Source organism: Heloderma suspectum, chromosome 7 (assembly GCF_057233095.1).
Source record: "Heloderma suspectum isolate Gila_16-S chromosome 7, 16-S_ref, whole genome shotgun sequence".
Taxonomy (NCBI): Eukaryota; Metazoa; Chordata; class Lepidosauria; order Squamata; family Helodermatidae; genus Heloderma; species Heloderma suspectum.
This window is the reverse complement of record NC_139464.1, coordinates 40,215,556-40,454,141: the sequence shown is the minus strand read 5'-3', so window position 1 is coordinate 40,454,141 and position 238,586 is coordinate 40,215,556. Positions and strand designations below refer to the sequence as shown.

At 42.5% G+C, this 238,586-nt stretch overlaps 1 protein-coding gene across 10 annotated transcripts; it reads left to right on the top strand.

The window, feature by feature from the left end:
- Positions 1-9,132: 9,132 nt before the first annotated feature.
- On the top strand, positions 9,133-235,083 carry RBFOX2 (RNA binding fox-1 homolog 2). Of its 10 annotated transcripts, XM_084809719.1 has the most exons (15): positions 9,133-9,635; positions 70,790-70,840; positions 166,452-166,676; positions 189,652-189,798; positions 197,540-197,593; positions 205,612-205,704; positions 208,322-208,382; positions 212,363-212,416; positions 212,540-212,632; positions 213,796-213,928; positions 217,517-217,556; positions 223,785-223,861; positions 227,497-227,585; positions 229,392-229,464; positions 230,574-235,082. In XM_084809719.1, exons 1-15 carry the CDS (start codon positions 9,462-9,464, stop codon positions 230,626-230,628), a joined length of 1,419 nt encoding a protein of 472 aa, XP_084665845.1. In that variant the 5' UTR covers positions 9,133-9,461; the 3' UTR covers positions 230,629-235,082. The 10 variants fall into 10 exon arrangements, with proteins under 10 accessions (XP_084665845.1, XP_084665840.1, XP_084665846.1 ...); XM_084809714.1 differs by lacking the exon at positions 223,785-223,861 and having other exon boundaries at positions 230,574-235,083; XM_084809720.1 differs by lacking the exons at positions 217,517-217,556; positions 223,785-223,861 and adding an exon at positions 220,011-220,053.
- The last annotated feature ends 3,503 nt before the right edge of the window (positions 235,084-238,586 follow it).

The window sequence follows — 238,586 nt, the reverse complement described above, 5'->3', positions numbered from 1 at the left end:
TAAAACAGTAACTCGGCTGCATGCTATGAAATTAATGCAAAATGTAGTTTGACCATCAGGGCAGGGCACCTGCTTTGCATGCAAAAGGCCCCAGGTTCAGTCCCTGGCATCTCCTGGCAGAGGTAGGGAATGCCCCTGTCTGAAAACCTGGAGGGACGCTGCCAGACACTGTGGGCAATACTGAGCTAGATCGATCAGAGGTCTGACTTGGTATGAGGCAGCTTCCCATGTCTTGCCATCATAGCTGAAGTTACTTAAGAAAAATAGGCATTTTCCCCAACAACTTAATGTCGTGTTTGAGTGCATGGCAAAAGCAATTTCCTTGTGTTCAGTAACCATGTATGTTCAGGACAAATAATAATTAAAAAAAGATCTGGAAAGGCTCTCATAATATGTGAGTCCACTTTTAACAGAATTTTCATAAACATTTTGTCTTAGGTTGTGTAAAGCAATGAAGAAGACAGGAACAAGCATTTGCCCTTGGTATTCCAACAGACAGAACCTGTATGTATGATCCCTTTGGGTTTGTGCCATTCTGCATAGATTTTACAGACATTTAAAGAGAATTTATTTTTTTAAAAGTGCTTTCCTGTCTGGTAGTTCTTGGCAAAAGCCCTGCAATTTGGACATAATGTCTGGATCAGAAAACATGTGAATGCTAGAGTCAAATGTTACGTAGTGCTTGAAATTCAGAATGGAAGGCTGGATAATTTCATTCATCAACAGTTGTATAAGAATAAACTAAGGTAAGAAGAATAAACTGAGAAGCTTTAAAGCAAAAGGAAAAACTGAAAACAGAACTGAATGTTAGCTAGGTTCTCTATTGCATCATTGTCAGCAAAAGAATCTCTAATGACTGGTTTTACTACAACAAACCTCAAATTCCTTTCAGGCTCTGGAACTAGGGGTAGATTCATGTAAACTATATTTTTTTCTTCACTGTAAGGGGACTTTCTGCAGTCACCTTGAGGTTGGGATTCACTTGTGATCTTCTTCACTCATATCAACAAAGTAGAAAACAAAACTATACCATTAGGAAAAAAAAAGAAATAGCATAGCCTCTACTGGGGTCTCCAACATGGTGCCTATGGACATCCATGTGACTGCACACACCTCTCACCAGGTTACCTGCCCCTCCTGATTTATATTTTATTTGGTAAGATTTTCAAAATTACAATAAATAACTGGGAGGCTGGCATGCTGCAAAGTGAAGTGTCGGCCTCCAGCACCATCTCTACCTCTGGGAATGCTTCTGGGTTCCACATCTGAGACTAAACAGTTTGCTTTCTGTTAAATGACTGGGTTCAGATAAGTGGTCTGGTGATCTGGAACTCAGACCATACCTCTGCCTTGGGCAAGTTACTATTTGGGCAAGTTACTTTTCTTTCAGTCTCACCACTTCTGGGAAATGGCTGTTTTGTAACCACCCATGCCCAACATACCAGCCATTTTGTGAAGAGGCAACGCAGACATTTTGTGAAAGGGCCCATGACACTCTCTCAACATTCCAAATGTGCCCACTGACCCAACAAGTTTGGCGACCCCTGCTCTAGACACTCCCAACAACTTCTCTGGTAACTGGGGCACCACTCACCAATCAAAATATCATGCATCACCCACCACTCCATTGTAACCATGCATGCAATTCACTAATTGGAACCTAGCATCACAAAATCCAGCAAACAAGCTCATTGCCAAAAATAGGCCATGGCATGCATGTACACGCATGCATACGTGCACACACACAAGCTCTCCATGGCCTAGGAGGGCAGCAACTGACATATAACCACAAGTGCCAGGGTTCCCCTTAGACAGGGATTCAAATCCCCTGACAGTTCAAACACACCCTGCAAAAACTCCTTCAGTGAACCCTGGCCCAGAAGGAATGCCATTCAATTTATGATAGCTAACTCACCCCATAGCCCAGTGGATAGGAGGCCTGCATGTGGAATCCATACATAGAATCATAGAATAGGGGGCCTACATAGGGGCCTACAAGGCCATCAAGTCCAACCCCCTGCTCAATGCAGGAATCCAAGTCAGAGCATCCCTGACAAATGGCTGTCCAGCCTCGTCTTGAAGGCCTCCAGTGTGGGAGAGCCCACCACCTCCCCAGGTAATTGGTTCCATTGTTGTATTGCTCTTACAGTCAGGAAGTTTTTCCTGATGTTCAGCCGGAATCTGGCTTCCTGTAACTTGAGCCCATTATTCCGTGTCCTGCACTCTGGGATGATCAAGAAGAGATCCTGGCCTTCTTCTCTGTGACAACCTTTCAAGTACTTGAAGAGTGCTATCATATCTCCCCTCAGTCTTCTCTTCTCAAGGCTAAACATGCCCAGTTCTTTCAGTCTCTCTTCATAGGGCTTTGTTTCCAGTCCCCTGATCATCTTTGTTGCCCTCCTCTGAACCCTCTCCAGTTTGTCTGCATCCTTCTTAAAGTGTGGTGCCCAGAACTGGACACAGTACTCCAGATGTGGCCTAACCAGTGCTGAGTAGAGGGGAACTAGTACTTCCCGGGATTTGGAAGCGATGCTTCTATGAATGCAACCCAAAAGAGCATTGGCCTTTTTTGCAGCCACATCCCATTGTTGGCTCATATTCAGCTTGTGATCGACAACAATTCCAAGATCCTTCTCGCTTGTAGTGTGGTTGAGCCACATATCCCCCATCTTGTAATTGTACATTTGGTTTCTTTTTCCTAGGTGCAGAACTTGGCATTTGTCCCTATTAAATGCCATTCTGTTGTTTTCTGCCCAGCGCTCCAGTCTATCCAGATCACTTTGAATTTTGTTTCTGTCTTCCAAAGTACTATCCCGCCCAATTTTGTGTCATCTGCAAATTTGATCAGCATTCCCTGCACCTCCTCCTCCAAGTCATTAATAAAAATGTTGAAGAGCACTGGGCCCAGGACTGAGCCCTGCGGTACCCCACTCGTTACCTCTCCCCAGCTTGAGAAGGTCCCATTGATAAGCACTCTTTGAGTCCGATTCTGTAGCCAACTGTGGATCCACCGGATCGTTGTTTCATCTAGCCCACTTTGAGCTAGTTTGCTCATCAGGAGATCATGGGGTACTTTGTCGAAAGCTTTGCTGAAGTCGAGGTATATGATGTCTACAGCATTCCCACGGTCTACAAGGGAGGTTACTTGATCAAAAAATGAGATCAGATTTGTCTGGCAGGACTTGTTTTTGACAAATCCATGTTGGCTTCGAGTAATCACGGCATTGTTGTCAAGGTGCTTCCAGATGGATTGCTTTATGAACTGCTCCAGAATTTTCCCAGGGATTGATGTCAGACTGACTGGTCTGTAGTTCCCAGGTTCCTCCTTTTTACCCTTTTTGAAGATAGGGACAACGTTAGCCCTCCTCCAGTCATCTCGCACTTCCCCCGTCCTCCATGATTTCTCAAAGTGAATAGACAGCGGTTCTGAGAGTTCTTCTGCCAGTTCCTTTATGACTCTAGGATGCAGTTCATCTGGCCCTGGAGATTTGAACTCATTCAAAGTAATGAGGTGTTCCTTGACCATATGCCTGTCGATCTCAAGCTGCAATCCTGCCCCTTCAGCCTGTACTTCGCCTTTGCCAAGGGGGTCATAGACCCTCTTTTGGGAGAAGACTGAGCCAAAGTAGGAATTGAGCACCTCTGCCTTTTCTTTGTCATCTGTTATCATTTTGCCATCCTTATTTAATAGCTGAACCACCATTTCTTTCCTCTGCCTTTTACTATGCACGTAGCTGAAGAAAGCCTTTTTGTTGTTGTTAACATCCCTTGCTAACCTCAGCTCATTCTCAGCTTTAGCCTTCCTGACGCCATCCCTGCAATTCTGTGCTATCTGCCTGTACTCTTCCTTTGTTACTTGGCCTTCTTTCCACTTCCTATATGTGTCCTTTTTTGTTTTCAGGTCATCCCTAAGCTTTTTGTGAAGCCACATTGGCTTCGTTTGTTGTCTTCCACCTTTTCTTCTTGTTGGAATTGCTTGTGATTGTGCCTTGAGAATTTCCTTTTTTAAAAGCTCCCACCCATCTTGGACTCCTTTTCTCACTAGCATCGCTTGCCATGGGACCTTACTGATCATTGTTCTGAGTTTATGAAAATCACCTTTCCTAAAATCCAGGGTACGCGTTTGACTACACTCGGCTTTTGCTTCCCTTAGAACCAAGAACTCAAGTACAACATGGTCGCTTTCCCCCAGAGTTCCTGTAACTGCTACTTTATCCACTAAGTCATCTCTGTTGGTTAGGATCAAGTCAAGGATAGCCGATCCTCTAGTTCCTTCCTCTACTTTCTGTAGGAGGAAGTTATCCGCCACACAAGTCAGGAATTTCCTGGAGGGGCCATGTTTTGCAGAATTTGTCTCCCAACAAATATCAGGGAAATTGAAGTCCCCCATTACTACTACATGACAGGCAGAACTCCCCACCTTCCCCAGAGAAGTGCTTGAGTCCCACTGCAGTGCCAATGATCACACACACATGCAATGTGTATATAGCTGCACATAACATACTGGTGTCTGTGTGAGAGGAACAGATGTTTTGCAAGAAAGAGGAGTGGAGAGTACACATAGAAGGACAAGTGCACACTGCAACATCAGACTCATACTAGTGAACTGGCTGGTTGTTGAGAGCGAGAAAACACAATATAAATGGGAACCAGGTCTTCTGGCCACTTTGAGGGCAACCTACTGGTAACAGTAAGGGCCAAACTACATATGATGATGAACATGCTTTTTAAAAAGCATACTTAAACTGGCCACTTTTATATTGAAGACAAAGCAGCTATGGGGCTCTAATCTGGAATGTGCTCCCAATTTCCTGCTGTGCAGAACATATCACCTTTAGGGGCAAATAGCAGCGCGTGTGAGATTTTCTGTAGGAAATTGGCACGGGCCTCAATTTGGATCAGAATCACGTGACAGCTACTTTTTCTTTAACATAATTGAAAGGCAGCAAAGGTTTACTTTACTGCTTCCATTGCATTCTTGAATAGCTGTCCAGCTGAACTTTTCTGAGTGATTTGGGGGTTGCTTTCATCTGCTCCAGTGAAACCAATACTGGAGCCCTTAGAGGGCCACTGCAATGAGTTTGCAAGACACTTCGGGGATAAAATCGCCCACCTTCATGCTGACTTGAACACCACTATTTTTGTGTCTGTTGAAGACTTCTGCGACTTTTGTGTCTGTTGAAGACTTCTACTAAATTAGTGTTGAACAGCGTTACGTTATAGAAGTTGTATTTTCATCTTGATAATATCCTATTATGCTGTTGTTGTTGTTGCTGTTGTTAGTCTTATTCTCTTGTAGCTCAAAAGTATCAACATATAAAATAATTGTTTCAGCCAATCTGCTGAAGTACAATTTACTTGTACTGCAATACCAGCTTTCATATATAGGACCTTTCTAAAGGTAGGCACAGAACTATCACTGGCCAGGCAATCCTACGATACCATCACACCAGCAGGCCACTTATACTGGCATAACGTCAGCTAACGTAGGTAGGATCCTATACACAGCCAGCACAAGAGGGAGTGGAAGACACTTCAAAAAGCACAGAAAGGAGAAATACCCCAGTATCCATGACAACACTGCCGCTGACTCCTATTAATCACAGGATGGTATTCCAGCCCCCCATGTGAGACAGATATATACGGAAGGAGCCAATCCATACGCGGTGACAAGATGCCCCCATGTTGTCCACAACACACAACCTGCCAGGCACAAAGATGCCAGTGCCACAGTGCCCTCCATTGCATGTGGCACAGGCAGGAAGAGGCCAGAAACTGACAGCCACCCCAAATCAAAGGAGTAGCCTATGCAGGTAGAGCAGACTCCCGTCTTCAGACCTTCTCTGGTAGGGAGATGGCAGGAGTGGGAGCTGCAGGTACAGCCTTACCCACTTCCTCCTCATGAGGATAATGCCTGAAGGCGGCTATTATCTTCCCAGACAGGTGAATCTCCAGATGTCGACATCAAGGTAGGGTGGGGCATAGAGAATGGAAGAGCACCTAGGTGGAAGCGTCCTTTCTAAACCTGCACTTGCCAACCCCAGAAGAGCACTGATGTCACAGGACCTTCTACTGCAGCTGCGATCTATGGTTAATTACTGTCTTCGTGATGTTTCTCATATCCCACGTATGTAGCCCTTCAACATTCACAGAGGCAAGGATCCCTTGTCCACGAGTGCCATGCACATTGTGCAATGCAAGTAATTGTTCCCATGTGGGATTGCCCGCTTTTTCCCTCTTGGGCTCCTTTGCCTTTCAGAAGTGCATAATGGATAGGAATGTAGTAGGTACCGCAGAACCAACATGAGGATGCAGTGAGGGGAATGCTATATGTGCCATGCAACTTTCAAAGGCACAGGAGCCCTGCATGAACATAAGGTTGGCAACCCTGTGATGCTTTTAGAACACACTCCACAGCTGATACTATTAGATAAAAAGCTGTGATTCATTTGGCTGTGTTTTTATTGTTCTGGTGATTAACAGATAAGGGACATCTCAATTTTTAGTCAGCTCAGATATCTTCAGGATGGGCATACAATGGGAGGAGGGTATGTGGGTTCTCCACCACTACACTATGCCAGGGTCTGCCATGAAAACGCCAGCGAAAGCAGCGTCCCTCTAGGAGTCAGCAATGACTCGGTGCTTGCACAGGAGGAACCTTTCCTTTCCTTTCCCCCAACCTAGTGTCCACCATATATTTTGGACTACAGCTCCCAGAATTCTTGACCATTGGCCATGCTGGCTGGGTCTGATGGAAGCAGAAGCAGACATCTGGAGGTCACCCTGGCCATGATACTGGAGCATCAGCAAGGGTGAAAGAGGCAGCCTCAGCAGTTCAATGATCTTTTGACTCCCTCAACCTCAATACTTGTGTGCTCATGCACCAAGCAGTGTTGTTGCCATGTAATTGACGGGGGTGACTGATCAACTGGCAATCGACCAAAGTAGTCAACTGGCAAATGACCACATTAACACAGGAGAAGGGGGCTGGATGGGATGAAGAGGGCTGCAAATTCTGGTTGGTGTGTATCTGTATTAGTTATTATTTCAGGGTCTTTTTCCATTATGGGTGGTATTCCCTGCTCAATAGAAACTTAGTTCTGATATGTTCAGAGACTGGCTGCTGTGAAAGGGATATTGGGAGGCGGGGGGATTCTGTTGTCAGTATTCAGGAGTTACTATGAAAATGAAAGCATGATATTGTGGATCTTTATAGTGAGTAAACTCTCAATCTTTCTGTAAAAAGATCAATTTAAATTTTACATCCAGATTTTTCTTGTAAGACTAAAGGTTTAGGGCTGCCATAATTTACTTTGAAGTGGTCCTACCAAAGTGCCTGCAGATTTGATGGCACTTTAAATGTTGACATTCTCATTGCAAGATATAAATAAATGGGCCGCCTGACATTTCTTGTCAAGGCTACCACTGATAATTCAAGATGTTGACCAAGCAGTTCGAGTGATAAAAGCCACAGCCAACACATTTCCTGCCTTAGGGAGCGCAGGAACCAAAACTTGATAACGTTATGAGGAACATAGACACATTCTACCAAAGCTAAATGTGATTGACAAAGACATGCAATTTTAAGCAAAGCTGTGTAAATGACGTTGCATCACTCATGCATCTCATGTGTTGCAAACTGACCTCAACCACTCAGGAAGTAGACAATGTCATGATGGTTGCTCATCAAATCCCTGCATACAATCTGGACCGCCCAGCCCCAGCTCCACCCAACTGGAAGAAAATAAAGCCCTTAGAAAACCAGTGGTGTTTTTTGTTTGCTATAATGGTAAGATTCAGCAGAAGTCTATCAGCAAAGTGTTTGTTAATTCTGTTTGGGGGTAGGAGATTGAACAGCCATTACAGTGGCTGTGAGCTGTGCTTTTGTAACTATCTCACATGCCATTTCTGCACATTTGAACCAGCTCTTATGGTCAGTTTTGATGATATGCCATTGTCTGACTAGCACTAAAGATTTTGGATGAGAGCAGTGTGTAGTGTCAGAGCCATGGTCTCATGTGCATTTGTGACACTGATCTCATAACATTTTCTTTAGCAAATTACTCACGTAAACAAGCTTTTTATAGGGCAAGTATATGAGCACGGCCAGAACTAAGAGCTCACCGAGATGCAAAAATAGATGTTTGCAGAGCATTCACTATGTATCCCTTGCAGCTAATACAGTAATGTTAGAAGGGGAAATGCATGGTAAATAACTGGGCTCCTTGTGAGGAAGGGTGGGATATAAATTAAGTAAGTAATCCACGTCTCCCTGAAGGCCTCAGCCACCTATGGCTCTCGGGTATTCTGCCTTCTGCTCACCACAGACAGATTTCCTTTCCAGCCACATCTGAGCTTGCTTCAGACTCCTCTTCCCTATCTTATGGGAAGGAGCCTTCGCCAGGGCTTAGCCCCAGAGTGCAGACTGTATGTGCAAAGAAATAACAGAGGGAGCGCCTCTGAGCATGTGCAACGTGCAACCCTCAGAAGTAAAACCCTATCGAGCTCCCTAGTAAGCTTGCTTAGGGTTGCGGCCTTAATCTCCACACACCTGGGTTTAAGAATGAGCCCGCTCGAGCCCCAGGAACACCCCTGTTTTTGAACAGGAGCGGGAAGGCACGGCCAGGGCCGCATCCCCAACCTACCACAGGCACCGAGGGAGCCTAACGGGAAGACGTCCGAAGGAGGCCCGTTTAAAATACGCCTGTCTGTAGTGGTGTATTACTGCGAGTACACCTCGCGGTAGCCCAGAGACGGTTCTCTGGGAACAGAGGAGCCAAGGGCGGCCAGTTCAGCGACTCCTTGGCTCAAAGCCCAAATGCGCGGCGGCGGCGGCTGCCTGCCTGCCTGCCTGCCTGCCTTCTCCCCTCCCGCCGGGGACTGAGGGAAACCCGACTCCACGCAGCCGCCCCTCCAGCCCTCCCCCGCCCCGTGAGGCGGCCTTCTATGCACTACCAATACCCCCGTGGCCCCGCCCCTCCGTGGAGCCGCAGCCCCACCTCCCTCCCCCATTCCCGAAGCCTGCCGAGCCAGGGGGAGCGGGTCGCGTCGAATCGCGGCTGCTCCACGGCGTTTCCGGAGATTGCCGAGGGGCTTCGGCCTGTCTTCCTCCCTCCTCCCCCCCCCACGTCTCCGGTGGCGGCTACTACTGCGGCTGCCACAGCCGACTCCTCCTCGGTTCTTTTCGGCGCTGCCCGGCGGGCCCGAGTCAGTGTCGCGCTCCCTCGGCGGAGCCCCTCGCTCGCGTGGGCCCTCGCAGGCCCCCCGCCCAGGCAGAGGCGCCCCCGCCCCGCGCCCCTCTCGCGGGTCCTCGCCGGACCGGGCGGGCTCACGGGCTGACTGGGCCTCCGCTGAGCTGTCGCGACCCGTGGCCGACGGGGGCGGTGGTGACTGAGGCGAGGCAGGCAGGCGGCTGCGGCTCCCCCGCCAGGGGAAGCGGGGCGGCCGGGGGCCCGGTTCGGATGGCGGAGGGCATCCCACACCAGCCGCTCGTGCCCGGCGTCGGCGTCCCAGCCCCTCGGGGGGTCAAGCGGGAGCCCGAGCTGGAGCAGCCAGTGCCCGGAGGGGACGGAGCCGAGAGCGGCCAAAGCAAGAGGCTGCGCACCGAGGCGGAGGCGGACGGAAGCGGCATGCAGGTAGCGGTGGCGGCGGGGACGGCGGCTCCCGCGGCCCCCGGTGGCCTTCAGGGGCGCGCGCGCGCGCCCGCCCGCCCAGGCGCTGCCAGGGAGGCCCCGGGGGGCGGGCGGGCGCGCGCGCGCGCGCGCGCCTGCCTGGAAGGCATCTGTGCTCGGAGGAGCCTGGCTGTTGGGGGGATGCTAGCCCGCCGAGCCCCCTTCGGGCCGGGGGGTTGGTGCCAGGCCTCGCTCCGGGCGTGGAAAAAAGACTAAGGGGCTGTAGCGAACATGGAGGGCCCAGGGCCGGGCACTGCATCCCCGAAGACTTGGTCTGGGGGGAGGAGGAGAGCTGGAGGAAGAATGTTGTGTGGCCTGCTCCAGGTGCAACAGCCGCAGCAACAGCAGCCCTGACGTGTAAAGCAGTATTTTGTGTAGGAAATGGCGTGTAACCTACGTGTAGATCGTCACGGGACGTTTGCACATAAGCACGCATTTCGGTGCATGTACACGTGCTGGGGAGCTGCCTTTGGTCATGCGTTTTTAAAGGGAAGAATTGGAATGATGAGGGTGTATGGGGTGGGAAGGTTTGAGCTGTCTTCGTATAACATGGGAGTTTGAGTTATCTTTTCATCTACAGAAACCATTTGTGATTATTTGCTCCTCGATAAAGTTTCTTAGGCTTTCCTTTCCTTTATATCCTGGTTTGGAGAACTGTAGCTAGTGTTTTATGCAGCGGTTTTGGTCTAGGATGTTCCTGTGTCTTAAGGCTGCAGCCATATTCACACTTGCCTGGGAATAAGGATGCAATAGTGTACCCACTTACCTGGGAGTAAGTCCTACTTAACTCAAGGGACTTTATTTTTACTAGACGTACTAGATTAGGCCCATTTAACTCTGGCCGACTGCCTTTTGAGTAGATAAGATTAGGATTGCACCGCATACGAGGTGACTTTGAATTTCTTTTAAATCTGGGGCAATTGGAGGTAGCTATACTGGAATTTTCACTTGCTCATAAAGGTGACACAGGACCAGCCCTAGGAGAAATAGCGCCCTGGGCAAGGAGTGCCTTTGGTGCCCCCCCCCCAGTCAGTTCTGCAGGCACCCAGAGGATTTATGGGGCCTGTTGCAGGTGTGGCATCCATTGAGAACGACATTGCTCAAAACCTTGATCTCTCAGCCACTGTGCTACAGTTGGCACAAGCCAAAATGTGAAAAGCCACATTTTGAGTAGTGGCAGTGGACTATGCAACACAGCAGAACTATTGCAGGTTTTACTTACAGTATTTTTTGTTTTATTATTATTTATGACGAGTCGGACACGACTGAATGACTGAACAACAACAAAAGTGCTTATATAGTGTAGTTTACAGTATTTGAAGTGCTAAGTGAGCTTCGGCTATTGGGTGGTATAAAAAAGTAATACATATATACATACATAAAAAGTGTTCGGTAATGTTGCCTCAAAGTAAAGCTGTGTTCCACTGGTTTTTACCTAGCGCAAATGACTTCAAAGTGGAAATTGAAAAAGAAACATACTTTAAAGCTAATTGAAGGAAGAACATTTTTGTAGTTAGTACCCAAACAACCTGTAACTTGAAAGAAAGGTTATAGACCTTACTTTTTGCCACCCTAGCTCACTGCAGACAGTACATTCCAAAAACACAGCCACTGAGCTCAGCTTGGTGCCCCCTTCAGCTCTGCACTCTAGGCGATTGCCCAGCTTGCCCACACCTAAGGCCAGCCCTAAGGCGACACAGGATTTTTTTTCACATTTTAGCTTGCCCAGGCCAGTTAGTGGGCTGCTCAGTTGAAGGGCAACTGACAGTTCGTAACTATTCAGATGTGGGTGAGCTTGCCACAAGAGCAGCAACCCCAAGTAGGGATTTACTTCTCGGAGGAAAGCCCAACATGAGGCATAATACACATTATAGCTTGAGCACTCTTGTGTATATAATCCCATGGTATACAGGCCTCAGATATAGTTACTCCAGCACTGTTAATATTCACCTTAGGAGTAGTCACAGATTCTGCAGTGAGAGGTGAGGGAGCAATTACTTTTAATTTTGTGGTAATCTTACTAGAGGTGCTGGCCTGAAACATGGAGTATTGGTGTAAGTCATGTGCAGCTGTACTGTGACACTCTGAGAAGATGGGTATTCATTATGATCTGTAGCTTTGTGATGCTGAATAATAGCATATGGTATATTAAAGGCTCCGGGAGAGAGTGGAAGACAGGAAGGCCTGGCGTGCTATTGTCCATGGGGTCATGAAGAGTCAGACACAACTTAACGATCGAACAACAACAACATATTAAACAACAACAACATATTGAACAACAATATTGAACAACAACAACATATTAAAGGAATTTCTTAGAATAATGGCTGACAGCCTTATTCAAGCATCCAGTGAGGGAGCTCTATTGCCATTGCTATCAGTGGGTGTTGCCAAAAGTATGAATGAAGCTGTAGATCATAATGGCTGATGTTTGTTACAGGTAGGGAACAATGAAATGGACACAGAGTGAATCAGACACATAACCAGGTGGTGGAGAAGGAATAATGCTATGTCTTGTAGCAGTCTTTGATATAATATTTTTTTTATTTTATTTATTATTAAATTTATTAATTGCCCATCTGGGCTGGTCACCCAGCCACTCTGGGCGATGTACAACATAAAATAAAAACAGTTTAAAACAATAAAATTCTACAATAAAAACATTTTCTAAAATACCCTAACCCACCCCAAATGCCTGCCTGAACAACAACGTTTTTAATGTACAACGGAAGCTCATTAAAGAGGGGGCATGACGGAGTTCCCTAGGGAGGGAGTTCCACAGAGTGGGGGCCACCACAGAAAAGGCCCTCTCCCTTGTCCCCACCAGTCTAGCTGTCCTGGCTGATGGGACAGAGAGAAGGCCATCCGAGGCTGATCTTGTTAAGCGGCCTGGCTGGTGCTGCTGGAGGCGCTCCTTAAGATAGGCTGGGCCGGAACCATATAGGGTTTTAAAGGTCAAAACCAACACCTTGAATTTGGCCCGGAAAACAACTGGTAACCAGTGCAACTCCTTCAGCACTGGAGTGATGTGATCTCGCCGGCGGCTGCCTTTAATCAGGTGAGCCGCCGTGTTCTGTACCAGCTGCAGTTTCCGAACCGTCTTCAAGGGTAACCCCACGTAGAGCGCATTACAGTAGTCAGAGCGCATTACAGTAGTCATTATACTCATTATAATAATGAGATTACATCAGTCTTATTCCGTTCAGCATAAAGTGTAAACTTGGACTCACTTTAAGGATTTAGTTTGTTTAATTTGTTAGAAAAAAAGCAATATCTTAAAAAATACAAAAAATAAATATAACAATATGTTGTAGAGCTTCTTGTGGCAAGCCCTAACTCCATTTGCATTTATAATTTGTTTAGCTTGTTTACCTGATTTGAGCCACTAGATTCTGTGAGTATCTCAAATGCTCAACAATAACAACAATTATTTAATGTGGAATTAACTTTTAAAGGGTAATATTCATTTTTCTATTTGTCATTATCACTAGAATCTAGGGAACAGGAGGCTGTGCCTGCTAGCTTAGTCTGTGCCCACCTCAGCTAATTTATTTTCAGGAGAATGAGTGGCAAGCTATCCCTCTTTCTCTTGAAACAGTCTGATGCAGCTATTTGCACAGTTCAGTTTACACATGCAAATACTAGCATAATAACTACTTACTAGAAAGCACCACATGTGTCAGGTAGAAGGCAAGATGCGTACTCACAGGTAGATCTGTGGGCCACACTGCTGCCTTTTCTCAAGATCAGATTTGTTAGCTGGGAATGGTTGCAGCCTGCTATTTAAAGCAGCAGCTGAGATTAGATCTCTCCCTAGTCAGTGGATCTGCTTCTGAAAAGCTATTTCTCATCATTACTGCCCAGATGCTATGGCCGTGTTCTTATGGAACAATAACCCAGGGTTCTGGAGAAGTACAAGCCAGAATCGTAAAGTATGGCTTTTTCTTGGCTTATGATTCCTAGCTTGTTTGAGAGCAACAAGCCAGGATCTCCAGTTTGGATGACATGCTAAACAACCAATGCCTGGTTTGTTAAATGGTTGCACAAGTGGAGAGGAGTGAATGTGGTCTGTGAGTAAACATGAGTAAAGATGCAGGGAAAGAGAGTATGTCTTTAATCAGCATTCACTTCCTACCAAGAAAACATGGATGTGATCTAATCAGTGACATTGTCCCCATGACATCACTTGCACCATTTGTTCCTGGGGCAATCCAGGGAAAATCAGTTGGTGCAGACACTCCAAAGATCTTGTGAAGCAAACTAGGGTTGGGGGTTTTAAGTATAGAGAAAAGATGTCTGGCCACTGGAAGAATTAAAATACTGAGCATTTATGGTTATTTAATATGTAAAAATATAAACTCTAGCTTCTCTGTCCTACTAGGTAATCTGTGGAGCAGGTTATATTCCAACTTCCGAACTCCCTTTGGAAGAAAGTGACTGGCCAAAGGGACATCCAGGCAGTCCAGAATTGTATTAGTTTGCACTGGCCCTAAGAATAAATATAGTATACATTGAAATAGATCTACAGCTGAATAAACTGAAGGAATGCTTCATCCAGATATAGGCCTGTCATTTTTGGAATCTTTTTTCCTACATTGTTGAATGACCTCTTCAGGGTGTACTTTGTGTTGGATTTCATTATGCAGTAGCAGTCTATTGGAACAGGTTATAGATGGAAGAAGTGAACTTAATTTCTGTTACTGTGTATGGGCTGGTTCACAAGTCAAGCTAAGCCACCCTGAAAATAAGCCACGTTGGGTTGTTTGTTTGCCTGCTAACCCACGTTACTCCCAACAGACAATCAGGCGTTCTGAGGCTTGTTTTCCCCCTTAGTCCTTGTGTCCGCTCCTGGCATGTATCCTATGGGCCTTTGTGGCACAACCCCTCTCGTATCCTCATCCACACAAAGGGAAACTTTTCTGGCTTCCTACCCCACTCCAGCCACTGCCCCTTTTCTGTGCAGTTTTTCCTTTTGCAGCCTTTTTATTTTTTGGTGCTTTGGAAGTACACAAACTGGTTCAAGTTCTTATATACCCACCCTCTGGAAAACCCTGCCCCATGCAGTTTTGGAGGCAGAAAATGTAGCATCTTTCAAGCATCTCTTAAAAACACACCTTTTCACCCAGGCGTTCCCTGGGTTGTAACTGCTGTTGGGTTTTACTTTGGTTTTATATGCTGCTTTTAAACATTTAAAGTCTTGTATTAGGTTTTATCATGTTGTATTTTAAAGTTTTAATTGTTGTGAACTGCCCAGAAAACCTTGGCTATGGGCAGTATATAAATGTAGTAATAAATAAAAACAAATTTATGTTGTTTGCAAGTGCAGATTTCCTACATTTGCCTGTCCACTATTTACTTCTTTCAGCAGTACAGATCAATATTCCCTCTGTAGTTTTGAAATCCCTCTTGTTAATTTCATCCTCCCACTGTTACCTCTTGAACTGACACTTGTCAATTTCCTCCCCCCACTTAGGTGCTTCCCTTGACCCCAAACTCCGAAAGCCGTGGCTGAACAGGACAGAGCTATTGGGGTGGGTGGGTATACTTACTGTGGGAGTATGGGTGTACTTACTGTGAAAATGGGTTTGTGTTTTGTTTTTTAAATTTTTCTGTGGTTCGCAGGTGCACACTTGCAGTTATTTTCATGAGTATATAGAAGTGCAACTAGTAAACTAAGGAGCAGAGAGAACTTTTGAAGAATCATGCTGGAGTTGCTTTTGTAGCAGAGTAAAAAGAGTTTTGTCTCTTGTTGGTGCCCTTTGTTTTAGAGGCTTAGTGAAACTTTTTATAAAAAAAGGAATGGGAGTTTGTTCTTTGACTATACATGCTATGTTAAAACTATTTAGAGATCCTGAGGGAAATGGTTTTAAAAATAAAGGTTGGGTATACTTCCTTTCTAAGCTGCAAAGTTAGGTTACGACTTATGGCCAGAAAAATAGCCTAAATTGAAACAGATATTGAACAGAAATATATTATGCTGCTGAACTTTGCTTGGGCAAGGAAGTAGGTGGCCTCAATGCTAGTTGCTGTTGCTGACACCAACTGTGTTCCTGCTCTTTGAAACAGTGTGATTTATTCATCTCAATTTACTTTTTTCTGCTCCAGCTCTCGAGTGCCTGTGTTTTCTAGTTGGTGGTCCCAAGCTGATAGGATACTGTCTTGCTGAGGCACACTAAAGCAGCAGCTCTCTGGAGTTTGTGCTGTTTTGTGTGTTTTTCTGAGTCCTCCGCAAATGCAATTCTCCATAGAGTTTTTTGTTTCTTTTCAAGGTTTGTTTATACTGCAGGTATTTTTATCTATATCAGCCACTGAAGGCTTAATTGTTTGCCTTGCAGACTTCATGAAAAAGTTGGCTTTATGGCTTTAGTATTATGTGCTCTGTTCCTTGTGTGTAACAAATAGGCATTTTTAGTAACTCTGGAAGAAAATTGAAGCAAGAGACTTGAGATCACAGTGAATTTGTAATGGTAATATTTTCTTAGTTCCCATCTACCATATATAGTTTATGTCTTAGGCCTCAAATTTCATTTTACAAGCCCAGTTTTGCTGGAGATGAAGGAAGAGTGATGTTTGTGTTAAGAGAGGAAAAGTAGTGTATCATGATTTTAATAAGATTATGAAATCAAAATTTTATACTAAAAATATAGAACCTATGGGTTTTATCCAGTAGTGACATTCTGTTAGTGCAAAGCTTCTACTGCCTGCGGAAATGGTTTTTATCCTTGTGCAAGTGTCAAATCCAGTACTTTGATTTTGCTTGTGCAAGCTGTTGCACAGCTCATTATGACTTTATTAGACTAGGTGATACTTGTGCTAGTTGTGTTAGTTTTGATAGAACAACGCCAATTCTTGTCATTTTTCCATTAGCATAATGTTGGATATAACCCAGAATTACCAACGCCTAATTGAATGAAGTCATAATGTTTTGTGCAATGCCTTGCGCAAACAGAATCAAAGTATTGAATTTGACCCCTGCAGAAGGATAAAAATGGCTTCTGCAGACACAATTGGATACAACCCAGAATTCGCATGAAACCAAAAGTGTCCAACATATCTATTGGGATATGTGTGAGATAATGTATGAAGTTGGAAATAGTATTCTGTATCCTGCTGTTGCGGTAGTCATACAAATTTTGCAGTTCGTGGGTTTGAAAGCATCTTGCAGATTATCTTGTCCTTCCTGCTTCTCTTAAGAAGAACTTTTCATATGTTACCTCAGACATGTCTGGATTACCTCTAAACATCATGGATTTGTCAGAGTAAAGGCCCCAGATATAAGCAATCAATTAGTGCTATTGCTGTTTGAGGGTTTTATGCTACCAGAGGAGTAAGAAAGGAGAATGAGCTCTACTTCATGCACAGCAGTAACATTACTGTTAGTGACAGAACGTGAATGATGATCAGATTCCCATGCATGAAAATTATTACCAGAGGTGGCATAAAACCAGTGTGAGTTGGAAATTCCCTTACAACATACAATAGGTTAGTCCCTTTGGTCATGGATATTCTCTTCTGTGTACCACAGTAGTTATGATGACATTTGTTCATAAGAACATAAGAGCCATGCTTCATCAGACAAAGGGTCCATCTAGTCCATCATTCTGTTCACACAGTGGCCAACTAGCTGTCAACCAGGAAACCACAAGAAGAACACAACTGCACCAGCACCCTCCTGCCCATTTTCCCCAGCAACTGGTGTACATAGGCATACTGCCTCTGTTACTGGAGGTAGCACATAGCCATTAGGACTAGTAGCCAATGATATTCTTCTCCTACATGAATTTGTCCAATCCCCCTTTAAAGCCATTGAAATTGGTGGCCATCACCATATCTTGTGGTAGCGAATTGCATAGTTTAACTGTGCACTGTGTGAAGAAGTACTTTTATCTGTCCTGACTCTTCCACCAGTCAGCTTCATGGGATGACCCCGGGTTCTAGTATTATGACAGAGGGAGAAAAATGTCTCCCTATCCACTTTCTCCACACCATGCATAATTGTGTACACCTCGATCATGTCTCCCCTTACCCTCTTTTTTTCCAAGCTAAATAATCCCAGCTGCTGTAACCTTCCCTCATAGCAGAGATGGTCCAACCCCTTGATCATTCTAGTTGCCCTTATTTGCACTTTTTCCAGCTCTATAATATCTTTTCTTAGGTGTGGTGACCAGAAGTGTACATAGTATTCTAGGTGTGGTCACACCATAGATTTATATAAAGTAAGTAAGATACTGGCACTTTTATTCTCAATTGTTTTTCTAATTATGCCTAACATGGAGTTTGCCTTTTTCTTTTTCTTTTTTTACAGTGGTTGCACACTGGGTTGACATTTTCATCGAGCAGTCCATCACAACCCCAGATCTCTTTCTTGGGCAGTCATCGCTAGCTCAGTTTCCATCAGCGTATACATGAAGTTGGGATTTTTCGCCCCAACATGCATCATTTCACACTTGCTTACATTGAACTGCATTTTCTATTTTGATCATAGAATCATAGAATAGTAGGATTGGAAGGGGCCTATAAGACCACTGAGTCCAACCCCCTGCTCAGTGCAGGAATCTAAGTCAAAGCATCCCTTGGTTGTCCAGCTTCATCTTGAATACCTCCAGTGTGGGAGAGCCCACCACCTCCCTAGGTAATGGGTTCCATTGTCGTATTGCTCTAACCGTCAGGAAGTTTTTCCTGATGTTCATCCGGAATCTGGCTTCCTGTCACTTGAGCCCATTATTCCATGTCCTGTACTCTGGGATGATCAGGAAGAGATCCTGGCCGACCTCTCTGTGATGACCTCTCAAGTACTTGAAGACTGCTATCCTATCTCCCCTCAGTCTTCTCTTCTCAAGGCTAAACATGCCCAGTTCTTTCAGTCTCTCCTCATAGGGCTTTGTTTCCAGTCCCCTGATCATCTTCGTTACCCTCCTCTGAACCCTCTCCAGTTTGTCTGCATCCTTCTTAAAGTGTGGCACCAGAACTGGACACAGTACTCAAGATGAGGCCTAGCCAAGTCATAATTTCCCTCTCGGATGAAGAGTTCAAATTCATTCTGTTTGTTTCCCATACCCTGGGCGTTAGTATATAGACATGTGCTTTATAGTCTGGCTTTCTTCCTACATGTTTTTGAAGACTATTATTGGGCACTATTAGAGCTGTTCTCTCCACTGTGGTGCATGAGCCTTCGTCCATTGTTATCCTCAACTTTACATCTCCCTCCCCTGTAGGATTCAGTTTAAAGCCCTCCTGATGAAGTAGCCAGTCATTCACCTGGAGTATTTTTCTTTCCCTTTCTAACCCTCTTCTAACTACTGGAAGGATGGATGAGAAAACTATCTGGGCCCCAAAGTTCTTGAGTTTCCTTCCCAAAGCTTCAAAGTCTGACATGATCTCTTTGTAGCTCCGCTTGGCGGTATCATTTCTTCCCACATGGATGAGAAGATAGGGATACCTGTCAGTGGGCTTTATGAGTGTAGGCAACCCTTCAGTCACGTCTGTAATCGGTCCTCCTGGGAGACAGCATACCTGGCAAGTCCATGGGTCTTCGCGACATACTTGGGTTTCGATCCCATGCAGCAAGGAGTCTCCCACAACTACTACTCTTCTCTTGTTATTGTAGGCCTTGGTTTCATTGCCTCTGCTTGACTGACCTTCAGCCTCTTGCTCGCTCTCATGCTGGTTCCCCTGTAATTCTTCCTCTGCAGGCTGTCCTCCAGTCTCATCCTCAAATACCTGAAAACGTTTCCATAGTTCCACTGCTTCCGCTGGTGCAGAGTCGCTTCTAGTTCTTCTGCTCCTAACTGTCACCCTTTTCCAAGGAGTATCCTCTAGTCCATTTTTCCTTGCCTCAGCATTTTCCTTTTCTGCCTCAGCTTGCTGTTGCTCTACTGGCTTCTGTACTTCGCTTTGCTGCTGTAGTTCCACTATTCTGTCTAAGAACTTTTCGTGTTCTCTTATTCCCTGAAGGGTTGACACTTGCTGCTCCAGTCCTCTTACTTTTTCTTCCGACAGTGTAATCAACTTGCACTTGTTACACATGTAGGCCATGTTGATCTCAGGCAAGCAAACAAACATTGCACAGACGTTGCAGGTCACCACCACTGGAGAGTCTTTTCCTTCCATAGTCTCTATTCCCTTTATGTTTCTAGCTTTCTGATTGTACTGCGATAGCCTGTGCTTTGTCCTCTATTCACTGCAGGTTAACAAGAGTCCCACTGGTATGGAAGTGTGTTACAAGAAAAAGAAATTTAAAAAAATGTTAGGGACGCCCCCCCCCTTGACCTCCCCTGCTGAACTCCTCTGCCAAATGCCTGTTTGCTCTCCCTGTTCGCTCGCTGTCTGGGAGCTTGCTTCCTTGTATAGCCCCTAGACCAGCTGGAGCAGCTTCCTCTGCTCTGCTCAGCTAGGAGACAGGAAACAGCCTATTCTCCTATAGGCTGATGCCTATTCCCTTAGTTTGGAGAGATCCTTTTGGAGCTCTTTGTAATCCTTTTTTGTTTTAACCACCCTAAATTGTTTGGTGTCATCAGCAAACTTGGCCACTTCACTGCTCACCCCTAATTCCAGATCATTTATGAACAAGTTGAAAAGCATTGGTCCCAATACAGATTCCTCTGGGACCTCACTGTTTACATCCCTCCATTGGAAGAATTTACCATTTATTCCTACCCTCTGCTTTCTGTTCTTTAACCAGTTACTGATCCATAAGGGGCCGTGGCCTCTTATTCCATGACTGCTAAGTTTGCTCAGGAGTCTTTGTTGAGGGACTTTGTCAAAAGCCTTTTGGAAGGCCAAATAAACAATGTCTCCCAAATCACCCCATCTACATGTTTATTGACATGCTCAAAGAACTCAAAGATTAGTGAGACAGGGCTTACATTTGTGAAAGCCATGTTGATTCTTTTTCAGCAGAGCTTGTCTTCTATATGCTTACTAATTTTATCTATAATAATGCTTTCAACCAATTTACCTAGAAGCGATGTTAAGGTAACCGACCTGTAATTTTCTAGATCCCCCTGGATCCCTTTTTAAAAATTGGAGTTACATTGGCCATCTTCCAGTCCTTTGGTACAGAGACTGATCTTAGGGACATACTGCATAGTTTGGTTAGAAGATAGCAATTTCATGTTTGAGTTCTTAAAGACCTCTAGGATGGATACTGTCTGGGCCCGGTGATTTATTTACTTTCAATTTGTCCATAAGGTTGTGAACTTAATCTTTTGTCATCACTGTTTGCCTCAGTTCCTCAGACTCCCTTCCTGAAGACACCGGTCCAGGCACAGGTGTCTGTCCTATATCTTCTACAGTGAAGCAAAGAGGTCGTTCAGCTTCTCTCAATCTCCTTGTCTTCCTTCAGTACTCATTTAACTCCATTGTTATTCAACTGTTCAACTACCTCCCTAGCTGGTTTCTAGCTTCTGATATATTTAAAGAATTCTTTATTGCTGGCCTTGCTCTTCAAAATGCATTTTTGCATTTCTTATTGTCTGCTTGTATCACCTCTGTGCAAGCTTATGCTCCGTTTTGTTTTCCTCACTTGGTCAAGATTTCCATTTTTTGCTCGTTAACCATACCAGTGACCTCTTGGACTTGGTGCTACCTTTCCTAACCTGTGGTATACATTTTAGCTGGGCTTCTGCTTTTGTGGTTTTGAGTAACCTCCAAGCATTTTGAAGAGACTTAACCCTCCTGACTCCCCCTTTTAACTTCCTTTTCATCAGTTCCCTCATTTTAGAGAAGTTTTCCCTTTTGAAGTCAAATTTGACTGTTGGACTTCCTGGGCAATTTTCCATGTAATATATATTAAATCTGATAGCACTGTGGTCACTGTTTCCAATTGGTTCAACAACATTTACATCTCGTACTAAGTCCTGAGCAATACCATTTAGGATTAAATCCAGAGTTGCCTCCCCTCTGGTCGGTTCCATGACCAGCTGTTCTAGGGCACAGTCATTTAGGGCATCAAGAAATTTAACCTCTTTGCCGTGACAGGAATATGCATTTATCCAGTCAATGTGGGGTAATTGAAGTCACTCATTATTGCAACTCTCTCTTATTTGGAGGCCTCCCTGATTTCATTTTCCATCTCAAGGTCACCCTGAGCATTCTGGTCTGGGGGATGATAGCACGTTCCTAGCACTAAATTAGTTTGAGGGCCCAGTATTGTCACCCACAGTGCTTCTGTGGAAGCATCTACCTATTTTAGGTGTTCTAGTCTGCTCGACACTATGCCCTCTTTGACATACAGAGCAGCACCTGTCCTTCCTATAGATTTTATATCCAGAGATGACTGTATCCCATTGGTTCTCTCCATTCCACCAGGTTTCTGTAACGCCCGCTATATCCAGGTTCTCCTTTAAAACCAAGCACTCCAACACAGTCATTTTGGCTCAGAGGCTTCTAGCATTTGCAGAGAAACACTTATACCTAGTGTCCCTCCCCAAATGTCTCTGGTGTGTGCATCTTTTGCTATGGCACTTAGGCCTCTTTGATTGGCTCTCATGTACTACCATATGCTCATGGCCTATTTCTTCCCCTTCTACATTTGGGCAATTGAAAACATTTTCATCCTCATCCCCTTGGGATGATTTAACTCAAACTGGATGCTTCCTGGCTCCTGTCACCTTTGTCCCTGGGTTTAGTTTAAAAGCTGCTCTGCCACCTTTTTATGTTTCGCATTTATGTTTGTAATCTTACATTATAGGACTTCACAACAGTGATGGTATTACTACTGTCATAAAATGATTGTGTGTATAAGAACCCAGACACAGTGCAATGCTAACCTCATTAGTTGACTCCTGATCAGTGTGTGCTAGAAGAACAGTTACTTCCTCTAGCCTGAAATATGGAACTCCTGCCATTACAAGTCAGAAACTTTCCTGGAGAATACACGCCTGCAATAATAAATGGCTTGGCTATATCTGGATTGGATTACTGTAAATTGCTGTACAAAGGGGCTGTCTTTAAGAATTGTCTGGAAACGTGGATTGGTGTAGCTGTAGAATGTAGCAGTTAAGCTAACAGGAGCCAGAATTTGTGATCATGTAACACCCATATTGTACTATCCTCACTGGCTCCTTATTTGTTTCTGGGCCTCATTCGAAGTGTTGAAAGTGAACTGCCCCTTCCAGAAAAGGGCATCTTTTCCCCACTCATTTTGGGGCTTGCCCCCAGAAGTGCTACATTGCAGCTGCAAGCGGTAGTGGCCATGTGCGCAAGGCCTCCTTGGGTACTGCCCTTTAACTATTATGGCCAGAGGACCTCATTCTTTCATATGAACGATGCCCTGGCCCCTCCGTCATGTTCCTCCACAGCAGAATTGTGAGGGGTGGGAGAAGGTCTTCGTAGTAGCACCTGTGTTCTGCAATACATTGCCCATGAATTCTGGTTTCTCCCTGTCTCCAGTAAGAATGTGAAAAACACTGCAAAAAGATGTTTCCTTGAGTGACGGCTCTCCGTTTTGGTTTCGACCAGTGCATTTTATTATTGCTGATATTCTTTGATGCTTTAGTTTGTTTGATTGGCTTTGTATTGTAATAAATGTTATGATTGGTCCTAAAACTCCTGGGATATAAGGGCAGGACACAGTTTTTTATATAGATCAGTATAATAATGCCTGTGCTCTGCAGATGCTGCATTAGCTTTCTTTCTCTATGTCTGTATTCATTGTAAAGGCTACCGTGGGCTGTTATTCCTGCTGTGTCTTCCACTACATGTTGCCACAGTAGATTGTGGTTGTCAATGCAGAGGCATCATGTAATCTTACAGAAATTCAGTGGCTAATAAACCTGAACATTTAGTTTTGTTTTGAAAATGATTTTATACATGGTGAAGTTTAAATTCTGAACTGTGGAGATGGACTGAAAGAAATAATTTGGTATGATAGGCTATTTTGGGGTGGGCGGGGGGGGCAATATGCTCACATTTCTTACATGTCACTCTTTATCCCCTGCAGCAGCAGACAGCTTTATGCAGTTAGGGTTTCATTATCTAATCCATCTCCGATCAGCCTGGATAAACCCTGTTTGGCCAAACTGATCTTGTTAGTGGGGTGGCATAAAGCTGCTTGAGCTGGGATTGGGACAAATCGGATCATGACTGCTATATGAATCCAGGACTTACTTCTTGTAGCCAGGGAGGAAGAAGGAAAAAAATAGCTGCAGTATAATGTCTGATCTAAGTGGTTTCTTTCAAGCTGCATTAAATGGCAGATGTGTTGCATTTATGTCGGGAAGGTTTGGGCGGTTACATAAAGAGTCTCAGTAATCCTCATGCTGTTTTTCTCCGCATGTGATATAGCAGTGCTGCCATGGTATCTTATCCACATAGAATCCACTGGATAAGATACCAATGGTGCTGTGGTATCTTATCCATATAGTTTTCAGTTGTCATTCCGCACTATCTGTATGCACGCATACAGGTGCAGGTAGGTTGTTTGGTTGAGATATATACATTGATATGGTTAGGGATGGGGGAGAATTTAATTTGGTTTGCATTTTAATGCAAACTTATTGAACTGGAAAATTTTCTGGGATTACATTAATTTGTGTGGGGTAATACTCATCAGAAAATTTTCAGTTTTCATTGGGAAATTTTCTGATGTCCTAGTCTTCCCCAACCTGATGCCCTCCAGGTGTGTTGGACTACAACTCCCAGAATCTGGGGTATGCTGGGAGTTGTACTCGAATACATCCAGTGGGCATGTTTATTTTACTTATATTTAGTTAAAAAAAAGAAAGAAAAAAGAACCCCATGGTAATTTTTTGACCCAATATACAACAAGCAGTTGACCTGAAATATTTAGGGGGGGAAATGAAAGCACATTCAATAAGTTTTAAAAGTTATAATATGTCAATTTTTAAATGGGAATACTTGTAAAATACTTTTAAACATTTAAAGACAACAGCATGTACTTCCATTACATTGTTTAAATTTGAGAAGGGGAGGGGCCGTGGTTTAGTGCTAGAACACAAGCTTTCCATGCAGAAGTTCCCAGGTTCAGTCCCTGGCATGTCCAGGTAGGGCTGGAAAAATTCCTGCCTGAAACCCCGGAGAGCCGTTGTCAGTCAATTTCAACAGTATTGGGCTAGATGGACCAGTGGTCTGAGGCAGTTTCCTATGTTCCTATGAAAAAAACCCAACGGTACTGAAAACTGTTGAAAAACTATTGACACACTACTAAATTCTAGCATCCCAAAGAACTTTGCATGATATGCTAAAAACCTCTTACCTACAACTTTGAAATGGCAAGCTTGTGTAATATTGTATTTGCAATTGCATCCATTCATTGTTACTACTGAATTTATGAAATGGAAACATTTCTGCAGAAAAATTAAGCGTTGGAATTTCTGCGAAAAATTTTCCACCCCCATCACTAGCAACACATTCTAGTTGTTTTTCCTCCAGTAATAGAAGATGCATTGCCTAGAGTCTGTGGACCCAGGTTAGTGAGGGAAAGAAGATAAAGGGCTGGGAGAAAGCAAGAGGGATGCCTCAAGCAGGCAGTAGCCAGGACGAGATGAGAGGGAGAGCTGCTTAGTTCTTTTCTCAGATGTATATCTATATCTAATCAAACCTGTCAAATTCATGTTGTTAATGTAGTTTGTACTACATTAATGCTAGTGAAGTGGAATTTATTGCTACTTGATGCCTGTTGGAAGAATAAATATGCCCTCTTTGGCGTAGCTTGCCATGTGCTTCTTGTTTAGTGCTGGCATGTTTACTTTTTATTATTGCATTTATATCCTGCCTTTCCTCCAACGACCTCAAGGTGACATACATGGTTGTCCTCTCCTTTTTATCCTCCCAACGACCTTATGATGCAGGTGAGGCTGAGAGATGGTGACTGGCGCAAGGTGACCCAGGGAACGTCACAGCTGAGTGGATATTGAACCCAGGTCTCACCATTCATAGTCTGACACGAACTACTACACCAGACAGGCTATCAGTAGTGAACAAATTGGAATCTTTTGTTTCTGTGGGAGAGATGCCTTGCATTCATTAGTAAGAGGGTGAATCTCTATGTAGCATCAACCTAGAATCTTTATTATTATGTGCCACTGTGTTTCTCTCAAAGAAAAATGTCCTGCATGCCATATGCATTTACTCTCTCCCCCTGAAGCATATAGCAGTAACCACTGTTTTCAGCAGTAAATTTTCAACTTTTGAATAAAATGTTTGCTGAGCAAGCCATTTGAGTTTTTCACAAAGTTGTTTTCATTTTCTTAAGACTGTACTACTGTTTTCTATACAAAAAGTGAATGGGATTTTCTGAGGATTTTCAATCAGGGCTACATTTACTCTCCAGAAAAAGAAGGGGGGGGGCGATACTCAGTTTGTACCAAGAAAACCCCCTTCATGGATCACTGCCTCGTTGTGGCGAAGGGGCTTGCGTAACTCAGTGAAGCCATAAGCTATGCTGTGCAGGGCCACCCAAGACGGACAGGTCATGGTGGAGAGTTCTGACAAAATGTGGTCCACTGGAGAAAGAAATAGCAACCCACTCCAGTATTCTTGCCAAGAGAACCCCATGGAACGTATCACAAGGCTAAAAGAGATGACGCCGGAAGATGAGCCCCTCAGGTCGGAAGGTGTCCAATATACTACTGGGGAAGAGCAGAGGGCATTTCCAAGTAGCGCCAGAAAGAGTGAAGCGGCTGGGCCAAAGCCAAAAGGACACTCAGCTGTGGATGTGTCTGGTGGTGAAAAGAAAATCCGATGCTGTAAAGAACAATATTGTTTAGGAACCTGGAATGCAAGATCAATGAATCCAGGTAAGCTGGAGGTGGTCAAACATGAGATGGCAAGATTGAACATTGACATCTTGGGAATCAGTGAACTAAAATGGCCAAGCATGGGCAAATTTAATTCAGGTGACCATCATATCTACTACTGTGGGCAAGAATCCCTGAGAAGAAATGGAGTAGCACTCATAGTCAATAAAAGGGTGGGAAAAGCAGTACTGTGCTACAATCTCAAAAACGATAGAATGATCTCAGTACAAATCCAAGGCAAACCATTCAACATCACAGTAATTCAAGTCTATGCCCCAACCACTGAGGCCGAAGAAGCTGAGGTTGATCAGTTCTATGAAGACCTACAACACCTTCTAGAACTAACACCAAAAAAAGATGTGCTCTTCATCATAGGGGATTGGAATGCTAAAGTAGGAAGTCAAGAAATCACTGGGATAACAGGCAAGCATGGCCTTGGTGTACAACATGAATCAGGACAAAGGCTAATAGAGTTTTGCCAAGAGAACACGCTGATCATAGCAAACACTCTTTTCCAACAGCACAAGAGGCGACTCTACACATGGACATCACCAGATGGTCAATATCGAAATCAGATTGACTATGTACTTTGCAGCCAAAGATGGAGAAGCTTCATACAGTCAGTAAAAACAAGACCTGGAGCTGACTGTGGCTCTGATTATGAGCTTCTTATTGCAAAATTTTGGCTTAAATTGAAGAACGTCGGGAAAACCACTAAACCATTCAGGTATGACCTAAATCATATCCCTTATGAATATACAGTGGAGGTGATGAATAGATTTAAGGGATTAGATCTGATAGACAGAGTGCCTGAGGAACTGTGGACGGAGGTCTGTAACATTGTTCAGGAGGAGCAACTCAATCCATCCCAAAGAAAAAGAAATGCAAGAAAGCAAAGTGGCTGTCTGAGGAGGCTTTACAAGTAGCTCACGAAAGAAGGGAAGCGAAAAGCAAGGGAGAAAGGGGAAGATATACCCAACTGAATGCAGAGTTCCAGAGAATAGCAAGGAGAGACAAGAAGGCCTTCTTAAATGAACAATGCAAAGAAATCGAGGAAAACAATAGAATGGGAAAGACTAGAGATCTTTTCAAGAAAATCGGAGATCTCAAGGGAACATTTTGTGCAAAGACGAGCATGATAAAGGACAAAGAAGGCAGAGATCTAACAGAAGCAGATGAGATTAAGAAGAGGTGGAAAGAATACACAGAAGAACTATACAGGAAAGATCTGAATGTCCCTGATAGCCATGATAGTGCGGTCACTGAACTTGAGCCGGACATCCTAGAGAGTGAAGTCAAGTGGGCCTTAGGAAGCATTACTAACAACAAAGGTAATGGAGATGACAGTCTTCCAGCTGAGCTATTTAAAATCCTAACAGATGATGCTGTTAAAGTGCTGCACTCAATATGCCAACAAATTTGGAACACTCAGCAGTGGCCACAAGACTGGAAAAGGTCAGTTTACATTCCAATTCCAAAGAAGGGCAATGCCAAAGAGTGTTCAAACTACTGTACAATTGCGCTCATTTCACATGCCAGCAAGGTTATGCTCAAAATCCTACAAGCTAGGCTTCAGCAGTATGTGAACCGAGAACTACCGGAAGTACAAGCTGGGTTTCGAAGAGGCAGAGGAACTAGAGATCAAATCGCCAACATTCGCTGCATCATGGAGAAAGCAAGAGAATTCCAGAAAAACGTCTATTTCTGCTTCATTGACTACGCTAAAGCCTTTGATTGTGTGGATCACAACAAACTGTGGCAAATTCTTAAAGAGATGGGAGTACCAGACCACCTTACCTGTCTCCTAGAAACCTGTACGAGGGTCAAGAAGCAACAGTAAGAACCGGACATGGAACCACCGATTGGTTCAAAATTGGGAAAGGAGTATGACAAGGCTGCATATTGTCCCCCTGCTTATTTAACTTATATGCAGAGTACATCATGAGAAATGCCAGGTTGGATGAATCACAGGTCGAAATTAAGATTGCCTGGAGAATTATCAACAACCCCAGATACGCAGACGGTACCACCCTAATGGCAGAAAGCCAAGAGGATCTAAAGAGCCTCTTGTTGAGGGTGAAAGTGTAGATAGCAAAAGCTGGTTTGAAACTCAACATTAAGAAAACTAAGATCCTGGCATCTGGCCCCATCATTTCCTGGCATATAGAAGGGGAAGAAATGGAAGCAGTGCCAGATTTTATTTTCTTGGTCTCCAAGATCACCGCAGATGGTGACTGTAGCCATGAAATTAAAAGACGCTTGCTCCTTTGGAGGAAAGCTATGGCAAACCTAGTCAGCATAGTAAGAAGCAGAGACATCACCTTGCCAACAAAGGTCCGCATAATCAAAGCTATGGTTTTCCCAGTAGTAACGTATGGCTGTGAGAGCTGGACAATAAGGAAGGCTGAGCGCCGAAGAACTGATGCTTTCGAACTGTGGTGCTGGAGAAGACTCTTACAAGTCCCCTGGACTGCAAGGAGGTCAAATCAGTCAGTCCTAAAGGAAATCAACCCTGAGTGCTCATTGGAAGGACAGATACTGAAGCTGAAGCTCAAATAGTTTGGCCACCAAATGCGAAGAGAAAAGTCACTGGAAAAGTCTCTGATGCTGGGAAAGATTGAAGGCAAAAGGAGAAGGGGACGGCAGAGGATGAGATGGCTAGATAGCATCACCGATGCAATGAATATGAACTTGAGCACACTCCGGGAGAGAGCGGAGGACAGGAAGGCCTGGTGTGCTATGGTCTGTGGGGTCACGAAGGGTCAGACACGACTTAACGACTGAACAATAACAACAAAAACCAAGAAAACTCAAATTCTGCAGTTATAAAAAGATATTGAGCACATTCCATAACCTAACCCTGGCCTTTGGTAACAGTGTCTACGTAGTTGAGATTTTTGGATAGTTGTGGGAAAATAGGAAAGGGTTTGAGCTTGGAGAAGAGGATCTAGAAGAGAATGAGTGGCTGTTGGGGTAGGGGGCCAGGAATAGCAGCTGTGGAGGAGGGGCAAGGAGCTGTTCATGACACTGAAACCAGTTTCCCATCACTTTTAAGCTCCTTTGTCCTGGCTTCTGCAATAATACCATGCAGTGCCCACATGTTTTCATCTTATTCTTTGTAGCATCATGGACTAGAACCATGCTTTTTAAAATGAAAGTTGATATTCTGAGAACATTGACCTGTTCAAAGTGATGGAGCAGCTCTGTATTTCAGTTCTGCCTGATACAGCTTTATGCTATGTAGTTTTGCATATAATCAGCAGCAGAGCCTCTAGAAAATTAGATTTTGGGATCTTGGTTAAATACAGATTAGAGTGGAGAAGTTCAGGCAGAAAGCTTTGTGTACAGATTGCATGCTGCCTGGCCTTTCATGATTCAGTTGTTCTTTCAGTGGCTACCTTGGTAGGACGTGCTGAGAGAGATGTGAGCTGGGAATCCCCTAAAAGGTTGTACTTATCCATAGTTTCAGGGGTTTTCCTGATGTGGATGAGCTCCTTTGTGCCAATATGAACATGCATAATTAATTAGTGTTCCCTGCACATTTATTCTCTGGAATGCTTTTATTTCCTCATGCTTTTGACAGATTTTCTGATGTATGGAGGAATTGTTTAGGAAGTAAGCAGGCTATAATTATAATAGGTGGGTGAGAGAAGAGATGTGTTTCCATTTGTCAGGATTTTTCAAAAAAGGAAGCTCCACCCAATTATCTGTATTATATTTATATTTTTAAAAAGTGACATGTTGTAGAGCAATCTAAGTAGGAGGTTAGATAAGGGGCGTGCAACTTCCAGGTGCGTGATTTTGCTTGAAAAATCCGTGTGCCTTGTTTTAAAGCAAAGTCACCACTTTTTTTGCTACTGCCATGCCACTGAATTTCAGCAGCAAATTTGGTGGTGGGTTGAGTGGGGGTTGCAGTAAAGGTCAGGGGGACTGCATGTGGTGTGCACACAGTGTTTGTTGCCCACCCTGAGTTAGAGACTAAAAATCTTAGTTAATAATCTGCCATTTAACTGATAAAATGTAAATAAATTGGCATATTACAAAGATAAGTGCCTTTCAAGATAATAAAGGCAGTGTAAGGTAACTTAGAATATAATAAAAGCTAATACAAATTGTTAGAAAATTGGCATATTTTCCCACTGGAATATTAATCTTTAAATATTACATATAACAGAGATATTTTAATATTGCATATTACATACAGTATGTACAAACCAAAAGAGTCTACCCCCCCACCAAGAATTAACTTCTTCAGTTATTCTGAATCAGTCAGTTCTTTAACTAATTAATCCACTGATTTAAATCTTACAAGCACTAGTTTTAGATGTAGGTTTTCAAATACATTGACCACCAGCACCCCTCTGCTATGAGAGGACACAGAAGAAATGCCTGCCCAGGTAGATTACTAGTGAGCTTTACCATCATACTTCTTGTCTGCTACCCATGCCTGCTTCAGAGAGACTTTCTGGGACCAGAGAACTACTGTTTCTTTATAAGCCCTGACCTTGCATACTCTCTGGGAGATCTCCTGCCACCTTTCAAAAGATTGCATCAGCTTTCTGCGGTTGTTGCGTAAGAGGTGGGCCAACAAAAAGTAGTACCAAAGGGGTGGTGGCTCTCTGATTTGCCTTTCAGCTGACCAAAGCACCTCTGTTGGTGGAAGATACATGTTTTAAAAAGGCACAAAGAGGTGGAACGGTACAAGGAGTGGCCATTGAAATAGTAGACGGCAGAGGAAGATACGTGGCGGGAGGCAGCTGGGTCATTGCTGGGGTGGGGAATGCAACTGGCTGTTGGTTGCTCCCGAGCTGTTTCCCATATTGGAGAGCCAGAGTAATCCTGGTTACAGTCCCCCTGGGTTGAAGGCTGTTGAATGTCAGGTCTGTGAATGGGAAAACAACAGCCATCCAAGACTTGATCCTGGATGAGCATGCCAACCTGGCCTGTATCTTGGAGACATGGTTGGATGAGACTGAGGGAGACTGAGATCTCCATGCTGCAGCAGGCAAAAACTGGCAGGCGGGGAGGTGGAGTCACAGTGGTCTATAGTGATCCCATCCCACAGTCTTCCAGTTTTTAGTATGTGTATCTGAAGGTGGGTGTTTTGGTCAGAATAGGGAATCTGTTGGTGTACTGCCTGCCCCACTGTTCAACAATCTCCCGTCCTGAGCTAGCCAAGGTAGTCTTGGGGTTAGTGCTAGAGTCTCTGCAGTGTGTTGTGCTGGGGGACTTCAATATACTTGCTGAGGTCACCTTGTCGGGAGTGGTGTGGTGGCTTCTCAGCTCCAGGGATTTCTGGATGAGATGGATTATCTAGATCCATTTCAATCTGGCTTCAGGCCTGGTTATGGCACAGACACTGCCTTGGTAGGCTATCTCTGCCAGGAACTGTACAGACGGAGTGTGTTCCTGTTAGTTCTGCTGGATCTTTCAGCAATTTTCAATACCATCGTCCATAGTATCTTTCTGAGGTGTCTGTCTGAGGTCAGACTGAGAGACACTGTTAAATGATGGCTCCGGTCCTTCTTGGAGGGGCAATCTCAGAAGGTGGTGCTGGGGGATTCCCATTTGATGCCATGGTCATCGGCCTGCAGTGTCCCTCAAGGTTCCATCCTATCCCCCATGCTATTTAATGCATATATGAAACCACTGGGAGAGATTGTCTGGAGTTTGGGGGTTAGATGCCACCAGTATGCTGATGACACCCAACTCTGTCTCTCCTTTGCATCTAAATTCAAGAAAGCTGTTCTGGTTTTAAATTGGTGCCTGATGCCGGTAGTGGACTGGATGTAGGCAAACAAATTGAAGCTTAATCCAGACAAGACAGAGGTGATTTTGATCAGTTGAAAGGCAAATCAGATAATAGGGAGTCAGTCTGTGTTGGATGGGGTTACGCTCCCCCTGAAGTCTCAGGCTTACAGTTTGGGTATACTCTTGGACTTGGCCCTGATCCAGGTGTGAGGAGCAGCCAGGGGTTGCCATGCAGGCCCCCAGCTTTCCCCAGTTACCAGTAATAAGAGCCTGCAACAGTTAGGGCTAGCTGAACAGAACATCAGGAAATCAGGAGCTCTTTAAATGGCTTGAGGACTCTGAGACAGGTGGAAGAGGTGGGGCAGAAGCAAAGGATAAAAGTCTGAATGCTGCAGAAATAGGGGAGAGACAAGGAGGCCAAAGCAGGAGGAAGGAAGCCCAGGAGGAGTAGCTGGGGGAAGCAAACCTAAAGGAATAAAGACCAGAAGTAGTAAATCTGGAAAGGTACCTGCTGGATCTCTTGAAAGACAAAGAATGGGAACAGATGCCAGACTGCTAAGAGAGACCTTCCAGCACAGACAGCAATGAAGGACAGATACAAAAAGGAGTGGACATGGAAAGACTTAGCCACTTTCCAAACAAACTCAGTAATCGGTCATCCTGATCCTACAACTACTCACTGTCAGCTTACTCCACAATGTAGGAAATCATTCTGATTCTGCAGGTACCTACCCATATCATGCATGCATATTTAGCCCAGTCCTGTATCCACTTACCTCCCTCAGTGAATCCTCATCCTGGTCTTGCAAATACTTACCTGTATCAACCACACACATTTAAGCCTGGTCCTGCAGTCGCTTACCTTGCTCAGTGAACTTCCATCCTGGTCCTGCAGGTGCTTACCAGTATCACCCACGGACATTTGTTCTGGTCTGTCTGTGCCCATTCCTAGAGATGTCTGATTTGGCCATGGTCACACATGCCTTAGTTACATCCCATTTGGATGAGTGTAATGTGCTTTATGTGGGGCTACCTTCAAAATTGTTCAGAAATTTCAGCTGGTCCAGAATCTGCAGCCAGACTTTTGTCTGGGGCTGTTTACAGGGAGCATATGACTCCCTTACAGCAGCTTCACTGGCTTCTGGTGTATTCCTGGGCAGAATTCAAAGTGCTGGTTATGACCTATGAAGCCCTGTACGGGACCAGGCTGCTGAAGGACTGTCTTCTCCCATACGAGCCTGCCCAGTTCTTAAGATCTTCTGGAGAGGCCCTTCTTTTGATACCACCACCTTTAGAGGCGTGTTTGGGGTGACCCAACAGAGAGGGCCTTTTCAGTGGCCACTTCCAGGCTATGGAACTCCCTCCCAAGGGAGGCTATGTTTGCTCCCTCCCTGCTTTCCTTCTACCAGCAGGCAAAGATTGTTTTATTCACGAAGGCCTTTGGCCTGTAAACGGGCTGGGTGCTGTTTTTAATTTTTTTTTTTTAAGATCCTGTAATTGTTAAGTTTTTATTGTATTTTAATATACTGTTCATTGTTTGAATCATTTTTTTAATTGTGCCTGTAAAAGCAATTTTTTTGATAGAAAGGGTACAAAGCACATATATTTAGGCAATGACGCTCATGAGCATTTTACTAAAAAGCAATAACGTACCTACATTTGTAGCATTCTACTGTAAGTTCTGTATTCCAGTCTATATTCTAGTTCTGTCTTCATCAGTGATGTAGGGCAGAAAATTTTCCAGTGCTTTATTTTTCTGTGGAAAATTTTCTGTTTCATAATTTATGAATGGATGCCAACTGAAAATACAATATTAGGCAAGTGTAGCGGTTTCAATGTTGTAATTAATGTTTTTCAGGTAAGTATCCCTAGCAGGTATGTGACAGAATCCATATATGACACTGAAACACATATGTGTCACAGTGTAAAATGGAACTAATGAGTAGTGACAGTGAAATGGAAGTTGCCCCAACAACCTCAGTGGAAAATGAACTCTATTGAAATAGATGAGTGGGTGTAAGCATATCATGCATGGTACTTTAGATTGCTAAAATTAGTTAGTGCAGCCTTCCCCAACTTGGTGCCCTCCAGATGTGTTGGACTACAACTCCCAGCATCCCCAGGCAGCTGCGCTGATTGAATGATTCTGGGCATTGTAATCCGAAATATCTGGAGGGCACCAGGTTGGTTAAGGCTGTATTAGTTTATGAATAGTTCTCAATACCTTTGTTTTTTCTTACATTTAAACAATATAAGGGAAGTTCATGCTATTCTTTAAAGTTTTACAAGTATTCCAATAAAAATGTATACATAATATAATGTTTAAAACACAAAGTGTATTTTAATTCAACCGCCCTCCCCATATATTTCAGGTCAAATGTTTTGGGACAAAAACATTAACATGGAGTACCTTTTTAGCTTTTTCATTTTACTTGTATTTAGTAAACACAATGAATTTAGTCACTTTCTAATGATTTTCTGAAGCAAAAGGAATGTTTTCTGATGCAAATGACCCCATGCAAATTAGCCTGATTTGCACTGGGAAATTTTCTGGAAATTTTTCCGGTCCAAAATTTTCTGAAAAATCTACATCACAAGCCCTCACATAAAGACTCTTTCTAAAATCATTATTCATGTCTCCATCTGATCCTGAGATTGCATCATGAGTAACCAATGGGTTTGAATTCTGGCTTGCTGTACTACTTCCCTCATATGTGATTGAAGCTCTCTGATCAGGACCTTTATCTTCACCTTGATCAACCATAATATAATCACTGGTATAGTTGTGGATGATGGCGGAATCGCATAAGAGTGGTACCAATGATTTGAGAAGAGCTGGCAAAAGTTAGTGTAGAAGGGGGCCCCTGTTCTTCATTCAGCTGTCTGTCAAAATTTGTACTCCTTTGCCTAGTGAATCTAAAACATTAGCAGGGATCATAGAATCATAGAATCATAGAATCATAGAATAGTAGGGTTGGAAGGGGCCTACAAGGCCATCGAGTCCAACCCCCTGCTCAATGCAGGAATCCAAGTCAGAGCATCCCTGACAAATGGCTGTCCAGCCTCGTCTTGAAGGCCTCCAGTGTGGGAGAGCCCACCACCTCCCCAGGTAATTGGTTCCATTGCCGTATTGCTCTGACACTCAGGAAGTTTTTCCTGATGTTCAGTCGGAATCTGGCTTCCTGTAACTTGAGCCCATTATTCCGTGTCCTGCACTCTGGGATAATCAAGAAGAGATCCTGGCCTTCTTCTCTGTGACAACCTTTCAAGTACTTGAAGAGCGCTATCATATCTCCCCTCAGTCTTCTCTTCTCAAGGCTAAACATGCCCAGTTCTTTCAGTCTCTCTTCATAGGGCTTTGTTTCCAGTCCCCTGATCATCTTTGTTGCCCTCCTTTGAACCCTCTCCAGCTTGTCTGCATCCTTCTTAAAGTGTGGTGCCCAGAACTGGACACAGTACTCCAGATGAGGCCTAACCAGTGCTGAGTAGAGGGGAACTAGTACTTCCCGGGATTTGGAAGCGATGCTTCTATGAATGCAGCCCAAAATAGCATTTGCCTTTTTTGCAGCCACATCACATTGTTGGCTCATATTCAGCTTGTGATCGACGACAATTCCAAGATCCTTCTCGCTCGTAGTGTGGTTGAGCCACGTATCCCCCATCTTGTAACTGTGCATTTGGTTTCTTTTTCCTAGGTGCAGAACTTGGCATTTGTCCCTATTAAATGCCATTCTGTTGTTTTCTGCCCAGCACTCCAGTCTATCCAGATCACTTTGAATTTTGTTTCTGTCTTCCAAAGTATTAGCTATCCCTCCCAATTTTGTGTCATCTGCAAATTTGATCAGCATTCCCTGCACCTCCTCCTCCAAGTCATTAATAAAAATATTGAAGAGCACTGGGCCCAGGACTGAGCCCTGCGGTACCCCACTCGTTACCTCTCCCCAGCTTGAGAAGGTCCCATTGATAAGCACTCTTTGAGTCCGATTCTGTAGCCAACTGTGGATCCACATGATCGTTGTTTCATCTAGCCCACTTCGAGCTAGTTTGCTCATCAGGATATCATGGGGCACTTTGTCGAAAGCTTTGCTGAAGTCGAGGTATATGATGTCTACAGCATTCCCACGGTCTACAAGGGAGGTGACTTGATCAAAAAATGAGATCAGATTTGTCTGGCAGGACTTGTTTTTGACAAATCCATGTTGGCTTCGAGTAATCACTGCATTGTTGTCAAGGTGCTTCCAGATGGATTGCTTTATGATCTGCTCCAGAATTTTCCCAGGGATTGATGTCAGACTGACTGGTCTGTAGTTCCCAGGTTCCTCCTTTTTACCCTTTTTGAAGATAGGGACAACGTTAGCCCTCCTCCAGTCATCTGGCACTTCCCCGGTCCTCCATGATTTCTCAAAGAGAATAGACAGCGGTTCTGAGAGCTCTTCTGCCAGTTCCTTTATGACTCTAGGATGCAGTTCATCTGGCCCTGGAGATTTGAACTCATTCAAAGTAATGAGGTGTTCCTTGACCATATGCCTGTCGATCTCAAGCTGCAATCCTGCCCCTTCAGCCTGTACTTCGCCTTTGCCAGGGGTCAGTCAAACAGAGGCGATGAAACCCAGGCCTACAAGAAGAAGAAGAGAAGAGTGGTAGTAGTGGGAGACTCCTTGCTGCGTGGGATCGAGACCCAAGTATGTCGCGAAGACCCGTGGACTCGCCAGGTATGTTGTCTCCCGGGAGGACAGATTAGAGACGTGACTGAAAGGTTGCCTGCACTCATAAAGCCCACTGACAGGTATCCCTTTCTTCTCATCCATGTGGGAACAAATGATACCGCCAAGCGGAGCTACGAAGAGATCACGTCAGACTTTGAAGCTTTGGGAAGGAAACTCAAGAACTTTGGGGCCCAGATAGTTTTCTCATCCATCCTTCCAGTAGTTAGAAGAGGGATAGAAAGGGAACGAAAAATACTCCGGGTGAATGACTGGCTACGAAGGTGGTGCCGACGAGAGAGATTTGGATTCTGGGACCACGGGCTATACTTCCTGGAAGATGGGCTGTTGGCTAGGGATGGGTTGCACCTCACAAAGGCTGGGAAGAATGTGTTTGGCCACAGCATGAAGAACTTCATCAGGAGGGCTTTAAACTGAATCCTGCGGGGAAGGGAGATGTAATGTTGGGGGTAACAATGGACGTAGGCGCATGCACTGCAATGGAGAGAACAGCGCTGATAGCGCCCAATAATAGTCTTCAGACACATGTAGGAAGAAAGCCAGACTATGAAGCACATGGTCTTCGATGTCTATATACTAATGCCCAGAGTATGGGAAACAAACAGAACGAACTTGAACTCTTAATACAGGAGGGAAATTATGACTTGATAGGTATAACTGAGACTTGGTGGGATGACTCTCATGACTGGAATACAGCAGTTGAAGGATATAACTTGTTCAAAAAGAACAGGAGGAACAGAAAGGGAGGCGGGGTTGCACTGTATGTGAAAAATACATATCTCTGCACAGAAATACAGGAGGAGGAGCTTGGTAGCCCCATCGAGAGCATCTGGGTTGAAATAAATGGAGCAAAGAATAAAAGGAACCTGGTGGTCGGAGTCTACTACCGGCCACCCAATCAAGGAGAAGCCAAGGATGAAACTTTTGAAAAGCAAATAGCCAATGTTTTAAGGAAGCATGATGTAGTAGTAATGGGGGACTTCAATTTCCCCGATATTTGTTGGGAGACAAATTCTGCAAAACATGGCCCCTCCAGGAAATTCCTGACTTGTGTGGCGGATCACTTCCTCCTACAGAAAGTAGAGGAAGGAACTAGAGGATCGGCTATCCTTGACTTGATCCTAACCAACAGAGATGACTTAGTGGATAAAGTAGCAGTTACAGGAACTCTGGGGGAAAGCGACCATGTTGTACTTGAGTTCTTGGTTCTAAGGGAAGCAAAAGCCGAGTGTACTCAAACGCGTACCCTGGATTTTAGGAAAGCTGATTTTAATAAACTCAGAACAATGATCAGTAAGGTCCCATGGCAAGCAATGCTAGCGAGAAAAGGAGTCCAAGATGGGTGGGAACTTTTAAAAAAGGAAATTCTCAAGGCACAATTACAAACAATTCCAACAAGAAGAAAAGGTGGAAGACAACAGAAGAAGCCAATGTGGCTTCACAAAAAGCTTAGGGATGACCTGAAAACAAAAAAGGACACATATAGGAAGTGGAAAGAAGGCCAAGTAACAAAGGAAGAGTACAGGCAGGTAGCACAGAATTGCAGGGATGGCGTCAGGAAGGCTAAAGCGGAGAACGAGGTGAGGTTAGCGAGGGATGTTAACAACAACAAAAAGGCTTTCTTCAGCTACGTGCATAGTAAAAGGCAGAGGAAAGAAATGGTTGTTCAGCTATTAAATAAGGATGGCAAAATGATAACAGATGACAAAGAAAAGGCAGAGGTGCTCAATTCCTACTTTGGCTCAGTCTTCTCCCAAAAGAGGGTCTATGACCCCCCTGGCAAAGGCGAATATCTGCACTAATGAACTGGACAGAGATTAGTAGGTATTTTGGGTGAGCCTGGCAATCTTTTAATTTCCCTTATTCAAATACTACTTCTGTGTATCTATAGCAGTTTCTTTTGAATGATTGCATCTAAGGGATAAGAGCATCCAGCAATGAAGTGGGTGGGCCAATTATCGGCAACTAGTTCCAGTTTGTTGGAGCATTTTGAGCAGCATTTTCTAGTTGCACTGAAGTGATTCTAAAGTGCAGTTGTCACGAGGCAATTCTAATTCCACTACTCAAGGATTAGAGCCACTTTGTTGAGTTCTTAGACTTTAACTCACACCCCCGTCTAGAGATGTGAAGGCCGGAGGGAAAAGTATGGGGGGGGGAACTGCCCCCCCATTTTCCCCCCAAGGACCATTCTTGTTTCCCCCCCCAAAAAAAAAACTGAACACCTTTGGATTATGAATTTTGATGAATAAAATATTTAAGACAAGGTGTTTATATATTGTTACCCAGCCTTTAATCCCCCAAAATGATTTCTAAAAGCTATGTAATAAGACTTTTATTGAAAGACTAGAGATGCAACATTTCTGGAAATAATGAACAGAAAAAATGAATGAAATAATTTTTTTAATCCTCTCTGTAAGATTCCCAGCATAGTCATTTCTTCCATTCCTTATTAAAATTATTGATCTATGTATCTTTTAATGATATACATTTGGGGGTGCTCCAAGTCATTCTGAGTTTCCCAACATGTGAGTAGAGTAACCATATCATAATATGGAAGAAAATGTGCATTCTTGTTAGTTTGGGTTTTGTTCTATAAGATTGTTTGTTTCTGGGCTCGTTTTGGTTAGATGCTGTAGCAGTTAATTAATGTAGTTCTAATCTAAAACGCACATGTGGAAAAAAACACTGTAGGTTATCCTGCCACTGCCAGCAGATGCAACAGAACAGCATGTGGGTTATCCCACCTATGTTACTCTTTTAAAAATTAACTTTGGAGCTTGGGTCTATAGGACTCACTGCCACAGTTTTTAATAAAGTTCTCAATTAGACCTCACTGCTAGGAAATGCTGCCTCAGCTATAAAACCTTCTAACTGCTGCCACTAGAATAAACCTTCTCTACCTAAAAGAAACTCAGGTTCCTATGGCATAGGCATGGGATCAACACCACTAGAGTCAACCTTTTAAAATGAACAAAAATCAAGATGTTTATTAATAGAGATTAATTAGTAAAGTGAATAAAATATCACTCTTCAAATAATAGTTTGAGATTGCTTAAAGATCCTGAAATTAAATATGGTTGCTTACCATTCCTAAGCTGAGTCTTTTCCAGCTAAATAAAAACTCAATAGCTTTTCCTTCAGGCCAGATTCTCCTAAACTCTACCCCACAAACAGGAACAGGTTTAGCAAGTTCCCTAAACTTTTTTACAAACAGAAACAGATGCTGTACCAGTCTTCCTCCGCCTCCAGTTCTCCCTGTTTCTTTTGGCTTCTAGGATGATTTGGATGTTTCAGAGACTACTTGTTGAAGTTCCCTCTGGTCAGAAATAAAATAGGAACTTAAAATGTGTTATGTATAACTTGATTTGCTCATAAAATTGTCATATTTGGTATATTAAATTTAAAAGGATAGTCTATGCTGACAGTAGTTATAAATTTACTGAGTTTACTTTTAAAAGGTGTTAATTTTAATGATAATTTTATGAGCAAACCAAGTGATGCATAATATAATTTAGAATTCCTGACCATTTGCCATGCTGCCTGAGGCTGATGGGAGCTGAAGTCCAAAATATCTGGAGGGTACTAGGTTTGGGAAGGCTGCCTTAAAGCAACAAAGTGACTTTGGATCTGTAAAGAGTGCTAAAACAGTATTGCTTATTTTTCTGTTTTTCCCAACGTTTGTGTTTTCAACCTGGATAAACACCATTTTTTCCTATGGCTTCAAAATTTCCAGAAATGTTACATCTCTACTCCCATCCTGCTTCTTCCACATTTCTACTTTGAATAAAATCAGTTCTGAATTCAAGGAAAAAGCACTGTTATTGTTGAAGATGTGTGTGTGTGTGTGTGTGTGTGTGTGTGTGTAAATAAATAAATAAATAAATAAATGTTTTTCAAAGTGTTCTGGGTCCAAATTGCATTATTTCAGTGTGAGCCCAGTAGTAGATACTGCATGTAAGTGATGGTCTTGAGCTTTCCTTGCTTCGTCATTTAAAGGTAGAGAGAGGCTTTTATGCTGTCAATTTGTCTAAATATTGTTCTGCAGCAAAAGTTTCTGCTGGCCTTCATGTGACAGTTCTCTGTGCTTTAAAAGGCTTGTTCTCATTTTGAAATGTCTCAAGGTCTTTAGGGACTTTGAGACATACCCACACTTGGGTATTCCAAGTTGGTGAGAAAAGATTTGGGTGGTGTTAATAAATTAATAATAATTGTATTAGTACAATAATAATGTACTAATCTTGTGATCTAATAGTGGAATGGATGAATGGGAGTCGTGGAAAAATGCTTCTACATAATGAGGACTGTAGGGAAAGAGATATTATTTGAATAGTGGCCTGGGTTAAGATTTGGGTTCTCTTACCTGGGCTTTGTAATAACAATCTTAGGATGTCTCTAGCGGAGCACACTGCCATGCCCCAGCTAAAAGATTCCTCTTCAGAGGAGGACCAGAAGTCTCCAGTAACTAGCGATGCCCAGGAACCACCTATGCCAGTGGCCCAGGAGGAACCTGGACCTTCAGGAGAGGCTGTTGAGTAGCCCATCACCCCAGGAAGAAGGGAGCTCTGCTTCAGAGGCACAGGCAGAATGATCACTGAGCCCCTGGGAGCAACAAAGCCTGAAGAGGGAGGCTAGGGTCCTCATGTTCAGAAGTGCACAAGTGCAGCAAAGGACTCCTCATGAGTAAAGGGCTCCTCATGTGCAGGGGTTCTCATGAGGAGGACTTCTTCCAAAAGCTTCTGATGAGCTAGCTACAGCTAAACCTTGGGTGGGTTTCTGGCAGCTTCTGCTTAAAGGGCTCAGTTCCAGCCTGGAAGAGATGCTGGAACAATGTCTCTTCACCAGCTCTGGATCCATTGTACTTTTCTCTTGCCTCCCTAGTGCTCCCTCTGATACAACTCTTGGAAGTAATCTTGTACTGCCTTTGACCACTCCTCTTGCTGAATCCTTGTCTGCTACTGTGCTCTGAGAACTTTGCTGGCCTTGACCTTAGGCTGCCTTGACCTCATTACTTACTTGCTCCTTAACTGTACTGGACTTTGGGGGTTTCACCTTTGGACCATTAGTCACTACCCTAGATCCTCTCCAAGCCCAAGCCCCTTTAAACAGGACACACACAGCACTTGAAACTTTGGTATGATATTTGGGGTGGGGGTGGGAGAAGGTTTAGGTTTTGATATGGATATTGGTATAATCTGGTTGATAGAAACTATTTTCATTATCTAGGCTGATTGGGCAGCACAAATTTGTGATTTTACTTGGCTGTCATGTGCAGAATAATGGAACTTCTACCATTCTGATTGTTTGAGGATGTTCTGATTGGGTGTTTTTTTGTCTCAGTGCAGAATGTATTTTGCAAGAAATAACTGGGAGGTTTCTTCTGGGGATGGTGATTAAAAGGATAGAGGGTTTCTTTTCTCTCTCTCTTCCCCATTATGGTTATGTCTGTTTCTTCCAGTGGTACTTGTCAGTAGCAAAACAAAACTACTATTTAGTGCTGCTCTGTTACAAAGCAGGAGAGAAAAAAAAGAACAGTTGGAACCTATTTACCTCCCTCAGCATATGCTCAAATTCCTTTCTGTGTTCTAACAGAAGTGAACTAAAGAAGAACCCTTAATGTAATGTTATTCTGTAATATCAACAATTTCTCTTTCCCTAGAAGCTCTTGAGGTCCTGCGATCTGGACCCAGCTCAAACTCCTCCTTCAAGCAAAAGATGCAACAGCTTTTTTTGGTCTGCTTATTTTAGGAGACCTTTGCAGATAGAATAATTACTACCATCATGGGATATGCCAAGAAGTGCTGACCCAACACAGTCTTACTTAGACTTTTTTAGTACCATGTGGGATTGTAACTATAATTGTATAGAGATTGTAACTATAATGGTAGGCATATCATTTGGTGTCTCTGGTTGCAATTTTCTTTTCTAGGGGTGTGGGGGTAGGGATTTCCTACAGTTAGTTCTACCTACTTCTGAGAGATATAGAAACACTGAAAGTATCTTTGCTTGCTTTAGCTCAAGGTCTCATCTTTTAAATCTTTATTCCCTGAATTTACTGCTGGCTCAGCAAGATAAGGTGTAGTCAGGAGCAGAATATATGAACAAATACCCCCCCCCATGAATTTAGAATTTCTCACTGAAAAGAAAACAGTTACTGCATGATTCTCTATGTCAGATCAGTGTGTGTAGATTCTGTGTATGGATTGTATCCAAGTTTAGTTTAAATTAAATCCCATTAATTTCAATTGATTTACTTTAAGTAGGACTAACACTCAATGCAACCGTATGTCTGTCACCTTTTTATTCTAAGTTTTCAAATGCAATTTGAAAATGAAGTGTGGTGAGCAACTCTTCTCAGGGTAGCAGGATATTGGGTTTTAAAGATTTGATCACCTTATTTATGTGTTCCACACACAAATTGGGTGCAGATTGAAGGGGCATAAAATACTCGCAATAGCTATTGTCATTTGATTTTTGCACACACATTGATTTTCCAGGACTGTGGGAAAATCTTGACATGGCATAAGGCTATGGCTTCTGAGACTTCCAAACTAGGAAGTGGGTTTTGTATCAACCTAGATGTCTGAAGGAGTTGTGCAAAGTAAACTAATGTAGTATTTCCTGTGGTTTGTCTCTTCCCTTATGAAAATAACTATTGTCTCAAGAGACAACAGAAACATACAGGGAATTAAGAATATCTAGGAATGAAATTTCTGAACTGTGCTTTGGGTTGGGCAAAGTTATAAATCATGATGCACAATCCTAACCCCGGCTGAAAGCTGGCTGAGGAAGGGGTGGGGCAATCCCCAATATGCCTGTATCCTCACAGGTGTAGGAGAACTGCCAGCAGTAGGGGACAAATGAGGGCCCATTGGTAGAGAATCACAGTCAGCTTTAGGCCCACTGGATCCCAAGAGCCCCCTCACTCCCCTAACAGATCCCAGGGTTGGGGATCAACTATGCGAGCCTGGAGCTGGTGTAGTTAATTTCTTACATTGGCTTCAATGGGAGGAAAAATTCAAATATTGTCTGTCAAGTTTCAGGAAAAAGACGTCCACCCCCCCTTGCCCTGACCAGTGCAAGCTTTGGAAATGGCAGATCATCCACCATTTTACTTTTCCACAGCCCACTTAGGTTTGTTCCATTAAATCACTAAGCCAATACCTTCACCTTAGACTGTGAATTTGAACTGAGTTTTTCTCTTTGTTATTTAGTTACATTTCAAGTTCATGATTTATTTGTATTTTCATTAAGATTGCCTTTAAAATATAGTATTTACTGATAAACACAGCCTCAATGCTAGAGGTTTTTCTGCCTAAGAGCCTGAGTATGAAAGCCAATTATATATCCTTATATGAAAATAAATATTTTCAGTATATGTCTAAAATGGTAATAGGTAGGTTTACTTGTTAAAATACTCAGGGTTGAAGGATGTTTCTATTAATTGAGGAGTACATTTCAATCTATATAGAATTGCAAATGTACTTATTTTGGGATTTGAGCCAGTTAGATCTCAAGTAGGGCAAGGAGATGTAGTGGGAAGATGAGATCACATGACTAGGTTCCATGGAAAGTGAACACATTTGTTTCTTTTATTTATTTGAAGTAATTTTATGCCGCTCCTTAGTCAAAAAGGCTCCCAGAGTGGCTTACATATAATCAGTTAAACAAGACAGTCCCTGACTGCAGATTTACAATCTAAAAAGACACAACACACAAGGAAAAAGGAATGGGGAAGAAAGAGGGAAAATAATAATTCTTTTAGTAGGGTTGGTGGAATGGCCTTGCGCCTGCGTGCTTTCTCTCTCCCTCTCCCATATGTCTCAACCTGCTGGAATGGCTGCTGCTGGTGACCATTGAGGGAGGAGGAGCTTTCATGCAGGAGGGCTTTCAGCAGAGATGATGGAATGGCCCAGCTCTCCCTCAGTTCTGCCTGCTGGTGGTGACAGTCATGACATCTTCTGGAAGAAAAGACTAATATTTGTGGTGGCTTCACCAATTTCTGTCATTCTGTCCCAAAAATACAAAGTTGCCCCACAATCACTACTATATATGCCATATCTGTGACTTAAAAGTCAAAGCTGATCTTTCATGTATTTGTTTAACACAGCCTTTTTTCTGGGGGCAGCATGCGTATGGTCCCCATACGAGATCAGTTCACCTTGTGGAGACCCCCAAAGTTTCCCTATACTTATCCGAATTGGGGTAGGAAGCTAGGAGGGAGGAGAAAGAGGCCTCCCAGGATCCAGTTGTCTTAGTGTATGGCTTTAGCCATTTTGTTCCTTCCAGCTCTGGTGTAAGAGAGTACAGGAGACCCTCAAAGAAGTCCATCGCACTGACCAAGCTGTATGTTTGGGACAGTCAGAGCTTGCAGTGCTTGGGGTGTTTTTAGAAGTACAGAGTGCCTTCCATTGCCTTGTCACAGCCTGGTGTGGTAAAGGTGTGATGACTATTTTGTGCATATGCAGGAAGCAGTTATACTTGGCGCTCAGGGCTGGTTTATGCAGGCAGAGACTTGTGCACTTTTCCTCTCGACACAAACCAGGGGCTGGAGTATGCACAACTTTTTGGAGGGTCATAGGTGTGCCATAACTTGGGGAACATAAACAATCATGTTAGCTCTTTGAGGCTAACCCCCCCCCCCACACACACACACACACTTTTGTACAGGTCTTGTTCCCTCATGGATATTCTTACATGTCATAGGTGAGCAGGTAAGTGGCTATTTTGCTAGCCTGTTGTAAGTGAGTGGAGCTGTTGTATGTTCCATGTTTGTTCTCAAGACTGATGAGCAGAGTTGCATGTGTTTGTTTCTGTTATCTGTTTCTTTATCTTCACTTCCTCTTCCCCTCTCCTAACCTTCCTACTGGGCTTTAAATGATAGTGTAACTTCATAACAGTTGCTTCTGCTATCTATTATAGTTTATAGTTGCTCTGATCCTAAGCTCTGATTTTTCAGCATCTTCAGTAAAATGCACTATAGAACAGAGCTTACCCTCCCCACTAATTTTAAGAGGTTTCTGTGACTGCTGGTTATTGGTGGCATTTTGAACATTCTACCATTTAACTTTAATGGAAATTGCCTGGCCGACATGGAGTTTATAATGTAGTCATAAACCAGCAAGTTTGGGCCTGATTGTGCAAATGACAGTGGTGCAGCATTGGTGTAAAAGAAATTTTCAGAAACCTTGCTAATATGTACTCTGTTTTTCAGCAAGTCAATCAATGGGAGTATCCACATGCAACACCTCTTGGAGTTCATTGTTAAAGCAGTTTTCAGTCTGCAAAGGCTTTCAGTGCTCAGTTCACTGAAAGGTCTTGTTACTGACCTCTCACAGTTAACAACACATTAATTCTAGATGTGCGCTCCATTGTTGCCACTTCACTTGCAATACCTAGCATTAGGAAACAGATGGGGAGGGACAGAAAAAGAGTCTCTTGGCACCTATAGCTTCTAAAGAGAAAATAGTAGTGCAGAGAGGTGCAGGGCTTTTGGATCTCTACCTAGATGATGTCTACTATAGATCCTGGCCAGGTTGATGTATCCTGTCCTCATAACTTATTTACTGCATGGTCACATGAATGATACACTTAATTGCTATAGTTAAGCAATCCCTATTTCCCCAAAATATGGGTGGTATAAGGGAAATTGCTGAAGCATCTGGGAGTGGGGTATTCTTATCCTATAATTAAGTCTCCATCCTTATTCTCCATCCTTATTTTCAATTCACTGTACCGTTTTACATAAACTGAAGAATTGTGTCATTCCAATATTATGGACATGGCAGCAAAAATGTCTTTAGATCTCCTTTGAGTGCTTCTTGCTTGGAAATATTCTTTGCTGCTCACAGAGGCATATCTAGCTTAGTGGTCATTTGTAGGTATGGTGTTCACACTCTGCATTACAATGGAATGAGTGCAGATGGCTTTGAGAGGGCACCTAAAACTGTTTCACTTCTGAATGTTGAGCAGCAAAGGATTTTGGTGGGAATTCCATTCTTTATTTACTGCATATGTACAATTCGCCCTCGACCACTGTACATTAATAATGCAGATATTTTATGAAGCATTATGGAGGCCATAATGTTGGTCTCCTAGAGCCTAATATCTCTTCCAAAGGGCCTATACTCTTTGTAAATAGATGATTCTTGCTGGTTGTCTACTCACATCTTTTCTTCTTCTTCTTCTTTAAATAGAGATTTATGAAACAGAGATCCTGGAATCTAGATTCTTATAATTTTAAGCTCTCTGCTTCCTGTATAGAAATGAGAATGTTTGCTCTTTTCATAGCGTCCCTGTTTGCCTTTGAATGTTAAACCTCTGCCCTTGCAGTTGGTGACAGTTCCCCCTCCCCCTTACAGAGCCTATCTGTAGTGTTGTCACTGCCGGCATGCATGTGCTGTCCTTGCAAAAGCAGATTGGATTTATTAAAATCATTGCTAGTTGCTATGGCAGCCATTGTCACAGTGGGCTAATGGGAAAAGGCAATTACTGCCACACATCGGAGGAGAAGGGAGAGATGGAGTATCCTGTGCTGATTAGCTGTGTGAGTGACAGACTGGCTGTCATGGAGAGCACATTTGTGTGTGTTTATATGCGTACAAGAAGTTGGACAGGTCATTTTCCAATAAGGTTTGGTCCATAGTGTCATATTTTCCACTTCATGGGTAAAACCAAATTGGAAGATTCATAACGATCTCTTTTAAGATGGGATACTATTCATTGTAGACTCAGATGTTCTTTTGTCTTATAGAGAATGTGTTCATCTGACTTCCCTTTAGATTGTTCTTGGAAACCCATTCCTGAAAATGGAAACTTCTTGGCCAAATTGATTAATTTGACCCTCTTCCAATTCTTGCTGCTCCTGGCTCCTCTCTGGGCAGCTATTTGATATAGAGTATGGTGTAGATGTTGATAAACAGTGGAAAAATAGGCTATGAAAACAGAGGTTAGAAAAATATATTTTGGTTAGTTGTCGTCACTAATAGCAACCTTCTCTTATTCAGAAAGAGAGAGACACACACACACACGTACTTTTGGCATGGCATTTTACAACTTAGTGAATAAAGGAGAATGCTCGTTCAGTTCAGATCTACAGTCCTTAGTTGTTTGACAAAGGAGATTCCATAGTTTATTAACTGATACTTGGAAAAAGCAAATACAAGGCTAATAGAATATACCTTGCGTTGCCTCAGAGACACACATTTTGAATTTAAGATGGTCAAGTAGATAAACGCTAGTGTAATAGATTCATGGACATTGTGGGAAAGCCACCTTTGTTGGAAGTGAATTTGTAGGATGGCTTTGCAGTCCTTATTTGTCCTGTTGAATTACATAAAACGATGAACCCATTTATCATTCTTTTGTATGTGATGATATAGCAGAAGGTGGCTATAGCTCCATCTACATTTTGTTGCCTTCCAAAACATAACTGTTGAGCTTAAGTCTTTTTTGTTGGTTGATTGTAAGCTGCGCTGGGAATCTTGTTTGGCAGAGGAGCGGGATAAAAATATTTTAAATAATTTAGCTAATGCTTCTTAACAAAAGAAAGCATCTAAGATTCATATATCTTATCCTTGAGTAATCATTCAACTTGTAACAAGTCACTGTCTTTGGTTGGTAACTTATCTTGTAGTAGAAACCACATCAACCTGCCCTGGCAATGAAGCCTTCATTGGAAGCCTTCTGAGATGAGGCTGCTGGTGAATGGGGAGAGAACCTTTTCAACTGTGGTGTCCCATTTATGTAATTGCTCCCTCTGGTGCCAACTTAGATGTCATTTCAGCATCAAGTGAAGATCTTTAGATTCTTTTAGTCCTTTGAACTGAAGTATATTTTATTGCTGAAATGTTTTATCTGCTGTATTTTTGTCTTATCCTGCTTTGGTTTTATTGCTATTTTCAGATGCTATGTATTTTTTATTTTATTTTATTTTAAATTTGTGAGTTGCCCTGGAAATATTTATATTGACAGTGAAGTATAAATTTATCAACTTAATTAGGCAGTTCAGTTGAAGCTTGAAGAATATTTCGTATTAGGTTTTAAAAATGCATTTCAATCTTTTCATCTAAAAGAACCTTTACTTTCTACCTTGTTCCATGCCCAACCCATCCTACTGTTTGAATTTGTGAAGTTCCTCAGATCGTGTTTGCTACAACAGAAACAGAGGAAATACTTAAAGTAGGTAGGGAAGCTCACTTCCACAGGTTTTGTTTTACAAAGATTTATTTATGGCTGCAGGGTGAAATTTTGAGTCTGGTTCCAGTGAACTGTAACCTAAATCCTTTCAGCCCTTGGAGGAAACTTTGTGTGCTGAACACCTGTGTCCCAGCTGCATTGCCTTTTCAGCACGTTATTTGTGAAGGCTATAAAGATGGAGAGTGGACATTTTAATTTAGTCTCTCTGTGTCTCTTATCTTCAGCAGCGATTCTCTCACCTTACACATTTTAGAATAACACTAGAGAAGGATTCTGTATGTGTGTGTTCATGTGTGTGTACAAGAAGGCACAGAAGAGTGGTTTGTACTTCTGACAGGTGGAGAAATAGGGACACTAGATCACTGGCACAGGCTTAGTGTCACTCTGGTTTTATATACTCATCAATGAATCATTAAGTTGAATTGAATTGTCACTGTGGGTGTAATGTGCATGAAGAATTCCAGCCCAGAGGATATGTGGGCTGCCAGCATTGGCTCAGCATGTGGGGAACAAGCATTGCATTTTCCATTCTATTAGAAATGCTGTTGTCCATGCATATGCCTGCCCTAGCTGAAAGGACATGGTTTTGAGATGTTGAGGATACTAGATATGATCACTAGACTGAGGAAATAAGGAGGCTTATTTTAAGTTCTTTTTTGTTATTAATGGGTGGAGGAGAGAAAGGGGAATGGATAATATACTAAAAGTGCTTGCATCCGCATGTTCCTATTTCAGTATCATTGGATTTAAAAAATAAGTCTGTTTAAAGCCACGGTAGATTTGGATGAGTCATGAAAGGAACCCAGAGGGCAGGATTCACACAGCAGCTGCAAACCTTTACCCTGAAATCAGCTGAATAAGAAAGTCAAAGGTAAAAGGTTGAATTTGGGATTGTGTTACAGACTAGACAAAGTTTACCATATATGGAAAGTTGGATTGTTAGGGAAGAAATCTTGAAGGTCTATACATGTTGGTACCTTTTGTTTTGGGAGTGTAAGGGGAATTAATGTTCTGTATATATAAGAATATTTGCACAGCAAAGTCCTCCTATCCCAGGTTCCAGGGGGTAGCCATGTTAGTCTGTTGCAGCAAAAACAACAAATATTCTCAAACGCCTTAAAGACTAACCCATTTATTCTGGCATAAGCTTTCATGGACACTGTCCACTTTGTTAGATATATAGACTTCTTTGTTTCTGTTGCTACTCTTCCCCAGCCTGGTGCCCTGCAGATGTTTTGGACTTTAACACCCATCAACTTCAGCCAGTATGGCCAGTGGTCAGGAATGCTGGCTGGAATTGCAGTCCAAACCAAGGATACACAAGAATTATTTCTCTCTCTCTCTCTCTCTCTCTCTCTCTCTCTCTGACATCCCCTCCCCTCCCCCACTCCATCCCTGACCAGCTGGCTATTGGGGAGGGACAGATCACTCTTACCAGAGGTTTGAACTGATCACTTGCAGACAGATTTTGAAATTCAGCTGAGGACCATGTGACATTAGGCCAGGGGCTGCATGTAGCCCACCCCCGCCCCAAATGTATTTTTTTTCCAAATGGCATGCTTAGAAAACATCAGAAGTAAGTAACCTTGTTTTTCTAAAATGTGGCCCCATTAAGAATGGCTGAAGTGATCTTTTTTGGATTTTGGGGGGAGGTTTTTACTCTGCCTTTCAAAACAACACACATCTTCACAGTGTTGCAGTGTTGCAGTCCCTGGCCATATATTGTCACATATAAATAAAGTTAGTAAATGTTGGATGTTCGCTTATCTTAACAATGCCTGTAAGAGAACTGGGGCATCTAAATTATTCACTAATCGGCATATTAAGTTTCCACTGTGGCTTTTGGGCATTTTGCCAGGCCATGGTATGATTGATTTCATTTGCTTCTTTAGGAGCAGTGTTTTGTGAGCTTTGAGAAAGGGGGAAGGTGGCAGGTTGTTGGTCAGTTTAAGTATGACAGGTATAAGGACTTCTTTTCTTCCCATTAATCGTTTGTAGTTCATATTTTTTACAAATTAAAATTCTAGATAACAGAAAGCAGAGCATTCTGTGTTTTTGTACTGACCAGCTTTATCCATCTCAAGATCTCAGCCTTCTTTGACCACCTGACAAAGTGATAAAAGTTCACATAGTTACAAAGTGACCAGAAAAAATGTGTAAGATGTCTTGGTTATTGGGTAGTAAAAATGAAGTAAGAAGGCATTTGGGGCTGTCTTTCCTTTGACAGAATAATACTTTTCCTCCAGTTACATCATGTAAAATACCTTCCTGTGAACTGTTTCATTTTCAATTCCTTTTGCACTATTTTTGTATAATATTGGCCCAATAATTCTTAAACTGCCATCTGCAGAACATTACCCCCGAAAAGGAAGAAAGAAAAGCACAAGATACTGAAGATCTTTACCAGACCAAACAGTGGTGGATACTAAATTGTAATTCGGCTCGTCCTGCCCTGAAGTTGACTCAGCTCATATAAGACCAAAGCAAGAGATTCAAGTCAGAGTTGACTGACAAGCAACTGAGTGACATAGGCTTTGCTAGGTTCCTGCATGCTCTTTTCAGTCACATATCTTCTTCCCTCCATCCTGTGATACAGCTGAACTGAAGCTCTTTCAAACTGTCATCCACCCAGCCATCATGATGGTTGGTCCTCAAACATTATGCAATCTAGAATAGTAATCAGTACTACTGTATTGGACCCAGGAGCGTAGCCAAGTCATTTATAGTGTTAGAGGGGCCTAGAGATCCATAATGCTTGCTTAAGTTCATTATTGGTGCAGTTCCCTTGCTAGTAAGCCTCTGAGCATGTGAAGATGATTCAAAGGGCCGATAACAGCCTTCTCAGCGCATTCCTTACTAATGAGTAGAAAGCCTTATCAGGCCGTGCCTGAGAAGTGAAGCTATGTGTTTATGCTGAGCTGCAGGTGGCTGTGCTTGAGAACCAAACACTTCTAGCCTATGCTGGGAATGAACGCTAGGGGCACTTGTTAGTGTTGTGCTGCCTCATTGCTGACATGTATGGTATAAAACCCATTTGACCCAATGGCTCGTGGTTCAGAGAAGCTGTCTGATCAAACCATTGGGTACACCTGTGTGCTGTAAGTTACCCAGTCTCCTTGTAAGTAAACCTTTGAATCTGATTTATCTCTATCTTGGCACCTCTAAATTGAGAGGTCGACGGCCAGGGCAACATAACTACAAGGAAGTTTAAGAATCTCTGTATTGGAGCAGGTAAAATGTTGCCTATTTTGTTTAGACTCAACATATCTCTTCATACAGGAATTGCCTTGAATCAAAATGGTGGCATATTTCAAATTGGTTAGGAATGTAACATTCTACAGGAGCCTGGTGTGACTGTGTGGCCTGAGTAGTACCTGGAGCAGGGAGAAGAAATTAATCCCCAGTTTAATAGTGGATTCAGTAGTTTGCTATAATAATGATGCTTATAGCTGTTTTGGCAGTAATAATAAAAAAATCACCTGGAAGGATGAGACATCTCCCCGCTAATGAAAGCGTTTCTGATCTCCAGGGCTATACTTGTATGATCTTTTAACACAGAATGACTGATGCCACTTTTCTGTTCAAATGCTGCATTTCTAAAATCCTTAAATAGGCCTCTAAAAGTTCTTTGGGATCCCAAGGGCATAGGGCCTGCTAGAGAAACTGGAGGTAAGTCCAGTCCTTTCATGTCAAACTGAATGTGAAATGGAATGAAATCTTATGGGAATATGAGGGCTATATAAGAAAAGTGTATTCTACTGCTATCAATTTGTGAATATTTCAGGAAGTCTTATCAAACCTGAATTTTAAAAAAGTATCAACCATAATTATTCCTTTTTTACTTGAACGAGAGCCAAATCTGAACCATTACTTGAAAGCCTTTGTGAAACCTGCTCTGGAATTAAACTGCGAATACCAATATTTGGCTGCTGGTTCAGAATAAGGGTTGGATTAAAAGCTGTTGGAGTCTAAATCCCAGGTTGTGCTTTTCCTTTGAAATTCTCATCTCTGCCAGCCCTACTTGAAAGAATGAGAATTATATTGGAATATTTGGGAAGATTTTTGTACATGATGAATGTATCCAGTTTACTTTTCCAGAGCAGATAAATAGCAGGCATGAGCTCTCTTGCCAGACAATTGTTTGTTTGTTTATTTACAATAGTTATATACCGCTCCATATTTAGAACAGATTTCAGAGTGGTGAACACAAAAGATAAAACAGTAAAAGGATAAAAAGATTAAAACACCACATTAAAATTATACTTGTTTAAAAACACAATGCCAATAAAAACCGTAACTGGTCAATCAAGGAATGTGTCCTGGAACAGTGCTATTTTCAGGGGGCGCCGGAAACAAAACACTGTTGGTTCCTGCCTGACCTCCAGCGGCAGGGAATTCCAAAGAAAGGGGGCCACCACGCTGAAGGCTCTTCTCTTGGTGGACTCCAGTTGGGCCATAGGTCCATGTCGAACAGCCAGGAGCAAGCCCTCTGATGACCTCAGTAACTGGGCAGGTTGGTAAGGGAGAAGGCACTCTCTCAGGTATCTTGGTCCCAAGTTGTTTAGGGCTTTGTACGCTAGTACTAAAACCTTAAACCTGGCCTGGTAGTGAATAGGCAGCCAGTGCAGTTCCCTTAGCAAAGGAATTACATGCTGGAAGGGGGCAGTTCCCAGTAACAGGCTGCAACAACTGAAACAAAATTGCGCAGGTGGTGGCGTCAGACACCTCGACTGGAACTGTCATCAGGCTGCAACAACTGAAACAAAATTGTGCAGGTAGTGGCGTCAGACACCTCGACTGGAACTGCGCTAATAACAGCATCAGGTTTGCTTCAGAGCTGCACTCAGGTGCAGTCGCGTCGACGGCCCTCCACATCTCACTCTTCTGCAGTGAGGCTAGGGCCTCTGCTGGATCACCAGCTTTCTCCACTGGAAAATCCCCAAGAGCATTCAGAAATTCATCAGATTCCATCAGTCTCCAGGGGCAGACCATCCGAATCTGTCCCTCACCCCTGCAGGAGGAAAGTAATGCCATGAGTTCAAATCTCACCAGGAAATGATCTGACCATGAAAATGGGAAAATGGTGATTGGGTTTCTTAAATTCCAGTCCTAGGACACCATATGTGGTGAAAATGTCACCTATCAGTGGGTTTCTATCCCACCAAACTTTCCCAAACTGTAGAGGATCTAACTACCAACCCTTCCTCAGCCTGTATTTACTTCAACAGCTTATTTCTTAAATTCCACTGCCACCATAAAACTCTAATAAAATCGTCCCCTTAATACACCATCAATATTACAGTAGCGGGGTATCAGGCCTTAGGGATGAACAGACAGAATTGCGTTTTTAAAAGGTTATTTATTTATTTTAAATAAAACCTTATTATACTGTATACTAATATAAAATTAGATGTTACTAATAAGTTGTGTACTGTCACTTTAAGGAAGCGATGATATCCTTAACTAAGGGCGCAATCCTATGGGAATAGTCAGCCACCTCAGCACTCGGAGGTGTCCAACTATCCAATTCAGGGCAGGGGATCCTCCCTTCTGCACTGCAGCCACCCTGCATTTGCTGCTAGATGGCTGATTTCAGCTGTCTAGCCAGGGCACTTCAGGGGGGGAGTCCAGACGGCACATAGGAAGCGTTGTAATGGTGCTTCTGCTGTCCCCTCCCTGCCCCCTGGAACGCCCCCTTTTTGGCCCCTCCACACTGCTCTTACGAATGCGGAGCCGGGGGCAAACTGCACTGCCTACGAGGCGGAGGGGGAAGGGAGTCGGTTTTCTGGGAACCAACCTTGGAGTGCTGGCTCCGAGCTCAGTTCCCAGAAAATGAAAAATCCTATGGCCATCTAGCCTCTGCCTAGCAGCCATAGGGTTGTGCCCTAGGTTGACTTCCTGAAATAAACCTCATATGCCATTTACTCTTCCCTTAACACCACCCTAGTTAGCTCTCCTAGCATGATACTGAGCAGAGAACTTAAAGTTCTCTCTCAGGTCCTGGACTCACTGACAAGATACTATGTTGAACATAGTCCTCAGCTGTCACTTACAATGGGCCATTAGCTTCATGAGACTGATGTTATTTCACTAGAGGGCTTACTTCACCTTCTTCTGAAGTTTTCCTTCCACTCTGTTACTCGAGGACAAGGATATAGTCATGCTGTCACAGTTGCCTCCTCTGTAGTGTTCTTGCTTCTTGAGGGCAACATCCTTCTGTTGTCTCTCTGCCCAGAAGCTATCTTGGAGACCCATCTCCAGAGTTTTCCTCTCCCAGCTAGCTCTCCCAGCTTCTGTCTTCATTTATTCAGCTAGTCCTCTTCCTCTCCAACTGTTCTTCTGCTGTCTTTCTCCAGCTGTCATCTCCACTGACCAGCAGATTGCATTGTTCCAACTGATCCTTGATGGTGGAACTCCCATTTTATACAGTTTTAGTCATGACTCTCTGACCAGTGACCTAAAATTCCTCAATATCTGCCAGCTCGTTGGCCTATAACTATATACCAATGAGAATCAATTGAATGTTCATAAATGACCTGTCAAAACTTGGCCTTTTGAATCCTCCTGTCTACTATATAAGCTGACAGGTCTAGCTGTGAACCACTAAAGTCAAAACAGATTATTTGGTAACAACAATAACAGCTTTACTGGCAGTGGGCAGGCCAGCCTCAGTCACAAAATAATTAACCTCAGTTAGAGGTAACCTTGTCACCTCTGCCAGATAATCTTTATAATCCTCATAATACTATATTACTGAACACATTTCTACATTTTACACATCTTTTACCTCAGGATTTTTTTTTGTCTTGCAAGATAAGGAATCAAAAGTAACATGTATCCTGAGTAGATACATGGTATAAAAGTCTTCAATTAAAATGAAATAATCTGTAAAGATTAAAGTTCCTACAGAAAATGCTTAGAAACTTGTAGTAGCAGTTGCAATCAAACTTTTGACAAGAACTGGTTTAGGAGATAGTGAGGCTGTTCACACAACACACAGTGGTTGAGTGTGGGTTGTTTTGGACTACGGGTTGTTTGTTGAACCATGGGTTAGTGTGTTGTCTGAATGCAGCACATTTTCCGCAGGGTGGGTTAGTGTGTTGTCCGAATGCAGCCAGGGTGGCTTGTTAACCACCCCGAACAACCCAACAACAAATCATGGGTTCTCAAGGTGGCTTGTTTGAGAAAAATAAGCCACACTGCATGGTTAACAAGCCAACCTGCGGAAAATGTTCTGAGTTCAGAGAACGCGCCAACCTGCGGAAAATGTTCTGAGTTCAGAGAACGCGCCAACCCAGGGTTCAACAAACAACCCACAGTCAACCATTGAGTGTGGGTTAGCATGTTGTGTGAACAGCCTCAGTGTAAGAAGAACAAAGAAAAGGAAGAGTTAAAAGGGAGCAAGAAGACTGATTGACAAACGGAGTATCTGATTTCTTGGAGACATTCAAAAACCTATGTTTTTCTTCAGGAGAAACTGAAAGTAATACACCATTATTAAAAATCATACTTGGTCAGTACACATAGAACCTAAAAGAAAAGAGTGTAGCCTTCTGCAGCACTCCATAAATATTGTCTGTCTTTGGTACACAGCCAAAATCTATGTTTACCACTGCCCCTCTCCCGAAGGGAGGGGTGGAGTAGGGTCTTGATTGTAATGTTGTGCTGCACTATAAGCAATGGCGGCGGGGGGGAGGGCAACATAAGGCTTATCGCTTTTGTGCTACTCCTTCTGAGGGTAGGCACATGGTCACAGAGTTCCCTATCCTTCTCCAGGCTTTGGAGAAGGATGGGAAATCTTGCTAGATTTTTTAAAAAAGGACTTGTCAGTGGCAAGCTGGTGAGAGCATTTGTGGATTCCTTCCCTTCTGGTAAGATGCATATAAAGGTTGTAATAAAATATCTTTTAAAAATAGGACGCACCGTTGCAGTGCCCAGGTATAGGGAATAACATGGAATTAATAACTGCCAGTTTGGTAGAGCTTCATGCGGGCAATTGTATAAAACAAAACAGGAGTCAGTAAAAAATTCACATCCCAGGTAATGGGTAGTGTACCCTATTTCTACATCATTGAGCTTAAGCTTTTGCATTCTTGACTGAAAAACTGAAGTGTCTGTGTGGAGTGGAAAAAATAAATAGTTGAAATAAAGTTCAACTCTCTAGAGCTTTGAATCAGACTCTTGGCTGTGCTTACAAAGAACTCTTAACAGCCAATAAAAAAAATGTAATGCTGGGGTGTTGCCCAGCATTTTGATTGGCTCTTACTGCCATGCTGCTTTCTGGTTGCCCTAGTTAGGTGAAAGTTTTGCTGTAAACTTCTCTAACCCTAATTTAAGGGGAATAGATACAGTATAAGCTAATGGGTGCATGTGTGTCTCTATCCAAAAGACCAAGTCTCCCCTTTCCAATGAGCGTGAAGTATTCCAAGATGAAATATGTGGTTGTGAAACTGGAAGGGTTGTAAAGCCTGTGACTATTCAGCATTTGGTGTAGGGAAGGATGCTTTATTCTGTGAAGTAAATCTTCAGGTGTATGTGACCTTTGTTTGATCTGGAAGAAGAGTGGAAAAGTAGCAAATAAGAAGACAGTCTTTTCACTAAAAGGAAGTAGGTAGCTGTCATTTGCTTTTTCCTCTTATGTTAAAATATCCTGACAATTCTTGCGAACTGAGGGCCATTAAACTACTCAAGCAGTGCAGGGTGTGGTTTTCTGTCACAGACTCCTTTGTTTGGAGCTGCAAGGAGTTCAGCTTTCCAGGAGGGAATGGAGAAGGCCAGGCATAGTGGTCTTTAAAGAATTAGTGGTTTTGGGGAAGGGTCTGAAAGCTGTTTGGTTTTAACAGATTCCAGATGTTGCTGCTAGAACACAAAGCTTGCCAGTGTGCGTAGGGTGGCGCTGGCTGAGTGGGCCTCCTGAGCGTTTCCTGTGCAGCCCCACAATCAAAGAAAACTAATCAAAGCCAGCCGTTGCTGCTGGAACTCTCATGAAGCCTTCCTCTTCTTTCCTGTGCTCAGAGATATTCATTTCTCTACAGTGCTTTAGTCTTGTTCATCACCATTTTCGGGGGGGGGGGGGCTTAGTTTGATCCATTTGTAGAGCTGTTACTTAGTTGAAAAGGTTATTGTGGTACTTGAGGTACAGTCCAGTTTGTGTAGACTATTCGGGGAGAGGGATTGGTCTGCAAAGTGAAAATGCCCTTTCATATTTTCCAACCATGTGGGAGCTGCTTCAGACATACTCCCCATCTCCTGGGAACCACATATCCATAAACAGCTCCCATACAGCTAGGAGAATGTTTAAATGATCCAGTCATGTAGACAGGACCCGATCATGTGGGTCTTTCCCATGACCATTCTGTGGGAAAGACGTGATCCGGCCCTGTCCATGTGGCTGGGTCATTTAAACATTCTCCTGCTTGTGTGGGGCCTGTTGATGGATATGTGGCTCCTAGGAGGTGAGGAGAATGTCTAAGGGGCATGCAGGTAGATTTAACTATTTTAGGTTCGCTCAAGTCAGAATGACCAACACTTGATAAGCGGAAATATTCCCAGCTTGTGTGAGGAACAAATCTTGGAAGATGGTTATGGAAGCAGGGAAACACCAAGATAAGGTTGCAATCCTGTACCCACTTACCTGGGAGTAAGATCCATTGAACTCAATGGGACTTTTTCTGAGTAGACAAGTATAACATTGTGCTGTAACAGTAGTAAAATAAGCCCCAAACTATGCTTAATTTGTTGCCATGTCTGTGACTCTCCAGAAACTAGTCTTCTGTTTGTATTTCCTACCTCTAGACTCTGTTCTCTTTTCCACTCCGCAGTGCCCCAGAAATGTCTCCTCCTTATCTTTTTTGGGGGATAGGGGGGTAGGATTACTTTGCCTGCTGTCCTGAGAGGAAGACAGCAGCTGCTGGTTATGCCATGTTAAGTTATGTACAAATTATTTTCTTTTTCTCTTTTTAAATTCAGAATTTAGAGTAATCCTACTATTTTCCTTGTCTTTTTTAGGAACAGTTATGTTCTCTGGTAATTTGCCTCTGGCAATTTGGATCTCATCTTTCCTTTTATTTCACTCATTTAAAAAGGAACAACTAGCTCACTAGCACTAGAAATCTGCCAGAATATTTGTTTACTTGGTTGAGTGAGCAAGTGTCATACCCTGGAAATTAGAGTGAACTGTGGTAGTTACCAAAAGATGACGTAAGAATTAGGCAGAGGCCAAGTTACGTTCAGGGACTGGCTCTGGGGGTATTCTTCCAATTTGCTTTTAAAATTAGATTAAGAGAGCATTGTATGTTGTGAATTTTTGTGTATATAATCAGTTCTATGTCTTCCCCTTTTGTGGGAAAAGCTATCTAAAGTATGGTATACAACTCAAACATTGTCAGGTGCATATATGTTACTACACTGAACAATTCTAACTCTTTAAGTTGAAAGCAGTATCCTTTTTCTGTGTGGTAACCAACCAGGCTGACTGTAAAGAAATGAGAGAGTGTCTGATATGAAATATCTGTTTTTCAATCCAGAAATCTATGCTGTGAGCCAAAGACCATCAACTAGTGTCCCCCTCCCCATTTTTGTGGCATCTTGCCTCATTATAAAACCTTCTTTTTAATGTTTTCTTTATCTTGCAAACATCCCTTAGCAGCTATGCGTGTTTGACATGCTTTGCCTCGTAAACTGTTCCAAATCACTGTAATTCTGATATGAGCAGAAAGCTATTTTTGTTCATTGGTTTCTCCTGGGTCTTTTGCTATCTCATTAGATAAGCAAAATCCCAGAGCTGGTATTCTGTCTTGTAAACTGAAAATGCGTTTGGTTGTCTCTTATTATTTTGCTCTACTGTTTCTCTCTCTTACGCTTTTGATCTCTTTGGAGTCCTTTGGGTTCCAACTACTCAGCTGAATTACAGCATATGTATTCAGCTATAGGGTGGTTTTTGTTTTTGTTTTGTCTCATGGTTTGAGCAGCAACCATATTGCTGAACTGGAATCCCAACGCACTGTGTAACTTATCTCATTTATGTACAGTAAATTTGAACAACGTCTCTACTTTAGTATTGGATGGGAATATATTTATGTGAATGTTGTGTTTTTGTGTGTTCATTTTGTTATTTCTAGGAAGGGAAAGCCTCAGTTCTAAATCCTGAAGAAATCCCCCCCTGGAACTGGAAGATCTTAACAACTTTAGGCTAGAGGCTACTGTTCTTTTACTGGAAAAGATCCTTGAGTGGTTGTTGGCAACCAGCTCCGGATGCTCTTGGATGAGACCAATTATCTGAATCTATTTCATTCAGGGTTCAAGCTAGGTTTTGGCACGGAAACAGCTTTGGTCACCCTGAATGATGACCTACGTGGGGGGAGAAATGTGGGGAGTGTGACCCTGTTATTTCTTCTCTATCTCTCAGTGGCTTTCAATACCACTGACTATGGCATCCTTCTGAGGTGACTGTGGTTTTGCTCCTACTGGGATGGCTGGTTCTAGAAAGTAATGCTGAGGGATATTGCTTGGCCCTGTAGATTCTCCAGCATGGAGTTCCACAGGAGTTGATTTTGTCTCCCATGCTATGCAAACTGTTGTCAGGATTCCCTTTTGCCTCTGCTGTAGGGGTGCACGAAAGCCACTTACCTGGTCTCGCAGCTTGCTTCGCGGTGGGGGGGAGGCGCTTCGCTGCTCCCCCCGAAGTTCAGGCCACAGGGGGGAGGCTTCCCACCTCGCCCGGCCGAAATTCAGGCTGGGGGGGAGGCTTCCCGCCTCGCCCAGCCGAAATTCAGGCCGGGGAGGAGGCGCCTCGCCTTGCCCGGCCGCGAAATAAAAAGTTTTTTTTAAAAAACGCCCCCGTGATAGGCTACGTGACGATTAACGTAGCCTATCATGGCTAGATCTTCAAAGTCAGCCGTGATAGGCTACGTTAATCGTCACGTAGCCTATCACGGGGGCGTTTTTGTTTTTTGTTTTTACTTTTATTGGAATGGCGGCGGTGGCAGCCGGTCGAAAGACCGGCTGCCGCCTCTGCCCCTGTCGAAGACCTGACGAACCGCCGCCGGGACCCGCCGCTGGGAGGGACATTCGGGAAAGGTAAGTCCCGTCCCGGGGGGGTGCGGGGGGTGGGGGGGTGCAGAGAATTTCTCCCCGAAACTACTTTGGGGGGCCGAACACGTTGGCACTCGGCCCCCCGAAGTTTCGGGGAGAAATTCTCCCCCATCCCTACTCTGCTGTAAACTTCAGAACCCCAATCAAAACACAGACAAGAAGCTTCAATTCTCAGCTTTTACTCCACTACTTCAATGGGTCATACAGATGCAAATGGTCAGTGACTCACAGTCTACAAAATAAACGCCTTCAGGGAGTTCAAAGGAAAGCTACAAAAGTTGCCCACCATTTGAAGAAAAGGCGGGCTACTGTCCTAACTTAAGCGGTGGGGGTGGGGGATTTCCCTCTCTCTTGTGAGGCATCTAAGTGCCATTGTTCACGCCGGGCCAGTCAGGCAGACCATCTAAGCTCCGCCCCGCCATCGCTCTCCTGGCTCTGCGTCTGCAACTGGTGTCTAAGAATTCAGGCTCTCCAAGCCCCACCTCTCCCTATTCACTGTCTCTCACAGGAGTGTGTGAAGAGAGGCCCTCTCCATCCAGCTGGGCCTTTGAAGCCTGAGGAGTCCGTGTTTTATCTCTGGACAAGCCTGGGTAATTTCTCCTCCACCTCCTGCAATTCCTCTTCAGAATCTGAGCCACTCCTTGTGCTCAGAGGCAACCCTGACAACTGTTGAGTGGGGGCATCTGGAGTTTACGAGTGCATTGCCATCAGATGTCAGGGTGGAAACTGAGCCGATAGAACCCCAGAGCAGTTCTGATTCTGAGGAGGATCAGCAATCTGTGGGAGAGGAGCCGGCTCATCCCTCACAGGCACAGCAGCTGGCAGAGATTCCTCCTGCTGGCATTCCTGGGATAGATAGTGATCCTAGCAGTGAGAAAGTGCGGGAGGGGGGCTTGCCAGATGCTCGACGCAGGGATCGACGAGCGATGGAGGGCGCGGAAAGGAAGCGTAGCGCCCGTTTGGCGCGCAAGCTATGGCCGCCTCCTGTGGACCCAAGGGAAAGAGTGAGGATCTCTCCCTAGCCCATAAATTCAGGGTCTTCAAGTGATTCTCCTTCAAACGGGGATCAACTGCCTACTCGGAGCATAGGCTACTCTGCTGTTCATTGCTTAGTTACTGGTGATTAGCATCTGAAAGAGTCATTAAGTTGTAAAAGAATTAAAGCCTTGAAAAGAATCCTTTCATCTGTGTCTTGAGTTGGCTATTGGAGTAGACTGAAAGAGGCCGCTAGGGCGCTCCTGACATCAGTATACTGATGACACACAGCTCTATTTCTCAGTTTCATCTTCATTCTTCATCAGGTGAGGCTGTGGATATGTTAGATCGATACCTGGCTGTGACAGTGGACTGGATGAGGGGTAATAAATTGAAGCTCCTTCAAGACAAGACTGAGATTGATTATTTATTTATTTATTTCATTTCTATACCACCCAATAGCTGAAGCTCTCTGGGCGGTTCACAAACATTAAAACCAAAAAACACACAGTAAAACAATATAAAATATAAAAGCATTAAAACCACAATATAACAATGCAGCCAGAATAAAACCAGAATAAATACAGATTTAAAACAGCAAAGCTAAAAAATCTAGAAAGCTAAAATGCCCAAATGCCTGGGAAAATAAAAAGGTTTTCACCTGGCGCCGGAAGGAATACAATGTAGGTGCCAGGCGAACTTCACTAGGGTGCTCATTCCACAGCCGGGGTGCCACAGGTGACAAGGCCCTCCTCCTAGTAGCCACCCACCTCACTTCCTTTGACAGGGGCTCCCGGAGAAGGATTGCTGAGGATGATCTTGTAGGCCCCTTCCAACCCTACTATTCTATGATCTTAAGGTCTGGGCAAGCAGATATGGGAGGAGGCGATCCTTCAGATAACCTGGCCCCAAGCCATTAAGGGCTTTGAATGTTTATACCAACACTTTGAATTGGGCCTGGAAATGGATTGGCAGCCAGTGCACCTGGAAAAGTACTGGCGTAATATGAGCTCATTGGCCAGTCCCTGTTAACACTCTTGATGCCCTATTTTGGACTAGCTGAAGTTTCTGGACAGTTTTCAAAGGCAGCCTCACGTATTCTCGTCTGGTAATCCAGACGAGAAATTATCAGAGCATGGATAACTAGGTAGGCTGTCTCTGTCCAGATAAGGGCGTAGTTGGTATACCAGCCTAAGCTGATAAAAAGTGCTCCGTGCCACTCAGTTCACCTGTGCCTCAAGTGACAGTTCTGGATCCAAGAACACCCCCAAACTATGAACGTGAACCTTTAGGGGGAGTGCAGCCCCCTCAGAACAGGTTAAATATCACCTAGCCGGACAGACGAACCACCCACTAACAGTACCTCCATCTTGTCTGGATTGAGTTTCAGTTCATTGGCCCTCATCCAGTCCATTACCGTCCACAGGCACTGACTTAGAACAGCCACCGCCTCACCTGGGTTTGATAAGAAAGAGAGGTAAGTGTTCAGCCTGTTCGGATTGGGATTTCAACCCCACTGAAGGATTTCATACAGGGTTTTCTGGAGTCTTCATTGTCACTTGAGGCTCAGGTGGCCTCAGTAGCATGGAATGCCCTCTTCTTCTAGCTAACCTGGCTTCAGTAGTTTATGCTCTGGTAACCTCCAAGTTCGATGACTGCAGTGCATAGTATGTGAGGCTGCCCTTGAAGATAGTTTGGAAGCTGCAGCTTGTGCAAATTGTGGCAGCCAGATTGATTGATAGCAGGTCTGGCTGCCACAGGTCTGATCATATAACACCAATTCTGGCCCACTTGCACAGGCTGCCTCTACATTTCTGCGTCAAATCCACAGTGCTGGTTTTGACCTTTAAAGCCTTACATGGCTTGGGACCACAATACTTGACAGTGTGCCTCGCCCACTATGACTCTACTTGTACACTGTGATCAACATCTGAGGTCCTCCTCCAAGTGCTTCCTCCGAGGGAGGCTTGGAAAATGGGAGAGAAGGCCTTCTTTGTGGTAGCCACTCAGTTGTGGAATGCTCTCCCCACTGAGGCCTGCCTAGCACCAACATTGTCATCTTCTCAATACCAGGTTAAGATTTTGCTCTATTCCCAAGCGTCTGATGGCATTGATGAGGCTTTTAATGTTAGCTGCTTTATCAGGTCCTAGTATTGTATCATTAACTGTTTTAGCTGTTTTAAATTGTGTTTGTTTTTTGTATGTTCAAAATTTCATATTGTGTTTTTATTATGTTGAATTTTGGGTCTTAATTTTTGTGAATTGCTTAGAGAGCTTAAGTTTGCAGTCAAATGTGTCCTTGCAACAAAACTCCTAATGGCTTATTTTCATAGTGATGTTTTGTGAACTGAATGGAAAATCCAAAACACAAACAAGTGTGTGTCTCCTTTCTGAGTATGTATTTAGACAAAGCTAAACTGAGAAATGGGTGTGTGCAGTAGTTAAGAGGTAGTCATTGTGATTCAGTTCTTTTGTGTGTTGTTCAGCTGATCTAGGGAAGAAGGACATGACACTGTTGATTTAGATTAATTTATTTGGAGAAAGCTTTTAAACATTTTTCATTGTTACAAGATACCATACTCAAAAGTATCTAAATTTAGCTCTAGTTACTACTAGGAGAATAACTTTTAAAGAGACTGAGAAGCCTTGTATCCTGCTATCCCCCCCCCCTCCAACCCAGGAGGAGTGGAGGTTGCCATGGAGATCAGAACTGTGTGCAATAGGAGAGCAGCGTATTTTAGAATTCCAGGAAGGAAGAGGGAGTGATGTCATCAGATCCCTGTACAGTACTGGCATGTTTGTCAGAAATAGAGCAAGTTCAGTTAGTCATACAGGAAGTTGCAGATTATTTCAGAAAATCACTGATTGTACTCTGAAAAGTGCATCAGAGCAATACTGCATGAATATTTTGAACACAGTATAATCTTGCTTCCTTCTTCTGGAGACATTGTATGGGAACTAAAATGCCGCATGCACACTGGGGCTTTTCAGCTCCTATTTTTTAGCAGCAGCCCTCCAGCCCCTGAAAATATCTCCTGAACATATGGAGCCTTCTGAAGCAGCATCTGAGCAGTGCAAGAGCCAGCAAGCCGGAGGAAAAGTCATCCATAGTTCTCTTGGGATCCCAGCCATTTTTTTAAAGCATGTCATTTGGAAGGATGTTTTCTCCTGTAACTGCCTGACAGACAGCCACTGTCTCTGCAGAAAAGAGTTGGCCTGTCACAGAAGTCACTGAGAGGAGGTAAAACGTGCCCCACCAATCTTAATGGAGTTGGGTGAATGAAACTTCTTTCTCAAAATTGCTAAAGAGATTGGGAGATCACATACAAAATTCTGGGGATCTCCCAGTAGAGTTGCATCCCACTTATGGCTGTTTTTAAGAATCTGAATGTATGTGCACACAAAAGTTGAGTGTGTGAGGCAGTAGCTAGACTGTCACCTATAGAAGGCTTGGGTTAGGTCAGTTGTGACCACATAGTTAAATTTTACCTTATGGCCTCTAGAAGATCCTCTAGAAGGCCTCTAGAAGGACCAGTGCTGCTGGAGCAAACCTGTTGAAGTTGATAAATCCTAGAGGTGCTTGCAGAGCACTGGTGAGGTAATCACTGCTTCCAAACATAATGCTAGGCTTTGGGAAAAGTAACAAAATAAAAAACAAACGTGTAAAATCCGGAATAAAAATACTGTATGCTAATACCACTCAGGGTATCCATTATCCTGGTCATAGGTCCAGCTTACCCCATGCTGGAGATTTGTTTAATATTTCAGGAAATGCTTTGAAGTTGCCAAACCACGAAGAGTTTCACTATCCTGGAATAGTGACGGAGAATGCCTCACTGCTTGCATTGTGTGGACATGGCCCAGAGATATTTTAATGTATTCTAATGTGTTGTTGCCATGTGGGCCTTTTAGGATAAAATAATAATTTTTACTCATAAAATATTTTAAATAAAATAATAGTATTAAGATGCAATCTTGGGCTTTCTTAGGGATTCAGAGGTTGAATAGTCTCTTTAGATTTCTTTGTCCACTGGAATCCATGGGGAAAGCCTTTAACTTTGTTCCATAAGTACATGTGAAAATGTATCACTTGGTCCAACACTTCCATGGCAGTTCTAGTAGTACAGCATAGCCAAGCATCAAGATAATTGCAGGGATAGAACCTGATTTCTTGACCTTGTAGTGGCGTCAAGGTGTGCAACTTAGGAACTATATTGCTTAAATAAGACTTATCTTGTCTAAAGTGTTGCTTCATGAGAAAAAGTTACTGGGATGCTAACACCTAATCAAGGTTTGTACCCAGACAATTATTGTTCATGTCTGCAAATGAAGTTGAAGTTCTTCAAGGTTCAGCTTCAAACCCCCTTCTGTCTTGTTTAACTTTGTCTGTATTTTGTAGAGCAGGGGTGGGGAACCTCTTTCAGCCTGAGCGCTGAATTTTATTTTGGGAAAAGCTCTTGGGACCATATTCCATGGAGTTGGCCAGGCCAAAGACAACCTTTAGGAGAGGCATTTCAACCTTTTAGAAGGGTGGAAAAGCTGCACAAATGTCAGGAAACCATAAAATCATCCATGGTTGGGGGAAAGGGGGCGTGGTCTGGGGAAGGGGTAGGTGTGTGGCCATCTGCAGAGCCCAGGAGGGCCAGATTTTGGGCCCCAAGCCTGAGGTTCTCCATCCCTATTGTAGAGTTTCATGACTTCAGTGGCCAGATCTCTGTTGCTATTCTTGCCCCATCCTGTCATGTGTCTGTGATGAAGGTGGTTATATGTGCTACTGTATTTACTTTTATGGTGTCAACAGGAGGTGGTTTATAGAAGAAAATGGGCTAAGGTACTGTGTATAAGTTGGGGGTGGGATGGGGATAGAGAATGGGGTTGAGGGTTGATACCCTAGACCTGAGACGCTGCCAAGGTTGATTCCTTATTATTTTCTTAGCTTACAACAAAAGATAAACATGAAGCCATCCTAATGGTCCATGGTGGTGAGTAAAAGCCTTGTGAAGTATCTTCTGTTGCTATTTTGAGTTAAGTGGTTTTTCTAGCTTTCTCCCTATACAATGGCCATTGTTCTTCCTTCCTATCTAGATGTACCCTTTGGAAGCAGCATAGGCACTGATGAGTTTATAATAAATGTAGCTGATACTGAAAAGTACTGTATTCTGATTTCCCCAAAGGCTTATTACTCATCATTTCTAACCTAGGGTTTTCTATACTGGTATGAAAATAGAGCCTGAGTTCAGACAGTTGACTAACTGCTGATGCCATTTTTACTGTCATATTAAAATTTCAGTAGATTAGATGTCATTTTGCTAAAATGCAGCCTGGAACTGGCAGTTTGTCTGTACTCCTGTCCATAAGTGTGGTTGTGGTACATTTAACAGTTAGGATTGATTTCACTGGAGTGGTTAGGACAGTGGTTTTCAAGTTTTCTGTCTTCAATGAACTTTGTTATAGTATTGCCCCACAGAAAATGATGATGAGCCCTAGAATGCACTCAGAGTTCTTTTTCCAACTGCATACTGCTCTGAAAGAGCAGTAATGTTAGACAAGTGGTCTTTGGGGGAAGTTAATCCAGGATTGCAAATCTTCTCATTGAGAACTCTCTGGTACGCTTCTGAGGAATCCCAGGGCTCCTAAGAACACAGATTGAAAACCAATGAGCCACAGTTCACTGTACTATCACTTTCTGTATTTGTAATATAGCTGTCCCATGTAAGGAACTGATGTGCACCAAAATGAGGGATACCTGTATGGCAAATTGAATATTTATTTATTTATTTATTTATTTATTTCTATACCACCTAATAGCCGAAGCTCTCTGGGCGGTTCACAAAATTAAAACCAAACAACACACAATAAAACAATTTAAAATATATAGGACATTAAAACCACAATACATAGTTAGTGTATCTGTCTGGTAAATTGGATGTAGTCTGTTCACACTGCTTTGCTTTGAATGGAATGTCCACTCACTGACACATCCAAATTGCACATCCAATCTACCCACATTGAGATGTACATCCAAGTAGGCATTCCATTGAGAGCAAAGCCAGGCAGGTGCAAACCTGATCCCTGATCTAGTCACGGTTTTACAGAAGGCAGTTCCAGATCTTCTTAAATTGGCAAAGGAAGCCTGGGTGGGGGAAGAAGATGTAATAAAAAAGAAAGTAGGATCAAAATATGCACATCACAATGCTTTTTCACTGTTCTTCACTTACTATGATATAGTATACAAATGCTCAAATGAATGATGTCTTGTGAATGATTTAGTACAGACAATGTAAAACCATTCATTCATTCATTCATTCATTCATTCACTTATTACATTTCTATATCACCCAATAGCCAAAGCTCTCTGGGCATGATAAAACATAACATAAAACCTTTAACTTTCAAGAATTTACAAGTTTAAAAACAGTTTAAAAATCATATGGGCATGGCAGATTTGAAATCCTTATTTCTCCACTCTCTGTTTTCCCTTCTATACAATATATTTCAAATACACAGAGATGCCCTTTAGCAGTAAATAAAACAATGAAATATCCCATGGCAGCTTGATTTCGTGTTGTTAGTGGAGGCATTCTAACTGAATTTCCCAGTAAAAGGCTCTTTGCATGCTTGTAATAGCAAGAGAAATCCAATTCAGCATTGGCAGAAATTATCCAGGAGGGAAGAGAAGTTAACTGTGGTATTGTCTCACCAGGTTGTGTAGCGGTTGGAAGGCAACTTGTTTTTTTGCTGTTCGCTGTATGTGTGTGGGAGGGAGGAGTGTTTTGCTCCTAAAGAGCAAGGAGGATTATATGTACAAATGGTTAATATTGCCTCTTTCACCTCTGTCTCCCTATGTAACTCCCCTTATGTGTATGCAGTGAAGTGGATTTTGCTCTGTACTGCACTTCTGCTTCCTTTTTCCTTTTGGGATCCCCTACTGATTAACAGGGATTTTCTCTGTACTTGGTATAAAAGGATTTTTCTGCTGCTGTCCTAGGAGTTTAACTCTTTGTACCCATTTCTCACCCTGCTTCCTTTAGTTTCCCACAATAGCTAATCCTGCAGAGAATAATTATTCAACAAGAGACACCAGCAAGTTACTGACCTGTAAAATTGGCAACACCAGAGACTTCCTGGGGAAATACCACTGCTGCCAGTAACTTCTCCCTTCCCTGTAGAGAGTGAGATTCAATTAGAGTTGCAGTTTGAAAGCAAGGAGACTGGAACAGTGTAGAGCACATTTCTTTACAGAATAAAACACACTTTATCTCTAGGCCTTTATATGACTATATGATGGCCTTTAAGTGTCCACGTCTTCTTTTTGCATAAGCATGCTGAGGGTTTTTTTTGGTCTCCAGTCACTTTTGTTCAAGCATATGCTTGAACTTCTCAACTGTCTAAATCGAATCATGAGCAGGACATTTCTTAATGTTACTTGATGCAGACACTGCAACTCAGTTTAGATGCTTTGGAACTGATTGTCAAACGGATTGTTTGTCAGTCAAGAAGGCCCCTCCCTACAAGAAATTCCCTTTATGTAGAAAACTAGTATGTCTCAAATTAAGTGGTCCCCCTTTATTGTTTTTTTTGGAGAGTGAATTTACAAATAAATACATAGATTTGAAAATTTAGTGTTTGATGTCAAAAACATTTTGGCTTGTTATAATACTAAAGTCTATAGATGTTAGGCTTTTTGTTGTACTGTTGCCGGAATTCCTATAATAGAATTGGTAATTGCAAAAAAAAGTATTCTAGGTTAGAAAATCAAATGTCAATAGTGCCTATCTGCAGTTCTATGTGCAGGGATTTTTTTTTTTGTATGAAGGAGCATTCAGTCATGTGAGCCGTCACCTGCAGCCTGAGGTAGTGTTACAGTCCAGGGGCAAGTTTCCAACCTCACTGGCTAAGAGAATTAGGCTGTAAAGCAGGGATGGGGAAGTGGTGGACCTTTAGATGCTGTTGGATGCAACCCCCATTCTCCCTCACCATTGGCTACGGTGGCTAGAGCTGATGGAAGTTGCAGTACAACAACATCTGGAGGGCTACATGTTCCCCATCCATGATGAAAGGCTGTCCAAATGTGGACTGTTCCTTAAAAAAGAAAAAGAAAAAACAACAACACCGGTGAGAGAAGCAAATAGTAAAAGGGCAGTTTTCCCCATATGAGGTTTTGCAGAAGTGAATTTTTTTTTTGGTGACACTTAAATATAAAATGGCAGACTATTTATTTACTTATTACATTTCTATACCACCCAGTAGCCAAAGCTATCTGGGCAGTTCACAACAGTTAAAACCATAAAACACAGCATGATACAACATAATGTAAAAAAAACCACACACAACAGTTTAAACTACAGTATACAAAGTAAAGACCAGCAGCATTGTAAAGATTTAAAAATACAAAAACAGAATTAAAAACAACAAAAACTAAAGAACTAAAATGCCTGGGAGAAAAAGATATTCTCCTGGCATCAAAAAGACTATAATGTAGGCACTAGGAAAAAATGAGGGATATTAACCTGTTCTCTTTTCATATTGTTATATACTATTACTTTTCAGCTATATCAGATAGATACCTTTTCTCTTAACCTTCATTTTATCAAAATCAATCATCTCTGCTTTCTTTCAGAATGAGCCTCTGACTTCCAGTTATCATGGATACCCAGCAAGAGACAGTCAGGTAAGAGTAATTTTTGTGAGCCTTCAACACCATAATTACAGAATGGCTACTATCACTGTATAAATAATATTTCATCAGGATTTATTGTGACTTTATTGTTGCAAGGGGCTGATAACAGTTCCATCTCATGTGCAGTAAAAAGAACAGCTGGCCTAGCTTCCCTTGAACTCCCATCGGTACCAGAACTATACCGTGTTAGGGGCTGTGAGTGGGCAACGTCTTCGTTATGTGAGGGCAGGCGTCAACACGGGAGTAATGACCCTGTTGCTGTGGCAAAGACAGTGTCTTCCTGCTTGGGGCCTTCTTGCAAGAAGGTGGAGTTCAACAAGAGGCACAAGTAGCGTCCAAGTATCAGTTGGCCTATGAGGAAAATCCCTGGAGCTTCTGAGGGAACTGCAGAGCAGGGGTGGGCACAAGCTAGATCAGGACCTCCTGATAGTTCTCTGGGTGTTTTATAGTAGATCAGCAAGGATTTATGACTCCCAAGTATTTAACAATAGGAGCAGCAGCAACAAAATGACACCCCACTCCACCCTGTGGCCATAAATTCTACTGCCGAAATGAGCAAAGCTTGGGGTAACCAGGAGTGGCTTAGCTGGCAGTGCAGAGCTGTCCCAGGCTGTGGATGTTTCCTTTCCCTGACCATTACTTCTTTTCTATGTGTATGGAAATTGTGGGGAAATAATGAGCTGAAATTTGGTCTGGGAGTAAGAAAATTGTGGGTTGGGTATTTTGAGAGGAGTGTGGTTTTTGAGATAGTGTAGAATAAAAAATTGTCCTAACTTTGACTTCTATCTTCCAAAATATTGCAGAAGTCGAATAATATTTATTTTTAGTTTAGTTCGAGATATTAGCTGTGTGTTCAGGGAGAATAGAATTCAAGTAAATCAGTGTTTTAAAGTGATTTGTCCTTTTCACTATAATGGGACATCTGCTTGCTTCAGAAGTAACTTCACTTTTAAATTTAAATTTCCCATTTGATCCATTTTATACAGAAATATTTTTCATGTCTTCACTGTGTCTGATTTTTGATTGGCCTTGAGAGGCTTTTAGTCTCTCTTGGCTCTTAGGTGGATTCATTTCAGGCTTAGCTTAATAAGGTTTCAAAGCTTTTAACTAATCTCATTGGGAGCTCCTAACATGATAGTAAGTTCTTGGTAGCGCAGGAGAGGTCTGATGGGATAGAGATAACTGTATGTAACCTATCGCTGGGTCCTGTGGAGTGCAGCAGTCAAGTCTCTGTGTTAAATTAGCTCTGTATTAAACAAAAATGTGAATTAAGGTAGCTGTATTTTGAAAAGCTCCCTGTCTTTCTATTGTAGACAATACAGGTAATTTGCTAGGAATTATCTCTGTCATACTAGTCCTCTCCCTGCTTTTCAAGTGAATATATAGCGTTGGGGATACATGTGCCTATATCTGTTCCAAGATAAACTCATTTTGAACAAAGACATTTATAGATATCTAGGGCGCAATCCTATGGAGATAGTTGTCAGCCTCCGAACTCAGAGGCTGATGACTACCCAGTGTAAGGCAGCCAGAGCACGGAGGCGATTGTCGCCTCTGCACTCTGACCTCCCTGCATTTTTGGTTAGACAGTGATTTTGCCTGTATAGCCAGGGTGCTTCAGAGTGGGATGGGGGGAGAACACGCAGTGCATAGGAAGCTGCGTAATGCAGGTTCTGCAGTCTCCTCCCTGCCCCTGGGACTTCCCCCTTTTCCCCATCTCTACATTCCATTTCTGAGTCTGGACACATAGCCGCTATGGAGAGAACTGGGCTGGCTACAAGGGGGAGGGGAGCGTAGTTTCTGGGCTCTGAAGACAGAGCCCTGGTTCCAGCCTCAGAGCCTAGAAATGAAAAATCCTATGTCCCCCAGACGCTGTCTAGGGGACATAGAATTGCTCCCTCCATCAGTGTTTTCAAAGCTATTTCATGTGCAATCTCTTAATATATTTAAACCCCCCTCTTGTTTACACATTCAGGGAGGTTAAAAGAGGAATATTACCAGTCTTCCAAACAATGTTTAAATGGTTTAGCATTTCTGTCTGTGTTAGGGCGCAATCCTATTGGATCTACCGTTGATACTCACATTGGAGTATCAAGGGCCATTTTGAGACAGGTTATTGTTGATGGCAAGCTTTTTCAGATGGCAAGCAGGTTGAGAGTCGCTCATGTAATGCAATCCATGGCAGTATGGGCTATTATAGAATTGCAGCAGCACTTCCATGATTGTGACCTGAAAGAGCAAAACCTTCCATTCTGACTTGTAAACAAAAAGTCCAAATGCAATAAAAGTTAAATCAGCATTCTGTACTTTTGAAAATGCACTCTAACATATGAAAAGGCAGTTCAAGTCTTTATTAGGTACATACGATCAAAGCAGAGAGCAGTGTGTATTCCCCATTGATTCATATGAATGAAGAAGTGATTTATGACTGCTACATGCTGGTTGGTCTTAAAATTATTTTCCTAATAAGCGAAGCTAGATTAAACCTGATTTCAATGAAAAAATACCATCCTCAGGCTTTTTCAGTGGTTTAATTAGTTTAAGATCATACTTGATTTAAAAATGAGAGAATTTCTGCATTAGAGAAGGACCTACAGTTTAAAAGCTTATATCATGCTGTTTCTGAGCAACCATGTTTGTTTCTTTTTTTCTTTAAGATCAGTAAAAATCTCAAAATATGTCTTTGTGCAAAAATGAAAGAGGACCATTCAGGTCTGACTCAGGATGGATGGCGATGGCAAGCACAGAACTTGGACAGATGCTCTCTTGAAATTTTTTATTGCGGTTTTGCCTCATGCAGTGCCTTATAAGTGTCGCATGCTTATATGCAGTGCTCATTCCTGTGAGCAGTGAATTGTACTAGGTAATATCTCTTCACCTTTTGCTGTTAACCGAACACCCTCTAGTGGAGAGACCATGTGCATTTCTGATCCAAAATAAGCAACATACCTTTTCTTTCCACTGGTTTCATGTAAAAGTATGTGCCTTTTGAATTATTCCAAACTCTTAGCAGGCAAAAGGAGAAAGGTAATACTTCAAATCTTCTTTAGCATGTATTCATTCTCATGATTGTAAAGTGTTCTGAATAAATATTTGCCTTGCAGCACTTCAATGGCTCAAATGAATTCTCATAAAAACATCATTCTGGATAAAAACAACATCAACTGTGCCATTTCTCCCATTTACTTCTCAGAATGTTGTCCTAAACAAAATCTGACCAACTTTTATTCATATTTAGTATTCTTTCAATAATCGGTATTATGAACTTGGCAGACATTGGTTCCCTAGTTCATTGGTGGTAGAAAAATATAGGTTTTCATCTAGAATCTAGCAAGAATCAAAGAAAGAGGAGGCCATGGGATCTCTAATCTAATTTTGTATCAGAAGACTGCTCTGACTGAAAAGTAAACCTGGATACATTTTGACAAAATTAATATTACTGAATGTTTGGCTAACATTAAATTCTGTAATAAAACTGAATAAAACCCTATTCCAGGGTCTCACTTTTCAATGTCAGTTGTTTACCACCCCTACTTTAATCAGAATAGAGAATTGGGTAATTTTCAATGTGTGACTTTAGTGAAGAAAATATGTTAACATGAAGGAAATCTGCTGTATGCTGCAAATCATAGCTTCAGGGGAAAGTTGCAGGTCTGGAGAAGATAGCAATGGGAGATAGGGTTAAAAAAAAAAACACCCAGCATGCATCCCTGATGTGGATTAGGACCACTACAACTACTTTGATAAGGAAAGGGTGTGGCCAGTGATAAGTATGCTTTTGAAGCAGGTGCTTAATGTAATGTGTAGTTTAGTTTGGAACTTAAAAGGGGGGGAGGGGGGAAGAGAGAACTTTGCTAGGGGCCATCAGGCTGTTAATTGCTGGTCCCTAGTTCACATCTTCTGCTCTTAATATTTAAATTGCTAGTAGATGTTTGTAGACTTCTTTAGCTTTGGATGATGCTCCCTGTGTCCATTCTTGGCTGTTCTCTTTTTTTCCCTATGATGTCCATGTCTTTTAGTTGGAAAATGTTTCATTCGTAGCAAGAACCTAAAGCATTTTATACTCTCTGTTCAACTATAAATATTTAGGCACAAATGAAACAAGCTAACCCTTCGATGAATTAATTGTTTGAGTAGGAAAAGATCAAATAGTAGCTCAATTTTCAGTTTTAAAATCTCATAGCTCCTAGGTGTTCTGCATATTGGGAAGTGAAAATAAAATGGTTTTGGGAAAGTTGATCCCATGCCTGTTTATGGCCAGAAAAACATTGTGGCTGCATTCTCTACTGAAAGATCTATATGCCACATTTCAAGAACAACTTTTGTGCCTGTGGCTACTCTTTGCCATAAGAGGGCACTCCTTACACAGGAACTGCTGAATGCTACTGGAAACAGATTCAGCTCTAGAGTAGTTGTCTGCATGGATTAAGTGGGGGTGGGATGGACAAAAGGACTTAGGCCACAGTGGTAAAGACAACATTATTTCTTCTGGAAGCTGTTTCCAAAGTATAGTGTCCCATTTTCTGGCCATTGGTGGAGACCTGGAATACACTACTAAGGAATGGTGTTTTTGTGACAGGGTAGCAATTAAGCTTGGGAATGGGCACAAAAAATTAGGTGATCAGTTACATGTATCTTTAGTGCATATGGAAAGATTGGGTTGGGTGGAAGGGTAGGTCTAGTTCAAACTGAGTGAGTTAGCTTCTGTTAGGGAAGATGAGGGAAGAAATAATTATATAGCATCCATAAGATGGAAAAAGTGCAACCGGCTCTTCTGGTTGTACAGATAACTTGGAGGCATTATTGTGGATCTATCATTGCCTATGGTATGTACGTTTATCTCCCCCGCACCAAATCTCACCATGATCTCTGGTCAAATGTTTTTTGTTGTGGTTCAGGCAGTATCTGAGAAAAGTCAAAATTGTTTCCCAACAATGGTGCAACTTCCTCTACTATAGTGTATGTGTATATGGCTGTTGTGGACACACAATGGATAATGAGTGTGAAATCAGCACCTTGATGCATTCTGCAGTGCACAGCCTGCATTAAGCAGAGGGTTGTACTGGATGATCTCGAGGTACCTTCCAACTCTATGATTTTATCAGTAGTCACTGCTCCTGACCAGAACTCTGTGTGTGTGTGTGTGTGTGTGCACAGTAATGTTTTTGACAACATTGGTAGAGTGCTCCTAGTGGTGATGAGAGTCTGTGGCAGAGAAACTACCACTTTCTAAGTCCTTCTGACTGGTGCTGGTCAGGGCAAAAGGTGTGTGCTCATCCCTACAAGCTACCATTGTTAGACCAGTGCTAGTTCCTTCAAGGGAAAAGTCACTCTAGTTGTTCTACAGAAATAACTGTACATACTCTCTGCACTTAGTTCCCTGATATAATGGACATGTGGACAATGCGTCATGCCATTCATATGAACAATGGTGTTGGAAAAGTGAAGAGAAATCACTTCTGAAACCCTTTCTTCCAGCAATCTAAAAACAGTTGTGGCAGTAATACTCCTGGGGATGAGTCTAAAGTCTACAACCCTTCATTGCAAATACCATAGTTGTAATACTGAAGGGATCTTGTAGCAGACATATGTGTTTGTCCAAGTGCCTGGCAGCTGGGAGGGCAGAGGGACATCTTCATGACAGCTGCCTTGTAGCTTCCTGTTTGATTCTTGTTTAATATGATATCCAACGACGAAGAGCAATGTCTCTTTTTTCTATGTCTTATGTCTGAAAGAAAGATGTGATTCCTACTAGCCTCCCCACTGCATGTATTTTCTATATGGTTCGTATTTGAGCAGGTTGAGTTATTAGAGTAGCAATGATGTCTCAGTGCCAGGGTAGAAAAATTAGAAATCAGGGGAAAAAGTACAGATCTTAGTTTTTAAAAATCTTGTAACTCTTCTAGCTGTTGAGGAAAAGAGAAAATCTGATGGTGTTACCTGCCGTAAAGTTAGAAATTGGAATATCAAATCAAATCAAATGCTATTTAACTCTTAAGGTCTAGAAGCAGGATGGCAAATAGAAATAAGAATTGTGACAGTTTTTAAGCTGATGTCTCATGATTTTGAACATTTGGAATTGACAGTATCTATCATCTTGTTTACTTTAGCTGGCAGGATGTTTCAGCAGGTGCAGATACTTGTTAGGTTGCAACTTCCCTGAGAAGTGAAATCTAGTATAGCAAGGGTGTCAAGTCTCTTTCAGCCTGAAGGATGAATTCAATTTCCAAGAAGCACCACTGGTTGCATTCCTGAAGGCAAAAGGGGTGGGGCCAAAGGCAAAAGGGGCAGGCCAAAATACCAGCATATTTCAATTTAAAGCTTTTGCTGCCAGTAACTAAGCCTTAGGAGAGGCATTTCAAACTTTTAGAATGGGGAGAAAACATGCAAAAGCCAGGAAGCCACCAAACAATTGACAGTTGGTGGAAAGAGGGTGGGGCCAAGGAAAGGGGACATAGGCATCTGAGGGAACACTGGAGGGCTGAATTTGGCCTCCAGGTGGACCAGATGTGGCCCACGAGTCAGAGATTCAACAGCCCTGCACTCTGGTTTGGGAGAAATGTCGGCTCAAGCAGAGAAGTGGTGGGTGACCTTTCTTTGATAACGTATTTTTGTGACTGTGTTGTAACTGTAACTTGCCAGGATATAGATGGCACCTGCAGAACTGGATCATCCTGGAGAAGTCGCTAAGAAAAATAGTAGGGGCCATTCTTGTGTTACGTTTTTATATATAAAGTCCCTACTCGTGCACTAAGGGTGTGTCTTGTTATTGATACCATGCCATCAATGTACATGGTGCTTTACAGAGTTACTATAGTAGTAGGGAAACAACTGCCATTGGTGGCAGGGAGAAGATGGGCAGATACCATAACATGTCCTTAAACCTTGGTTAAAATTGGGAGTGAGGATTAAGATTATAAGGCAAAGGCCACATGGAAAATATGTGTTGTGGGGAGGGATTGTGCCTAAGCACCCTCTCCTGAGCAGAGCATGTGTGGCTCCCTGATATGCATCTGAGCTGAGAGTGATGAAGCAAGCTGGGAAATGGCTTGATGGCTTGCAAGTGGAGGAAAACGTATTACAAGCCTGATCAAACACCAGTTAGAGCTGACTTTGAGCCTATTGTGTGACAGTGATAGTGGCAAAGAAGGGCCCCCCCTCCCATTTCTAGTACATTCTTTCAGTGCTATCCTGCACAACTGTTCCAAGTTGTTCAGGACCTTTTGCAGTCTAGTCTAGGAAGAGATTTCGTGGTACCTTTTGTAACACACTGTGGCTTGTTTCAAAGACATTTTGAGGTTAAAAATGCCTGCATCCACTATGAACTGGATTATACAGTTCAATCAGGAGTATTCAGAACACCATATAGTCTAATGGGTGACTTCGTATGGGTGACTTTCATTGTTGAGGTCCAAGAATGTGGATAAGACTGACTACATGTATGCTTGACCCTTGCCCATCATGGTGTATCATATTTAATGAGAAGGTTGTTAATGCATCCTTGAGGACAGAAATGGTACCAACTTCCTCGTGGAAGCAGGTGATTCAGTCACTGATGAAAAAACCTAACATGGACCCAGAAGTTGTTAAGAACATAAGAACCGTGCTAGATCAGACCAAGGATCCATCTAGTCCAGCATCTTGTTCTCATAGTAACCAACCCGCTGCCCATGGGAAATTCACAAACAGGGCATGAGTGCAACAGCACCTTCCTGCCCACGTTCCTCAACAACTGATGTACATAGGCATACTGCCTCTGGTAGTGGAGATAGCATATAGCCATCAGGACTAGTAGCCATTAATAGCCTTATCCTCCAGGAATTTGTCCGATCCCCTTTTAAAGCCATCCAGACTGGTGGCCATCACTATGCCTTGTGGATGTGAATTCCATAGTTTAATTATGCGCTGTGTGAAGAAGTACTTTTTATCTGTCCTGAATCTCCCACCAATTCGCTTCATAGGATGACCCCAGGTTTTAGTATTCTTATTTTTAAATTAATTTTTATTGTAAATTTCACTGAAAACAAAACAACCCAAACAACCTGTTCTAGTATTATGAGAGAGGGAGAAAAATGACTCCCTATCCACTTTCTCCACACCGTGCATAATTTTGTATACCTCTATCATGTCACCCTTTACTCACTGTTTTTCTAAGCTAAACAATTCCAGATGTTGTAACCTTTCTTCATAGGTAGTTGCTCTTGGTCATTTCATTTGCCCTCTTGTGTACTTTTTCTAACTTTACAATATTCTTTTTTTAAGTGCAGTCACCAGAACTGTACATAGTATTCCAAGTGTGGTTGCACCATAGATTTGTATAAAGGCAGTATGATACCAGCAGTTTTATTTTCAGTTCCTTTCCTAATGATGCCTAACATGGAATTGGCCTTTTTCACAGCAGCCATACACTGGGTTGACGTTTTCATCGAGCTGTCCACTGCAACCCCAAGATGTCTTTCTTGGTCAGTTACTGCTAGCTCAGATCCCATCAGTATATTCGTGAAGTTAGGATTTTTAGCCCCAACGTGCATCACTTTACACTTGCTTACACTGAACCGCATTTGCCATTTGGATGCCCATTCTCCAAGTTTGGAGAGATGCTTTTGGAGCTCTTTGCAGTCCCTTTTTGTTTTAATCACCCTAAATCATTTGGTGTCATCAGCAAACTTGGCCACTCCACTGCTTGCTCCTAATTCCAGATGGTTTATGAACAATTTGAAAAGCAGTGGTCCCAATACAGATCCTTGTGGGACCCCACTGTTTACATCCTTCCATTGGGGGAATTTACCTTTTATTCCTATTGTCTGCTTTCTGTGCTTTAACCAGTTACTGATCCATAAGAGGACCTCTCCTCTTACTCCATGACTGGAGTCTTTGGTGAGGGACTTTGTCAAAAGCTTTTTGGAAGTCCACGCAAACAGTGTCTACTGGATCACTCCTGTCTAGAAGTTTAATGACATTCCGAAAGAACTCTAAAAGGTAAGTGAGAGATTATTTACCTTAGCGGAAGCCATGTTGATTCTTTTTTAGCACGGCTTGTCCCTGTATTTGCTTGCTTGCTTATTTATTTCATTTCATTTCTATACCGCTCAGTAGCTGAAGCACTCTGGGCAATTCACAAAAATCTTCAATAATGCTTTCAACCAATTTATCCAGAACAGATGTTAAACTAACTGGCCTGTAATTTCCTGGATCCCTTTTAAAAACTTGGTATTACATTTGGTTGTTCTCCAGTCCTCTGGTACAGAGGCTGATCTTAGGGTGCATAAGTTGCAACTCTTGGATGAAGCCGATTTTTTTAAAGATCCATTTGAGTCTGGATTCAAGCCTTTTTTAAAAAACTGAAATTGCTTTGGTTGCCCTGTTGGATAACTTTAATGCAACCATGTTAATTTTCCTAGACTTCCTAGTAGCTTTCTTCTAGATGGTTCCTTCTAGATAGGCTGTCTTGAGTTGGGGATTGGAGGCACTGCTTTGCAGTGGTTCTGCTTCTACTTGGATTGTTGATTCCAGGATGTGGTGTGGGGGTTTTCTGCCCAGCCCCTTGGAAATTTTGTTTTGGGGTACTGCGGGGTTCTGTCTCATCCCCTGTGCTTCTTAACATCTACATGAAACTGCTGAGTGAGGTCATCTGGAGATTTGGACTGAGGTGTCATCAGTGTGCAGATGACACTTGGCTCTTTGAGAGTGTCAGTAAACATGTAGGCAGAGGTGATCCAGTAGACATTGTTTACTTCGACTTCCAAAACGCTTTTGACAAATTTCCTCACCAAAGACTCCCGAGCAAACTTAGCAGTCATGGAATAAGAGGACACGTCCTCTTATGGATCAATAACAGGTTAAAGAACAGAAAGGAGAGAGTAGAAATAAATGGTAAATTCTCCCAGTGGAGGAAAGTAAATAGCGGGGTCCCACAGGAATCTGTATTGGGACCAATGCTTTTTGAGCTTTTCATAAATGATCTGGAATTAGGAGTGAGCAGTGAAGTGGCCAAGTTTTCAGATAACACCAAATGATTTAGGGTGGTTAAAACAAAAAGGGATTGTGAAGAGCTCCAAAAGGATCTCTCCAAACTGGGAGAATGGTAATCTAAACGGCAAATGCAGTTCAGTGTAAGCAAGTGTAAAGTGATGCACATAGGGGCAACAAATCCCAACTTCAAGTACAGCTTGAAGGGATCTGAGCTAGCAATGACGGACAAGAAAAGAGATTGTGGGGTTGTGGTGGACAGCTCAATGAAGATGCCAACCCAGTGTGCAGCCGCTGTAAAAAAGGCAAGCTCCATGTTAGGCATAATTAGAAAAGGAATTGAGAATAAAACTGCCAATATCGTACTGCTCTTACACAAATCTATGGTGTGACCACACTTGCTACAGTTGTGGTCGCCATACCTAAAAACCGATATTGTAGAGCTGGAAAAAGTGCAGAAAAGAGCAACTAAAATGATCAAGGGGCTGGAGCATCTCCCCTATGAGAGAAGGTTACATCAGCTGGGACTGCTTAGCTTGGAAAAAAGGAGGGTAAGGGGAGACATGATAGCAGTCTACAAAATTATGGATGGTGTGGAGAATGTGGATAAGGAGACATTTTTCTCCCTCTCTCAAAATGCTAGAACCCAGGGTCATCCAATGAAGCTGATTGGTGGGAGATTCAGGACAGATCAAAGGAAGTACTTCTTTAGACAGTGCATAGTTAAGCTATGGAATTTGCAACCACAAGATGTAGTGATGTCCACCAATTTGGATGGCTTTAAAAGGGGTTGGACAAATTCCTGGAGAAAAAGGCTATCAATGGCTACTAGTCCTGATGGCTATATGCTACCTCTGCTACCAGAGGCAGTGAGCCTCTGTACACCAGTTGCTGGGGAACATGTGTGGGAAGGTGCTGTTTCAGAATGGCTCTTCTTATGTTCTTATGTTCTCTAGCTCTCTTTTTCATCCAATCCAGGTAAGATAGAGGGTGTTCTGAATCAGTGCTTGGATGCAGTAATGGACTTGATGAAGAACACTGAGATTCTATCCACACAAGATGGAGGTACCATTAGTGAGTGGTTCATCTGACAAAATTGTGTGGTATTCAGCCAGTTCTGGATGGGGTTGCACTCCCCCTAAAGGATCAGGTTCACAGTTTGGAGATACTCATTGATCCAGTGTTGTCACTGGAGACACAGTTGGTCTCGCTAGCTCTGGGTGTCTTTTATCAATTTTGACTGATTAAACCAGTTGTGACTACCTAGACAGAGATAGCTTGGCTAAAGTTATCCATGCTCTGGTACCCTATTGTTTAGATTACTATAATGCATTGTAAGTGAGGCTGCCTTTGAAAATGGTCCAGAAACTTCAGTTAGTTCTTTGAAAATATTACACCAGCATTTTATCAGCTTCACTGCCTTGCTGTCTTTTTCTGGGCCCAACTGAAAACGCTTTAACACCTAAATAGCTTGGGGCCAGGTTACAAGAAGGATCACTTCCTCCCATATATTTCTACCCAGATGTTGAGATCAGTATCAGAGGCCCTTTTTTGAGTGCCATTGCCAAGTGAGATCTAGCTACAAGAGAGAGAGGATCTTTCTGTATTAGCACCCCAGTTGTGGAATGAGAGGCTCACCTACCATCTACTTTGTAGGTGAAGGCTTTCTTATTCTTCCCAGCTTTTTAGTAGCTCTTTAGGGTCTTATAATAGATTCTGTAGTGTTGTTTTTTTTGTTTTAAATGTTAAGACCTGTTGTTTTTTAATTTTAGCGCTTCATCTTTGTTATGTGTTTTACACTGTAATTGTATTTGTATTATTGAAGTTGTATTTTAATTTTTGGAGTAGCATAGAAATAGTATAAATAAATAGATGTTGATGGAAGTGGCACAATCTAGGAAGAAATTCCTTTCATACCTGAAGGGCTGTCACACAGAAGAGGGAAAAGTCTTGTTCTCTGCTACCCCAGAGGGCAGAACTAGAATTAATGCGCTCACATTTCAGGAGGGCAAATCAGGAGAAAACTCTAAATAAGAACATCAGGAGAAAACTCTAAATAAGAGCATCTCAACAATGAAACCAGTTACTGATATGGGTGTGGATGGGCTTTCCCTTGCTAGAGGTCTTCAAGGAGAGGCTAGACAACCATCTGTTGGGGATGCTGTGGCTCTAGATTCCCTTGAACAAGCAGGGAGTTGAACTAGATGGCCTACAAGCCCCCTTTCAACTCTGTGACTCTATCCTCTTATTCTTCCTTGAGATCTTGAGCTATTCTCTGTGTCTCTGCCTAAGACAACTGCTGTACAACCAGGCAAACTCAAATCCAAACTCATTGGCCATGTTCCCTAATTGCAGACCAGCTGAGGTGATCTACTTGAAAATATTTTTGAGTGATATGGCACCATCAGTATGCATAGTGTTTTATACTAAGTACAAGAGGACAGGTCTAAGCCTCAAGGAGCTTACAGTCTAAAATGCAACACAATGGATGTGCACTATGATGCTATAGAAATGGGAAACTACATACCTTTTTATAAATGATATTCTCAGTATACCTTCTCCTTCAGCTTCTACAGCACAAAACTCCAGATTTACTCTTTCAAATTTGTTTCTTCCCCCACCCCCTTTGAGAAAGCTTTTGTACTCCGCATTGTCCATGGATTGTTCGGGTCCATAAGAGACGGCACACACCCTAACATTAATATGTCAGCTTTCCCTCTAGCTATGAAGAAAGCTCAGTGGATAGTTGTCTGCATATGGAGGTGGGAATGCCCAAGCTGAATCCCAGTCAAGCTAGTCCACAATTCTTACGAGTTATTACAGCTTGTCACAGTATTCTGGGCAAGATGTAGCAGCTTTTGCTTGAGCTAATGTCTGTGCTTTGACTCTGTCAGTTTGCTGGACATGGAAATATCTTTTTTTCAGATCTGTTTCCATCTATTTTCATCATACAGTGCAGCAGTACCCAGAACGTTATATACTTGGCAAGCTGTAGCTTCAGTTTGGTTGTAGCCCACCTTATCTCAGGGGCACAGGGCAGTTAATTATTTTAAGATCCAGTTCCCTGTTGTATAACCACCTAGTTAGGCCAAAATAGTTGGAGTTGGGAAAGGACAAAGGGAAAAGGCAGAAAACTATTATCAAGTGATTTCTTCTCCGTTCCAGCTCTTATTTCTTTCTGGGCATCTGTACACCAGCCTAAAATCCTGCATTTAAAATGGGGCTTTTTGCTTCTGTTTTAAATGCAGGATCATGACACTCATTTTCACCTGCTTCCTGTCTCCCTTGCCCTTTCCCCCTCCTCCACCCCATATCTGAGTCTTCCATGATCTTTCATTGATCTCACTCCTCTTCTTTCAGCTTTTCCTCTTTTCAAACACAATGGGGTAATTTGATAGCTCATTATCTACGATCTATTTAAAAACGGAACAAAAGGCATTTAGTGCAGGATATGCCTTGGAGGGTTCACAGCTCATGTAAAGAGCCCGCAAACTTCCGTGAAGGAGCAATCTCAATCCCAGGATAAAAGCTCTGTGTGAATAACGCTTCTGACAAAACAGAATGCCCTAGCATGCCCCTCCTTCTCACTTGATAAACCAAAATATGTCCGTCCCCCCACATAGAAGAGCACTTCTCTATCCTCTCTGCTCTATTCTCTATTTACAAATGCTAGATGCAGTGGGATTCTGTCTCTTGTAGGAGTAGCAGCACCTGCCATTCTGCTAGCACCAGGATGAATACAGAAGGGTAGGAGGAATGAGGCAATACAAACTCCCTAGACAGTCCATATATTTTGGCAGCTACCTGGAGCAGTAATAATGGTTTGGTAGCTGCTGGCTGGAACAGAAACTAGAATCTTCCTCTGCTGCAGGCTGATCTTGTTCTTGCCTATAGAGCAAGACTGTGTTGAAGACTTGTATTTGTTTAAAGTATCAGCTGTTCCTTTTAGATTGGAAATCATTTTTGACTCCTCAGATTAAGTGTCTTGTTATACTTCCTTAGGGTGAGACAGGTGGGTTTATATTCCATAGATGGTGGCCTATAGTGCTAATTTTATGGCATTAAAAAGTTATTTCTTTGTAGCTAATATTAATTGCATGCTGGATTGTCTGCTGCAAGAAAGATATAATTAGAGGGTAACGGCTTTCTTTCTAACTGAGGTCAAAGGCTGTCTTCTCCCAGGGCCTGTGGTAAAAGGAACAGAGTCATCTGACAGTCTAAATGAAAACCTGAACAGATGCCATATTGCTATTTACCAAAGAAGGTCTTGTGACCTGTGTCTTCCTCCGCCTCGCTCTTCAGCAGTACAGCCAATCGTAAGTAAGTGACTTTAGTCACTGCCACCGCCCACACAGAAGATAGCTGTTTAGTTCTTGGCTCAGTTTTATCAGTTTTTAACTCTTTGGGGGCTGTGAAGTGATGAACGGTTTTTTGTTGACTAAGAAGTGCCTCGCTGTACTGGCAGTGCATCTGCAATGTAGCTTTTAGACAGGATTGTTGTAGCTCTTAGGAGGATCATAAAAATAAGAAACTTAAATGTAACTGCCAGGATATATCTTCTAGCCTTTATCTTTCATTGCTTCCCTATTAAGGGCATTTTCGGGGGGGGGGGGTTGCCCACTAAAAGTTCAGTTACTACTCACTTCTAATGGGTGATTCAAATTCGTTTAATTGCTTTTTTATTCAGTTTTTTTAAATCTGTGTTCTTCCTTTCTCTGGGATAGAAGTGCGCTTTTCTCTGATTAAAGGTGTATCTTGGATTGTCTGTAAAATGTAGCTTTCTGTCTTCTCTGTACTAAGTATTTACTAAATTAATGTCTTATTACCTGCTGCATTTGTTTGAAGTGTAGCTTTACTGGCTTTATTGCCAAATATGTGTCTGTTTTTAAGGTTTCCTCGCTACCTTTAATTATTCATTTATAATATTTCTTGCAGTGTACAACACTAAAACACATCTTTAAAAATTGATGTGGTATTAAAAACAGTAAAAACACACAAAAAAGTCTTACCTCTGTATGTAAGTCCTTAAAATCTAGGACCAGCCTTTAAAAAAAAAAATCCAAGTTGATGGTACTATATAGATGATGATTAGTCATTAAAGCCTATGCAGATTTGCTAACAGAAATATTCCTGTAGATATTATTTATTTCTCCAACATTTCAGTAATTCACTGAGCAGGCTAAACATGTAAATGAGATATAGTTAGAATTTATAACTTACTACTTCTTAATTTTTACCTCCATGTTCAGGGCTCATAAACTGCTTTAGAAGAGACTTTACAATAAAAAGCCCATATACATACATAGTAAAGAAGAATGACACAAACACAATCTTATGTGGACTGAAGATGTAGAGCAGGGGTGGGTAACTGTGGCCCTCCAGATGTTTTGTCCTACAATTCCCATCAGCCTAGCCAGCATAGCCAGTAGGGAGGGATGATGAAAGTTGTAGGCCAAAACGTTTGGAAGGCCACAAGTCGCCCACCCTGATGTAGAAGCTGTTCTATTGAAAAGGGAGTTGGCCAGGAATGAAAAATTGCAGATTAATCTGTGCATAATTAGCTTTCCTTTGTATAGACAGCACAAGGAGATTAATATATTTCCTCCTAAAGGACAGCACTATCCCTAGTGTCATGTAATGGATTTTGTATACCCACTGTAGTTCAGTGGTGAAGCACATGCTTGCATGAAGAAGGTCCCAGATTCAATCTCTGGCATCTCCAAGTAGGGTGAGGAAAGATTCCTACCTAAAACCCTGGAGAGCTGCTGCCAGTCAGTGTTGACAATACTGGGCTAAACACAGTATAAGGCAGTTTCCCATATTCCAGTGTACTAGGATGGATGCAAAGTCTGATTTTAAATTATTTATTACAACTATATATTGCTTGTCTTCTAAGGACCTGATGGTGCCTCCCCCATTGCAACATCCCAGTGAGGTAGGTTAAATTCAGAAGTAGTGACTGATGTTATAGCATACTAGGGATCATCTCACAAATAGCAAGGTTAGGGTTTTTGTATATGTACCATTTGGCTTCACTGACTGACTCACTAATGGAGGTATCAGAATTGTTAGAGTACTTCCTTCAACAAATGAAAAACTGAAATTTGCTACACTTGTAATCCAAGGCACTCTAATTATTAGTGAAGTTTGAAAGGGACACTTTTATACCTCACTCCCAGCACTTGTGAATTGAAGTCTGCCTAGGTTTATCTGAGGATGATTGTCCTCTGTAATATGCAACAAATTGTTTAACAATATCTTCTAGACAGGGGTGATCTGGTAGACGTTGTTTACTTGGACTTCTAAAAGGCTTTTGACAAAGTCCCTCACCACAGACTCCTGAGCAAACATAGCAGTCATGGAATCCTCTTATGGATCAGTAACTGGTTAAAGAACAGAAGGCAGAGAATAGAAATACATGATACATTCTCCCAATGGAGAGAAGTAAATAGTGGGGTCCCACAGGGATCTGTATTGGGACCAATGCTTTTCAATTTGTTCATAAATGATCTGGAATTAGGAGTGAGCAGTCAGGTGACCAAGTTTGCCGATGACACCAAATTATTGGTGTTGGTTATCGGTTAAAACAAAAATGGATTGTGAGGAGCTCCAAAAGGATCTCTCCAAACTTGGAGAATGGGCATCCAAATGGCAAATGCAGTTCAACGTAAGCAAGTGTAAAGTGATGCACGTTGGGAGAAAAAATCCCAACTTAAAAATATAACCTGATGGGATCTGAGCTAGCGGTCACTGACCAAGAAAGACATCTTGGGGGTTGTGGTGGAAAGGTTGATGAAAATGTCAACCCAATGTGTGGCTGCTGGAAAAAAAGGCCAACTCCATGTTATGCATAATTAGAAAAGGAATTGAGAATAAAATTGCCCATATCATACTGCTCTTACACAAACCTATGGTGCGACCACACTTGGAATATTGTGTACAGTTCTGGTCGCCACACCTAAAAAATGATATTGAAGAGCTGGAAAAAGTGCAGAAAAGGGCAACTAAAATGATCAAGGGGCTGGAGCATCTCCCCTATGAGAGAAGGTTACAACAGCTGGGATTGTTTAGCTTGGAAAAAAGGAGGGTAAGGGGAGACATGATAGTGGTCTACAGAATTATGCATGGTGTGGAGAATGTGGATAAAGAGACATTTTTCTCCCTCTTTCAAAATACTAGAACCCAGGGTCATCCAATGAAGCTGACTGGTGGGAGATTCAGGACAGATCAAAGGAAGTACTTCTTTAGAAAGTGCATAGTTAAACTATGGAATTCGCAACCACTAGATGCAGGGATGTCCACCAATTTGGATGGCTTTAAAAGGGGTTGGACAAATTCCTGGAGGAAAAGGCTGTCAATGGCTACTAGGCTTGAGGGCTATGTGCTACCTCCAGTACCTGAAGTGGTATGCCTCTGTACACCAGTTGCTGGGGAACATGGGTAGGAGGGTGCTGTTGTACTTGTGTCCTGCTCGTGGTTTCCTGGTCAACAGGTACTTGGCCACTGTGTGAACAGAATGCTGGACTAGATGGACCCTTGGTCTGATCCAGCATGACTCTTCTTACGTTCTTATGTTCTTTCTTTCAAAATGGTCACCAACCAGTTCTACATGCTTAAGATCATATAGTATAGGTTAACGGAGGTACTGGAAATTCCAGGTTATGTCTTGCAAAGGAAGGAATTCCCAGATTGGTCTTGATATGGAAGATGTTAAAAAAAAAACACAAAACCATAGAAGTGAAAGCTTCCCTTTCATTCTCAATAAGGTGTTAATGAGAATGCTGACAGTCAACTCATTACTGATCAAAACATACAAGCAAAAGTATGGACCATTAGCCGGAAAATCCGTGCAATTTAATATGATAAATTTCTGGGTGGGGTGAGTTATGCTAAAGCATGCTTGGGAGACTACAAACTGTTCTTTTAAACTTGGGCTATGGGGCAAAATAACCTAAGGATGGGGCAAAATAACCTAACTGAAATAACCAAAGTAGTTGAACTGCTTAGGAGGGCATTATTCCCATCAGAATGACACTACTTTTACAAGAGGTAGAAGGGTCTTGTATGTTCTAGCAACTTGTTTATTTCCTGGCTTTAAGTGACTCTTCCCTCTCTTTCTGACAGATTTGACAAGAGTCTACCACTGTGTTTTCTTGTTCCAGACTCAGCTTGGTAATTTTGAGGACCGTAGGGGATTGGTCATTAGAAATCCGACTAGTGTGCCAGATGTGCCAGTTTGGTATAGTAGTAGAGTGTTGGGCTTGGATTGTGGAGGCCCGTGTTCAAGTCCCCACTTGCCCATGATACCCACTGGGTGACTTTGGGCCAATCACCGATTCTCAGCCTAACCTGCTTCACAGGATTGTTGAATCAAGTACGCCGGTCTGGGTTCCTTGAAGGAAAAGGCAGGATAGAAATGTAACAAACGAAAGAACTGATGTTTCTTTAGGTTGGAGCTATGTTTTATAAGAGACGCAGGGCTGCAAGCCCCAAATCCAAGTCTTGTGTCAATGTCCCTCTTTCTCTCCTCCATAACATGTAGTACAATTTATCTTATTATTTATTTTAAATTATTTCTAGGCCACCTTTAAGGTGGAACCCTCTCAAGGCAGTGTACAAGATAAAAACCACACAAAGTGGATACAATAAAAAACAATAAAAATGTATTAAATAAAAATCAATGCAGACAGATTATCAATAAAAATTGAACTTACCAATAAAGCCAGCAGCACAGACGTTATGGGAAGGGGAGCAAAAACAGATGGTTCAGAACTTCCCTGAAGACCTGCAAAGACCTGCCTGGCAGTCTTCTGATGAAAGCTGATTCCAGAGGGGCGAGGCCACCACTGAGAAGGTTCTATCCCTTGTACTCACTAGCCTAACCATGCTTAGCAGTGGTCAAGTGAGAAGGGCCTCTGTCGATTATCTCAGAGTGCATCCCTGACATCATTGTACTGTGCACTCACACTATATAATTGGCTGATGAGGGTGCGGAAATATTCAACACAACAATGCAGAGCATGAGTTAATGTTTGTTGAGCAGGGAATGGGGACAGCTAGGGTGGCACAGAGCTGTTGTATTGAGTGGCAGCCCAGTGTTGCTTATGCCATGAGGTTCCATCCTTAAGCCCTATGTGCATTTATCTAAACCAGCCTTCACCAACCTGGTGCCCTCCATATGTTTTAGATGTCAACTATCAGCCACAGCCAGCATGGTCAGTGGACAGGCATCTTGGGAGTTGTAGTCCAAAACATCTGGAAGGCACCTGTTTGGGGAAGGCTGGTTTACACTGACAAATACTGGAAAAGTATTTCAAATTCCTACAAGCCAGCATAAGGTTCCATTTTATGGCCTGTGTGCAGTCCCACATTGTGAACGGTGCTTTAACAGGCCAGCTGTGGAAACCTCTAGAGCTCTTTCGTGATCACAAGATACTCTCTCCCTAACCCTAGTTAATGATTTTACCCATTTTTCTGAGCAAAGAGTCAGTCAGTCCAAGGTAAAAAAAAATATCCCTGTTTCTGAGGATGAGCATCACATTTCTAGGTGCCAGCCCTACTTTGAAGGGAACTGAAATCAGCGCCTAGGCCTAATTTTTTTGAACCCAGTACAAACTTACCTAATGGGCCCCTCCCACTCACATATCGCTATCCCATATACAGTCGCATGAGTCATGAAAGAGAAGTTTCCATTTTAATTCTGAAATTACATTTTCTACCTTTCTGAAAGTACACCATGACATTCTACCATAGCCCCAAACCCACCTACCTCTTTTAGCTATTTTTGTTTAACATAACATCTAGCCTGAAGAAGAGTCCAAGAGTCCACTTTGTAAAGTTTTGTTTGACAACAGCCCTGGCTTCTGCTGTCCCTGCAGAACTTATTATTATGGTTCTTTGTCCCTCCTACCCTCTGCTGCTCTTCCTGTTTGTTCACAAGGAACTCTGGGACTGGTAGTTCTTAAGAGTGCATGTCACATAGGGAAGCACAAATCTCTAACTACAAGCCCTTGTTTAATTCACAAGCATGCACTCTCTTCTACAGAGGGACCTGGGCCCGCACTCACTTTTCAGAATGTGTCTTGTTCTCCTCTAATACTGCTTCTGATTGGCACCAGTGAATCTCACAAGATCTAAACAAGAGGTACAGAGCTTCAGAGAAACATGCTTCCATAAATATCCTCAAGCATGACCTTTATTTAACTTCTTTTTTCCTTTTATTGCCCCCACTCCTAGAATTAAAGCCTGGGCCATGGTAAAGTGTACATACCCATGCCTGAGTCCTGATGCTCAAGGGAACATTTTCAATTCTATGCAAGTTACGAGAGTAATATTTTGTTCTGACAGTCAAAAATAATTGTTGACAAAGCGTGCAACAATTTTGGTTTTCTTTGCTATGGGGCTGTTCAGACATGGGTTGTTTGTTGAACCATGGGTTAGCGTATTGTCTGAACCCAGGCAGGATGGCTTGTTAACCATGCAATGTGGCTTATTTTATTTTTCTCAAACAAGTCACCTTGAGAACTCATGGTTTGTTGTTGGATTGTTCAGGGTGGTTAACAAGCCACACTGCGTTCTTAACAAGCCACCCTACCTGGGTTCAGACAGCATGCTAACCCATGGTTCAAGAACAACCCAGACTCAACCTCTGGGGGTGTTCGGATGATCATCTGGGGAAACAATGCAGTGTCGGTTGTTTCCCCCACCCCCGTCGATCATGCAACCGGGATTACCCTAATTACCCACGCTGTGTTGCGGGTTGCTGTATCGACCAAACCTGATGTGCAGCACAGGCGTACTGCACTTTCACCCACCCTACAAACCCTACTGTGAGCCATGGGTTGTAGGTTGGGTGAAAATGCACTATGCCCGCACCGCATGCCAGGTTCGGATGACACGGCAACCCATGACACCGCACAGGGGAAACAGCCGAGGCTGCATTGTTCCTCCCCATGATCATCTGAACTCAGACACTTGAGTATGGGTTAGCATGTTGTCTGAACAGCCCCTATGTTTAAGTATCTTAACAGGGAGTTAATCATAATATGAAAATGGAAAAAAAGTTACTGTTTTATTCTTTTTTTTTAAAGGCCTTCTTGGGGTTAAGTTGCTTTCCCCCTTACTCATATGCAATTATATATACTGCATTATTAGAATCCAAACATTATTGATTTACATTGTTGTTTTTCCTTCATTCAAATGAATTGTGATTGAACTAACAGCTAGAAGGCCAAGTGGCCTAGACAGGACTAATTAGATTGTGCATATTTACTATTTGGGGCCTTGCAGTTAGAAGTACTTCTCACTCTGAAGAGGGAGGCAAACCTGTTTTCCCAGTTCTCTGGAGCAGTAGTTTGAAATGGAATTAGTGAGATGAGGTGACACTTGTCCTTTGGGCATTGGTATGGGTTTGAAACGGTGATAGTAAAGGGCCTGCTGGATCTTGTCTTCCCAATCCTGCTGTAGACCTTAAGAATGAGTTTCTCCTCTTAGAGCACATTTCTGATAGATCTGATGTTGGAACTGTGGATTAGGATGTGAGCGCATAATGCAAGAAGCAGCTTGCCTCAGCCCCTTCTGAGGGGACAAGACCCCAGGGCACTTAGAACCTGGTGCTTCCTGTAGAATTAAGAGCCGCCCCTGCTACCTTTTCTCTATATGGAAGGCTAAAGCAAAATTATCACAGAGTAAAGAAATTTGTAAAAGAAAGATGGAAATGTTAGTTTTTTTAAATTCTCTTTTCATCATGCCCACTCCTAGGGCATATTGTACAGACTATCCTCTTAGCTCTGGGACTCTTTGTGTTTTGTCCTGTGCCTTAACCCAATGAGTGGTATATTTACAAATGCATATGTTGAATTAAAGAGCTTTTATGGTGACTAACGCTGTTGTCTGTTGTAGGCTCTGCCAGGCTGTAGCTAGACTGACAGACTGAGCTGTGTGCTCTGAGTTCTTTTATTATTCCTGTACAGGGTACTAGGCTTGGAAAATGCTGAAGAGAAGATTTAGCTTCTCTGACCTTGGAGAACCAGGTCTTTGTTCACATTTGAAGACGGTTTCTTAGACGGTTTCTTTTAAAGTAATCACACTCCAACATTAGGAGCAGGCTTGTGTTTACTGCTGACCCCACCCTGCTTTGCCTGTTGCAAGAATCTGAAGAAGCAATTGTGTTTTTAGAAGTAGAATGACGAGAAATTCCCCAGAGGCAAATGCAGAGTGTGAGCTCTAAACACACCAGTACAGACAGACACACGGGGGCTGGGAACTCCCAGAGAGAGGGAGGGAGGAGAGGGAAAGCTAAGTAGGAAAGCCAAGCAAAGTGGGAGGTGGAAGAGGAAAAGAGTGTTAATCCTTCAACTGATCACATTTGATTCCCCACCCCCTTGGTGACCACGTTTTATTGAAGTCTCTCTTGCATTCTGGGATCAGCTCAATCAACTGCTGGGTTTGACTTGCCCAAACTGACATGATGTACCTCTGGGTGAGTAGAGATCTGTGTGAGAGCTTACACGCTTTGCACATATAAGGAGTGGAAAGCTGAGGATTCTGTTCGACTGTGTAGAGCCTCCCCTTTTGGACTTCACTCTTTTGCAGCCCTTCGATAAATATTTGTTTGCACCTCTGAAAAAATGTAGACATGTAATTGAATTTTAACTTCTCTTACTGTTCAGTACTTTTGATCTTGTGCACTTCTGATGGGGGGAGGGGGAGGGGGAGAGAGAGAGAAAGAGAGAGAGAGAGAGAGAGAGAGAGAGAGAGAGGTTAGTTTAGGAACTGACATTTCCCAACACCTGTAGGTAGGAAAAAATGTATTTTATTCAGAAGTGTCAGGCAATAACACGGATTCTTCTTAGACGGCTGTTCAGCTGTGACTGCAGGACATTACTGGTGAAGAAGGGGGGACGTGATACAATGGCTGAAATCCAGCCAAGGAGGAAGTAATCAAAGGTAATCTGTAATTGTGGTGTTTGTGGTCAGAAATTGAGTGCAAGGAAGGTACCCTGTCTGTAGTGCTAGGATTGACTGAGTTGGGTCACACATGTGTTGTATAAACTTCTTCAGTGTACACTAATGCTGAGATTGTGTTCCATATGCAGACTTGATTTCTTAGTGTAGGTGAGTAATTCATAAATTAATATGTCAATACAAACTGTCCCTACTTTCCAGTATGAGCACAGTTGGTAATAGAGTCTGTGCTTCAAACCCCAACATTATTTCAGTGGGGCAATCCAAATTGCGTGTCATGGAAATGATGCTTAAATATTAGATTATGTAGTTTCACAATTAATTATGCAAACATGGTGCACTTCCCCTCCTGTGAACATGTTAAGCATTGTTTAGCTTGTTATAAGAAGTCAGAGAGCTAGCTTGTAAGTCTTGCTATTGGTACTTAAATTAAATATTGCACATAGATATAAAGGTGTTCAAAGGCATGGCACAAACATTTAAAGCAAAACAACCTGAAAGACAGCAAAGCAAAGCAGAATCTATGACAAGTAGCCAGGTTTCTGAATAAAGGGAAATACAGAATTCTGGAATTTGAAAACAATATATAAATCAATACATAAATGTTCTTGACTTGTAGGACATATTCGGAACTCAGTATTTCAGCTTGTAGAACTTTTTAAAGATGCAGCAGGTTGGGGGGAACGGGAAGTGGAGGAGAGTAAGAAAGGGACTGGAGGCTCCAAGGTGCAGGCACGGATTGTACACATACAAATTAGTGAAACTTTCTCACTGAGATCTGTCAGACACTACCTGCTAGGGTTGCCAGCTTTTTACTAGTCATGTCTCCTTTGCCTTTTTAAGAGCCCAACGATCTGCACATTTAAGCGGGTGATAATGTTTACCTCCATGCTGTGAAAACTGCTAAATTTCTGCAGCTGTTACAGGCACTGGACCAGGCAAGGTTGCCACCCCCACCCCTCATTTGTAACACTACTGCCCCCATGTTGTCAAACATTAGTGCAGTTATGAGGGCTATTGTTAAAAAATGGAAGTGAGATTCTCCACATTTTATATTATAATATTTATTATTACATATTTTGTCCTATTTCACAAAAGTTGTCCAAATATGTGAAATTCCTTATAGGTAGAAGTGCTGAAAACTACCAGCCTTGAACATGATGTCTGGTTTGTGCCACCATTTTTTCCAAGAAAAATGTAACAGATCTGTTTGGTTCAGGGAAGAGTTATGTGGTGGTGGTGGTGGTGGTGGTGACAGCAGTCCAGTTCAGAAGCTTTCTTGCTGTACTAAGATCACAACAGATTTCCATGTTGAGTCTTTTCCTACTTCTGTGTCCCTGCTGTCAACATTTACATTGCAAGTTTCTTGGGGCAGTGACTTACTGGTTTTGCTTATATTACTCTGTAAGGTGCCATATACATTGATGATACAATCTAAATAATACAGTGATGATAAATTGGACCACTGGTCCATCATCTCAACATTCCATTTTCTTTATGGTGGTTTCCACTGTGTTGCATGACTTGAGCGATATTAATCCTCCAGCATCTGGCTGATTTATGTAGACTTTTTGAACTTGATGGCTGAGCTGCTTGCTTTTGTGGCTAGTAAAAGATGCAAACAGTTGTTTGCATAGTCCAGTGGAATGTTTGAGTAATTTTATTTGATCAGTAGAACCCCATATCATATTGCAAACTGGTTATGAAGCTTCCCTCAAAATAGCTTGTTGTATGGCATAGGGGACTCCTGTTTGAGCCCGAGGAGACTTTATGGAGCTAGTTCCATTGTTTGATATCTTGGCCAACTACCAATGTATGAACTTACTACTTTAAAAATGGAATTTATTTTTCTTCATGGTCTCTGAGCAGAACAATGCTTGGGAACTTCTGCTCAAGGGAGAGATTCTCTCTCCCCCCCTCACTTTGTGTTTATCTTGAATGGAGGGACAAACATCATCCTGCTCAGTTCTCTTTCAACTGCCTCATTGGCCCAAGCCTTCCCCCACTAATGGACATTGTGACCCGGATTGCATGTCATGGTGGCAAATGGTGGATTAATTAACTCATGATTTGTGGGGACGTGCACCCTGTGCAAACTGCTTCCAGTTTACATAAAAAACCTATGAATGCTGCATTAGTACATTGTTAGTGTGACATCCAAACCTGGTCACTCCAGGTTGTTTATGGATTAAACAATCCAGAGTAAACCTAAAAACTAATTGTAGATTAACTCTGAGTTGTTTAACTCATAAACCACCCAGAGTGGCCGAGTTCAAACATCATGCTAGCAACCCATGAATGGGGCATTCGTAGGTTGTTTATGCATACTGGAAGCGCTTCGCGTGCTCTTTTCATGACCACAAATTGCAGATTCATTAACATGATGTGCGAACTAGCCCAGTGTCTTTTCTACTTGAGAGAGGAGCATAAGATTATTATTCTCCCCATTGCCAAAGGTTTACAAAACAGGAATGTAGGAACCATTTCTCCTCCTTATAAATTTACCTTGCGGAGCACGCTGTACAAACTTCTGGTACTTGTAGGATGGGATCAGTCTTCAGTCCTCTGCTGTCTATGGTACTGAGTGCCCAATCAGCTTCCCAGGTTTTGGTTCCAAGTGAAATGGCCCCAAAACTGGAACTGCAGGAACAGGTCTCGAAACTGAACTTTGGAACTAGCTACTATGCACAGATGAGCCAAAAGCCAAAGAGAGAAGGAGATCTTACACAGGTTGCCTATACCACCTCAGGCATCTGCTGTTACACCAATTCTGGTGACATCATAATTCACGTGAGTGTTATTTCATTGACCAGGTTCAGACGTTATTTAACCCACAACAAGATGTGGTGTCTGTGGACACCAGGTTGCATATGCAACCCTCACTCAGGAGTTGTTACACAAACCTGGTCAGCATGAGTTATGTGAGAGTTAAACAACCCTTGCATAACCCTAAAACAGACCATGGGTTATTTAACCCTTGCATAACCCACACTCGCTGGGTTCTCACAGGGGCTGGATATTCGGAATGGCAGCCGCATACACACCGCACGCACCACAACCTCACCAAGGAGGGCTGTCGTTTCATATGAACAGCCCCTCTGTCTGATCAGATTGTACCAGCTGTCTCTGCAGCAGTTATTCCAACTGTGTCTCAGGCCATTCCTCCACTTTGGTTGGTCATTATTATTATGAAATTTGTATGCCACCTTTCCACAAAAATTGAACCCAAAGTAGCCTGTATTGCTCAGAAAATAGAACAGGAATAATATACAGCAATTCATATAAAATATAAACATTTCAATAAGCAGTTCCATAACATTTCCCAGGATTCATATTGACAGCCAGCTTGCTGAATTTAAGTCAGACTTGGTCGGGTTGGTGCCTAGATGGGAGCCCACTTGGGAACCCCATATAGTGCATAGATGTAAATATGCTAAAATACGAATTATAGTCAATCAGATCCTTGAAAACAGCAACAGTAAGAGAAAATGCAATAAGCAAGGATCACATCAAAACAGTCTGGTTTGGCAAACCCACCTGACACCCAGGTTATCTCTCCCCATCCCTTGCCTAGGGCAATCTTTCCACACCAGGGCATTATAAGAGTCTTAACCACTACCCCCTTCTCAAGGCTAAATGGGATGGTGCCCTTGCCTTCATAATGATCCACAAAGGGACTACCTTCTGAAGCGGCTGTTGGTATTGGTTCATTAGCCATTGATTCTTCCCTGAGGACAGGTCTTCCTCACCTGCCTGATGTTTTTACCTGGCCCATCTGCTCTCTTTTGTACTGGCACTGACAACAGAAGGAGGCCCTAGGAAATGGTGGTGGTGGGGAGTTGTGTTGTCAGATCCACTCCCCCAGCCCTCCCAAGGTTAAAGATGTTCTTGCACTGTTCCCTCCTCTTCCTCATATAATGAATAAAGGTTATAAAGAACTTTGCTCAGTTGGTATATTGTTTGTTAGAAGAGAACCACATCCAGTTACTGTTCCAAGTGCTACACTCTTGGCTGTTGTTCTGCCACAGATTAAGAGGACTCTCTCTGCTCCATCATCTCCATGGGGGACTTCCAAGGATGTCCATAGTCACATGCCCTTGCCATACACTATAGGAAGTGCTTCTGGCTGCACTAGCTTCTATTATAGCAGAGATGGTAGATTTCCCAGGTTTGCCAGTAAAGCAGGGAATCCTACTGGTATGTAAAGGCCATACTTAAGCACTTTTATCCTATTTCCAGTTTGGGAACTGTGGCAGCCTTCTCACTCTATATCTACAGTTACCAAGATTGCATGTCCAAGTACTAGTTCTTGTCATGAAGTTTTCTTTCTTCTTTCCCTACCTCAAGATAAAAAGGAACTTGCTCTTGTTTTTCTGGGTGGCCACCAAAGTGAAGGCCTTCTCAATAGTGGTGCTCCAATTATAGAATGCTTGTCTCAAAATAAAAATAAAAATCAGCCAGGCATCTCCTTTGTTGTCCTTTTGATACCAGCCCCCTGGCTCAGGGGGCACTCATCCACCCCACATCTTGGCCTGGGCCCTGGCTTCAGTGTAAGTTGGCTTTCCCCAGCTGGGGAAAGCTAGCATGCACCAAAGCCTCCCTTGCAAAGGCACAGGATGGATGAGTGCTCTTCATCTCTATGCTTTCTCCCATTGGGGAGGACGTGGGGCAGGCGAAGTACTTAGTTCACTGCTCCCCCTCCCAATTGGGAGGGCGAGCAGTGTGCTACATAAGGGGAATCCCCCTGTTACCTCTGATCACTGCTCAGAGATAATACTGGGGAGTCCTTTCCCCATCACCTCACCAAGCCCCTGGTAGCCTTCAGGGCTTGTGGAGCAGGCGTGGGCTTGGGAAACGGGAGAGGCCCACTAAGGGAATCCAAGCCCCCATGGCCTTGCTGGGGAACCTCAGAGGATCAGAGGTTTCCCATCCATGGTGTAGTGGTATGCAACAACATGCATGCACTCAGTCCAGACACATTGAGTAGAGGAGGCATAGTCCTTCACAAATGGTCCCTAGCCATTGGGAATTGGAACCCTATTTTCAGGCTCTGGAGTCACTGTTGAATGGATCTTTTTGCCATGTTCCTGATCACCAAGTGCTGGTTGTTCTGCAACAAGGTGGGCCTTGACCTTTACTTGTGGCGGGGGTGGGGCTTTCATGATTACATGAGAAAAGCCCCTTGTAGACTTCCCCTTCTTTTCCTCCCATCCCGTGAGCACTGCAGATGATGCAGTATTCTACATAAAGAGACCCAGTATATGCTCCCAACTGCAAGGAGAGGGTGAAGTGGGATATCTACATATTCCCAGACTATATCCCACTCCTGTACCTTGTTGAAAGGGACTCAGTTTTTAAATGGCAGATAAATGTTTGTGCAGCTTTTTCAGCCGTTTGTTTCACATGCATGTGGTGTATCTTGAGTGTTTCTAAAGGAACTTGCAGAACATGTTAAAATGATTCATTTCCTCAGTGTTCTGTGAAAAGCAACCTTAACTCAGACCTGCTTGATTTGGTTTTTAAACAAAGATGGAATCAACGTATTCTAAAATGGCTACTTTGCTTCACTGTAACCTTTTCCTTTACAATATCTTGTATGTGTGGCAAGCTTAATTCTGAGCGTTTTCAGACTGACTAGAATATTTTCTGTCTCATTCCCCTTAGTCTCTGAGCTCATCAGCACTACCACCCTGGGGATTGGAAAGCCAAGTCTGCTGCCAAACCTGGGTCTTAGCAACATGGTCTTACCATGGCGCTGTTTCGTTTGCCCTTCTGCAGAAGGTGCTGTTAATAAAATGAATAATGATTACAGGGGGAGTTTTACAGAGCCATTTGTGTCTTTGAACCTTTCACAGACTTTTCTTAAGGGACTGTAGCTCTGAAAATATAGGCTGATATTTGAAGTGAAGTGATATAGTAGCTAGTTGGTACGGAAAGGATGCACATATTTCTACTGTCCTGTGTTGTTATTGCCTAGTAAAATGAGCATCAAAAATCTGAAAGACACTTTTTAAATAGGCTTTTCAGGGTAAGAAAGGACAGCCTTTTGGGATAAGGAGTGTTTTCATGATGAGGGAAGTTTTATTGTTCATGTGTTACATTGGCTTGAAAGACAAAGTATTACTAGAGTAATGTGGATACACTATCTAAGTTCAGATGTTTTAAATATTTTTCTACACAATCCATTTACCATTTACCCACAGTTTCTACACCACCTGTTCATATGAGAGGTGTTTTTGTTTGTTGTTGTTTTTGCTGATCAGTACCATGAATTCCTGCTTCTTTCCTCAACTAGCTGGAAGACATCCCAGCTACATGGAGCTTGCAATTTGGGTCATGTGAACATAGGAAGCTGCCTTATACTGAGTCTTCTCGATCATCCCAGAGTGCAGGACATGGAATAATGGGCTCAAGTTACAGGAAGCCGGATTCCGGCTGAACATCAGGAAAAACCTCCTGACTGTTAGAGCAATATGACAATGGAACCAGTTACCTGGGGAGGTGATGGGCTCTCCCACACTGGAGGCCTTCAAGACGAGGCTGGACAGCCATCTGTCAGGGATGCTCTGACTCGGATTCCTGCACTGAGCAGGGGGTTGGACTTGATGGCCTTGCAGGCCCCTTCCAACCCTACCATTCTGTGATTCTGTGAGTCAGACCATTAGTCCATCTAGCTTAGTATTATATATACTGATTGACAGTGGCTCACCAGGGTTTCAGGTAGCCCTACCTAGAGATGCCGGGGATTGAACGTGGGACCTTTTGCATGTAAAGCATTCCCCTACCACTGAGTCTATGGCTCTTCCCCATGGGTCTTTCAAGGGAATGGACTGAAACTGTGCTCCATTAGCCACCATATCCTCTTTGTGGCCTGTATGCATCCTGAGTCCAAGTAGCGTCGACAGCCCCTTGACTTGTACCATCTTGTATTGTATAACTTCATAAAGCTCACCCGTGCCCCCCTGTATGACTTCTTCTTCTGTGCTAGTTTATTCCTGAGTAACATAGCACACCTTGTGTGTGTGTGTTTTCTAGAACATTTTCAGTCTCTGTTTTCTTCCTGTTTTTCTCCTGTCCTGTCTCAGCATCTCTTTCTTCCTGGTGTTGCATGCCCCTGTGTTTCACCCTGTGCATGTGGACTCCTGCTTGAAAGCAATTCCCATGTCTCCTGGACCATTTGTTTGTCCAGCCCCTTCATAAGATGCTGTTGCTTGACAATTTTGCCTGGTCAAGGTGAGGTTGCATAACGAAGACTTCCACTACTGCCCATCCTGTTAGAGGCCACCCCTACAATGGCTTAAACTGCTTCTTATGTTTGCGTAAGAATCATGAGTTGCCATGTCCAAAGTTGGCCTGAATGGGGAGGTGTGGAGCATGGCTCTGGCTTTTTGGGAACAGATATCCTTTGCCTATTATTCCTGAGTGTATGTAGTAATGATAATAAATAATATTTTTGCATACCAATAGTTATTTTTAAGGGGAAATATTTGTGTGTTGTTAGTATGAATACTCAGTAACATGCCCTATTTATTAATTAAAATTTATTTTATTTATTAGATTTATTAATCGCCCATCTGGCTGGTCACCCAGCCACTCTGGGCGATGTACAACATATAATAAAACAGTTTAAAACAATAAAATTTTACAATAAAAACAATTTCTAAAATACCCTAACCCACCCAAAATGCCTGCCTGAACAACCACATTTTTAATGCACGGTGGAAGCTCATTAAAGAGGGGGCATGACAGAGTTCCTTAGGGAGGGAGTTCCACAGAGTGGGGGCCGCCACAGAAAAGGCCCTCTCCCTCGTCCCCACCAGTCTAGCTGTCCTGGCTGATGGGACAGAGAGAAGGCCATCCGAGGCTGATCTTGTTAAGCGGTCTGTCTGGTGTTGCTGGAGATGCTCCTTAAGATAGGCTGGGCTGGAACCATATAGGGTTTTAAAGGTCAAAACCAACACCTTGAATTTGGCCCGGAAAACAGCTGGTAACCCGTGCAACTCCTTCAGCACTGGAGCGATGTGATCTTGCCGGCGGCTGCCTTTAATCAGGCGAGCAGCCGTGTTCTGTACCAGCTGCAGCTTCCGAACCATCTTCAAGGGTAACCCCACGTAGAGCGCATTACAGTAGTCTAAATGAGAGGAGACCAGGGCATGTACTACCGATGGGAGCAGATGGCCAGGAAGGAAGGGGCGCAGCCGCTGTATGAGATGGAGTTGATACAGCGCTGTCCGGCTCACAGCTGACACCTGAGCCTCCATGGCCAGCTGGGAGTCCAAAATGACCCTCAGGCTGTGGATCTGGTCCTTCAAGGGTAGCCGTACCCCATTCAACAACAGGTCAACATCCCCCAGCCTCCTCTTGTCTCCCACCAAAAGTACCTCGGTCTTGTCAGGGTTCAGCTTCAGCTTATTCCTCCCCATCCAGCAACTCATCATCTCCAGACATTTGGACAGGGATTCTATGACCAACCTTGGTGAAGATTTGAACGAGAGGTAGAGCTGCGTGTCATCCACATACTGATGACACCGCACCCCAAACCTCCTAATGATAGCTCCCAGTGGCTTCACATAGATGTTAAATAGCATCGGGGAGAGGATGGAACCCTGTGGCAACCCACAAGTGAGCGGCCACGGGTCCAAAACCTCCTCTCCCAGTGCTACCCTCTGGTACCTTCCAGAGAGGAAGGACCGGAACCACCGCAATACGGTGTCTCCAATGCCCAACCCCTCCAGGCGGTCCAGGAGGATACCATGGTCAACGGTATCAAAAGCTGCTGAGAGGTCGAGGAGAACAAGGAAGGAACATTCACCCCTGTCCAGAGCCCTCCTCATATGATCCACCAAGGCGACCAAGGCCATTTCTGTCCCATGCCCAAGCCTGAAGCCAGAATGAAATGGGTCTAGATAATCGGTTTCTTCAAAGTGTGCCTTCAACTGCATCGCCACCACCCACTCAAATCACCTTGCCCCAAAATGGCAGATTTGAGACTGGGCGAAAGTTGTTCAGAACTTGGGGATCCAAGGAGGGCTTCTTTAAGAGCGGTCTTATCACTGCCTCCTTGAGGGCTGATGGCATCACTCCCTCCTCAAGGGAGGCATTCACCACCTCCCTGATCCCCTCACCCAGTCTCTCTCTGCAGCCCATAATGAGCCAAGATGGGCAAGGATCAAGTAAGCAGGTGGTCAGCCTTACAGATGAAAGCACCTCGTCCACTTCATCAGAAGGAAGAAGCTGGAACCAATCCTACAAAATTGGTTTGTCACAGGCCACCTCTTGCTCACTAACTGTATCCACAGCGTGCGGAGTAACACTCCTTATCCGATCAATTTTATCTGCAAAGTGCCTTGCCAAGGCCTCACAGGAGACCTTAGAATGCTCCAGTGGTTCTGGAGCCACAGGACCGACCAGGCTCCAGACCACTTGGAACAGCCTCCTGGGACAGCACTCTGCAGATGCGATAGAGGCAGCATAATATTCCTTTTTTGCTGCCTTCACCACCACATGACAGGCTGAAGATACAGCTCTAGCCTGTGTCTGATGGTCTTTGGAGCGAGACTTCCGCCACCGGTGTTCTAGCCGTCTCACCTCCTGTTTCAGAGCTCGTAACTGCGGATTGAACCATGGTGCAGTGCGAGCCCAGTTCAGGAGGAGAGAGCGTTTCGGAGCCACCCGATCTAATGCCTCAATGATTGCGGCATTCCAGCCACCCACCAGGGTCTCGACTGAGTGGCCGTTGGTGTGCCCCAGAGAATCCCCAAGCGCGTTCAGGAATCCATTCGGATCCATAAGATGCCTGGGGCGGACCATTTTAATGGGTCCTCCACCCCTGCGGAGGGGTTGTGGAACCGAGAAGTCTAACGTCACCAGATAGTGATCTCTTTTCTCTTTACCATTTCAAATTACTGCTACTCTGGAAAAGTGAAAGTTAAAATAAGAAGTTGAGCAGTTTTTGTTATGCTGCTATGTGCATTTGTAGTGCTCTTGCTTTTTAAATAAAAAACAGCAGTACTATACTCTGAATAAGTGGGATCTGTGAGAATGCATTGAAAATCTTTTGAAATACAGGACTTCTCAGGGGAAATACAGGGGAAGGAGCCTGGGGAAGGAGGACCAGCCAGCAGCTGCACCAGGTGGATCCTGAGCCTGAGCCTGCTTCTGCCCCCGCCCACAGGTACTTAAGGCGGGGCTGCCAGAGGCTGCTCGGGAAGGAGCCTGGGGAAGGAGGACCAGCCAGCAGCTGCACCAGGTGGATCCTGAGCCTGAGCCTGCTTCTGCCCCCGCCCACAGGTACTTAAGGCGGGGCTGCCAGAGGCTGCTCGGGAAGGAGCCTGGGGAAGGAGGACCAGCCAGCAGCTGCACCAGGTGGATCCTGAGCCTGAGCCTGCTTCTGCCCCCGCCCACAGGTACTTAAGGCGGGGCTGCCAGAGGCAGCGCCTCGGTGTGCGCCTCGGCGTCGTGCCAAGTGCGACGCTAAGTGTGCACTTAGCGTCGCACTTGGAGTCGCAAGATCTACCCACCTGCCTCTCCAGAGACACCAGCAGCCACAACACCAGCAGCAAATAGCAGCAGCAGCAGAGGGCAGCAGCTTTAAAGACCAGGGGAAGGGGCAAACGTGGACTATCTGCTCCTTCTTAGCTGCTGTTCTCTTTTATCTCTTTTATATTCTTTTAAACTATTGTATATTTTATATCTTAATATTTTAATATGTGCCTGGGAGGACTATTGGACAACTCAGGGGGTGGGGGAGGTGCCACCATAACTGTGGTCACGGGCAGGGGGAGGTATGGCGTTGGGGGATTAACAGGCCAGCTGAGGAGAAGAGGGGCTAGACACCTTACAGCTGTCTCCTCTTCTGGTTCTTCCCCCAACCTGATGGTTCCTGGCAGCCTTACCAGTCTGCCCTCGGGTCTGGTGGTGCTGCTGCTGAATGCCAGGTCGGCCCAAAATAAGACCTCCCTCATCCATGATTTGATTGTGGATGAGGGGGCTGACCTGGCATGTATTACTGAGACCTGGGTGGGGGAACTGGGAGGGGTCACCCTCTCCCAGCTGTGCCCTCCTGGGTACTCGGTGCAGCACCAACACCGACTTGAGGGTTGGGGAGGGGGGGTTGCCGTGGTCTATAGGAATTCAATCTCCCTCTCCAGGCTTCCTGCTCATTCGAGTGCAGATCTTGAGTGTCTGTACCTTGTGTTGGGTACCCGGGACAGATTAGGGATTCTGTTGGTGTACCGCCCACCCCGCTGCCCATCAGACTCCCTGCCTGAGCTGACGGAGGTGGTCTCGGACTTGGTGTTGAGGACCCCCAGGATGATGGTCCTGGGGGATCTCAACTTCCATGCTGAGGCCGCTGTATCTGGGGCGGCTCAGGACTTCATGGCCACCATAACAACCATGGGGCTGTCCCAACATGTCATTGACCCAACGCATATAAAAGGACACACGCTTGATCTGGTTTTCTCGACTGGGCAGGAGGATGGTGATCTGAAAGTAGAGGAATTAACATCTGTCCCTTTGTCATGGTCAGATCACTTCCTGCTGAGGTTTAGACTTCTGGCGGCCTTTCCCCTCTGCAAGGGTGGGGGACCTATTAAAATGGTCCGCCCCCGGAGATTAATGGATTCCGATGGATTCCAGAGGGCTCTGGGGGATTTTCCTGCTGGTATGGCTGGTGCTCCTGTCGAAGCCCAGGTCGCTCTGTGGAATGCAGAGATGACTCGGGCGGTTGACACGATCGCGCCCAAGCGCCCTCTGCCTCTGAGCAGAGCCCGGCCAGCTCCTTGGTATACACCTGAGCTGAGGGCAATGAAGCAAGAGGGGAGACGGCTAGAACGCAGGTGGAGGAAAACTTGTGCTGAGTCTGACTGAACACAGGTAAGAGCCCACTATCGAGCCTACTCTGTGGCGGTGAGGGTGGCAAAGAGGCAGTTCTTTTCCACCAGCATTGCATCTTCTCAGTGTCGTCCGGCGGAGCTTTTCCGAGTGGTTCGCGGCCTGTTACATTCTGGGCCAGGGAGAGAGACGGTGGAACCCTCGGTAGCACGCTGTGACAGGTTTGCGCGGCACTTTGAGGATAAAGTCGCTCAGATTCGTCATGAATTGGACACCACGATTAATGCAGTTCCATTGGTAGAGGCGTTCAGAGCACCGTCTGGTCCAGTTTTATTGGATGAGTTTCAGTTACTGAGGCCTGAGGATGCGGACAAGGTGCTTGGCCAAGTCCGATCGACCACTTGTGTGCTTGACCCTTGCCCTTCATGGCTTATTAAATCAAACAAGGAGGGGTTGTCCGGCTGGGTCCAGGAGGTTGTAAATTCCTCCTTGAGAGAGGGAGTGGTGCCTGCCGCTTTAAAAGAGGCAGTAATTAGACCACTCCTGAAAAAGCCTAACCTGGACCCAGAGGATGTTAACAATTATAGGCCAGTGGCCAACATCCCCTTCCTGGGCAAGGTGCTTGAGCGGGTGGTTGTAGGACAGCTCCAGGCACTGTTGAATGAAACGGATTATCTAGATCCATTTCAATCGGGCTTCAGGCCTGGTTTTGGAACGGAAACTGCCTTGGTCGCCCTGTGGGATGACCTTTGCCGGGAGAGGGACAGGGGGAGTGCGAACCTGTTGATTCTCCTGGACCTCTCAGCGGCTTTCGATACCATCGACCATGGTATCCTTCTGGATAGGTTGTCTGGGTTGGGAGTTGGAGGCACTGCACTACAGTGGTTCCGCTCCTACTTGGATGGCCGATTCCAGAAGGTGGTGCTGGGGGATTATTGCTCTGTGCCATGGCAATTGTGCCATGGGTTTCCGCAGGGCTCTATTCTATCCCCCATGCTGTTTAACATCTACATGAAACCGCTGGGGGAGGTTATCCGGAGGTGTGGGCTGAGGTGCCATCAATATGCGGATGACACCCAGCTCTATCTCTCTTTCTCATCAAAACCAGGTGAGGCAGTGGCTGTTCTGAACCAGTGCCTGGGCACGGTAATGGACTGGATGAGGGCCAATAAACTGAAACTCAATCCAGACAAGACGGAGGTACTGTTAGTGGGTGGTTCGTCTGCCCAGCTAGGTGATAATCAACCTGTTCTGGAGGGGGTTGCACTCCCCCTAAAGGATCAGGTTCGTAGTTTGGGGGTGCTCTTGGATCCAGAACTGTCACTTGAGGCACAGGTGAACTCAGTGGCACGGAGCACTTTTTATCAGCTTAGGCTGGTATACCAACTACGCCCTTATCTGGACAGAGATAGCCTAGCTACAGTTATCCATGCTCTGATAACTTCTTGTCTGGATTACTGCAATGCGTTATACGTGGGGCTGCCTTTGAAAACGGTCCGGAAACTTCAGCTGGTCCAAAATAGGGCAGCAAGATTGTTAACAGGGACTGGCCTGCGAGCTCATATTACGCCAGTACTTTTCCAGCTGCACTGGCTGCCGGTCCATTTCCGGGCCCGATTCAAAGTGCTGGTGTTAACATTCAAAGCCCTTAACGGCTTGGGGCCAGGTTACCTGAAGGATCGCCTCCTCTCATATGTGCCTGCCCGGACCTTAAGATCATCATCAGCGGCCCTTCTCCGTGAGCCCCTGCCAAAGGAAGTGAGGCGGGTGGCTACTAGGAGGAGGGCTTTTTCTGTTGTGGCACCCCGGCTCTGGAATGAGCTCCCTAGTGAGGTTCGCCTGGCGCCTACATTGTACTCCTTTCGGCACCAGGTGAAGACCTTTTTATTTTCCCAGGCATTTTAGCTTTCTAAATTTTTATCTTTGCTGTTTTAAATCTGTATTTTAAACTCCTGTACTGCTGCTAGGTTTTATTGTGGTTGTATTGTTATATTGTGGTTTTAATGTTCTATTTATTTTAAATTGTTTTAATGTGTGTTGTTTGGTTTTAGTTTTTGTGAACCGCCCAGAGAGCTTCGGCTATTGGGCGGTATATAAATAAATAAATAAATAAATAAATAAAATTCTCATATACTGTTGTTTTGAATTTCGATCATCAGTAGATGCTGACAGTATCCAGTATTCAGCAAGCCCAGTTATAGCTGTTGATGTCTCCTTCCCTCCCATTTAATATGACAAAAACATTTCAAATTTGCCATAACAAGATTTATCACTTGCCAAGACTGGCCTTGGTCATTGGCAGTGTTATGTCACACATCCCAACTTGTCACTGTGGAACTCCTTAGCTATTTAACTGCAGTGGTGGTAGTACAGATGCTGTGGATTCAAATACAAAAACAAAGCTGCTCTCGTTTTAATCCCATTATGTGATGTTGATCTCAAGACCACTGGACTCTTAGTGGGATTCTGGCTTTAATCCTGTAAAGATCAATCTTGCCCATTGCTCTCTCTATCTGGATTTTAAATCCCTCTTTAATCTTGTTAATTGCACCAAGCTGTTTTCCTGTTCACCAGCCTAACTGTGTTATGCCTTCATGCTGTTGTCTCTGACCTGTTTTTGCCTTTGTTCTCATAGGAAGAAGGAATGTGGGTTTTATGGAGGCAGACTTCGTTAGTACAGTAGCATCCTAGTGACCAACTCCTGTTCCCCATTTTTATTTCAAATATTTTGGTCATTGGAATTAATTACTTTATTAGAAGGTTACTTCAGCTCGGTCATCATCTTGAAAAGGTGGCCAGATCTGTCACTTGGGGTGTACCTGGAGAAGGCAATGATCTTGGAATATTGGAGATGTCTCAGAAAGCAATGTCTTGAAAGAAGGTACTTCTGGAGTACAATAAGCTCAATAGGAGATAATCATTCATTGTCTCATATAGTGAAGTGTTTCCTATAAAGGTATTGCCAAAGCACTGATATCCCAGGATGTCATGCCTTAGAAGTCAGGCAGAATTCGAATTTCTTAAATCAGCATCTTTATCTTGACATGCATTTAACAACTTAAGGTAACCTTGAGAATAATAGCAGAAGATGTGCATTCAAACTTGGGGTCCTTTATTTTCCATTTTGTACTGTCTGCCAGCCACAAAAGCTTTGTGCTGCCTTTTATGTATTAATACATGGGGCTGATTTTTCACTGTGACAGATGGCTCCTGGTGAAAGAAATAAAAGAAACCAGACAAGACTTAACATATTCATTTTAGTATATTCTATAAAAATGGTGATGGTGGAATTTATAAGTAACTAAGTGTGTTTCTTTGGGGAGGGGGGAATCAAACAGAAAATCTCTCACCTAGTCTTTTTGTAACTCAATAAGAAATGATAGATCAGTTCTAAAACAAATCTGTACTGGGACTCATACAGTTCTGCTAAATTAAATTCCTTTATCTATCTAGAGACCTACTTTATTTGGTTTAAAATAAAATAAGGCTGGTTTTCTGTGTTGCTGCATGCTGTATTGGTGGGTTGTCCCCTACTAAGCAATGCTGTCTGCAATGAGAGTGAACAGAGCAATATTTGTGTGCGTTTGATTTAAAGGGGAAAACCTTTTTTAGGACTGCAGCAGACTTTTTTTTGGTTACATCAGTATTTCCTTTGTGCTTGATCTTTAGGAATCAGGGTTTAGTTCTTTGATTGGAGAAAGATTGTAATCTGCATCAGCCTTATGTGATCCCAGCAATTCTTGGGTTTGGGGAATTGCATTTTGGGTAACATGGTGACTGTGTTCCAGTTCTTTTTGTGTTGCCAGTGCGGGGGGGAGGACGACGACGACTTTGATTTCTAATCCGCTTTAGAGGAAACTCCATATCAGGGCCGCACAGAAATATCCAGTCAAGCAGCTCCTTTATCATAAAGGGGATTTTAATTAAAACTGTTTTCGCATCATGAGTGGAATGAACGTCAGCGCCAGCCAGCCCCATATTGGGCATTTATCTCCTTCAAACCACATTATCAATAATTGCTACATTAAGTCAAAGTTGGAGAGATTAGAAATCTGAATTGGGCAGGCAATCCAGACTAGGGAGCTCGATACTGGTTAGTTGCTGATATGGGGTCTCCTCTTCGGAATGGAGATGAAGAAACAACTGCAGCAGACCTCAGGTGAATCTAACTCTCATATGTAGGATGGGAGATTGTGTCGTCATAATCCAGAAAGTGAGGCAGGCTGTAGACACATGTCTGAAACTTCCCAAATGACTGGTCCTTCATCTTGTTACTTCCATCTTTGCTTCTCTGTGGTTTGCATATAACAGATACAAGGGGCCCTTTGAAGAATCACATAGGGGAGAGAAAAACAATGTGGGAAAATTTCCCTACTCTGTAGTGCAGTACTGCTCAGCTTTGGGGCTGGGACAGCCATTCCCAAAAGTATCGATAGAGTTCGGGGAGGCAAGGAGTTTAAGTTCCTTCCTACAATATGTATGGGAGTACTAGAGAAATTGGGGTCAGAGGATGTGTGCCTTATGATGTACATCCCTCAACTCTCTTCTAGGATCCTTTAAATCAGCCTTCCCCAACGTGGTAACCTCCAGATGTTTTAGACTTCAGTCCCATCCACCCTAGCCAGCATGTCCAATGGCCAGGAATGCAGGGAGTTGTAGTCCCAAACATCTGGAGGGCACCAGGGCTGGGAAGGCTGCTTTAAGCTATTGCAGTTTAAACATTCCTTGTGGAGGGTAATTTGAATTGGAGGGAAAGCTTTCTCCTCTGTTCCTAATCAACCACCCCTAAAGGACCAGCTTAACTGAAAAGAACAGACCCCACTCTGATGTCGTCTCCCCCCCACCCAGCTTAGTGGAAAGGGATGCAAATGGCAGGCTTGCACTAGTACTCTGCCTCATGCTCCAAGGGTTCCATGTCCACATGTGTAATTGTTGGTCTTCCCAATTTGGTGGAGTTCTGCTACACACCTGACTTGCCCCTCAGGTATGCAGAAATCACTCTATTATCTGAGTAGCCCTGTCACAATACTGTACACATTGGCATGGGTTATCCACTTCATTATTAGGACGAAGAAGTGGGGACCTCGCGACAAAATAACAGGTTTCCTTTTTAACCAACCCAGAACAGGAACCTTGTTGGAGCTCCTAGCCATGAACCTGGGCATTTTCTTATTATATATTGGGTTGAGGAGGTGTCTGGCAAATGGGAAGAGGAAAGGTGCCCTTTACCTTGCTTCCCTCCTGAAACTTCTCTGTAGGAAAGGGAGTTCTTTAATGTCATCACATGCATCGTCCAAAATCTTATCCCCACCTCCAGGGTACTTGAGTAGGGCATTTTTCTGTCTCCCTTCCACTTTCCTTTTCTCTCCCTTTCCCTGCCCCACAACTTTCTGTGGACATTTATGCATTTTTAAAATGGCCTTGCCAATATCGTTGCGCAGAGTGGTAGGCGGTAGTATTGCAACCAAAACTCTCCCCACGACCTGAGTTCGATCCCAGCGGAAGCCAGGTCTCAGGTAGCCGGCTCAGGTCGACTCAGCCTTCCATCCTTCCGAGGTCGGTAAAATGAGTACCCAGCTTGCTGGGGGAAAGGTAGTCACGACTGGGGAAGGCAATGGCAAACCACCCCGCTACAGTCTGCCATGAAAACGCCAGCGCAAGCGGCGTCCCTCTAGGGGTCAGTAATAACCCGGTGCTTGCACAGGAGGAACCTTTCCTTTCCTATTTCCATTTAGCTGGTGGGGATGGGGGTGCTATGACACAGAAAGAGGCTTACATTGCCCCTGCAGTATTAATATTGTAGGTTAGAGGTGGGCTTGAGGCTGGTTAGGATTCCCCCCCCCGCACCCCAAATTCCCCATACAGAACATCCCTTAGGTTACAGCAAGGGTCAGTCTGCTTAAATTGCACTCCCAAATCCCTTCCCAACCCACACCCAGTGCTCAATCACATGCAGAAGCTATCTGCTCTGTTGACTTGCATGCAGCTGTCTTTCCCATTTTTCACATAAAACAAGACCTTGCTGCTTGCTACCTTTCTGCTTCTGAGTGGACCTGCTGCTATCGAGTCACAGCTACACTAAAATCCTGGATTTCTCTACACTCCTCTATGGGCAACTGTCGCAGGCATGAGGAAGGGCTCCAATGAAACCAGAAAGTTCCATTTCTAGACAGTATGATGAGTTAGTGTAGTATTTCTTATTCCTATAAGCTCAGCTGCCATCAACATTACATTAGTCTTGGAAGCACACAGATTCTTGTTGGAACCCCTTTGGGTCTTAAAAAAAATATTTTTCTTTTAATTTATAAACTTATCTTTCTCAGCATACTTAGGGAGTCCCTTGAGTATGTAGAAACCAGTACCTTATTTTTCAGTGGCCCCATTTCACTTCCAAATTGATAGGCTAAGTTCTGTATTGGAGACAGTGATGATACACACTACCTGTAAAGCCAATCCCTGCTTCCTGAATTTAGGGAAGTTGCTCTCCTATGAAGGTCACTTTTGGAATTAGAATGTTACAAGGAAATTGTAGCTAAATCTAATTAACTGCATATTCCTCTTAATTTTTAAAAGTATAATTTGTTTCCTGCCATCTGTGTCATCTTCTTCTGGCCTTCTGATAGACAGCAGAACATATTCTTTGGTCTATGCTCTCTGCTGCCAAGTCCTGCTCATTAATATCTTTCCCCCTCTAAATATCAGCTTTTGAACAGGACTTAAACTTTGGATCCAGGAAGTACCTATGTACCTTGAGACCTTTTGATGTAAGGAGAGGAATTTGTTGATAAGTGCTTTGAGCATTTTGTAGAAATACTGAAATATGAGCTGGGTTATAAAAGCATCTGTTAGAACTGCCTCCTTGTGTTAGAACATTGAAGTAGGAAGCAATCTTTGGCAAAAGCTTAATTTCCATTTTTAACCCTTCTTCTGTCTAACCTGCATGCCACAAAACTTGGTGTAGTTCATGAGTACCATTACAGTCAGCGGCCACTTTTTATTCCCGTGAAGTATCACACCCATATTTTTGCTAGCTGTCAAGATAACATGTGTAAACTTTTAATTCGGTTGGTTGTTGTATGTTATATTGCAATTTGTAGTTTGTTTGTTTGTTTGTTTATTACATTTCTGTACCACCCAGTAGCTGAAGCTCTCTGGGCAATTCACAAAATTAAAACCACAAAATACATTTTGTTTCTAGTATAAGCCACTTCGGATATTTCTTCCTAAGTGGGGCAAATGTTAAAAATTAAAAATAATATTAGTAAATGAAATGTGCAGTTTGCAAGCATAGATTATTGTTCCTGGTTGCCACAAAACTGTCACTCCCTTAAATCACAATAGAATTCCTACACATCATCATCCTGCCCCATGTATGGTTTGGCTTGGCTTGGCTATGCTAGAATCCTAACCTGTGTTATGTGTTAACCTTGTGTTAACCTGTGTTACCCTTCAGGCCCCATGTTTTCACTGGGTTGTATCCAGTGTTCTGCTTAGAGTAGTCCTATTGAAATCAGTGGGACTTAAGTTAGACTATCATTGGATATAACCCATTGTTAATTGCAAAATGACGCATTTTCAGAATTTTCTAATACTCAGTTTATCTTGGTCTATAGTTTGATGCCACCATTTTAGAGAGATGTCAAAATCTCCCACAGTAATTGGGGTGTTATGGTCTACCTCTTCATCAAATTTCATGCCTTTCACTTGGTGATAAGTACCCTAATTAAACTGATATCCCTGTTAGTATGGCCCAAGTGCCTTTTTGCACATGCATGCACGAACGCACACATAAACAAACACACTATCGTTTGATTAAAGAAATCTTAGTAAGATAATTATCAGAATTCTGGTCAGTTTAATCAGTTAAATTTGCATAAATGTGTAAATGCATGACACAATAAACATTTCTGATGAAAATAACATGTTTTCTTTATTTGAGTAAGCACACTTGGTGCCACAGCCCTCTCTGCTGTGAAATCAAGTGGTTTTAATATTTGCATGGAAGGAAGGATTAAGGTGTGATTGCCATCATCTCCTGTTGTTTCTCCCCAGCAGTTGATATTCAGAGGTAAATTGCCTCTTTGTATGGAGGTGAATGTGGATCACAACTGAAGTGTCCATCTGATACACCATCCTCTTCCTAACAGTATCTACCAATATATGTTGAGTTCTTTATGTTTCTTCTCCTTCTTTTAATGATACCAGGGTTGCTGCAACACCCAGGCTGAAAAAAAGATGGTTAGTATCTCACTGCCACCATGTTGTGGAGGCTTCTGATACAGAGGAGAAAGAAGTTCAAACAATTGTGTCCTTTCCCTTCCCTTGCCCCCAGCTGTCTACTTGGTGGCCATGCTGTAGTGTAATCTTCTCCAGCATAAGAAGAGCCCTGCTGGATCAGACCAAAGGTCCATCTAATCTAGCATCCTGCTTCCCTTCCTTTGATACTTCTGGGAAGCCCACAAGCAGGGCATAAAAGCAATAGCCCTCTCCTGTGGTTGCTGCCCCGCAACTGGTATTTGGTAGTATACTGTTGTTGAACCTGGAGATTCCATATATCAATTTCATTCACTTGGGAGTCCTATTTGGGCCCAAAGGTGACTCATAAATGTACAAAGAATAAAATAATGACTAGTAGCCATTAGGAGAGGCATTTCAACATTTTAGAATGGAGAAAAACTGCACCAAAGCTGGGAAACCACTAAATGTTTGGTGGGTGGAGAAAATAAGATGGGGCCAGGGGAAGAGGACATAGCTATCTGGAGAACCTTGGAGGGCCAGACTGGGACCTGAAGCAGTTGGATTTGGTGCTCCATTCGGAACTTCTCTACCCCTGCCCTAAAATCATCAGAGGAAGCCCTTCTTTGAGGTCCTCCTAAATCTGAAGTCTGGAGGGTGGCTATGAGGAAGAGGGATGTTGGGGGTTGACCTTACATTTGCAGAATGCTCCCCTGAGAGAGGCTCCCCTGATGCCCACTTTAATGTCCTTTTGGCGCTAGGCTAAGGCATTTTTGTTCTCCCAGGTCCTAGAATGTTTATCTCTTGTCACTTTTATTTGACTCAGTTTTCTAGATTCAGACATAGTTATCTACCCTATATCTTCTCCAATGAAGACAGGTGCAATGAATTAATTCAGCTTCTTTGCAGTTTTCCTGTTCTTTTTAGCATGCCCCTTAACTCCTTTTACCTCTTGGCTTTTCCTCCAAGGAGCAAATGGTGGTATACATGGTATATGCTCATAAATGATTAGCCAGAGTTCTAGAGGAGCCCTGGCTTATCATGACATGTGAACCCTATCATTCTATTCATAATATTTTAAAGATTTTGCAGTGGAGAAAAAATGGTCACTACATCAATTTAGGCATCAGACACCGAAACATTCCTTTCTGTTTTCGTAAATGTTAAGGCTGCAATAAAGGTTATTTAGGAAAACTTGAACATGTAAATAAGTCCAGACTAAGCCATAAATATTACTTGTATGATAACTTGATGTGTTACTACATGAATTGGGGTTTATGCACCATGGTGCGGAATGAAAAATACAATCTTTATGCAAGGTTTCCTCCACTTAGACAGGGTAAAATCCAATGTAAGTCCTACTTAGAGTAGACCCTTTGGAATGAACAGGACTTAAGTTAGCCATGATTCAAGTCCCAGTCATTTCAGTGGGTCTGCTGTAAGTAAGACTTACGTTGAATTTTATCCTTAATACTGAAGCTTCATGAAATGAACTTTATGCTGAATAGCATGGCATGGTTGCTTTATATTTCAGCAAATCAGCATATGTTAGGATACTGTAATTTCTATCAATGTTCTGATGAGGGAAACCATTCTGAAGTAAATGAAAGTAAAACCATTTTAACTGTGCAAAATTTATTTACAGCATTTTTTTACTGTGCTCTTCAGCCAAAAAAGTCTCCCAGGGCAGCTTACAGAGATTAAAATTAAGACAGTCCCTTCCCTCAGGCTTACAGTCTAAAAGACATAACAGAAAAGGGATTGGGAGGGGGGGGAAGGCAAAACTCAGGTACTAATTTGTAGTTTCTGTCTTTATCTGGGAGGGAAGAGCAAAACTAGCTCCCTGCAGCTGTTCTTTCTCTGGCTGATGTATGGTGCTAGATTGGTCTCTCCCTTGCCATGATGATCGTCCTGGGAGACATGGGGTGAAGCCTGCCAGTGGCCTTTGGTTCTCTGGTCAGTGGATGAAGCGAAAGACTACAGTCCCAGGAACCTGTCAGTTGGAGCTGTATGTTCTATCTGGCAGGGAGGAGTGAAGCGAGCTCCCTGCTGCCAGCTGTTGTATGTATTGGGCCAGGTTGGTCTCTTACTTTTCATGATGTTCTTCCTGGGAGACAGAGGAGGCAGCCTTCCAGTGGCCCTTGGTGCCCTGGCCGATGAATAAAATTGTATTTTAAAATGGTATGCTCATGGTACAGATGTGAATATGAGAAGCCAAGAGAAGAGGTCTCCTTAACTGTAGTATTGTCAACAGGTAGTGAGTTTCAGGTAACATACCCAGGGCTGTGGATAAGCCCATGTTAAGATTTGTTTTTGAGTAAAAAATGCCTGTATATATTTGCTTTTTGCATCAGTTATTCTTATTCTGGCAGCCATGGGGAATGGCACGGATCTATAATGCACACTGAAACGTTGTTTTCAATTCTACTTGACTCCCCCATTTGGCTTCAAAGATGTCAATAGGCCCATACATTTTGGGAGACTGGGTACTCAGACTGCCTAAGCCCCACAGTGCACAAAATGGGCAGAGTCCAATATTGCTGTTTTGCCTCCACTGGTTCATTGTGCTCGCAGCACCCATTGCTTGTGCAACAGAGTATTAGCAGTTTTAAAAGTAACCCTGGAAATGAAACATTTGTTTCTGCAATGGAACTGGTCAGCAGAGCTCCCTTCTACAAATCCTGCTGATCTGTGCCTTTTCAGAAGTGAACATTTTCCAGTTGTTTTGGGAACTGCATGGTGCCCATTGCATTAGCAGTAGATCCAGCTAGTGTGGGGGCAAGTATTGGATGCTGCCCAATATGTCAAGCCAGGTATTTGAATGTCAGTCAGGACAGCCTGGGCTTTTTTTAAAGAGCGCAATAATTTTTTTAATGTATGTTGCTGCTGCTGAAGGTATACTATCTACATCTCATTCCTCCCTTTAGGCTGCTTTCAGCCTTCTAAGGATTACTGATCTGGTCTCAGGTTACAAATAACACACATGGCATCCATGACTCCTAAAGCAACTTCTGAACCTGCTGGTCTTTGTCAGATTTACTTAGCATCTGTCCATGTCTGTTAGAGCTTCAATATCCTCTTGAAGGAATGTGTGCATTTGGAATTGTACAAGAAAGTTTTCTAAAATGGGAAGAGCAGCTGGCTTTTCCAACCCTAACCCCCTTCCACACCCTCTCCCATCCTCTTTGCTGACTGTCAGAATTAATCCTCCTAAGTTTGACTGGAACAGCTGAGAGCATGCATCCTGCATAGCTCAAGGCCTCTTAGTGGATTCAGATTGCTTTTTTCCCTTCTCTCTCCCGTTCCCACTTCAGTTCTGATTCAAGCAGCTGTCTCTGTCTGGGTTAAATGCAGAGAGAGAGAGGTGTTAAATGATATGATCATATATTTGGTTATGTAAAAAACAAAAAACAAAACCATCATTGCAGATATCAATGTAGCTTCTCTCTTTTCCTTCTGCATCGTCAAAAGGATTTGCTGTGCTAATCCCAACACCTGTCTCTGCCTGGGACAGTAAAAAAGGTCTGGGGGTGGAGGGTGAAAAAGTCCCATATGCTTTTTGCTTTCCTAGATTGAATGTATTCCCTCTGACGCACCCAGTGCCCAGAACATATATATCCTTTTGGCTTCTATGTGCTTGCTTGCTTACTTCCTCCCTCTTTGCCCATTACTGCATTCCCTTCTTTCTGTCTGTTACTCTGTTTGCTTCTGGGAATTGCAGGAGAGTTCTCTTTCAGTTTAGGAATCCTAATTCTGTTTAGGATTGTGTTATTCCATGTGTACATTGGTTTAACTGCTGGATCTACTGGGGAAGACAAGAGGGCTGATCTGAAGCCAGTCAGGCAGTTTATGTATATTTTCAGCTGAGCTAGTATCAACCTGCGTATAGATCCAGAGGCCTGAGCCAAGTATTGCTCAGCACTGCCAGGGACCTGTGCACAAGCCTGCAAGAGGGGGAGACGCAGACTCGGAGTTTCCAGATCTTTGCCTGGTGTATAGCTGGAGAACCCTTTGGCTATGTATGGTGTATATTGTATGGATTATCAATACCCAGTTGTCCAGGTAAGTAGAAAAAAATATCACAACTTCTTGCCTCTTCATGTTGCTCATGTTCCCCACTGTACGTTATTAGCTCCCTGTGCTGCTTTGAGAGAAGGGTGATATTTTTCCAAACTCAGCTATTTTGGTGTGGTACAAATCCAGCTACGCTTTTCTAAAGTACTGTGCTTACCTTTTGCTGTAGTTGGGATCCAAGTTGAAAGCCTGAGGGTCAGGGTCTTAAGGGAGGAATTTAGATTTGAGGACATTGTTCCTGATATAGATTCCAAGGATTTTTTTGTATTTTCAAGGAGTGAAAGATAGCATTGTTAAGATTAAAATCCACTGTACAGTATTATTCGAGATTTTATTATTGGTTGATGGGTGCTGCGTCACTAAGAGCATGTGACTTGAAGTTACCTCCTGTCTAGCTTTAGCAACTAGAAAAATGGTATTCCTATCTAGAACTCATTAAGCAAGCTGATGCATCACTTCTGGTCCTCTCTATACTTCTACTACAAAAGTCCAGGGTTAATGCCCTGATACAAACATAATGAAAGGAATGTAGTGGCCCTAGCAAGTCCTTCAGACGTTTTTAAGAACAAGTAGTCATAAGGAGGGAAAGAGGGGGAGTGCTTCATAACATTTATTTATTCAGTTAGTCATTCAAGAATTCACTTTTTCTTGGCAGCTCCAGTGCTTACATAGTCAGGAACTGGTATTCTAAGCCTCTTTTTGTAAAAAGTAGCCATAATTCTTAGCATTTTTAGCAAATCTGAAATATGACAGCTTTTTGTATTGTATTTAATAGGAATGGTACATGTTGCTTCAAGGTATTTGGAACAACGACTTTATTAGCCAATATTAGGAGGACTACTACATGAACTGCCTCAAGTTTCCAGATATGATTTATTTCCAAGGCAAAATTGTGGTGGTTTTTTTTTTTTCATTCTTTTATATGGCGTTTGACAGGTTTATTTTATTATAGTACCAGTTTTTAAGGCTGCAGTCCTATGCACACTTACCTGGAAATAAATATAGATGTGCATAGGGTTGTGCTGTAATTCCTTATTCATCAGAATTATCCTTAGCCCATTGTACTGTATCATTTTCTGTAATAATAAGTGTACCCCAATACAAGGTGTCATCGTTTTGAAGAACTTGGTTAGTGCTATATTTGTAGCAATGGAGAGGTTCTAAAGTGATCAGTTGGTACTTCATATCATATTGGTAGTGAATGACTTTTGCAACTTGATAGTGTCTGGGAAGATATTTGAAAAGGCTGGAAACCAGCTATTACATTATGCCATTTTGTTTCTGAATCATCTTTGCATTTCCTCCAGATATTTTTATTTGGTGTCTTTCTTATACATTTTGATAGTTATTGGTAGCAACTACACAGTATTGAATAGCAGTGATAAAACTATGTTTCTGCTTTAAGGTGACATGTGTTTAACCACTTCACTGACATCCTCAATTTCTCTCTTAAAGCTTTCTGTGTATTAGCCATTCAGTGTGTTTTGTTTCCCATGTTTCAGTTATTTCCTTCACTGATATTAAGGCTGGCTGGAATGATTCATCACTGAAGTTTGGAGAAGTGAAATTTTGATTCATCTTAACCACCTCTTGGAGAATTGGGTGATCAGATATCCTGAAGCATTTTTGGAGTTTTGATACTGCATTCTTGCATTAAAAATTATAATTTGGACATGTCCCCATATCAATTGTTGGATACGCCTTTCCTGTTACTCAAAATATACCACTACCTAAATCCAGAAGAATTTATATTCCTCGTAGTATTTCAGTTGTGATTGCATCCACTCGTAGAAGTCAGGCTTCATGGTTTCTGTTTAGTAGCATGCTTGGTTCTAGAAGTCATGGAGTACTGCTATTTGGAACTGCAGGGTGCTTGATGCGCTCTAGGACTACAGCTTGGGATAGGAAATATTCACAGAGAAGTTAATGGAAAATTTCTGGTAGACCTTCCCTGAGATTCTATTGATTAGTCTATGTGCTGAGTACTAAAGTCATCCCAAAATGTGACCTAGAAAACTGTGCCTTTGTTCAGATGGTAAATGAGTATGTAGGATGTTGTTAGACTACTTTGTACTTCAGGACTACTACATGAACTGCCTCTTGGTTGTTAACATTAATTCTGATAAATATTTCTTTATGCTTCAGTCTTATTCCAGACTGCAGATATGTTCCATCTCTGTTTGAGCCTGTACAAAAATGTAGAAAATAAAATTGGAGCCCTATTCAGGGCAAAATGCAACTCGTAAATAATAAGTAATAAGATTTAGGTCTTATCCTATCGTAAAGGGTAAAATTTGTTTTTCAGCTCTTCTACCAAAACCTGTGTGCATCTAGTAAGAAAATGGGCTTCAAGAATACTACCAAAAGCAGTTTTTAAAAACAGAGGTAGCATTCTGTTGGAGCATTCCAGATATTATTCTAGATACCCAATACATCCAGTTTAAGGTGTGCTGTACTTACTCTTATTAAAACCTCCATTGAGTACTTCTTCAGTTACATTTACCCTCCCTAATGATCCATGACCTAGCCACCTCTGTTGATCAAGAGGAAAACTTCCAGACACTTTAAGAAATGCAGGATGGGAAGCCTTGAACTTGAATGGATACTTGATGGGTCTTTGTGCATTCCGTAAGGAGGCTGGGGGAAAGTTAGAGGAGGATTTTCAGACATAAGGATCACCTGAGTGTGCCAGCTTTAACAGGGCTATAAAAATATTCTCAGTCATTCTGGCTGCTAGGTTACAAAGGATCTTGCCATGCATTATACATAGCAGTCAGGTAGGCTTCATATGTCAAAGGCTTCAATAATCAGTTATTAACTTAATTTGCAACAGTGGATATTATCATACCTGCCCAAGCTAGATGTGGAGTACTTGTTCTGCTGGCTATGCAGAGCTCTGAGGTATAACGGTACACATGATGTGATAGTGCCAAGTAATCACTCCTTCATGTGAAAAGGAAGTTTTACATAAACTTTGTTATGGGCATTAACTGGATCCATTGAAATTTACTGACATCAAGGGTACTTCAGAAACAGAGATGCGTTAGATCTCTGGGCTTCGCTACAAGGCCAAGGTTTACCCTGTAACAATCTCCTTTTTATTTTTTATTAATAAGACTTCCATCTCACCTTTATCAACCATGGTCTCAGGGCAGCTTATAATAAGAAGATAAAACCAAAGAAATAAAAATAAAGACAATAAAAAACGATAAATGCAGATAAAGCAATACAACCAACCAATTAAAAATCCAATTAAAACACTGAGAAGCAATAAAAGGCAATTAATAAAATCTCATACATTATTAAAAGCCAATAAAGGCAAAGAAGAACAGGACAAATGTCACTTGGTGCTTAAAAGATAACAAAGAAGATGATATGTGAATGTGTCTAGGGAGGGAGTTTCAAAGGTTGGATGCCACCACTGAAAAGGCCCTCTCTCCAGTAGCCACCCACCTAATCTTGGAAAATGCAGTGTTGCATGAGGTTTTTCAATAACTTGACCACACATCTTGCTAGACTTTCTCAAAGCCCAAATATCTCCGGGTGTTTTAGGAGATCATATGGGACTAGTTCAAAAGCTTTAGATGTTGTCTTTCATTGGATATAATGGACTTTTTCACAGTAAAATTCTAGATTGGATTAAAATGGTCTATAAAAACTATGTTCAAGAGTAGTTTTGGATTGGATGAATTTTACTTTATGCGAGCAGTAGGACGAGGGCATTCCCGCTTGCCTCTCCCCCTGTTTGATGTTGGGCACTCTTTTTGCCTCTCCCCCTTTTGGATTGTAGAACCAGTAGCTTGTGCAATTTGCCAGCTGTCAGATTTAAAGAGGATTGGCATCAGGGGACAGGATTTTTGTTATATGTTGATTATGATTAGATTTTTACTGTCTGAACTTGAAACGACTGTCCTCATGTTGATGGAGCTTATAGACACCTTTTGGAGAGCTCTCAGTTCTACTGTTAATGTGAGTAAGTTCAATGTGAGTAAGTTTGATTGTAAGGATCTTGTACCTCAGACTTCAGGGGAATAATCTCAGTGATTTGCCCTTTTATCGGAAATCAAAACATTAAAAAAAATGTCATCAGAGAGCTGTGCACAAAATATCTATCTCAAATGACTTGAATAAATGGGCTGCTTTTATTCTAAGCACATGAGTAAAATCAACATGTTTAAGATCAGTATTATTCCACAGATCGGGAACAGACTACAATTCCACAGACCCCCACATTGATATGGAAACAAACATCTCGCACCTTACTGTCACAGATAATCTGGAGACCCAACAAGAACAGTGGGGGCAGATTCAGTCTCTGACTGTTGAGTTAAAAGGATCTTGGTTAGCAGAGATGGAAAAACTGCTCGAGACCTTGGAGAGCTAGTTGCCAGTCAGAATAGACAATGCTGGCTTGACTGGAAACTCACTCTTCAGTAGAAAACAAGAACAAAAAACAAATTCAGAACTGAAATGACTAGTCAGTGTGATTTTACTGTCTAATAACTTGTATAGCTGCAAGATTAAATAATACAATGTTTTAGATAGGTGGGGATAAGGGCATTTATTTATTTGCAATATTTGTGAATTACCCAATAACAATGTTCTGGATGGCTTACAACAGTAAAACATTAAAATACAATAACAATCAACCATCAATAAAACAATAAAAACCAACATAAACATTTCAGCAACAGCAAGTAAAACAGTATAATAATATGTGCAGTATTGCTATAAGTACATAGCAGATCTAAAATTCAATGTGTTAAAAGTGAACAGATCTAGAAAGCATGGGAAATAAAAAGGTATTCACTTGATGCTGAAAAGTTTATAAAGAAAGCAGCAGGCAAGGGGAGGACATTCCATAATGGGGTGGGTCACCACTGAAGAGGCCCTTTCCCCATTAGCTAGCTACCAATCACACCTTACTTGGTGGGTGCACCTGGGGAAGGGCCTCCAAATATGATTGCAAGGTCTAAGGGGATGTGTGTGTGAGGAGGTGATCCTTCAGGTAACCTGGACCCGAACTGTTATGGGCTTTAAAGGTCAAAACCAGCACATTCAGTTGGGCCTGGAAGTGGGCTGGGAGCCAGTGAAGATGATGCACTGACATAATATGTTCAAATACCACAGTTCCCATTAATAATCCTGCAGCCATGTTTTGGAGTGGCCAAAATTTTCATACTGTTTCCAAAGGCAACCCCATGCACAACTCATTGCAGTAATCCAAATGGGGGGTTCCCAGGGCTGTTGTAACTAGCAAGTTAGTTTAATGGAGAAAATTGCTCTCCAACACTAATGGGTCAAAGATCATCTAGGCCTTGCCATTAGCAAAAAGAGTACCTGTAGTAGGATACACATGCGCGTGCACACACACACACACACACACTTGACTTTTATGAAGAAGAGTCAGTAAGTTAAGTATGAGTACTGTGTCTTCCTCCTCTCCCTTTTCCCTTTGTGAGTGGGCTGTGTTGTAACATGGGGGTGGAGATGGTGAACATGACAGATTGTAACTTTTGTAAAGCATTGTTAATCACAATTAAATGGAAAAGAGCCTTGCTTGAAGACCAGATATATTAACTCCATATTCTGTTGTTCTATCAAAGTAATAGTTTTTTTATCTGATTCTTTTATCTAATTTATTTATTTGTGTTACTGTTTTAATATATTAATGTTGTTGTTTTGTGTGATCTTATTAGATGGTGGTCAGGACTGCCTTCCCAGATAAGACGATTGTAAACCACCTTGGGATGATAATTTATCCTGAAAGGTGGACTAAAAATCCATTAAACAAAGAAACAAGGAAAGAGATATTTGAGGGAATTAAAGATCTGTTATCTGGATCAGTCTCTGTACTGGAAATATAGAACAAATTTATTCTAATTTTTTTATGTTTATTGCAGCCAGTGTGATGTAATGGTTAGAGTGTTGGGCTGGCACTCGGGAGACCAGGGTCGTAGTCCCCACTTGACCATGAAGCTCACTGGGTGACCTTGGGCCAGTCACTGACTGTCAACCTAACTTCCCTCACAGGGATGTTGTGAGGATAAAATGTAGAGGAGGAGGATCATGTAAGCCGCCTTGGGTTCCTTTGAAGAAAAAAGGTGGGACATAAATGTAATAATAAATAAAATAAAAAGGAATAAATAAATTCAGTTAGTGTACAATAATGGCTAAGAGACAGAGCCCAGGTTCATTCCTCACCTCTGCCATAAAAATATGTAGCATTAGGCAAGCCACTTCAGCTTCCTATCTGCAATACTGAGATATAACTGGCCCAGCATCAGACAGCTGCCAAGAGCTCACCTGCTGCTGCTGACCCTGCAGCCAACCCTGCTGCCCTGGGCTCCTTTTCCAGCACCTCTCTGATGAGTGCTAGGTGGCCATCATTGTAATTACTCACAGTGCCTCTGAGTGAAGCTCTGTCGCTTGAGGCATTGCGGTAATTTACAGTGGTGGCTTTCCATCACACATCCGAGAGTGCTGCTATTGCCACCACCTTGGTAAGCCTGCTTACCTGTCCTGACGTTGAGTGGAAATAAAAGGAGGCTGACATATGGGGACACTAGAAAGCTCCATGCTGAGGATCCCCTCAAACCTGGAGATAGAATACAAACCTACCTTACAGGACTGTTGTAAGGATTATGGCAAGATAACATGTGTGAAGCACTTTGAAGATTTGAAAGTCCATATAAATGCTAACTTGTTGTTTCATAAGAATCAGAAGAAAATTGAGTGATTTCTAGCAGACAACATGGGCCCTGCTTTTAAAATCTGATTTGCCTGAGGTCTCGCCTGATAAATTATAACTCGGCATATGCAAGAGGCTGCCTGCTCCTAGCTGCACCTTCCATTTCCTACCCTTTGTCTCATTGTTTTTGTGATGTTCTGTTTCTGTCTAAGGAGTGTTTTCCAACCTTGGGCCCCAGGAGATGTTAGATTATAACTCCCATTATCCCCAGCTAGTGTGACCAATGGCCAGCGCTAATGGGTATTGTAGTCCAACATCATCTGGGGACCAGATGTTGGTCTAAGGAGTTGATCTATCCTAAGCAGTGAATGGCTGATGTGTGGTAAGGACTAGGGGGATTAAATGGGCAGGCTTCGTCTCCATATTTTTTGTCATATCTTGGAATTTTTTTATTAAAAACTGTTAGGAAAAGGGAGTGATTTTGAAAATGTCACCATCACAAGATTGTGTGGGAAAGCTGAGTTGCCGTGGTCCAGACAGAGTGCTGCTGTTTTTTTTAAAGGGGGAGCAGAAAGCATGCAACAAGGTCTAGTGTCCTCCCTTTTGGTTGCAAGTTGTTGGTGTGTGTCCCTCCCATTCATTTTGTGAGTGTGTGTTTTTGAGCTAGAGTGTAAAATTTGCTTCCACGTTTTTTGTTTTATACTTATGAATTATCTGGCATACTGCTAAAAGCTAGTATACATTTATGTACTTTGACAGAATAAGCACACATGTCAGGCTGCCTGTTCAGATGAAGGGTATGCTATTCAGGTAATATGCTATTAATCTTTTAAGAGATGAAGGCAGAGTTGTGATGAGTAGGGTTTTCCACAAGAAAAAAGTATTCATTGAAACAATTATAATTTCATTGCCCATTGTGCAGTATATGGATCTCATCACCTTTGTAGATTTGGCCCTATGATTCTTTTTTCTAAAGTATTGTCTTGCCTATTTGGCATCCAGTGCAAGCTCTATGATAGTAGTTTTTGCTATGACTTCATAATTTCCAGACTGGATTAAAGTTCATGGAATTACCTTTTAATATTATTCTCACACTGGTATTGAGTCTGAGTAAGCTGGCTTGTTAGGCAAAAAGGATAATGAAATCTCAGCGAGCACAGCTATTAATGATTTTAATTTATATAGCACCATTAGCATACATGGTACTTTACAGGATTACATAAACTCAAAACATAGGTCCTTGGCCTGAGAATCTTATAGTCTAAATTTATTGTGGAAAGCATTTTATTTACCTGGTTATTTTGATTTGGTCTTTTATCTGCCACCCTATTTGCATTTAATACTGTCCAGTTTTTGTTTTATATTTTTTAATATGCTGTTTTGATGGTTTTCTTGATTTATATTGATAATCACCTTGGGCATATTTGGGGTGGAAAGGTGGGATAGAAAATGTTCTGCCTAAATAAAGAACCTGTCTTCAGAAAACACACACACACACACGCAGCAGAGTTAGCCATAGTGGCTTGACTTCACAACTTAATGATCAATACACAATTTCAAATTAACTGGGACAATAGGTAACAAAGTGTAATGGTTTAATGCATAACCACTATTCTTCTTTGGCATGTGACTCCTACCCCAAGCTGATTTGTTTACTATATTAAATGTTGACATGGTGGGACTGGGGTGCAGAAGAAGTTTACACATGCATGCTTGTCATTTGATCACTGTACCATCAAGTGATACCTTGAATGTGTGCAACAGCCATTGCAGAGGAAACACTGTAGTCAGAGATCTCCTCAGAACGATGCTGTACGCTGAAGGCAATTCACATACTTAGCTGTGAATCATCAGTTGATAAGACAGTGAGTGGGTGGTAAGATATGGAGTGAAGCTCATGCATGTGTGAATCAGCCCTCCATCTTACCATAGAAGGTGCCAAATCCGCAGCAGGGGTCCTAGTTACAGATGGTGCCATCTTGTACATGTTTACTCAGGAGTAAGCCTTTTTTACTGTCTGACTTGCACCCAGATAATTATGTATAGGATTGCAGCCTGAGAAAGTATACTACTTTAATGTCTAGTTATTACAATAAAATACTTGTGGATTTCGCCATTCTGGTAAACCACAACCAAGATGGTACGTTTTTAAAGATATAGTTATGTTCTTATATGCACAATTTGGACTTGAGACTATTGTTCCCTCAATTTCCAAAGTTCAGAGGTGAGTGTAGAGCCTTATGTGGCCAAAATGGCACTATCCATGCACAAGAGGAGGAGATATCAGCAAGCTTGGAGAAACCCCAAGGATTGCAGAAGTTCAAAAAATATATATTTAGGGAAAAAAGGAGGCGGGGAGACACAACTAAAACAGTGAGTACTTTAATGTGAATGTAAGAATGAGTGGGTTACTCGTGAAGCTACATCTCCACAAAAAATAACGTTAAGAGTTCACATGACCACCACATGCAAAGGGTAAGTGAACTCAATTTGGAAGAGAATGTTCTTGCATGTGAAGGCTGCCTAGTTACTTTCCATTCATCTTGTTTAACTTCGCCCGACTTTCCTTTTTATTTAAAGGAGGTTGGTATGTTATAAGCAGGTATGTGATGGTGCAGGTGTGTGAAGTATAATACCTTGAAAGGCTAGGCAGTGTTTGATCCAGGAAAGGGAGAGGCCTGGGTATGTCCTGCATTTTGATAGGTTGCATTTACCATAGGTCAGAGCTGATTTCAGACATCTGTAATGCTTTCCCCAACTTTGTTCTGCTGATACTGTAATATATGGGTACTCTGCATGTCATTATTCCACACTTGTAGGAACTGGACTCCTCCTCCTAGCATTCCTGATAGATGTTGTGGACTACTGCTCTCAGCATTCCTTGTCATTGATCATGCTGATGGGAATTGTAGTCCAAAACATCTCAAGAACACTAGGTTGGGGAAGGCAGTTATATACAGTAAAAGTTTGCATTAATTTGGCCCAAATTGAGCTGTGGTGGTCCACCATTATGAGCTTCTTTAAACATACAAAAGAATCAGAATTGTCTCTGGGGATGTAAGTATTTATCCAAGTTACTTGGATAAGTATTTTAATACTGGATCTAATACATGACCGGCCTTTTTGCTGTTTGTCTGTTTTCTATATTTTTCCTGGGGTCAAATAAATGTAGAAAAGCATGAGTGTACAAATTGGGCTATTCTGACCCAGACTATTATTATTTTTAAATAAGGGGGCAACTAGAAAAATGATAGAAAGCAGAATCCGTGGTCAGGTATCTAGCTGGCCCACAGCAAATAAACCATCTGGACACAGGGGTCCATTCCTTTTGGGAAGCCTGTAACCAGATTCATCTCAGCATCAAACTAAGTTAGATGAACCAAAACCACACCCAACAGAACCAAGTCCTCTGGAGCATTTGTTTCAAGTTTTACATCTTGCTAGTATTGGTTCCCTTTATTCCAGTTTATTCCATTTGTTAATATCCTGGACTGGAGGCTCAGCCCTCAGAGAGAAAAAAACCTCAGCAAGGCAAACCGGCCTAGTGGATTCACAGGTTAGCTAAAATGACATTGTCAATGACCAAGGTGTGAGAAAGACGACAAGCTGGACCTAAAAATATAGCGGAGGTGATATTGCAGGTATTCCTTTTGTGTAGAAAGAGTTCAAGCTGCCATGTGCAAGCGTGCCGGGAACCTAAAGGGCTTCGAGCCCGTTTGTTACAAAGAGATGTGCTGCCTGCGCCTCGCAATTCCACCGAGGCTCTGGCGTACACTCGCCCGCCACACCGCGTACGAGTAAACCTATACCCGTGTGCGCACACAGCCCGCGAAGAGGATGCCAGCCGTATCCCAGAGGCCCCTCTGTTTGACTCCGAACTGGCTCTGCAGCCGTCCGGGCGAGGGAGGCGGCGGCAGAGGCGGGCCCTGGCTCTGATTAATTACCTTAGGCATTCGGGGGTGGGACTTCCATCAGCCATCTGGCTGAGATATGGGAGGGAGCTGCAGAGAGGGCGGGCGGGGGAGAGACAGCCAGAGAGGAAGAGCAAAGAAAGGAAGAAACACGAGAGAAGAAAGGGAGGAAAGCTAGGATCAAGGGGAACCCCCGCTCCCATTTGGTCGCCATTCGAAGACGGGGTGAAAGGCAATAGGCAAATAGGCGAGGAGGTTCTGCTACAGCCCCACCTGGTGGAAGGGTTTTTCTTCCTCCCCCCTCCACACCCTCCCGTTTTGGTTTATGGAGAAAAAGAAAATGGTCACTCAGGTAAGGCTGTTCGCTGTCGCCGTCGCCGTTCTCCATAGCCCCTTCCATTCCTGCTCGTAGCACAACTCGGAAGAGGGGGAATCGGGAGCGTCTTGCATTGCTTGTACTTGCTACGAACCCCCCCCCCCCCCGGGCATACTACTAACAATGATAATGATGGTGTGGCTTTTAATTTTCCCCCTGTAAGATGCAGGAAGATTGCTGTGCCCGGAGAGTATGTGCGCAGCCATCCCTTTTCACTCTGCTTCATAGCAAATTCCTGTTTCCTGTGCTGTGCTGTGCAGCTGCAGCTCAGGAAAGACCCTGTGGGGATTTGTCTACCTCTTTGTCTTGGTGTGGAGGGGGGAGGGGGAGAGGGACTGCAGAGGTACGGAGGGCTTGCCTCCAAATTGCAATGGCATGGGGGCGTCCTTCTCTCTGGGGTCTTGGTGCAGTTTGTGCCAGGCTACTAGAGGATTGGGTCCTGAGTTCCTTTTCATATTGAATCGCTTCTATGCTGGCATTCCATTTCTTTCCTGCATCAGTGTTGTTATGTTTGGCGTTTGTTTAATTTTTATTTATTCTGGCTTTTAGCGGCTTAGGCTTCCTCAGGGAACTAGTTAATGAAGTGGGATTCAGAAATGTGTGTGTGTGTGTGTGTGTAGGGGGGGGGAGAGATGGTCCTTGAGGATCCTTATGTTTTACTCAATGAATCTATGTTCTCTTCAAAACCCCCTCTACATAGCAGCAGTGCGATGGGGGCATACGCAGATTTCCTTGCAGGTTCAGCCGAATATGCATTTTAATGTCTTCTCTGGGACAAACAAAGGTAAACACCCCCCTCCCGGTCATTTTTTCAGGTGCCTTGTGTATGCTGTATGCCCTCCAAACTGTGCAATTTGCTTCAATTGTACATTAACACAGGAAGGCAGCTGCTTATCATTTCACAAGGAAACAGTTGTTTGCACTGAATGCAAGTGAAGATTTATCAGGGAATTTGAACAGTGTTGAGGAGCAGTCATTTTCCTGCTCTGGAAGGGATGCTGTCTGATGCTGCTTGTCATTTAAAGTAGTGGGGGGGGGGGTTTGCTTTTAAACATGGACACCTCAGAGTTGACATAGCAAGGTAGTAGGGGAAAGGGAAACATTTAAGAAAGGGGAGGGGGTAAACAGAGGAGGTCAGGAAGAAGCAATCATTAGAGCCAGACTTCTTTACCGTTAGTAGTTATATAATGTCCTGCAGTGCCATGCAGAGATGGATACCTTTGGGGGGATATTCCCAAGGCAAAATCTTAAAACATTTTGTCATCTGAATTTGATACATTCTTTGGAACCCTGTGTATGTGACATATAACTTTCACAACGTCACAGAAAAACCTAGTTTGTAATAACATCTCATTAAGTTTTAATGAGATCATGTATGTCTCACTTCAAGGGGCACTATATTCCTGATAACTGGCTAAGAAAGAGATTGCTACCAGTAGCGACAACAGCTTGACTTCTTCAGCCAGCAGAGTTACGTAGATTTCAGTGGCTCAAAGACAGGAAGGTCTCTATCCATTGATGGGCCTGTTGGAGATCTCCCTCCCTCTATTGCCTACTTTCAGTATTTATAATCTTTTTTTTTTTTTTAAATCTAGGCTACATCTTGGGACAGAAATTGGTTTTCAGGGGATTCTCTAGGTCATCTAAATCTAAAGGGTTGTAACAGCACTTCTGGAGTCAGAGTTTTTCTTTTCATATGGCTCATGTGCTTTTATTATAAGCTTGCCAGGCATACATGAAACTGATATGTGCTTTATATAATGTGTATGTAGCATTGTTGTACACTTTCACCCATGGTATACAGTGTGTGTGTACTTTGTGTGGCTGTTTTCCTAGATATGAACTCAAGATATAGAAATGTTCAAGAAATCCTGAAATAAAAATAGGCATATGCTGAGGCCTGCAATGAAATTCTTACAGTGCACACAGAAAGTGAAAGGTCTATAAGCTTATCAAGGAAGGTTAGAGGGTTCCCTCTTACATAGGGTAAAGAAAGTGTGTTGTTTGCTGGCCCCTGAGAGGAGGGAAAAGGAAGCAGTAGCTGATACGACTAAAAAAACCCTACTCTCAGTTCACCTTGACTTGTGACCCTGACATAAGTGTATACAATTTCCAATATACATTTTCAGTATGTATCCTATATTGATACCTTGAAGTACATGGAAAGCCCAATAAATAAAACAGCTGCCTGAAATCTCACGTTAGGAAACCAGTGTGTGGGTTCATACTTAATGTTACTATTTCTTTAGGGTGGTGTTCTTTTACGGGATAATTCATGAAAATGCACTCATTCTTGCTCTGCAGGCCTTGAATGTCCTAATTCTGATCAGAACTGGTGATTGCAAGTCATATGTCAATGGGGCTTGTGCTGGATTTATGAAAAGCAACTGCTTTTGGAGTCTCTTAAATGCAGAAGTCACTGAGGCCTAACGTACACAACCATTTTTGGTCAGCATTATAACACCAGCAAGATTGGCTCCTTTCAGAGCATGTTTATATGACCAAGCACCACAGTAGCAGTAATTACAATGGTAGATGGGAGAATGCTTCTGCATCCAAAGATGTTGAAGTACTATTTGTGGTGAGGGAACAGTAGCATATACACAATCCATTGCGGGTATCCCATGGCTAGTATAGACCCTTTTGAACGAGCACATCTGCAACCAGTGTCTTCAGTTAGAAACCAGTTAAATTCCAGTGATAACAAACTTTGCAATTACATATTGAATGTATAGATTCCTCCTCCTTCTCCTTCTTCGGATGTGTGCCAATAGGAGGGGAGTACCCTATCACTGGTGCCTTTCAATTCACTCCAGTACAATTTGGTCATATATGTGAGTTCATATTGAGAGAGAGTAGCAGAGTATTATAGAATCTGTCACCCTCATTTCGATCTCACAATTTAGTTTGTATTGCTGCATGTATAGTGTGTTAGAGGAATTTATTTGAATGTGTAAGTACACTTCATCAGTGAAGTGCTATTAAAATACATGGAGAGAAGTGCAAGGGGCGCTAAAATAACATTTGGTGGTTGATATGCTTTAAAAAAACCAAGAGTGAAGCCTCCATTGTATAAGATAAAAGTGCCCTAATTTGATCCCCTTAGGCCTAATGCAGGGAAAAGCAGTGACAGAATAACCAGGAAGAGCAGGGAGAGAGAAACAGGAGAATTATTTATGTTAAAGAAGTTTCCTTTTTTCTATGCTCTAAAATTACTAGTTTCTGGAGAACCAAAAACAACATAAAACCCTTCCACAACCTCCCTTCCTTTCTTGGACAGCCCAGTGCCTTGCTGGCGTTTTATTCAGTATCTGTTTCCAATCAGAGCTGGGAATGGGGGTGGGGTGTGTGGAAAGGGAGGAATTGAGCTTCCAAGAGAGCAGAAAATAGTGTGCTGCGTCTTTAAGCTCTTCAGCAAGCCCATGTGGCAGTAGCCCATCCTGGAGTGTGTTCCCTTGCAATGAATCACCCATTCCATTGTCTGCTCTCCCTCCCCCCATGCTTGTGGGGAGGAACGGAGCCTTTCACCTGGGCCTTCACCTGGGCTGCTGCCTGCTTACAGTTCCTACTCTTAGGTAGGGGGAGGAGATGTTTGCTGTAATTAAAAGCAGTCGGAGAGCTGCAGCCTTTCAGAGCTGTTCTGTGTTGAATGTGCCCCCGGCTGGGGAGTGGCACTTCTGCCCTTCTTGATGGTGTATAGGTAGTGGCGTTGTGGGAGGGTGGGGTGGTTGGCATTCCCTTTTGTGGAAGTTCAGAATCTCCTTGAAGGATTATTCATCTCCATTTTGTAATCCCTCCGAGGTGATTTGACTCTGTTCTGTCAGCATGCCCCCTCTCTGCTCTCCACCCTCATTCTCTTAGGGGCTCCAGCAAGCACCGTTTATGTTGGCATGTGCTCGACTCACTGCACTGTGCCCAGAACTTGGAGAGGTGTTGGCTGTATGGATTTGAGACTTGCTAGGGTTTTTGTTTGGTTTTTTTGAAAAACGAACCAGCAGCTGCTTCATATTTTCCAACATTTTTTTTCTTCTTCTCTTCCCCCTCCATTATAACCCATTCCTTGCCAGGCTCCACGCCAGCTTGTGACAAACAACTCTAGCCAGACATGGCAATCTCAGTCTGCTTTTTATAAAAGCATGAATACAGGAGTTCCTTAAATGGAGATCTGATTTAAATCTGAGCAGCGTTCTGCTTGGCAGTGTTCTGACTCATTAGAGGCTGTGTGTGCTTACCATCCCCCCATCATCTCCCTTGCCCATATCTATTTTCTGATCTTCCCCTGCGCACTCTACAGTAACGGCCAGACCAGATAAATGCATCTTTGTTAACCTTATAATGGGATTAGTGCAGGTGCTGTGCTATACGTAGAGTGCTGGCAGTTGCAGCGGTGATGGTTATCTTCTACTACCTGAAAATAAAGAACACGTTCTATTATATGAAATTATCTTCTTTGTTTATGCTTGGAAGATGCACATCTAGGACAGCTCCTCCTCCTCCCTTAGCAATATGTTGCAGGATCACTCTCATTTTCTGCCTGCCCACGCCCCAAGCAATATATTACAGACTTCTCTTCCAAAGCGCTCCCCCTTATATCCATTAACACTCTCAAGCATGTCCCTGTGTTATAGTCACCCTTTATGGGTTGTCACCTATACTTGAAATAGGACCCTGACGCAATTTTATTTTCTTCCCTTCTTCTGATTGCAGAAGTCACAATTATCTGTTGTAGTCTTTGTAAAGATTGCCCCTGTCAGGTAATCCCATTGTCCAAGTTTGACCTTCAGTTGTCTTTACCAATAGTCCTTGGCTTGGCATGGGGCTTTTGCTGTCTTAATTGTGCTATAGCAAGTGGTATGTATTGTTTGGAACCATGTGGATTTATATGTCTTCCATGTTCTACAGTGCTCCATGGAGTAGGACACATTGGCCACCCCTTTCTCTTCTTATATCACAACAGGTGGTCATGATCATCTTATGACGGTGACTCCATCCATTAGAAATATATAGGTATAACGGACTGTGGATTGGTGCACATGATTGAGTTATTGAATAAAGTTCAAGTAATACAGCCTTTCCCAACACAGTGCTCTCTAGATGTTTTGGTCTACAGGTCCCAGCATTCCTAACCATTGGCCATGGTGACTGGGGCTGATGGGTGTTGAAGTCCAAAACATCTGGAGGGCACCAGTTTGGGGAAGGATGAATTAATGAACTGGTCAGAGAGAAAGTATACATAAAGGCATTCTGATGCACTGGGAAAACCTATAGCCTGCAGGTCATCTTTCTAAGAGGAAATTAACCGTGGCTTCCTTGTGACTTCATGGCATGTATTCCTCTTGGGTGTGGACTTAAGATTTCTTCCTGAAGGATAGGAATAAATTAAAACCTTTTAACTCAGAGCCCAGTGACCATCTTTGGAATCCTCTTTATTGAGGACTTAAAACTGCATTAGACCCAGACAGATTCTTTCAGGCACTGTTGCTCAGTAGCCTCAGAAGTCAGAACCTGCTTCTAATGATTCTAAGCAGGGAAGCTGTGTGAAAGGGAATCTGATACAGCAGTACCATTTCCTCAAATCCATGTCCCAAGAATAAGCCATACCAATTTAATACATTTCTAGCTGGTGAGATAAGGTAGCTTAGAAGATAGAGCCTGTGACTGGGAATTGGTAGATCAGGATTCTGTTTCTGGATCTCTTAGCGGAAAGAGTGTTGTGATCATTAGATTAACGGTGTTGCAAAAATGCAAAGTATTGGTTCAATATTATTTGAAGAAGAGGTCCCAACATGATTTATTAGCTTAATGGACTGTAGAGAGTTGGCCTAGAGTCATATACAGATAAGGACACATTGATGGCTCCCTGTGGAAATGCATCTTCTGGCTATACTTATAAAACCATGAGTTCTTCATGATAACTGAGATTACAGTAAATTAATACTGTGCATCTTCTAATTGGAAAGCCTGGCCTGCTTATGAGAAAAGTGATCAGAGGTCATGATGTCTCTGTGGGCATTTCTGGCTATTTGGGAGCTGGACTGTTCTCATTTGCTTTTATTTCCCCTTTCCTCTCCAGCTTCTGTTCTTTTTAACATTGCTTCCTATGTACTGGGTTGTCTGTATATATTCTGAGCTTAAAAATAAAATTAAAAAATGTTGTGCTAAGGTCACCTACCAAATAAAAGCTGTATTCTTCAACATTAATACTTTATGCAAATTAAGGACACTTAAGATATTGAAGGATGGGTCTTCAATAGAGACCGTTTCCTTTCCCCCAGCTCCTGAGTTTTTACCATACAATGCACAGACATTTTCAGGCATAATTTTTGCATCCATATGTTCAAAACCTGCTTTTTAAAATGAATGCAGTGCTTCTCAAGATACTAAATTCTGTGTCGGTACCAGATCTCTCTATTGAATGGATTGAAAGTAAAATCACAGGATTTACACTTATTCCTGGAAAAGCACCCCCTTGCCAATTTGTCAAGACACAACACTTTCTCTCCCCTAAATTCTTTCAGAACCCCTTTCTTCAACAAAGCTGTTCTTGAGCCATCCTCCTCTCATCTATTCTGCATCTTTTTGCTACCAGTGAATCCATTCACTCCCATTCACACTGCTACCCTAAGGGATACTGTGGTTTTCTAGCAAAGCCATACATACACACACAAGTCATGAAGCTCTCACAGGAACTGCAGTTGGAGTGCAGAGTTACTACCCATTCAGTTGAGCAAGTTGCATGTTATAAGAAGTTGTTGAAGGGTCAAACATTCTATGCTGTGTGAATGAAATGGCATCTAACTCTGCAATGAATAATGCTTTAATTGATACTTTCTTTTCTCTGTTCCTTGGAGCCTTCAAAGTACATAATACCTCTGCCCCACACACACACACACACACACACACACACTCAATCTCGCTGGTGTCATGCCTGGAAGGAGCATGAACTCTTGTCAACTGAATTCTTAGTTCTGGTTTAGTTGTACTATTTTGTTTCTTGACTTGGGGAGGCTTGCTCTGTCAACTGGAGAACACTGACTTGCTCTAGTCCAGCTTGGAATAATAATTCCTCCTTCAACTTGTAAAAAGCTCCATTATAAGATAGTCCCAAATATACAATGTTAGAAACAGTATAGGAAGGCTTTGGGTTAGTTTGCAATGATAAGATTACACTGTGAACTGCACAGAAATGTTTTGGCTGTTCCAAAACGGGTTTCCCTTCCCTGAGATACCTGCCAGAATGTGATGCTGTGTATGGAGGGATGTGTCATGTACTTGTGAGTGAATTAGTGCATGTGTGAAATGCAATTCCTTCATATAAATTAAATTTCAAATTAAATAATCTTTATTAATATAGTTTATTGTAGGCTTTGAGGCCTTTTCAGTGTTTCTGACAAAAAAGGTTAAGGAAGCTGTGATTTCTGAATATAATAGTGAAGTACATAAGTCAAGATCAATTGACTATCAGTGGCTGGTAGTGAAGGGTTTTTTATTCTTTGGTGACAGACCATGGGAGGCTCTTCACTAGACTTCACCACATACAGATTTTAAGCTAATTCATCATGCCATGCTACGGTTGTCATTGCTTGACACTATTTTTATTGGAATTTTGGGCCGCTCCAAATCCTTAGAGAGCGTTTTTCAAGATCATTTGGGGTTAATTTTAGGGCTGCAGTGTTTAGTTGATTAATCAGCTAAATAAATAAATTAAAACATTTTATTGACTAAAATGTGCCTCAGTTAACTTGTAAGCAGATTCTTTTAAATTAATTTTAATAGTAGTCATCTGCATGTATAATAGCTGCAGATAAGTGCCATTTTAAGAGGCAGCACATATTCTGTAGTACATAAGAACATACGAAAAGCCATGCTAGATCAGACCAAGGATCCATCTAGTCCAGCATTCTTGTCATACAGTGGCCAACCAGATGTTTGTGGGAAACCCACAAGCAGGGCATGAGTGCAATAGCACCCTCCTGCTCATGTTCCCCAGCAATTGCTCTGTGATGCCTGTTTGTGACCCATGCATGTATCATTTAAAAACAATGTGCACTTTTTTCTTATAACTGATATTTGTCTCACCTGCAAATTTATATAGATTAATCAATTGACTGAAGTTTACAAGATTAATCAGTTAGGATTTCTTTAATCAGGTGCACCTCAGCTATTCTTTTGGCTGTAGGCTCAACCATTGTATAAACCATTTTTTCTTCTGTTTCTAACTGCCACATCACCTACATCAAACACCATATGGTCCTACAGTGAAACGAAAAGTGTTAACTAACTTACATCAACATTTTACTAATCAGAATTAGAGGAAGAAGTTGGGTCAAAATGCTCCCACATGAATGGTGCCCTTTGCACTATGTTTGTAAAACCAGGAGTTCTCAGACTTTCTACCCACAGGACCCGTTTGAGAGAACTGGAAATTACTGAGACCCACCTGCCGCAAAATGGAGGCAGAGTTTGGCATAATCACTTGTCAGTTGCTGTTAACATTTTCTATTGATATCTAATCCCTCTTTGGACTAAACTGTTTACCAGAGTGATTTTCTTGTGGCAGGGAGTTCTATAGTTCAGTGGTCCTCATATTAAGCACAAACAAGTATCATGTCTCAGCATCCTCATCTTAGGCAGCTTCATCCTTGCTAGTTTAGATTAAGGAACTGGCACACAAAGTCAGGCTTCACTTCCATGCAACCATGATTCTTGTATGCTAGCTAACTTGAAGACTCAAAGCTGAGAATGGGAGAAAGGAGCAAAGAGAATGAGAAAGCAAGATGATGAGGAGAGGAGAGCAAACATGTCAGTGGTGCAGTGATGGGGACTTGAAGGAGATGTTGAAAAAAATGATTGGATCAGTACAAAGACTTGGAGAAGGGTGATGTCCACATAGAAAACGGAGCCATATGAGAGTGCTGCCTAATCTACATACATTGTCATCTAAAACTGACTGAGGCCTTATGTTCTCTCTCTCCCACACAGACACACACACACACACCATTAGTAGCATGGTAGCCACTTCCCTGTTAGCAATCTCACAATGCTGCAATATGCACATGAACATTGAAGCCATCTGGGCCAATATTGGCTGGGCCAATAACATGAATCTGATATTCATATCCATACTGCAGCAACATAGCACTATATGTAAATAGGACCCAAGAGTGCCCGCTTGATCTCACTATCCATAGACAAAGTCTTCCCAGTTCAAATGCACAGAGAAGCATTCTTCTTAGTTGCACAACTATGGAATATTTTGTTGGATGTTCATAAAAATCCAGACCTATGTGGAGGGAGTTTTGGCCTGTACTTGTATGTGTGTTGTAAGCGTGTGGGAAATTCCTTGCTTCATATATACGTCACATAATCCTGTAGCTATATCTTTTATTAGACTAGCAACCCAATTAAATGTTCCCTACATTGGCCTTGGACATTACTTAATGAATATTATTGCCTTAGATGAACCATTTGCTTGGCCCCATGTGACTGTTTAATGAAATCTATAGGAATGATATGAGGAAAATATTTGTTCCCATACAGACGTGTGTGTGTGTTCTTATACATGTTATCAATAACTATTTAGGATATAGCACAGCAGGGAAAAGAAGGCCAAAAATATCAATAGGCATCAAGTTAAAACATATCTCTCTTTTCAGAATGATTCTATTTGGGACTGCTTCAAACATTACAACTATTATACGTGGGTATAATTTACATGTTTTCATTGAGTGCAACTGCATAAAGATTGATATATGTAATTCCACAGTTGGCTATGGCTTTCCAGAGTGTGCAGGTAGCAAAATAAATGTATGTGTGAACATTACACAGAACAGTCTGTATGTAGTTTACATGCAAGTTCTTATGCAAAAGTGCTAACCATGTAGGATATATTGTTTCAAGGATTCCTGGGAGAATGGGAAATAATGGATGACTTTTAGAAACCAGAGGAATGGTGTACTCTGAAACTGAGTGGAATATGTAACTTTCTGGCTCTGGTTTGTGATGACCCTAGATTACAGGGTATTGATTTGTTTTTGAAAAGCGTATTTGAGCTGTGCTCAGTGGCTACTGTACTGGAATGAGAGTGTTCCACCCTTGAAGGCAGCCCACTCTTTTAAATAAATAAATACATGGTGACTGGGTTCACACAACATGACAACCCACCATGGGCAGCCAACCATGGTGGGTTGTAGTGTTGTCTGAACCCAGAGCATTTTCTACAGGGTGGCTTATTTTTCAGGAACAAGCCATGGTGAGAACACATGGCTTGTTTTAGGGTCATTCTTGTCCATGATGGGTTGTAATGTCGTGCAAACCCAGGAGACCAATTTTATCATGGGCTGTGGCGATTGGCTGCAGAGCTGCTCAGCAAGAGCAGCAAGAAAGCCTGTGCCACTTGGTTTTCACAGTCTCAACAGTGACTACTCCTCCACCAGTGCTGAAACAGCACTTTGGAAGGACTGTCAGTCGTTCCCCAGCATTTAAATTTAAAAAAAAAACACCTCTGAGAAGGCGGCTTTGTAGATGGAGTGGATTGGGCCCCATTGGAGACAGGGTGTAAATACTGCTCGTGCTGGTTCCCCATTTGCTCCATCCCATTCTGCCACCCTCTAAGGCCTTTAGAAAAACCTGTCAGAAATATTTGTACATTTGGGGGGACTGGGAAGTAAACGGAAGGGAAATATGTGCAAATTTAATGGCTGGGAAGTAAATGGAGGCAAAATTTGTGCAAATTTAAGGGCTAGGAAATAAATGGAAGGGGAATATTGGTGCACCTGCAGTAACGGAGCATTTAATGCAGGTGCACAAAATTCTCCTCCATTTACTTCCCAGCCCTTTAAGTTGCACAAATTTCACCCCCATTTACTTCCCAATCATTACATTTGCATACATTTCTGCATTTTTATTTTTTATTTTTAAAAAAACACTCTCGGGGAACTGTATCAGTAATTGCTTCAAAAAGGAGCCACAAAAAGTGGTAAGGGAGTTAATATCTCCTCTTTCTGGAGTATCTGGAAAGTCAGGGAAGTGTAGAAAAGATGGGGGTTCACTGATCATGTGTCAGTGGGGGGACACTGATCATGAGAGATATGGCCCTCCCTTTTGGTGCACTTGCTCCCTTGCTTATTTCTCCCCATTTTTGGTGCTAGTGAGTTGTGCTACCAGGTCCCTCCTTTCCCTTAGTATTATTTCACCCCTGGTCCTTCACAACTGTATGCAGATTAGCCAATATGCAACCTCTGTACTGCTCCCTTTGACAGCTGAAACAGACAAGGAAATCGACCAGGCAAGACTACATATATTGGACGGCCATAAGTACACACTTGCGAAAGACTAACCCCCTCCCCCAAATTACGACCCCAATTGCACATTTTTGAGGCACCGAAAAATAAAAATGAAAAGCTGGAGAATGAAGAGGGGTAGAGATCATAGCAGGGAGGGGGAGACAAGATGGGTTTGCCACAAAGTCCCCTGGTGGAGCTGGCTGGAGGACTGAGGGGGAAGAACGGGAGAACAAGCCATGGTAAGCCTGATTGTCTCTTGGGCATACCATGGGTTGTTCTGCAAACAACCATCCCACTGTAGCTTATGCTCAGGGTGGCTTAGCATGACGTGCAAACCTGCCAAGTCTGTCTGTGAAACAGGTGTTCGCATCTTTCTGTAGTAGCTAACGTAATGTGAGGTATTTTGGTAAAATGTAGCTAGATAAGTGGAGACAATTCAACAGGTTATTTTTTAAAATATCTAGATAAAGAAGCCTATTAGGCCTTTTGTAAACTAAGGCCCAGTGCAGATGTAATGCAGCCGTAGGGTGGGGGGATTACTGTATCCCAATATTAATTATATTCATCTAACCAAAAAGAAGTAGACAAGAAACTTGGGAGTGGACCCTGAGGAATAATTTGGAATGGGGTTGTTGCCTGAAAAATTAGTTATGCCAGCATGCTAAGAAATGCTTAGTGATTAATAATGAGCAATGGAAAGTCTTAAATAGTAAAGGAATAGCTAGTGATTAAGCAGTAAAAATCACTCCAATATATGGATATGAATTTTAGTCCTTTGAAGAGACCACAGAGGACTGCAGTGACTTTAATAGTGAAATGCTCTTCAAGGTTAGCTTAAGGTGTCATGTATCTTTCTTATACTATGGTGCCGTCAGGCAAAAATTTAGAAGAAAAGAATTGGTGATAGACATATAATTAATATAGTTAAATCAATAATTTCAGTTTCATTATCATTCTGGAACGTGTTTCAGATATATATTAGAATGCATGGCATTCATAAGCTAGGTAAAGAGGCACATTATTTCTCTTAATTGTGTTAAGATATTTGGTGGTCTTTCACTAGGGAATGAAAGAAAAATGTTATAATATAATTACTTTTTTGTGATATGTATGTGTGACATATTGCACATGTGAATAATTCGAAGGTGTGATCAAATCATTTTCAGTATTTAATTCTTCATTTGAAAGGCGATCTTCACATTCACCTACCTTGTTAATTTTTTTCAGCTACCTAATATGATGTTGTGACTAATGCTTCCCTGCAATATGACTCTTTTATAAAAACAAATTCAAATGAAATAGCCAAGTAAATGTTCACTTTCTCTACTTTCTGATGCTCCTGATTCTAGATGCTACATTGTATCAAATTTATAGCCTTTTCTGGCTTCTCACCTTCTCCAAACACCTTCCATTCTTATTCAGCCTTCTGGAGCCTTGCTTCCAGCATTTTATCAACTACCTCTATCCTTTCCTTGCATAACCTCTGCCCCCTTTCCATTCCTGTGTAGCATCCCAAAGCATCTGCTTTGTTCTGAATACTTTGACCACTTGGCTGTTTGTCCTTATTTCAGCTTTTTGTAAGCCATCACTGGATAGTCTGAGATGACAGAGCTTGTTGAGTAATGTGTTACTGCTCCCAAAAAAGTCCCCTGGCAGTAATATTCAGACACAATAGCTCGGGCCTTTTCAGATGATATTAGTACAATGTGCTTTACATAGGGCTGCCCTTAAAAATGTCTTGGAATCTGTTGTAGAATACTGCTACTTGTGCCCTGACGGATACAGGAAGGCAAGACCATGTTCAATGACACTGTTGCATGGGCTTCCTGTTAGCTTCCAAGCCCTTCATGGTATGGAACCTATATACCTCAGATGCTGCCTCTCCCAATATAAGCCTCCATAGTGTCTGCTCTCTTCCATGTTGCAAAGGCAAAACATTGGCCACAAGGAGCAAGGCCTTTGGTTGTAGAATGAACTTAGTTATTCTAGATTGCATTTCGTTGATTTGGTTCTTGTTTTTGTTCCCCTTTTTTGGTGGTAGTGGTGCTTTTGGTGGTTTTCAACTGCTGATGATATGATATTGCTGTTCCCATGTGTTTTTACATGAGCTGCCTTGAGCATTAAAAAGGTAGGATAGAAATGTTTTAAACAAAATTTTAGTATTCCCTGTGATTTTATCTGAAGAAAGAAGGATTTGGGCCTCAGCTGTGGGGAGAAGGTATTGGCTGGTCTCGCACATCATGACAACCTGCACTGTGGAATAAACCACGCAGTGTGGGTTGTCTTTGGAATAACCCACGGTGAGTCTGACAAATGAAGGGGCTCACTGTGAGTTGTTCCCTCCCTCCTTCACTGTTGGTACTCTAGCTGACTCCACCTGGTATCCCAGAGGACTTGGCGGTAGAACCCATCTTGTTTGCCGCCATGTCCCCCATCCCCACTCCAATCGCGACTCCAGTCGCGGTCAGAGTCTCTCTTTTCTAATTTTCTTTTCTTTTATTTGCACAAAACAGGGCCAAAATAATTTTTTGCATTTTTCCCAACCTTGGAAACAAATGGCCCCTTTTTATTTTTAATCGGGAATGTCAAAAATATACAAAAATATACATAAAAATATATATGCCTTACCTGGAGCTTTGTATGTTTGAACGGTCAAACATGCAAGGTAACAAGCAAGACTAGACTGTATATAGGCTGGTTTGACAGCCTTTGACAGTTGACAGGTGGGGAAACGGGGTGTAGATCACCCCCTTAGCAAGGTTATCCCCAGCGTTCAAAGGGTTGCCCTGAACTTTGGGGATGCCCTGCTCCAAGTCCTCACTTGCCCGAGTCTCTAGCAACTGTTTTTCATAGTAAAGTGTGCACACACAGTTTTCACTACCAGTTGAAGTAACCACGTGTAGTTTGACAGCTGTCAAACTAGATGTAATTATTGTGTGAGAGAGCACAAAAGGAGGTGGTATGCAGTTTTCTGTGAAAAAGAGTTGCTGCCAAATCAGGGAGGGGTGAACTGTGAGAAGGGCACCCCCAAGGATCTGGGTAATGTTGAGCACTTGACAGGTGGGGAAAAGTGTTCAATGTTGGCCACTTAGTAAGGAGATCCCCAGGGTTCAAAGGCTTGCTGAGCAGCTCTCTGCCTGATGCCTGCAACCCTCGATGGATTGGCATGTCCAGGTTTGGATGATGCGCCAATCTATCATGGGTACAACAACCCCAAGAACAAGCCATGGGTTGCTGGGGTGGCTTGTTGCCCACAGACAAGCCACCTTGTGGGAATCAGTCTGAGTTTAGATTACAACAATCCACCATGGCTTGCCCCCCATGTGTGGTGTTCCTGTCTATCTAACAGTAAGAATGTCCCTTCAGTAAGGCCTTTACTGCAGCAGGCAACACCTTCCCACACACACAGTAAAGCTGCCACCAGGACCTTTACCTCAGGTCCAATACTTTTACTTCTTGGAGATGTGAGAATGCACTGCTTTTATTTTGACCTGTTTATTTTCTCTATTACTTTACCCATTTGTAGCCACGAGCAGTAGGCGTAGGACTTTATAAAATTAAGAAATATTTGTTAATTACAGCATTAGGATGTTAAACAGTAAATAAGTAACTTTAAACGTTTCTTTCTAGAAATAATTTATATTTAGGTATATAAAATGAGGTGATGATATTTATGTCCTTTTCACTTTACCAGGGTTTTTGTGTGTCTGGAGTACAATTATTTCTAGGGCTTATAATTCAGTAAATTGATTGTTCAGCTTTTAGAACATGAAAGGAAAACTCAGTGTTACTATTCTGAGTGCCATTTGGAAAGGGACACACAGTATAACAAATAGATAGAGCTCTTTATTCTAGTATCTTGTTTGTAATAAACAGTCGTGTAACATGGCAGTCCAAGTCCCCTTATAGGAGATTAAAAAACAAGATAAAATATGTTGTCCAAGGCTATGTAGAAGATTTCTTGAATTTGACATTAAGTGCACTTCTGAGCATTTTTGGTTCATATTGGAAAAAAGACTTATAGGAGCATCCAACATTCTGCACCCTGAGGCAGTGCCCTGGTTCTCACATAATGGTAACCCATGGTTTATTTAACCCATAGATTGTTGAATTCTGTGTTGTCGTGATGTGCAAACCCAGCTGCACTAACAAACCATCATTTGTTAACCACAAACAATCCAGAAAGAGAACCTATGGTTTGTTGTTTGGTTGTGAACACTAGGTTGTTTAAACCATGGGATGTCACTATGTATGAACCAAGAACATTGGGTTATTCATGGGTTTTTTTGGCAGGCTACAAAGGTGGCAAGCAAGAGTAGTAAAACAACAACTCCCAGCTGTTCTACATGCCAGTACTATAGCGCCACAAATGCATTTGCAATACAGGGAGGGAGTGGGCGAAGGAGGAGGGAAACAATCCAGGGATTGAGAAAAGGAACCATGGTTTTGTTCAGTTATCTTTCAGACAAATGGGTAGGGCAACAAGCCATGGGTTAAATAAACAATGACTTAGTGTTTTCAAGGTGCAAAGCTGAACTTAGAATAACATGTAGAGAGCGCTGAGTGACTGAATTCTTTTTTTGCTTGGGTTTTCCTAAGGTTGAAGCAGTTGACAATTCCTGTTTGTTTTATGTGTGGAAGCTTACATGGCTTGATTTTTCAGGTGGGGTTGGATGGGAGGTAATGTTGTGTTACTCCGAAATACCTTTATCATATAATAGTATTAATATATTCTCCTCTGTTTTCCCAAAGTTCTGTTTGTTTTTCCTTTCCTTGGGTCAGATTATGAAGTGGTTCTCTATTTTCTATGTATGCAAAGTTAAGAAGTCTCACTCCAGACTTTGAAAAGACAAATGATAGTTACTGTCTTTAATTTTAAAGTTAAGTCTACAATTCATATACCAGCAAGAGCCTTCAGTTGTCTTCTTTATTTACAGAAATGATATACTGCTCTGCATCCAGCAGGATTCCTGAGTGGTGAACAATGAAAGAAGTAAACAGAATCAAAATGCAAAATTAAAATCCAATTATAACAATAAAACCGTGGCTGGTTAATCAAGGAAGCCTAGTTTAAATAAATATGTCTTCAGCAGGAAAACAAAACAATGCCAGTGCCTGCGTGTCATCAACTGGCAGGGAGTTCCAGAGGCTCTGAATGGACTCCAAACAGGCTGCAGGTCCATGCGGAACCACCAGGAGCATCTCATCTGATGACTTCAGTGATCAGGCAGGCTGGTAAAGGAGAAAGTATTCTCTCACATATCCGGTCCCAAGTTGTTTAGGGCTTTACACACCAGTAACAGAACCTTAAACTTGGACTGGTAGCAGAGAGGCAGCCAGTGCAGATCTCTCAGCAAAGGAGTTACATGCTGAAAAGGGGTAGCTCCTGACAACAACCAAGCTGCTGCATTCTGTACTAGCTGCAGCTTCTGGACCAACCTTAAAAGCAGCCCCTCATAGAACACATTGTAGTAATCTGCCTTGAGGTTACTATCACCCATACCACTATGGTCAAGCTATTCCTGTCCAGGAGAGGCTGTAGCTGGCATACCAGTCAGAGCTTGTGGAAGGCACTCCAACTTGTTGTGGCCTGTCTTCTGGACTCAGGAACCATTCACCCACAGGGCTTCTGTCTTGCAAGGATTCATCTTCAAGTTTATTGGCCCTCATCCAGCCCAACACTGGTAGTGTGGGCAGTGATCCAGGACTTGCACAGGCTCATCTGATTCAGCTGTTACAGGGAGGTAGAGCTACATGTTCAAATCCCCTTCACTCCAAATCCCCTAAGCAGCTTCATAGAGATGTTAAACAGCATTGGGGACAAGATGGTACACTGTGGAACCCCAATAGCTCAATTTCCAAGGAGTCGAAGAATAGTCACCCAATATTACTCTCTGAAATCAATCCTGCAGGTAGGACTGGAACCAATGTGCCTCCAATGCCCAACCCATGGAGCCGATCTAGAAGAATACCATGGTCAATGGTACCAAAAGCCAATGAGAGATCAAGCAGAATTAACAAGGTCACACTCCCCTATCCCTCTCGCAATAAAGGTCATCCATCAGCTGATTCAGTCTCATAACCAGGCTGAACCCCACATTGAAATAGGTCTAGATAATCAGTATCCTCCCAGAGTGCCTGCAGTTGTCTAGAATTCCCCATAAGTTTAGTTTAGAAGTAATGATCTGCAGAGGGTATTTTAAATCTTCACTATTTGAAACGTAACAAAACTCTAGTTTCCTTGGGATCATTTTGAAGTGATCAGAATTTTGCAGTGATTGTTTAAAAAAGATTGTTGATGTTTTTATTTTACATTGATATCCTACTCTTCAGGGAGTTCAGAGTAGTGCACATGTAGGCACTAACTAGACCTGTTTAGCCTACTTAGTTCTGCCAACCTTTTAAGGTGGACCTACATCAGAGATCCTCAGACCATTCTCTGAGCAGTTGGCTGTGCTGTGTACTTTCAGTGTAGAGAGGAGAACCAGTGTGAATATAGGGTTTGGATATATAAAAGCCATGTTCCAACCCCCACAGCTATAAAGCTGTATAGCCCTGAACACATTGCCTTGTCTCAGGGTGGAACTAGACATGAACTTGACACGGAACTGACAATAAACCCAGCAAGGCTGTGTGGATTTATTCCTGCTCCCCTTGTAATGTTTAGGCAGACTTACCTATGTCACAGTGTTAGAAGGGGACCAATTTCTGCTGGGTTTTTGGAAAAGAAAAGAGACAAGAGTCTCTCTTGGTGTTTCTGCCCTTGTGTGGTGTGGAATGAGAGAGGGGCACTTCACACCAGGCTTGGAAAAGGGGTAAATGGTGAGAAGGACTCTGATTGCTGTTTACCTTCTGCAAAAGGCTAGTGCAAGAAAGTCCCTTCTCTGGGCCCTTGGCATATGACAGATGACTTGGGGGGGGGGGGTGGATAGAAACAGGGTTTGTGCAGAAACAGTGCAAGTCTCTCTTGTTGCATCCACCTCCTGCAAAATACCAGTACAAAGTGAAAGATTCCACCTCCCTCGAGTTCTCTGCATTTCACAGATGACTCACAGGGAAGGACTTTTGTGCTGGCCATCCAAGGCAGCAGGGGGCAAAGTCTGTTAGTGACCTGGAGCCCAAATATTTTGAACTCTGTATGTGACATCATCATGCTGTGGATTTTCCCTACCTCATATCATTGGCTGCTAATGTAGGGGCAATGATGCAGGCAACGTTATGGAGAGAAGAGGGAGAACCTGATGTCGGACTGCCATTTTGGCTGGCAGCCCCATGTAGAATGTGACATCTAATGCAACCCTGAGCCATAATTTACTTCATTTATTTATTTATTTATTTATTTCTATACCGCCCAATAGCCAAAGCTCTCTGGGCGGTTCACAAAAATTAAATCCAAACAACACACAATAAAACAATTTAAAATATACAGAACATCAAAACCACAATATAACAATACAACCACAATGAAGCCTAGCAGCAGTGCAAGAGTTTAAAATACAGATTTAAAACTGTAAAGATAAAAATTTAGAAAGCTAAAATGCTAAAATGCTTGGGAAAATAAAAAGGTCTTCACCTGGCTCCGAAAGGAATACAATGTAGGCGCCAGGCGAACCTCACTAGGGAGCTTATTCCAGAGCCGGGGTGCCACAACAGAAAAAGCCCTCCTCCTAGTAGCCACCCGCCTCACTTCCTTTGGCAGGGGCTCACGGAGAAGGGCCGCTGATGATGATCTTAAGGTCCGGGCAGGCACATATGGGAGGAGGCGATCCTTCAGGTAACCTGGCCCCAAGCCGTTAAGGGCTTTGAATGTTAACACCAGCACTTTGAATTGGGCCCGGAAATGGACTGGCAGCCAGTGCAGCTGGAAAAGTACTGGCGTAATATGAGCTCGCAGGCCAGTCCCTGTTAACAATCTCGCTGCCCTATTTTGGACCAGCTGAAGTTTCCGGACCGTTTTCAAAGGCAGCCCCACGTATAACGCATTGCAGTAATCCAGACGAGAAGTTATCAGAGCATAGATAACTGTAGCAAGGCTATCTCTGTCCAGATAAGGGCGTAGTTGGTATACCAGCCTAAGCTGATAAAAAGTGCTCCGTGCCACTGAGTTCACCTGTGCCTCAAGTGACAGTTCTGGATCCAAGAGCACCCCCAAACTACAAACCTGATCCTTTAGGGGGAGTGCAACCCCCTCCAGAACAGGTTGAATATCACCTAGCCGGGCAGACGAACCACCCACTAACAGAACCTCCGTCTTGTCTGGATTGAGTTTCAGTTTATTGGCCTTCATCCAGTCCATTACCGTGCCCAGGCACTGATTCAGAACAGCCACTGCCTCACCTGGTTTTGATGTAAAAGAGAGGTAGAGCTGGGTGTCATCCGCATATTGATGGCACCTCAGCCCACACCTCCGGATAACCTCCCCCAGCGGTTTCATGTAGATGTTAAACAGCATGGGGGATAAAATAGAGCCCTGTGGAACCCCATGGCACTTCACTGGGTTTTTGTGAGGCTAAAATACGTGTTGAGGAAGGATGGGGTACAAATATAATAAATACATCTATCTATTTCTGCCTCACCTTGGTCAGAAATCTGTCAACATTTCTGTGACCTTAGTTTTGAAGTAGTGGCAATGATTAACTTTATTTACTACACTGTCTGCCTCCTGAAATTCTAATATGAGAAACATTTTAATTTAATTGGGAGTCAGCCCATGCTACAAAGAATATAGAACTGGCTATCCAGACCAGACAGGACCAAACAGTATTTACCCACTTTGCTATTCAAGAAAAAACAAATCATAAAGGCACATATCAAACTGCTTCTCTTATCAGAACATTGCCTCTGATAGACATTTTGCTTGGGGAGCTGTAGACATGTCACCTTCTATCACTGTTGTTTGTATGATGAGGTTAGGGTTGTAGAAAGAAAGTTCTTCCTGTAATTAAGTGTATAAAAGTTGATAGTCTAAATGCAGGCATTTTCTTTTTCTAGAACTGAACTTATGTTGTATCTGCATTCCCAGCATTCTCATAACCACCTCAGATTACGCATCAACATTTTTTAAAGTAACTAAGGGAGCAATCCTATGGGGATAGGCAGCTGCCTCCGAATTTGGAGGCGAACGCCTATCCAGTGCAGGTCGGGCAGAGCGCAGAGGGGATCTTCTCCGTGCTCTGGCCATCCTGCATTAGCAGCTAGATGGCCAATTTTGGCTGACTAGGTGCAGCGCTTTGGAGCTGGGGTGGGTGGGTGCCGGCCAGCTGGCACGTACGAAACAACATAAGGACACTTCCACCATCTCTGCCCCTGGGAAAGCCCCCTTTCCTCCCGCTCCGTGCTATTCTTATGAGCCCAGAGCACAGGAGGAAAGGCGCCTCTTACGAGGGGGCATGGGACAAGAAGCGGTCATGGCCTTCTAGTATTTGTCTTTGCTTTTATCCTAATAGAGTTCTTATTGGGATGACTGTGTTGTGAAATATTTATTGGCCTGTTTAAATATTAATTGACATGAACGCAGTACAGCATGATGGTAATTCTGATGCCTCAGGGGATAGATGGTCTGCACATTGGCACTTTCCCCCAGTAATAATAAACACACCCTGCTGTGCGTCTTTCTGTTACCATCCAAGGAGTATGTTAGTCTTTTTTTTCCCTTTTGCCTCAGTGCTTAGCTTTGGTAATAGACCCCTATCCTAGCATATTTGGTGGCCGACAGATAATCTCGATTCCAAACCTTTATTCTGGAGTGTATTGACTCACTTAGCTAGACTGTGAGCACCAGCTCTTGCTGAGTCAGCGGTACTTCTGTGGTGTGGCAAGATCTGAAGGTACCGGTGGGTGAAGGCTGAGCAAGATGAAGCACCAGCAAAGGTTGGTCAAGGCAAGTTCCTTTCTTGCTCAGAAAAAAATGCAGGCCTCATCTGAAATCAGTTACAGGATTTCAGGCATTGTCATATGATCATTTCTGTCCTATTACATCTTTGGGGTGACTCTCTTAGTTCTGGCCAGAGCATAATAATACAAAATTGGACAAATCAAAGGACCATAAATACACTTATATTGTATAAGCACAGCAAGTACAAGAGTCAATGTCAACTGATAATGATCAGTAGATAGTTGAACACCTATGGTTCAGGTGTGGATACTTAATATACAAACAACCATATATTCAAGAATACATTGTACATACCATATACACAATATAACTGTTGACAAAACTCCAGATTGCATTTTCGTTTTCGTTCTTCAGAATAATAGACCAATTGTCTGTATTTTGTTTGTCTTTTTGGATGGCAGCCAAGCTTGATCCTCCCAATTCAATTATCTACTGATCATTATCAGTTGTCATTGACTCTTATACTCATTGTGCTTAGACAATATAAGTGTTTTTACGGCCCTTTGATTTGTCCAATTTTGTACCTCTGAAGGACCTCTTCCTCCTCTCTTTTGGCACTTACTGAGATCAGTAATGACATATATACTGCTTCCTTGCCTGACACTCTCAGGTTTAGGACCAGTTGTGGATTGGAATTCCCATATTGGCCTCTTGTACACAGGATCTACTAGTAGAAATGGTTTGAACTGAGCACTGTGAAAACCACTTGGACCATAGAGCTTCCCAGAATCAAACACCTGTCATAGCAGCACCACCGAAAACTGGGCTATTTCCATATCAGCTGCTGGCTAATGTGATATTTTATTATGGAGGATGTAGCTTCAAATTCTGGCTTAAGCCATGGAACTCGCTAGGCAAGTGGCTCTCTGTCCAGCTTACCTTACAGGGCTATTTTGCAGATAAATAAAATAAGAACCAATTTCATCTGGATCTTTTGGAATGCTGTTTGGAACTTATGGCAGTGCTTAATGGGTAGACAAGTGAGTTCAGGAAATTATCAAAAAGATTCCTTTGGATTCAGGAAGCTGGTGACTGTGCCTGGATTCTCTTCTTCATGGGCAAATAATTGCTCGAGATCTTTCACGGTGTAGATTTTGGCTGTATCAGTCTCAATTTCCAGGGTGCTTGTAATTCTTAGGTTTCAGTGTATTTGTGATGCTGTTTACCTGGAAAAGGACATTTGTATTTTTGCTGCTTTTCAAAAATGCCATTGAGGATAGCTGTAGGAGCCACTTCATGGAGAACTTGCTCTTGGGGAAAGTTTCAATAGCAGAGGCAGAGGCTGAAGATGGCAGAAGTGCCAGATAAAGTCAGTGACTCTTACATAGAATCATAGAATAGTAGGGTTGGAAGGGGCCTATAAGACCATCAAGTCCAACCCCCTGCTCAATGCAGGAATCAAGTCAAAGCATCCCTGACAGATGGCTGTCCAGGCTAGTCTTGAATGCCTCCAGTGTGGGAGAGCCCACCACCTCCCTAGGTCATGGGTTCCATTGTCGTATTGCTCTAACCGTCAGGATGTTTTTCCTGATGTTCAGCCAGAATCTGGCTTCCCATCACTTGCGCTCATTATTCCGTGTCCTGCACTCTGGGATGATCGAGAAGAGATCCTGGCCTTCCTCTCTGTGACAACCTTTCAAGTACTTGAACAGCGCTATCCTATCTCCCCTCGGTCTTCTCTTCTCAAGGCTAAACATGCCCAGTTCTTTCAGTCTCTCTTCATAGGGCTTTGTTTCCAGTCCTCTGATCATCTTTGTTGCCTTCCTGAACCCTCTCCAGTTTGTCTGCATCCTTCTTAAAGTGTGGTGCCCAGAACTGGACACAGTACTCCAGATGAGGCCTAACTAGGGCTGAGTAGAGGAGAACTAGTACTTCCTGGGATTTGGAAGCTATACTTATATGAACGCAGCCCAAAATAGCATTTGCCTTTTTTGCAGCCGCATCACATTGTTGGCTCATATTCAGCTTGTGATCTACAGCAATTCCAAAATTTTTGTAGCTTGTAGTATTGTTGAGCCAAGTATCCCCCATCTTGTAACTATGTGTTGGGTTTCATTTTCCTAGGTGCAGAACTTGGCATTTATCTTTATTAAATTTCATTCTGTTGTTTTCAGCCCAGTGATCCAGCCTATCAAGATCACTTTGAATTTTGTTTCTGTCTTCCAGGGTATTAGCTGTCCCACCCAATTTTGTGTCATCTTCAGATTTGATAAGCATTCCCTGCACCTCCTCATCCAAATCATTAATAAAAATGTTGAAGAGCACTGGGCCCAGGACTGAGCCCTGCGGTACCCCACTTGCTACCTCTCCCCAGTTTGAGAAGATCCCATCAATAAGCACTCCTTGAGTCTGATTCTGTAGCCAACTGTGGATCCACCTGATAGTTTTTTCATCTAGGCCACTTTTAGCCAGTTTGCTCATCAGGCTATCATAGGGGACTTTGTTGAAAGCTTTGCTGAAGTCGAGATATATTATGTCCACAGCATTCCCACAGTCCACAAGGGAGGTTACCTGATCAAAAAATGAGATCGGATTAGTCTGGCAGGATTTATTCTTAACAAATCCATGTTGGCTTCAAGTAATCACTGCATTGTTTTCAAGGTGCTGACAGATGGATTGCTTTATAATCTGCTCCAGAATTTTCCCAGGGATTGAAGTCAGTCTGTAGTTCCCAGGTGCCTCCTTTTTATCCTTTTTGAAGATAGGGACAACATTAGCCCTCCTGCAATGATCTGGCACTTTACCCGTCCTCCATGATTTCTCAAAGATAATAGACAGTGGTTCTGAGAGCTCTTCTGCCAGTTCTTTTATTACTGTAGGCTGCAGTTCATCTGGCCCTGGAGATTTGAACTCATTCAAAGTAATTAGGTGTTCTTTGACCATATGCCTATCAATCTCAAGCTGCAATCCTGCCCCTTCAGCCTGTACTTTGCCTTTGCCAGGGGGCTCATAGACCCTCTTTCGGGAGAAGTCTGAGCTGAAGTTGGAATTGAGGACTCCTGCCTTTTCTTTGTCATCTGTTATCATTTTGCCATCCTTATTTAATAGCTGAACCACCCTTTCTTTCCTCTGTCTTTTACTATGCACGTATCTGAAGAAAGCCTTTTTATTGCTTTTAGCATCCCTTGCTAACCGCAGCTCGCCCAGTCTGTTTATTTGTAATTACGGTGTTTTAATTGACTTTGTTTTTCTTAAACGTTTTATATAAATGTTTTAGCAATATTTATGTATTTGTTTTTTAATGTATATTATAATGTATTTTGAGAACCACAGAGACATTTTTAAATATGTTCAGCAGTATAGAAATCTATTTAATAAAATAAAAGACAGGATGCAAGTTCACTCCTCACACTCTGTTATACGGACCTGCCTGATCTTTAAGATCAGGCCCAGTCCCACTCCCCACCCTGGTGTCACCTGCAATCCAAAGGGCATGTACAAGAAGCAGGGCCTTTCGAGTGGTGGCAGCAGCCCTCCCTGTGCAGATCCAGCAGGCATTAAACCACTTTAAATATGCATCTGTGTTGAGAGTTTGTATCAGTTTTACAGGATGAATTGCAACTAATGAGGTTGGAATTACATACTTTTTTTTTTGCTGCGGAACTATGACACTGAGAGAATGGCCTGGATAACTTTCTGTGGGGATCCTCCTCGCCCTGGAAGCATTTAAGGCTTTTTAGCTAGTCATTAGTGGTGTGGTGTAAGTATAGGCAAAGACGTTTCCCAAGTGGAATGCTCATGCTGATTTTGAGCTTTACTGGCAATGTCTGTGCTGAGGGAGAAAACTGTTTCAGCGAATATATATGAGCTATAATACGTCAGGGATACAGTGTTAGACAACAGGTTTTAAAAGAAGATACATTTTACAGATATTCCATCAGGAGATTAAAAAGAGACTGTCCAAAAAGCTGCTTTGTGGGGGTGGGTAGCTGGTGTTGGAAAGGATATGAAGAAAACAATTGGAAGTGAAGCAGACTTGGAAGCTGTGTGTATGTTTGTGTGTGTGTGTGTGTGTGTGTGGTGGGGGGGGGTTAAAGGAGACCAATCATAATCTCCATTCCATTGCTACCTCATGACAAATGTATGTGGTATTGTTTCCAGCTACCAGCATGCAAGAAGGTAGAGTGGTTGCCTTGGCTTGGTTTAGTTCATACGATCTAGTCTGCTTTGTCTTGTGTTCTTACTATGCTGGGACTGATATATATGCCTCTGTATATGTAGCCTGTAGCAACAGTGACATGGGGGTGAAGGATTTAGAGCACAAAATGAAAGCTTTAAGAGGAGGGAGGCTTTCCATAAAATACACTACATTGCGTACCCTTCCCCCACAAAGGAAACCGAGTAATGTCTGTCTGTAGAGCCTTGGCTCACTGCTCTTTCAAGCTCTGCAGTTCCTTCCAAGACATTCAACACTCTCACCAATTGATTCCATATGCTTCTCCCCCTGCCCCTGTTTTCCCAGCATTCCTTCCTTTCCCCACCTCCTGTTTTAGCTGGCTGCTGACCCTGCAGGTTTCTGCTCTCTCTTTGGTTTTCTTTTGAAATTGCTGGCTTTAAAAATGCGGAGGGCAGGAGGACAGTGTATGCTGGTCCCAGCAACATGAAGAGGTACAAACGGTGCTTTGTTTTATAAGACATATAACAGATTTACCCAGGACTAAGATTTTTTTTGCTCTTTATGCCTAAAGAAAATACCCTTTTTCTAGAGAACCCTAGGGTGAAAGAATTAAACTTGAGCCTCAGTGGCTGACATGTATCTTAGGGGGAGGGTTTGCTCCAGGTTTTTGAGGGTCCCTGGGCAAGACATCCTCAAAGGGGCCTTTCCTTCTATGAGTCTATTTTCTCACTACCATTGACATCAGTTGATATTGCCCCTCATCCTTTTTCTCATCATTGCTTCCATTTGATTGCTTGGCAGGTAGAGAGCCATGGAGCATGCAAGCAGTGGCATCTACTGCTCTTCCTTCTCACCACCACTGTTGTCTGGGCCAGAGCAAGAGGGTGAATAAGCAGGTTACAGTGGTGAAGAAATCCAGGAAGCAAGTCCAGGCGACTCTTGCCAGTGGGCTTCTGCTGAGGGGTGGGCCCTTGCAGGTGTCCAACCATGCCTACCCTTGATGCCAGCCAAGCTTAGGGACAGAATCACCTGTTTGCCCTATAACAGTAGCTATCTTTCCTGTTAATTCTGTTAATTATTTGTGTATCTAATTCTGATTTGGAGAGTCTGGACAGTTTTCAATTTTACACAGGAGGCCCTGTGAGTTTTTGAATCACAGATTGCCAGTTTCTGGACTCCATTGTCAGTATTATCATCATTGAGTTTTGTTTCCCCAGTCCTGCTGTGAGGTGCTTTCTGTGGGAATTTTGCTTTTTGCCAAATTGATCAGGCATAGTGATAAATCAGAATTATGCAAATAACTGATGCCTGATAGTTATTTCTGTGAAGTTTAGGTGTGCTTAACTGAGTTGTAAAGTTGAGCTGTGGTTGACCATCTCCGCTAATTTGGCTACGTCATAAAACAGGTTGTAGTACTGACACACACAGATCCTGGACCAAAGTCTTCCTCCCTCTTCTGTTGACTTCAAACTGTAAACCAGGGATGGGGAACCTCTACCCCACAAGTCAATTTGGCCCACCAGGCCAGGCCCCTCCCTCTCACTGAAGCTCTGCCCCTGAAGGCTATCAGGGAGGGGAATTGCTGCTGTTATCTGTGACTAGTGATCATAACAGTGAGGATTCCCTTGTTCCCATTCCCCCTCCTGATTGATTGACGATAACAGTGGGGATTCCCCTTAAGTAGCATGCCGCTTGCACTCCCAATTGGAAGGGGGAGTGATGTACTAAGTGCTTCGCCTGCCCTGTGTCCTCACCAATGGAAGAAGGCATGGGGCAGGCGAAAATGCCCTGGCCAAAGTGCAGGGTGGAAGGACTCCACCTGGTGTCTTGGCTGGGGTGTGTCTGGTGCACTGGGCTATCTCCAGCCAGGGAGAACTGAAGCACCCTGAAGCTGTGACCCTTCTGAGGCGCCTGGTGGTGGAGTGCTTTTCTACCTGATGTGTGTTTGATGTGCTCCTGCTTTTCCGAGCTGGGGAATGCTTGAGCACACTGACACCGAGCCCCCCACCGAAGTTCCCACACTTCAGCCAGAAACTGAATGTCAGGCGTTGTGGCTCCATCTCTTCCATTAGGGGATGTGGCCACATCCCCTGATGTCCTTCAGCCTGCGGAGGACCAGGTGGGGGGTCATTTGGGCCCCACCCCTACCTAGTCCATACCTGCTGTAAACACTTTGGGCAGGGGCCATGCTTCTTCTGTACAGTTTGCTGCATCTGAACAGTTTGTTGCACACTATTGGAACCAAAGGAGTGATAGTCACTTCAACCAAGTGGGTAGACTTATTTGTTAAAAATAACAACTGAAAACTTTCTCAAGCTTTGGTTATAGTTCTAAGGCAGGGTGAGGAAAAGGTAAATTGGGATCTACAGGTAGATCTCTGGGTGATTTGCAGTAGACTGGGAAGGGTTTCTGATTCCCAGTAGTTTAACAATAGCAAGTAAAATTTAAACTTTAAAAAACAAACATCTCTGCCATGGCTGGCCTTGTGCTAATTTCTCACCCCTTAGCCTCAGTGTTCCTCATCTCTAAAATGGGAGTTAATTAGTTGCCTTTGACCAGGTCTTTGTGCAGCTCTACTGATCACTTTGTTCTTTGTGTAAGAATCCCTAATCTATATTAACTCACACGTAGGGTTTTATTTTATACTCTGTGTATGGCTCATGGGGTAGCTGTGATTAGTGGACCTTGGGGATCTAGTGAAAAACAAAGTTGATCCCAGAAGTCTGAATTTTGCCCACCCTGTTCTAAGGTGCCCCATAGTAGAGAGAAACCATATGTCTACAGATGTGCATGTGTTCCTGATTATAAATAGACCCTGACTTTACTATAGGAATAGTAGTGGGAATGGTGGGGATAATAGTAAAAGAAAAGGCCCTTCTTCTTTGTTCTTATTCTAGCGGATTAGTACCTTTCCTGAACTGCAGTAAGAGTGCTTCAAGAGTGCTGCTTTTTCTAGCAACTGTAGTGCTTTCGCAGGTGGTTGGCATGTGAACATGTCAGACATGCAAACGTTGTATGTTACCTATGCAAAGGATCATGAATGTTTACCATTTTCAATTCTGCAGATGGGTGACAATATATTCAATTATAGCATCTTCTGGTGTGTATATATGGCCCATCAGTGATGAGTGCTTCAGCACCTCCTATACTGTTGGAGGAATTAATTGGATCTTTATAGAAAGCTAAGCCTACAATAGTAGTTTATAAAGGTCTTTTGGAATGTAATAAATTGGATGTTCAGTGTGTTAGGGAAGAATGGAATTGGTAATTGGAATGCTCTATACAGCCTAATCAATGGAAAGTTGCCTTTGCTTCCATATGTACTATTTCTGTAGATTTAAAATTGTGGCTAATTAACAAAAAAAATCATGTTTCATGTATATTGAACACCACAGAGGCTAGTTAAAAAAAAGTTGGCTAGCTCTGCTAGATGCTGGCATTGTAATGTGGATAGTGCACCACTGAGGCATATGATGTGGGCATGCCCTGTGGTGGCTTCTTTCTGTTTCGAAGTTACCGTCCTAAATTTTGTTCTTGAAAAATCTGTAATAATTGAGGATGCTCATGTGCTTTTAAATTATATTTCCATGATGTCAGCATTAACAGATGGACAGCAAAAGTGCAGTCTGAGAGCCCTAACTGTTGCAAAGAAACTTATACTCCAAGCATGGAAGAATAAACGCCCATCACCTATTATCCAATAGACCTGAAGATCTTACTGTTCTTGCTGCATTTTAATGTGTATCTTACAGTCGTCAGTTTCATTTGGATGCTTATTAAGATTTATGGTTTGCTTATATTAACATATATTTGACAGAAAAGTGTCAAATCTTTTTTTTTTTAACCATTACTGTTGTGAATAGTCACTGTGAATGGATATGTCTTGTTTTATGTTCCTGCTGTTGGTCTTGTTTGTCATCCCCTGCCTGGTTTGTTTTGTTTTGTTATGATCGCAGTTTTTAAAAATAAGTATGCAATTCCCATGTTGATTGCTGTTAGTCCTGATGGGTTCAATATGCTGGTGGCCAGTGAGCGGTGGGCAAAGCAACCATCATACAGAACCAGAAATGGTAGCTCCAAACTTCCATGATCTTTTCTGAGGCATTTCATTTTGCTTCCAGGTTTCCTGGGAAAGCTCCTTGTGGAAAATGGTGCACTTCTAGCAAAATGAAAGGGACAAGTAGAGTTCAGTTAAATGTATTTTGTTTTGTTAATGACGGCATGATATACAACAAACCTTGTGTATGATGCAGGTACAGCAGTAGTGAAATTGAGCCTGCTGGAAATGAAAGGTTAGCATAGTGAAATGACATCAGTCAAGGGCAAAGTAACTGTGCAAGCCAGGCCATTTCAAAGCTAGCTCATGTGCCTTGGATGCTGAAAACACTTTTGTATTTATAGATTAGTGCACCATTATCAGGACTCACTCAAGCCTTCCAAGATGCCTGGCGCCCAGTGTAGTGATGGTAGAAGGCATGTGTGGGGACTGAATAATTAATAGCTTTTTTATTTCAAGCCCACTGTTTTATGAATTTGTATTTACTCAGATGTTTATTTTCTTTCCCAAAGACTGTCAGTGAATTACAGTAACGCCAGAACAGCCCAACTTTTTAAAAATATAGCAATCTCCAAAACATTTTAGAACAAGATACATAGTGTGTGACTCATGGGCAGTGAATTAGTTTACCTACCTTGGAATTCTAAGCATCTGTGAGCACTGGAAATACTGATGAGAAGTGAATTGAATTTCCATTTTCCAGCCTGAAACGTGAAAGGCAGTGATAAGACTTCTCATGGGCAGAAACCAGTATAAGGCAGCTTCTTGTGTTCCTAACAGTTCTGTTAAGCAAGAAGTCAGAGAAAAGGAAAGAATAATAACTAATTGGGTAAAACTACAAAGCTTGCATTTACATCATTAGAAACCAGATTAAAGTTTGAGTACACTATTGCTTAACTGTCAGTTTACTATTAGAATTATAATGAGAAGTGCCCCTACCACAGTTTGAGAACTTTGGTATTTTCCTCCTAAGACAAGTCATTAGTATGTAATGATGTATGGGACACAGTTTCCATTTTTCTTTCAGAAAACTGGAAAAACACAACCAAAACTGACATGCTAATGAAAACTAAAGTATTTAGCCATTTTAGTAATAGTTTTTCTTCAACAGTTCATGGTGGTCAGCCAGTACTGTCCTGACAAGTAGACGGAATAGAAGACAAGTCAAACAAGATTGTCTAGAATACAGATAAGAAATGTTGCAATAGGACAGCATAGAATGAAGAATTAGAAAAGGAAAATGGTCCACTCAAAGAATCTATTTTAAACTCTTCAGATGAGCCAATGCTCACTTTGGCTGAGTTCAGATATAATGCCAAACCATGGTTTGTGATAATCATAGTTAGCATGCTTTGGGCTTCCAGGTGTATATCAGGTAAACTTGTTCAGAACTGTTCATTTGCTTTAAGTTTCCCACCTGCTCAGCATCAAGTTCACTCTTGCCTCCCTATGAACATATGAAACTACCTTATACAATGTCAGGCAGAACAGCAAACTGTGGTTTTCAAACCGTGGTTTCAGATTCCAATACCCACAACTAAAAAATGCTTTGTGGGCAGGATCACATTGTGATAGTAAAACAAGCCATGGGTTCATGTTATGTTTGAACCCACTTTTTGTCTAAGTTGATCAAATGACATGTGGTCCAGTGGTTCTGGACACATGATTTGTAACTTGTTACATTTGAAACCTATAATCCTCTGGTAAATTTTACTGTTGTCACTGTCATTTGACCTAAGATTGAATTTGGTTATATAAGAAGAAATGGAACATCTTAAGACTTAGAACTTCCTCAAGTAAATAATATAGCAAGCCAACAGGTATACAATATTAAATTGCAGAGATTAGTTTTATCTATTGAATCAATCTCCTATTTCTACAATTGCAAGTTAATATTCAAATAACAGTTTGAATATGTAACTAAGATGTATCAGGGATAAAAATATGTAACTAAGATGTATCAGGGATAAAAATATGTAACTAAGATGTATCAGGGATAAAAATTAAAGCACCAGAAGACCTTTCATTCAAAATAAAAGTCCGGAAATAAACCCCAATGAAGTAAAGTCACAAATTATTTAGGAATATGTTTCCATTACTGTTGTCATTCTAAATGAAAACAATTATACTGGAGGCATTTTTCATTTTGTGTAGATTTTTGTGTAAATGTAAAATTATTTCATGAGAATCAATGGGAAGGATCCAACAGGGGCCTTCTATGTGAAGCCAGCCCCACTGGCCCCCGTGTGCATGCGGCTCCTATCACTGGTGGCTGCAATGTAGCGCCTCTGGGGTCAAGCTGTCAAAATGAGCAGAAATGCTAATTTCTGGAAAGGGCAGGTTGCACACGGAAGGGTTGGATACTTCCCCATATTCTTGTGATCAAGTAAAAAGAGGAAAGGATGTCGAAAGTTAAGAATGTACCGGGGGAAAACTGGGAAAAGAGGATTAAAATATATAGGGGTGACAGAAAAGGAATGAAACAGCAAGAAGAAAGTGTATACAGAAATGTGTTCTTCGAGGTAAGAAATGGTACAGAGGAACCAGCGCAGATAATGTTCAGGTTATGATTTAGTTATCATGAGGAGGTGGAAATGAATTATGAATTGAATAGTAATTGTGAATGCACTAAAGAAAAATTGTAGAGTATTGTGTAATATTGCAAGAACGTAACTGTATGCAGTCTAAACAATATTTAGGTTTTTTTTTATACATTTATACTTTTTAAGATTAGTCAAGGAACAGGACAAATTGCTGTGAAAGATTGGAAGAGCCAAAGACTATTAAAGAGGTATACAGAATATATTTTGTAGAATATATATATATGTGGCAGGTAATTAATATCTCACAGAAAACTTTTTAAAATGGCAGAAAATTTCAAAAAGGTTTGGAGGGAAATATTTATGTGTATATGTATTATAATAAGGGAGGGTGGACAAAGGGAGTATTAGTTATGATTTGGCAGTGCCAGATAACATCATTACGTATGAAAACTATTTAATGTTGGGACTGCAACCGCTTCCTTGAGTAATTTCACAGAAGTACACCTGCCTCTAGTATATGCTCCTACAGCCATAAGGAATCACTGGATCAGAGTGTGTGGCTATAGAGATTCCAGAATTTTGGGATCTTCTCTTTCCTACATTGTCTGGTCTCCCCTTGTAACCTCTAGTTAGATTCCCTTCCCTGCAAAAGCAAGCAAGCAAAAACAAGGTCGCTCCACCTTTACATAACAACTTAATGTTAAATTTTGTACAATACTTTGAGCAGCTGCAGCAAACTCCAGTTCATAGGACTGGGGTATTAAATTTGTTAATGACGAGGGCCCAGTGTTCCTTCTATGTAGGGAAAATCCAGGCATTCAACAGTAATTGACTATAGAACAAAAATTGAGTGTAGTGAAGCCTAGTTGTTGACTAGTTAGCACAACCAAACTAGGAAATGGAAAGTTGTTTTTAAAAAAATTGCAGTAAAATCATGTATTGCTTCATTGTTTAAAGCTAGGGAAGAACCCTGAGGAATATATGATTGAGCTGAAAACTAGAAAGGCTTTGTTTCATATTACCTGGAATGGAATGAGAACAGTATTCGCTGGTGGCAGAGGCATGAACTGTTTGTACATTCAATGTATATGAGAGAAATTATAAATCTAATCCATCCACCAACTGTGGCTCAAACGTTTTTTAACTAGAGCAGTAGAACAAAGGAAGGGGGCGGAAGAGAGAAGCTTGTTTTATTTATGTGTGTGGAACTGTGTAATAATTCATAACATTTGTGACTTAGAAATGCAGAAAGAAAGTCTTATGCAGGAAACTGTAGGGACTGGGATTCAGTAAATAAATGTGGTCTCTGTGTATGCATCTATGTGCTGCTGTCACTGAATGCCCTTCCTTCTCTTGGCTACTGGCATGCATGATCACATGACTCCCAGGGGATACAGACCAGATATACTAGTGTCAGAACAAATTTGGGATTCAGCCAGTATCTGAATGGCCTGACATTAGCTAGAAGTGTTCTGAATTTAACGTCATTTCATTTTGCCCAAAACTAGAGTTGCAGGCCATTTGATAAAAGATAGGAAAGGTTTCTTTAGCCCTCTTCGGTTTCTCTGTGTTTCCTGCTGCAAGACTGCTTTGTACAGTGATTCCCTTTGGAAAAACCCAACCATGATCCTTTGCCTTATTCTAAACACCATTTCCCCATGCTTTAAGTTACTCATGTTAGAACATGCTGTGCTGTTTCAGGTCTGTGTGTAGGTATTTGCTTTATAGCTACATTGAGGATGCTTTATCTGCTATTCTTCTGACATCAGGGTTGTGTTTTTCTTGGTGGAGGTGAAGATATGTATTTTATAATATACGAAGGGCAGTGGAAGAGTATTTTACATTGTAGGTACACAATAAAGGAGCTGATATGTCAATTCCCTGATCCCTTTTCCCTGAACTATAGGAAACAATCTCATTGGTTTTCATGGTACAAATTGGTTTTCATGGTACAAATTACATGTTTTCCTCAACCTCAGAATTGGTCTATTTGCTGAAAAAATTGATGTATAAAGCAGTCCTGCAAGTATAGCACAGCCGAAGCTGCTCAGACTGACAGAGGGAGGGACATTAAAGATGTTTGGATTAACAAGAGTGCTTAACAACTGAGTTGTATGTCTAGAAAAAAAGAATGGTATGGCCTTCCTGGATTCTACTGCTGCAGAAGGCAGACTACATGTTTGAATGCTCCCTTCAGACTCCTTGCCTCTGGAAGACTAGCCTGTCAGGAAGAAAGGATGTAGCTCTTATTTTTTTTTAATGTAGTGGACCATTCAGACATGAAGTCCTTTACCAGTTGTGTATGGTAGTACAGTTCCTTAAGGGCTGTATTGTGTGACTTTTCTGAACATGTGTGTTTTTGCTCCACTTTGTGTTGGTTATAGCCAATTTTACTAATAAGTGAATAGGACTGTTGAATCCGCACGTTCGTAAGTATCTTTCATGTGTGGGCTTTTATTCTGTTCATGAAATAGGTTCCTGTTGGGTTGTTCACAGAGTGATCTCCTTGTCTTTCTGCTTCTCAGTGCTTATTGTGAGATAAAAATTAAGCTTAACCTGAAATTTGCTTTTCCCCAGTTCTCTAAGTGTCTGAGGCGTTCTTCTACGTAGTGCCCATGTGTGAGAGGTGGCAGGGATGGGGGCCAAGTGACTGTATTCCTATAAATGATTAGCTAAGAAAAAGGAGATACCAAGCCTCTGATCCCAGTAAGGGCAAGAGTTGTCTTATTTACCTGGAAAGCATTTTGTTCCCTTTTCAAGTTTCTCCTTGGCTGAGCTGATAGATACCTGGTCACTTGTTTCTCTAGTAAATAAGCATGACCACCAGCTTACTATTTGCATAAATTGATCCAATTTACAGATCTCTGTTCAGGGGAGTTCTCTCTTTTGAGTTTCTATGTGGCTCAAGAATCATAACCAGCTCAGTAGTCTGAATGTATACCTTAAATTCCTGTTAGGTTTTCTGTGCAGCACAAATTATTAACTATTAGTACTGTCTTCCAAAGTCCTTATTTTGGGGATATTCATTCTTCAGTTTCATAAACGTTATCTCCTGCAATGTCACTTGCTCCTTTCCTGAGGATGGGTTTGTCTAGTTGAGGTGATATTTTGGATTTATACTGAGATGGCAGCCTATTACGACTTCTCACACCCTGAGAAGCTTCATCATAAGTTAGCAAGAACATGTTGTGTATATTCCTGGTTTTGGGATGGGAGGATAAGAAAATGTCTATTTGTACAAGCTTTGAGTGGTGGGTAGTGGAGAATGGGTGTTTAGAATGGCCATAAATACTTCTTTAAAGTGCTAGGACAGTGTTGAGCTTCTTTGGGTGACTTTTAGCGTATCATTTTAATAGCTGTCAAGCATTTGATACATCTAAAGTAGCATTTGTGGGAAAGCGCTGCTAAAAGCCTATTGTACTGACATAGCAGTCTCTGTGGGATGCCACAAATTGGGGAATGAATATAATTAATGCCTTGTTTGAATGCAGTGATGCTTATGATTGTGGGAGAGAGAGCGTGCCGTGTTCTCTCAACTCTGTTCTTCATGGTGTCCTCTTTTGGAAAAGCGGCAAAGGGTGAAGTTCCAATGAATTGTCACCTTGATTATGTGTCTGGTTTCCATTTGCAACATCAAAGCCTTTGTTTGTAAAACCTACCCTACTCACTGTCCCAAGGGCTGTAACTCAGTAGTGGAGCACAGCTGACATCTCAAGATAGGGGTGGGAAAGACTCCTTTCTGAAACCCTGTAGAGCCTCTGCCAATCAGTGTAGACAATAGTAAACTAGATCGATCAATGGTCTGACCCATGGCCTGTTGCAGGGTTGAGGGTTATTTCCCTTCAAACTATCAGTGCTTCCCGGGTTCAGACAACACAACAAGCCATGCCCGAGTGGGTAATTAGGCTAATGGTGCCTGGCATGCACCGCTGATTTAAACAAGCCACTGTGGCTTATTAAAGTTTGATCATGCAAACTGGTCCAGCAAAATAAAAAATATAAAAACTGTAGAATAACTTCAGACATGGCTTGGATAGGAATTTGACAGGTAAAGATCTGATCAAATATTATCAAGAATTTTTAAAGCATTGGGGGGAGCAATCCTATGGCCGCTAGTCAGTGGCTAGACAGCCATAGGATATGTGGTTTTCCGGGAACTGACCTTGGAACCTGCGCTCCAAGGTCAGTTCCCGGAGACCCAACCTTCCACACTGCTTCTCAGGCAGCACAGAACCGCCCTGCGCCCCGCGCTCGGAGGAGGAGCGTGGAGCAGCCAAAACAGGGCGTTTCAGGGCGGGGAAGGCAGAAATGCCAGTACAACACATCCTATGTATTGTCTGGCATCCTTCTCCTCTGATCTGCCTCCCTGTGGCTAGACAGCCGAAATCAGCTGTCTAGCTGCAGATGCAGGGCAGGAGAAGCGCAGAGGGAACGACCCCCTCCATGCTTCTCCTGCCCTGTATTGGATAGGTGGTTGCCTCCAAGTTTGGAGGCTGCCGCCTATCCCCATAGGATTGCACCCGAAGTTTATTAGAACAAAATAAATACTTCCATCAACAAAAGAAAATCATTGATGGTTATTACGAAGATTTGTTGCTGAAAAACAATAAACTTTACTTTAAAATAAAGTATTATAAATTTAAACAACGTTAGTTAAGATTTCTATAAATGTGAACAATTCACCAAACAGTTCATTTCTTTGGCTTTAATTTTAGAACATGAACAGCAGCCTACAGTTATTTTTTTTAAGTGACATTAAAAGAGAACTATTAAAAACGGTAGATCACATGGTGCTCCCTAGTTCCTTCAGCATCTAAGATGGAGTCTTATGGCAGTCCTAGGTAGTGACTGTTTATGTTCCTGTTTTGGAGATGCCTGCAGTTATAGCAAGTGGCCAGTAGGAGAAGCTTTGCTATGCCACTAGGTTTGCCACTTGACTGCTTCAGGTTTTGGGCAAGCAGCCATCACACCTGCTCTTGCTAACAAAAAAACACCATAATGAAGTAAAGCTAAGCTGCCGCCTGCACAATGGCATCCAAAATAGGTGGTCAGATGGCAGGGCCCACTGTGCAGCTCTCACCAGAAGATCTTAAAGTGGGTGAGCAAATAGGAGTTCCTCCTGAAGCAACCTGGAGCCAGAAAATTTAGTGCTTCTATGGTATTAACGTTTACCATTACTTTCCTCATTGTATTGTAATCTACACCTGTAAACAGAGAATGTATTGACTGGATATGCATTCTGACATTAAGGACAAGTCTATACAGATCTACCCTGATACTCTGCAGTTTCATTGCCTATTTTCCTCTTTTAAAAAAGCTTTGTTCTGATGTCTTGTGGAAGAGCTTAGTATCACATCTTAATAGACTGCTTCTCTGCAGTTAAGCAAATTCGATTGTAGATGCCTTTTGATCTTGAAACCTTGATCTGATCACTTATCCTACACATTAAAGATGCTAAAGAAATGTGTGCGGATGGTTTCCAGGAGACAAGTTTGTTTGCTTCTTCTGAGAGTTGTTGAACAATGGATGAGATAACTTATCTGGACTGGAGTACATTTTTCCCCCTTGAAAGAATGTTTGTTTTATGTTCTGTTTCTTTCTTTTTTAGATGATATATTTAAATGCTGTTTTCCTTTTTCACTCTCCAGGGTAACCAGGAGCCAACAGCCACTCCTGACACAATGGTCCAGCCGTTCACCACAATCCCATTTCCACCTCCCCCACAGAATGGGATCCCCACAGAGTATGGGGTACCCCACACTCAGGACTATGCAGGCCAGACCAGCGAGCACAATCTGACAATCTATGGAAGTACACAGGCGCATGGAGAACAGAACACGAATACAGCCACCACACAGAATGGATCTCTTACGGTATGCATAGCAAGGAATAAAGTTGAGGACTACAGTGTTATTTATTTCATATCTGGTTGCCTATTTCTGGCATTTGCATTTTTTCAAGTGGCATAGATAGGATTTCTTGTGGCAGAAATTAGACACACAGGGTGGGAGGAGCACCTTTTGTGTCCCAAGCTGCATTTTTAATTTTTCCCTGTTTCCTTGGTAAAAGCTGTGTCTGAAGGAGAGAATTCTTCCTAGTCACTGCAAAGAGAATTGGGGTGGACAGACTCACCTGAGTCAGGTTTGTTATAGATCTGAAAGACTGAATGTATTAAGAGTACACTAGAAGTCAGAAAATTAATCCATCTTGTTTTATCCACAGCTAATTGGATTGTACTCTAGGCCTCTTTGTGTGGCTGATGGGCCCTAGGGGCTTTCTCACACCCTATGCCCCTCTCTGCATGGATCAGGCTGTCCTGCAATCTCTCCTTTGTGCAGCTTACTGAGACAAGAATGAGTAGAGATGGGCCTGATTTGCACCAGTCAGATTACTGAGTGTCTGGAAGGCACTTATACAACCAAGGCGGCTTGACGTTATGAGATCCTGATGCCCAGCCATCTAGGATGCACTACCCACACATAGAGCAGTCTTTGCACCTTATCTGATGCAAATCAGTCTCTCTGCTGGCCCCTTTTGCCTTCAATAAGTTGGAGAAAGGGAGGAATACTGAGGGGGATCCGGTCCACAATAGATGGAGCACAGGGAAGCCAGTAGGTTTCTTTGTATACTAAATGATGCTATTAAACATGCAAAGGGGCCTAGAGGCCCATTTTGGCAGTTCACCTAACTCCAAAATGGATCTGAAAAAAATGGCAACCAGACCTCAGAACTGTGGCAGCCTATGCCAATTCTAAACAGAACCATTTTGAAGGGAATTTCTAGATTCTGAAGAAGTTGGGCTTATAGGTTTTTACTTGTTTTTAATTTACTTTACTGCATTTATGTCCCACATTTCCTCCAAGGAGCTCAAGGCAGCATCCGTTGTTCTTCCCTTTCCATTTTATCCTCACAACAACCCTTTGAGGTAGGTGAGGCTGAGAAAGAATAATTGGCCCAAGGTTACCCAGTGAGCTGTGTGGCTGAATGAGGATTTGAACCCAGGTCTCTTGGCCCTAGTTCAGCACTCTAAATACTTTTAGTGACATACTGCAGTGATGATCTGTGTTAACAGCAATGTGGTAGATGAGAAGACTCTTTAGCTGCCACGTAGCCATTTATTGTTTAAGTATTTTTACCTTCTTCCTTGTTGACAGCATTTTGCAGTCTCAAACTGGGCAGCATGCCTGCAGATTATCCAAATGAAAGCTTTATCCATCCATTAAGCCACTTGTTAAGTCTTAACTTCCTAATAAAGAGCATTATGGTGGGAACCTTGGGTGCACACGGTGGATTTAATCTTTTAATGCTTTCAGTTTTTTTGTAGCGTGGCTGGCTAATAGTCTTTTTCATCCTGATATGTTCTGCATGAGTACAGTGGCCTTGATTGAAGGAACTTGATTGAAGGGCTATAGGGATGTATAGGTGTATAGGGATGCTTAGCATGGGATAGAGTTTTGTCTGTGGTGAACAATTGACATCATGGGAGAGGACCTTCAAATACGACTAGTGTTGCTTTCGCCACAAAGTAAAGTAATGTGTTTGGGGGTGAAAGAAAAAACAAGGCATCTTGGCTACAAAGTACTAATAAGATACTGGACCATCTAAGTAAATCTAACTACTTGAGTCCAGGTTTGGAAGCCAACTCAAGGTACACCAAAGCATTATTAGTAGGCATAATTAGTCCTGCATAATAACATGAAGAGTAGTACTATCCTCTCCCAAGCTAGCAAGTGCAACACAGGCTTAGATCTTCTGCATGGAAATGTATGAGGTTTGCAGCGTGACCATGAAAGAGATGAATGCTGGGACTGAAACTAGATCTCCTGTATGGCAGTGCTGAATTCTCTGTATATGTTTATGTTGGTTTCATCTTTGTCCAGACTTGTTTTATTTAATAAAATGAGGGAGGGGATGAATAATGTGAGCCTTGACCTTAGTCACCAGCTGCTGCCAAGCCTCCCGCTCCTCTTCCATATTAGGAGCCATCCTCAGAGTATTGCAGGAAAGAGCCCTGTATTCCATCAGCTAATGCAACTGTGAAGAGAACTGATGAGAGTGGGAATAGGAGCTGGCACATGTTAAGTGGTGGGCTGAGGTGGTCAAAACAGTTGCCTTAAGAAGAGATGACGGTTCCAGTTGTAGTTTGGTGGTATACTGGGAGTGAATTTGCTGGGAGCATGCACAATTTTTTTGTTTGGAGATACAAGGGGAACTATCACTGAACAGGATAAAATAAGTCTTTCCTCAAAGTGAAACAAGCATCCCCAAGGAGGTGCAGCGCCACCTGCAAAGTTCCACATTTATACCACTGCTGGTATAAATTTACAGATCTAGGCTGCTTTCTATATTACCCAAGGTAGAGAAGGAATGAAGCACTTGTTCCCTTTCTGCCAACTCCAGATTTTGATCTCTTGAGCAACAGCAGGAGGGTAAACCTGTTGGATAGATTCCTCTTCATTACCATTGGATTTTGCTTTTTGCATTTTTGTGTCCAGCTGCCTGCATCCATTCTTATTCTGTTAGCCATTCTTCTACCTCTTGCTTTTACACTATCAGGGTTGTGGAAGCAGATCACCATGGTGAGTGTCCCTTCCCCTTCTGGTGAGTGTGGTGAGCCCCTCTGCTTTCCCCAGACTTTAAGCTATGGCGGATAGTGGGGAGTCATCCCTCTAGTTGTGCTGTGATTCAGAGGCATACTGAGCACTTCCAAAGTACAGTGGAACTCCAGAGATGATCTGTTGTCCTCCTGAGTTTGGAGCTGAGGAAGGGATGTGGGGAATAATCTCCAACTTCACACTATGCTGTAAGAAGGCACTCTGAGCAATTCTGAAGCACAATGTGATATTGGAATCAACCCTGCCACTCCCTGAGTTGGGGCAGGGGCACAGTAGTGGCAGCCAAACATTTTGGCCAGCTATGAAGGCTATTCAAAATTTGTGGACTGCTTTCCAGTCCTCCTGCTTTTTGAGAACTTGTTTCTCTTTATTTTTTCTTCCTTTTCCTGTAATCTCTTCTCTTCCTCTCCCCATTTTCTGTAACATTTTCTCTCCTATTCTTTTCTTTGTCTTTGTTCTTCCTTGCCTCCAGTCCCAGTTTATACATGTATACAATAAACCATACCCACTCACCTTGGTTAATCCATAGTAAAATATTATTGTCTGGTTCCATACAAGTGCTAACATATATAATGCATCTATATGCATGGGTTGAAAAAGTGGGGAAAATCCACCATTTTACCACTCTTGAACTGCTCTCCGTATGAAGGGTAGTTAAGATATATTATACAAAGTTATACTGCATTAAGTGTGCAATTCTATGGGCTGCGCCTTTGCTGTTCAGAAGCCCCCTAGAGGCTTCTGAGGCTCCTATGCCCTGCCGGGCTGAAGCTGGCAGAGCGGGAGGAGCAGCAGAGGCAATCTTTGCCTCCACATCCTCCAGTCTCCTTTATTTTTGCTAGCTGGGCTTTTCAGCCTGTCTAGCTGAGGGTGCTTTGGAGGAGGAGGGAAGGAGGCTAGAGGAGGCTCAGGATAAATCATATCCTGGCCACTTTGATCCCTCCCCATCCACCAGAATGCCCCCTTTTCCTCCTTGAGTTTGATTTTCTGATCTTGGAGAGGCAGCCACCACGGTTCTCTCCACTCCAGCTGCGAGGGGGGCGGGGACGGGGATCGGATCTCCGATCCCCACTTCTGATGTCGGAGCACTGTCTCCGACCTAGGAAGGAATTTTCTGGGCCATCTTATGATTCCTGGGATGTTTGCCCAGGGACCATAGGATTGCTGTCTCCATAACATGCACAGGGGAAGAGAAGAGGAGATCTCACAGAACCTGAAGGCTCTGAAGAGGGCTCAACTCAAACATTTGAGATTGTAGACTGCAATTTTCAGCCCTTACAACTTACATTTGTTGTCAGTGCAATGTAGTATGTATAAACTGTGGCTTTGGAAGAAACTTGAGGACGGGGGCTATCAATATGATCTCTATGGATAATGGCACTGTTTGTCACCCTTTAGCTTAAGGCAGCTTTCTCCAACCTGGTACCCTCCAGATTTTTGGACTACAGCTCCCAGCATTGGCTGTGCTGGCTGGGGTTGATGGAACGTGTAGTCCAAAACATCTGGAAGGGGCCAGGTTAAGGAAGGCTGATGTAAGGGCTTACCAAGATGACAATTTTCCCTCTGGCTGTTTTAAGTTCTCTAATTTAAACCAGGAGTGTAGAAAGAATATTGCAAGATAGAGCTACAAGCTGGGAAGCAGGTTTTGTGTAAGTCATTAGTTCTGACTGTGTCACTCATGCTGATCCTGGTCCTCCTAGTACCATTTGGGTCACCAGCACAGAGATTGAGACAGTACCTACATGTCGTGCAACTGTTAGCACTGGGAGAATCCTTCTTCTGGAAATACCAGAATTGTTGCTTACCTACTTGCCTAGTAATATTCATTGGGGGAAAAAGGGAGTAGGTGAGGTATATCATATGATGGATCTTCAAGTCCAAAGCCTCACAATCACTTGAGCTGCTGCTTGGTTTTCACATCCAAGCATGTCAACCCCTCTAGAACAAGGGTGGGCAGCTTGAGGCCCTCCAGCTGTTTTGGCCTACAACTCCCATCATCCCTCACCATTGGCTATGCTGGCTAAAACTGATGGGAGTTGTAGGCCAAAACAACTGTAGATCCATATGTTGCTCACCCATGCTCTAGAAGGATCCTTTATATGCAGATCGGTCACTAGAAGCAGAATAGGCCTTATTGTGGCTTCCCTCAATTCATGCTTCTATCCCTTGATGTGTAGGATTGAGAGTTTAGAATGTAATGGCTCGGCATTCCTTTCTCTGAATGGCTCTGCCAGTGCTATGTTATATTCAGCTTTAAATTCTTTTTAAGTATGACGCAATTTATCCTTATTGGTAAAACCAGTCTTGGATTACCACATCTTCAGTTCTTTTGTGGTATTGAATATGTTTTTGTCCTGTATGAGATCTGTCACGAGAATTGCCCTTGAGCTCTCCATTAAAAAAAAAAAAAATTGCTTCAGCAGCTAAGTATGTGCAGAGCCTCGGGAATGAGTTTTAAACATCCCAGGAATCTTTACAGGACAGCTTGCTCGTGGCTCAAAATGTTTGATTCAGGCTTCTGTGCCACGTAAATGGGCCTTAAAAAGGCTTGGGCATCTCAGCATAGATTTAGAGAGACTGGTGGATGGTCCAGCAGTTTGTAGGATTATCCTTCCTAACCCATCAAGCCTTTCAGCCCAAAACAAATAAAAGACACTAAATGGGAAAAGTATCTGAAGTCTGTCTCTACCCAACCTTAACTTCTATACTTTGCCAGCAGTTGCTCACTCAGTACAGAACTACATGTTTGGCAGAGAGCTGAGTCTGATAACTCAGGTCTCCGCCGATCATGCAGTTCCATCATCATTTGCAAATCTTCTGTTCTGGCATTAGCTGTTACATTTAATCTCAACGTTTAATAACCAGTAACTGTTTATCGTTTCCTTCATCATAGGGATGTATAGTTACCATAGTGTACTCTCCTTAAATGCATCTGTTACATTAAGCATGCAATCATTGAAGGATGCTTTGGATTCCCATCAAGAAAATCCCTCAAAATATTGTTCATTTTCCCCACAGTTGCATTACCAGCCTTCTAGTCAGATGTAATCTGGCAGCCAGAACACATATATCCATCATCCACCCTTCACAAGCATCTGAGAACAAACATGATCAAAACTGGCATTGCTACCATGTTTCATATAAACTAGGGGAGGGCAATCTCCAGTCTGTGGAGGCATGGGCTCCCTCTGTGGTCCCCAAACCCCATCCCTACCAGGGCTTTGTGAGGAGGCGAGGAGATGAATCCCTCTATCTCTGCTCTGTGCATCATTTTTCCTCCCAATGCAGTGTGAGTGGCAAGCAGGGAAATCCCTTTGTTATCTCCAATCACTGATAGTAGATAACAAGGAGATTGGTGGAATGGCAGCTTCACCTGCCCTGAGTCCATTCCCCAGTAGGAGAAGGTGCAGGTTAGATGAATTGGCCACGTGCAGGTCTTCTCCTGGCAAACACACCAGGAAGATCATCCTCCCAACATGCCCACCAGAGACCTAAAACTTTGGTTGCCCTGTGTCCTATCCCCAATGGGAGAAGACCCATGCACAGTGAAGTCATTTATATTATAAACAATAGAGGGCCCCTGATCCCTTCTAATGTATCTAAACATATTTGTAATTCAGAATTAGTTCATATACCATAAGACATTTTTGATGGTTACACACATACTAGGAAACCTGAAGCACCCTGATATATTTATGCACCATGTTTTCTAGGTATGGAAGCATTCACCACAGACCCTTTTGTGATAATCTGCCCCCACTCAGGAGGTACAGAAAAATCTCTCTGTAGTAGGGAAAATTGCTCTACTGTGTCTTAGCTTTCTTCTCCCACATCCCCATTCTAATTCGGAACATAAGACCAATTTCTGAAGTTGGCCACCATAGCTGACAAGGTCCCATGCTTCTGACATTTAGATAGGGTATGCATCTGGGAAATAATAATGCCCTTCTGAAGAACAGAATGCAATCTGGTAACAGGGAGGTTAATTCATTGCATAGTTAACACTACGCTGCAATTTGCAAACTTTGGCTTTCATAAATTCCCATTGATTTTGAACAACCAGATTTCAATTATTCAGTCAAATAGTTTGGAGACCACAAGCATGCTGCTGTCTTATGCACAGATAACCCTTCCCCCTTCTGTGCTGAGGTGTCTAAATCTGAGTTATCTATGGTTTGTGCAAACTAGGATTGCCCCAGACTTTGGTTTGTAAATCCACATCAAGCCATGGTTTCGAATCATGGTTTAGAGGCTATCCTGGTTTTCACTAACCATATTTAACTCTGATTCAAATATCATAGCATGCTGTGGTTATAGAAACTACAGAAGAAGGGACAGCGCAAGCCAGTGATACCTTTTTGATCTCCAAATGACAATTCAAGATTGGATTTTATCTGAATTGAGCTATTGCCTTGATAGTAGAAATTCACTGGCTTGCATGGAAATCTTTCTGTTCTCAACTGTTTCAATCTATTATGTGGATAATTTCCCCCTTAATAATCTCTCCACCTTCAGCTGTCTGTGACTGAAATTCCTCAATTAAGCTGATTTATGTGTGTCCCTGTAATTTGACAGATATGATCTCAGGAGTGCAAGAACTGGCAAGGGCTGAGGTGGAAGATGACAATGTTTGAAATAGACTTCTGCAGGTTTGTTAGGATTATGAACTGTGCAGATGTCCTGAAAGCACCTGATCCAGCTCTGTCATCTTTGTTTGAATCAGCTGTTTTTAAGATGCATCAGTGGCTCTGCCATGATGCTTTATCTTCTGAAAGCAAAGGACAGCAATACAATAAAACCGACTGGGTGTGTGTGTGGGTGTACTCTGCTCGATAGTTAGATTGCCCCCCTCAGTCTTGACGTGCAGGCTGTACAATATTTTAGCCCTAGGTGATCTGATTCGGGAGGGGGCGTTTACGCTTTCCTCTCTCCTGCTTGCACACCAATGTGTCCCCCCCCCCATGCAGGGGGAGGGGGTTTAGAAACAGGGAAAAAATTGAAATTGGGGGGGCATGAAGACAGGAGGAAGGGAAGCTTAAATCCCCCCTCCCAAATCACCATTGTCCTGAATTGGGGTGGCATGTGCTTACCCAGAGGTAAGTCAATCACACATACACACATAGCTCTGCAAGGAAGAGGAGCATCGCTCATCCCTGGCTGCGGGAAGCAGCCAAGGAGGCTTTTTAAAAAAAGAATCGAAGGGCAGCCAAAAGCTTAAACAGAAATCACATGCTTGGGGCGGGGGGAGGCTTTTACTCTTATTGCTCAGAAAAGGCTTTGCAGGTGGCGGAGAAGGGTGAACCAAAGCTGCTTCTCTGTCAGGCACAGCAAAAGTCTTAAAACACATGCACACACACACACGGTTTAACTCTCATTTCTCACTGCTTACTGAGCAGTAAGTCAATCACACATACAGGCATAGCTGTGCTAGGAAGAGGAATGTCTTGGCTCACAAGGAGAAAAAGCCAGTCACTGTCAAATGAAGACCTGAACTAGAAGAGGGTGGATGGGTGGAGGACACTGACAAGGGAGGAGGGAGGAGGGAGGGGGCAGTAGCACACACTGTTTCCAGGCAGAGTTCAGCAAGTGAGATCACAAGGAGCAGTCGAGTTTTCACTGTTCTTGCCAGGCAGCTCTGTAGCCCTTTTGACAAACCATGCTGAAGCTATCCTGCTGAGTTCGGACATCACAACAAGCCACCCTGAACAATCCAACAAGCCATGGATTCTCAGGATGGCTTGAGAGTGGTGAACAAATCATGCTGATGCCACACTGCTGAGTTTGGACAACACAACAAGCCACTCTGAAACAAACATGGCTCACAACCCACCATGGCTTATCATTTCTGTGATCAGAGATAACAAGGGGCTTCCTCTCCCCACCTCCTCCCCAATCCCCATGTAGCCTCCAGGCGAGCAGTGGGGCTTGGGGAGGGGCCAGTAGAGGGAGCCCAAGCCTCCAGAGGCCAAATGAGGAAACTCTGTGTGCAGGAGGTTCCCCACTGCTATTATAAAGGTATTATCCAACAGGCAGTAGGCTTGATACACCAAACTTAATTGGTGATCTGCAATGACATTTCAGTGTGGGCCTCCAGGCTACAGTGAAGTTAACTTGCTTTGCCCCTCTCAGCCTTCCTTTTCCATCCTTTCTGATTTCTGTGTTATGTTGTGTCTACACTAGAGGTGAAAGCATGGAGATAATTTCCACTGTAAAGTGGGAAGCAGCCCTTATACTAATATCAGGAATTGGAATTGGATTGTAGTGAGAGACTAGTGGTGGCAAACTCCATCTGTTCTTGTCCGTTATATACATTTATATGTGACTAGCACCCAAACTTTCTGATGCCTGCGCCCACACTTTTAGATGGAATCATTCATAAATAATGTCAAGCATCAAGGGGGAGGGAGGAGGTAGTAAAGGTGAGACAGATGCAGGGAAGTTAATTGCTTTAGAAATGCAAACACATATGTTTGTATTTCAGTGCAATCATTTAATACATCATTAGTCAGTGCCACTAGGCAGGATTCCTAGGAGCTAGATTGGAAGGGGCGAGGGGTGGGGAAGAGGCAACCTGAGTGAGAGAAGAAGTCCTGTTTCTTTAGTGTATGCTAATCTGTTCTCTCAGATATTGCTTAATGGAGAGGTTCCAGGGCTCAACCATAAGTGGAAATCATTGCTTCTGATTTTGAAGCCTTTGCTCCACTGAGTGAATGCTAGTGATGAGGGGAAAGCACTCTGCATGTATTCACAGCCACTGTCCTTGTTCTTCTTCATGTTTGAAATGTGTAAAAGAACATTTTATCTATCTGTGCATGCCTCAAGGAGTGTCGAGGGCTCCTTGGAGGTCTCTCTCAGTCTAAACCAGTAGCCAAGTCCAGACACAAAGGAATTCCTTTCAAAGCTTTATTCTTTTTTTACAACTTAACTATACCGATTGCAACTAGATCTGAGCAGCACAGTACCTATGCCCTAAGTTGGAACAGTTGGTCTCCGTTTGAAAGGGAATTACTGGCAGACCCCTGAACTTAAGGACTAGGGAGAGTCCCTCCCCTTTTCCCTTGGAGCCTCTGGGTGCAGCCGTTGTTTGCGCGCCAACCTGGCACTTCGCCTCCTTTTCGTGCCCTCCATCTGGCGCCGCTCTCTGCGTCTGCGTCGCACATCCACTACGTCTGCTATCTGTGCTTGGTCACTCCCTGGACTGCTAACTAAACTAGGAATGCTGGTGGGAGGAATCTCCGTCAGCTGTTGGTCCTGGGAAAGAGGAGCGTGGTCCTCCCCCAGGAGCGACTGCTCTTCCTCAGAATCAGAACTACTCTGGGATTCTATGGGCTCAGTGTCCACCCTGACAAGGAGTGGGGCAACTGCCTTCCCACAATTCCCACTCAGTTCTTCACTGGCCAGCAGCTCAGGGAACTTTCTCCATAGTGAGTGGTCTCTTCAGTGAGCTTTAGCAATGTTCCTTTCTTCAACAGGGAATTGTTATTTTCAGTTGTTAATCTAGTAGGGTGTGGTCTCTTGTTTTCTGTTCATGCGGATTTCTTCTGTCTCTCTAGATGCCTACAGTGCATTGGGTATCTTTTTAAAAATACCACATATGTGGGGGAAAGTTTCTCTCCACAGTTGGGCATGCCTGTTGCCTGATATGCTCCAGGGAAGAGCATGCTGTAGACACCTGCACCTTGAGGCAGCAGCCTTTTGCGGGGCACATGGAGCCAGCTTCCTGCAGAGCCACTGCTTCAAGGTGCCGGGCATGTGTGGAAGGGGTGGTTCCTGAAGGAGCACTGCCCTCTTTGTCACTGCAGCAGCAGCAATAAAGAAGGAGCTGCTGTGTGTGTGTGTGTGTGTGTGAGAGAGAGAGAGAGAGAGACAGAGAGAGAGAGAGAGAGAATGGGTGTGGGGAGAGAGTGGCATAACACTGGCTGCAAATACGCTTTTGGTCGGAATTCAAGGTTTTGGTGATGACATTTAAAGCTCTAAGCAGCTTGAGACCTCGATATTTGAGGGAGTGCCTCTCCCTATGTATGCCTGCCTGAGGACTGAGATCTGTTGGAGGAGCCCTCCTCTGTGTCCCACCAGCACGAAACATACACTGTGGTGGGACGTGGGAGAGGGGGCCTTCTCTGCTGTGGCACCCTGGTTGTGGAATGCCCTCCCATTGGAGGCCCGATTGGCTCAGACATTGGTTTCCTTTTGGCGCCAAGTAAAAACATGGCTTTTTACCAAAGCCTTTGAGGGCTAAATGCATTCCCTAAAGTAGCACGCTGTTTCAACTGTTTTATTGTTTTAGTTTATTTAATGGTTTAATATGTTTTAGGTGTTTAAATTATTTATTGCACGAAGAGTCGGACACGACTGAACGACTGAACAACAACAACAACAACTGTTTAAATTGATTTTATCTGTACACCACTCTGAGATCTTAATGATATGGGGGACACACAGATGTTTTAAATAAATAAAAAATAAATACCCACAACTGGCATACAGCTCCTGGGAGATTTTCTGAGGTGGCAGTTTGGCCTTCGGGCTGGAAAAGGTCCCCTGCCCCACAACCCACCAGTGTAGTTCCATCTGCACCCTCTACACTTACCAGTCATCACAGATGTCACCCCATAGGGCTGGTGGGGTGTTGTCACTGCTTGATGATTTAATTGACCATGGACCTTGGAGAAGACATGCGTATCAATTGTTTGGAGGTATTAAACAAGCTGTTTGGGTGGCCACAGGCATCATGGCCGTGAAGAGGGATAATATATATGCACTCCTCTCCTTTTTCATTTCATAAGTGCCACATAAAATCACCACGGATTGCCCCAACTGCGCTCTGATAACTCCATAGGATCTACACTGGCATAATTTTCCAAGCTAGTTCAGCTATCAAAGAACAAATAAAAATATGTACGTCTTCATCCCTTTCCATGAAATATATAGGCAGTAGATTCAGGATAGACATAAGAAGCTGCCTTATAGCAATTCAGGCCATTGGCCCATTGAGCTCAGTATTGTCAGTGCTGACTGGCAGCAGCTCACCTGGATTTCAGACAAAGGTCTCCTCTAGCCCTACTTGAACCTGGAACCCTTTGCATGTAAACAATGTGCTCTACCACTGAATCATTCTTGACATAAGGATGTGCCTCTTCACACAATGGGCACTCACTTAGATGGATTTTTAAAAGGGTTGGCCAGATACGTGGGGGATAGGCTTATCAAAGGCTAGTTGCCACAGTAGTAAAAAGTGAACCTCCTTATCCAGAGGCAGTCTGTCTCTAATTACAAGCTGCTGTAACAAGCAGCTGGCATCTGGCAGCATGTTCAGGTTTGTGTCTCCCCAAGGTTTATTCTTGGTCTACTATTTGTGGCCTGCTTGGGAGCTACAAGCCAGGAGCCCCAGATCGGATGACACAGTAGGATTTTCAATCCTGATTGATTTACTTGTCATTGCTGGTGGGAGGAGCCAAGCAGAAGCAAATGGGCTGTGTGCACTAGCACTCAGCTTTTGAACAGTAATGCAGGATTCTCCAGAAATCTGGCTTACATTTATGTGTGAAGGCATCCAACGTGTTGGCCTATATGAGCCTTAAGTCTGATCTGGCAATGCAGTTCCCTTGTTCTTGTGTCTTGCTTTATGCCTCATGCACTACTTTTTCAACCCACACCTTCCCTCCTCCTTTGTCATATGCCATCCAGCCCTTTGCCAAAATATTCTGAATTCTGGGGGAAACGAAGGCTGCTTCCAGATAGAGGGCTCCTAGCACTATCAGTCCAAATACATTGTGCAGCTATTGCATCTTTTCCTCCTCAACCAATTTTTTGTGGTAAGAAAAAATGCAGAAAAAGTGGTGGGAAAACTTGGGAGGGTTACAAATGGAATATGATATTGTGTAGACCGCCGCCTTTTCCTGGTACAATTCCATGAATGAGGCAGAACAGTTGCAAAATAAAAGCCTCATCTGGAAGCATCTGAAACATTTCAATTGTTGTTTAGAGTGTTGTAATAGGCGGTTTTTTCCAGATATATTCTGAAGAGATCATTTCTTTTCATTGCAAAGTCTGACTAGCCATATGTAATCTTGAGAGAAAGAAGAACAGTATCTCAAAATTAAGCACTGACAGAAAGCTAGCCTGGAGAAGCTAAAACTTCTTGGGGAAGATTAGTTGTTTTGTGAAGTATATACATTTATCAGTCAGACCTGAGGTGGCTTTCTCCTGTCGGGCCACTGTGTAAGTTGTCTTCAAAATACATCAGTTGGCTGAACCTGTTATATTAATCAGTTGGCTAGCGAATGATCACTAAAGTGAAATTAAGACTTAGAGGGAGAAGTCAGTTTTTACAGTCAGTTGATTTGTGATGATCAGTGTTTTATAATACTTTTCGTGACCTTTAAGAGTAAGGTGTATTTTGGCAGCTTTGATATGGTATTTAATTATTGAACTTCACCATAGAGTCTTAGAAGTCTGAAATGAAAAGTACTTATTAGAATCGTGATTCTGTCCTACTGTACTTGCAGAATGGGCTGCTTCTTTAGAATTTCTGTGGGACTCTGAGGAGTGAAATGTACATGAAAATCTGGAAGGGACATCCCTCCATTTCCTTATGTTTCAAAGCTTGGATTCCTTCAATAAATGTCATTTCAGGGAGGATCCTGTTCTCATCTTCTCCAGTAAAAGCTTCATTTTTGTAAGGCAGCAGACCCTGCCACAGGCAGAGTCAGTAGCACATAAGTCACTGTAAAATACAATACAGCCTTAAGTAGAGACACCAATTTTAGTTTCTGCAACTTGTGCATAGTTTTGAATTTCCATTGTTTTGCAACCTTTAGAATTTCATTCCTGCAGAACCTGCTAGCAACTTCTGTGTAAATTTTATATTAAGATTAGGTCAGACTATTCTGAGCTGGGATTTTCAAACCTTTTTATGAGCCTTCCTCAGTCAAGAAGATAGGTCATTGATTAGGACAAAACAGGTACAACCTGTAAGCTTTATTAATTATTTATGCTGCTTTGGAAAGGGCCCAATAGGGCAGCTAATAAACCAAGTCAGAAAATTTAAAAGCCATCATAATAATTTAAGAATAATTTTAATGTTACTAAAAAGAATTAGAGATAGGACAACAGATAAAAAGAACCAATACAAATTAATTGTGTAAATTTAATGCCTTCCAGAATAAAAGAAATCTTGGGAAGGTGCCCGGAAAACATCAAGGAGGGAACTAGGCAGATTTCTTGGGGCAGGGAATACCATAACTTGGTTGCAGCCATGGAGAAGGCTTTTTCCACCCTCTGCCTCAGAATAGTTATATTGGAAAGGAAAGGAGTATGGTGATATGAGACCATAAGCTTTTTGAAGAAACCCAGGGAATCAATATTTTTGCCAAGGGTAAAGGATTGGTTTCTCCATTTACTTCTCAGCATTAACAATAAAGATAAGGAGTAGTACACACAGGCTCCCATGCTGCATTGATTGTGAGGAGGAGGTAATGAATGGTGCTCTATTGCCTGGCCCATTAAAAGCGCCCACTGGGAGAGGTTGGGGAGGAGTAGGCACACCCCTAGCAACTATTCACTCCACCCTCAGGAGGCCTGTTATACTGAGAACCACCAGTTTAGACATGTTCCCAGTTTCCTCCCTCTCAACACCATTTGTGACCAAGAGTGAGAATGATGGGCAGTATGTCCAAGGCCATCTGGATGGCTGTGTCAACTTGCCAATTTCACCATCTGTTGTGAGAAGTTCAGAATTTGGAAATTTGCATTAGACGTGCTCCAGACTGCAAATAAAATCAATCTGAAGAGAGAGAACCCTTGGACCATGGAAGTTAAATGATATCCATCGATTGTTTTGGACACTATTTCCTAGTTATTGTCTACACAGTTGATGGATGAGACATTATGGGCTCTGTCCTTCTCCTTGGACAGCTTTACCCTGGGGAGTAGAGGGCTCTGACAAAGTCATAAAAATAAAACTGCCAAACAGTGTTGTGTGATTTAATCACAAGCCAGCCACATTGATTCTTCCCTTTGGGTACACCATGCATTTGTTTGGAGATAATTTGCCAGTGTAGTGAGGAGGGAAGTGGGAGCAGCTGTAAACAGTATCTTTGTGATGTGATCAGGTGTATCTTTGTCAGGAAACTTGTGTGCATCTGATATTTGGGGCTGGTTAAAATTGATTCTTGGTTGAATGGAATTAGTTTATCCCAGCTGTTTGGTGTCTTTTATTGCATTGTGTGGCTGCAGATGCTCAGACTGAGTTTGCATTGCATTCGTTGCCTGATTGAAGCAAAGCTGAAAGCTGCTCTTGCTTTGCTCAGCACGTTGCCTTGTGAATGTTTGCTGCTAATGTGCTTTTGTTTGTCCTGAAAAGCTCATACACAAGTTCAAGGTCACGTCTGGAAGAGAGAATGTAGCTGACAAGAGCCCTAGTGGAGCTGCTTTCTAGGAGTGACTGAGAGACCCTTCTTTCACCTCTTTTGGAGATTCCATAGTCCATATTATCCAGGCAGTGTGCTTAGGTTAAGTCATGCGAAAGCATCATCTTGCTATTTTGGTGAACAAAATTTTTAATACCTGGAATGGCTAAAAGCTGCGTTTTCGTATTTATTAGGTTTGTATCCACCCTTCTTTCCAGGAGCTTGTAGAGAGGTACATACAGTTAACCCTTTTTTTCCTGTTAGGTAGGCTAAACTGAGAGATACTGACAAGCCCAGCGTCACCCAGTGGGTTTCATTGCTCAACAGGCATTTTGAACCATGTTCTTCCTGGTTAAAATGCAACAGCATATCCACAGCAAAGAACAGACTCTCTTTAAATATCAGTTTGAATGCTTTTAAACATATTTACTTTTTAAAGCATATAGCTAAACATGCAAATCACTTGGAACATACTAAGCACTTAGCATGGAACATACTAAGGCAAAGTGGTGAGTGGGCTGGACTAAGCCCATGGGGCTGTCCTTTCTATTCTTAGTCACCGTGTGCTCACCATGTGCTCCTGAGAGCTCCAATTGAATTGAGTCGGTGTGGCCTGAGTAAGCCCAGCAGCTGTGTGGGCAGAAAGCTTCAGTCTGTTTCCTGTCTCCTAGGTGAGCAGAGCAGAGGAAGCTGCTCCAGCTGGTATAGGGGCTGTACAAGGAAGCAAGCTCCCAGAGAGCGAGCAATCAGAGCAAACAGACAGGGAGAGCAAACAGGAGTTGGCCAGGGGAGGTCAAGGGGGAGGCCCCTAACTCCCCCCCCCATTTTTTTTTTTTAAATTATTGTAACACACACTTCCATACCAGTGGGACTCTGTTTTTAACCCCCAGTGAATAGAGGACAAAGCACAGGCTATTCCAGTACAATCACTCTGTGGAACTCCCTCCCTAGGGAACTCCGTCATGCCCCCTCTTTAATGAGCTTCCGTCGTGCATTAAAAACGTGGTTGTTCAGGCAGGCATTTGGGGTGGGTTAGGGTATTTTTTTTTAAAAAAAAATTATGGTAAAATTTTATTGTTTTAAATTGTTTATGGTGGGTTGTACATCGCCCAGAGTGGCTGGGTGACCAGTCAGATGGGCGATTAATAAATTTAATAAATAAAATAAAATCAGAAAGCTAGAGACAAAAAGGGAATAAAGATGATGGAAGGAAAAGACTCTCCAGTGGTGGTGACCTGCAAGGTCTGTACAATGTTTCTTTTCTTGCCTGAGATCAACATGGCCTACTCGTGCAACAAATGCAAGTTGATCACGCTGTTGGAAGAAAAAGTAAGAGGACTGGAGTGGTGAGTGGCGACCCTCCAGGGAATAAGAGAACATGAAGAGTTCTTGGACAGAATGGTGGAACTACAGCAGCAAAGTGAAGAACAGAAGCTAGAAGAGCAACAGCAAGCTGAAGCAGAAAAGGAAAATGCTGAGGTGAGGAAAAATGAAGTATTCCTTGGAAAAGGGTGACAAATAGGAGCAGAAGTATTAGAAGCCACTGTACACCAGTGAAAACATTGGAACTATGGAACCATTTCCAGGTACTTGAATATGAGACTGGAGGACAGCCTGCAGAGGAAGAATTACAGGAGACCCCACAGGAGAGCAAGCAAGAGGCTGAAGGTCAGTCAAGCAGAGGTGATGAAACCAAGGCCTACAACAACAAGAGAAGAGTAGTAGTAGTGGGAGACTCCTTGCTGTGTGGGATCAAAACCGAAGTATGTCACGAAGACCCATGGACTTGCCAGGTATGCTGTCTCCCAGGAGGACGGATTAGAGATGTGACTGTAGGGTTGTCTACGCTTATAAAGCCCACTGACAGGTATCCCTTTTTTCTCATCCATGTGGAACAAATGATACTGCCAAGCAGAGCTACGAAGAGATCATGTCAGACTTTGAAGCTTTGGGAAGGAAACTCAAGAACTTTAGGGCCCAGATAGTTTTCTCATCCATCCTTCCAGTAGTTAGAAGAGGGATAGAAAGGGAAAGAAAAATACTCCAGGTGAATGACTGGCTACGAAGGTGGTGCCGGCGCAAGAGATTTGGATTCTGGGAACACGGCCTATATTTCCTGGAAGATGGACTGTTGGCAAGGGATGGGTCGCACCTCACAAAGGCTGGGGAGAATGTGTTTGGCCACAGCATGAAGAACTTCATCAGGAGGGCTTTAAAGTGAATCCTATGGGGGAGGGAGACATAAAGTTGGGGGTAACAATGGACAAAGGTTCATGCACCACAGCGGAGAGAACAGCTCAAATAGCACCCAATAATAGTCTTCAGAAACATGTAGGAAGAAAGCCAGACTATAAAGCACATGGTCTTTAGTGTCTCTATACTAATGCCCAGAGTATGAGAAACAAACAGAATGAACTTGAACTCTTAATACAAGACGGAAATTATGCCTTGATAGTTGTAACTGAAACTTGGTGGGATGACTCCCATGACTGGAATACAGCAATTGAAGGATATAACTTGTTCAAAAACAACAGAAGGAACAGAAAGGGAGGTGGAGTTGCACTGTATGTGAAAAATACATATCTCTGCACAGAAATACAGGAGGATGAGTTTGGTAGCCGCATAGAGAGCATCTGAGTTAAAATAAATGGAGCAAAGATAAAAGGAACCTGGTGGTTGGAGTCTACTACTGGCCTCCCAATCAAGGAGAAGACAGGGATGAAACTTTTGAAGAATAAATTACCAATGTTTCAAGGAAGCATGATGTAGTAGTAATGGGGGACTTCAATTTCCCTGATATTTGTTGCGAGACAAATTCTGCAAAACATGGCCCTTCCAAGAGATTCCTGACTTGTGTTGCTGATGATTTTCTCCTACAGAAGGCAGAGGAAGGAACTAGAGGATCGGCTATCCTTGCCTTGATCCTAACCAACAGAGATGACTTAGTGGATAAAGTAGCCGTTACAGGAACTCTGGGGGAGAGTGACCATGATATACTTGAGTTCTTGGTCCTAAAGGAAGCGAAAGCCCAGTGTAGCAAAACATGTACCCTGGATTTTAGGAAAGCCAATTTTAATAAACTCAGAACAATGATCAGTAAGGTCCCATGGCAAGCGACTCTAATGAGAAAAGGAGTCCAAGATGGGTGGGAGTTTTTTAAAAAGGAAATTCTAAAGGCATTACAAACAATTCCAACAAGAAAAAAAGGCGGAAGACAACAGAAGAAGCCAATGTGGCTTCACAAAAAGCTTAGAGATGAGCTGAAAACAAAAAGGACACATATAGGAAGTGGAAGGAAGGCCAAACGACAAAGGAAGAGTACAGGTAGGTAGCACAGAATTGCAGGGATGGCGTCAGGAAGGCTAAAGCTGAGAACAAGCTGAGGTTAGTGAGGGAGGCTAAAAGCAACAAAAAGTCTTTCTTCAGATAAATTCGTGCATAGTAAAAGACAGAGGAAAGAAATGGTTGTTCAGCTATTAAATAAAGATGGCAAAATTATAACAGATGACAGAGAAAAGGCAGAGGTGCTCAATTCCTGTTTTGGCTCAGTCTTCTCCTGAAAGAGGGTCTATGAGCCCCCTGGCAAAGGCAAAGTACAGGCTGAAGGGGCAGGATTGCAGCTTGAGATAGATAGGCACATGGTCAAGGAATACCTCATTACTTTGAATTAGTTTACATCACCAGGGCCAGATGAACTGCATCCTACAGTAATAAAGGAACTGGCAGAAGAACTCTTGGAACCACTGTGTATTATCTTTGAGAAATCATGGAAGACGGGTGAAGTGCCAGATCATTGCAGGAGGGCTAATGTTGTCCCTATCTTCAAAAAGGGTAAAAAGGAGGCACCTGGGAATTACAGACCAGTCAGTCTGACATCAATCACTGGGAAAATTCTGGAGCAGATGATAAAGCAATCCATCTGTCAGCACCTTGAAAACAATGCAGTGATTACTTAAAGCTAACATGGATTTGTCAAGAACAAATCCTGCCAGACTAATCCGATCTCATTTTTTGATCAGGTAACCTCCCTTGTGGACTGTGGGAATGCTGTGGACATAATATACCTGAACTTCAGAAAAGCTTTCGACAAAGTGCCCCATGATATCCTGATTAGCAAACTAGCTAAAAGTGGGTTAGATGAAACAACTATCAGATGGATCCACAGCTGGCTACAGAATCGGACTCAAAGAGTGCTTATCGATGGGATCTTCTCAAACTGGGGAGAGGTAATGAGCGGGGTACCACAAGGGTCAGTCCTGGGCCCAGTGCTCTTCAACTTTTCTATTAATGACTTGGAGGAGGAGGTGCAGAGAATGCTGATCATATTTGCAGTTGACACAGAATTGGGCAGGATAGCTAATACCTTGGAAGACAGAAACAAAATTCAAAGTGATCTTGATAGACTGGAGCACTGGGCAGAAAACAACAGAATGACATTTAATAGGGATAAGTGCCAAGTTCTGCACCTAGGAAAAAGAAACCAAATGCACAGTTACAAGATGGGTGACACTTGGCTTAACTTGGAATTATAGATCACAAGCTGAATATGAGCCAACAATGTGATGTGGCTGCAAAAAAGGCAGCTACTATTTTGGGCTGCATTCACAGAAGTTTAGCTTCCAAATCCCGTGAAGTACTAGTTCCCCTCTACTCAGCACTGGTTAGGCCTCATCTGGAGTACTGTGTCCAGTTCTGGGCACCACACTTTAAGAAGGATGCAGACAAACTGGAGAGGGTTCAGGAGGGCAACGAAGATGATCAGGGGACTGGAAACAAAGCCCTATGAAGAGAGACTGAAAGAACTGGGCATGTTTAGCCTTGAGAAGAGAAGACCGAGGGGAGATAGGATAGCGCTCTTCAAGTACTTGAAAGGTTGTCACAGAGAGGAAGGCCAGGCTCTCTTCTCAATCATCCCAGAGTGCAGGACACGGAATAATGAGCTCAAGTGACAGGAAGCCACATTCCAGCTGAACATCAGGAGAAACTTCCTGACGGTTAGAGCAATACGACAATGGAACCCATTACCTTGGGAGGTAGTGGGCAGTCCGACACTGGAGACATTCAAGATGAAGCTGGACAGCCATCTGTCAGAGATGCTTGGACTTGGATTCCTGCATTAAGCAGGGGGTTGGACTCGACGGTCTTATAGGTCCCTTCCAACCCTACTATTCTATGGTTCCAAGTATAACATACTTACATATACATTAAAATGACTGAAAGCAGGTCAAATCCAAGGTATCATTTATGTTCCTACAGAATAACCTTTCAGCTTTTACGAGGATTAAGAATAGCCTGTCCTGTAAACAAGAAGAATCAGGGCTTGAAACATTATGTCAGCTGACTAGATCGCAAGTATTATGAGTCTCCAACAAAAATAATGGAAAATGGACATGCCACCAAGTATTTCATTGTGCTTTCCTTAACTGTAACTGCGGTAAAAACTGATTTGATTATTATTGATTTCACTTTGCTTCTGCCAGCACTCATTAGTCAGTGAGCATGTTTTTCAAACCTTACCAAAAATAGATTTCCTAATGCTGGGGGATGTCCATATCATAACAAGGTTTACACAAATCTAGAGGAAAGATTCAAACGAAGATTTAATAAGGCGTTTTGTTTCTTTCACTTTTTAGAGCCTTTCACCAAGATATGTAGGTCCCAGTGTCTTTCGTAATACACAACGTGTTTAGAGACAGCACAGTCGTGGGAACATGGCACACAATATTATTATTATTATTATTATTATTATTATTATTATTATTATTATATTTATTTATTTATTTAAAAAAAATTATCCCGCTCTTCAGCCAACAAGGCTCCCAGAGCAGCTTACATGAGCTCAATAAGAACAATAATAGGTCATTAAAATAGTAGAATATTTCAAGAGGTGGTGATGGTGACAGTTTGCTGCTGCTTCCCCTCCAACTCACAAGGCAATTGGTTCTAACGGTCTCTGAGGGGAGGAGGGCCCCAGATCCAATTCCAGTTTGGTAGAGAAGGCAATGATGGCAGTTCACCGTGCTAGCTGCTTCTTCCTCTCATCTATATTTCATTATTTATGTATTTATTTAATATATTTTGCCCCACTTTTCCCCTCCAAAAAAGGAGTTGCTCAAACCAGCTTACAAAATATAAAAGCAGAATAGCAATAATTAATAATTAAGACAAGCTAATAAGCTAAAAGAGGTGGCAGAAAGAGACAGAGAAGGGTAGAGAATGAACTTACATTGTGAAAGTATTGTCTGCACTGCTAGGCTTGCATGGCGTACGATGCACTTTGCATGGGGTTGAATCTGGTTGCCTGCTCCTTCGTGGTTTCACTTTAATTTCATTCTACATCCAAATGTAATAGCATTTATTCTGGTGCAATAGGGCTTTACATAAGTGTGGCTTGGTTTCCATCATCTTGTACATTTTTCTCATTTCCATTTAAGAGATTAAAAAATCTGGCATTTATAAGAGCTAAAATTTCCTTTGGGGAGTCAAGATTAATTTTGAGGGGGTGACACAGGAATTGATAGGAAAGTGATACATTGGAAGTAATTGGTGATGAGAATAGGTTGGCATCAGATATTGGAACTGGGACACCTCATGAACTGGCTTGACAATCCATAAAGCTGCAGTTCCTGCGTAAGCCCTTTTACTGTCCATAAAGGCATCACTGGGGTCAGAGAGGCATAGCCAGTGAAAAAGAGAAGTTGGTTTCATAGCTTCCTTACTTGTGGAAGCAGTTGTACACCATCTCAGGAGCAGAGGGCAGCAAAGTAGTGCAGTAATGTCAGGTGCTGCTGCTATTTGGGATCAAAAGGATCATGGCATCAGAGGTGGTGTGCTTATTCCAATTCCTATATATCATGGGTTGGCAACCTGGTGCCCTCTGGAAGTTTTGGGCTACAACTTCCATCAGCTCCAGCCACCATGGCTGGGAATTATGGGAGTTGTAGTTCAAAACATCTGGAGGGGGTACCACATTGTCTACTCTTGCTATATATATTGCTACAGAAGACACTCAGATCCAGTGTAGCCACTGAATGTTGGATTATGGTTAAGTCAGCATGAACTATTGGAAGCTAGTGTAACATAACATCTGAGAGACAGCTACAAATCGGAACATCTCAGTTGGAATCTCATCTCTTCCATGAACTCTCTAAGGTAGGCCACACATTTTCAGCTTTAGCACCCATTTGCAATTTGGGGGAATAGTACTGACCTACTGTACAATGTTGTTGGAGGGATTATAATGAGGTAATGTATGTGAAGTACTTTGAATACACTAAAGCGCTGTAGTTGTGGCTGTTGTTGGTTATAATTATAAATGTGTAATGTTGGCATGTTAAAAGCTAAAAGTCAGTGGAAGCATGCCAACAGGCTTTTAAATATGAGAAACCAGGACATGTTTAACTTGGTGTGACATTAAACTAATATATCTAAACTGGTACAAATTGAATGTGGAGCCTCAAGAAAGAGTCATTTTTAATGGTAAAAATGTATATATTTGTTCTGTAGTAAATGCATTGGTAGAGCTCTTTGCACAGCTGTATTTGTATTCTTTTGAATCCACACCCATATTATACTGGTGCAATTGATTTTCCAGTAACCAGCTCTATGAAGATCCTTTTTCTGTTTGTTCTCCCCCCAACCTTTCCATGAACAAAGGCTTGCTTGTTGTTTGACTTTGCTGTTTTTTATCAAACTTACTCTAAGGTGCTCAGATGCCAGGTTAATAAGGGTGATAATAATACCTGAGACATGGACTGACAAATAGATGAATCTTGGCTGGATTTTTTGTGATTTTCTCTCCACTTTTTGTTTTTAAATTGCAGCAGACAGAAGGAGGGGCACAGACAGACGGCCAGCAGTCACAGACACAAAGCAATGAGAATACCGAGAGCAAGTCTACTCCAAAACGGCTGCATGTCTCCAACATTCCCTTCCGCTTTCGGGATCCTGACCTCCGGCAGATGTTTGGGGTATGTTGTTAATGTCCTTTGAGGAACAGCTGGGCTGTTTATGTTTGTTTGTTTATTTCTTTTTATAGCTCACCCTATCTGGATATATAATATATATCCCCAAAGGCCCCAAACAAAGAGATCACCGCCCTATGGCTGGTGTCTGAGGGCTGCTCTCTCTAGGGCTGCAAATGTTTCTTAACCTTTGTCGTCAAATGGAGAAGAGATAAGTGTATCTGTACTTAAGGTGTCTTCAGTTGGCAAATGGCAGTTGCCTGGATGCACTCACTATTCCCTTCCCCTCAGGGCTCCAGATTGTTTTCCCTGTGGCCAAGCAAGGAGGATCCAGGTACTGCAAATGTGTCACTGGGAGTTTGTGTTACCTCAGCATTTTGTTCTGAAAACTAACTTCATCCTTAAGATCCACTTTTTAAGAATTATTTAAAAAGAATGTCCACATCTTCCCCTTTTTCCATCACCCAGCTTGGGTGGGGTTCAGGCTATAAGCATGTTTCAACCATGTTTTAAATTGACGTCTGAACCTGGTGATTATTGTCCTAAAAATAGGTAGAAAATGTTAATAATATAATTTTAAAGCATGTAGAAGGGCATATCATTTGAAATGTTCTTTGCAGGTGTTATCAGTGGCAAGGGGTGTGTGTGTGAGAGAGAGGGACAGAGACAGAGAGATCCCTTGGATATGGCATGTACTTGGATTTTCAAAATACTTTTGATAAAGTTCCTCACCAGGGGTTCCTGGGGAAAATTAGCAGTGATGGCATAATAAGGCAAATCCTCTTATGGGCTGTGAACATGAAACAAAAAGCAAGAATAGCTGGGTCATTTTGTTCATTTGTTTTGTGCATTACATTAATATCCCACCCTTCCTCCAAGGTACTCCAGGTGGTTTATGTGGGCATCCTGTCTCCCATTTTATCCTCGCAACAATCCTGTGAGGTAGGTTAAGCTGATAGGTAGTGACCTACCCAAGGACATCCAGTGAGCTTCATGGCTGAATGGGTATTTGAACCTGGATCTCCCCAGTCCTGGCCCGATATGAAGCACTACACCACACTGGCTCCCATTTTACAACAGAGAGAAGGAAACAGATACCAAAAGGGTTTGGAGACCCGCCCCTGCATGTGTTGTGTCTATGACCACTATTTGAATAATTACCTGCCATGCAGCATGGATTGCCATGTTGTCCAAACCCTGCATGGTGGGGGTGACTTCTTACCCACCCTGCAACCCATGGCTTGTAGTACAGGTTGTAGGCTGCATAAGAAGCCACCTCCGCACATCGACCGGGTTCGGATGACATGGCAACCAATGTGGCATTGTGGGTAATTATGCAAATGGTGGTCACACAGCAGAGGCAGGGTGGGGAAAAGAAGCTACGGTGGCTCCCCCCCCCCCCGTCATCCGAACACAGCCGAAGTCTCCAGAGGCATGAAACTGTTACTATCTACAATAATAGTATAATAGACATACACAATAAAGCTGAACACATCTGGTTCAGAGTAGTAGCCTGTCTAGACCAGCATTCTGTTTACCAACAGTGGCTACCCAGATGCTGTACAGCAAGGATAGGAAACCTCTGGCCCACAAACTAAATTTAGCCTGCCAGGCCACCCCATCCAGCCCTCAGAAACCTGGGGTGAGGCCCCCTTCCCTGAAGTCCCTCCCTGTCTGAGAAGGGAGAGGGGCAGGAGAGGGACTGTGCCATGGCCTCAAGGAGCACTCCTTGAGGCCATGAGATCAGTTCCTCCCTCACCTTCCTTGGTTGGGGAAGGGGAGGGGGGAGTGAAAGCCAGCTCAGGACTCAGACAGTACCTTGAGGAGCTGACTAAGTCTGTTTCACTCCTCCCTCACCTCCCCTGATCAGGGAAGCTCACTGAATGGAGACCAGTTCATCCTTACTCCTTCTTGGGCCAGTGACAGTGGCTGTATATTGGCAAAAAGATGGGATTAAATTCTGAAGGGGACAGGCATAAAGTGGTGGACCATTTCAGATATGGTGGCTTACTTTTTCAAGCCACACAGCAGCACCTGTCATGGTACACAGTTTGGGAATCACTGAACTAGCATTCTTTGTATATCTAAGTCATGCCTTGAAACTCTTCTGATAAATAGTTAGATATTTCATTGAGTTTCAAGTAGGTAACACATATTAACTGTTTAGCACACAAGGGTGGGGGTCGGGGGGAGAAACAGTCCCAAGAACAACGGCCAAGCTATGTCAGATTGCATTAGAACAGAAAAACGTTTTGTAATTTCCACCAAATTACAGGTTGCTTTATAATCATCCTGCTTAAGAGTAAATGTTATGTCTGGAAGGCTCCTCCACTGGCTTAGATGTAAAATGGGAAGTGCAGATGAACTGTGGTGCCTGTGGGTTTAGTCTTTCCTTTTCCTTAATGAGGAGCTTTGGCTTTCCTGGCTCTGACATTAGTTACAGGCCTAGAGTCTGCCAGGACTGCTTTTACTTTTTGGGCACATGCGAAAGCATGTGCCATTTCAAAGCTCTAGGTAGCTCTGCAGTTAATTCAGTCCTTATTTCACACCAGTACAGCATTTCTGAACAGCATAAACACAGCCTAGAACTATAAAATAGGACAAAACTGTTTACCCTTCTCGTCCTCGTCATTGCTGTTGTTGTTGTTAGCTGTAAGAGAGAGCTTTCCCTTGGTTGAATCATATTGAAACTAATCCTTTCTCCTGTAGGGGACTGATAGTTGTTTGCAGCTTCTGCTGTGTGTGGCTTCATACCCCCCCCCCCCCTACACACACACACAACTTTCTCAATGTCAGGTTTGATTGTTTCAATGTCATTTGTGAAAGACTTAAGGCCTCTGCCTGGAATGGATTTCCAAAAATACCATAAACACAGAGAAACTGTGTATATGGCAGGAAAATAGACCAGGAGAGAATATTATAATGTGGGAGGAGTGAAGACAGCCCTGAAGGATAGAACAGCAACCCGGAGGTCAGCTTTATCCTGGAGCATAAAGCATTTACTGATGTTACCATGCAATCTAGAAAAGAGAGGCAGAACAGACAATTATAGTTTAATGTGTGATCAGTCATTATTTCTGTTGTCATCAGATATGAGAGAATTTCCTAATATTTTGAGCCCTAGCAAGCATGAGTGTAAAGGGCTGGTAATTAGCATAGACTGAGACATTATCCAGTCCTTGCTGCCTCAGCCCTTCCTACCTTAATATAGCTCAATATGTGAGGTAACTGTTTTGCCTAGGTCCCCAATATATATGGTCAGATTAAAACCTGTGAATTTTGGCTCCAGGGATACATGCTGAGTTGTCTCTTCTGGCTGATTGCAGATGAAGTGCCCCAATTACCCATATTTAAGTGGAAATCGTTTTCACATGTCTTCCCCTGAAAGTGGGTTGGGAGTGGGAGGAGACAGCCAAAAGAGTCTACATACACTTTCATGGGAGGAAGGGGCAGGAAGCCTGTGGTGAGAATGGGGAAGTTGCCTAAATGTGGATCCATACATGTTTTATCACAAACTGCTTCTGGTTGTTAGAGTGTTTCTAGTAAGTTGAGAGGATGGCAATTCATGTAGTGTGCAGAGTACAAAGAATGCAAGATTTTCTGCTGGGACAAATGAGGGAAAGAAGAGAAGTGTGGGGTAAGAGGGGTGCAATGCAGACAGTTTGCAACAACAACAAAAATTTAAATAGACATCTAACCTCAATTCCACAGAGAAAGAAGGTAAGTCAAATGTGTAAATGCTACACTATTAGATGCTCCACGGTAGATAAAAATCAATTTATATTTTTGTTTTTTTATTTCAATCTGATTTTTAAAATTGGATGTTTTTAGAACTTTAGATATATTAAGTACCATTTAAAAATGAAACCTAAATCTAATTAAAACCTCCCACTACTAATCTTGAAAAATTGAGTCCATGAACCTCTATTTATACACTGAATTAATGCTGGCTTTTTTATGAAGCTGGGGTAAAAAGATCTGACTTTTGAGATCAAGCATTATAAATTACACAATAGGTAATGTACATTATATTTTATTATTTTGCAAACTATCAATGTTTAGACTGTTGGTCAAAGGGTATGAGATTTTATTCCCTTTCTCATGAGGTGACCCCCACAAGGCAACTCAGTAACTACCAGTCCTTGTTTTTTGATACATTGGGGCATTATTTCAAGCAGGTGTTTTTGCTATTCAGGGAAAGCCAAACAAATGCTTAATTTCATACCTGCTGTCCTACCTCTAACCAGATACAAATTCTGTAGCACAAAAGGCATGGTGCTGCATGAGCAAAGGTTTGGGATTATGCTCCTAGGTAGTATAAAGTCTCTATTTACTTGAAAACTGGTATGATTAAATCATTATATCAACCAATTAATATATAAGCTTGTTCAGGAAATAAATTAAAAGACTGGTAACTTGATTTAGATCAATTATTTTAAGCCTGACTTCTTTCTTCTTAGTTATTTAAAGGATTAATTTAAATTTTCCTGATCTAACTCAATCCACCCAGTGATGCACTTAGATGTTATCATTCAGAGGTATAAAAATTCTGGTCCCAGGTTTTCAGAGCCCTAAGGCTTCATGCTGCTGGTTGAGAGATATCTACAGAAAACGTTCATTTTCGGGGAAAGCTGCATGGCAATATGATCCAGTACCTAATAAAACAAGTTGTAGTCCCATGTACTATTTTGTTACCTTGGCTTTTGGAAATATGTCAACTAATGTGGCTTGAAACTAACAAGAATTGTGAGCTATTTACACACACTTGAGGTTATGTTAGTATGTACAGGCTGTGTTGTTTCAATTATAAAGCCCTAAATGACTTGGGGTCTGGTTATCTGAAAGACTGACTCCTCCCATATGAGCCTTCCTGAAATTGCATTCATCATCTGAGCCCCTGTTCTGTGTCTCATCTCCTAGAGAGGTGAGGTTGGTGGGCACTCATAACAAAGGGCCTTTGTGTAGCAGCACCCTGTTGTGGGAGTCCCACTCCAGAGAGGTTAGGCTAGCCTCCTCCTCACTGCCCTTTAGATTGCTGGTGAAGATGATATTGTTCTGCCAACATTTTAATAGTTAATGCCACTCTCTGTTTTTATCATTAATCCCAAGTTTTAAAATATGTTTTAGTTTTTTGTATTTTAATGTATTTTAATCTTTGCGTTTTTGTTGTATGTCGCTTCAAGCACTCATTGAGTGGAGGTGCAATCCAAAAATATTCTAAATAAATATTTGTTGAGCATGGTCCAGTCTTGCATTGCCTTCCTATGTAGACTGGCCCATATAGAAAAAACAGCATAGCCTGCCTCACTGAGTGAGGAGAGCATTTATAAATCTGGAGATTATCATGGTTCAAACATGAAGCTGAAAAATAGTTGCATTCAACATTTGGGTCAGTGTAACTGTAACTACTGGGGAATTACTGTAGTGAGAAATGTGGATGTTAGCTGTTGTTGCTTGCTGTTGTCAAACACTAACCTTTTTTCTGAATTTGGGTCCCAGTGTGCAACTCATGAAACTCATTTAATGTCCCTTAAAAGCTCAGTGTCCCTTAAAAGCTGAGGTGTTGGGCTCCTGTTTTAAGAACAACCAGATATCTCCTTGTTGTACAGCTATTAAAGGTAATGGGACCCCATTTGGGTCAGGAACTGAAATCTCTAATTACTGCTACTTTAGTGTATGTGCAGCATCTAAGTCAGCCCTGTTCATGCTCTGCAGGCCTAGTTAGTTCATTGCCTTTGGAGCAAGTCATATTGTTTACAACAAAATTTAGAAGAAGAGTTGACAACAAGCCTGTAACAGAGACATTAAGATGGACTGGGTGAGTGAAGGGGGTTATATAACCCAAAAGGCAGGGTTTTTTGTGGCCTCTTTATTTAATAGGTTTTTTGTGACCTCTTTATTTAATAATTTTTTGTGGATTATAATGTCACTCATAATTTTTGAGGCAGTCAGTTCTGAAATCTGTATGCTTAGTGAAATATCACATGCTCATATCCCCTTTGTAAAGTATATGAATTTTAGACTGCAATCCTATACACCAGGAATGCAGAACCTCAGGCTCAGTGACCAAATCTGACCCCCCCCCCAATTCTCCTAACCACCGATAGTTGGGGTGGCTTCCTGACTTTTGTCATTTTTCCCCATTCTACAAGGTTGCATGCCTGTCCTACAGTTTAGTTACTGGCAGTAAATTTTAAACTAAAATTTGCTGGTATTTTTGCCCTGCCCACTATTGGAATGTGCCTCCCCCCAAAAAGCTTCTTTGAAATGGAATTCACCTCTTTGCTGAAAGAGGCTCTGCATCCCTGCTATATGTGTTAACTAGGGAGTAAGTCCTATTGAACTCAGTGGGGCTGTTTAAAGCTATATCCTCAGTGAAAAATAATCTTTAGAAATACATTTGCATTATGGTGACAACCCTTTTTTCATGTTCGTTGATGGTTTAAGACTGGATGTAGGAGGTGTCGCTGATCTGATGAAAGGAACAGTGTGTGGACTTGAGTTTAATGAGGAAGCCGTCTAAAAATGGTGCAGCCGCACAAAAATTCTCTTGACTTTGTTTGAGGGAAGTGTCAGCATACTAGGAGAAACCCTGAAGTTTGCAGAAGTATACTTTTTCTTTTAGAAAGACCCTAAAGGGCAGCAGGGGTGGGGAGCTCCCAAAACAGTCCCATAAGGACTGAGTGTGGATGGAGATGCTGACTGCCTTTTTCAAGGGAGGACAGAAAACCAGGTGGGAGGTGGAATGGAATGGAGTATTGTAGAAGAGGACTTGGCTGACTGGAACAGTGAACAGGAGCACTCTACTCTGCAATGTTTTGTTACAGGTTCCTACTTGCTTTTCTTTAATCAAGATAGAACTATGTACATGAGTCTGGTTAAACCAAGCTCACCCCCTATTGCAGTTGTGAATGGTTACTTTGCTTATCTTAAGGCTTTACATAGAATTTGTCACAGGCTCTACATTTTTTGTGTTTCATTGCTATATGGCCCCATTTTTTCCTTTGTTTCTATTCCTATGTATGATATATATCTGCCAACTGAAGATAAAAGTTCATTCAGATCCATGAGGACTGGAATCTCACTTAACTTTTTAGAAGAAGCAACGTAGCTCAGTGGTACAGCACATATTCTGCATGCAGAAGGTTCTGGGTTCAATCCTTGGAAACTCCAGGGAAAGAAAGACTTCAGCCTCAATCCCCATACTGCCAGTCTGTTTGGGACAATGGTCTGGCTCACTATAAAGTCACTTCCTAGGCAGGCCAGCATGATTACAGAAGATCAGAGAGGCTGAGAGGCTTGCATAAGGCCACCCTGTGCGTATGACGAAGAGGGGATTTAAGCCAGGTGAAATGGGCACTAGTCCATGACAGCATATGCCATAATAAATCCATTAGACCTTAAAGCACCACACGACTCTTTAAACTTTTTTTTTTTTTATGACAGACTAACATGGCTTCCCCTATGAAATATCTTACCCGTTTTAATGTGAGGTAGCTTTATAAGCTATATTCTTGCAATTAGCCCAGGATGTATAAAGTTGCTAACCGCTTCAACTAAATAAAACTGAGAACTTCGAGAAATGCAACAACTTGAACAGAAATGGATCAACTTTATTGTAGAACATTCTCAGTTATGCATCAGAAGGAAGGGTTTATTCTTGCTCAGCTAGCCTATGAAAAGATGTAAAAAAGAAAGACAAATGGATTAGCTAACCAGGGGCAAATTTTCTCTTCTGTCTTTGTAGCAATTTGGCAAAATCCTTGATGTAGAGATAATCTTCAATGAACGTGGCTCCAAGGTAAGTTTTGTTTCTGTACCCGGTCTCTTTCTCTTTCTGTCCCCATTCCCCTGCCACGCTACCCCTTCAATTGGGAAGATAAGGAAACTTCTTGACTAGAGAATATACTTTGCAGACAGAACAGGAACTGGGCGTCATGTGTCACCTAAAGCTGCCATTCCATATAACTGCAGGCTTTGAGGGAGACCAATAGCTGTCTGCCCTAATACATCCATAATTTTCCCTTTGAAAGATCAGGTTTCAAAAACTTCAAAGAATAAAGGGGGTCACCAAAGCTATCGGAGGCAGATCTTCCTCTGATTTCTCTCAAGTTAATGGTGTTTGGGAACGGTGGCTTCTGTCCATTAAAAAAAATCTATAAATGCATTATATGGGATAAAAGCTTTCACAGGCTATCTTGTATGAAATAATGTTTTTCACTCCCTCTGATAGTGTAATAGACCCTTCAAGATGGCAAAGATGTTGGCCCATCATAACTTACAATACCTAGATAAGCTTCCAATTTTTTAGAATGGCTATTTGTGTAGCTATTCAAGATGCATTGGAATGATAGGGGCTTTTTTTAGGGTTAATACTAATTAAACTCTCTGGAGAACAGATTGTGAACATTATAGTCACAAGTGCAGCAATATTAAGTGATGCTTGTCCTAACTGGTTCTCATCATGAAACTCCAATGTCCCCTCGCTGAAGAATTGATGTGATTCTCTCTCTGCCCAGTAGGTCCAGCACTGGAATAGCAGGGAGTGTTGCAGGTCAGGAGCAAGGTGCATTGGCAGAGCTCTGTGGGGGAAGCTTGCACAGTGCATGTCTATACTATGCTTGACTTAATCAATGCTAAGTTTTCCACTTTTAATTAAAAATGAACATCTGTCCCATACCCCCACCCCATCACACAACCGTTTAAAGGTGTAACTAGTATTATATTTTTTAATTCCATCTTTGTGATTTTGAGGTTCATAACCCAGTATAGCAGCCTTCTCTAACCTGGAGCCCTCTAGATGTTTTGGACTTCAACTCCCATCTGCCCCAGCCAGCATGGCTGATCATCGGGAATGATGGGAGATGTAGTCCAAAACATTTGCAGGGCGCTTGGTTGGAGAAGGCTGCTGTTTAGTATAGCCCCACTTGGATTTTTATATTCAGATTCAAGTTCACTCCCATATTTGTCAGTTACCATGTTGAAATTCCTTTCCATGTATTATCTGAAAACCAGACATGGGGTGATATTTAATATCTACAGCTACGGTATTCTGCCTACTTCATACCTCCAGTAAATTCTGAATATTTTTTTGAACTTCTTTTAAAGCCTGTCAGGGCCAGTGGATCTGTTAGCTTAATTTATGAAGGTTTAAGATAAAATTAATGCAACACAGCATGTGTTGAACTTGTGGAGAGCTGCAAACTGCAGTGGGCTGCATGCAGCCCTTTATTCATATATCCCTTGCACATGTTTAGATGATGATCTCAGTAATGGACGGGATGTTGTGGTTGACTACTGCCCTTCATTTGCCATAGGCTACTGACAATAGCCAGAGGAAGAAAGTCTGTAGGGCACGTGAAAGGCCTTTTGGAAGAGCAGCAGACTGGATAGAGTACCACAGGCAGGCCATTTGAGTTATGCAGCCTTCTACAAATTGAGCATTCCCCAATGACAATGTTTAACAGAATGTATGCTGTGGCTGAATCTCAAGATATTTTTCTCTCCTCTGAATAGTTTAGGTATTCATAGGCCAAACTTATTTGTGAATTAGATTTGCTTTAGTTATTGTTGTCAGCTTTGGGGAACACAATCCCTTCTCTTTTAAATGTGTAAAAAGGAAGCACAAATAACAAACCTGTCAGTAACAATAATGTAATTTGCATTCCTTCATGTGAATCTATGCTTTAATTTTATATGCATATGTGCCTTCACATGTGCTTTTTCTTGTTTTAATATACACTTACTCAGACACTCTCTGTCCTTACGTTCACAATCTTTCACAAATCGCAGAATTCTAATAACAAATATTTAACTGTGCAGTTAAGTAAACCCAAGACTTCTGGTTTTCAGTTAAAACAAGAGCTATTAGCTATGAATAACTACAGCTATTTGCCCTACATTTAGTCACTATTTAGCTCATAAAGATATTGATCAGGTTCTTCTATATTTGATGGTAGAATTTCAAACACCCGCTTGTCAAATTCACAGCAGTCTTATCAGTGGGTTCAAAACTGAGGCTTGCTGTTTCAAATATGGTGAATAGCATAATGGAACTCAAGAAACTCCCAAAGAATGTTTGGTTATGTCACTAAATATTGACTTGTGACAACTGGGATTTGCCCTTTTTTAAACCATAGCATAGGTCCCAGTGGTGAAGCACAAATCTTTCTAGGGTCCCCTCACATGTCACTCCCCTTTCTTCCGCAAAAAAGTATGCCAAAACTTGAATGCCTTTCTCCTACCCTGTGGTTTCTGTTCTAACCTAACGATATGGACCCTCTCTTCTCCTCTCTTTTGGGAATCGGAAAGCAGATGCTCCCGCTGCCTGCCTTGTGCTGTGTTCTCAATATTACCCCTCCCCTCCCTGGGTTTCTAAAGGGTATATTCTTGAATATGTATTTGATAAATGAATGTTAAAAAGATGAAAATGTAAAATCCAAATTGCCCTGGGTGTGTCCCCACCCAGGATCTGGGAAACTCCTCCATGGGCTGAGCAGATCTTTATCCCTTCGTAACTGTGGCGAAGGTCCTCTGCCAGAATTGTTCCAGTGCTGGAAATTTTCGGGGTTTCTGCAAATTCTGGATCTTACCCTCGATCAATCTGAGATGAGATGATATTTTTCTTTCGCAAGTTAAGTAGGCACGGAAAGAGAGGATTTGTGTGTGTGCGCGTCTATGTTAGAACTAGTGAACATCTGTTTCTCAGTGGGATTTAGCTGGCTGAGAGTTTATTGTTATACACAGTTATGGGGTTTAAATATCGATGCTTCATAAGAGCACTGCACCTTTGAATTGTATAATATGCACAGTTAAGGTGCAGAATCTGTATAGTATTAGGAGAATGTTAAGAAAAAATACTTTTGAGAAGAGTCTCATTTCTATTCAGCCAAATGTGCCTCCTGGTTTTTAAATAATTTTCACTGGGGCCGTTGGTGTTTCATTGGTAATGTGCCTGCTGGAAATCTTAGCCAAAGGGTTTTTTAATGCTGGGTTCTTCCAGCTTGCCTGTGAAATTATTTAATTCTTCCCTGAAATGGAACGTTTTGGTTTCCATGAAAACTAGTTTGATTCTCCTCAGCTTACTCTAGGGTTTGATTAATCCAAATTCCTTTAGATTGGGGCACTCAAACAATATCACAGTGAGCCTTCCTAAATCAATAAAGCAATTATTGAGCCGAGCTCTCACTGTATAGCCACCTATATTAAATTGGTAGGGAATAAGTGCATTGATATTCTGTCCCCTGACCCAGTCAAGATGCAGATTGGGGTGGGGGGTTAGGGAAGACCTCTCTCTTGGCAATTATGGGTTGTATCCAACCCTAGTCTAACTTACGTCCTATTTGTTTCAGTGGTCTGCTTTAAGTAGGACCAATATTGGATACAACCCTATGCATAGATACAACCCAGTCTGTATAACTGGGAAATCATTCCTTGAGTAACAAGCTGCACAAAATGTTCATAAGAGACTGACAAGATGCATTCTTAGTGTCACTTAAAAAGCAGCTTGAGAATCATATGTTCCATACCTCTTGTGATCTTGGTGTGGATCTGTACACATGACAGAGTTCTTCTGTGTGTATATTGGACCAAATAAAAATTGTGAATGTGCAGGGTATATGGCAAACCTAATTATAATCCCAACTGGTCAACTGTTATGAATATTCAGATTGTTCAGTGTGTATTGTATACCCCAAGAAAGGTGACTAATAAGAATGAATTGTATGCTTATGGATTAGCCTTGCTAAATCAACAGAGCCAATTCATACAAATAGCTGTGCCATGGCTGCAGCTTCCATGTGATCTGGGTTCTCATACCTGTAATCATATCTGGATTAATTACATAGTTGCCTTCCTACAGCTCATTGCATGCATCAGATACAATCAGACTACTTTACATTAGTTACTGATACTTCGGTGTAGCCAGGCAGTATGGCATGTAGGCCATGGGTGGGGACCACTGGCCTACAGGCCAGATGCAACCCACTGGTCCTCCACATCTGACACTCAGCCTATTCTTCTAAGCCCTGTCCACTCTTCTTGCCCCACTGCCTCTGCAGCCCCATTTCCTCCCTGCTCAGTTGTTTCCCAAAGAGGTGAGTAACACACATAGGGAGAGATCCACAGGGAGTAGGTTTCAATCTGCCCCCCCTCCCTGCTTAGTCAATCTGTGGGAAACAGCAGAGAACTGGGGAAGAGCGGGCATGGCTGCTGAGTCTCACTGCTGAGCTGCCCATGGAGGAAGAGACCTATCTCTTTCTCCATGGGCTGACAAGTGTTTTTCTGGGCTCAGCACTGAGAAAGGAAAGACAGCAAAAGCACCTTTGTCTAGCTTTGTCCCATTCACAAATCATCTTGCTTTAAGCAATTCTTGTTTTAAATTCCAGTGTGTACACACAACCTTTTCCACTACTCTAATGAAATGGCTTTAAAATAGCACCTTTAAATTCAATCACTGCAATGTAGTCTTAGCTGAAAATTCCACAGCCTTTCTCCTGCAGTTCTTGGAAAACAGGATCATTACTTTAAACAGCAGTCATATATTTTTTTCTGGAACATGATTCCAATCACTCATCTCAGATGGATTATAAAGGATGGCAAAAAGAAATGCATATAAGGGTTGAAAGTACCCCGATTGCCTGGAATGTTTTTTTGATTATTTCTCCAGGCTTCTGGCTGTTGACTGAGTCTTTAAAGTGTGTCTATGTGTATATATCTATCTCTATCTCTATACAGATAGATATGGATATATTATCAATTGAAATTATGGAAAGTCTGTCCCAACACCATATGATAAAGATGCTGCTTCTGAAGCGAATGTTCTAAACACAATGAAAAAAAATCCAACCAAGGGTTAATAATGCATGGATTTTAAGGGGCTCCGTTTAGTTTCCTTTGGGTTTTATTTATTTTATTTGTTTGTTTTTATTATTTTTTCCTTAATTTCTGTGTTCTGGCCACACCCAGGAGAATCGTCTGCTTTTGATTTCTCCCTTTACGGTCACATGGTAAATTTTCTTTCTCATTCTTCAGAGATGGAAACATTTTTAAAAACTCTGTACAATTATTATTTTTACACTGCTCATCCTGTTGCTTGTTATTTATTGCAGAATCTGAGGCCAGACTAAAAGGGTGATGGTTACTCGGTCTCTTCAGGGTCCTTGGACAGCTCCTTAAAGAAAACGGGGTGCCCCTGGGCTGGGGATTGTTCCAGGTTATAGGAGAGGTTTCTTTATGAGCATTTAGTACTGTCAGCAGTTACATAGGCTGCCTAATATTCTCAGCTTGAAGTGAAGTGAACGCTAGTGTTGTAAAAATAAACAGTTTACCCTCAAAACCATCAACAAATCCAATTTAAAGCAGGTTGGCAAGAATTTTTATAATATTACAAAGATTTCTGCATCTAGAGCTCCTGCCTTCTTTGATCTGATCCTTTTGTGATATATGTGGACAATTTTCACCCAGTATAGACACAGCTTTATCTAATATTGCTTGTGTGCCATGTATGTTTGTTGGATTTAGGATGGTTAATGATTTGTGGTGGGGGGAGGGTATAAGAAAGAAAGTGAGAATGGATGCATGCTTGTGTGTGTGTGAGAGAGAGAGAGAGAGAGAGAGGGAGGGAGGGAGGATGAGTGGCCCTACTCACTTTGGGCCCTGGCCACTGCTGACAAGCAGACCACTGATGACAAGCAGGCCACTCCCAACATGTTTCCCCAGAGCCACTGTGGCCCTTAGGCTGAAAAAGATTCCCTAGTGCAGAGCGTCACAATGGCAGCAACCAAAGGATGCAACTCACTTCACAATACCTCAGGCAATACAACCATATCTTATCATTCATGTTGGGGGCTTTGGGGCAATTATTAAATTGTGTAGAGAGTGTATACTCATTAAACTGAAACAGAGAGTTCAAATGCCCTTCTCTCAGCTAGCACAGCAGTTCTGATGAATCTCACTTTCCTAGTACTCTGGTAGTAAAAGCTATTTCCCCAGGAGCTAGCATTTCTATCTACTTGCCCCAGTAGGACAGAATGTGGCCAGGAATCTCTGGAGAAGAAGATGGCTTATTTCCCCAAGAGCCATTGGGGGAAATGGCCAACAGAAAAGGCTGCAGCTGAAAAGAAAATATGGAGGAGACAATGAGGAAAAGCTGCAATTCCCAGTAGTAGCACAGCTTTAGAGAGCAGGAGAATGGAGGAAGTTGCTTTTGGTGTGCTCAGCCCCAAATCTTTCAAAACACATGCATAAAGCTTTTGGTCTTGCATGTCTAGGTAAGTCCTTTTGAGAAGAAAAGGACTCTTTGATGAGCTTCCGCCGGGCTTTAAAAACCTGATTATTTAGGCGGGCATTTGGGGTGGGTTAGGATTTTTAAGAGCAGTGTTTTGTTGTTCAGTTGATTATGTAAATTTGTTATTAGTATTGTACGCCACCTAGAGTGGCTGGGTAGGTGGCCAGATGGGCGGCTAATAAATCAAATAAATAAATAAACAAACAAATAAGGAAGTGCTTAATTTTTTTGTACAGAGGATTTTGCTAGAGACTCCAGTGATCTGGTTTAATTATCAATTAAATGTTTAAAAGATTCTTTCTCCCATCCCTTGAATACACTTTCTAGCAAACTCTATGAATACAGGGCAGCTTATGATAGGAAACCCAGCTGTGAAGCAGAAAATCCAGCACACAAAACACTGCTGGGATCGTGAGAGGCTTGAGCCCTAGCAGGTATTCATTATACCACCTTTAAGAGCATTTTAAAAAGGTGACCCTGTTATTCCTTTTCCTTGTTGAAAAATGAAGATGTTTCTCCAGCTACAGCATGTCTTGCATCCTTTTCCTTGGTGAAAAATGAAGATGCTTCTCCAGCTACAGCATGAGGATGTCTGCATAACTAAGAGAGATTTTCCCTGAAAATGAGTGTAGGTTTAAATCTGCAACACATAATTTATATGCACATCTACTCAGAATTAAATCCAACTGAGTTAAATTGGACTTATTCCCAGATAAGTGTGTATAGGATTGCAGCCTTGGTTATCCAGGTTTCCTTTTTAACACCAGTGTTTTGCAAAATCTAGTATACATGTTGTTCTCCCCACTTCTGCGGTGACAGTACTAGCAAAGAACAGGATTTTATCGAGCCCCATGTTGCCAATTGATTAAAAATTGGGTCCCAGGTCCAAAAAGGTTGAAGACTACTGGCATATGGCAATGTGTAGACAAACTATGTGTTTGATTTCCACCACTAGGAATATATAGTGCTTCCTTTACATAAATCCACAGGTATGTGAGATGATAAAAGATGAAGCCAAAATTGTGATTTTCCCAAAGCTGCCGCAGAGGACATGACCCAGCATTGAAATGTAGGAATTTCTAGTACCACACCCCCTTTCTTGTAGTGGCTTGTTCAAAGCACCTGCCTGTGTGTATCTTTGCCGTATAAAGGCAACTGTTGAGAGTATTGTAAAAGTATGCATTTGAATGGACCTGTGTGGCAAGATTTCTGTCTTGAATTTAACAAATTTTGTTCCATCAGACTAGGAGCTAGTTTCTTTTTCAAAATGTGTCTCGAGTAGCTGTACTTTTTTGGTCTGGCCTCAATTGCTTTATGTTTTATTATTATTTTAAATCTGATTACAACTTCTTCTTTAAAAAAAATCCTTCATGAGACATGCATGAACCAAAAATGTGACTCTAGGAGAGTATTGCTAAGTTGTGCTGATGTCAATTTCATACTGTGATATTTTTTTTCTCTATTTATCTAGATATCAGTATTTCAATATATAACGATGTGCATGTTTTCCCCCCTTCTCCCGCTGCATGCAGGGATTCGGGTTCGTAACTTTCGAGAATAGTGCTGATGCAGACAGGGCCAGGGAGAAATTACACGGCACCGTGGTAGAGGGCCGTAAAATCGAGGTGCATGTCTTCAGTAATTCAATTTCTTCTTTATATTTATTCTTTTGTTTCTTTTTTTGTGTCTTGCCTCACTTATTTCACATTTGAATACCTGTCTTGTGTGTGTGTGTGTGTGTGTGTGTGTGTGTGTGTGTGTGTTTGTGTCTCTGTGTTTTTCACTCCCCACTCCCTGCACCGAGGTGTATAAAAATAATACCCCCACTCAAATATATATCTATATATGTTTTGTTATTTTAGGTAATTTTCTTTTTCTTTTTTTCTTTCTCTTAAGTTGGTTTCCTACCCACGCCAAATATTTGCCCTTCTGCTATCTTGATTTTCCTTTGCTTCAGTTTATGAGGCTCCGACTTTCTATTGCCAAACCTGATCAAAACTAATGAAAAAAAGCACTGTCCAACTTGTAACATTGTGTCTAACAACAAAGAAGAGGGGCAGCCAGTACCTGTCTTTTCCTCAGAGGCCAGTTCTCCTCCATATGAATGTGAAATTATATTAATAGTGGGAAGGGATGGAGAGATCAGGAAGAAACTTAATTGAAATGTTAGAGTAACTTCCTTGATACGATTTCAGTAAAGAAATGTGCGCTCAAAATTGGCTCTTGCAATGAGCATAGAGTTTGATAAGGATTAGTAGCTGATGTTACCTACATGGGAGATATAACTGCTTAGTGATTAATCGTCTGTTCACTCATATTGAAGGTTAACTGGCCCCTTTTTCTTCTCCCACCTTTTTAAGGAAAAAAAAAGTACTAAATATAAGGGGGAAAACTTAAAAGCCGCCGTTTTGAGTAAGATGTCTGCATATTTTGCTTTTTTTGTTTTGTTTTTTGTTTTGTTTTTGTTGTTTTATTTCCCTTTTCAATGGTTTAGTGTTTAGGGCCCTTCACTTGACTCACTCTTTCCATGGTAACTATACACAATGCTGGCGATGGTACGAGTTGGCGGTAAGTGAAACCAAAGTGCTAGAGGAGAAGCTTATTTCTTTTGTTAATGCAAAACAAAATTAAGAAAGAAAAAAATCCATCTGCCATTTCACATTAACACTACAAAATGTGATTTGACTTGTTGTCCCTCCCCCCTTTCCTTTTTCCCTCCCCCCCCCCCTTTTATTTTCAATGCTGTTGAGTTATGCCGCCTGGACTTTGGATGTACATACCATTTTGTATAAGTCTGAGCTGTTTGATTACTGACTTCCTGGTGATTTCCCTTGCACATCTTACTCAGAGTTACTGAACTCCAGTTTGGCTGGTTTTATTAATGCACCCATATTCTTCCCCTACCCCCACTCTTCTCCCCACCCCCCTTCCTCTCTCCAGACCTGTGATTGTTCTCTCTTTCTCCCCTTGCCATTTTTTTCTTCACTCAGTTAAATGCAGCTGTTGGTCTCTCTTTGCTGACTGGTGGTTTCTGATTGGTTTTGGCCATTTTTCCTTTAAGTGCTTGTATTGCACTCTGCTGTAGCAGCTGATTTCAGGCACTTGCTCCATCTTAATGATTGTCTGTGAGATCTCTCCTTCCTCTTCCCCTCCCTAGCCCCATTAATCAATCGTTATTGTTGTTATTGTTTTTCTTTTTTATGTGTCTTTTAACAGCATGCTCTCAGTCTCATCGTTGTTGTTTCCCATTCTTTCTTTTAAAATGTGTAACTTGTTTGGGGGCTAAAACTAGAGTAAAGCGATTCCAGGCTGTCTTCTTCCTGGCCATGCTCACTTATTTATTAAATGTCAAAGGGCATCTAAAATTTTCTCTTTGTTCACTTGGTTTTGAGATTGGCATTTTGGCTTATTATTCGTTATGATCTAGGATTTGGAAATGTGACTGGATTCTAGCTCAGCCTTCACCCTCTTTGCAAGACCACTGAGGCTGACACTGGACTGCAGTAATTTGGCTTTGTCCACCCCGCCCATGTTCAGTTAGCATCATCTCTGCTATAATGCTCATTTGCTGCAGCGCTTAGAATGCTTGGGGCTATAAAGAGCTCAGTAACGAGGGAGGAGGGCTCTAGGAAATCAGGAGACACCTTGCAAATTTCCTAATGGTGTTTGTTTTTCTCCTTCTCAAACATTAGCAATTGGGGATGGATCCGTCTATTATTCAGGATATCCTGAAACTGGGATGCAGGCCAACTAATCTTACTTAGGAACCAAAAGCCCTTTAGGAGTAGAGGGAATTAATCCAAGGCACCTGGGATCCAAGCTCTCTTTGAGCCCAAATAGCTGTCTTCTCTGTAATATTAGTAAGCCATTGCAGTTCAATGAGAGGCTACTAAAAGATGAGACAAGGTTGTTTTTGTTCACTACTTCATACCAGTCAAACTGGGCATGGAGAAAACAGCAATAGGGGAGTTTTTGCCCTTTGGATCAGTGAGCATCAAATACCCAGTTCACTTAAAGCTGGTAGGGATGCCTGAGAAAATCTACTCTTTTTGGCCTTTTCTTTAGTGCATAATTAAAATGCCAGAATAAGATCTGTTTACATTTTTAATATTTAATTTAATGAGAATTTGTAAAAGTAAGTTTAAATGTGTTAAATTTTTAAAAATAAAAATGGTTTCCACCATTTTTGCTAAAGTCCTCTGTTTCCTTCCCTCTCTTCCCTTTCCCCTTTTTTACCTTTAGGTTAATAATGCCACTGCACGAGTGATGACTAATAAGAAGATGGTCACACCATATGCAAATGGTAAGAGGAAATGCTAATAATGAACAAGGGAGGCATGGGGGAAGAACTGATAGGTTAAGTTCTTTTTCTCTGGATTTTCAGTATAAGGGAAAGATTTGTGATAAAAGAACCTTTCGTGCCTTGTGTCTATAAACATTGAAGTAAGATGTCTGCTTTGTTTTTAAAATGACAGGAGAGTATTGGAAACTGCTGCAAAAAAAGGAAAGTTACTTCAGATGTTAAATGTGATTTTAATATGTCTAGCTTTAGGAAATAAGTTTGGAAGCTTGGTCTTGCTATTCACTGTTAAATTAGTGAGAAGTGATCCACATAGAAGTCTCCACCACTATTGGATAGTGAGTGTAGTCTAACTGATGTGCATGCACAAGTGATGAATGCATACACATCAGGTTTATTGACCAGTTGCCTGTCTAGCAGTGTCCTTCACCAAATCTCCAACCAGCTTTTAACATCTGGAGATGTTTAAAAATTGGCCCTGAGAGTCAATAGTGGGAAAGGGTGCTGAAAAGGAAATTGCCTGATAAATCCTGGCATACATGCAGGCGTATATTTAGTTCTAAAACAGTCTTTATCTCCCTCGCCCCTGGCCCCAGCAAACATTTTCCAAAACATTTTGGGGAAAATCATAGAATCCCTGGGCTGGAAGGGATGAAATATAGTTCTCCTTGCTACTGCAGGGGTTATAAAGCCTAATAATAAAGGAGGAGTTCTGCCTGCTGGCTGCTTATTTACACAAGTGGCTTGTTTAAATCCCCAGCATGTTCTGGGTGCCATTTCCCTAATTCCACACACATACACCCGCCCCTGCGCAGCTTGTGTCATCCAAACCCAGGTGGCATGGCTTGTTTGAGGGGAGAACAACCCTCAAATACCTTACAACAGCCCGTGGTCTGTGTGTGCATTTGCTTTCTTATAATACAGACTATAATTTGCTACCAAAAGATATAGATCCAGTTTGTACAATCAAAACAAGCCACCATGGCTTGTTTAAATCATCAGTGCATGCTGGGCGCCATTAGCCTAATTACCCACTTCGGCACAGCTCAGTGTAGCATCCAGATCTGGGCAGCGTGACTTGTTTGAGGGGAAAGCAACCCTCAATAACCCATGGCCTATTGTAGGGTTATTTGAGGGTTGTTTCCTCCTCAAACAAGCTATGCCACCCGGGTTTGGACAACACAACAAGTCACACCCGGGTGGTAATTAAGCTAATGGCTCCTGGCACATGCTGCCAATTCAAACAAGCTACTGTGGCTTGTTTGATCGTGCAGACTGGCCCATAGTGATGGCCGCCAACTTAGACAGCTTTTAAAAGGGATTAGACAAATTCATGAGAATAAGGCTGTGAATGGCTACTAGTCCAGTATGCTGGCAACACAAGCAGGAGGTGTTGTTGCATTCGCATCCTGCTTGTGGACTTCCCATGGGCATCTGGCTGGCCGCTATGCAAACAGAATGCTGGACTAGATAGCCTTTGGTTTGATCCAGCATGGCTCTTATGTGCATTAGCCTTCTTATAATACAGCCTAAATGCCCTTATTGGTCAGTGTCTTTGTTATACAAAAAGTCATTGCCAAGTATTGCACAAGTACAACATTTAATTATGGCAACCTACATATTTCAGTATTTGCTACTGAACTATGCTAGATTCTTAGAGTTGTTCAGAAATGAAAAGTATGGGCTTTAATGCCATTGAGAATATGACAAAATAATTGATGTTGAACTACAAGTCCATAGCACAGCAGTTAGTGCAAAAGACCTGGTAAGTGACTAAAACAAAGCTGGAAGCAGAGAGTGTGACTTCTCAGTCCTGCTCTCTCCTACGAGAAGCTCTGAGGACCATGGGCAAGTCAGTGTCCTAATGTTTCTATCATTTAGTTCAATCCCCATAAATGAACACTTGCTTCCTAGGAGTATTGAGCAAAACAGTGATTATTTCTGCAGAGGTCCTAAAACCTGTAAGGTGACACTGTAGAAATGCAGAGATGGAAATGCTGTTTCCCAATTTGGGTTAAATATTAGGGTCTTTTAAATCTATACTGTCTGGTTGGCTAGGGTGTGGAGTAGGGAAAATTTTAGTTTTAATTGTGAATCCAAACTGTATATTGTCTGGCCATATTCTTGCACTGAACCCTTTGCCATATCAGCTTTTTGTGTGACAGCACAGAGAGGTATTGTTCCAGATGTGTGTTATATATTACCAAACATCACCTCAGCATAGTAATTAGTGATATTAAAAGGGTATGTCTGTATATTGCATATCGATGTCAATAACTTACTGTAAATGTTCAAGAATGGAAAATCTCAAAAATGTAAGTAACTTTATCAAGCAATTTGGGAAAATGGGCATCTTGTAAAATCTGTTTGGCCACCTGCATGCATCGCTAAACCCCACGGGTTCATTAACCCATGGTGGCTTAGCATAACGTGTTTACTAGCCCACTGAGACGGATAGACTTTGTCTAGCCTAAGATCTCAGAGGTTTGTCCCAGCTTTGTTGCTTGCTAAGATTCTCTTAACTGACAATGCCAGAGATGAGACACACAGATCATGTCATATGGCTGAGGATTGCCTTGCACTGAGTCAGATCCCAGTACTGTCCACTCAGAACAAAAGTTTTCCAAGATCTTTGACCAAAGGCTTTTTTGACATTGCTAGGTACTAGTGATGCAAGGGATAAAATCTGGAACATTAATGTGCTCTATCATTGAGCTATGGCCCTTCAAGGATAACAGTAAAGGGCGATGTCGGTTACTGAAATGTTACCCTCCTAACCTCTGACTGTCCCACAGAGCCCACCTCATCTAGCACTTCATCTAATAGCCAGCTAAATTCCCAATTTTTGTATGCACATCATAGAATACACAGCTCTGACCCATCAGTTTATATTGATTTGGCAGGGACATACCTGTAACTAAGCAACCAATTTATTTCTGTTAAACATTATTTGCTGCAATACTTATATTGATGACTTTGTATCCTATTGGGCAAATATTTAAAAATGCTATTGAAAAGATATTTGCCGGGGTGGGAGGAGAGATACAAATATAGATGAAACTATTGAAGATGAAGAAAAGAATGCATAATAATTAAGTATGTTCGTGGATTATAGTCTTTGTAGCTCAGTTATCAGCATGATTGCATTCCAGTTTTGAGTAAATTCTCACCAGTGCAACTGGTCTGCTTGAGAGATAAAGACAGAAGCTGGTTAGGATCAGCCTCTTTAGACCTGATAAATGTGGATTTCATTTTCTTGGAAGTGGAACTGATATGAAATAGGGTGTTCCTTGTTAGCATAAGGAATTACAGTACACAGGTTCAGAAACTTGGACGGTCCTAATGATCCCTTGCAGCATAGCAGCAGTGACACAAAGGTCATAATGTGTATGGCTGGTTCTGTTGGTAATGACCCTTTCCAAGCAAGCTAATGAGTGATATAGCTGCACTAAATGCCTGATAGCCCACCCTTCCTTCTGTATTGTCAGTGAAGTCTCCTGGGGAGGCTTTCCTCTCATTTCCTTTAGTTCCTTCCAGATGCTCACCAGTGCTCTAACACTGGGGGTCTCTCCCAATGGGGTGTTCAAAGATACCAAGCTCTAATTTCACAAACCATTTGTGCATCTTTATTGTAATGCAGCTTGTATAAATAGGTTTAGACGTCTTCACATTTTTTCACTTGCTCCTTCACTCCACCTATGGCCTTTAAAAAAGAAAAGAAAAAGGGTGACTGCACTATCAGCTTCATACTCAAACTGTAGAAAGTAATTAGCACAGGATTCTTTATCAAAAAGAATTAATTGGCATCTATGCCCAGAACATGAGAAATCAGGAAAAATAGCTGGTCTTTATATGCAGGAGCAATCTAGATGGAAGCAAAACAAGGGGATAAGCACTGGAAGCCACACTGCACATACTGAACGGTTTGCTCTTTCCATGGGGTAGATCTTGGTGCTCATTTCTTTCATTCATTCTTCTTTCAGGTTGGAAGCTGAGCCCTGTGGTTGGAGCAGTGTACGGCCCAGAATTATATGCAGGTAGAACTCAAAGTTGATTCTTCCTTTTCTGCCAATTGACTGCAGTGGTGTTTGTTTGTGTTCTCAATCTGCTGTTTCTTTATAACCTTTTTACATTTTTTATTCTTTTTAAAATTAAATTAGCATCCAGTTTTCAAGCAGATGTCTCGCTGGGCAATGACGCTGCAGTGCCCCTTTCAGGAAGGGGGGGTATTAACACTTACATTCCTTTAATCAGTAAGTAGCCCCTATTGGCCCCTGTATTGTTACTGTGCTTGAGTAAACAGTGATCTGTTAGCCCTCTTCTTTTCAGTCTGTATAATATGTACTTGAAAGGATGGGCCTTGTCAGAAAGAGATGCCACTTCTTTAGGCGGTGGCCATGACCCTTTCTATTGTGCAATGCATTTGCATGCCTGCTTGTGGCTGGAGCTTCCCCAAGTGATAAGGCTGCTGTAAATCTATAAGGGAGGATGTGTATATGGAAGTCCTAATTGCCCTGGCTTTAGGTCTGAAGAAATGAAATAGGCCACACTCCAAAGTGCATATTATTCAAGCTACTAAACTGCGAGTCCACTGCAGGCCCCCTTGTGGCATGCTCCTGGAAGCACCTTGGGTTGGATTTGTGCCTTGTGACTGACTGGCGCCTTCTGGGTATCTGTTTATTGCATTGTGTTCTCAGCTGCCTTCTGAGGTTTTGACATTGTTTTGCCCCGAGCCAGTTTACTCCAGCATGAAGTGTAATAAAACAGGGCCCAATATATATAGAACCACATAATGGTCACCTTTGCCAGAAGGTGGGCTCTTGGTAAACTGGCACCTTATGATTAATTTTGGCTACCTTCCATTGGATTTTTATGACCCTTCTGTATTTAAATTAAATGTGGTGGGAAGGACTGGGTGGGAAGGAGAAAGAGAGAGACAAACAAAACATCTCACCCTGTTGTCAACTCGCCAGTTTAAGGGGCTCATGGTGAAGCATTTTAAGTGCTCCCATCCTAAGTATATGGAAGAGTCACCCGCCTATATTAGTAGCAACTCTCTGTGCTTCTCGGACTCTTTCTAACCAGACTGCATGGCATTATCAAAATGGGGTGGAGGAAGAGGGAAACAGTTTGCAGATTGTGATGAATGAGGCATGACACAGCATTAATCCCTTGCATGCCTGGTCTCTCTGCAACCCTGCCTCCCCTTCAGGGCCATGGTGTAGCAAGAGGTATGTGATGTCATCAGGGCTCTAAGCATGCTCCTTTGCAGGACAGGTGCAGAACATTCCACAGCTCTGGAGTTGCGTATCGTTCTAGTCAAAGATGGTTGCTATTAACTCAGGAGATGTAGGGATCCTTCTCATATTTTTCCCTGTCTCTGTCTGTCTGTCTGTCTGTCTGTCTGTCTTCACAGTTCCCGGCTTCCCTTACCCAACTGCAGCCACCACAGCAGCCGCATTCAGGGGAGCCCATCTGAGGGGCCGAGGACGGACAGTGTATGGTGCAGTGCGGGCAGTACCTCCAGCAGCCATCCCAGCTTACCCTGGGTAAGGGTTGTAAACCAACCAACAGTGCTCTGCAGAACCTGAAAGTTAGCTGGTTTACTGAGAATAAAAACTAGAGACATGATGGATGGTGAGAGTCAGAATATGCCAACACCAAAACACTCTGCACCCATTCCACCTGGAAAAGGCAATCTAAAACCTTACATTTTTGACTAGAACAACCTTTTCATTACTTTGTGGGCTCACCAGTGAAAAGCATCGGTTTAAATGAATTGCCAATTCCTCTAGCACATGGTAGCAGTCTGGCAGCATGGAAATGATCTGGCCTTGGTAAAATGGTATTACTCAAAGAGAGCAGTAAAAAGGGTGTAGAGTCTGGAGTGGGGCAGCTTCTGTTCTCTGAAGTCCGGTTTCATTGAGTTACCCAAGAGTGGCAAACATTGCTTGTTAGCTTCATTGCACGCTGCCTGGGAATAGGACACAGGAGAGACAGTTACCCACAATGGATTTGCTTTCTTGATTAGAGACATTTTGAGAAGGGTTAAAACAAAGATCTATCAAATCTGTTTTAAAGGTAGAGTACGTGAAAGGCAGGAAAGTGAAAGTGCAGACTTAATAAAGCAAAACAAACAACATCGCACTGATATACAGTGTTTATTAATGTTTGTCCTTGCTTCCTTAGCTTTTATTTCCATACTCTGCAAATAAGTCTGTAGCAACAAGCTACTGTATTGTTATTTCAGAGGTGCGGGTTTTCAAGACTTGACAGGATGTCCAGAAGTTTTTGTTCTAAGATTTCACTTTATATCTGAAGATGCTGCTTATTTTGTAGTGGTGTCCTCCAAGCATCTTTCTCAGATTCAAATCTTTCTCAGAAGAAACCTGAGCAGGAGAAAAACCACCTAGAGAGGGCAGTTGGGTCCTGATTCTTGTTTCTTCTGACTAGGAGCAGTCATACATATGACATATCGTCTACTGCCACATAATATACAGGAATGCTGTGGCTCATGATAGTTCCATTGGAACATCTTAATATCTTAACAGGATTAGATTGCTGTGCCCAGAATTTAAAACTGGAAGCAATGTGCAGTTGCCAGATGCCCATTTCTTTTATAATAGAAGGTTGTATACGTATCTTTTACTGTTCCACCCTATAAAGTAGCAAGTACCTGTGTGGAGCAGCCTTCTTTATCTGTACAGGGAGAATTGCTACACCAGTCCACTAAAATTGGTTCCATGGATTAATTACATGGTGCCCTTCTTGCACTGATTTATGTGTAGCTGATAATACTTAGAAATATAAATCAATGTATAGGAATATCATTTTGTTGTTGTTATCCCTGATAGTAACGGCTAGAATATTCCTAGAAAAGAATCTGATCTGAGTCGTGCACTGGGAGAACATGTTTTGGGACTTCAGTGAGATTTAAACTGAGTATTTAAATCCAGTGTAGCTTGATGTTTTCTACTCCAAAATGGCTCTCAGGATAATACATATTCAAATGATATTAACTTGCCCACTGGTTGGGCGACAACAGCAGTAAACAAGTTGCTCTCTCAAACTGTGCAGGTTGCTTTTGTAAAATTGACCAGTAACTCACTTTGTGTCATAGCTGGGACCAGGCGGCCCTATAGAGCAGGAGACACTTGCTGGAGTTTTGGTTCCTTGTGGTGTGGAGGTCAGAGTATTTTGGTGGTATAATTTATCTCGATATACAGTAGAGGGAAAATAGCTTTGCAAGTGCAGCAAATAAGTTTCGTTATCTGGAGGGCATAAATGTTTGTTGCTAATACATCACTTTTCTCCCACTTAGCCTTTTAAAATAAAAGATCATAAGAATGGGATGATCTTCTCCAATTGATAAATTGTTGAAAAGGAGACATTCATATAAGCTGAAATGTAATAGAAGGTGCTTAACCAGAGCATAAGCATCTCTGGAGCTTACTGTTACAAATGTCATTGAAATAATCAAACCTGTATTATGTTAACAAGGTGGGGCTGATAAACCCAAAGCAGCAGTGAAATATAGACCCCCTAATTCTGCCCCCCCATAACCAATTTTAGAGTTACCATATGGCCGACCTCTCCCTGCTGAATTGATGTTACTTTCTCTGCACGAAAGTGTCATCAAGTCTATTGGTCCTTATCCAACTGTATTTTTGTAGATCAGACTTGGAGCACAGCTAAGGGAGCAGATTGTGATCACTATGAACCTGGATACCACCTGATCACTAAACACTAGCTTGCATCACTGTAGAACCCTGATGAGTATGGCAGAGTTATAGCCAAGCCATCCTGGCCTTGTTGTTTGTAACTTCCTATAGGTGGGTGTGTTCTGATCAGAGTGGGAGATACTTGACATCATTTTGCACTCCAGTTGAGAAAAAAATACAAGTAATACTGCCTCCTTCCTCCTAGCCTGTGATAACATTAACTGGTAAGCCAGATATATGCACCCAAGGATCTCATATATGGGAAACTAATGCTTTTTAATATGAGTGATTTAGCATTCAGCTATCCAGGGGAATAAAGCAGGAAAAAGCTCTGCAATGCTAAAGCATGCATTCATAACCAGGGCTGTGGCAAACCCTTTTTTCCTTCCTTGTCCTTCCCTGATCCTCTGCCCCACCAAAGCAAAGTGATTTACACTATTAAATGTTCCAGTAAGTGTTGGGGTTTCCAGGTCCCCGATCCTTTTGCTTCTGGGAGAAACTAATTAGTGGCTGTTAAACTCAAAAAAGAGCTGTGGAATGTGTCGTTACTATCAGGGATCCTCCTCACTTGACTTTTCAGTTCTTGGACCTTGGGTCAAATTGCCTAACCCTTTTAGCTCATTATCTCAGCTTGTGAAAGCAATGCATTGTGGGTATTTCTTTTTTGAGTTACATTTATCTGTGCTTACCTTGATCAGAATTGATTGATTTGGGGTTTTCCCCCCACTGAGTTGTTGCATCAGTACTTTTGAGGTGCTGAATAATAATACTTAGCATGCTTGTGTGATCAGCCAAATCCTATTGCATGTCTAATGTACAGGATATAAAACAGGTGATGTATGATCATCAGAAATGATCGCACAAGGCTGCAAGATGCATAATTATACACAACTCTTGGTGTGTTTCTGACCTAGGTGGATTCCAGCATTTGATGAACTTCTCCTAAAGATCATGTTTGTTCTACTTGAAGCCCATTACATGAAGCCACATTGTCCATGTGTTTAGGGGGTTAACTGAGGCCTTTCCAGGTTAGCAGCCAGAGTCGAGCTTTCTCAAGTCACGTTTCTCCAGGGCGTCAGATCCTTTTTTTTTCCTTTTTTTTTTTTTTAAGAAACAGCAATGTTCTGTTGTACAGTGTAAAGGTTGTTCTCTCCCCATCCCTCCTTTGCATACTGTCTCCCCTTCTGCCCTGCCCACCTGCATGCCATGGAAGATGACATGGAGCTGTCTAGCGTGCGTGCGCACACACACACAATCTCTTGCTGATTTGCTCCTGCCCGAAAGCCCAGGTTATGGATTCATACATCACCTGCCTGTGTAAAATGCATGTGCATGCTGCCGTCCTCAATAACTGGAATGTGTTTTCTGTTCTTTTTGTTTTGTTTTTTGTTTTGTTTTTGTGTGGATTTTCTGCAGTGTGGTTTACCAGGACGGATTTTACGGTGCTGACCTCTATGTAAGTACACAAACCGGAGCCTTCTCATCCCCAACCCCTGACAAGCCAGCCTTTTTTTTTTGGGTTGATGTTTCTGGTTTTGTTTTGTTTTGTGTTTTCAAATATAATTTACTTTAATTTTCTTCTTTGTGGATATATACATTTACATATTTAAGAATGCAAGCATGTTTCTCTGTCACTGCACTTGTCCCTGGGTGCAAGACCTGAACCTCTGGGTCTCCTGACCATTGCCAGAGTCAGTTTACTGGGTGTCCTTTTCACTCAGGGTACGGTGTACTAGTAATCAACCTGAGAGATGATTAGCATATTAACATTTCCATCAATGCATCTCTGGCATAATTTGGATCCAAAAAAATATCAGGATTGGTTTAGCTTCAAATCTTCCCTTTCTTTCACCCCTTCCCATTCCCCCCTTGGGACCTTTTGAAGACTTGATTTATGTAGGAAGCTGTACTCTAAGGGAACTCAAGGTGCACAAAAACACACGCAACATAGAAATGTGAAAGCTAGCTATACTGGAAAACTACACATTTTCCCTTAAATTACAGGATAAATAATTCTTAGGGTAACATCTTGCCACTTAATTCCCTAAATATGACCTTTCTCCCCCTCACTTTGTTCTCCATAAGTGAAAGCATTTGGTTAAAAGTTCTCACTGTCTCATACCTTTTGAGACTACTTATTAACCAGATGCCTTGCCTTGCCATGTGGCTCTAGCAGCCAGCCTGATACAAAGAATTCCTTAGACTCTAGTCTGATGAACATGTGCATATATCACTGGCTCAGAAGAAGAATTCAAACTGTTTTATCTATCTCTGTCTGAAAGAGATTTTAACCCACCTACCCCTACCAGGTACCAGCTGGCAATAAGACTGTTCACCAAATTAATACAAAGTCAGCAATATAGTAGCAGCGGAGGTACAGCTTTGATGTCACAGAGACCTCATGATTATGTTATAGTTAGGACAGGTGAATTCAGTATTCTTGCTGCCGAAGAAAATAATCTTGTTTTAGAAGGCATTCAAGTTCATTCCCAGGTAACAGATGGGGCAAACTTCAGTTGCTTCTGTTCTGTATTTGTTCTTCAAAAGCACAGAGTCTTTGTGCTTCATAAGGAGACATTTCCCTGCCCAGGCTAACCACATCAAGTGGGATGCATTCTGGCTAAACACAGAAAATCCTACTGTGATGGTTATAGTGGAACGTATTGCAGGCATCAGTTCTTTCTGGGTTTCGTATACAAACCTTTTCCTACCTTGGCCAGATTCTGCTTTGTAATTTGTGTAGGAATACAAAAGGATGATGCTAGGTCTCTCCCCTGTCCCCCAGCACTCCTAAATTGCTCTTTCATACAGAGGAGACAGCTGGATACCAATCATGCAGTGAAGAGACAAATAAATAGATGGCATCCTTTGCTTAATAACATCTCTCGCACAGTCAGGGATACGAATGACAAGAAAGGCTGTCAGGTGTAATTTCCCCACTCTTCTTGGAAGGTTTTTTCCCCTACCTTAGCCAAAAGGAGTTTTTTTTTATAACAGGTAACAGTTTTAATGGTTTATAGACTCATTGCACAATAACTTTGGCATTTAAATATATATAAGGACTAAAATGGCATTGATTGGTCTTTTTGCTATAATTTATTTAGATCTCACTCTTTTAGGGTTTTTGGGATGGGGAAGAGAACAGGACTACTGTAAATGCAGTCTCTCAAGGTAGATTAACCAAGCTTTCCCCATTGCTTTTCATTGCCAGCTGAACTGAAATGTATGGCTACATGTCAGTCATAACTTCTAAGCAACCTGCTTTTTGCTGTCTTAATTGGCATGAATCAAATAGGAGCTGTTTCCTTGTAACAACTTACTAGCTGTTTATTTTCCCGCCTCTGTGGGAAAATAGCCACTGTAAGGGGAATGAAGAGGGCATTAGCTTTGTATAGTTGTGCTAGAAAGAAAGTAAAGGAAGCCAAGTGCAAAAATCATACTGATGAAGCTCATTTGGTGGCAACAAATTGAAGTAAGGAGAGAGGGGATTAATATGAAGGTAGGAAAGAGCAAACAGAAAAGAAAACTGGTCTCAAGCTCTGCTCATACATTTTGCTTTCCTTTTTTTTCTTGTTACTCATCTCCTTTTTTTCTCTGGGGCAATCATCCCTGCCTAGCTACTTTATTTTCATGATAAAGGCTGTCCCACAAGATTTATTACTCTCTGGCATTAAAAATGCAGGTAACCAGCCCCAGGGTGCTCAGGGAAGTAGCAGCTTCTAGCACAGCTTCCACTAGTGTGGGTTTACTTGGCAAAGAGCAGCTGTCTTAAAAGACCAAACCTATGTATGAAAAGCGTGCTTGCATCCTCTGGAAAGAAAAGGCTGGTAAGCCCTTTGGTGGGCTTTTTGTGTGACTGTTTCCTTCCACAGCTGTGTTTTTGAACTGCTCTTCCTGTGTTCTGTTATAGAATAGTCTTACAGGAACCAATCATTAGCGCTAAAATACCTCAGGTAGGAATGCCAGTGTGACCTGCCAACCAATCAGATTGTGGATTGCAGTGGAAAAAACAAACCCTTGAATTAATACTAACCGTTCCAGTGCTGAATTAGAGATGGGAACAGAGTCTTAAAAAAGAAAAAGGCCAGCATACATTTGTGAGCATGTGATCAAAACTCCTGCATATCTCAGTGCTGCACAAGTTCCACTTTTGTAACAAATAGGATATGATAGGAAGCAAGCAACCAGGCAAACATCTTGTATTGTTACCATATAGGTGACTAGCACAGTAGAATCACATCTACTTTTCTTTTTTTCCTGTTCCTTATCCATGCTTTCTATGGGGCATACCTGCTGGCCATCTTGCAAGACAACTTAGGAATTAGTTGCAGCACATTCTGACTTTCTTTTATCATCTGTTATATAAAATTTTGGGAGTGGATATGTGGATGGTAGGGTTTTTTAAGAACCCACCAAAAACCATCGACTTGACCTATTTACTGGAATGTGGAGACTGTCAACAGTATAAGCAGTGTCCCAATAGTGCTCTAGAGGCAAGAAGCAGATTCACAGCGCAGAATTCCAGCAATGTCTTTGACTGTTTGCCCTGCATGGTTGCCTCTAGTTCACTTAGTTTCACACATCTACACTGTGTAGCAGGGCATTTTTGTAAAGAAATTGATACTAGGGTTTTGATTTTGTTAGGAAAGCTGTCAAAACTTCTCCCATAAATTTGAATCAATTTCTGAAACTCCATAAAAAGAGATAAATGCAGTTAAGACTCCCAGGAGAATTAAAATGCTTTGTGTGAGCATGGCTTAAGCTAGTTCTCCCAAAACATGTTTATCCATGTGAACAGCCAACTTTCCCTGGTTACATCACAGATATGGTCATATCACAGATATGGTCAGCAGCAATTCTTGTGATTGCAGTGGATCTCCCCCACCCACCCCCGCCACTAAAATTATAGGAATTGCTGCTGTCATATATAGATATAGAGAGATGTCCTCCAGTTCAGATGTTAGTAGGGACACTAGAGGTTTTCATTCAGTCTCCATTTTTAAGTGAACCAACCCAATTTGCATTTCCCAAGCAAATATATGGGATGAATTTAGTTTTCACAATTCTCCAAATTTTGCAATACCATTTTCAGCTACCCCTCCCCTCTATGTATATAAAACTTTTGTATTTTAAGGTAAAATATGTATTTTAAGGTAAAATGCATACCAACATTTGATTTCATTTTTTAAAGTGCCAGAAATAATGGACATTTTTGTGTGGTAATTGCAGATTGATGTGGAAAAGGGACAGAATGGATGTATGACTAAACACATGCGAAACTGACATGGACTGGAAATAAAACTGGTCTGTCCATACTTACATGTCACATATTTGTGACATGAGCACATGCTGTGGGAAGTTCATGACTGCAGACATGGACAAAGAAGTGTATTATGTAGACCTTTGACATTGCAATGAACCTATGGCCTTTTTGTTAGGAAGCAAAAAGGAACCTTCCAGCAGATGGTGCTCAAGTATGCCAAATTTTTAGAGCATCAGTTTCTTTAGAGAGAGTAAGACAGGACATGAGGAGAGGAGCTGAGAACTTATTCTTCTCTAAGTCAATTGGATAAAAGGTCTCCTGTAGACATTGTGAGTTGATAATAGCGTGCGTGTGTTCCCTTCATAGAATCATAGAATCATAGGGTTGGAAGGGGCCTACAAGACCATCGAGGCCAACCCCCTGCTCAATGCAGGAAGCCTGATTCCGAGGCGGTCTCCCATCCAAGCACTAACCAGGGCTGACCCTGCTTAACTTCCGAGATCAGATGAGATCAGGCAGACCAGGAGTGCCATTGTCAGAAATATTGGTGTACAAACAGCTCTGGAGCCATGCATGGCTTAAGCTAGTTTTAACAATCTAGGCCTGAGGTTGGATTCAGCAAGGATGTTCATTACAATTTTAAACAAATAGTGTATATGTATATATGTTATTTTAAGGTAAAATGCGTATCAAAATTTGCATTGGTCCTGTGTTAACATTATATGGTTTTACAACGTAAAAGCTCCAATGCATATTGATATAATAACTTTGCTGACCTTTCTGTAACTAGCATTTGTCTCTATGATTCTGACGTTAAGAGGTGTGAAAAGTTAGTGAGACAAAGTTATAACCATACTCAAAAGCCTCCCTTAACGGCTTCAATAGCTACTGAAAACTTGCTTTAACTCAACAAGGAAGTTTAAATTTTTTGTTAATATTTTGTGTTACCAAAAAAGACAATGAAAATACAATCCATTTCTTGTGGATATCTAAAAATCCAGAGGGATATTCTGCTGTACCCTTGGTTGCTGAGTTGTAGCTTACCTTGACTTCTGCCTTTTCTCCAATCCCTACAGAAAGCAATAGAGTTGAGGTTCAGTGCAATTCTGCCACACTGCTCATGATGTCAAATGTAAATGACAAATGAGAACCCTGCAGCGAGTCTGAAGGGCTCTCCATGGTTTCATATGATGGAAAAAGATAATTAAAGACTGCTCCTAGGAGCGCTTGAGACACATCAAGCCTAAATGGATTCCAGACTAAATGAAACTAAACTCCACCTTCCCACCTTGCTAAAGCAGCACTTGGGCAGTCCTTGTCATTCTCTTTTCTTGCCCCACACTGAAGCAGACAGGTGTACTGCGGAGAACACTTACTTTTAATATGTATTGCTCATTAAACATTCACATCCACATCTCCTTCACACCCAAACCCCTGGCTCTGCTTCCTACTTGTGATCGAGGTTTTGTAGCTGTCTTGCTTGTAGGAAAAGGTGTCTGGCATCACATGCTCACAGTTGCCCAATTCAATTGGCTTTAAAAGTGAAAACAAAATGGTCAGTGCCTTTTACCTAATTGAAATTTGGGGGAATTGGCACGAATTGCATAGGAATTGAGATTATATCATTTCAAACATATGTTCATTACTGTCCAGCTGCAGAAAAATATGGAACAGCTGGCCATGGTCTGTCCCTTTCACTGGTTGACAGGAACACTCTAAATTTCTTTTTTAAAATGTTCTGTTAGTGATTAGGGTTAAATATTCTATATGACCTAATGTGAGTGGCTGCAGAAAAGTATAGAACATACTTTGGCGGGGTGGGGGGGAGAACAATAAGTCCTTGTAATTAAGCTAATGGGCAGGCCCTTTCTGCTAAAGTTGCAGGAATGATAGGAGGGTGAGGTGTTAGGTGTTAGTGCCCTGAGCATGCTGTATGGAATTTTGAATAGCTTGACAGAGGCAGTGCAGGAGTTCCCAAAATTTCAAATACAAACTTCCTGCTGAGTGAAGAATCTTGCACCAGGGTTTATCTGTCTGTTTCATACACATCGAAAACTCATGGGGTGGGGAAGAAGTAAGAAATGTAATATAGTGATTCTTACTCTTGTTGTCTTGCGAAATTTCAAGCAGGCATCATCCACCCAAATAGCTATCAGTCCGTGCTCCTTGTTCTTCAGTGAGGAAGGAGCATGTCAACGATTTGCTTTAATTTCAGCTCTTGATTTTATTTAATGCATACATAATAAGAATTTGCAGACTTTCATATCACACAGATGTGATCATTCATACATGCGCATCATTTATTTTATATTAACAATTTCACATCTGCATCAGTGCATGCTTACCAGAAAATACACATCAGCTATTTTTAACTTCATTTTTCCAATGAATTATTTTTCCTTTTTTCCGTTTGTTGTGCAGTCAGCTGAAGAAATGTTAACATCTCGCTCTAAGTCTCTCAGTGGAGTCTCTGTTCCCTTCTCTGATATAACAGATGGGTTATTGCTTGTTATAATTATTAACATTTGTGGTGTGGGACAGGGCTAGGGTGGGTTTTGTTTTTTAAGGGTTATATGGGACTTGTTTAAGGTTTGGAATGTTAACTCCAGTGGTGACTGACTGTTTCCGTAATAGCAGGTCGTTGTGGCTGCACGCTCTAGTAATTGAGGCTGTGTACTTCACCAAGCTTGTGGTAGAGCCTAGGGCAAACTGCTGTCCCAAGAGAATGCTGGGATAGATAGAACTAGCCAATATGAGTCTGAACGTGGTGATTTTGCTGGTTGTTTTTAGTTCCAAACGTCAGCATGCTTAGTTTGTTTTGTTTTTTTAATTTGATTAATAAATGTTACACCATTCCCCTTCCCCACCCTGATTCCAGTCCTTCTTTCCTTTACAAAAAATGCAAGTTAGAGACTGAAGTGGAAAAACTTTCCTTAGTTTCAAACTGCATCTTGTCCTCATGTTCACAGTTACGCTGAACACAACTGATTATCTCAAATATCAGTAGAGAAATATCTTGGGAAAGGACTGCACTGGGCACATTCTGAGGCAAGCTGCTCAGTAAGTGTTGCCAAAGACAGAGAGGGCTACATCTGAGCATGCCTGAATATAAGATGTGTCAGTAGTTCTGCAGCCTGCTTTTTAAAAAAGGAAATGAAAAAATGGATGATTGCAGTAAATGTGTGTCTGAAGCTTTGCTATGATCTGCTTGTTGCTGTAAAATTCTTTTTTAGCTACTGGTGAACAGTACAATAGGATTAAAAAAGAATTAAAAACAAAGCTATGGGGAGGCTTGCAGTGGTGACATTTCACTATACACTGGGAGAAGCTATAGAATAATTCTTCATTCTGATGTACCAGGGAGCTTGAAGTGATGTCTGTCTTCAGAATCATGTGAATTAACCATTGATAATCAACCTGTAAACTAGGGGAAAGCACACACACCCCTCCCAAATATCAGGCATTTTGAGACTTTTCCTGTGGGTTTGTTTTACTGTAGGAATGAAAGTATTCAAAATTCTGCAATGATGACTGTGGGCTTCTCTGTCTTGCATTATCTGGATGGAGAGACGTTACCAATGTCTCCATACTGAGTTTGCATTCATGATAAATCTGTTCTGTACCTTGTACGCATCTGCATTCTTTTGTTCCAGGCTGCCACCCTCAAAATAGAGTAACTCAAATAAAAACTAGAAACATAATATGAATATTATAATCGTCTGACACAGCTACGATGCTTAGCAATGAAGGGGACTTTTTAAACATTTAAATTACTTTTAGGCCACCTTTAAGGATAAAAACCTCAAGGCAGCATACAGAATTAAAAAAAAACACCATATAAAGTTATACAAATAGGCAATAAATATACAAGAAGATACTATAAACCACTTAAAAAACATACAGTTCTCTGTTTTACAGCCTTGTAGCTCATTTTTGTAGGAAGTAGTTGCCATGGTGATCCCAAAGAACAGAAAATACAAATAAGGTAAAATGAAGTCTTTTATTGGGCGAGGACTATAGATGCTTTTCACAGAAATCTTCATCAGATATCACTTGAATATCATTTCAATTTTTTTGTATCTTTTTATGGCTTGTTGGCCTAATCTGCAGGTTCTCAAGCTTGCACTATCTTCCTGTTCTATACATAGGGTTATTTTTAACTCTGCCTTAATTAACATAGTTTCAAGATTCTCGGGATTTGCCGCCATAATCCCTTATCTGCATAAGCCATTTGGGTGAGTTTTGAGGTGTGTCTTTCTGAAAAGAGCAGTCTTGCGATTCCGTGGGATACTCATAATATTAAAGCTGTACTTTTCACATAAGTTGTCTTTAAGTATGTCATTAGTCCATTGAAATTACAGTAGGAACAAGCTACTATACCTTTTCACAATGATTACACTAGCAGTGTATCATATTTTAGTGTTTTCAAAAGTTAATTTTTATTCCCAAAGCAGCAAAGCAAGATGGTTCCATAGTCCATTCTCCCACCAGCCAGCTGAGCTATGTATTAGAAGGGAAACGCAATCATTTTTCTTCATAACTACTTAGTAACTACTTAATCTGTAGCAATGTTCACTAATAGTAACAGGGCCAACAGCATATGTGTTGGACTGCAGCTCCCATCATCCCCAGCCAACACGTTGTTTAGCACAACTGCAGGATGCCAGGCTGGGGAAGGCTGTTGTACAATGTGCAGAAGTTAATGCAGTTCCTGTTCAGAGGGCATCAGTCTGAGAAAGATGGATCAAAGGAGGTTGCATGTAAGAGAGAAAGTGGGGAGACAAAGGTGGATAAATATTGAAGTGGAGGTTAAATGGGGTAACAGCAAATACAGAGAAGAGGTGAGGTAGTGGTAGTCCAGGAAAGGTTTTATAGAAGATATGGGGTTTCATGGAGGAATATCAACAAGAAATGTGGACTAGCTTTCACTGATAGAGGACGATGATGTTTCAGGTATTGGAGGAAATGAAAAAAAGAAACAAAGGGGCAATAGCTGAGTGGAGCTTCTTAAAGGCTAAAGGGTGGTGGGGTGGGGGGAGGCTTAGAATCTGTTGTTGCCAAAAACCAAGAGGAAGCCACTCCAAAAATGTAGGGAAAGGGAAGACTTTGGCATGGTGATGAGAAGCTGAATTCTCCCCCCCCCCCCCGGCCGTCCCCAGCCCCAAGGCAATCTCAATTGACTGAAGGACTGGGGGAAGAAGAGAGGGTGAGAGGGAAGCACATCAAGAACATGACAGTCTAGTTATTTGGAGACATACAGGGCTTGCTTTTGACAGTCCGCTGTTGAAATTTCATTTCCACGTGCTTCCATGTATGGAATTCTCCTCAAAGATTGCCCTCAGCTTGCACAGGTGCTTGTATTTATGTATTTAGTTGGAAAAATTATCATTGCACCGTCATCCCCAAAAGGATTGCAGTGGAGTGTACATAATTATGAATTCAGGGCCTCAGAAACCTCCACCCAATTTAAGAAAACCTACAGGAGACAGCTCTTCTCAGTGTGTCTATGTGTGTTTGTCTGCTCCATGCAGATGGTATTATGTATTAAATGTCCTTAGGCACGATGGCATGGGTTGTTTTTACCTTGGGTTATATCTACCCTCTTGGTTCTGACTAGCCCAAAAGATGGGAGCTATGAAGCCAATTACTTCAAGACTTGAGGGTCTGGACTTAAACACTGGAACTTTTCCCCTCCCTGCAAATATCACCAATGAAGTAAAAGAACCACTGGGAGAGTTAGTTTGTCAAGTACATTATTCTGGTTAAAATAACAATAATACTGTGTGACACTTGTTCCCTCCCAAAGAAACTTCTTACAATGCTTCTTGTCAGGGCATGTTGGTGGATCTCAGCATATATATTTTTCTTGCTGATTCATTCTCTTACAGAGACTGCCATAGCAGAGGTAATCCATCAGAATTGCTTGTTAGGAATTTGTGTGATATAGGACTTCCCCATACCCACTTTGGCAGGGGGTGTCAAAATACAGATGGGCTGGGGCAGGTTTTCGTGATTTATTGTGCCATGGGAGTCGATGCAGTTTGAAACATTTCCTCTCTCTGTATTGTGTGTATGACTCCATTTTGTGTGAGGGGACAGGTACCTATAAAGCCAGTTCTCTTCTTTCCCGCAGGGCGGATATGCAGCCTACAGATATGCGCAGCCCGCTACCGCAACAGCAGCTACTGCTGCTGCAGCCGCTGCAGCAGCTTACAGCGATGGGTATGTAAGGAAGGGGTGGTTCCAGCGTATCTGGGTATCAAAGAGTACCGTTCCATTTTTGACATTCCATTGCCCATGTTCCCCAGCACAGCCACCATGGATGCAAACCTTAAAGCATCATTTCCAACTGGGCCCTATTGCTAGCAGGTGTAATGTAGCCAGAGATTATCATAAGCATATGGTTCTGCTTCATCATTTCTTTCTGCAAAAGAGGCAGTCAAGTTTTGCAAGCATGTGGCTGGAGCAAAGTTGCCAGTTCTGCTCTTTGTCCCTAGGCAAGGCACTGGCCTTTAGGATTTTTGCCTATCAGAGGTGGGAGAGGGTAGTGTGTTAGTTTATATATATTAGAATTGCCTGTGCTGTGGGCACCATTCAAGAAAAATTGACACTTGTGAAGGGGAGCATTAAACAGGCCCAGCCTTAGCCATATTGTCGACTGGGCTGGAAGAAACGAGGAGGTTCTGCCTGCAGCACCATGTTTTGTAGTTTCCTTCCTTCAGAGATCAACATGGATGCAGACAGCTGATGTCACTGGTCTGTGTTGTGAAGGCACAGTGGTGTGGCTTGGCCCTCCTATTTGGTTACTGGTAAGGAGCAAAAGTCGACTCTTCCTTTCTCTAAGTAGCCACCAGACCAAAATTTCCCAGCTCTCAAATTATTCTTCATTCTACTATCTGAGGTGGGGCTTTCACCCCACCCTACCAAAAGCCCAGCCTGGAGCAGAGGTCTCAATTTCAGAATCTTGTTGAGTTGGGGGCGGGGGAAGAGAAGGCCACGCAATTAAACATAAGAAAAGCTGTGCTGAATCAGATCAAAAGCCTAACTAGTCCAGCATTCTGTTCCCACAGTGGCTAACCAGATGTATCAATGGGTAGCCCACAAGCAAGACATGAATGCAATAGCGCCCCTCCCACTTGTATTTCCCACATACTTGTATTCAGCGGCATACTGCCTCTGATACTCGAGATAATATTTAGCTATCCTGACTAATAGCCATTGATAGCCTTATCCTCCATGAATTTGTCTAATCCCCTTTTAAAGCCATTCAAGCTGGTGGTCGTTGCTACATCATTAAAGATCCTTTGATAATTAGCTCTATGTGCCTGAGCAGAGTAATTGTCATCATTAAGAGTGGCTTGCAAAGTAACAAAGCATTTGCATGGATGTCCAATTTGTGTAGCTTTCACTCTTGTTCTGCACCTTTTACTTCAAGCACCTCTCACACTGTTCTGTTTGACAGTACAGTGGCACCTGCCCTAACACCAGGGGGTTTCCCTTCCTCTCTTGCACCACTATGGACTCTGGATACTGGAAGGGCTTCCTTCTTCAAGTTGAGAGCATGGTCTCTGCCTTACTCCTTTCAACACTCATTCCTCACACCTACGCACATTGCATGATCAGTTACAGTTGTCATGATTTTAATGGAAGTCTTGCTGGGCTAGGGGTTCCTTGAAGTCTAAAGCCTAGAGCCTCTCATGATGACTCTTTTGTGGAACAAAAGGCAGTTCTCAAAACATGCTAGCCGTGGGGAAATACATAATTCCAGAAGGACCTTTCGTTAAAATAAAGCTTTTATCTAATGTAATTATTTTGGTGCTCATTGTTTCTGAGTATTTGGGGCTGGCACCCCTCCATATAAACCCAAAAATTCCCTGTTGAAATAAGCGACTAATTTAGATATGGAGAAGTGTGTGTGGGGGGCGGGGAGGTCACACCTCTTCCCTTTCCTCTGGTGACAAAGATGCCTTACAAGCCTTTCTGTGAAGTGACGTGTTTTTCTCTCCCTTCCCCACCCCCTTTCCTCAGTTATGGCAGGGTGTACACAGCAGACCCTTACCACGCCCTTGCCCCTGCTGCTAGCTATGGAGTTGGCGCTGTGGTGAGTATGACTTCTCTCTCCTTTATGATGCTGTGTTTTTACTGAGAGACCTTTGCCAATTGCCTATTGATAGCCCCATGTGCTGTAGACTAACAGTGCAATCCTAAGCGTGTTTATTCAGAAGTATGCCCCACTGATTTTAATAGCGCTTACTCCCAAGTACATGAGTACAGGAGACTGCTGTTAATGGAGCATAAGACATGCTTATTAAGCGCTATAAGAGAAGAGGAAGGGTGGCATTCTACCTTGTGCATGTGCCAGCTGTTGAATGGTAAAAATAGAAAGGCAAGACGTCTGTGAGAAAATAATGCCTACCACCCAATCCCATCAAAGGGAATGCACTGGCAGAATCCCCAAGCGGCAGGTGACGCAGCTGCTACATGAACATTCCCAGACCAAGTCTCAAATACAGTCAAGGCCTTAATATACTATTTCTGCATATACATACAGTATCTGTTGGCATTCCTGGATCAAAGGAGCTGATTTATTGTCTTGTTTATATCAAGTGCTAAACATTTTTTAATGAACAATCACATATTAAACTAGTAAAGGCAAGTCTTGTTTTTTAAACTAGACATTGATTTATTGAGACTTCTTGATCCAGAGGGATTGTAGATCATTATTCCCATAGGGTTTGTTTCAAAGCTGAGCCATAGCACCCGACTACCTTTCTTTCTGCTTTCAAGCACTCCCAGGCTTTCTAGCCATCTTCTGCAGATGCTTTTCTGTCACGTGAAGCAACTTCTAGTTTGGCTTTAGTTCTTTAGGCTGGCTCGAGAAGATCAATCAATACTGTTCGTTCGAAGGAACAGGCTAGGAAACAGAGGAGCCAGTAAAGTGCAGAGCAAAGATAAAGAGGAACTCTAGGCAAGGGAAGCAGGGTCAAACATTGTCATAGATTGTACAGGACTGAGAGCATTCTTGATGTAGAAAGCATATATGGAACTGAGCATTCAGAGACCTGTGCAGAATGCCTGAGGAAACACTGGCTCAGGAGGTATAAGTTTCTTTCGCTTCTTTTAATTTCCTTGAGATTTGAGTGGGAAAGGCCTTGCAGGTGTCATATAGCCTCTAACTACTACTTTCTTCTCCCCATTAACCTTCTGCAGGCAAGTTTATATCGAGGTGGCTACAGCCGATTTGCCCCTTACTGAAGTGACATGAGCCCCCTGCAAGTGGGACAGCCCCCCCAGTTCATGAGGCCTGGCTATTGCAATATTTACTAGTAGAGGAACTCTATAGCAAGAAGAGGAGGAAAACAAAAGAAAAAAAAACAAGAGAAATACTTTTTTATACCTCACTATGTTCTTTGAATATGTATTTTTCCTTTAAATTTCTGCCTTTAATTCTTTTGTTCCAAAGATTGTGCATTTTTGGGGTTCTTCTTTTTTTGGTTGTTGTTTTTTTAACTGTGGTAAACAAAATGCATTTCCATGTCTGTATATGCGTAGCTGATCCTACCAATCACAAAAGAGATGAGTAGTGCTAAAGAGCACCATTAGGAACCAATATCATGGAACTAAATCAGGAACATGCAGACGCTTGTTTTACCTGGGTCTGGAGCCTGAGGCCTGCGATCCTTGAGGAACAGCTCCTCTATCTACGGAGGGCAGTGCTGATTGGCTGCAGCTGGAACCTGCATGCTGGTTGGAAACACAAATGCCCCCCATTTTACCGCCATCTGGCACACATGGGCTCAGGACAGTTCCAGAAGCGTCAAGATTTTACAGTTTTCAAGACAAGACTCCTCAAAGCTGCCCAAAGACTTTGTCTGTTAATGGTTTTAGGGGACAAGACTTGAAATGAATATGTGATCTTATTGCTTCTATACATACACCTAACTCTAGTTATTGTTGTCCACTACCAAGGCTCTACTTCTTAGTTTCTTTCACTTGCTATGGTCTTCCTCTCTTCCCACCCTCTCCCTCTTTTCTTTGCTGGAGAAGCAGCAGATGTGGGACACAGACTACAGAACCTGAAGCCATGGTGGAGAGAGTTTTGTCTTCGATAATAAGGAGTCTGACGACAAAGTTGTACGCATCCTGCAGTTATAGAAGAATGATGATGGGGAAAGCTTGCACCAGTACCACTGTGAGCTACTCAGATATCCCAGCATCCAAGACCATCTTCTTTTCACCCAGAGACAGTTAGCCTTGCTGCAAGTATGCCATCAAAAAATTGCATAAAAGAGAAAAATGTGTCTTGGTTCTTGATCCCAGAAAAGTGGTGGAGGCAGTGGGGAGGACTGTTTATGTCATAACACTATTCTTGAAGTCATCCTTGTATAGCTTTGGCATCTGGGGGCAGGCAGAAACATATTTCAGAAACACAGTTTAAGAACAGAGGAAGCTTCCGCTTTGATATGCAACACAGAGCCTTCAGTGAGTCGTCGCCTCTTTGGAGAGAAATCTGTATCCAGACTGCTCAGCTTGGGTGTGTACTGCAAGTTGTGAGCTGAGAGGGGCTTCAGGAAGACTCTGAGCCCAGAGTTTGCTCCCTTACATTTTTAAGTCATACATGGAATGCCATTTATTTTATTTGGTGGGTGTCTTGTAAGTTGCTATAGCAGCATGTGTGTGTGACAACAAGCAAGCCACTGCTCTCAAATATGTGCCGCTAATTTTGGAAATCGAAGGGGCAGAAAAGATCCTGCTTTGCCCTCTCAGCTTTCATGATTCTCTCGGCACCACTTGCAGATTCTCTGCAGTTTTACCTTTAAAACCGTACGTGTTAGAGAAGCACAATTCCCTTTGGCTCCTTGGCCTGCCTAAATTGGTACTGGGTGACCTTTCACCCTGAAAGGGCAGCTAGGGGGTGGACTTGTAGCTGAAGCTTTCTCAACTCCCGCTGCTGTCTGCCCACCAGTGATGTAAACATAGGAATAGAGACATCCTGAAACCCTTCAGCGAACAGGGCGATCAAGGAGGCGCCTGACCCAGCCACACACAGCTCGCATCTTTGCTCCCACTCCCATTAGTGCTTGCCAGAGAGCGCTGAGGATGCCTGAAGCAAGACAGGCAGGGGAGATCTTCATTAAGCTAGAGACTCTTAACCATGTTGATTCTCTGGAACAAGGTGACACCAAACTGCCAGCCTGTTGGCCACTTTTTGTTTTTGTTGTCTTGTTTTTCAAGCCAAAGTTTGGTTTGTTGCTGTTACGACAATTTCTGTTGTTTTTGTATATAAATATTTTAGTCAGCTTGAAAATGGGGTGAGGGGGCTTTCACAAAATCAAGGAAATGAAGAAGGCGGGAACTTCTGGTTTATATAAATTTTCCCAGTGTCGTGTTCACCAGAAGCCCATTTTCGTCACAAGGCAGATGAGGGTGCGGTCAGACTCCTGCCTGGGGAATGAGTCACAGCAAACACCTCTGGACTAAGCCACCAACCATTTGAAAGGAGCCTTCTGTTAGCATTACAGAAAAAGATGCAGTTTGCGTAGCTCTACCACAGTTCTTGGGTCAACAGGCTCTACATGTGAAATCTCAAATACTCTGGAAACCAGCGGAGTTTGGGGGCTGTGTAATTCCTCAATTAAGGAAGCGTGAGTGCCGCTCAGTGCTTCTGGTTTGAGGCGGAACCACCCTGGCTCTCATCAAAGCTACACTGCCAGCCCTGCATGGTGACCTTAGCCAGGGCTCTTTCCTAGCCTGTTTCCTTATCTGTAAAATGGAAGAGCAAGGCACCCCTCTGTTGCGAAACACAGTGAGATCCGTGGTGAAGAACACTATTATTAACAATTCAGTCTCATCTCTCCGTTTCTCCAAAGCCTAAAAATGTCCAACGAACCAATTTTGTTGTATATTAACTTTTTAGCAAGATACTATTTACTTTTTGATTCTAGTACAGCTGAAACATCTTAATAGATGTGGATACAAAGTTAAGGCTTTGCAAATCCTCCTATAGCCCCTTCCTGTTATAGATGTCTAGTAGATGTGGTGGGGACACTTTGGATTCCAAGAATGGAAACCAAATTTGGGCGATATGTCTTTTGCTGTGCCCCACACCTAAACAGAATTTGCAGGCAGCCTGGGAAAGAGAGCATTGCTTATCAGCCTCCAGCATGCTAGTGTCTGAGGGATCCTTAACACAGGGGTGGGGTGGCTTTAAGAGTATGTTGCCGGTTCACAATGGTTTTAAAATAGGAAAATGAAAATCCTAGCAGACAAGGCGAAGAGCCAGTGTAAAGTGTATTGTCTGAACAGCCCATGCCCGCTTCCTAGTAACCCTCTCCTCTTTTGATGTTGCTTTTATTTACAGTGTAATGAAACTAAACCTCCAGTTAATGAGGCAAGCTGTCTTCTGGTAGTCAGAGTGAAACTGGTCTTTCCAATGTATTTTGTGGGTGTTTTCTTCTCCCTCCACATCCCCCCCCCGCCCCCCTGGGTCTGGTTAAACCCAAATCTTGGCCTGCATTACTCCTGCTCCCTTCCCTGGAAAGCAAACTCGAGTAAGATGTCAACATTCAGAGGTGGCTGCCAAATTAACAGTGGGGAAAGCACACACCAGAAATGTTGCAATCCTCTGCAGTAACTTTGTCCGGTTGATATTTCCAGGCCATGGCCAGCTAGAGAGTACTTGGGAGGACTTCTAGATAAGTTGAACCTAAACACTGCCAGTTGACAAAAGACTGGAAACAGGGTGAAAAGCTTGCTAATTAGCAACTGCAGGCTTTCCTGGCAACTTTTTTTCCCCTAAAGCCATCCACTGGAGAATTCCTTTGGCAAGAAATCTGCGTCATGCCACATGGTTAACGGTTGATTTTTTTAAAAAGAAGAGAAAATTGGAAGCCTCTTCATTTTTCTCCCTTTCAGGGGTGGAAGATTGAAGTGCATTTGTTGCTGCTTTGAGAAGCAGCTGTCAAGGAATCTAGCTGATGTACTCAAAATAGTGATGTGTTACAGTTTTGGCAGCTCACTTTGCCTGGAGTCTAATAAGTAATTAAGTAATCCTTCTGGAGATTTAATTTGGGTTTTTAATTCTTTTTTGTAAATAGCTGGGGCAAACCCCTGGCCCTATGTCAAATGTAAGGCATGACTGTACGGCAGTACCAAGTTGACTGAGAATTTATTGACTGCCCAGGATGAATTAGTAACACTTGGTGTTGGTCAGCGCAAGGCCTAAAATGCCCCAGGCTGACTTGCCTCTTCATGCAGTATCTCCTGCACCTCTCCCTTGCCAGGTACCTTTGGGACATAGGATGCATTGTAGTTAGATGCTCTCCCCTCCTCTGGATCATTCCCTGGGATGCCTGAGCTGCTTGGCCAGAGTCCCATTTCCCTGTGGACTCTGGAAAAATAGTATCTGCATCCCAGGACTTTGTGGCAGTCTCTAACGTCCCTCTCCCCTCCCCTCCCCCTGTTTAAGTATCATATTGTACAGTAGCTTTCAAACCATACAGTATTCATTGGGTTACTCTTATTATCAAGTAGCTGGAATTGTGAAGGTCGGAGTAGTTAGATCTTTAGCTTTTCTTCCTTTTTTTTGTATTACTATCCATGTGTATAAATTATTGATCATGTTGCTGGCTTTTATAAACTCTAAGCAAGGGAGGAGCCCTTCCTCACCCTTTGCAAATGGTAATGAAGCACTGTTTTTAAATAAAAGAGAGAAACACCACTCTGGATGAAGTGTTTGTATTCCAAGCCTCTCTAAGTAAATGTCTTGTGAGTCCCCATTACTTGTTTCCCTTTTCAAGTAGCATTTTCTGCTTTGATCTGGAGAACAAATCCTGACCCCTTTAAAGAATAAATGTGAAGCACAGAGAAACTACTTGAGAAAATGGCCAAGCTTATATTACACAAGAATTCTAGACAAAATGTCTAGAATGAACTGAGGATATTCATGTAATGAGCCTGTTTGCAAACCTTTGGAATTCTGCAACATAATTTCATTTGAGAGTTTTGTATGCTGCTTTTCAAAACTAGAAGTCTTCCCAAAGCAGTCAAAACTTGAACAAAAACAATGCAATAAAACAACATCAATATTACCAATTATTAAAATCACACATAATTTAATTTTTCCCTAAAAATTAATCTAAATACTAAAAGAACAGCATAAAACACATAATAACCAGCAACACATCACAAATTCACAAAGTGCTCTAAAAACAATGTAAACAAGTGCAATGATTAAATTAGCCCCATTTCCTAATCAAAGGCGGAATGAAATTTTAAAAAAATGTCTTTAGAGCCCACCTAAAAGAAAACTGGGAGGGCGGTCAAACGTATCAGAGGACGGAGTTCCACAGATGAAAGGTCACCACTGAAAAGGCTTTGTCTCATGTTGCCGTCAACTTGATTGTACTTACCAGCGGTTCTGCAAGTAGGGCTTCTGTGGCTGATCTCAAGGCCTAGGCAGTTTTTGGTTTGGAGCCTTTGTGTCATGTAAATGTTTAAGGTTACAGACCAGATAGCATTAAAATAAGTGATGCACCCAGGATTTGAAGGAGACTCTAGCCCACTTCACAGGATTAAAGAGAAGTGGGCCTGTGCTGTTGGCCCTGCTCCCAATGTCGCATGCCTCCCTGCTCCCCAATGTTCCCAAATTGACTGTGGATGTTTGATGGGGGTAAGGATGTCCAGATCACACAGGACTATAGATGTAGAGCTCTTCAAGCATAGGCTTCCCCACTTCAGATGTTCACCTAAAGATTTTCAGGGTGGACCTGAGGATGGTGACATCAGGAGTGGCTCTGTGGTGCAGCTGTTACTTTCCATTAATCATATGGAGCCTTCTTCGCACATATAACACATGAAAGGGCTTCAGTTGCTATGTTCAGTTGTAGACTGACTTCTTTTCAGTGTTTCCCTAGGTTATCACTGCCTGATGGGCCAAATTCTCTTTTTTATACTTCATCAGCTCTTGACCTGGCATTTGGTACCGATCATTTGGCAACTTTTGGATCCTACCTGTGCTCAGCAGAATTAGCCATTCACCATTTACTTGACTCTTCCTGGACTGTCAGTTATGATACTATGTACCAGTGCATCAGAGATGCTAGATCTGTTTTCAGGAGGTTTCTCAAATCCCATCACCACAGGAGAGTAAGATGGTGCTCCATGTGGCATGGTGCTTGCAATTAAGCAGAGAACAAGAGGTGAAGGGCCCACACCTCAAACGGTAAAGCACATGCTTTAGATGCAGGACCAGTTCCCAGCACCTGCTGTTCTCAGGTAGCTGGATTGGGTTAGGGCTGGGAAAGACCTCTCTCTGCCTTGAGCCCTTGGAGAGCTGCTGCCATGCAGGGTAAATGCTATTGGGCCAGACAGACCAAGAGGTCTGTCTCTGTATGAGGGAACTTCACATGTTCATGTTTAGCAAACAACCCCTATCAGAATTAAAATATAGGGTGGCAGGACTCGGGCAATGTTCGTCCCATTGCATGGCAGGATGAGACAAATGGCTGGCTCTCCACATTTGTTAAAATTGTGCTTGGATGAGTTGATAAGCAGCCAGTGAGTATCAAACTGTCATGTGAATCCACCTCAGCCCGTCACAATGGCTACACGGAGTGTGGAGATCAACCATTCTCAAGAGGTTTTCCTAATGTCCTACTAACACCCTGAAAAGGCTTGGGGAGTTGCTTCCTGTGCTCCCATGCTTGTACCTGGAAGATGAGGAAATTAACCTCTTGCAAACAGGTGTTGAAGGTTAATGCATTTATATTCACAAAGTGCTTTGAGGTGAGCAGGTAGAAGGTGCTTTCAGTTATAACGATTAGTCACTGAAACATTAGCATTTTTTTCAAGCAGATAGCCTAATAACTTGACAGCAACGGCAATTACGCTACTGGAAACTGCTTTCAAAGCAGGACTGTTCTGCAATTACCAGAGATCTCATTGGCCCATCATATGTGCTCTGAGCTTTGTAGCAGTGCCATCTGGTGGCTGATTTAGATGTAGATAGAATTTCCCCCTTCAGTTAATAGTGGGCTAGGAGAACCATTCATTTGCTGGACCAATTTCTGTTCCTGAATGTGTTTTTGAGCTGCTGCTCATCAAGTGGTAAAGAAGCATATATTTGACAGCAATTTCATTTTTCCTATTTAGCAAGTGTCGTGGGCTGGAATGTGGGAAAGCCAGATTTAAAATACTGTTTTACATGTTTTTTCTGCCTTTTCTCCAAGGAATTTAGGGTGGTGTATGTCAGAAATAGGCATACTTCAGGCTTGCAAGATCTACTTTGTTTTTTTACTAAAACCCCAAGATCCACCAAATGGGGCCTGGTGAAAAAGACATACACTTTGAATTAAAGAATTAGGAGCCCAGGAATTTGTTCTGAGTACTAGAACTGAACTGAGCTGACAGTGCTTCTACACAAAAATCCCCCCTGGTTATCCCCAAGTGTTCTTCATTTCAACTGTATAATTTAGGGTATGAGGCATTGGGGAGGTGGGTTGCTGCTATTGTGAAACAATTTGAATCAGAAATCCTTCCTGATCTACTGCAAATCCACTAGAGTCCTACCAGTAGATCAAGATCTACCAACCCTATGAGCTGGGTTAGGATGAGAGAGAGAGAGAGAGAGAGAGAGAGAATCCCCAATCCTGTGAGTGAGAATTTGAACTCTGATCTCCTTAGGCTAGGTCCAACTCTCTAGCCTCTGAACCAAACAGACTCTATAGCTGAGAAATCACTGTGGAAGCCCACACTTCTAAGATTAACTTGATTCAACAAGGGGTTGTGAGGCTTAAATGCCACTCTGAAGAAGGTCAGAATGTAAAGGAAGCAAGTAAGCAAGTGGATTGTTTCATGACTTTGTTCAGGAAACTAAACACCACAGTCTGGAGTGCAGGATTATACTGCACAGAGCCTTGACTCAGGAAATGGGGGTCTACTAGCAAAAGCAGACTTCAGTGTGCGTGTGTGACACGCACCCCCCTAATACAGATTCAGATCTGCACCCACCTCATAATACTGATCAGGCCTTTGTGATCCATTTGGAATTGATGAGCTTTGATGGAGATGGGGAGATGTAGCCCCTTACAGAGCTGAAAGTTTGAACACTAAAATATGAACCTTTGAGCCTATGGTGATTCAAACATATCTTGTGAAACTAACCTCCTCCCTTGCATTTCAGTTTCTCCAAGTGGCATGCATCCTACACTGGTGTGTGCAGTG

What these genes read in the sequence shown, in the direction of transcription:
- RBFOX2 (XM_084809710.1), top strand. Translation starts at nt 9,462, where the DNA reads ATGGCGGAGGGCATCCCACACCAGCCGCTCGTGCCCGGCGTCGGCGTC. An exon ending in ACCCAGCAAGAGACAGTCAG is followed by an intron (nt 70,841 to 166,451) that starts GTAAGAGTAATT and finishes TTCACTCTCCAG; the next exon opens with GGTAACCAGGAGCCAACAGC. An exon ending in TTTACGGTGCTGACCTCTAT is followed by an intron (nt 217,557 to 227,496) that starts GTAAGTACACAA and finishes TCTTTCCCGCAG; the next exon opens with GGCGGATATGCAGCCTACAG.